The 280000-nt window shown below is 39.2% G+C and overlaps 8 protein-coding genes and 1 long non-coding RNA gene across 22 annotated transcripts in view; 4 read left to right on the top strand and 5 right to left on the bottom strand.

Annotated features, from left to right (window-relative positions):
- Window positions 1-9621, bottom strand: part of LOC111584712 (anoctamin-1-like) — an 83613-nt gene extending 73992 nt beyond the window's left edge. For both annotated transcript variants that reach the window (XM_055007462.1, XM_055007465.1), the window contains exon 1: window positions 9301-9621. In XM_055007462.1, coding sequence (XP_054863437.1) covers window positions 9301-9405 — 105 coding nt within the window. In that variant the 5' untranslated portion in view covers window positions 9406-9621. The remainder of the gene's footprint in view (window positions 1-9300) is intronic.
- A 5995-nt stretch (window positions 9622-15616) lies between these two features.
- Window positions 15617-53502, bottom strand: znf609a (zinc finger protein 609a). 7 transcript variants are annotated; one of them, XR_008601127.1, is made up of 10 exons: window positions 52946-53289; window positions 44540-45399; window positions 33248-33476; window positions 30147-30234; window positions 26668-28825; window positions 21422-21806; window positions 20196-20516; window positions 17776-17845; window positions 16284-16554; window positions 15617-16053 (listed from the first exon to the last, which is right to left on the bottom strand). XR_008601127.1 is itself a non-coding variant. In XM_055008981.1 (10 exons), the coding sequence occupies exons 3-10, from the start codon at window positions 45266-45268 to the stop codon at window positions 16545-16547; spliced, it is 3990 nt and encodes a 1329-aa protein (XP_054864956.1). In that variant the 5' UTR covers window positions 45269-45399; window positions 52946-53112; window positions 53435-53502; the 3' UTR covers window positions 15617-16544. The 7 variants fall into 7 exon arrangements, 5 of the variants coding, with proteins under 5 accessions (XP_054864956.1, XP_054864957.1, XP_054864955.1 ...); XM_055008981.1 differs by adding an exon at window positions 53435-53502 and having other exon boundaries at window positions 15617-16554; window positions 52946-53112; XM_055008982.1 differs by having other exon boundaries at window positions 15617-16554; window positions 17767-17845.
- A 32-nt stretch (window positions 53503-53534) lies between these two features.
- Window positions 53535-60256, top strand: si:ch211-284k5.2 (sperm axonemal maintenance protein CFAP97D1). Of its 2 annotated transcripts, none has more exons than XM_055008986.1 (5): window positions 53535-53743; window positions 56315-56395; window positions 56595-56713; window positions 58025-58208; window positions 58729-60256. In XM_055008986.1, exons 1-5 carry the CDS (start codon window positions 53732-53734, stop codon window positions 58825-58827), a joined length of 495 nt encoding a protein of 164 aa, XP_054864961.1. In that variant the 5' UTR covers window positions 53535-53731; the 3' UTR covers window positions 58828-60256. The 2 variants fall into 2 exon arrangements, with proteins under 2 accessions (XP_054864961.1, XP_054864960.1); XM_055008985.1 differs by lacking the exon at window positions 53535-53743 and adding an exon at window positions 54717-54875.
- A 5266-nt stretch (window positions 60257-65522) lies between these two features.
- On the top strand, window positions 65523-145566 carry itga11b (integrin, alpha 11b). 2 transcript variants are annotated; one of them, XM_035953135.2, is made up of 31 exons: window positions 65523-65664; window positions 79097-79208; window positions 93082-93191; window positions 93748-93839; window positions 94256-94370; window positions 94482-94609; window positions 98036-98184; window positions 104663-104807; window positions 105051-105216; window positions 107605-107675; window positions 113073-113217; window positions 113670-113818; window positions 114846-114989; window positions 115310-115513; window positions 118334-118464; window positions 119093-119253; window positions 123529-123668; window positions 123791-123901; window positions 127699-127784; window positions 127873-128077; window positions 128159-128257; window positions 128661-128737; window positions 134905-134988; window positions 135377-135476; window positions 139356-139469; window positions 140471-140551; window positions 140681-140791; window positions 140917-141012; window positions 142398-142511; window positions 142620-142729; window positions 144226-145566. In XM_035953135.2, the coding sequence occupies exons 1-30, from the start codon at window positions 65616-65618 to the stop codon at window positions 142710-142712; spliced, it is 3582 nt and encodes a 1193-aa protein (XP_035809028.2). In that variant the 5' UTR covers window positions 65523-65615; the 3' UTR covers window positions 142713-142729; window positions 144226-145566. The 2 variants fall into 2 exon arrangements, with proteins under 2 accessions (XP_035809028.2, XP_035809027.2); XM_035953134.2 differs by having other exon boundaries at window positions 140468-140551.
- LOC129348558 (uncharacterized) lies at window positions 129004-140015 on the bottom strand. Its single transcript, XR_008601149.1, has 2 exons — window positions 132178-140015; window positions 129004-130518 (listed from the first exon to the last, which is right to left on the bottom strand). It is a non-coding gene; the product is annotated as an uncharacterized LOC129348558 (long non-coding RNA).
- Window positions 145567-150643: 5077 nt separating the features above from the next.
- immp2l (inner mitochondrial membrane peptidase subunit 2) lies at window positions 150644-227741 on the bottom strand. Of its 2 annotated transcripts, XM_035953137.2 has the most exons (7): window positions 227607-227741; window positions 213930-214071; window positions 206894-206997; window positions 157090-157155; window positions 154109-154211; window positions 153149-153212; window positions 151986-152124 (listed from the first exon to the last, which is right to left on the bottom strand). In XM_035953137.2, the coding sequence occupies exons 2-6, from the start codon at window positions 214062-214064 to the stop codon at window positions 153180-153182; spliced, it is 441 nt and encodes a 146-aa protein (XP_035809030.2). In that variant the 5' UTR covers window positions 214065-214071; window positions 227607-227741; the 3' UTR covers window positions 151986-152124; window positions 153149-153179. The 2 variants fall into 2 exon arrangements, with proteins under 2 accessions (XP_023136682.2, XP_035809030.2); XM_023280914.3 differs by lacking the exon at window positions 153149-153212 and having other exon boundaries at window positions 150644-152124.
- On the top strand, window positions 158893-205838 carry lrrn3a (leucine rich repeat neuronal 3a). 3 transcript variants are annotated; one of them, XR_008601148.1, is made up of 4 exons: window positions 158893-160272; window positions 167657-167771; window positions 194309-194474; window positions 200889-205838. XR_008601148.1 is itself a non-coding variant. In XM_035953136.2 (3 exons), the coding sequence occupies exon 3, from the start codon at window positions 168001-168003 to the stop codon at window positions 170098-170100; it is 2100 nt and encodes a 699-aa protein (XP_035809029.2). In that variant the 5' UTR covers window positions 159573-160272; window positions 163664-163722; window positions 167657-168000; the 3' UTR covers window positions 170101-170595. The 3 variants fall into 3 exon arrangements, 2 of the variants coding, with proteins under 2 accessions (XP_035809029.2, XP_023136681.2); XM_035953136.2 differs by lacking the exons at window positions 194309-194474; window positions 200889-205838 and adding an exon at window positions 163664-163722 and having other exon boundaries at window positions 159573-160272; window positions 167657-170595; XM_023280913.3 differs by lacking the exons at window positions 194309-194474; window positions 200889-205838 and having other exon boundaries at window positions 159573-160272; window positions 167657-170595.
- Window positions 227742-234874: 7133 nt separating the features above from the next.
- On the top strand, window positions 234875-244594 carry znf277 (zinc finger protein 277). Its single transcript, XM_023280916.2, has 12 exons — window positions 234875-234952; window positions 235569-235782; window positions 236089-236177; window positions 236757-236839; window positions 237123-237214; window positions 238286-238396; window positions 239183-239315; window positions 239719-239786; window positions 240078-240174; window positions 241774-241816; window positions 242171-242345; window positions 244011-244594. Exons 1-12 carry the CDS (start codon window positions 234925-234927, stop codon window positions 244198-244200), a joined length of 1323 nt encoding a protein of 440 aa, XP_023136684.2. The 5' UTR covers window positions 234875-234924; the 3' UTR covers window positions 244201-244594.
- A 13-nt stretch (window positions 244595-244607) lies between these two features.
- Window positions 244608-269836, bottom strand: LOC111575652 (uncharacterized). Of its 2 annotated transcripts, none has more exons than XM_055009423.1 (14): window positions 269697-269836; window positions 265320-265439; window positions 263978-264097; window positions 262378-262440; window positions 262014-262127; window positions 260897-261010; window positions 259466-259632; window positions 256010-256667; window positions 252834-252976; window positions 251574-251634; window positions 250183-250391; window positions 249893-250079; window positions 247280-247375; window positions 244608-244757 (listed from the first exon to the last, which is right to left on the bottom strand). In XM_055009423.1, exons 2-14 carry the CDS (start codon window positions 265323-265325, stop codon window positions 244608-244610), a joined length of 2088 nt encoding a protein of 695 aa, XP_054865398.1. In that variant the 5' UTR covers window positions 265326-265439; window positions 269697-269836. The 2 variants fall into 2 exon arrangements, with proteins under 2 accessions (XP_054865398.1, XP_023136683.2); XM_023280915.3 differs by lacking the exon at window positions 269697-269836 and adding an exon at window positions 266190-266444.
- Between the last annotated feature and the right edge of the window lie 10164 nt (window positions 269837-280000).

Raw genomic sequence — 280000 nt, 5'->3', positions numbered from 1 at the left:
TGAAAACCTACTTGGCAATAAAACCATTCTATTTCTGATTCTTTGGAGATCTGTGATTCCAGTAGCTGCAGTTTAGAGACATGTAGCTCTAGATCCAGAGATATAGTACCTGCAGGGACAACAAAACACAAACTACGGGACATATAAAGTGTGAAGAAGTACCAGAAGAGTACAACATCGCAAGTCCAACAGAATTGGAGTAGACAACAACACAGTCAGGTCAGAAGAAGAGAGTTATACTATTAATGACATCTATGAGCGCAGAACAAGGAAACTAGCAGGGAAAATCACTGCAGACCAAACACATTTTTTACATACATTGCTCTAACATCTCTCATGATGAAAAGTTAAGTTAGTCACCTGTCACTATCAAATATATGTTCAGGCGGCAGTGCTTTGCACAATGGAGCATGTCTGCATAAAGTACACTATATTGCCAAAAGTATTCGCTCACCTGCCTTGACTCGCATATGAACGTAAGTGACATCCCATTCCTAATCCATAGGGTTCAATATGACGTCGGTCCACCCTTTGCAGCTAGAACAGCTTCAACTCTTCTGGGAAGGCTGTCCACAAGGTTTAGGAGTGTGTTTATGGGAATTTTTGACCATTCTTCCAGAAGCGCATTTGTGAGGTCACACTGATGTTGGACCAGAAGGTCTGGCTCTCAGTCTCTGCTCTAATTCATCCCAAAGGTGTTCTATCAGGTTGAGGTCAGGACTCTGTGCAGGCCAGTCAAGTTCATCCACACCAGACTCTGTCATCCATGTCTTTATGGACCTTGCTTTGTGCACTGGTGCACAGTCATGTTGGAAGAAGAAGGGGCCAGTTCCAAACTGTTCCTACAAAGTTGGGAGCATGGAATTGTCCAAAATGTCTTGGTATGCTGAAGCATTCAGAGTTCCTTTCACTGGAACTAAAGGGCCAAGCCCAGCTCCTGAAAAACAACCCCACACCATAATCCCCCCTCCACCAAACTTTACACTTGGCACAATGCAGTCCGACAAGTATCTCGTTCTCCTGGCAACCGCCAAACCCAGACTCGTCCATCAGATTGCCAGATGGAGAAGCGCGATTTGTCACTCCAGAGAACGCATCTCCACTGCTCTAGAGTCCAGTGGAGGCTGCTTTACACCACTGCATCTGACGCTTTGCATTGCACTTGATGTATGGCTTGGATGCAGCTGCTCGGCCATGGAAACCCATTCCATGAAGCTCTCTGCTGAAGCACTGTTCTTGAGCTAATCTGAAGGCTACATGAAGTTTGAAGGTCTGTAGTGATTGACTCTGCAGAAAGTTGGCCACCTCTTTGCACTATGCACCTCAGCATCCACTGACCCCACTCTGTCAGTTTACGTGGCCTACCACTTGGTGGCTGAGTTACTGTCGTTCCCACACACTTCCACTTTCTTATAATACAGCTGACAGTTGACTGTGGAGTATTTAGGAGTGAGGAAATGTCACGACTGGATTTGTTGCACAGGTGGCATCCTATCACAGTTCCATGCTGGAATTCACTGAGCTCCTGAGAGCAACCCATTCTTTCACAAATGTTTGTAAAAGCAGTCTGCATGCCTAAGTGCTTGATTTTATACACCTGTGGCCATGGAAGTGATTGGAACACCTGATTCTGATTATTTGGATGGGTGAGCGAATACTTTTGGCTATATAGTGTATATACACCACCATTAAAAAGTATTCACCTCCCTTGGATATTTCACGCTTTTGTTGCTTTTATACATGAAATTATGATCAATATAATTTGGCTTTTTTGACAAGAATCTGAAGGGGAAAAAAACTCATATCAAAATGAAAACAGATTTTGACAAAATCATACCAATTAATTAAAGATATATAAGATAAAGTAAATGATTACATAAATATTCACCACCACTCATTAAGTGACTGACCTAATTCAACAGAGGTCCAGCAAGTTGATGCAAACAGTGTCATAATTAATGAAATAGAAATCACCTGAGTGCAGTTGATGTATGTCAAGTGATTGAAGCTATATAAAAACACCTGTATCTGGAAGGTCCAGTCTCTGATTCATCAGTATTCCTGCCACAATTTCACTGGACATCCCACAGAATTTATTTTAATCATTAAGCAGTGGAAGGAGTGTGGCTGTCCTCACAAACTGAATGACTGGGAAGGAAGAAGACTGGTGAGGAAGGCCACCAAGACGCCTACGACCACTCTGAATGAGTTAAAAGCTTCAGTGCTTGCTGGAGGGAATGCATCTCTCATCTGGCATGGGAATGCTTTGGGATCCCCTGGGCAGAATTGAAAAGTGTTGCTGGGAAGAAGGATCTTTGGAATGAGCTGCTTAGCTTGCTGAAATTGAAATTTGGTTCCACACAAGTGGAAGAAAATGTATGGATCGAAACGTTTCCTTTCGGCCTACAGGAGCACTGGATTAGTCAATACACTAAATAAAAGGATGATTATTATGACTCTTTTCCTACCCTTCCTGCCCAATTTTCATACTACAGTGTACAAGTATTTGCCCCCTGACAGATATCTTCTATTTTTGAATATTTGTCACACCTAAATGTTTCAGATTATCAGACTAATTTTAATGTAAGACAAAGATAGCCTTCTCAGGCTGTGTCAAACACGTGTTTGACATTGCGCATAATCCCAAATGTTGTTGGCTCCAAAGAACACACCTTGATGAGAGAAAAATATGCTTAAAGGAGAATCCATCTGCTTTTAGCTACCAAACATACTGCTGAAGATTACAATGCAACTGTTAAATTGAAGCAGTGTGAAAATGACGTACTTTAGCTGTGCATCCTGGTAAACGTGTTGGTTGCTCAGAACAAGCAAAGAAGCTGACAAGCTCAGCTAGCAAGGAATGTACCCACAGTACTGACAAACATTACCTACAAGTTCTAATAATACATTAAAGGACGTGCACTCAGCTAATATTCAAAGAATGTTTTGATAATATTTATCATTTCAAATATTAAGACATAATGTATTTACTGAAACGCATGGATGATGTTATGATGGTGTGGGGGCCACAGATTATGTTACATAATAACAAAAGAAAAATATTCCCTAAAATGTCCTTACTAATGCAGGGGAAAAGATAAGTAACACACACATTAAGAAAGCACTGATAAACTGTGGCTATCTCAGCTGGGCCTTCATCAAGTCATGAAAAAGATCTGGGAAAGCACAGCATCACTGCAAATAGAAATGAAAAGAACGGGAGGAACAATGTTGTTATACCATATGTGGTGTGCCTGAACAACTCATGAGGATTTTCTCCAAACATCAAACACCAGTGCACTTCAGACCCAGTAACACTCTGAGGCAAAAACCCAAGGACAAAACACCAACACACAAACAAAGCAACATTGTATATGCAGTCAAATGCAGCAAAGAGTGCACAGACTTGTACATATGGGAGACTTAATAGCAGATCCACAAGCGCATGGCTCAACACAGGAGAGCAGCTCATCAGGACAAGACTCAGCTGTTCACCTGCATGTGAAGGATCAAGGACATTCCTTTGATGATAGTAATGTAGACATTCCGAACCGAAATGAAAGATCCTTTGCAAGAGGAGTGAATGCAAATCACTCCTGACATGGCAGACTCTCCATTCATGTTTCCATCATTGCTGTTGGGCCACCTAATTTCACAGCAATTCACACTTTGAGGCATGTGAGTTCTGAGTTGTTAACTGGCCATTAGCCATGTGAGCTGGAGAGTCTATCCCAGCTGACTTAGGGTGAAGGCAGGGGACACCGTGGACAGGTACCAGTCTATCATAGGGCTATATATACAGACAAACAATTACACTCGCATTCACACCTACGGACAATTTAGTATCACCAGTTAACCTCAGCGTGTCTTTGGACTTTGCGAGGAAGCCGGAGAACCTGGAGAACACCCATGTATGCACAGGGAGAACATGCAAACTCCATGCAGAAAGATCCAGGGAAGGTGGGAATGCAAACAGGGGATCTTGAAGCTACAATGCAAAAGTGCTAACCACCAAGCCACTGTGCAGCCCACAAACACAACTAACAGAAGGTTATCATCCATCCATCCATTATCTATACACCGCTTAATCCTCACTAGGGTCGCGGGGGTGCTGGAGCCTATCCCAGCTGACTCGGGCGAAGGCAGGGGACACCCTGGACAGGTCACCAGTCTGTCGCAGGGCTACATATATAGACAAACAAGCACTCTCACATTCACACCTACGGGCAATTTAGAGTAATCAATTAACCTCAGCATATTTTTGGACTGTGGGAGGAAGCCGGAGTACCCGGATAAAACCCACGCATGCACAGGGAGAACATGCAAACTCCATGCAGAAAGATCCCGGGAAAGCCGGGACGTGAACCAGGGATCTTCTCGCTGCAAGGCGAAAGTGCTAACCACTACACACTGTGCAGCCCCAGAAGGTTATCATGTCACAGTGAAATGATCTTTGACATTTTGGAAACAAAATGCTCTGAAATGATCATTTTATATTATTGTACTATGAGACACGTGAAAATTGTCAGAATTTGAATATTAATTCTTTATTTAGAGGAATCATAGACAGAGAAGTTGAGGCAACAGGCATTTCACAAAGTGAGACATCCTCACCTCTGAACTGTTGTTTTGAAGCTGTGTTAATTGAATGTGACGTGGCACAGCTGTGTCAGCTGTCCTTTGATGAATTAATTTATCATTGTGTTTTATAATCTCTGTCAGATGAGCAGAACAGTGTTCATGACAATTTACAGTGTATATTATCTTATAATTCAAGTTACAGCAGACCAGAATTGGACGAGCACGTAGATGCCATATATTTATAGTTTTATTTGGCCTGCACATGCGCTGTGGAGTTTAAAAATGTTCTGACACACAAATGAGTACTATAAAATTTAGAGTAAGACATATTTGGATTGATATACTGTATGATATATATCATATACACACATTTGTCAGTCCTGTTCCTAACATGGTTTACATATCCCAGCTGTGCCACACCTCTTTGATGTCAAGGCAGAAAAGACTTCAGTCAGGACACATTAAGACTACACCTGTGGCTCCTAGCTTCTCCAGCAGGCCTCCTCAGCCCTTTAGTCATTGTCCTCGAGATGGTTTGTACAAAGTAAGACTTTCTTTGTGATGATGAACCAAGATAGATTTTTAGGTCACAGACAGAAGGACGATGGACTGAGGAGTAGAGGCGGCTGAAATTAGTGAAATGAGATGAGTCTTCTGTCTATCCCTTCCTGTGTCTGTGTGTGAGTGATTGTCAGTGTGGTGGTCCAGCTGGATCTATTTCTGTAATTCAGACTCCTACAAAAACTCAGCTCTACCACATACACTTTGCCGCGTTGTAGTTGCTGTTTTTTCCTTCTGCTCTGCTCTGACCTCAGTCTCCAGCCCTTTGCCTTACTGTGGTTGTGTTTGATTTTAGCCATAGTCTGATTACCATGCCACTGCCAAACAAGAAGTTACAAATTAGAACTAGTTAGTCAAGTACAAGCAAATGTGTTTGTATGTAATTTTGCATTCTTAAAAAATACATACATATTCTAGGAGATTTTAAAAAAAAAACTCATGCTGAGAATGTTTTATTATTATTATTATTATTATTAATAATAATAATAATAATAATAATAATAATAATAATAATAATAATAATAATAATAATAATAATAATAATAATAATAATAATAATAATAATAATAATAATAATTTCTAACAATGTAATCACTAAACTTTTAAAGGGGTTATCAGCAAACATTTTTAGCATGTCTTTAGATAGCAATACCCTGCCTTTAAATAGAACATTTTGGAGGAAAAAAACTTCCCACTGAAAACACCAATAGAACTTCATTCTGTGAATATTTTCAGAAGCAAACCTTCAGGACAGATGGTGATGTTGCTTTAATAAAGGAAGCTCAAGCAAAACAAAATAAGTGGCCTTTGGGACCAGTAGTAAAGGCAATTCTCAGCTCTGACAGCGAGCTGCCTAGGGTCATGGTGGTGCATATGTAATTGCAGAACAGCATCATACTTTGGGAAGATAATGTAACTATTACTTTACTTCAACTGGCATTTCGGAGCTTGTATCAGTTTTAGGTGGGCACTACATTCTTAAAGCATTAAAGGAATATGACACCCAAGACTCAAAATTTTAAATAGTAACTGGATACTCAATGCATTTAGAAGTCCAGAGCCTATAAATACTGTGGCTAAACGACACTCAAACCTTCTGGCACTACATCAGATACAATGCCTAAACCACTACAACTTTGGACATACCCTCTTTAGCAGTGTTTCAAATCATATTTTGAGATTAAATTTTTTATATAATGCAGTGTAAATGATGAATGTACTTGCATTATTGAATTATTTAATGTTAATAACCATTCATTGTAGCATACAATAAATTCAATCCATCACTTTTTGACCAAGCAGAAACTTTCAGGGCTCATAAATGAAGCCCACATGAAGGTCCCAAAAACTGCAGCTCCTTGAGAAGTGGCCAGTTCCAAAATCATGTCAGTTTCCAAAGGATTTCTAATGACAACTATATGGGAGGTCATTCTTTATAGAACTCACTTGTTTAATTTCTGAGACAAAAAGTCATCTATCACTATAAGTAGTCATCCTCTTAATTATGCAGTATGAGTGGAATCACTGACAGTCTGTAGCCCAGGAATATTTGAATGGCTCGCTTGAGTTCTACTCCCACTTCATTTCTTTGCTCACTTTTGGATTGCCAGGAGTTAAATGGGATCAGATGCTGCCAAAATGACAGCAGCCTAAGTCACCACAGTGTACTTTAAAATCACCAGAAACCTATTGGTGCAGTCATAGAGGGTTTGTCAGTCTTAATATATACAGATCTGCTCTGACATGTATGCTGAGTTTCAGATTTAATCATGCAGCACACTGTCAGTTTTTGGCTGGCTCAGTAACTGTGCAATTCATGTTTGGAACAGTTGTACTTTTTAGGGTCTTAGTCATTGTGGGCAGCACTGTGCAGGTTTTTCACTTCACTGCAAATACAGTGCACTGCTACTTCATGGAGCAGAAGAGAACACACGGTATTATCCAACCACTACACAATATTCTCATGGACAACTGTCACAACAGCACAAACCTTTGCAGTACAGCACTTAAGAACAGCACTGTAGCTCAACTCAGTTGTACTGAACATTGAACAAAATACAAAAACCATTCAAAAGCACAATGACCACAGTATGAAACCACTCAAACAGCATGCAATATAGCATCATCATGACCTCAACAAAACCAGTTGCATGTGATGGTAGGGGTGGCAACTGCTATGTTCACTGCAGAGCTTCCAAGAAAATTCTATATGAGACATAAATAGTGTGTGAATTATGAGCTGTGTCAAGACCTGAGCCTTCCGGTCATGTTTCCCCTTATAAAGCCTACTTATAACATCAGGTGACAGATCTGAGGCAACATGTCTACACTACAGATCAACCTAGATTGAAGAGAAATCCACAAGTGGCAGAGATTTGAAAGAACTGCCAAAGTGTCCAGGATTCTCTCTGAAGATGATTTAAACAGAGAGGAGTAAGTAAATGTAAAATCTTTCAGTGTTATCACACTAGTTTAGTACATTTATTTGTACTCCCGTGTTGATTTAGGGATGGGGTTTTTAAAGACACTTTCTTTCCAAATTTGACAAAAATTAGGTCATTAATTAATTAGTAATTTGAGACACATTCATTGCACTCAGATGATCTCCATTTCACCAAATGAGTGACTTCTACCTCTGACTGCACTGTGTTGAATTAGATGTCACTTTAAACATGTTTTTTTCTTTAAACGTGTAGTCACTTATTTTACATTTATGATTTTTGTTTTGTCAACTCTTGACTAAAAAACCAAATTATATTGATCACGATTCAGTGAATCAACAATAAAACAATAAAAGGTGAAACATTCCAATGGCCATCAATACTTTATACAAGCACTGTATATGGGCAGACTTATTCATTATTATGCAGTAGCAGCCCATGTTAGCTAGGTTCATTGAGATAGTGAGCTTTTGTGGGATTGTACATGTTTCATTGCCACCTGGGATGGAGATCATGATCTGTTTTTGAAAACCTTTTGCTTTTTTGTTGTTTGCTGTACACCTACAGCAATTTATCAGTTCTATTTCTGTAAAGTTATTTTACTTCAAAATATATTTTTGTGACATTTTATCAGTTCTGCTTTTAGGAATTCTTTGTTTCTCGGACCACCTGAGAGGTCACACAATTAAACAGCTAAGTGTTTAATTCTAACAGTGTGTTCCTCTATTAATAAGTAGAATAAACTTTGTTTTGCTCTTCCTCATGGATGAGGTAGCAGTGATGGTGCAGAGGTCACAACACAGCCCAGGGAATCAGTAGTCAAATTACTTCAGGCTTATTCTTTGCATGTGAGCAAAACTGTGGTGGAATCCTCTCTGGACAAGAGACAAAAAGCATATTGCTATTTTTCATTTTCACAGTAATATGTAAAAGCTCTGTCATTTTTATTCGGAACAACTGCCTCGTTTATACTATAAAATTTTTAAAAAGTAGTTTCAATGGCTGCACAACTGCAACTGCAGTTAAATAGAGGGATCTATCTTATGCCTTATGAATCCTTTTTTCCCCAAAAATCAGCTTGACATATTTGTTATTGCTTAAATCTTTGGGATATCCACTATAATTCATAATGAGTTTAGTTTTTTGTGCCTTAACAATTTGTGACCAGACAACATCCAACATTTTTTGGGTGTATGAGGTTTAAGAGTTAAATCAAACTAATGGACCTGTAATGTGATGTTAAAAACAATGCAGATGGTCTGTTTTGGCTCTTAACTTACAATAAAATAAGTATGTTGGACAAATCAAAATATCATGTCATGTCTCACACCCAGCCAACAATATAATGTGAAGTGTACAATATACACCACCTACCTCATTCACTTTTTAACTGCTATTTATATTCAGTTATTTATATGTATATTTGTAAATAGACTGTTTTGCACTATTTTTTAAGATTTCTTGCACTGAAAAGCTTTTCAATTTCGTTATACACTGTATAATGACAATAAAGCATATTCTATTCTATTCTATTCTATTCTATTCTATTCTATATACTACTTGTAATAGTATCATCAGAAATATATTGTGTGTGGACAGTCCATACTTTTATATCTCTACATTAGAAAATCTAATTAAGTGGCTCTTCCCTTATCTTTCCTTGTACTCACTTGTTGTCAGTATCGTGTGTTCTTTTGTCTCTTGTAAAAACACTCACCTTGAACTTGCCGTGGAAGATGACATCTCGTAGAAACTGCGGAGCCTGTTGCTCAGATCCAGACTTTGGATACGGGTTGATTTCCACTTCTGCTTCCTCTGTCATTATCCAGTTTTAAAACAGAGATCACTGGTGTAGAGGAGAACTGTTTCCAGCAGGAATAGTCTTGTTCCTGCCCTGTGTCTCTTCTGTATCTCCTGTTTGAAATGTCTCCTTAGTGACAGTGTCTGGTGTTAACAGCCCCTCCTCTGTCTTAAATTTTCCTGTGACTTGTCACTTTTTCTGTGCCTGTCCCCCTTCAAAGTTCTGTGTGGAGCTCTCTTTCTGGATTGTGGTCTCTAAAGTGAGCCAGCGGTCTTGTTACTTGAGAAGGCATCTGTTAGCCAAGATCTAAACTTAGACAACTATAAAACTGATGAACACAAAGTTCCCTCCCTCTGTCTCTCAATGTTTGCTCAACTTTAATCACTAAAATATCAGCCACTTCAATATACAAGCCGTCAACCCACTCTTTCAAGGCCTACTACTTGCAAGGTCAAATTTGATGCATTACATGTAAAAGAAATGACAGCATGGCTCATGATCTGAAAACACTTCCAAATTATCCTAGTCAATAAAGGCTTGTGTGTATACGTGTGTGTTATATATTATCAGGCTCCAGGCTGAATTAGTGGCAGCTCAGTGATCCAGAGGCATCAGTGGCCATGCAAGAAAATAGGCGGATGATTGTAACCTTTGCTGTGGTGGACACTTGGATTGGGCACTGGATTCAAGTTGTTGCTGAGCTGCTTGATTAGCAGTTAAAATAGACAAACTGTCTTGTAACGAACACCCTAATTCATCAAATGCTGCCACAAAATGCTTTACAAAACTCTATCTTTACAGTTAAATAGCTGAAGTACACCCAAAAAAAAAAAAAACAGAAAGGAGACCACTGTCACCCAAACGGATTTTTGAAGTGATTAACAAGAACGGTGGAGCTACTCATTACTGAGTCCTACTGAGAAAATTTTTTTCAACTGGTCTTAAGATTTTGATCAGGTCTGTATATATATATATTGCACTGGGCTGTTGGGATGCTGCCAACATCACTTTGGTACCTCAGGCTTTCTGCCTCACACTCCACTCTATGTGCATTCACATAAAAGGGGGCATTGACTGAATATTCTCTGTAATAAATACCAGTAGAATAATCAGTTTTCCAATCTATGTTCTATTAGCAGCAGTACCAGTAGTGTACAGAGACCAAACATTAAAAATTATTTGTGCTATTTCTGCATCACCAACTGAATACGTCAGGTTCAGATGTTAACGCGATGCATACAGTGTGTGATGCATACAGTTACACGACTTTGTTTAGTGATGTTAGTAATGCACAGCTCATATTTGCACATACAACATTTTCCTTCAGTTGAGAATCTGTATTGCTCATAGAGGATCGTCAGGAAACGATTTGGCAAAAAGAAGACAGTTCTTCCAGTCGATTTCCAAAACTGTGACCATAACTTGCTCCGGACCAGGTTACCTCCACAGCATAAGTTACCATGGAGATCTAGCCAGGTTAAAAGAGCAACCTTTGTGACACCAAAAACTCTGACTTTAGGCTCAACATAACATGCCACTAATCTGGCTTTGTAGTACAGCCCTCAACAAAAAAACAGTAACTGTGTTACCCATTATCTTTATTCATAAGATGACATAGCAGGACATATAAATCATAATAACACTTGGTTTTTAAATCTGTAGTTGTATGGAGAACACGTAAAAAAGTTGACATTTTCCAAGATTCACAGGATTAAGAACCATTCTCGTTGACAGTAGGATTAATTATACTGCTGTGGTCTATAAAATATGGAATACAGACTAAATAATTAGAGGGTTTTTTTAGTGATAGCTGATATATTTTTCCAGAATTTTGTTAAAAAGTAACCAAAACACAAAACTTAAAGGCAATTCTGTGTAGATTTTTCTCTGTGAAGCTGTTCCAAGAAACTGTCCTTTCTTCCATAAGTGTTTACTTTTGTAAGAACTAAGATCCAGAAAGTTTCTGTACAACCTCACATTCCTGACACTTCAGTCATATTAGCTTATGTAACATAGTAGCAACATCCGCACTCAAGTGTATTTTTAGACTTTAAGAGTTAAAAAAATATACAGAAAATCAAGCAAAGGAAAGCAGAGACTTTGTAGAGCACAGGCTGTCAAGCTCCCAAGAGATACCACGTGTCTGACTATTAGGACATACATGGGAGCAAAATGTTGAAGTCGAAGGTCAGTTCTCACAGGAAACAGGAGGAAGTGGTGTTTATGTTCACATACTGTAACTAAGCTTTTCTAATGCAATGATCAAGACTTTGTGTGAACCAGTAAACTTATGGTGTGACAAATTAGGATTGTACAGGTGACATTCAACACTTGTTTAGCAGTTTTGTTTGACAAGAGAATTTGCTATCGGCAGGCTTTAAACAATAGAGAAGTGGATACAAGTAATTGTAAATACTGAGGGGTGGTGTAAGGGCTGATTATGTTCAGCTGTCTGATTATGTTCAACTGCCATGCGCTGCACTACACTGACACAAAATTTGCATGGGGGTAAGTATTTGTTGCTCCAGTACACAACATCTCCATAATAGAATTGGCATAATGAAATAACTAAATGCGCAGTATTTTAGACGTGATAATGGGCAGATGAAGTGTGGTTATGGACTAAAAATCACAGTAACAAGTCACACATCTTTGACACGTAGATAATGATGGCTATTAATGGTCATTGTCCTGTTGAAAAATAAATGATGGTCCAACTAAACGCAAACCGGACGGGATGGCATGATGCTGCAGGATGCTGTGGTCACCACATGCTGGTTCATTGTGCCTTCAATTTTGAATAAATCCCCAACAGTGTCACCAGCAAAGCAACCCCACAATATCACATCTCCTCCTCTATACTTCATGGTGGGAACCAAGCATGTAAAGACCATCCATTCACCTTTTCTGCATCACACAAAGACATGGCAGATGGAACCAAAGACCCAAATATGGACTCATCAGACCAAAGCACAAATTTCCACTGGTCCAATGACCATTCCTTGTGTTTCTTGGTCCAAAAAAAAACCTCTGTTGCTTCTTGCTTTCCCTTAGTAGTGGTTTCTTAGCAGCTATTTGACAATAAAGGCCTGATTGGCACAGTATCCTTTGAACAGCTGATGTAGAGATGCGTCTGCTACTAGATCACCTCAAATTAGAGCCCAGATTAATGCCACACATTAATCTGGGCTCTAATCTGAGGTGCTGTTTTCTTGCCATTTCTGAGGCTAGTGACTTGGATGAACTTATCCTCAGCAGCAGAGGTGATTCTTGGTCTTCCTTTCCTGGGGCGTAATCATGTGAACCAGTTTTGTTGAAGTCCTTGATCGTTTTTGCGACTGCACTTGGGGATATGTTCAAAGTTTTTGCAATTTTCCAGACTGATTTACATTCAGTTCTTAAAATAATGATGGACTGTTGTTTCTCTTCACTTAGCTGATTGGTTCTTGCTATAATATGAATTCTAACAGTTGTCAAATAGGGCTGTCAACTGTGTACCAACCTGACTTCTGCACAACACAGTTGATGGTCCCAACTGTATTAAGAAGGCAAGGAATTCCACAAACTAACCTTGACAAGGCACACCTGTGAAGTGAAAATCATCAGGTGACTACCTCATGAAGCTCATCGAGAGAAGGCCAAGAGTTTGCAACGCTGTCATCAATGCAAAGGGTGGCTATTTTGAGGCATCTAAAATATAAAACATATAATATTTAGAGTTATTTCACAATAAGCTTCATTTGCATACAAGTACCTGCATGCTTAGTGTACATGAATAGTCATATGATAAGTATTTACAGGTATGTATGCATGGAGATGATTTCTAAAATGGTACTAAATGGCATTTGGATGGAGATTATTTTAAAATTAAAACGTAAGCTTTTGGTTTAGACTTTGCTTAAGACTACACGAAAAAACCCTCATCGGTACTGAAGAATAGGCAATAAAATCATTCCCAGTAACTACTTCAACCATACAGCCATCTGCAAGTTGTTTGGATTTTACAATTCTTGCATTATGTGGTGGTAGCGTGTTTAGTAATGTTGCCTCACAGCTAGAAGGTCCTGTGTGGAGTTTTGTGTGTTCTCCCTATGTGGGTTTTCTCCTGGTACTCCAGCTTCCTCCCACAGTCTAAAAACATGCTGAGGTTAATTGGTGATTCCAAATTGTCCATAGATGTGAATGTGAGCGTGATTATTTGTCTCTGTGTAGCGCTGTGATAGACTGGTGACCTGTCCAGGGTGTCCCCTGCCTTCATCCTAAGTCAGCTGCGATAGAGTCCAGCCCCCCACAACGCTATTGTGGATTAAGAGGTGTATAGATAACGGAGTTAAGAAAACAATCATACACGTACTCTTCTGCTTTCACCTGCACTCAGGCACAATAACTGCATTCACCAACACTTGGATGACAGAGTTTCAGGGAATTAACTTGATCTATTAGATTTGGGGCAGTCACTGACGTTTCGGGGGTGGGAGTAGCTGTTTTCAGCAAGATCTTCAATATCTTCTCACACCTCACAGACACACAAAGTAGGCATACTTGTAACAAACTTGTAAATTGCTTCATCTGGAGCACAATAACAGGAACATATTAACAAACCTCACAAATAAACATGATCACCAGTTAATATGTAGTCTTAATGGGTTGCACATCAGTTTTCATATTTAATTGGAATAAATTTTAATGCTGAATTTGTGGCCCCGAGTTAGCCTATCAAATTTAAGTAATCTGAATATTCATGCACTGAATTTTGCAACAAAAACTTTTGAATCTGAAATTGTGAGCACTGGAAAATACATTTCGATCAGTTCAGTTGGTGGGACTGATTAGCTTCCACACAATAAACAGCATAGGAAAAGCATGTCTGAGACTCCCATTTATTTGGCTATACTGAAACTGGATTCATGATTGTAAATACAATAAGGTCAAACAATAGAAAAAAAGGCCCACGAGGAGGAATGAAAATGGCAACACAATTGAGCTCCATCTGAATGCAGCACCTGTGTCCTTTTGCAAAAGATTATACTGTGCATCTGTTGGTGTGCAGCGCATCCCGTTTTAAAAGTGCAAATGTTACGATGTGTATCACTTGCTCAAATAAAGATCCTGTCAACAAAAAATGCCAGTTTGAATGACAATTGAAACTTTTCGCTAAATTTACTAAAAAGACAAAAAAAAAAAAAAGGATACTGCCTCTGAACCGGACAAGACGCAACTGATAACCTTGTGCCTCACTCAGACTTACCGAGTTTCCACAAGACTTTCCAAGCAACTGCAACTGGCCGTCTATCACCATTTCATGGTCTGATCAAGAGGTGCAACCAAGCTTGTGATTTTAAAGCCACTTTACCAGGCGTCATATAGGCCCTGTCTTACCATGTATAACGTTATTTTTATTATAGTGCACAGTAGAGAGAGAGAGATAGGAAACATGGGGGAAAGACATGCAGCAAATGGCCATGAACACGACCACTGCATCGAGACTATAGCCCGTTTATGGGTCGCCTGCGCAACCTATTGAGCTACAGGGGTACCCCAGGTATACATTTTTAACACCCGTCAGAAATTATGGGAAATCAATCAGTTGTCCCCAGGCAACTGTGGTGAGTGCCTATAGTGAGTAAATACCACACTTACAAACAGTGCAAGGTTTAAAACAGTTTTAAAAATCTGCTTTACAAATGTTTTATGGCTTGTACAACACATGTAAGCATAACTGTGGCACAGTTATGTTTACTGTGTGCCACACTGTGTTTGAGAAACCTCTCAAGGCCCTACCAGCATGTGGTGTGGACAGTTAGAGCCGCACCAATTAGTAGATTATTTTTTAACCCTTTGATGCGTAGACCACATCAGGAGATACCCATTTTCCATTGGATTTGGGTCACTTTTGACCCAGGTTATGCATCAAAGGGTTAAATGTATATCATTTTTAATTGTATAGATAATGTAATTTCACAGAAAATAAGTACTAGCAGCTCAAGGTAGCTGCATCTATGTTTTTTTCATCTGACAGTTGATAAATAAGCGATCTACCAGTAAAAGTACCAATTCACTTACAGAGCAAACCAAACAGGATAACGGGGTGTCTTGGTTCGTGGTGGAAGAAGTACTCAGATCTTTAGCTTCAGTGAATGTAGAGTCATCAACATACTGCACTTGCTTCAATCTGTTGTTGCTGATTTTCTTCCATGATTGTGGTCGAATAAATGAAGAAACTGAGCTTGAACATTGTTCCACCAGCTACAGGTTTAATATCAGATCAGCAACAGTAGAAAAACAGAGGGGAAGGCTACCAGACAAAGAGTAGGAAATTCAACATCATCCAACAGGCTCTTTAAAATAATTCCTCTGTACAGTATTTACACACTCTCACTGTCTCTCTCTCTCACACACACACACACACACAGGGTACATAATAGCTACAAACTGAGGTGGAGAAGCCTGATGCCACCTGACTCCCTGTCTGTGAGTCAGTCAGGATGAGGATACAGTATCACTCCAAATGCTTCCTGTTGATTGGTCCGTCCTTCTCTGTGCACAGTATTCATTTTATTTTCCATAAAGCTGAGATACGTCCAGGTGAACGTGTGATGATGTCCAACCACTGGTTCTCAGAGAGGTCAGAGGCCACTGTAGATTAAGTCTCAGGGTCAGAAGCCGTTTCTGAAATATGAGAATGAAATAAAAAAAACTGAAAGACGACTGTGTGCCATAAAACGACACAGAATTGAAGGCTTGACTCCAAAAGACAGGAAGTGACCGTCTTTTCCTTACTACAAAAAGCCAGCGTGACTCTGAAAGCCCCTCCCGCCACAGCAGCTCAGAACTGTCAGACCCACCCTATGTCCCACCAGCACCAACAACCATCAGCATCTCCTTGTGTCTCCACCCACCAGGTCCACTTTGTCCTCAGTCTTTGAGCCAAAATCTCTGCTGCCCACACACTTGAGCACCAATAGTACCGCCTGGAACCAGCAGGACCAGCAGAATGAGGGCTTCAATCCTTTTGGTCCGGTCCAGTCCAGCAAAGGGCAACTGGACATCCAGGCAGAGATATCAAACATACACAAAACACCATTGAGCTGATGTTACAACAGAAATGCTTCCTCATGTGACCCATTCACATGACTTTGAGAGGGATGGAGGTCAGTCAGTCAGGTGTGCCTGTATAAGGTGAGAGGACAACATTGGTCAAAAGGGACGGTTGCACAGGAGTACCTCTTTATATAGACAAATATATTACATTCTGCTGCTGTTAGTGTAACTTCATTTCTATATATACATTTTATTTTAATCTCACAAATCTTTCAAATACTTTGTTCAGCTGTGCTTGGTAGTAGTACTTCTTGCAAATTAAAGGCAGATTTTAGAATATAACAGATACAGTATCAGTATATATGGTTATATACAGTATAACCATGCTTCCATTCACTTGTTTTTATGCATATTTTCAATTTTGCATAAAACTCCTCAGGTAAGAAGAGCATAACCTTCAAATGTCACATGATCCACATGGCTTTCATTTACTTGAGTTTGACTGAAGCTCTGCTACAGACGTCATTTCATTGTGTCTTCTTCTGCAATGGTTTAAAGGGACCAACTCAACAATTAAATCTACCAGCTGTAAATTACTACTTTTATGGGGTTGGCAGCTACATAAATGTTTATTTTTGAATTTACTGGATGGACACCACTACAATGTGCAACTTCCTAACAATAAAGAAAATAAAGAGTTCTTGTCTCCATGTTGAAATTACTTCCCACGCACTGAATCCATTTTGCCAAATTTACAAAAAATAAAGAAATAAATTCCTTCCCTATTCCTGTCATAGTAATTTTGACACATTCTTGAAGCCCATGCATGAGTGAGAATAGCCATTTTTTGAGGATAAAAGTTCCAGGAAGTTCCACTTGCAAGTACATGTAACCTTGCACTGCCGTCAAATAACAACTGGAATGTCCACCAAATGTTAAAAACAATATAAGAATAATTTCACTTAGGTTTTAGTTCTGCAGAAACCTTGGTTTAATTGGCCAGAGATGTGTTTAGCATTTAAGTTACTCAGTCCAGTCCTTAGGTGTTCTTGATGTACAGTACTTGTATGCAAGTACACACAAACAGGTTGTTTATATACGAAAACTATTTTTTCCAACAATTCCCAACAGCCAACAATATGACATACAGTCCATACTGCCACTCAGCTACACTGAGATACTGATTTCAAACCCCTAGATGGTGCTATAGTACTGTAACATCAGAATAAAGGCACTCAAGTCAACTAGACCGAAGTGATACATGTCTGCTTCAGCAAATTCTGAATCATACAGATGTGTTTAAGAGTATAACAATCTAATACGAAAGTGTGTTTATCTTACCATTCTCACCTTCGTGCAGGAGGGTACATAGATGGGGCAGATGCTTGCTGACTGGCAACAATGGCTGAGGAGGAGAGGCCTGAAAGTAGAGGGACAACTGTCAGAAAAATTCAACATGCTTCAACCTAACAGGCCTAACAAGAGTTTCCGACTGCAAATGCATACCCAGACTCAACCAGTAAAACTTCGACAGCTGTAAATGAACAGCAAGTCTCCTAGTCCCCACCACCAGGTCAGTTTTTATGTAAACCTATTAAAAATTTTAAGTAGTACAGCCAATAACATCCTTAAAACAATGAGTGAATAGACACTGATGCCACGGAGTCTGTTTTCATAAAATCAGAACTGCATAATCTTAAACCTAACAGTAATAAACCCATTTTAGTCATAGTAGGCAGCATCTCCATTATATCAATTTTAGAAGCATTACTAGCGCAGATAGTTTCTGCTGGGAATAGGAAGCTTTTGGGGAACTTTGTTCTCCTCGGTTCATTTTCACCATAAAAACTAGGGTGTAAATAAGGGTAGAGCGGGTCTGTTTTAACTCCTCTTTGAGGGAAATTAGGGTTAGTGGTGATTGTCATTGACTGATTGAGAACACTATAGTTTTCTGTAATGATGCTACATATTCAGCTTTCCTCAGCACCTGTAATTGCAAACACATTACATTTGGCAGACTATGCTAATCAGGATGGAGCAGCCAGCAGAACCAACCAATGGACTGATGACAAGGTCCAGGCGTTGTTGTCCATTTTTGCAGAGGACAGCATATTAAGTAAAGATTGCAATTTTGTGTGTTGTTTCATGATTCATACTAAGGACTAAAAGTTATAATATCGCAGTCTCCACTGCTGTATTTTTTTTTACTGTTCTTTCTTAAATTCATTTGACAAGTATGACAAATCTGTAAAAATACAATTCTATGGCTTGAAGAACAAACCTTCCAAAAACGAAATACTGTTTTCAGATTGAACAAAGCCAATGCTCAATCTTTTCCACCCTAGAGGTCCGTGAAACCACGGCCAGTTAAAAAAAATGCAATTTGACTTTCAGGTTGCAGAGTGTGGCACATAAACACATTTGTGCACACGCACAGTAAACACAGACAACTTCAAATATCATTTGTGAGAAGCAAATGCATATTGCAACTAGATGGTACAACACCAAAACATAAGAGAAATAAAATGAGGAAAACGGAAAATTTAAAGAAAAAGAATTCAAGGCTGTGTAATTTGGGCTCTTTCAAAATAAATTGCTACAAAAGTCATCCTGTGAAAAAAACTAAACCAGGCTCAACATCTTCTTGCAAAAACCTGCACTGGCAAATCACACATTTGCAAGTTGAAATTCCTGGCATATTATTTTGATACATAAACAGAGCGTGTATGCATCACATGTATCATAATTATTGTGATGAAAGAGAAAATAAGTGCTACACTGGGTAACTGAGTGGTTAAGGTGCATAACACATTGGCACAAATGCCTACAAGCAGTGATTCTCAGCCAGCCTGGACCTTTGTCACATGTCATTCCACTTCTTTATTTTGCTACATTTCCCATCTTTTTCTATTGTCACTATGAATTAGAGGTCAAATGTCAAAAAAAAATTAACATTGCTTCAGTGAAAAATTTGTAAGCCTTTAGTATAAATTGTTAAACTCTTGGACAGAGAGTGATAAAATGATAAACCATACCAATATTCTGGTGCCTCAGGCTGTTCCACCACCTTTACTGCTGTCTGCATGCACCTTACATTTAGACAGGGGTACATAGGATGAATCCTAAAAGGGTCTCTCCTACCCGACCTCTAAGTCATGGAAACCATTTACATTTGCCACTCAGTCACATCTGACAACCTTGTGCTCGCACTATAGTCCTCAATGCCTTTTAAACAGTTTGCTCCGTTGGTCTAGAAATACGTTGACCAATAATGTCTCTCCATTGCTTTACAGCATGCAAAAGTTCCCAGTAAACCTTGATTGAGAGAGTACATGATCATTGTCTCGTTTGAAAAATGAAGTGTGTCTAAAAGGAGCGCTCTGGACTGCTCTCTACAAAGGAAGCCACTTCTAAGCGCGAGTTTCATTCTGTATATGCCCTTATGGAGCACATTTACGCACAAGATATCAAATTTTTCTTAGAAAGACTAAAAATATGGGAGATTTATGGGAAAATACATAAAAGGGAGGACAACAGGAAAGAGGAGTATGAGAGAATCCTAAGGAAAACAAGAGGGCTGACAAATAAAATTTCAACACAAACACATACCTGTAAATCTGACTTAATTTCCTAAATTGTATTTCATGTCTCATCCATACCTTAAACAAACAACACAGCGTTGTAATGCAGGGCTGAATGCCCACATCAGAGGCTGTGTTTTTGTCGTCTTTTCACCCGTGTGTCCACCATATAAGGTGTGTAAGTCTAACCTGAGGTGTAGGACAGATCATACTGTCCTGACAGCAAAGGGTATCCCAAATGATGATGGGTAGGCAGGATACGCTGAGAGGGTGAGGATTGCGGCCGGTCGCCTTCTCTCTCCCTGTCTCGGTCATGTGGGGTCTTGTTGTCTTGGACGGATGGGGATTTGCTTTTGTACTGGCTGGCGTGCTGCTGTAGCAAGTCCAGAGCTTTGGCCTCACTGGCCGGCTTCATCGTTGGACTGGACCTAGAGGGTTTCTCCCCATCCTCACCCACTGACACCTTTCCTCCATATGAGGGAAAGGAGTAACCTGTAGGTAGGTATGAGCCTGAGGACAAAGTGTTTTAATTGTTCAAACATGTCTGGTCATCAGGAAGAAAAATTTGACATACCTACTGCTGCTCATCATACTAATCAACAGTCTGATTATGACTGTTGTTAGCTGCAGATTCAGCACGGGATGAAAACATCTGGAAAACGACTGGTACGCCGTTCCAAAAGTGCTAAACTCCTGAAATCAGATCCTCTTTAAAAAGGCAGATTTCCATTTAAAGTCAGCCACAGGACATGTCCCTACTCTTAGCACCTCTATCACACTTTATTACTGAACTGTTTCACTGTTTGGATCCTGTTCTAAAAGCATGCTCTGATGCATTTAGAACATATCTATGAACATGTCAAACTTTTTGACCCATCTTAAGGTCAAAAGATAGCAAGAAGACAAAATAGCAGAAACACTGATATTGCAACTTCAACTAAGAATTATTTTCTAAGGTTTTGGAAAAGAAGATTGTGTGATTATGTGTTAATAGGTGTACTGTATTTCTGAAGTGCCTGTTTTGCTGTTTCCAGTCTTTTAAAACTGATTTCAGGTGCTTTATGTTTGCTCACAATTAGTCAGTTAATGGACTTAATGTTTCAAGTATTAATCCTGTGTCCTGCATGCTTGCTTGTTTGAATAAAAAGTATTATTACCAAAAATACTCTTCTAGATTCTTATCCCAAGTTTCATTTATCACATAGTTTTTGTTCCAGTGTTTCTGTTGATGTTTACATGCCTTCACCATACACACTTTAACTCTGTGCATAGTAAAAGTGTCTCCACTTCTCTTCTGGTGTTTTCATTGCATTTACGCTTCATGTGTCTGTGTTTTTATCTTACCGTGCTGCAAAAACAATTCTCTTTCAAGAAAAAATAAGGCACCTAATTCCAATAATTATTTCTCTTATTACCTGGATAATTTTGCATCATAACCGAGGGCATGCCTCTGTACCCAGGGTGGCTGGGCTCGTAGCCCTGGCTGTAGGCATAAGGTCCATGCATGTACTGCATGTATCCCTGGTGCTGGGCCAAAGAAGATGGAAACTGTATGTGGGGGGGTCGTGGCTCCTTCCCTTCCCCTCGGTGCTCCTCCAGGGGCAGCTGTGTCCTGCCCTCTTGGACATCCTTCACCTCCTCTTTCTGGAGTCCCTCCTTTGGTCGTAGCCTCTCTTCTTTCCCTTTCCTGTCTCGTTCTCGCTCCCTCTCGTCCTTCCACCTTTCCTCTTCCTGTAGTTTTGGAGCTTCTGAGTATTTACTGGGGTAGACGTAGGGCCACAACCGTGAATCCGACTCGTGCTAAGAAGAAGAAATGTAGGTTAGGACCACTGACTGTGGTGATATTTGAAGAGTCGTACAGCACAAACCACTGGATTCAACTGTACGCCGGCTTTTGGAGACAATCTGCTGCTATTCTTGCCTTGTGGGAATGTCTATAGTCTGTTGATAGACAATCTCATTTCTTGCTCTTTCCTTTTTTCACAGACAATTTTGAACATTGCATTTCACTTGAAGTCAATGTAAAGTTACACAAAACAAATTAAGATTCCTACAATGCCCTAAAAACAAAACTGATTGATTGATGCGGTACATATATATTGAGAAAATTTTGTCAAACTAAAATTCAGTTCCAAACTCACTTAAAAAATTGGAATTCTTTCAAATCTCTAACATTTGTTTAAATTTCCAAAATACTAAATTAGACCCACAATGGAACCGGCTTTTAGATTACATCCCTGACTATATGCATGTGCTTACATTATCACACAGTAACCTGATTTTTAGATATGCTTTATCTGTGTACCTAAGTGTTTTGTCGATTTGTTGTATTGTCCTGGATTAAAGTTTTGATGTTGCCGGCATGACCAGAGGCCTGTACTGCAAAGCAAGGTTTAGAGTTAGAGAGGGGTCTAACTTTGGGTCTGACCCTTGTTTTCATATCCACAACAATGGCTCAGTTCTTACCTAGAAGTATCGTTATGGTAACTTAAGCTCCACACATACTCTGAAGCAGGTTATGGTAACAACAAAACAGCGCATATAAAACCAGTGCCTACTGATCAATCAGTTCTCTTCCTATGAATCCCTTGAAACTCGAGGCACAAATAGCAAGAGGGGTCTCTGAAGAAGGCAAAAACGTTGTCATTTAAGACCTTTTCTTTTTCTGATGAGCATAGAGGGACAGATATAGATTCTGGGTGGAGGGAACTCCAGTCTTCTTTGCTTTGTTTATCTGTTGACTACAAGCAATTTCAAAGCAACTGTATTTTTCTAAAGGGCTTTGTATAGAGTTATTCCATCTAAAAACACCACATTGTTTGAACAACTTCTGCTGACCAGTCTCTGAGTTGGCAAAAATTTTGTATCATAAAATACTGACATTTATACAGATATTTGGGAAATCGTAGCTCAATATAACAAACATTTTTGAGTTATTATTATTTTTTATTTTTTTAATTTCCCATTGACCCACCTTCCAATATAAATAATTAAAAACACATTTTTAAAATGGGCATAGGTTTCATTTTTGACACCACTTTGCAGGCATAAATGCTAGTTTGAAAGAGACGTGTCATAAAGTTCTGCAATTTCTTTGTTAATTGTCTGCATTGGGTCATTATAGCATCATAAAACCATGACTAACTACATAAATCTGGTGCTTTATGCTTTAACATACATTGTCATACATTGGTAATCTGATGTACCACTGTGAGCAAAACCATAGTGGTAAATTTTATCACATAATCATTGTGGACTCAACTGTTTCATAGGATCAAAACTGATTTTCTTGCGTTGTGCTTCATTGGGAATAAACTTTGCTTTCAAGAAGAATGTCTCAAGCTGAACAAAGCATGTGTACATGTATATATATATATATATATATATATATATATATATATATATATATATATATGTATATATATATATATATATATATATATGTGTGTGTATATATATATATGTGTGTATATATATATATATATATATATATATATATATATATATATATATATATATATATATATATATATATATATATATATATATATATATATACACACACAGTTACTGCTTAAGCATTTCCTCCCAAATATATCTTCTAAAACTTAGTATAACAATACATTGAACTGATGTGATGGCCAAAGTGACTGAAAATGATGTTATATACCTATATTAAAAAATATATATTTTCTAAGGTATATATAAACAAACATTTTGAAATTCTAAAACTCTGTTGTACTTGGATTAGATTATCTAGTTGTTGTTTTTTTGTAATACATTTTGTCATACCTGCTCAATCAGTTTCTAAATTCAATATAAATAATTTTTTAACTAAATATTTCATCTCAAGAAGTATTCTGTATTCTATTATTGTGACATGCAAGAACATATGGTTCAGAAAATATCACTAGCTGACATCTGCATTATCAATGTTTTTGACAATGTGTGGTTAAGATGGGACTTTACATGACTGCTTCAATTGTTTTTGATGTTTTATCTGACCCATAATCAGAGAATATCTGATCTATTTGTCCACTATTGCAGATTCTGGGTCAATGGCATGATAAGAAATAACAGCAATTTTTTGAAAGGTTTTTATCTTTAATAGTTCCTGAGATATTGTCCAAACATAACCTCAAATTTCAATTTCCAAAATAATATTCTGAAAGAGGACTGAGGGGAGTTTTTTGAAAAAAATTTACTCAGAAAAGTCCTTGATATATTGATCTAATATTTCTCATATACTTAAAAAAATAAACTACATAAAAATGTTTCAAGTCAGTTAGAGATGGGCAGGCAAAATGACCCTGATGGTTTGAGATTAAATAAATCTATAGTGATAGAATTTTGAAACAGACTGATCAAAGCACTAAAGCCTGTACTTGTTTACTTGTTATATGATTTGCAGTAAGCCTACTTACCGGTTTGAATGATGTTTTAATATTTGCTCTTTACTTGCTTCCAAGACCGTTTAACGCCGCCAGGGTTTCAGCTGAAAGAATAAGGCTAAATTGTCTTACATGTCATACGAACATCTAAGCAGCACATTTAATGGAATTCACATTAGTTACAGTCAGATTTACAGGTACAGCTCAAATAATTAGAATATTGTGAATAATTTTTTCCCCTAATGTAATTAAAAAGATAAACTTTCATATATTCAATATTCAGTACACGTAAAGAGAAGCATTTAGTCCATATTTTGTTTTAAGTTTGATGATAGTGGCTTATAGCTGATGAAAATCATTTATCTAGCATTTCAAAATATTACAATATTTGATTGAGTTTAAATAATTATTCAAGCATATATATATATATATATAGAGAGAGAGAGAGAGAGAGAGAGAGAGAGAGAGAGAGAGAGAGAGAGAGAGAGAGAGAGAGAGAGAGAGAGAGAGAGAGAGAGAGAGAGAGAGAGAGAGAGAGAGAGAGAGAGAGAGAGAGAGAGAGAGAGAGAGAGAGAGAGAGAGAGAGAGAGAGAGAGAGAGAGAGAGAGAGAGAGAGAGAGAGAGAGAGAGAGAGAGAGAGAGAGAGAGAGAGAGTATCTCGGTCTAATTTAGTAGACGTAATCATGTTGCTGAAACGGGTGGATGTTGGCAGAGTGCTGTATTGAAGCTTATTAACGGAGCTTCACAGTGGAAGAGTGGATTGAAGCTGGTGTCAGTGTGTCAAGAGCCACCAAGCACAGACGTCTTCAGGAAAAATATCCTAATATCAAGCCACTCCTGAACCAGTTAAAAGGTCTTACCTGGACTGAGGAGAAAAGAACTGGGCTGTTGCTCAGTGCTCCTCTTTTAAGATAAAAGGAAATTTCACATTTCATTTGGGAATCAAGACCCTAGAGTCTGGAGGAAGTAGAGTGGAGAGACACAGGATCCAAAGTGTTGGAAGTACAGTGTGAAGTTTCTCCAGTCTGTGTTGGTATGTGAAGTTCAAAATCAATGTAGCCACCTTCCAGGACATTTGAGAGCTTTATAGCTTTATAGAGATACATATTTTCTTTTGTAGCAGGACTTAATACCTGCTCATAGTCTCAAAACTGCTACCAAATTGCTTGCTGACCATGATATTACTGTGTTAGACTGGCCAGCCAAGTCATCTGACCTGAACTCCACAGAAACCCATATGGTGTATTTTCAAGGGACAGATGAGAAACAGTTGACCCAAAAATACAGATGAGCTGAACTCTGCTATCAAAGCAACCCAGGCTTCAATTTAACCTCGGCAATGCCACAGGCTGATTGCCCCCACAACATGCCACATCTATGCAGTATTTAGTGATAAAGGAGCCCAAACACTGTAATGTATGATGTATAAACACACATACTTTTAGGAGTTGGACATTTCTGTATTGTCTATGATTAAACTTAGGGAATATTCTATATCCTAGATTTCTGAATTTCAGGAACTACAAGCCATAATGATCAAATTTAAAACAAACAAAAAATAAGTCCTGGAATATTTTACTTTGTATAATGAATGTAGAATATATGAAAGTTTACCTTTTTGAATTAAATTACAAATATTGCGTTTTTTTGAGCTGCATCTGTACTTTTTTTTTCTGAATGATGAGGCAGTGATTATGTGAATGTGTAATTTACAAGGCTTATCACTGTCAGCAATTTTTTAACCAGCTTTCTTTCTTGCTTTGGCTGCAGCAGCAGTACTACTTTTAGCCTGTATTATATATTTTCAAATATTGTTTTAGGAGTGTAGTTTGTTCATTCTGTGAGAAATAAGTGGCTGTAGACCTGTCCATGTTTGCAATTGGTTGTCTGGTGTCAATCGCAAACATGGACCATTTATGTGAACGTTTTTTTTTGTTTGTCTTTTTTTTTGCTAGATTCAGAAACCCTGGGTTGACTTAACGAGTTGATAACCAGCTTCATATGACCGCTTAGCAAGACCATGGTAATTACGATTTGTGAAGCCACATAACGCAAACATAATCTGGTTATGTTGAACTTACTTTGTAGTACAGGCCCCAGGTCTCCCTAGGTTAAATAATTAAAATCAAAATTATATTATAAATGTAGCTGCTGAAGAACAGACAGTCCCCTTCTAAAACTGATCCAGTGGAAATTGAAACCATGATGGAGACTGAGTGTAGCTGAAAGACAATACAGCCGGATCCTGTGTAGACATAAAATGCAGTTACCTGTCTGTACCACAAGGTAGATTCTACACCAGTCGGTCTGCCTGATTCCATCCCTGATTTAGCCTCCTCCTTTCCATGATGCCCTGCTTCACTCAGCTTGATCTTCAGGCCCTCAGCTTGGGCAGTGAGGGATTTGGGGTCTTCTGCCTTTGCCATGATGACTGACTTGGCTTGTTCTGAAACAGCTGTGGGCTCCTTCAACTTGGCTGGGTTAAGTATTCCTTTAGAACCCAGGTCAGTGAGACTGGGAGGTCTGGACAGATTAGGGGTCACTGTGGCTTTCTGCTTCCACTCATCTCTCCCATAAGCCTCACGCTCTTTGCCCTCGGTCTTCTTTTCAGCTTGCCGCTGCCTCTCCTCATACTGCTGGCGGTAGGCAGGGTTAGAGGCCAAAAGGTGGGCATGGTAGGCCTGATCAGGGGAGTAGGAGTAAGCAGGAACATAGTATTGATTGTAGTACAAAGGCTGGGAGTACATGTTGGACCGCTGCTGAATGACTGATGGCTGCTGAGGCCCAGACTCCGCCTTCCTGTCCTCCTGAGGCTCCACTTTCAATTTGCCCTCCTCTCCCACCTCTAGCTCCTCCTCCTTCTTCACCTGCACTCCTTCCACATTAGGCAGGGCAGCAGGTGCTCCTGGGCTGGTGTTGGGATAGCTGGGGGAGTAGTAGGAGTCGTAGTTGGGGTAGTATGGCAATTCCTTACATGGAGTCTGAGGAGGAAACAGCGCCTTCTTTGCACCTTCACGAGGTCCTTGGTCAGGTTCTGACTTGACCTTCACACCCTCTGCCTTGCCCTCTCCGTCCTCCCCCACGTCAGAGATGTCAGAGTATGCCGGGCTGCTGGTCTTCACTGATGTGTTGTCAGCACCATTCTGGTTGAGGTGGAGGGCGGGTGCAAGACCAGCTTCCATCCTGCTAGCCACACCGATGGACGGGCTGGGAGCATTGTCCGAGAAGCTGTACACCTTGTCAGCCTCAGCTTTAATGCTCGCCAACCGGCTCTGATGAGCTTCTGTGGAGCCATTAAGAAAAGTGTCTGACGACTCAGAGTAGGGGCTCTTCCCCTCTTCGGACTTTCCTGCCTTACCCATTGCCTTTGTACTTTCCCCTTCCTTTCCTCCCTCCCTCTTCTTCTTGTCTTTTTTCTTCTTGTCTTTGGCAAGGGCAGGGCTGGAAGCGAGGTCAGTGAGTGGAGGGGGTTTAGGCTGGATGTTCTTCATCTGGGGGCTCTTGGGTACAGACTGTACCACTGAACCCAAAGCAGGTGAGGATGCCTGCAATGAATACGGTGACGGGACTCCAGGGGCACTGTGGGCCACAGGGCGAGCTAGCTTCAAGCTTTTCTGCATCAGCTTATCAGATTTACCTCCTGCCACAATTTTTTTTCCCTTTCTATCATCCAACCCATCGTTGCTGGCCTCATCGGTCAAACATGCCCCCTCCTCACCACCGTCTGTTACCTCAGGTTCAGTGTCCACTGTCTTCTTCCTTCCCTTTGTACATAGCTTGCCTGATGAGGGAGAAGGAGCATCAAAGCCCCGTATCTTAGGTGTAGTGGAGCGGGCGGGGGAGAAGGCGGTACCGTTGCAGGAAGATGGGTCAGGATGGACGGCAGCATCATCCCCATATTCACTGTCTCCTTCCTGGTCTAATCGGATGTCATGGTCATTATGGGCACGTGCCTGGTGGTACTTTAGTCCATTGATATGCTTGTACTTCTTGTTGCAATTGGGATGGGGACAGTCAATGAGTATAGGGGAGGGGCACGTCCGGTCCAATTGCGGAGGAGGCAGGGGGTCAGTTTTACCTCCTGCAAGAGGGGGCCCAGTGCCAGTTGAGTTGGTTCTCATGCGCTTTGAAGCTTTGGTATCTTCAGAGCTGGAGGTAGGCTCCATATCAGAGGAAGGTTTAGTCTTCCTCTTGGCAGAAGATGGGCTAGCCTTGGCATCTTCACCACACCCAGTTGTCTGGCTGCCCCGTCGTCCTTTGCTGTTTGTAGCAGAACCACGCGTCTTGCTGCAGCTGCTGCTGCTGTTGCCTTTGTTGTCTGAGGAGTTGCTGTTGTCGTTTAATGTTGTGTTGCTGCTAGGACGCATCCTCTTTCCCCGACCACGACCGCTTCGCATCTCCACGTCACTGGTCGGAGAATCACAGAACCTGAAAACATGCATTTAGTCAGCAATGAATAGAAGCAGAAAAGTTGAAGAGGGAACTTAGTTTAATGAACTCTGATGATAACCAACTTTCTTCATCTGTACAATGGCATCCAGGGTTTTCTCTGGTAGGAAAATATAAAGTTCAACTTGTTTTCATGAGTGCTCTGTCAAACTTAAGGAGTAAACGGTCAAGCTCAGGTTGTCTACTGAAATTACAAAAAGTTTCAGAATGTATACCAATTTGTGCTGTCAAACAATTAAAATTTTTAATCAGATTAATCAAACGTTGCTGTGGATTCGTTTCGATTAATCACAATTTAATATCATTAATTTTTAAATCTACATTAATCATTAATCACGTTTCATTTTGCATGAGCAAACAGACTCAAGATACAGGATAACAGACTCAAGATGTGTGTGTGTGTGTGTGTGTGTGTGTGTGTGTGTGTGTGTGTGTGTGTGTGTGTGTGTGCGTGTATATATACACACACACACACACACACACACACACACACAAACATATATACACACAGCATTCATATTTCACACCAAGACAGCCAATGTGCTGTTTAATGTCTTCCATTTCCAGTTGGGTGGTTCTGCCACTACCGGATCAACTGCCCATTTGTACATGTGTGGCGGCAGGCGCAACGGTAAGTCCACTTGGACAAACTGCCCAAAATGTGTTGTCAGAGATGTTTCAGGGATTTTGAGCCATTATGGGCTGCAGATGGGTTAAGCGTGTTAAAATTTTTAATCAGATTAATCATGATGATGGATTCATCTGCATTAACGCATTACTTTTGACAGTCCTAATACCCGTATCACTACAAAATTACAAACACAGTCATTAACTATTCAATTCATATTGCTTAGTCTCAAGAATCATGGCGGAAAAGTCCATAAAGTTTATAGGCATCTGTTAGACTTTAAAACTAATCTGGGGTAGACTTGAGCAGGACTCCAAGCATTTTTTCAATTAAAGTATAAATCAATCAATTATTTTAAGAACAGAACAAAAACATTTTGCTCTATTTTTTTTATTTTTACTTTTTTTAAACTTTCCCTTAGCTTAATGGAATGTCTTTGAATGTCTTATTTAATTAAGACTGTATTTCAAACCTCAAAAATTCTGGGCATAAATGTTAGCATTTTAATTACTGAAACAAATAACGGATAATAATAATCCATGACTAGTTTTCCGCCATTGTCAATGACAAATTAATTTTCTAGGCTCTAGAACCAATAACTATTCTAGCTTACGAGCCAACCCACTTGTCTTGTGGCTTAAGAAAAATAGTTTTGTGTATATGTTTCTATACCTTGGTGGGGCCCAGTCATGTCTTGTGCAATCCAGCAGTGTTCCCACATAGGTCTTGTTCCTCCAGGTGACATTGACAACAAGCATTCCTATAGAAATATACATAGAAATTTAAAATACATATAAACAGGGCTGCAAGAAACCTTTGGGGCTTCAATAAAAAGCAACTGGACTTCTCTTTTAGGTTCCTGAAGACATTTCACCTTCGATCCGGTAGGCTTCTACAGAACTAATTGACTGGTAGGGAGTCCCACACATATAATCACCTCCACCTCACACAGCTTATGGTCCATTAGCGATCCCAGTCAACCAAGGACTTTCCCAACAGCAACACTTAAGGAGAGCTAGGCCCTTAAACAATAGCTGTGAAGCTGTCAGATCAGGGATGCCTCAATGTGTTAACACTTTGTTATAGGTGCTTGTTAAGTGGTGTCAAATCCCCCCTCCTCTGTTTAGAGACAGTTCTTCCAGTTTCACTCCTCTCTCAAAACATCTATCTCCTCTGCCCAGAATGTGTACAATGCTATCCTCAAAAGAATGTTCCTTATTGATTAGACTTAGGTGGAGTTTGAGTCCTCTCCTGAAGAGCTAGCTCTCCTGTGACATTCCTCAAGGGTTTTGGTCTATAAATTATCGACATCAACAAGGCATTTTCCTCCCAGAGAACTGCTGTTCAAATGATAGTTTCTCATTTTTGGACCATCCTTTGTAAACCCTTGAGATGGTTGTGCTGTTCTTTTCTGCTCTGTTAGTTGTGCTCTTTTTCCAGATTTGGAAGTTATGTGAAGCCTGTAAGTGCTGAGTTATTTGGACTCATTAATATTCCATTAGCCCTAGGAGCTGGGAGTGACTATAGCAATCTTACAGTCCCCATCAGTTAGTGAGAAGAAGCCTCTTGGATGAGAGGTAAAACATCTTTTAAGAACCTAAAAGAGAAATCCAGTTGGCTTTCACTGAAGCTCCTAGGATTACCACAAGTCATCCTGAATGTGGTTATCCTACAGAACTCTCCATATAGGACTGACTGTCTGAAGTCTGTACACTACTGGTCAAAAGTTTTAGAACACTCCAATATTTCCTTTTTTTTTTTTTAATTGGACATTATGCATGTTAATGTCTCATTGTACTGTGAAATGAAAACATAGAACAAATAAACAGATGAAGTGAAAATAAATCAATTTAGAAACCAAAATGTATTCTAAACTTTTGATCAAAGTAGCCACTTTTGGCAGATAAAATAGCTGAACACACTCGTGGCATTCTTTCCACAATGGACATCAAATATTCTTCAGCAAGTTCTTCCCAAGTCTGTTGCAGAAGTTCCCATAAATGTGCGCCACTTGTAGGTTGCTTTGCCTTCACTCTTCTGTCCAGTTCATCCCAAACCATTTCCATGTGATGTACGTCTGGAGACTGTGCTGGCCACTCTATGTTTTCAAGCTTACCATCTTGTTCTTTTTTGCTAAGATAGTTCTGGCATAGCTTGGACTTATGTTTTGGGTCATTGTCTTGCTGTTGGATGAACCCTTGACCAACTAAGAACATACCAGAGGGTACTGTATGGCGCTGTAGAGTGCTGCGGCAGCCGTTTTTGTTCAGGGTAACTCTCACTGTACAAGTCACCGACCCCAGATCCAGAAAAATGGCCCCAGTCCATCATGCTTCCTCCTCCATGTTTGACAGTATAAGTCACCGACCCTAGATCCAGAAAAATGGTCCCAGTCCATCATGCTTCCTCCTCCATGTTTGACAGTTGATGTCACACGCTGGGGAACCATCCTTTCGCCTACTTGATGAAAAATCTGACCAAAGATTTAAAATTTTGATTCATCAGTCCATGATACCTTCTTCCAGTCTTCAGTAGTCCATTGGTAGTGTTTCATGGCCCAAGCAAGCCTCTTTTTCTTATTCTGACGTTTTAGCAATGGCTTTCTTGCTGCCACTCGACCTGTCAAACCTGAAACTACAAGTCTTGTCTTCACAGTTGAAACTGAGACTTCTTACTACGACCACTATTGAGCTGTGCTTGAAGCTATTGTCCTGTGAGCTGTCTGTCACACAAGCTGTTGACTCTCAGAAACTTGTCTTATGATTCTGTTGTGGATTGGGGTCTTCCAGACTTCTTCCTGTCAGAGTTTCCCCCAGTTTCTGAATGCCTTTTGATGGTGAAGAAAACTGTACTCACTCACACATTGGCTTTCGTTGCAATTTCTCTGTAAGAAAGACCTACATTTTTAAGTGTTATGGTCTGTGTCTCTTCTAATGTTAATTGTTTTTTCCTCGCCATTTTTATAGCAACACACTACTTTCTGCAGTGCAATAGTTCAAATAATGCTCTCAAGGGTATGGTGCCACAGTGTGCTCCAACACTATTTTCATGCAGACAGTAATCAAGAAAAGTTGGGACACCTATAGGATTTGGTAGCACCATCTTTCAACGCTTGATCAATGTCCACTGCTGCAGAACAGCTTTAAGTTGTTAACCCATTTCTTGTTCCCTTTTTGTAGAATTCTGAAATGTACATTATTTTTCAGTTTTGGTTAACCTTATCTTTTTTTAATCTCTGGCAGTTAACCACTTACCTTTCTACCATTTCAAGCTATTCACTGGACCTAAATGACTTCAATTTCAATAAAAACCTGGAAAAATTGGGGCGTTCTAAAACTTATGACCAGTAGTGTATGTATGTGCCAAAACACGATCACCCTTTCCTTTATATGCTGTTGGTTCTGTGTGGCACCAAAACAGCCCTAACTCGCCAAGGCATGGACGGAGCAAAAACTTTGAAAGTACCCCGTGGTGTCTGGGCAACAAATGTTCCCAGACATTAGTAAGAGACCATCTCTGTCTTTCATGTTTCTGGTTCACGTTTTGTCATTTCAGAGATGCTCTGACCCAGTTGTCTGGTTATAGTGATTTGGCCCTTGTCAATATTATTCAGGTCTTTGTACCCGTCCAACACCGGTTGGATGAATGCTCAAATAACTACAGACTGTAGGACAAACGAAGAAACAGATTACATATTTATGGATCTGGGATTTCAATTTTTTGCTTTTTACATTTGGTTAGGTGAATTCTAGGAAAGTGGTTGTTGGCCTCACCGTCCTCAGTCTCCTGCCACACGATGCCTTCCAGGTTGACACTGGTGCCTGGCTCACAGGGTCCTAGACACTCTGGCTCAGTTGCTAATGCAGCATCAGCTGTGTTAACCGCAACTGAGCGTGTGCGAACCATGATTTGCTCACAGGGAGAAGAGATGTTGCTGCTGCTGGAGATGGGGCCGAGGAGGTGGAGAGAAGGAGGAGCAGTGGCAGAGACTTGAGATTCTGCCTGGAGTAGGGAGGAGAAGAAGTGTGAGTCACATACTAACTGAATACTTAGAGGACTTTCAGAATTTCACAAACAGGAAAATACTTTTTCACAGAAATACACACATCAACATGTCTACCCACAGTAACAGACTTGAACAGAAAGCAGCTATAACACAACTGGTTTGCAGCAGAAATCAGATAACATGTTTGCATGTCTTGTGGCAACCTGGTTACTCAAGAGCCTGAGTATACATAAACATGTCGATCACCTAACAACTGACTCATCTTCACGCATTTATACTTCTGTCATAACTAAAAAGAGATCTTGCTAATCAGACCTGTAGTTTTTTCTCTTTGGCAATGATTTGCCTTCAAATAACATTAGCTGCGACAGTGATCAAGTAATTAATTATGGCAACTGACTATTTTGATAATCCTAATGCTCTTTCCTACAGTGACAACATCCACAGCCATATTATCAGGTTTCTTTGTTTACATGACAGACAGCTGACTGTAACCTGGTGACTAATGTAAACAGCCATGAACAAAATTTTCCATCCACTTGTAAAGATCATGTATATAACCGCAGTCATGAATTTCAAATCACTACATACTATAACTCTGAACTTTCTATGATAGAATCACTGAAACGCGTGTCTTTGTCACAAAAAACAATCATGTATTTTGATTCTTCCATGGATTTATTACAGGTCTTCAGACAAAATCTGCTGGGTCAAAAATATACTATAATTTATTTAATATAATAATATAGTTTTCACTGTTTAGAAAGCTAGGTTAATCGACTGTCCTGAGTGGCATGGGTTCTTAAATTTTGTTAAGTGATTGAGGTTGGCTTCTGCTGGAGACTCCTCTTAGCCAATTTAAATAGTTCACATCTGATACACTCATTAGACTCAGCCACAAACACTACAGTGGGAAAGTCTGAGAAGCTCAGTAAACATCTGAAAAAGCAAATCATTGACTATAGCAAGTGTAGCGGACTGAGTAGCAGAACATTCCAAAGCAACACACACAGAATCCAGAGACCTTTACTCAGAGCTGTAAATGTGGACATGGGGAGGGCTAATAGTCAGATCTCAGAATTAATATCCGGGGGGGGGGGGCTAATAGTTGGATCTCAAAATTAATATCCGGATACCACCGTCAAGACCGAATTTTCGGATATTCGGGTCCAGCGCTAGTGCAGAATGACCACTCACGGCCCTTTTGGAGACAACAAGATGTCTCCTACCTCCACCAGAACCTGATAAAGGCCATACAGTGTCAATTGTGAGGAAAACCACACTTCTGGAGATGAGGAGATTGCATTCTTGATGGTGACCTTCTGATCTTTCTCTCCTCCTAACACACAGAACTTTCTATACCACAATGACGTGAACAGTTTACATTTGAAATTTTGGAAATTAAGCATCACTGGAATGATGATCCCAAATTCTGGACTCAGTCTATGATACCAGGTTAGGATTAGGGTTAGTTACCGGTATCAAAGAACAGGAGGAATACAAGCAAGACATGTTGAGCCTAAGGTCAGAGTTTTCAGTATCATGAAGGTGGCTCTCTTTTTATCAGGTTAGATTTCCATGCTAACCTATGGTGCAGACCTGACCTGGTCAGGAGCAGGTTTTGTTAAGAGTTTCTGATTTAAATCGGCTGTAAGAAGTGTGAGCGATACAGATTCTCAACTGAGGGAAATGTTTTATCTGTAAATATGTTGAGCTGAATATTACTAAAACCACTGAATGAAGCAGCTCAGTATCACACACTATATGCATCGCATTGCTTACTGGTAAGCCAGTAATCCATTGGTTACTGGTAATCCAACGTGCATTCAGTTGGTGATGAAGAAAATGCATAAATATATTATGTTTGGTCCTGATTTTCAGTTAAGTCCTTTTAAACTTCTGGTACTGCAGCTGATAGAACATTGATTAGAACATTGATTATTCTACTGGTATTTATTTATTTACAGAGAATATTCAATCAATAACATTAATTTGGCCAAAAATTTAAGTGATATCCTGCATTATGGGGCCGTGTCAGACCTAAACGCAGTTCAAGACAATATCATGCTTGAATATATGAAGTTCAAAGTTTAACAGCTTTATTGTGCAACTTTTAGAAATCAGCGGCTGCACTGATGGGTAAAATAGATACACTACGCACATTTAACAGTTTTCTACCAGCATTCCTGTCTTGCATCATTTCCAGTCGCAGGGCTTTATACCATCATATATTTTTCTATTCCCTATTGTTCTCCATTAAAACAATCTGCTGACTGAAGTCGTTGCACACGATTTTATTTTGTGTGGAAAAAGAGTCACCTGACACGTTAAATGCCCACTTTTATGTAAACACACAGAGTCTAAAGCTGAAAGTCTGAGTTGAAAGAGAAAGTTGATGACCTCCTTTATGATACACTATATTGTCAAAAGTATTGGCTCACCCATCCAAATAATCAGAACCAGGTGTTCCAATCACTTCCATGGCCACAGGTGTATAAAATCAAGCACCTAGGCATGCAGACTGCTTTTACCAACATTTGTGAAAGAATGGGTCGCTCTCAGGAGCTCAGTGAATTCCAGCGTTGAACTGTGATAGGATGCCACCTGTGCAACAAATCCAGTCGTGACATTTCCTGGCTCCTAAATATTCCACAGTCAACTGTCAGCTGTATTATAAGAAAGTGGAAGTGTGTGGGAATGACAGCAACTCAGCCACCAAGTGGTAGGCCACGTAAACTGATGGAGTGGGGTCAGCGGATGCTGAGGTGCATAGTGCCAAGAGGTCGCCAACTTTCTGCAGAGTCAATCGCTACAGACCTTCAAAATTCATGTGGTCTTCAGATTAGCACAAGAACAGTGCTTCAGCAGAGCTTCATGGAATGGGTTTCCATGGCCGAGCAGCTGCATCCAAGCCATACATCACCAAGTGCAATGCAAAGTGTCAGATGCAGTGGTGTAAAGCATGCCGCCACTGGACTCTAGAGCAGTGGAGACACCTTCTCTGGAATGATGAATCGCGCTTCTCCATCTGGCAATCTGATAGACGAGTCTGGGTTTGGCGGTTGCCAGGAGAACCATACTTGTCGGACTGCATTGTGCCAAGTGTAAAGTTTGGTGGAGGGGGGATTATGGTGTGGGGTTGTTTTTCAGGAGCTGGGCTTGACTCCTTAGTTCCAGTGAAAGGAACTCTGAATGCTTCAGCATACCAAGACATTTTGGACAATTCCATGCTCCCAACTTTGTGGGAACAGTTTGGAGCTGGCCCCTTCCTCTTCCAACATGACTGTGCACCAGTGCACAAAGCAAGGTCCATAAAGACATGGATGACAGAGTCTGGTGTGGATGAACTTGACTGGCCTGCACAGAGTCCTGACCTCAACCCGATAGAACACCTTTGGGATGAATTAGAGTGGAGACTGAGAGCCAGGCCTTCTGGTCCAACATCAGTGTGTGACCTCACAAATGCGCTTCTGGAAGATTGGTCAAAAATTCCCATAAACACACTCCTAAACCTTGTGGACAGCCTTCCCAGAAGAGTTGAAGCTGTTATAGCTGCAAAGGGTGGACCGACGTCATATTGAACCCTATGGATTAGGAATGGGATGTCACTTACATTCATATGCGAGTCAAGGCAGGTGAGTGAATACTTTTGGCGATATAGTGTATCTGTTATCTCTGACTAAGGTTTTAGCTTTTGTTGAGCCGACTTACACAAAGAAAGCCTGGCTTAAAGGTTGTTTTGAACTGACAGACTGGGATTAGTTTTTTACTGACTCTGATTTTAACATGCTAACATCTTATATTTCATTCTGTGAGGACACTGTCACTCCCACCAAACAAATAACAATACATCCCAAACAATAGGAAATGGGTGACAAAGGACATGAAAATCTGCCTGGTCCAAAAGAAAAAGGCCTTCTTACAAGGAGACAAACTCACGGTGAGGGAGCTGGAGAAGGAGCTCAGAAAGATGGTGAAGCTGGCTAAAATCACCTACAAAAAGTGGAGCAAAAATTGACTTTCGGAAATGCAAGGGAGGTATGGCAGGGGTTAAACGTCATGATGGAAAGAGCCTGAAAACCTGCAGTGGTTTACTGCCCAGACCCCACCTCCTTTACAGAACAGCTCAACACCTTCTTCACCCGGTTTGACAGCAGCAGTACACCAGTCACCTGGACCTGTCCACTTTCCATCTCACCCCAGGAAGAAGCCCTCACCATCGCGAGCAGCTGGTGACCTCCATCCTGCACAGAGTCAACCCACACAAGGCCTCTGGCCCTAAGAGGCTCAAAGGCAAAGTGCTCAGAGACTGCTCCACTCAGCTAGGTGGAGTCCTCACCAGACTCTTATAGCTCCTTTTGGACTTGGGGTGTGTCCCTAATCTGTGGAAGAAATCCACCATCATCCCTATTCCCAAAAAAACTCATGCTAAAGAGCTGAAGGACTACACACTAGTGGCCCATGGAGTGAGTGGTAGGCGACTACCTGTCAGATATGCTGTCACACAAACTGGACCCCTTTCAGTTTTGCTATAAGGCGAAACGTGGAGTATAGGATGCATGGTTCACACTTTTAGACACTATCACCAAACAACTGGACTCTACACACCCCCACACCAGGATTTTATTCAAGGACTTCTCCTCTGCTTTTAAAACTGTACACACAGATACACTACAGCACCACCTCTCATACCTTCAGGTTCACTCCACACTGATTTTATGGATTCAGAATTTTTTACATGACAGGCTACAGCAGGTATTTTTAAATGGTTTTAAATAAAGCAAGTTGATTTTAAACACAGGCGTCCCTCAAGGTTGTGTTTTATTCTCTTCTCTGTGTACACCAACAACATCTCCTGTAACAGTGAAGAAATGACTCTTTTTCAATAAATGGCTCTGGTGGCTCACTTGCCAGACAGCACTGCAGTGACCTGTTAGCAGCAGACAGTCAAGAACTTTGCCTGAGTTTTTGATAAAAATTCTCGAGCTTAACATCTTAAAAACAAAGGAGTTGTGTTATGGGGGCAGAGGTAAATCTCTGACACCCCTTTTAACACCCCTCAGTATCTAGGGTCAGTTTAAATATCTTGGAACAGAGATGACCAGCCTGTCGTACACCGAATCGGGCTGACTTGGTGTACAAAAAAAAGCACAACAGCGCCTTCACCTGCTGAGGAAACTGAGGACTTTAACCCTGGTTTACACTTCACTCATTGAATCCAACCTCACATTCAACATTTCATCCTGGTACAGCTCCCTCTCCACTAAACACAATAACAAAACTCTCCGTATTGTTTATCAGGGCAGCAAAACCATTGGTTCACCACAAACTCATGTCTCTGAACTGTATAACTGCTCTGTGATCAGGAAAGCCACCCTGATCACAGAGAGCCCCTCTCACCCCCTCCATCACTCCTTCCAGTTACTTCTATTAGGCCGATGTTACAAAGTCCCACTGGCCCGCAAAAACATCTATAAAAAAATTCTTTATTCCCACTGCATTAACCGCCTTGAATAAAATGAAACAAGACACTGAACACTGCATACATTTTTTTATCGGCTGCTGTTTCTTTTTAACATTTCCTTTAGACGTCTGTACTTTGTGAGCTTGTGTCTTAAGTGTGTTTTGATATGTGTTGCATTTTATTGTTGGAGCCTTGTCAAAGGAGAATATCTGTCACTGTTTGGGGCAGACAAAGTTTATCTATTCTATTCTATTATATTCTATTCCTGTTGAACTGGCTTTGTAGTTCAGCTGTCAGGTCATCACCACCAGTACTGGAGAAGAGCACATCATATTTGAAGTATGTATGGAAGATGCACACATGGGACACAAACCCTCCCTTTTTCTCTCTGTCGCAGCCATAAAAGACACAGAGACATTTATCCTCAGCATATAGAATTTGTAGGTCTTAATTTTTGTTACCATTGAATGTGCATTCTTGTATTCTTAGTTATAAAATAAATTTACCTTCTTGTATTGTGAAATTCCAGATGTCCATGCATGTTTAAATCTTTTATTATGTCAGGAACATGAGGTAAACATGAGATAAACATGTTACATTTGATATCATTTTAGTCCCAAGTTTAGCGGGATTTTGGATCTTTATTGATCGTAGATATTTACTAATTAACTTGAATGAATGTAAGAATTTCATTCATATTAGTCTCTTAAGGTATTTGGCCTCAGACCTCTCCTGGACAGTGAAGCTCAACACCACTCCTTGGGAGGAACACATCCATGATTGGTTAGATGCTGTTTTGAATTTGGCTCCAAAACTTTCTATATAAAAAGAAAGTCACTGGAATGTAACTATGGTTTTTATACTTGATTTCTTTTACTCTGTTTTTTTTTTTAAAAACTCGGGCTTAAAAGCTATTGCTTCTTACTTTTTATTTTTATGTGTCTCCTGACTACTTATTTTGGGCTCTTTCTATTATGTATCTCTGGCTTCCTTTAAAGTGTTCTTTGTGCTTCCTAAGTTCTTGAGGAACTTCTACAATGCAACAGCGTGAACATTTTCTTTTAACTATGAGTTTTGACTCTTAGTGATTTTACTTTGGCACTTTTAAATGCAACTATGCAAAGGTGCCGTCCTGTCTTTGCATTCCTGAACCAACTCATCCAGCAGATCCTCACATGAACTCATCCAGCAGCAGTCTCCCTCTCCCTCCTACAAAGGCTACACAAGTATCATTTTCTTTCTGTTAAACAGGTGAATTTAGAAATTGCAACTGGATTCCCAATTCCAAAGTGATTCTAAATTGATCATTGCTCTACCAATCGCTTCCAGTGACGATCATAGTTAATTAGTTTGTTCATTCATTCATTAATTCATTCAGTGTTTCTTGTTTTGTCATTATCATCTTATTATTTGTAGCATTAGTTAATAAATGTTCCATGTACAATTTTCATAGGTTCCACTGTGTACTTCTTTGTTTGGGAACTTGAGGTCAATGAAATCAGAGTTCATGACTTTCGATTATAAGACTGATTAATACAAGTAAACGTAATTATTTATATTCAATCTAAAATACTACTGATGAAGGTCTCAAAGATGGTCAATGTTAAATAAATCTGAGTAGTGCTAATGATAATAGGGCTGGACCCGAATAACCGAATATCCGGTCCCGACGGTGGTATCCGGATATTAATTTTGATATACCGAATTTCTGAACCACATGTAGGTGCTTGTCACAATAAAACAAAACAAAATTCATAGAATATTTTGAAACATGGAACACGTGATCACAAAATATTTTTTTTTAAAAAAGGTTATTTTTGCTAAATTTTTATAACTGATTTAGCAGGTACAAGTTGTACCATACAAACAAAAACATCACCTTCACATGTTCCACCCACCTAAACACTGTCACAGACCAGGCACAGCTCTCCATGACAACAGCAGCCTCTCTCAGCATGATAATGCAACCTGTCACACCACTACAAAAACTGTCCAGGAACAACTCAAGGAACACGACAAACTCTCCAGATCACGATCTGATCGATCAACTGTGAGATGAGCCAGAACAAACTTGATACATGGAGATCCCATCCCACAAACCACAAGATCTACAGTCGACATCTCAGTATCAAACACCACAGGGCACTGCCAGATATCCAGTTTCCATGCCTTGATGGGTCTGAGCTGTTATGGCGGCAAAAGTCTGATCTACACATTATTAGGCAGGTGGTACCGAATATTCGGATATTCATCATTAATAGGGCCCGAATATCCGGAGCCCAGAAACTGCTATTCGGTAAATGCATGCAATTTTAATCATAAAGTGTAGTTTCTACAGCAAGTCAAGAAAATCATTTGTAACCATTTCAAAGCTGCTACAGACCCTAAAATCATCTGTGCAAACCACTGTAAGTATGAAGTGTACGGTCCAGTTGTGTCACTGCCAGAGTCAGGAAGAAAACACAAGCTATAACCTGCTGCTGAGAACTAATTTGTTAGGATAGTCAAGAGTCAACCAAGAATCACCAAAAAGCAGGTCTGCAATGAATTAGAAGCTGCTGTCTGTGATTAAATGAAACAAAAATTGAGCTATTTGGCCACAAAGACCAGAAATATGTTTGGAGGAGAGAAGGATAGGCCTTTAAACCCAAGAACACCAAACCTACCTTACAATTACGCTCTGGGGCTGTTTTGGCACCATGGGAACTGTTGTTTTACACAAAGTAAATGTAATAACAAAGGTGGGTTATTACTTCCACATTCTCCAGGAAAACCTAAAATCATCAGCCAGAACACTGAGTCTTGGATGCATTTGGTTGTTTCAACAAGACAATGACTCCAAACACAAATCAAAAATGTTAAAGAAATGGCTAACTTAGGCTAAAATTAAGAGTTTAAACTGGTCTCCCCAAAGTCCTGACTCAAACCCCAGAAAGAAACAAGTCTGTGTCTGAAAGCCAACAAATTTAGTTTAACTGTACCATTGCTGTCAAGAGGAGTGGTCAAATACACAACCTGTAGCATGCCAGCAGTTTATGGACAGCTACAAAAATGCCTAGATGAGGTGAAAAGGAAAGGTCATGTGACCAAAGATCAGCATTTCTGTATGTATATTTTTGAGCCAGCTGACTGTCATATTTCCAGAAGACCTTTAATAAATCTATAAAAGAACTAAGCTGCATGGTGGTTTATGTGACAAAGACGCATGGATTTCAATGTTTTCATTACTGAAAATCCTGAGTTGTGAGTGTCATTGCAAACTCAAGACTGTCATGATAAATATGGTCTATACAAGTGTATGGAAAGTTTTGTTAACGACTGTATATAAATGAGAGTGTGGGAATCAGACCTATTGCCCCAGTGGGCAACGGTAATACTGTGAATAGAAATTCCTTGATGACCAGAACACAATTACGCCCCATAGGTTACGATTATGAAAGCAAAACATATGCTATATAGTTAGATTTACATCCTGAAATGCAAAACTGATTACCGGTATACTGATTATCAGTGGCATATTAGTAATGGGCAGTATGCTGGCTCATTAACACTGACGATGTCATACTAAAATCATGTGACAGTAGAATTATTTTATCATAAATAGGAGGAAGGAGAGGGATAAAAGAGAGACATGAGGAAAAGTGGTCGGGGGGAAGAAATTACATAGCACTGAATGGGGAAAGCAAATGAGAAAAAGAGGACAAAGAAGGAATAAAGAATAGGAAGAAAAACTGAGGAGTAGTGAAGAACAACCCTAACCCTGGGGGCAGTGGGAAGGTGTTAGCTGTCACCACAGATATGTTCCCAACTGCCTGTACTGAGACACCGGATCCTTTAATAGTGGAGGTGACACGAGCTCCATTCACTAAAGGTTCAGGATCAATTCATCTGTCACTCAAGTTTGAGTGCTAAAAACATTTTGTATTGTTGGTAAGGCTTTTCATGAGCATACTGCAAGAGCTTATAATGATGTGCTACAGTTATGAAGGGCACAAGAAAGGGATCCTGAAAGGATGATTTTGAATGCAAGGGCTTTTTGCTCTAAAAACTAACCCTTTTAAATCATAGTTTAACGCTTACTAATGTTGCACCAAACTTTTAATTAGCTGAAAATTAAGAAAGATTAAATGTCAACCTCTCTTTAAACCTCAATTTAGTTTTTACCCTGAGCCTTTACTACATTTAATTATGTTGCACCAAATCATTAAACTCCAATTTAAAATATGATCCAATATTATTTTTAAAATTGAAGAGGGTACCCTTCAAAATTGCTCACTTTTTGAGATAGACTCAGCAAATAAATCTTTGAAAGTTAGCAAATGTAGCACAATATTTGATGTGATCACATCTCTCCCCACAAAGTCATTAACATCTCGTGGCACTCCTGACTGGGCAAATTCATAACCTTTGTTGTGTGAACTGAGAGCAACTTTGTTGGGAATTCAGCTGTTGGAGACAAGCAAGCAGATGTCAACATCAGCTCAGGTTTGTTTCGGTGAAGCACAAGTGACATGAAGACCAAGAAGGGTCAGTCCAGCTGAAATCATCAGGGGCCTTCTGCTTGACCACATCTGATTTACTTGAATTTGTTTAATCATGAACTACGGCTATTTAAAATGATATCTATGAAATTTTAGCATGACATATCAAATATTTTCAATATTTAAAAAAAAAAAAAAGTCCACAGCCACACTTTCAGCACATTTTTTTCCACTCACTGAAACTTGGGCCTGAAATTTTCACTGTTATTTGTCATCACACCATTAATTCAGAAACTGCAATACTGGACAAGCAGACCAAATTATTCTCTGATTATGGTTGGGCTGAAATATGAAAAAAGCAAAGCAGTCATGAAAAGTCCCATCTCTGACCACATATTAACAAAAAAATTTATAATGCAGACATAAACCAGTGATAATTTCTGAACCACATGTAAGTGCTTGTCACAATAAAACAAAACAAAATTCATAGAGTATTTTTAAATATTAAAAATTTGATCACAAAATATTTTTTAAAACAGGTTATTTTTGATGAATTTTTATAACTGATTTAGCAGGTACAAGTTGTATCATACAAACAAAAACATCACCTTCACATGTTCCACCCACCTAAACACTGTCTCAGACCAGGCACAGCTCTCCATGACAACAGCAGCCTCTCTCAGCATGATAATGCAAACTGTCACACCACTACAAAAACTGTCCAGGAACAACTCAAGGAACGCAACAAACTCTCCAGATCACGATCTGATCGATCAACTGTGAGATGAGCCAGAACAAACTTGATACAGGAGATCCCACCCAACAAACCACAAGATCTACAGTGGACATCTCAGTATCAAACACCACAGGGCACTGCCAGATATCCAGTTTCCATGCCTTGATGGGTCTGAGCTGTTATGGCGCCACAAGTCTGATCTACACATTATTAGGCAGGTGGTTTCATTAATGTGAAAGCTGTAAAACCCATGAATTTTATAGCAAGACTAGCATCAAAAATATGCTAAGTGCCCTTTAGCAAAGCACGTGGCACCAACCACAGCACGGAATATTTAAACATTTTAATTGTCAAAAAATAAACCCTACATTTTCTTACCTTCTCACCACTGACAACTTTCTTCAGATTTCGGCAGTCACTGTTCTCCACCTCCTCCTGCTCTGTTGTCATTGCAACAGTCTGGCCTATCCCTGCAATGTCTAGTGCCATATTCCCAAGCTGCTCGACTGAGGCTAACTCTGGTGTTTGTTGGCCATCAAATGGGCTGCTGCGAGGTGTCCTGGACAGGATAAGAACCCCAGCCTCTTTCTCAGTGTTGACCACTCCTGTGGGTGAAACTTCAATTTTCTCCTTCTTTGCTTTTCCAGACAATCCATCCTTGTCTTTTTTCACAGCAGGTGGGGTACGGGAGGGTTTACTAGACTTGTCAGTTCCCTTAGCTGGAGTAGAGTTTGGGTTCTGGGGTGGTAGTTCCACAGGGGCCCTTCCCTGAACCTCCTTCTTACCTCCATCTGAGACTGGGGCCTTAATGTTTTCCTTAGAGTTTTTACTACGCTTCGATTTGGATTTGCTCTCTTTGCCCTGCATAGCAGCTACAGGACTAACAAAGTTTATATTGTCAGGTAAAGTGGCAACAGCGCTAGGAGGAGCAGCCATCTCCCCTCCCTCCTTACTGCTTGACATCTCTAGTTTGTCTTTCTCTAAATCGGCATCCAGATCAATTATCAGATTGCCCACACCGATATCCCACTCATCACCACTGTCGTATGTGTCTACCGCGTTGGAGTCCACACCTTTCCCGCCTGCAGGGCTACTGCTGAGGGACATCTTAGTAAGAGTGCCCCTGAGTGCCACAGGAGGGCCACAGGAGGGCCACAGGAGGGCTGTGCTCCTCTCAGCCACAGGACACCTCCTCAGGGCTGGACCCCACGCCTCCGAGCTGTTCTCCACATCCTCTCCTGTTGTCAGAAAAATAAAAAACAGATTAGACAAAAGAAAACAGCAAAAAGAGCTTTACCCTGAAAACAAAAACAACAATTAACATGTAAGTTTGAAAACATTATTTTTAGCATTAATTTCAGCTGTAAAGTTTGACAGTTTAACATGGGGGTCTTTAGGAAGTGAATCGCTTATGGAGTCAGTCTTAAGTGGACACTGAAGGAACTTCATTTTTCAGCACTGGAGATTGCTTTAGGGGTTAATTCCTGCTGACAAAAGTATTGATGAGGAATCATAGCCGTTAACTGCAAGCCCTTTAAACATCAGTAGTTGGCAATAAGCAAAATGAGGGAGCACAAGCATCTCTCCTTCATGCAACTTATCACATGAAGCAGAAGAACCCTGATCCTGATCCTGTATTGCATTCACTCTGTTTCTCCCTGTGTCCTTTCTCCGAGTGTCCCTGGTCCCAGAGCTGGATGCTTCTGATCTGTGGTTGCTGTCCCACCAACTGGCTTAGTCTCCATCATGTCCACTGTGGGATGCTGCTGCTGACCTTCCTCCAGCCCACTGCTTCCAGCTGCCCATTTCCACCAATCTACTCTGCATCACCCTTAATATACTTACATGCTCATCTACAGACTGTTTGCATCTTACTACCAGCTATATATGATGTATGCCACTAGCTGAGAGGAGAGTTCAGCCTGCCTGAGCTTCCTCTGGAAGAAGAACCTTTGCTGATTATTAGAGACTTGCTCTGATAACCGTTACACAACTTTCCATGTTGCGTGACACAATCCTCAGTCGTATCTTGTCCATCTTGTTGACGTGTGATGTAGAGTTTGCCAGGAAGAGACTTGGAAGAGCTGGTCTCTGTGGGTTAGCATGTGGCTTAGCATACAGAGCCCTGTCTTGGCTCACTTTTGCCTACACTTCCTTCTCCACCACTGGAGCGGCATGATGATAACTCCACTGGTCCGCTGGATTTCTGGATAAATTCCAGCATTGCAGAAGTTGGCACGGTCTACCAATATCCAAAAGTTTGGCCCTTCCGAACACGATTACAGTCTCAAGTGTCTGAACTGACCGACAAAGCACACACAATAGGACAAAATGCAGACAGTACCAAGCTGCCGTGTCATCACACACCGCCATATTCGTCATCTTTACCGACGCTGCTCATCGGCACTTTTAACGGTCTTCTTATTGGTACTTTGATTGCTTTTGTTTGCTTGTTTTGTTTTTAAGCACAGAATTAAGATTGTTTTACTTTCTAAGATGTACTGTATAAGATTTAAAATTGCTATAAACACTAACATTGTGTTGATGGGAATCATCAGAGCACTGTGGAAGGTATCACAGGTTTTACTCACAAACTAAAATATGTGTTTCATTAAACTGTCCAGCAATAATTAAGAAGTACGAGGTCCACCTTGAACAGATATGAGGCAAATATCAGTACAATGTACAGATAAATCCTGTTTCACTCTTCACTTTTGAGTGTAAAATTAATGCAGGACTTTGACCATATTTTACTGATTTAACAGTCTTAGTGAAGAAAACAGTTGAAGTATTTTTTCTACCACTGACACCAACATTCAACCAGAGAAAGGATGAATATAAAGTAATCCAGGGTTTGTCTACAGCCTGCAAATCACCAAATCCCACTGCTCTGTGCTCTGAAAATGACACAGAAATTCAAATGATGCTCTGAATTTCAGACCAAATTTCTGAAAACAGTCACAGTAAAACAGCTGGCAAATACTTACTTTTAATCAGTAGCCCATGTTCATATAGTTTATTTAACTGCATGTGTGGCTGCTAGCAAACAATACAAACATAGTTAGCGAGGGATGAACTATGAGCTCAGCAATCACACTGAGCGTTTCTCCGACTGTATGGGATGAACTTTTGCTAAAAGTTTCAAGAGATTGACAATGTTCCTGCTCTGACATGCAAAAGATTTGTTACTTTTGTAGCAATGGACATTGACTGCATCAACTGCAGAGAATTAAATCATATTTTTTGACGTTCATCAATTCTGTGCTGCACAAAGCTGCAGGTGAGTGACAGAGCTGCTCTGCTCCTCACACACTCCGAAAGACAGAACACTGTTTTGGATTTGGAAAGCGAAAACGCATCATAGACAGATACACATCAAACACGTCTTACAGTGATGCAATGTACTGCACAATGTTCTTCTTACTTTCTAAAGTATCATCAACAGAACAGTTAACGTTGGAGTTTATCGATCCTTCAGTATTTAAAAATTTTGCCCCGGGGCATGTTTAATACCAGAGCTTGACATTCCTCCCTACCTGCAAGTAAATTATTGGGGTCTTTTTGAGTAACACTATGAATAATTGTGGAAGACTGCAGTGTCTGCTGCCTCACCTTTAAGCACGGCTCCTCTAATTCACTGGAGCTTCACTGCTCTACTAATGCGTTCAGGTGTGGTCTTTCTCTTGCTGTGTGTGATTGGCTGTTACTCATGACAAGTAACAGCCAATCAGACAGTGATGTGAGTGGGACAAGTGTTTGTTTACCTTGATGGACAGAAATGGGAAGTGGTGGAACAAGTACTTAGATACTTTACATAAATAAAAGCACTGATACTGCACAGTATTAAAGTATTTAATGCAGTAAAAATGTCTCCTGTGACTGTTATGCTATAATACAGTGTAATCTAATTATTATAATTCCTTCATTAATGCAAAAGCAGGACTTAACTGTTATAGTAACCACATGCCCCTTTGGATCAGAGTCATTAAGAAATGGAATTCATGAACTGAATTATAATCAGAATTGTTAAAATACAAACCATACTAAACCTTAATTACAACCCACTTTACTGTTTATTTTGAGAATAGATGCTAAATGGTTGGATTACACACATGTTGGTTAACACATTTAACTAACAGTACTTCTTTTCTACAGCCCTAGAATTTACTACTTTGTTCTGACAGTCACCCTAAAGATGACTGATTGAAAATACGTTAATAGACGGTGCAGGTCAAATCCATCCTCAGGATTGTCACTTATATTATATAAGTGACATGTTATATTTGTTAAATGTCCTAAAATTATACTTATAGTTCCATTTTCATGGAAAATAAACTGTCAAGTGTTCATCACCACAGTCCTCTTTAAAAACATCAGTGACAATGAATTACCACTAAGTCTTTCTGCAGCCATGATCACATACTGTACCAGCTCTCCGCCCACCACCCCATCCAGCTTTCTGTCTTCATCTACTTCTCCATCTCTATCTTACTCTGAAGCAAAGATAAATCCCTGGTCAGAAGAAGCAGCAACTAAACTCCAGTTACCAACCTGAGATGTGCACTGTCCTGGAATTTATGTCCCTTCATGTCTCATGTCACATCAGAGTAGATTATTAATTATCAAAGTGTCTGTACTTGACAGAATCAGACCATATTTCGTACAAGAGAAACAATACCAGCAATTTTTGTTTGTTCATCTTGTTTTACAGGTGGCCTCACCACCATATGACATCCATCCAGGGTCGTGGGGGGCTAAACAAGCTAAATTATCTTTTGTGAATGTTGTGTATGGAGCACTGCTACAACAGATACAGCTGGCACAGGACACAAAAGCTTGTTTCAGAAATGGGATATGGAACATTGCTAGCTTCATCAATCCATTAAGGTGAAGGCAATCTAGTTATTTAGACATAGGTCATTTTTCTGTTAACGTTCTTCATGGTCTCATGCAGAGATACCCACTAGAGCGCCAGAGACAACTACAGCAAGAATGTGATCTTTGTTATTCACAAAAGAACAGACAATACAACAACTAATGTGTACTACATAATAATGCATTAACAGACAAAACTAAGCTAACAGCAGCTGATCAAAGTGTCTGATAACTAACAACCCAGTTTATTTCAGATTTTTTAAACAGTGAAACTAAAAGCTCACGGCTCAACCTGAGGACAAAATATTTAACTGCAGGTGATAAAACCGTGACTGTGTGACAGTTCATCTGTCGGAGATGAACAAAAGCGGCATGGACTGCCGTTAGATCTTAATTGATACGGTCTCCATATGAGGGAATATATATAATTAAAACTAATTAATGAAGTTACTGCTGTTGCTTTGCGTTTAAATGCGTGCAGCTCTCTTTCTTTGAAGACATTCATGAATCCTGCCGCTGTCTGATACTGCAGGTATGTAATAAACTGCAAAGAAGTTTCCACCTTAAAAAAAATGGGCAGATGTCACTTTCAGATTCCAAAGATCATTTCATTCTTACAAAGTTTCAACAGATTCTGAGACGGTCAAGCAATCACCTTCACAGAGTTGACACAGAATGACCCAATAGCCAATATGAGCGTCTGTAAAGAGAAAGAGTTCCGCACATTTATACACAGAAGAGCAGCAGTAATTTCATTAATCACTTATAATTATCAAATTGCCTTTACATGGAGACGGGATGGATCCGAATCTAACTGAAAGCCACATTTTGTACTTTTCTTCATATCAGGCAGGTGAGTTGTCATACAGAGTCACAGTTTAAAAGTTGCAGTCAAATCACTAGTTACAGTGTGGCTGTCCTCAGGTTAAACACTGAGCTTTCAGTTTGACTGCTTAAGAAATCAGAAATAAACTATGCCATCAGTATTTTGGACAGTTTGATAAGCTGCTATTAGTTTACATTTAGTTTTTTGCTTGTTATTGCATTATACACTATTTGGTCATTTACAACTAAGATCCTTGCATTGTCTACTGTGTTGTGTTTTTTTATGAACATGTTGCTCCCAAATTAAATAAGTACCCTGTCAATGGAATTAAAACAATGCAGCACAAAAAGTAGATACATGTGAGCTCATTTACTCACACACCTTGGCAGAGCAATGGCAGGCATTTAAAAGATCATTGGTAAGTACTTTTCTTCCTAATAGACTAGCCTAGTAAGTAATGAATACAACAGAATGGAATAATACCTTATTAAGCCTTTGCAGGAAACTACTTGTAACAGCAGCATGTTAACACAAACAACGCACAAACTCGACAGAGACACCAACACTAACAGTCATCAGTATGACCATATGCATAGTATAAAAGTTAGAAAAATTATGAAACTTAAATATATTTGCACAGCATATAGCTCATAAGTTAAAATATTAATGTTAATTACTGTGAATTGAAAAGCCTGATTGCAGCTGGTAGGAAGGATTTCCTGCTGCGCTCAGACCTGCACTGAGAGGGGATAAATCTGTGGCTGAATCTGTCGAAACACCTCCAGATTGTGTAGTGGGTGAGAAGCATTGTTCATAATAGAGTTCAGTTGCCTGAGCATTCTCACCTCAGCCACCTGTTGGACTAATTCCAGCTCAACACTAGTTGTGGAGCTGGCCTTCTTAATCAGCTTATTCAGCTGGTTCTGTCCCTGGAGTGAGGACCCTCCTCCTAACACACAACCCCAAAGAATAAAGCACTGGACACCACAGTTTGGTAAACTGCACATAGAATAACATCTTTTAACTGATATTAAAAGGGAAGTAAAGTCTGCTTTGGCCCTTCTTGTACACTGTCTCCATGTGTCTGGACCAGTCCAGTTTGTCAGCCAGCTGCACTCCCAGGCCTATAGCTGGAGACAACCTCTACCTCCGTGCAAAGAGTGGTCACCGGTTCCATTGTGGACTTCTTCCTCCTGAAGTCAATCACCATTTCCTTGGTTTTAGAGGTGTTCAGTAGAAGGTGGTTGAGGTTGCATGAGTCAAAAAAAATCCCTGATCATGTCCCTGTATTCCTCCTCACGTCCTCCTCTGATACAGCCAATAACCACAGAGTCATCAGAATGTTTCTGAAGAAAGCATCTGTCTGAGTTATACCAGAAGTCAGATATATAATAATAATGTGAAGGGGAAAGAGGACAGGACAGTTCCTTGTGGGGCCCCTGTGCTGCTGAGGATTTTGTTGGACACACAGTTCTGCAGTCAAACATATTGTGGTCTGCAGGTCAGATACTCCATGACCTAGGAGAGTAGTGCTGACTCCACCTGCATCAACCTCATCTTCTCACCAAGCAGTGCCAGCCTGACAGTATTGAAGGCACTTGAAAAATCAAACATGATCCTCGCAGTCGCATCAGTTTACCTCCCAAACATACATTGTTTGGGAGTAAACTGCAATTTACTGTAATCGTTTACATTAATACACAGACAAACATACACTGTCATAGGCCTCCAATCCCTGCTAATGTTATGTAATCACAATTACGTGACATATGGTCACATTACAAGTGGCTAACCTTAACAACGACGACTACACGTTTTGTTTCAACTGTGCTGCACGTTTCATTTAAAGTAGCTCCTGGAAATCTACATATGCTATTTACATCATGGAGTTAGCCTGCAAACAGGCCAAATGTTACTAACGTAACTGACGTTAGTGAGCTTTGGACATTTGCCTGGTTAAGTCGTCTGGACACTAAACAAATGCAATACTTAAATTGCTGTGAATGTGTAGGGCTGGCGTTATTTACAGAAGTAAATACATTTAGTGCAAGCAAAAACAACCTCACGCTTCTTTCTAACTTAGCTACGGCTAGCTAAATTATTCGGGAAGCTAGTTAGCAGTGGCTGACGCGTCAACCCCGGATCTCACTGTCTGTTAGCGCACATCAATAACGTGTTACAGCCTCGTTAGCTGAGTAACACTAATATCAAATATGTACAACAGCATTAACGTACGAGTCCAACAACAAATCGCATGCAGGCATTAAATATTATTTCTGCAGCTGATCCGAGGCCCACCGTGGCCCGCTACATGTCTATTGAGATCCATTATCGGACGCAGGTTGATTTGCTCAGATGGCGAGTGTCCCTTAGTTTCTGTAAAACTTTGAAATAAATCACTAATTTTATTCGTCCTACTCTGCCATTCAAAGCTGATATTAAAGACATGAAACTAAAGCAAAGACCAACGTATAAAGTTGCACAGGTCGTGTTTATAATGGATGACCTACCGTCCCATTTGTCGTATGATGGACAATTGCCGATGCGGCGCTTTCAACCAAATCCATTATCCATTATCGGACGTGTGATTAAATTTCACCATACCATGCATGTTGCTCTAATATACGCCATTGACCTCCACAACTACAATCCTATTGGCTAATAAGACATTCAGAGAGACAACGAGAAACACACAAAGAAATAACTGATCATTGTTTTTATAATACTGCAATAGCTTGAAAATACGATACACAACAGGGAATGCGGATGGTAAAACAAATACCAAATCGCAACGTGAAGCAATTAAGTAGGGGTTACACAAACATCGTTACAGTAGTAGAACAGGAAAATACTAAATGTCGAGGTGGTGGTGGATGTTGCATCTAGGCTATACAGAGAAACCAGCGGGTCAGACGGGGACGTGTCCGACGATGGACGCCTGTCGATTAGCTGCCCGGTCTCCCCAGACAAAGACAACAGCTAGCCTGCTGAGCTAACCCCCGGGATAGCTAGCAGGCAATCCCGCGTTTTCAAAGGTGGCCCCAAATCCTACCAAGAGAGCCCACATTAACTTTTCCACTTACCCCGTTCGGAATCCCCGTCCGTTCAATATTCATGTACACTCCATAGGTTCGGATAATTCCACTGAAAACAGTCAAGACAAGCTCCCAAACTGGTGGATATAACAGGCGGACCAGTCAACGTGCTCCCAGTTCACTGGACCGCAGCCATCACAGTCATCTGGAGAGAACTGGAAAACAAAAATATCGATATTTTGGAGACAGTTCGAGGGGTTGGATGAAAATACAGCTAACTGTGGTCACTCCATATGATATTGCCAGAGTTTCGATATCAGCGGTATTCCTGTTAGCAGACACACAGATAGCAACAGACAGACAAACAGCATCTTAGGGACAATGTAACCAAACCCCGGAAAACTGGATCACGGGACTCACTGGACCTGGAGTGAATTTGCTGGCTTAAAGTGGACAGAACTCCCAACCTTAAAATCTGAGGACATAGTGTAAATAAAATGTATATATGTGGCCGACCCAATAGATCAGGACGCTTACCACGTGAGCGCCACTTCCCTGGACAGCATCCTGGCCGGTTCACAGCTTGTTACATGTCACCCCCCTGCTCTCTCTTCCCTTACTTCCTCTCCTTCCCCAACCGTCGCTATCAATAAAATGACACAGAATGCATCTATCATAAACATGTATATATGTACAGTTTATTCTATAGAAATGTAATATTTGGACACGTGTGGGTCTCCTCTGACCGTCACATAGAAAAACAGAAAAACGGGTCTTCGTTTTTTTTTCGTTCAGTCCAATTATAAAATGTAGCAGCGGTGGATAAGGGGCTTCATGTGGAATAAGGTAAGTTTCCACTAACATGCTAGCACTATATATCACACAAGTCAACTTTTTTATTCTTACGCAGTCTGTGGGAGCTGTGGGTAACGAAGATAGATAGATAGATAGATAGATAGATAGATAGATAGATAGATAGATAGATAGATAGATAGATAGATAGATAGATAGATAGATAGATAGATAGATAGATAGATAGATAGATAGATAGATAGATAGATAGAACCTCTATTGATCTTGTATTTGGGAAATTTGCAGTGCTACAGCAGCAAAGAGAAAAAAAACAGTAGGCTTCTAGTGTGTTGTGCCCAATGTGTAGCCAACAGAACATACTCAGTTTTGCTGAAACTGATTTGTTTTTGTTGAAACTTATTGATTGTGTATCTGCTGCATAATTTCCAAAATAATTCAGACTGATTATCTTTTTACAGTAAAAGCCTATAGTAATAAAACTGTACTGTGTACAATAGTATAGCTGACCTTGTGTCCACTGTGACTGGATAAAGACAACTTCTGTCATAAATTCACAAAGACACAAATACCAAGACATTTGTCCTGTCAGCACAACTGTAAAACCAGTAACAAGCAAATGTTCATGTTATTTAGGAGAAACGATCCAATTAGTGCTCGTAAATGGCAATGGACGTCAGCCAAGTGGAAGATAATCACAACAGTCAAAGTTACATCTACACAATGTAAAACAGCCTCATTTCCAGTGCAGACAGAAGGTAGGTTGGTAGGTGTGAATGTAGACAGGAGGAAGACAAAACTAAGATGTAGCTCTTCCTTGTTGCTGAAACACACAACTCAATAGCCATATGTAAATATGTTACATGAGAAGTGCGCATGCCTGCTCAGCATAGTTAGGAAGATAAGCTTAGTAATAATTAATAGGAAATATATCTGGCTGCAAGGAGACAAAGAGAGGTACATCTCCATAGCGACAACTAACAAGGAGTGCAAACACACAACAAGCACACTCCTCCTGGGTTAGATACTAGATGTGAATGAGTGATAGTGTCACAGCTATTATCAGAGGTGCAACATGCACAGGTCATACCAGCCATTTAAACCTGTTACCAACCGCTACTTGCAGAAACGATGGGACCAGAATAACTATGAAAATCACCGCAGCAAGGTAGGTAAATGAAAAGAGAATGGTAGAGGATTGTTGACTAAAGCAACATTAGTCCAGCACAGGCTTATATGTTGGTCTGTGAGATTTACTAAAGGACTGAGTTCCGTTTGAGTTGGAGTCTTGGTCAAGAATGGTTGGACTGCAACTGGCCTGGAGGGCTGATGAGAGAGCAGAAGTTTGAAGACTAAGAATTTGTGGGACTATAGCTGAAGGCAGTTTTGTATGAGTTAGAATTAAAGGAGCAGCACAGTGTAGGAGTATTGGGCTTGATATTAGTTGCGCGTGGATTAGTGGTGGGATAGTGTTGATTTGTGGATTTATTGTTTTAAATATGTACAATATGAGACCGATAGATTGGAGAGGGAGAGGTAGTGATGTGAATAGTTGCACCAATCCAACATACTAATCCTGAACAGTACATTAGCTGTCTAATCTTTAATATTAATATTGATTTGCCTTCCATGCCACCATTGTACACCTTACTAATGTTTAAATGCTCATAGTAATTACAGACATCCTTGTAAAAACAACTGAACATACATTTCAGCCTAATTGATTGAACTGGTAATATCTGAGCATTTCATGATTTCTGAGGGTTGCTTTGATTTTAAATTTACCCTCAAATATATATATATATTTTTTGTCACTGTTGCTCTCATTTTAAAACAAAAGGAGCTCAATTAACCACAAAAGCAGTAGCCAATTTGATTGTATACCACTGAGGCAGAAAACTAGGTGACAAATCTCATGTATGGAGAATCTGTCTTTTCCCACTGATTTCCCCAGACATAAGGTTTATCAGTTGCAGAATTCCATGGTCAAATTTGCACAAAAAACCAAAAACAAACAAAAAAAAACATCACTTCAATCTGAGCCTTTATGAGCTCTTGATCAAACTGTATACAAAATTGGTAACAATACAAAAAAAAAAAATCATTCAATATTTTTTTTTGAAACAGATGGTTTTTTGCTTGTTTGTTTTTTCTTTTACTGGTAAGGCAAATAATGGACTTAGCCAAAAATGCTTCCACTGTCCAAGTTTTTACTCACTGCTTACTACTCACTACTCATTCACCAATTTGTTATATTATCCTTTGTGTAAAGCTTTCATAATAAAAGTAACTTGTAACTACTAGAGTAGAAAGTGCAATATCTGAAATGTTGTGGAGCGGAAGTATAAAGTAGTATATAATAAAAATACTCAGTAAGCTGCAAGTACCTTAAGTGTTGTACTTAAGTCCAGCACTTAAGTGTCTTTAGTTACTTTTTACCACTTCATATGAACAACTAGGGAATTAGACACCTGTAGTTTAACACCCAGTGTCCACACATGAACAGAAGACACACTCTCAAACAAGTAAAGCCACACAGAACCCAGGAAAAATGATACACAGCTTCTGCTTAAAATCATCCATATTGCACTGATTTTATGTGTGTAGGTGAACTCTGCCCTGCCTGCAGTGGACACTACGGGCATCAGGACACCAGCTCACATCCAGCTAAAACTAAAAAAACTCCAGGTCAGTGGACACACACACACACACACACACACACACACACACACACACACACACACACACACACACACACACACACACACACACACACACACACACACACACACACACACACACTTCTTCTGTGACATTTCCCTGATATTGATTATATAAATAAAATGTCTCTAGTTTGTGTTTGTAAGTCTTGGTTTCTGTGGTTCAGCTGCAGGATGAACGTCTGTCAACCATTGACAGAGAAAATCACCTGCTGGCATCCAACCTGGCAGGCATTGTTTGCTCTAAAGGCCTAGTGGACCACAGGAACCAATACCACCTGTGGAGGTAAGCTGTCTCAGTTTAAATTTTAATATCTGAGATATCATGTCTCACAATAAGGGGGACACAGAAGCACAACTCAGAGATTCGGACATAAAATATAGCAATTCACCTTTACTTGAATATCAAAGTACAAACTATGTACAATAGCAAAGGAAATGATGGCAGTGAAATAATGAGAGACTGACTAATAAATGGGAAACAGGTGATCAGGTGGATGTGAGGCATCAGGTAATCAGGAATATCAATGACATCTAAGACTAGAGAGGCTGTCGTAGAAATGTATACATCAACAAAATGACTACGCTGTGCAAAGGAGGAGCAGGTTCCTGCATACACTATGATTGAAATTACGTCATTGCCTCCCACACTGGTAAAGCTAGCATGCATGACTGAATATCTTATGATGACTCTATACAGAAGCCTGAGATACTGATTTATTTGTTTTTTATTTGGCTATAAGAAGCATCACATGCTGCTATATGCACACATATACTTAGACATCTGAAATTAAAAAACTAAAATTAACCTAACACTGGTAACTACAAGGTATGTTGTTGTGACTGGATCATGCTATGTCTTTTTATGCGATGTCATGTGTTGTTTGGTTTTTACTACATCTCTTGATCTCTCTTTTTAAAACAGTTATTTATTGTTTCTCCAATGTCCATTTATGTCAAGTCATGCAAGATATTGTCTTCTCCTGTCATGTCTTCTGTTCATGTTTTCGTGTTACACTATTGCATGTCATCTCAAGCTATGTCCAGTCCTCCAATATTTAATCATGTTATATCAGATAATTTACTATTATGTCATATCAGTGTAATGATGATTGCTTACATGTGACCAGTAACACTGGAAGCCAGAGTATGCACAATAATGATACCTTATTACTTTTAAGGTTGCTTATAATTACCTGTTGCTTCAAAAATCTAAATTTTATCTACAACTGAAAGTATTCTTCCAACATGATTTGTATGCTGCAATAGCAACATTCATGGAGTTTTTCTTCACCCAATGTTGAAAACTTAACCTCCTCCCACTGAGATCTTTAGGAGTACTCCGATGACACCAATGCATCTTGCTGACACTTGAAATAACTGATGTGACCAGCCTGCTTTATTATGTGATAACATTTGTTGGATTATTCATCCTTCATTTAGAATAGATCATGGTATCATTTTTACCTTTATTTGGCAGTTAACAGTATAGAGAGGAAACAAGGGCAGAGGGAGAGAGGAGCATGATATGCAGCAAGGGTCCCCCATGTATTAGTCGTTCTCTTTCACTTCTCACCCAATTTATTGCCTTCTTCAGTCTGAATGCTAACAAAAGGAAGCAAGAACTTCTGTTGATCAGCCATCAGAATCAGGCCATCTACCAGCGAATAACATCTTGCCCATCGGAGTATCGTCGTCAACTGTGGTTGGATGATTGGGAGAGAACGCAACGCCGGCTAAATGACATTTCTCGATACCCAAAAGGGCTGGCAGACAAACAGGTGAGTTCACAGGGGAAATATGTAACAATGCTGTGATTTACAGACAATTCTGAACATAGAAAGTTTAGTAAAATGCACAAAAAGGCACCAAAATTATGCAAAAAATTGCCACTGGTTTTCTGCAATTTCTGTGTGTATGTTGTGTTGTGTGTGGCTTTTTTTTGTCAAAGAGATGTTTTAAAAAATCACTTCAATGTACACTGTCTTCTAAACAGCATCAAGATTTCCATTTAGAGAAACTGATTCTTGTCTTTGAATCTCTTTTACAATTAAAAGCACCACGTCAATAAACAGAAAGCGCCAGTCATGAAAGATGATATTTAACTGAGATAAGATGCTAAAATGTTTGCCAAAGACTGACAAAATCCTTTGAGTAATAAATGGAGTGAATTGATCTTAAACCACTCTGGTCCTTTTCCAACCTGATTTCTGTGTGAAGGTGATAATGCTCATATGGGTGGTTGCTGTCTCAGAATGAAGCACAAGATAAGCTATGAGTAATGTGTCATTGTGTCTACAGACATTGCACAGGAAGGTGAAGTTTGCAGCTGTGGAGAGTGGCAAACAGTCGAAGAGCTGCAGGAGGTCTAACATGGACAGGACCAACAGAGAAATCTGAAACACAAAGAAATAACCTGGAGAGACTAAAATTGTCTCCAGTTACATTTCCTCAGTTATCTATCATCAGCTTACTGCTTTATTGAAATGGAAAACGGACCAAAATTGTCATGTATGTCTCTACTGCTAATTCCATAGTTTATTTAGCTTTGGAGCATGGCAATGATAGTATGTCACCATTCAAATTGTTTGCATGTTAAATGTCAGCACGGTAAATCATTACATGCTAACGAACCATGGCCTACCCACCTTAAATATGCTGCACAAATGTACAAAAAGAAAGATTGCCCGTTGATATTTGCGACAAACCTAAACTCAAAACATGTCTGATGAAATACAACCACAGTGTAGAGCCTTATGGGAGGCTGAATTTATTCAAAGTCAGAGATCTCTGTGCACAGTTATTTTCAGAGAAATGAAAATAAGAAGTTTTGTTCTTGCTTATGTTTGACAAATATAACACATTAGAATGCACAGATGCAGTTATGATACAAGTGTGCTAGGCACTTGTATGTGCATGACACAGTCACTGTGTTGTGTAGACTCCTCTATTTGTTTTTGTATTTTACCCATATTGTGAGTGTCTTCGGGCAGTTAAATTGCTAACTCTCCTTTTAATTCTGACCACATAAATTTAGACCGAATTATTTCAACAAATATTGGATGGGTGGTGATGAAATCTGAGTGGAATATTCATGCTTTCTTCAGGATAAACTCTAATAACTTTAGTGACTTTTCAACTAGCACAATCATCAGTCCAGCATTTTAATTTATCCAATCGTCTACTTTAATTTATCACCAAATACCTCCAAAACTAATGATGTTCCCATTAGCCTCAGCTATACATTGTGTTTAGAGCTAACGAACAAATTATGAAACACTATACAAAATGTATGATTGTGGTAGATGGCATTCCTTCTACACTTCAGCATGTTTTTTTTTTCCAGGCATCTTAGTTTGTTGTTTCAAGAATTGAGCTCAAAGTATCACTTTGTCTAAGTTGCTTGCATGGCTGATGACTGTTAATCCCAATGATGTCGCTGCATTTGCCATTGGTATTAATGGAGTAATCTAGTATAAGTAAACTTTTCAATTTTTTCCCCTGCTTACTACAAAAGAATAAACATTAGGAATACAAAAGATATCACTCTGTTTTACTCTATACGACAATTGCAGAGGGTGTAGACTACAATGCCCCATGTCCTGCAGCCTTGCAGTCTTGAGTGCTAGTCGAGTTTTACAATTTTGTTGGTAATAAGGTGTTTAGTGTATTGTTCCATGTGGTTCATGCTTATTTAAATGAAACACATTTTTCACTCTTACTCTCCATCATGATTATGGCATTCTGATCTGGGAAAGTTAGCATTTAATGCTGTGTATGCACCACCTATCTTTGTCAGTGATTAATAAAGTACTTTTCTGGACTATGATTCCTTAATAATGTTGTCAAGTTCTTGTTTTGAGCATGTTGTACTTGTGAAATCAGTCATTATGGGTGCAGTGGGACCTCAGTCTATGTGAACTAAAAAGGATGACATGTTGCAAACCTGCTGAATACGTTTTTGGAATTATAAGTCAAGAGTACAACAGTACATACTGTAAATATCTCCCACCTGTCAGCTCCTCCACTACTCTATTGCTTTCTCCACTGGGTGGCAGCATTTATATACCTCCACTCAGCATATCTTCTGTTATACACGGTGTGCACAATAATTAGGCACGTTGTATTACTGAGAATTAATTTTATTTTTGAAATAATACAGTGCTCTCAGTCAGTCCAAAATGTTAACAAACCTCAAACTTTAGAATTTAACAAAGAAAAAAGTGAATTTTGGCTTTCTCATCAGAATATCTATGTGTGCACAATTAATATCCAACTGTTAGTGTGCAGAATTATTATGCAACTAAATGAAAAACAAAAAAATTCCCATCTCACTTTTTCATTTATTCTTTTCTCATATTCATTTTTGAGTAAGAAGGACAAATACACTAGAAATTTACAAATAAACACTTCTGACATTTCAACTGATATTCAGTGACCAGTGTAGCCATCTTTCTTTTCAATAACTGTCATGAGCCTTCCATCCACAGATTCTGTTAGTTTCTTGATCTGTTGATGATCAATTTTTCCTACAGCAGCAACCACAGCCTCCCAAATGCTGTTCAAAGAGGTGTATTGTCTTCCTTCACTGTAAATCTCATGTTTCAGAAGGGCCCAAAGTTCTCTGCAAGGTTTAAATCGATGAGGATGTCATTATTCTGTTATCTTTCAGGTCTTTGCTGGCTAGCCACATGGTGGAGCACTTGGATGCATGTGATGGAGCATTGTCCTGCATAAAAATCATAGCCTTCTTGAATGATGGAGACTTTTTCCTGTACCACAGCTTGAAGAAAGTATCTTCTAAAAGCTGGCAGTAGGTTTGGGAGTTGATTTTGAGTCCATCTTCAACCTAAAAAGATCCAACTATTGCGCATCCTTAATAATAACCATACCAGAACCTCACCTTCACCTGTGGAGCTCTGTGTCCATTAGTGATCCATTGATCCATCGGGTCGGTCAAGAGTCACTCTCATTTGATCTGTCCATAAAACCTTCAAAACATCTGTCTTCAGAAATCTCTTGGCCCAGTGTTGACATTTCAGCTTTACTTCTGGACACTCCAGGTAGGTTGCATTTCTGGAATATAGCAGCACTGAAGGTTAATGAGTTTCTGGGAGCTTCACATATAATTCTCCTCAAGCCTTTATCAGATATTTTGCATCTTTTTTGACTATTTGCAACAAAACGTTGGATTGTTCGGTGACCACGCCTCAATAGCTTAGCTATGTCAAGAGGGCTGCATCCTTCTGAAAGGCATTTTACAATCATTGACTTTTCAGAGTCTGTTAACTTCCTTTTTGGGCCCATTTTGTTTCAGGTAAAGAAGCTGCCTAATAATTATGCACACCTTAATATAGGGTATTGATTACTTCAGGCCACACCCTGAAGACGCTGGGTGAGACAAAGAAAGCGTAATCACTGCTCTCAGAGGAGCAGAAAATGATTGGAAATGTACTGTGCTTTTAAACGAGAAGAATTTTGTTAATTAATTTCTCTCACTTTTTGGTTTCTGTTATTCTAAATATGTAGTTAATAGCATTAAAGAATCTATATCAAAATTATGTAGTACCGTCTGAAATGTTGTATAATTAGAAATTAATTTGCTATTCTGATGTGTATGCTTCTAACAGTCAGCTGATCACTGAAGACTGATCACATGAAAATGAAATACATTCCATAGGCTTCTCTCAGAACCCAAAGTTGTACCATTTGTGATCAGTTAAGTGCTATCTCCAATTACAATGACATTCTGTCACTCATGCAATAACAAATACTACATATTGTGCAACTCAGGTCAGATGAAGAAATACTGGGCAAAGCAGATGCACTCAAAAGACCAATCACATCCAGGAGTCAAGGAGGAATTTCACCCATCCACTATCTATGTACTGCTTTCTCCTCTGCAGGGTTGCATGATGGCTGGAGCCTGTCTCAGCTGACTCACAATGCTGCTGCGTTGCCTCTTTGCTGTTTCTTAGCCTCACTGCGGCTTTGCCTCGCTGCTGTCTATGAAGTTAAAACAGAGAAAAAAGAATTTGTCATTGAAAATGAAATTACAATTTTCTGAGTTTTTCTTCATGTCTGTGCTTTCAGAGATAATTTATTTTTTTTTTGACACTCCGAGTTTTTTTTTGTTTGTTTTTTAACAATCCTTCAATGTTCTCTGTTTTCAGTTTCTAAAAGTAGAATGGGAGGCAGAGCCTTCAGTTTTCAGTTACCTCTCCTGTGGAACCAGCTACCAGTTTGGGTTCGGGAGGCGGACACCCTCTCTATTTTTAAGACCAGGCTTAAAACCTTCCTTTTTGACAAAGCTTAAAGTTAGGGCTGACTCAGATGACCCCGAGGGGGTCAGTTGGAGTTTGCATATACGGGGCACAACTGACTTCTTCTTCGACATCCCTGAGTTATGCCCCTAGTTACACTGTTATAGGCCTAGGATGCTGGGTGACCTCTCTTGATGCACTGAGCCCTTTTCTCATTACCTATATATTTAATATATATACCATTAACTCATTGCATTCACTCTGTTTCCTCCTGTGTCCTTTCTCCGAGTGTCCCTGGTCCCAGAGCTGGATGCTTCTGATCTATGGTTGCTGTCTCACCAACTGACTTAGTCTCCATCATGTCCACTGTGGGATGCTGCTGCTGACCTTCCTCCAGCCCACTGCTTCCAGCTGCCCATTTCCACCAATCTACTCTGCATCACCCTTACTATACTTGATATGCTCATCTACTTACTGTTTGCATCTTAATGCCAGAGCCTTACACCAAAACAGTAAATTTATAAATCGGTTTCAATGTTGGCTTGTACTTGTATGTATCATTTATGTTACTCTGATCATGCATGTATCCTGATGTGTGTTATATGTTTCCTTGAACAGGCAGGAGATACATCAGGGCCCGGCAGCAACTGGGCATGCTGCAGGCAAGACTCAGATGACATTAGGGGAGAGAGGGCAAGAAAAAAATGGGAGAGAACAGGAGAGAGAGGGAGAGGGGGATACGCAGGGCTGAGGCTGGATCCTGACAATAACTTGGCCTGAATTGAATGACTGTAGTTGCTACAACAGTCCAGCCTTGAATGGTGAACTGAGCCAATGTTTTATGAAAAAAGGAGGTGATTGTCAGGAGGTGACTTTTCAATTGAAGCAGCACACACACACACGCACACACACACACACACACACACACACACACACACATGGAGGGAAAAGAGGTAGGAGAGAGAAGGGAAGTTGCCACCTTAGGCACAAGCTGAGGTGGAAGGCCTTCCTTCTTCTACATAATATTGTCATATATTGAGTGATGCTGAAAAACCAGTCAATGCATATGTAACTTCTAGGCTGGACTATGGTAATTCCTTATTATCAGGATGTTCCAATCACTCTCTTAACAACCTCAAGCTCATACAAAATGTTGCAGCCAGAGTTCTGACAGGAACCAATAAGAAAGATTATTATTATTAGCTTCTCTTCATTGACGTCCTGTAAAATCCAGTATATTTAGAATCCTGCTTTCCATGCATAAAACTCTTAATCACCAAACTCCATCTTATCTTACAGACCTTAATGTACAATATCATCCTTCTTCGCTCTCATGCTGCAGGTTTACCTGTAGATCCCAGAGTTTCCAGACCTTTCTTGGGAAGCAGAGCCTTCAGTTATCAGCTCCTCTGTTATGGAATCAGCTCCCAGTTTGGGGTTAGGAGGCAGACACCCTCTCCACTTTTAAGATTAGGCTTAAAACTTTCTTATTTGATAAAGCTTACAGTGAGGGCTGCTGAGGATCACCTTCACCTGAGCCATCTTTGCTATAGGTTAGCAGAGGGACTTCCCATGAACTAAGCACCTCTCCCCCACTCTTTCCTCTTTCTCTTCTATAAAAATATATGCCACCATTACATGTCACTGTCTTTGTGTTCTGTGTTTGGTCTCTCTGCAAGTGTCTCTGGGTCTGGAGCTACAAGTGTCTGATCTGCAGTCGCTGGTCTCACTGACATCCAAAATTTTCATTGTTCTCTTATGTATTGTGTGTCTGTTCTCCATCTGCTACTCCTGCCGTCACCACCCCAACCCCTTGTGCTATCGCTCACGCCCCTCATCCCCACTCTCACTCCAACTGGTTGATGCAGATGGCCGCCTTCCCTCAGCATATTTCTGTTGGAGTTTTTCTCTCCCTTCCTGTTCAGGTGTTTTCTGTTGTTTCTTTTCCCCATTGTCACCGCCTGCTTGCTCATAGCAAAATTGAATGGAATTGAACTGAATTTATAAACTATAAATGACGCTTGCAATCCCACTTACTCTTAATAATACTTTCAGGTAATATGTTTATAGTTAAAACAAATAAATCAAGCAGTTTTTTGGTGCTTATAGTCCTACTTTGCAAGCAGTGAACAAACAACTTATGGAAAACATTTCTGAATCATTATCTAAAAGCTATAATTATGCATTTATCACTTCCTGGGCAGCCACTAAGTTACATTAACTGTGGTTATGCTCTATGTAATTTCTTCAAATGTGCTGTTTATTCGGATTGATTTAATCACATTCAACCAGTAATTACATACCTTTCACCTGTGTTCTTTTTCTCCATCTGCATTCGTGTAAAGATACTCGGTTAGTTAAGATTCAAAACTGAGATACGAGCACATGTAAATAAAAACCTGAAGTGGGAATCCAAACTGAATGAAAAGCCTTTCTGACCTTTCTCACTTTGAAACTTTTTATAAATACTTAAGAATATTTCAAAAATGTACCAATGGACACTAAGCACTTGAAATGTGTTTATAAATGTCTAACTACACAGTACTACGGTATGTTATTGTGCATCTATTAACTGTATACCTATTATCAGTACTTCTCATTAACCTCCACCTCAATAATATTGGTCTGTCCTTCACATTTGGTCTGAAGCACAGTGTTTTGAATCATGGACACAAACTGAGTCATTTCCTGTTTTTACAGTACCTGAGGATGGCGTTTGGAGAGGGAAGGTCAGATATCTGTGTGTAGAGAAGACACACAAGGAAGAGGGAGGTGCATAACTCCCTCCCCAAGCTGTCCGTCTCTCTCTCACTCTCTTTCCCTCTCTCTCTCCCTTCCCTTGCAAATCTGAGCACCAGAGCTTGGAGTAAACCTCCCAGTCACACACTCACACTCAAACTGTATATTTCACTACTTTCACTTCAAATGGATTATCAGCTCCTTCTACTGCTGTGGACCTGCAGCCTTCTGCCAGGTATGTGAGCGAGCAACACTTGACACAGCACAAATCAGAGACAGAAAGATAAAAAGATCATTCTGTTCAAATCAGACAGATGCTGTTGATGGACTGTTGGCTAAATATGGATTTCAAATATGGTCAGCACTATGGTCTCACAGCAAGAAATATCTGGGTTCAAGTGTACTGGCCAGTTGGGGCCTTCCTGTGTGGAGTTTGCATGTTCTCCCTGTGCCCATGACTGGGCGTTCAGCTTTCTCCCACCTTCCAAATATATACACAGCAGGTTGATTGGTGATTCTGAATTGGCTATAGGCCTGAGTGTAAGCATTTGTAGTTGTTTGTCTGTTTGTGGTAGCCCTTTAATGAACTAGTGACCTGTCCAGAATGTCACTTACCCTCTCCTCTAACCTTCTACAGAACAATACACTTTTCTCTCAATATGTTCTAGTTTATAAGTAATCTTCATATCCCTTTAATGTCCCCACCAAGAAAAAAGCAATGAGAAAAATATTTCTTTATATTTCTTACTTCCATGGGGCACTAATAACAACAATCAATGGTTTTTTTTTTTTTTTTTTATGAATAGACCCAGCGGTTTTTGAAATATTGACCTCTACAAAACGGTTGAGATGTCGTTTCATGGTAAAAGTGCGATTCAAGAATTTGCATACATTTTTATGCATCTAACTGAAACAAAAGGCATTTTTATGCATATATAACTCTTTCTACTTTCAAAATTGAAGAAATTATAATGGCCAATGTATCAAATAAATTTATAAATGCAAAAAAAAATGCCGAAAAACTCAAATAAACTGTAGATCATAGCAGAAATAAATTAAATTGATCATTTGTTTGGTGGTGAAGCTGGACAATTGTTTTTGGCCATTAGATTCACTTCATTTCTGGTGGTATGGTATGAAGCATTGCTGTTTTGCATTCAAGGGCAGGAAAACCATGCATTTCTGGCACTTCCATCTGGACACACCCTTTCCAGAGGTTGCACCGTCCCTGTTTGCCACAGTGAAGTTGTCACAGTCCTGATGAGAGGATGAGCAGCAGCTGCTGGATCTGCAGCAGCTGCTGCTCATCACTGATCCTCCTCCTATATAGGCCGGCACTGCACGCAGTTCAGCGCCACATCATTATATCTCTCCTCCTCCTCTCAGTGACACGGACTGAGATTTGCCGACAGAGCAGCCTGCGTTTCTCCGACCTGTCTGCCAGATAGTAGACACAGACCTCTGCCGTCCTCCAGATCTGAGGACGTAGACCTCCCCCCACCCCCGCCATAGTTGGTGTTTTTGTTGTATTTTTGTGAGGTTTTTGTGAATAAACCCCTGCTGCCTTCCAGTCTGCCTTGTGTCTGCTTTGTGTTGCTGTCACACTCGGGTTCGATTTCCTATAAAACCGTAACAGAAGTGGCAAATGCCCACAGATGTTGCACTGCACATCTGGCTGTGGTTGTGAGGGCCTTGGGGTATAGAGTTTCTTCTGAGATGGCTCATGTATTGGTTAGGATGTTGATGGTTGGCTAACTTTGGATTGTGGCTTGTTGACTTGCTCAAACTGTGCGTGACTAGTAGTCGAAACTACCTGGCATAATATCAGCTATCACATTGAAGCGTGACTCGTGGTGCCAGTAGTCCTCTATGGCTGGGAAGGTGAAAACACCCATTAAAAAGTAACACAGCAAGGAAATCCTCAATCTCTTCAGAGATAGTCTTGATTGGATCCCCCAATTCCTGGGCAGAGTACAGATTGGTATGGTGAGTGATACATTCAGTCATCATCATCTTGTCAGTGAAGAGTGTTTTGAAGTTCTGAAATGTTGCCTCTACAGCATCAGGAGCTCAAAGCATGGATCAGGAACCTGGAATGTGTCAATATCCTCATGCTTCCAGAGTCTTCTGCCTTTGTTTTGGCTTAGGGGTGAATTAGGGTCAGGGCTGGATTCTAGATCTGCCAAAGACATGGTTTGAGGACATTTTTCCCTCTTCTTTTCTCACGGGGTGTTGGTTTGGTAGATGTCCATGTTAAACCAACTTCTTCCTCATCCATAGAGTCAAACAAAGAGTCTCCAGTCTCTTAGGCTTGTCTTGGCTGATAATTAGGATCCTTTATACAGTTGGATTTTCTGGTATCAGGTCCAGAAAGGTGCATGGCCTAGCACCATAAAATGGTGAAATACCAAACTTATATAAATATTTATTGCTGAAATTGCATTAAATGAACAGTCATGGTGTTTTTATTTCACAAAAATTGTGTATGGGTTTTTATTGCAGAAAATTTAAATATAGTCTTAGCATCACCACTTTTACTACAAAAGAACAATTTAACCATTGGGTTAAGCATGTTTTTAAGTTATTTCATCATATATAATGATATTGTATCAAAAATTATCGTATGAACATCAATTAATGTTCAGAAGTGTTATAATTTTTTAGCAAATAGTCAATTTTAATTAGATTTGCTTAGCTTCACTACCTTTACCATGAAATGCCAAATGAACCATTTGGTAGAGCATGTTTTGCAAAAATTATTTGACCCTTTTAAATCTTTTTTTTTACATTTCAAATGACACAGTTATGTTCAACAACTCCTTAGGCACAATAATATGTCAAAAGTATTACTTTACCTTTGAAAATCTTTGAAAATGATTTGGCTCGTGCTAACTTCCTGTGAGCAGACTGACTTACTCTGCATGCTATTTCAAAACACAGTGACATCTACAACACTTTTTTAGTATAATGTACCTCAACTGAGTGGGAGAGATGGCTGAAACAGGTGGAATTAAGTAAAACATTTTTTTCAATAAGATATATATATATATATATATATATATATATATATATATATATATATATATATATATATATATATATGATAAGTGAGTCAAAATGTGCTCTACCAAATGGTTGAGCAGAACATTAAAGGGATATTGTAGTGAGCTTAAACAAGGCAGAGTAACTTGTCATACCACTATGTCTAAAGTAAATGTTGCTGTCTAGTTTCATTTTTTTAACCTAAGCTATTGCATCACCATTTGAAGTTAGTGTCAATACAATTGCCTGAAAGAAACCCAACCTGCAAAAGCTGATACAGCACTGATACTTTATACAGCCCACATCATAAATAAACATTGTTGATCAGATTATCCTAAATATATGGTTGTTTATAACAGTTACAGTCAAGAATTATTCAGACATTTTACAGGTGAAAAAAATTTTGTTGTACCCAATCTATAGAATGGTTTCACTGTTTGACAACAAATCTGAACATGATTTCTGAATATCAGTCTGTTGTCATTTATTAACCAACGCAAAAGTAAACCAGAAAAGTACACTTAGCTCAGCAGGTAACTATCGCATTATGGTTGTTTTTATTGTGTTTTCTTAAGATTATAATGTACAAGCAACACTTTGAGTCACATTGATATGTTCTATTTTCCATTATTGTATCTATTGTGGTTCTATATAGGTCATGCTAACTTCACACTCTCACAAAACAGCATGTCACAGGGCAAAAAACACAAAATTCAATGATTTTTACATCAATCATTTTAAATTTTAGTTTTTGAGAAATTTGATCGATATATTGAAAATTCAAGATGATTAGATCAGGTGGCAAGTTGTTTGGATAGAGATTCATAATGCAGTTACAAAAATTATTTTTCCAGACATCCTTTTCATTATTTACTTTCTAACTCAAACCCAAAGTTTAGATAACAATATTTCTTGAGTAAATATCTGCATTTTTGCTTGATAGTGGTGCTAGAGGAAGTTGAAGCATTACCAAATGCTGTGATTTGTGTCGTCCCTCCACATGTCAAAGTGTCCCTGGGCAAGACACTGAACCTGATGATGCTCCTGATCCTTCAATAAATATTGGTGTGTAAATGAGAAGGACATTGTAAAGCTTTGAATACCACTAAAGTAGAAAAGTGCTATATAATTAATTATTATATGTATTTACAAAAACTTTATGAGTTATCCTCTCAATACACTGCTCAAAAAAATTAAGAAAACATTTGCATCTTGCATTAGAGCTAGATTAACAAAAGATTAGAGCTGAAAATGTCTATTGATACACATTGTGTACTGCATTGATAACAAAATGACCTAAGAATGGTCAGTGGAAACCGAAATGATAAACTCACTGAGGGGTGGATTCAAAATCACACCAAAAATCAAAATGAAAAATTGAAATCACAGGGTGTTCCAACTTGAATTTCATCACAACAGCTCATAATGTGGTTCTGTAGTTTCTATGGCCTCCTTATGTCTGTATGCATCCTAACAATGGCTGGGAATACACCTGATGAGACAGTGGATGGGATCCTGGGACCTCTTCTCAGACTTGGATCAAGGCATCAGTGAGCTCTTGGACAGTCTGTGGCGCCACCCTTATGGAGTCTGTTTCTGTCAATTTCATCAGAAGCATACATTTAAGTAGCCCTCTGGAGGTCATTTCATGGGACTCTTCAGTGCTCCTCCCCTTCCTCCTCACACAAAAAACAGATATCTGTCCTGTTGCTGGGTTATTGCCCCTCTATGGCCCTGTCCAGCTCTCCTTGTGTAAAGGCCTATCTCCTGGTATCTTCTCCATGCTCTTAAGACCATGCTAAAAGACACAGCAAACCCTCATGCAACGGCATGTATGGATGGGCCATGCTGGAGGAGCTTGACTACCTGTGCAAGGTGAATTGACTGCTGGTACTGTGTCATGCTTCCACCAGTCTCTAGGAAAATGTGAAACCAGGCAAAAATCAGCCTGGAAGTATTAGGAGACAAAAATTATTTATGGCCTCCACTTGCAACACCATTCAGTTTTTGGGGGTCGCCTTGCTGTTGCCTCTCCTTCCCACCTGTTGTCACTTTCATTTTCACCAAAACAGATTAATCTGATCCACAATCAAATATGGTTCCTACCCTGACAGATCAATATCCTAGAAGTTTGGTTGAATTGGTGTTATACTGTGATGATAAAGTGGCCCCTCACTTGTTTTGTGCTGTGCATTTACATCGCATCCAATGGACTTCTGACCATATTTTGCTTATACAGAATTTAAAGGAAATTTCGTAGTTTCGTAGTTTGCAGAAGGTGAAATTTTATTTAACAGTTTGAAAATTCCCTCATGGTGGTAAGAGAAAAAGTGAAGGGGGATCATTGCAATCATTATGAATTACCCTCTCTTCACCACTAGTAACCATTATTAACTGTTATTATCCAAACCAACAATGCTAATATTTGTTGTGATATCTCTTGACAGAAGTGAAAGGAACAGCAGGACCAGCTCACATCCCATCATCATGTCCTGTTGCAAATTGGGCAAAATCATGTACATTTACAAATTTGACCACTTCAGTCAGTGGATAATTTCAGAGACCATTTTCCTGTATTCCTCTTATTAAACTATGTTTCCATGCATTGAAGCTGAAGTACCATGCAAACACTGCTCCCTCAATATAAATTGGGTAAGAGTTTGGTGGGAGGTTCGTGATGCTTCCTTTGCAGTTCATCCTGCAGGTCGGTGATCTCTCTTGCCGTGAGGTGAGAAAGAACTCAGAGAGAGACATCATGTTGTGGCTTTTAGGCTGATCATTCAACTCATGCAGCAACACATCAGTCGTGATATTGCTGATGCTTGTCATATTGAAGTTGATAACACCATACAGGAATGCATTAGCTACCACTTGCCTCACTCAGTCCCAAAGACACAAGTTTCTTTGAGGTCCAACACTTTTTTCTAGTGAAAATTTGCTGTTTTCATACCCGTTGCAAACATGCTAGGGTTAGGTTATAAGTATATCTGGAAACAGATGTGTCTTGGCAGATTGTACCCTCTTAATTTTTTTAAATGAAAGTGCAATGTGATTTGTTGAATCTTGTATGGATTTTTTTTAAACATTGTTACCATGTTCATATGATAGGTTTCAAATGATAGAAGGCACTTCATCATAGGTCGTTTATTCCAGCATCTGTTAGATTGTACAATGCCGCACTATAAACTCCACCGTTTAGTGCTGCACTTTTTTCTTCCCCATTTTAGACACGCATCCTCCTATTTATGTGCAATAACTGATACCTCATCAGTGCAATAACTGATACCTCATTCTCTTGTATATAATCTTCTACATGATATTTATTTTTTTTAAAAATTCATCTGTATATAATGTTTTTTCTGCAATTTTTGCACTGTGTTTCTTTTTCTTATCTATTCCTGCACTGCCTTTATACGTTTTCTTGGAGCTGCTGTAACGGTGAACTTTCCCCACTGTGGGATCAATAAAGTTTATCCTTATCCTTATCCTTATCTTCATCATCCAAAATAAGCAGTCAGAGCCATGGCTTCACCCCTTGACACTGCAGTGTACCAATGAAGCCAGTATTATACACGCAACAATCTTAAGGAACCGGTCCTGTCAAGTTGCTTTCTGTATCAGTATTCTTCGTAATCAGTTTGTGGTTCCAACATGTGTGGCTGATATACACCTACATTACAGCTACTTTACAGTGTAGTGTAGAGTTGCTTTACAGTGTTTGAGCAGAGTCATAGGAGAGCTGGTGTGCTCAAGCTGCAGGAAACTAGGGATGAATGTAGAGATTATGCAATGGGATTATGCAAATTTGCACATTCTAGAAGAGGAAAAGGTGTAGAGTTACATCTAACTTGGCTTGGTTGGGCACAGCCCGAAAAAGTAATATGGGGCCGCCGCCTGGTGAGCCCATGACTCACCGGGCTGGAAATTGGGGTCAGATGCTATGCCTACCAGGCAGTAGGCAGGAGTTTGCACTAGGTGCACCGCTCCCTGGTGGCGTAGACTGATTGTGAGGACATGAACTGTCACCTCACTGACAGGGAAGGAACCTGAATGCTGCGTGAGGTGGAGCATTACTAGCTAGATATATTTAAGTTCACCTCCAAGCACAGCAAGGGTTCTGGAACCAAATCCTGTAACCCAATCCAGACTGATAAATATCATTGACTTTCCTATGCATCTGTCCTTGAATCTCTACAGAATGTGGCATCATGTGCTGCTTTTTCAGACCCTTTAGCTACTTCACAATCCCAGACAGGTTCTATTTAGTGATGTTTAGATTCCACAAGCCTGACAGAGATCAGATGTGGATGTGGCTGGTGAAACTAAACCCAGTTGCTGAATGAATTTGGTCATTTGATAGATTGATAACAAAGGGGGCAATTACTTTTTCACATAGGGCAAGCTAGGCTGGACAGCAATTTTCCTTCAATAAATGAAACCATCATTTAGAAACTGCATTTTGTGTTTTCTTGGGTAACTGTACACAACATTGTATCTAAAAATAGTTTTGCCTCATAAAAAAGCATTTTTGAAAAATGTTCTCCCCACATGGTCTATTTAAAGGTGTTGAAGCTTGAATATCACATCATATCACAAATAAACACTGCACATGGCGAAAAAATGATATACAACTGGGAATAGCTAGAACCTACACTACCAGTCAAAAGTCTGGACACACCTTCTCATGCAATGATTTTTATTTAATTGTTTTGTACATTGTTGATTAATACTGAAGACATCAAAACTATAAAAGAATACTTATGGAATTATGCTGTAAACAAATAGTGCTGATCTGCTGTATTAATCTACAATGTAGAAAATAATACAAATGAATAAAAAGCACTGAATGAGAAGGTGTGTCCAACCTTTTGACTGGTATTGTAGGTAATAAAGAAGACAATTATGAATCACCAGTTTTTCTAAAGAAATTTGTCATGTCATGCAAAACTGAGAGGTGAGACAATATTACACAGTCTGTGAGGGTTGTGACTTGTGAGTTGTGCTGTTTGTCAGGAAGGTGAAGGATTACGTGGTAGTTGCCAGTATCAGACTGCAGTGATTCCAAGCCTTTTGGAGCCATCTGCCTGACAGATTAAGGAAGTGACACAAACTCCATTTGGCAACAAGCTGTGCGATGACCTCTCTTCCTTAAATCACTCTCATTCTTGACCTGATGAGACTGTTTCTGACTGCTACATCTCATCTGAACACTGTAGATTTTGCAAAAAATGCACAAAACTTTGTTTCGGCTCTGGCAAAAATATCCTCCCTGTTGTTGCAGCTGAGGGTTAATCTGTTTTCAATTTTGAGTGGAAATGAGATATATGCCACTCAAATTAACTCAGAAATGTGTTATCATTGCCAGTGAGGATCCAGATCAAGAAAATCATTCAGTAGCGACAAAAGCAGACTGTCAGGCCTGGGCCTGGATCTTATATCCCTGCTCTGGCAAGTATCTGACAGTTTATTGCCAGCATCTCTGATAAATTGAGCTGCTTGTTGGCTAAGCTTGGACAGAAGTCAATTACTCTTACTTGTAAGGAAGCAAACACATCTAAAGACAGACAATTCCTTTCTTTTTCCAGTGTCTTTTATTTTTGTCCTCAGCAGCCAAATTCCTCACTGCTGCCTTTGCTGGCACACAATCGCACACAGTCTGCTGGATTTTCCGAGCTCTCTGCCGCTTTACACATCTGGAAGGGACAAACTGGAACACTCAGAGGAAATACTTGAGCACAGGCAAAACTACAAGGTCAAAAGATCATGTTAAGGTCGAAGGGTAACAGGAGCTATCAAGACAGACATTTTATTTACAATTTAATCTCTATGGCTTTTGTGCTAAAGCCTAGTTCAATGTTATCACCCCTATATTAGATTGCATTAGATCAGAAAATTAATTGTAATTAATACTTCAATCTGAATTGACTCGAGGACACAGAAAACTTAAAAGACAAAATTAGATTACATGAGTTGAGACTGGTTTATGTCAAATGAGACAAGAGGAGTTATGTAGGATAATGACATTATCGGAAACTGACTCAAAATGTGCTAAAATTAGTTAAGCTAAAAAATAAAGAAAAAAATTGGACAACTGAAATTGGAAAAGATGCTCATTGGATCCAAGGACATATTCAGCATAGAAAGAAGACAGACTTGTACTTTCCTTGGTGATCACTAAGTCATAACTTCAAAACAAACAAAAACAAAAACAAAAAAAACAAAAACAGAGCTCACAGGTCTGCAAAAATGAAAAAGCCTTTCTCTACTCGTCTTGATTTCAGAATTTTTCTTTTGGATCCATCCCTTTGGAGATTTGCTAGTGCATTTAAGATAGTTATTATGGTAAAAGGTCTACTTCCGGTTCAACATTAAACATCATCAATCTTACCACCATGCTTCACAGATCTTATGAAGTTCTTTTGTCTGTGCTAAACATGTTTACTGTTACTGTGGCCAAACAACTACCTCAGATTCATCTGTCCAGAACACATTATAATTAAATGTCTGGTTTAAGAGAAATCTGTCTTGGAGACTTGATTTTCCATGAAGTTTTATGCTTTTGAGCTGAATTTTGGGGGACAGTCAATCCTGGAAAATACAATCACATTGGGAAACTATTCACGTCAGGTGTTGATGCACTTTACTGAAGCAACATTCCCATTCTGCACCAAAATTACACGCAATGATATCACCAAGTAACTGACAATTAAATTCTTTTCCAATTTGTTCATGGACTATAGTTGACTCACTGATAATTTGTTGCACCTCATGGAATGAAGGTTTGCTGTAGACAGTGAGGAGGCTCTGTCCTCTGTGAAGTTTTTAAAAAGTTTGTTTCCAGGACCTCCATGCTTCTCACAAGATAAGTTAGTTGGACCACTAGTGTCAGTGTATGTTTTAGTGGAAATACTATAGGTTTAAAGTATATCACACTCAGGACTCCAGGCTGAAGCTATTGAAGAATGCAATAAGTTGGAACCACAGCCAATGCTGAATGGGACAACTATTATACTCTAATTTCAGTATTTTCATTTTTCTTTTCATTGGGAAAGTGGAGGAGAAATGGAATCTGTGTTCCCTCTTGCTGGCCAGGAGGCCTTTTATTTCAGCATATCTCTCAGTGATAAAGTGCAATTTACATTTTGCAGAAGAGAACCCTCTCCATTTAGCAGTGGGCTCCATGTGTAGGTGGACAATCTAGAAATAGAGTGAGAATGGAATAACAATTTGCAAAGAAGTGACCTAATCTGTGTTGCTGCTGTATTTGATTTTTGGCATCTTTCCTGCTCATGTGGCTGGAGAAATTACTGACAACTCGTGTGGACTGGTAGTACTGGACAAGTCCTGTCTCCCCAAAAATTACTTTCCTATGACTCTGAACTCTATTCTCAGTTGCATTTTGAGGAAAATGCATTTTCTTTTGGACCATGACTGATTGTGACACATCTCAACTGTTGTTCTTTCATATGATCTCGTATGACATGTGGTAGAACTCGTCACTCTGAATGTGAATTATCCCAGAGAAGGAGGAGATGCAATAAACAAGATTACGGTTGGGTCACCTAACCATATTTTCCTATGACAGAACACTTCTGGTGTCTAAAATCTAACCAAATAGTAAGTGAAAACTAATAATCCTGTGGGATAGTTTCCTCGGTGAAAGTCCTGTCTGACTTCAAAAATGAGAGTCTCCCACTACTGTACATTATATATCCTGCAAGCCACAGATAACTCTAAGCAAATTAAACAGGAATGAGTCAGGAACTGTCACTGCAATGTTTCAAAAATCACTACTGACTATCAGAAAGCCATCATCAGAGATCCACTGTCCAGTGAACAATGAACTACTAACTACATATTAAAAACTACTACAAACGAGGTGCGATGAGCAACGTGGAGACAGCTGTGCTCAATTACCTGCTGTGAAAGAAAAACAAGTAGCACAAGATGGAAGCACAGAGGAAAGAGACAGCAACCATTACACACACACTAGCAAACGTATGAAACAGTTTCAAATGAAAGTGAACACAAAGATGCAGATGGTTTGTCTATCAACATAATGTGCATGAGAAAGAGACAGAAAGAAGTAGTGTCTGGTATGTACCTTTGACATCAGAGAGGTTTGAGTTGGACTGTGAAGTGGTGGGAAGACACGAGGCAGTGTGTTTATTTTGAAAAGCTAGCATATTTTAGAGTCCCTGGTAAGCCTTTTGTAACATTTCAGAACACCTATTTTGATAGTGCAAGCCAGTTTTGATAGCTAATCGCAAGGTTGTTGGTTTGATCCTCAGCCCTTTCACATGTCAGAGTCCTTGGATAAGACACTGAACCTGAAGTTGCTCCCTATGACGGGCAGGCACTTTGCATGGCAGCTCTGTCACCATTAATGTGTGAATGTGTGTGTGAATGTGAAACACATTGTCAAGCACTTTGGGTACCATTAAAGTGTAGGTGTAGACCATTTACTATTTACCCTTTTTCTTAGAGTTGCTGTTAGATATGTCCTGCTGACAGAGCGTGCTATAACATTATGCATTGCTAATTAAGTCATATTTGGGGCCCTTCTTTCTCAGTCCACTATCAATCAACCAATCACCACTGTCACTGTTTGCTATGGTGATTCCCACTCTTTCAGTGAAGGAGGAGGGAGGGGTGGGAAGTCAGAGTTTGGGTCTAGAGCTGCATGAGGAAAACACACAGCAGTAAACACAAGTACGGAACACACACTTAAAGACTCGAAAGTGAAACAACTGTACAAGCTATGGAAATGCGCTACACTTATCTGCCAGCCTGATTGAGGGAGAGCAGTAGAGGGAATGTGGGCAGAGGAGGTGTGTGGCAAGGCAGGAATAGTCATGTTGGCAAGAGTGGTGACAGGAGAGAATCCAAGAAAGGAGGTTGTGGTAGAACCAGGTTTCGGAGTGGTACGGCAGGAGTCTGGATTTGCCGTGTTGGCAGCATGCGGGGAGCACAGATATTGTGGTGAAAGGTGAAGCCAAGTTAAACACTAAGCAAAACATGATCAAAAGCAGAATTTTGGTCAAGTTGACTGACTGGAGTAGTTCAACAGTCCGGCACTAAGTGGTGGTCTGAGCCCATCTTTTATTGTCAAGAGGTGATGAGTTGCAAGTGAGCACTCCCAGTGGCAGGTGTCCCTGATCAGGTGATTGTCTAATGAGCAATATATCTACACATTCCACACACACACACACACACACACACACACACACACACACACACACACACACACCATTCACACCCACCTGTGGAAAAAGGGAAAGGAGGGAGAAGGAAAGGGAGAGAGAATTGGGAGAGAGAAGGCTGACCCTGAGCAGAGGTGATGAAGGGCATGACACACTGTGGCTGCAGCGGCATGCTGTAATCATTACTTCTTTAAACCCTAGACTTGCTCACCTCTCACAACACTGGTTATCCAAAATTTGATGTTCTCTATAGCAAAGGTTTGGCCAGAAAAAAAAGTTTCAGCTTCTCTCATCATTTAGCCAGAACACGTAGATTAATGACTACTCAATGGAAAGAATCTGGGTCAATTCAGGCATATTTATAATAATAATAATAATAATAATAATAATAATAATAATAATAATAATAATAATAATAATAATAATAATAATAATAAATTTTATTTATAAAGCGCTTTTCCAAAAACTCAAAGACGCTGTACATAAAATACAATAAGATAAAACAAAACTGTTAATTAAAATCAATAGATAGTAAAACAAGTTCAAGATAAAATACAGAATCACTTAAGGAAAGCAGATCTAAAAAGGTGAGTCTTTAAAAGGGATTTAAATGTGGTGAGGTTGGTGCAGTCACGGAGGGCATGGGGGAGTGAGTTCCAGAGTGTGGGGGCGGCAATGGCGAAGGCTCTGTCCCCCCAATGTCGCCGGCTGGTCCTGTGCGGGATGGAAAGGAGGTTTGTGTGGGAGGAGCGGATATTCCTGGGGGGGGTGTAGGGGAGGAGCAAATCGGTAAGGTAAGAGGGGGCAAGATTATGGATGGACTTGAAGGTGAGGAGAAGCAGTTTGTACTGGATGCGGTGTGAAATGGGGAGCCAATGGAGGTTCTGCAGGACGGGGGTGATATGGTCGTGAGAACAGGTTCGGGTGAGGAGTCGGGCAGCAGAGTTTTGAATGAGTTGAAGTTTATTGAGAACTTTGGAGGTGGAGCCGAAGAGAATGCTATTGCAGTAGTCAAGGCGGGAAGTGACGAAGGCATGAATGAGGGTTTCAGCGGCTGAGAAGGAGAGGAAGGGGCGGAGACGGGCGATGTTGCGGAGATGGAAATAGGCAGTTTTGGTGATCTGATTAATGTGGGGTTCAAAAGTGAGGTTGCTGTCAAATATCACACCGAGGTTGCGGATGTGAGCAGAAGGAGATAGGGTGGTGTTATCAATGGTAATGGGGGAGTGGGGAAATGGTGTGAGTGATTTAGGTCCAATAAAGATGAGATCAGTCTTGTCGCAGTGACAGCGCATATTTGACTAATCAAATGGCAGCTCTGTACGAACACAATTTTTGGGAGACAGGTTTAACTGTGCACTGGAATGTTGTCAACCTTACCTTTGAAGTAAAGTGAATAACAAGAAATCTTTTGTGTTTCAGATCTTCAGCTCTGTTTCAACTTTGACATGAAGAACTTCAAAGTCTTCTCTGGTTCTAAGGAAGCACAGTTTGGATACACAGTTCAGCAGCACGAGGCAGGAGGACGCCAGTGGTAACAATCCCAGTTAAATAACCTTGCACCAGGTCCACAGACCAGTCTGTACCATTTTGTTTACATTATAGAGGCCACCAACAATATTTGAAACAACCAAAAAATAAGCCACTTAAAGTTGTCTCATGTTCAAGTTGTATTTGTATTTAATGATAAAATGGAAAAAGGAAAAAACAAAAAGCTGAAAAAAGCTGTTCAAATTGAAGTGAAGTTTGCTTAATCAAGTTGAATAAAGTTAGTTTAAAGCAACTGGGTGGCCAACTGGGGTAAAGAATATGCCAACTTGTAATCAGTTTTTTTTTTATTGGCATTTTAGTGGAAATCCAGAGCTATTTAAAAATACTTTGCATGTGGAGATTCCATTTGACCACTGTGTGAGATAATTGCATACTGTGTTTGTATAAGGTAAATTTAAATAAGACAATAGTTTTCATGCTTAATGACCAAATTAAATTAAATTAACATGAAGGATTTAATAGAAATTCAAATTGAAGTTTTGCACAGCATTTAGCAGCTCCAGTTAACCATATTTCCAAGAACATTCAGGTGAAGATAGTCTGGCTCTCTGTATGTCTGATTAAAGATTATAATTGTTGAAGGATTTATTGGACACTGTAGCCTATCAAAGGTCACAAGTTTGTATGTTCTGAACAAGTGAGTTGAAAAAGCTTTAACTTAGAAGAGCCCAAATTCCAAGAAACGTGGTTGAACAACTTGCCATGCATCCATTTATGCCTCCATGGATGAATGGCCAGTATGGCAACCATGGAATCATCATGGAACTTGGACTTCTTATCTCCATGTGAAGATATCAAATCATAGTAAGATGACACATTTTTGTACAATATGTCTGATAACATTTGTATGGAGCAACTGAGCAATATTTATAGTTCCTCCTGTTATGTATGGGGATTTGGTGATGTAGCTGTGATCCTATAGTATTTTAGACCATTACTCTATTTTTTCCATGTAAACACTCATTGGTACTTCATCATTCTGCACTGAATGTTTGTAAGGTCTCTCATCCTTCATCTTTATGTTTTCAACAAACTGCTGAACTCTCAATGAGACATGTTGAGATGTGACAAGATACAATGAAGTAGGGAAATTTAAGATCAATTACATAAAATTATATATAGATAAGAATTTAGAAATGATTTAACTTAAGAAAAAGGATCAAAATGGAATGTTGAGCGAGAGATACAGTTGTAAACAAAACTTTACTTACATTTATAAAGACCATGTATATCATGGCAGTCTTGAGTTTCCAATGAGTCCTAGAACTCTGAGGGTTTTTTTTAATGATAGATTCATTGAAATCCATGTGTCTTTATCACAAAAACAATCATGCATTTGATTCTTTCATAGATTTGCCCTCATATGTATCTGGGCCTGCCTGACCCCCTCCCAGGCAATCCTCCACAGCTGCCTGTTCACCTTGGTTATCTGCTTGGTTTTTTCTCCATAGTTTATATTTGTTTTAGTTTTTCAGACTAGATTTGTTTTAATGGGTCACTAGTCACTTTCCCTTGTTTCCTTGCCAGCCTGTGATGTACCTTTTTGAGTAAGGATTCGACCCAGTCTCAAGTAGCAATTTGAGGAAATGCAGTTTTGGCACATCTGGGTGCAGTCTCAAATGTTGCCACTAATGACATAATTTTCCGTTCAGAAAAACTCATCTCCACACAGCTGACAAAATCTTAGCACACTGTTTTCATGATTTGTGACAAACTAGAGTTGGTAAATTATTTTTGGATTAATTTGTAGACACATAAAACTGCCTGAATGACAGAAAATCACTTCATGTCCTGTTCATACAGGTTGAATCTCCGTTTTGCCTCCCTAATATCACCTGACAACTTTATTTAGCTACACAACTGTCATCACTCACAATGAAAATGCATTTTCATGTGTAAACTTATTATTGTGGATGTTGATAGCCTGTAATGCCTCCCAATGGTTCAGTGTAACACATATCTAATGCTGTAAACAGCTGGATTGCTGCTCAGATATAACAATCAAACCTATTTCCATGATCTTCAGTGCCATGCCATGGCTCCCTACAGTCCGTGGTGATAGTGTGTGTGCATGTGTGTGTGCGTACGTGTGTGTGTGTGTGTGTGTGTGTGTGTGTGTGTGTGTGTGTGTGTGTGTGTGTGTGTGTGTGTGTGTGTGTGTGTGTGTGTGTGTGTGTATGCGTGTGTATATGCAGTTGCATGTTTATACACTATATTGCCAAAAGTATTCGCTCACCTGCCTTGACTCGCATATGAATGTAAGTGACATCCCATTCCTAATCCATAGGGTTCAATATGACGTCGGTCCACCCTTTGCAGCTAGAACAGCTTCAACTCTTCTGGGAAGGCTGTCTACAAGGTTTAGGAGTGTGTTTATGGGAATTTTTGACCAATCTTCCAGAAGTGCATTTGTGAGGTCACACACTGATGTTGGACGAGAAGGCCTGGCTCTCAGTCTCTGCTCTAATTCATCCCAAAGGTGTTCTATGGGGTTGAGGTCAGGACTCTGTGCAGGCCAGTCAAGTTCATCCACACCAGACTCTGTCATCCATGTCTTTAAGGACCTTGCTTTGTGCACTGGTGCACAGTCATGTTGGAAGAGGAAGGGGCAGCTCCAAACTGTTCCCACAAAGTTGGGAGCATTGAATTGTCCAAAATGTCTTGGTATGCTGAAGCATTCAGAGTTCCTTTCACTGGAACTAAGGAGTCAAGCCCAGCTCCTGAAAAACAACCCCACACCATAATCCCCCCTCCACCAAACTTTACACTTGGCACAATGCAGTCCGACAAGTATCGTTCTCCTGGCAACCGCCAAACCCAGACTCATCCATCAGATTGCCAGATGGAGAAGCGCGATTTGTCACTCCAGAGAAGGCATCTCCACTGCTCTAGAGTCCAGTGGCAGCATGCTTTACACCACTGCATCTGATGCTTTGCATTGCACTTGGTGATGTATGGCTTGGATGCAGCTGCTCAGCCATGGAAACACATTCCATGAAGCTCTCTGCTGAAGCACTGTTCTGGAGCTAATCTGAAGGCCACATGAAGTTTGAAGGTCTGTAGCGATTGACTCTGCAGAAAGTTGGCGACCTCTTGGCACTATGCACCTCAGCATCCACTGACCCCACTCTGTCAGTTTATGTGGCCTACCACTTCCTGGCTGAGTTGCTGTCGTTCCCACACACTTCCACTTTCTTATAATACAACTGACAGTTGACTGTGGAATATTTAGGAGCCAGGAAATGTCAGGACTGGATTTGTTGCACAGGTGGCATCCTATCACAGTTCCATGCTGGAATTCACTGAGCTCCTGAGAGCGACCCATTCTTTCACAAATGTTTGTAAAAGCAGTCTGCATGCCTAGGTGCTTGATTTTATACACCTGTGGCCATGGAAGTGATTGGAACACCTGATTCTGATTATCTGGATGGGTGAGCGAATACTTTTGGCAATATAGCGTATGTACATACCAAGGGTGGGAGGGACGAGTTTTCTTGTTTTTAATGTAATGGGTTTTTTTTGGTTGCTTTTTGTTTGTTTGTTTTTTTTGCAGGGAAAATTCCATTTACATTGTATATACATGTACATTAAAAAAATCTCTACAAGTCATGTAACATCTTATCTACAATATGAGGATCCAAGTATATACAATTTCTTACTGCAACAAATTGTACTTCCCTTGAAGGTTTTAATTTTTTTTTGCAACAACAACTTAAGAACAGAAAAGTAAACAATTATATAGAACTTGATAGGAACAATAAGAAATAGAGGAGAAAGCAGAAGAAGAAAAGAGGTAGGCAGAAGAAAAGTGAAGAAAGAAAGCAAAGAGTGGGTGAAGGGGGGGCCTTATTCGGTTAAGAGGGGTTTAAAGAATTAAAGTAGGCTAGAAAAGAGTCCCATTTCTTTTGGAAAGTATTCATATTACCTTTGACAGAATATCAGATTTTTTTCAATTTAAAAAAAAAAAGACATTACCTCTCTAAGTCACTGAACACTGGAGGGACATGTAGTGAACTTCCATTGCAAAAGAAGATGGAGTCTTGCTGTTAAGAAAGTAAAAGCTAAGACCTCTAATTGTCTGCGACTGAATCGAGCGTAGTCTTCCGGAACACCAAAGATAGCAGCGTCAGGGGAAATATTTACAGAGATTGAAAGTATTTTTGACATTGAATCAAAGTTAATTTTTCCAGAAATTGAACAAAGAAGGGCAAGAAAAAAACGTGGGTTAAATTACAGGGTGAATAGTGACACGTATCACAGCTATCTGTAACGTCAGGACATATTTGTGACAGTCTGGCTTTAGAATAGTGAATTGTAAATAGTACTTTGAGTTGTATGAGTGTCAGACGTGCACATGTTGAGCTTGTGCGAAGAGTATCGATGGCAGCGTCCCACCAACTATCTTCAAATACTAGGCCGAGCTCGTCCTCCCAAGCCCTCCTCACCCTAATGGTGTGGGTATCATCAGAAAATATTAGATGTCTATAAATCCTAGAAATTTGTGATTTTCGAAAAGGATCAAATTGCAAGACCTCTTCCCACATTTGAGTAGTAGGTATTTGTGGAAACACTGGAAATAATGATTTAATACAGTTCCTAATTTGAAAATACTGGAAAAGGTGGGAGGATGGGAGATGAAACTTAGCCGACAACTCAGTAAAATTACAGAAAACATTATCTTGATATAAATTCTTAAAGAATTTCAGACCTTTGTCATGCCAAATAAAAAAGGTTGTATCCCAGAGTGAAGGTTTAAATAAATGGTTCCTCAGTACAGAAGTTAGAATAAATGGAGAGGTAAATTTAAAATAATTTCTGAACTGATACCGAATTCTCAAACCCACTGGGTTCTGTGTAAATTGGGAGGGGTTGATAGGAATGGGGGAGGTAATCAGAGCTTGCAGGGAAGATGTAGTACATGACTGTGATTCTAACTTGCACCAAAGCGGATCCACTGATGTGTACCAATAAGAGACCTTGTGAATATGTGCAGCCCAATAATACAATTGAAAGTTAGGTAGAGATAATCCGCCATTGAATTTACATCTTTGAAGTGTACTGTTTACTAATTCTGGCTATTTTGCCAGTTTAATAGCTGTTGGATAGCTGTTGGGTCTGTGTGTAGTACTCCTGCTGCATCTTGGATTTGGGGGATGATATGTGAAGCTGCTTGGCGACGTAGTTGATGAGCCAAGAGTCGACCAACTTTGTCGCCATGTTCATAATGCGTGGCACGGGAATGTAAAAGGAGACGCTCTGCATCCATGGTTGTAATAAGATCAAATTAGTCTGCAAGGAAACCCGTCTGTTCAGTAGAGAGGAAGAAGCAGCGATTTGTTGATCTACATCTTTCATACTATTAGAGAGGTCCTGTATTTTAGATTGACGAGATTTTTTTTAAGTTAGCAGAGAATTAAATAATTTGGCCGCGTAAATAGGCTTTCATGGATTCCCACAAAAGGGAGCAAGAGATGGGCTCAGATTCCCTTTGATTGGTTGCGATAAAATCGTCTATTGCAGCCGAGATGAATTTAATAAAATTATCATCAGATAAAAGTAAACTGTTAAGCCTCCACAAAGATGAGTAACGGGGTTTTGGGTAAATCTGCATGTCCAATGTGAGAGGAGCGTGGTCAGAAATAACGATGGGACGATATTCAATAGATGTTACTTTGGGTATTAATCTAGAATCAATTAAAAAAATAATCCTACTGAATGAATTGTGTACGTGTGAATAGAAGGAATATTCTTTAACCTGGGGATTGAAAAACCTCCAGGAATCTGCACAACCATTTTTTGACATAAAATCAGAGAAAGCTTTAGACATGTAATCGGATTACCAGGGTCAGAGCGATCTAAGTAGGGAGAAACAGCTAAATTTGCATCTCCTCCAAATATAAGAAAGGTATCATTCAATAAGGGAAGCTGTTCAAACAATTTATTCATAAACTGAGGACTGTCGAAATTAGGGGCATATATATTTACCAGCAAAACTAGAACTTGATGCAGAGAACCGAAAACTATTAAATATCTGCTCTACTTATCAGCTATTACTTTGGAAGATGAGAATTGAACTGACTTACAGACCAATATGGCGACCCCTCTGGATTTAGAATTAAAATTGGAATGGAACACTTCAGCGACCCAGGGAATTTTCAGTCTGGCTTGATCCTTGTTACGCATGTGCGTCTCTTGTAAAAACACCAGGTCAGCTTTGAGACGTTTCAGATGAGTAAACAACCTTGTTCTCTTGACAGGGCTTCCCAGTCCTTTGATGTTCCAGCTGACAAACCTCACAGCAGAACTGGTGCCTAGGTTGAGAGAATCCACAACCATCAGTGGGTAGACTGATAGAAATTGAGATGCCCCCCCCACATGGAGGAAAGAAAGAGAGAGAGAGAAGGGAAAGGAGAGAGAGTGCAAAAAACTAGTAAACACAGGAGTGAAAGACAAAAATGTATAGGAACAAAATGAACAACGTAGGTCCAAAGTGAACCCGCCCCAGACTTACCCCCCCACCCCCCGGTGCACTTACCAAGACTCTGTGGTGAAGCCACAGAGTACCCAGTGCAGAATCCACAAGGAGTCAGAACCCTTGTCTTGCTTTCAGCGTACAAAGCAACAGCTACTGTCTAGGCTCCCGCAAATCACCGCCATGAATAACAAGACTAACCTATTAAGGCACACAAAAGATTTGAGCACTACTTCAACAGCTTACAACGTGGTGTATAAAAAAAAGGGAACACACACATATGTACATATATATATATGTACATATATACATACATAAACATAATACCTGTAAGAATAACAATACTCTTAAGGGAGGATTATAACCTCAAGTATTAACATGTTAACGCCCTGTTTTAACATCATTTATCATTTTCAATTATCAGTTCCCTAAATTAAAAAAATGAACATAATGATTATAGATTACAGAGTACAGATGTGGGAAACATAATGAACAATAATCAAAAAAATGGATGTCCCAATCCGAACTATTATAGATTGCAACAGTTAATGGACATGACAGAATTATAAACGAAGTGATATAGAAAGCATCCATTAGCCAACATCCATGTTGAAATAAAGACATAATGACAGTAAAACCCTTTAAATCAGTTGTCCTACTTGCCCAGTGTTTTAATAAAGGCTTCCGTGTCTGCTGGCATCTTGAACTCCTTCTGGACATCATTGAAGGACACCTTAAGACAAGCGGGATACACAAGACCAAAACGCAGTCCTGGCCTGTTCATCTCACGTAGCTGACGTCTGACATCTTGGAAGGCTGCTCTGGCGCATGCTGTCTTTACAGTGAAGTCAGGAAAGATAGAGATAGAGATGGTCATGTCTTGAATCTTGATTCGTTGCTGCATCCTGGCTCAGTTCAGAATGTCTACACAGTCCTTGTGGTTGTGCAAGCGGGCCACTATAGGACGGGGGGGTTCGTTTTGCTTCAGCTTTGGTCTCAATGTGCAGTGCCAGCGGTCAAGAAGAGGTTCTTTTTCAAGCTTGAAAGCTTCTTTAAGCAACAAAGCAACAGCCTCAGTAGTAGAGGCAGCTGCCGTGTCCTCCGGCACACCGACAATTCGTATGTTATTGTGCCTGGACCGGGCCTCGAGATCATCACATCTGTTCTCTATTTTTATCAGATCAGCGGATAGTTGTTCTACCTTAGCCTGGAGAGTTGTAACATCATCAAGAATCAAGAATCAAGAAGACTCAAGAATCTTTATTGTCATTGTGTTTCCACACAGCAAAATTACGATTGGTGACTCCCAGCTATATATAAAAAATAGAAAAAGGCACACTGTACAAATAAAAAAAAATACTTAAACGATATAAATATGTAAACAGTCTTAGTGCACATGAGCAGTAGGGTGAGTGTAAAGTGCAGTCCAGTGCAAGACTCAGTTCTTTATTGCACATAGTGCAAGTAGTCAGCGCGGTTTCCATCTCGTCCACAGTGTGCTTCAGAGCGTTCATATCAGACTGGGCGCTAGTAATGCTACTAGTTAGCTCCGTTTTCGGTGTGTGAAGTTCCGACTTCATAAAAGTTAAATTCTCACCCAAGGCAGCCTGTCGTTCTATTTTGAAGATGGCTGACATTTCTTGACGTAGCGATGATATTAATTCAGCCTTGAATTCATCGCGGGTTGTCATGTCTGTTAGCATACCTGCGTTTTAATGTTGTAAAGCACTTTATGTTGCATTTTCATTGTATGAAAAGTGCTATATAAATAAAGTTTGATTGATTGATATTATTGAAATTAATGAGCTAGTACTAACCACGTTACAACACACTGTAGACAACAGGTAGCTGGACTAGAAGTGTAACATTCAGTAGTTGCTTGGATCTAGATTTACACAAACTGATAACATTCAGCATATTACCAGAGCAGCTCATACGGAGCACAGCAGTCAGACTGTTTCATTTAAAACTATTTAGCTTCTTTATGCAACTGTGAGCCTGTCACGTTTTCTTCTTCTTCTACTGAAAGATGCCCTAATGAGATGACTGACAGATTGTATTTGCATTTCCACTGTGACACAAAAATAGCATAGTGATATCTAAATGTAAATGCAAAAGACTAAGGATGAAGTTTCAGTTACTGCATCTGCAACAAAAGTCACCAAGGAAGATGATGGAGGCTGAGGGTTGGCTGGTTTAGAGATGAATTGCTTGAAAATGGCGTAGAGTGACCAAGGGAGAGTGTAAGGCTGAGCACATGGAATACTGGAGTACAGAGCTTGATAAGAGATACTGCAAAGGACGTCAATTAAGTTGGAATCACATAAGTACTTGAAGCAGAATTTATATACCTGAATCTCTGGAGAAGATGCTATAGCAATTGTAGCACTATCGAGGGAGCAGAATAGCCTGGTACAGGTTTTATGGAGGGGTTGGTTGATGAGCTGAATGAATTGCAGGTGTGCCTTATCTACTGCCACTGGGAGCCAAGCCATGTCTTTGCCCACTGCACACTGCACAGAAAAAAGGGAGAACAGAAAAAGGAGAAAGGAGAGAGGAGCAAGAGGAAAACAAAACAAACACGACCCAATCTAACCAAAAACGCAGAACATACCATTTTCATTTTAACATTGACTCAGTTAATGCATGCACACCTCTTCTGTGTGGCTGTAAGACCTAGACTTTATACAGAAGACATATCAAACAGCTTGAGCACTTTTACTTGAGGTCTCTGCACTGACTTATGTACATCAAGTGACAGGCTGTCCAACCAGGAGGTTCTGGACAGGGCAGACCTACTTAGTATCGAGGCCATGATGCTTAAGGCCCAGTTATGAAGGACAGGACTACATCAAAGACAGCCTTAAGCACTGGGGTTTTCCTGCAAGACGGCCCAGGACAAATTGCAATGGCATGCCTTAACACAAATGATCAGTCTAGAATATAGTAGGTGGAATTTTATTATCACAACTAGACAACAAAAAACTACAAAGCTTCCTTCCAGTGTCCCTATACTGCCCCCGAGTGTGTGCTTCTAGGACTGGGCTGGTGAACTATACTCAAGCCAGCCAACACAGACTCCAAAATCACTGACTTCATTGGACTGAAAATTATTTATTTAATCACATATAATATAGAAATATGATTCTAGATTTTCATGTTCAAGTTTGAGTGATTATTTCATTGATGTCTGCTAAAAGCTTTCATACCAGTGTAACAACCGTAAACCAATGTCCTGTTATGAAATATGAATGTGGTAAGAGATGGAGAGCAGAGACACAATACAAACAGAACAATGCCTTCTTATATAAAATATTTTTCCAAGGAGCAGTCCTCTTAGTGGCTTCACTATCACTATGCACAACAGTGGTGCCCCTTGCCAGTACTTTGTTGCCACACTGCTATGAGCCACATGCCCCCCTTGAAAGTTTCCTCTGATGCCAACATTGACTTCCATTGATAGAAAAATCAAAAAAATACAAGACCTGTAAAAGCAAATCACAAAACTAAACTAAACAGACTGGTCAGGAGGGCTGGTTCTGTCCTGGACTGTTCCCTGGACTCCATAGAGGAGGTGGGTGAGAGGAGGATGTTGTCAAAGCTCACATCCATCATGGACAATCCCTCTCACCCACTGCATGACACTGTGGGGTCTTTAAGCAGCTCCTTCAGCAGCAGACTGAGACATCCACCCTGCAAGAAAGAGCGCTATCACAGGTCCTTCATCCCATCTGCTATAAGACTTTACAACATCAGCATCACTGGCTGATGTTAACATAAACTGGACTATATCATTACCACCCCAAACCATAAAATTTGCACAGACATTCTTGCACTGCACATCTTTGCACTTTTAAACTTTATTTTTATTTTTATTTTTTCTGTTAAAAATTTTGCCACCCTTGTATATATTGTAAATAAAACTGCTGTAACAATGTAAATTTCCCCTGGAGTGGGGAGAAATAAAGAACTTTATCTTATCTTATCTTATCTTAAAGGCAGCAAACATTACTGAACAGACACAATGTGCTGCACTAAAATCAGTTAATCACAAAGAGTCCAAAGTTTAAATCGTTGCATTTCGTCAGAACAATATAGAATTATCCTGATGTGTCAAAAGGGGTTTAATTGGGTTTGTTAATTGACCAGTGGGTAGAAGCACAGGGAAATATTTTGGCAGTGCACACTAAAGACACATATCTTAGTAACAAATTCATAACTTAGTTATGCTGTTGGTTTCATTCTTATGTCAGTTTGTGATTGCAGGTGGTTGCAGGTAACACTGTGCAACATTCCCAGTTCTCTGTGTTGTTTTGGGTTTTTTTTTTCCCCTTTTGTTTTTAAATCTGGAAACCTTTAAGCTATCATGAATACCCTGCAATCCTCCAGGATTACAAAATCTCTCTCTTCCTTTGAAGTCTCACGTAAATAAGTGGAAAGTATTTGCATCTGTCTTACAACCAGCTTCTCCTGTCTCTCGAGGCATAGTGACTTGGAAACTATGTGTTGCGGTTTCTAAATTCCCAGCCTCTATCTGGAAAGTCCATTACTCTGCTCTCTCTCTCTCTCTCTCTCACTCTCGCTCTCTCTCTGTGTGTGTGTGTGTGTGTGTGTGTGTGTGTGTGTGTGTGTGTGTGTGTGTGTGTGTGTGTGTGTGTGTGTGTGTGTGTGTGTGTGTGTGTGTATGAAAGTCTTTCAAATTCTACTCTGATAGTGTTCAGGTGTTTCTGTTAGTTTGTACTGTTAGCCTGTTCCCATCATCAGATTGTGAACAACGGTGATGTGTAATCTTGTTAGCCAGCACTTTCTATGGGTACAAAAAAAAATGGTTGTGTAGGAATTATGCTTTTTATTCATTGAGCAAATAGAATCTAAAATTTTTGCAAAACATTTTGCAAGTGTTTAAATGGTACTATCAGGTGGACCAAAAGTGATCACACTATCACAAAACTATACTCACTATACCAAGACAGAGCAGCAGTTTTATCACAAATACAGAATGGCTAAATAAAGAAAACTAAAGAAAAGGCTTCAGTCAGATGAAGTCCAATCAACAGAAGGCTGTGTAGCGCTGGTCTCAGAGGACAAGTCATATCTTTGAACCACTTCTCTGATGTGGGAACATCTGAGGAGCACTGGGTGGGTTAAGATACACCAGCATTTCACTGTGGATGACTAGAAAGCAGTGTTATTTAGTGCTGAACACACACACACTCACGCACACATGCAGGCACGCACATACACGCACGCACATGCACGCACACACACACACTCACACAGTTGTTTGATGTAGACAGGAGACACGTTAGCAGACTGCAGGTAAGCACTCTATAGCATTTCTTCTGGTATGTGAGTCAGACCATTTCCCAGAACCAAAATCTAGGCCACATGTGGTGGTGTTTACTCTGGTTAATAACACCCTGCTTGCTGTGTGACACTGCGACAGCAGAATCTGCATTTAATGTGACCACTACTGTTTCTGCTGTTAGACAATAGAACGAGTATAAAATAGTGACTGAAACATGGCCAATAAGAAAACAGAATGTTGTAGTAGTTGTAAAATGACCAGTGAATGCAAGAACTCTGTTTTTCTCATTTGTCTGCATGACTGGTGTAGCTCCACTTGTAATTCTTTTATATGTAGAGCTATAACAGTCATATTAATAATGAGATTTCAAACTTCATGAAGATGAAGAGGATACAACTGAAAATCATTCAAAACAGTTGCAACAGTAATTATAAGTGACTGAATGAGTCATAGTACTACTAATATTAGCTACAGTGACTATCCTCCTAAACTGATGCTATGGACAATGTACTACTTGTACAGTCTCCAAGAGAACACATTTAGGGCATGTTAAAGAGAAAAGGCGAGCAACACAACCCCTTCAACAAAAACAGAATTATGAAAAACAAAATTCTGAAGAAAAGCAGAACATGTCTCCAGAATTTTGGTGTACTCTGCGCCATGGAGTATTGAGTCTGTCAATCAAAATAAAGGTGGACATATGAAGCATTGAAAACAGTTAATTTTCCACTGTGGGGACTGTATTTTTTTTCTATTATAAATCTAAAGTGTTAGATTTTAGCATCCACAAAATTAGGAGCATAGACATATACACCAATAAGCCACAACATTATGACCACTGACAGGTGAAGTGAATCACATTGATCATCTTGTTATAATGCAATGTTCTGCTGGGAAACTTTGAATCCTACATTTTAACATGTACCATCCATCTAAACAGGACCCATAGCATTCACTGCCACCATCCCAGTGCTACAGGACATCCCCAGAGGTCCTGTGTCCATGCCCCACTGGGTCTAAAGAGTTTTAGCAGCACAAAGCGGACCAACACAATATTAGGCAGGTGGTCATAGTGTATACCCACAAGTGGCATTGGCTACTTGTTATGATCCCTGCTCTAGTTCCTGTTCCTCTCTTTCCTTCTCCCTCCTTGTCCCTCCTCCTTCCTGTTTCTGTCATCTGTCTCTCCCTGTTCACTCGCCCTCTTGCTCTCCCTGCTTCACCTGCCTGCACTCTGCTACCTACTACAATGAGTGTCAGCTGCAGTAATCAGCTCACTCAGGACACCTACCCACTACCTCACCTCCAGCTATTGAAACTCAGTTCATTCAGTCATTCTTCGCCGGACCATAGACTCTGATCCCCTCCTGGATTCTATTTTCCCACTGAGCCCTGCTTACCTCCCGACTACTTCAGCTCCCCATGGAATTCAGCCCATAAGTTTACTGTACTCCAACAGCCTCCACAGTCACCAGATTTCAATTCAATGTGGTGGAATGGGAGGTTGGCATCATGGATGTGCAGCTGACAAATCTGCAGCAACTGCATGATGCTATCATGTTAATATGGACCAATATCTCCGAGGAATGTTTCAAACACTTTGTTGAAAGTATGCCATGAAGAACTAAAGCAGTTCTGAAAGCAAAAGTTGGTCCAACCTTTTGCTAGCAAGTCGTGCCGAATAAAGTGGCCAGTGAGTGTATATACCCTATATATACTTTTAACTATATTTGTATATAATTTTAATGAGTGCTATTTAAACGTCAATAGAATATCACTCACACCCCTGCTGAAATGATTTAGGTATGTGTTGCACATATAGTTAACATATTTATCAACTGTATTATTTCAAATGTTTTTTACTCTGTGCATTTTCAATTTTCAGTAAACCATATCACACACATTTACCTTTATTTTGTCATTCAGCTTAGATCTAAATCAAGGACTGATAGTACCAACACCAGACAGACATTTAAACCAATTTTTCTCTTAAATCATCATCGGGTGTCTCACTTGAAGCCCAGCAGGTCTTAGTGTGGGTGAAGGGCAAATCTATTACTATGTGTATGATTCCAGGTTGCTGGTTGGAGCTCCCTTTGAATCCACAGGAAAGCAGCAGACCGGTGATGTGTACAGATGTCCGCTGGATACCAGAAACTCTGCAAATTGCAGTCGACTCAACTTGGGTGAGCAACAATGCAGATATATTACACATTTATCAAAGTCATGAGAGGTGTTTTTTGTGTGAGGCTGAAGAAGGGATGTAAACTGTCACAGAAATCAAAGTGAACAAGATATATTACATCTGCAGACAAAAGAAGACGCGTTGCAGATCTTGTCATGAAAACATACATTTTTAGAATTTTTGCAGTAATATTTCAGTTTTTGTGTTAGAATGGTTTCCTTGTGGTTAAATGTTACATTTTCTTGGAAAATGTGGCAATATATTGTGCAGAAATTTACTCTTTAAAAGAAGACTTTTCCTTAAAACTGATATTTCATTATAGTTCACTAGACTTTGTCAAAGAACTACTTCTGCTATTAAATGGAATATGAGAATATGACGTACCTACATTTTTTAGAGGTATAGAAAACATGGGATGAGACTTGTAAGAACCATGAAAAGGGTTGAAGAAACAGAATGAAAAATTATGTTGAAAGAAAAAAGATAAAGACAGAAACAAACAAACATTTGTTTAATTAATGATGACCGCAGAAAGTTCCTGTTTTGATTGTATTCAGGGATACTTTCTCTGGACAATATATCTGAGAGGAAAGACAAGATGAGGCTGGGAATGACACTGACATCCAACCCTAAAGACAACAGCTTTGTGGTGAGTGATGAAACCTACAGATGTTACAGCCACATAAGATTATCTTAAAGCCATTTAATCATAAATGATTAAATGGCTGGAATGACAACAATTTGAGCTTTAATTCATTTAATAACTGTTGTTTGTCATACTTGAAGAGATGCACGATTGTTTCATAGAAATAATTACAGAAAGAATTATTGGCTTCAGATTGGATTATATTTAGATAGAATTCTAGTGAACATGGTTAGAGATTGTCAACTAATCACAAAGATGAGATGATGAGAATATGTTTTCCATATTTGGAATGTATCTTGTTTTGCATAATATTCACAGGCATTTGTATATGAAGCCAAATTATTCCACCTGTTTTATTTTTCTGTGCTGCTGTATTTTTTTTCACTTTGTGTCTCTCCTCTGTGTAAATATGTCCTCAGACCTGTGGTCCACTCTGGTCTCATGAATGTGGAAGCTCCCTGTACAGCACAGGAATCTGCTCCAGAGTCAACCGAAATTTCAGACTCTCGCACACTATTGCACCTGCCCTACAGAGTAATCAGCACATAGTTTTCCATCCATCCATCCATCCATCCATCCATCCATCCATCCATTTGTGCTGTATCTAACTTATTTTTTATTTTTTTTTATTTCTTTATCTTGTAGGGTGTGAGACGTTAATGGACATTGTGATTGTTCTGGATGGTTCTAATTCCATTTATCCTTGGTATGAGGTTCAGGACTTCATCATAAACATCTTGCATAAGTTCTACATTGGTCCAGGTCAAACGCAGGTTCGTTTATTGCTCAACTATCACCAGATCAAGTAATGGGGGATTCTCTTAACAACCTTTGCAGTTCAGTTATTTTACAGGTAATTGTTGTTTTAAATTCTGAAGGAACTGTACTTTCAGTGGAGTTTTACAGGGAGCCCCATGGGGATATTAATTACCATGCAATACTATTGCTTTCCTTTACAATATGCGTTACATTCCTCCTGGTCAATGTGAACAGTTGATGGTCCAGTCTAGACAATATGCACTACCTGTTTACTGAAACTCTCTGCCGATACTATAGGAAGAAAAGATGATGTGACACTGGATGCATGCATTGCTCCAAATTCATTTTAAAAGGCTGATTTCCAACAATATTCAGAGCATGGTTGGAGCTGGTCTGACTGCTGTGTCGATCAGACTGTGGTTGGATATATGGTTATTGCTTCAATTTTGTTTGCTGCTGTGGTTCGGTCCGTGGCGCTATGGATTTGTCCAACTGCTATTTGAACTTGTGATGATTCTCTGGCAGATGTGTTTATTTCTTTATTTAGAAGTTCAGAAATACAATAACTTCAGTGCAACACTCAGGAAGAAAAACTATCACTGCAGCCTCTGTTTCTGCAGTGAGAAAACTGCTGGACCAGATCTTCTTGTTTTCCTTCATAATGCAATGGTGTACCTGACTTGTATCTGCGCAGCCACAGCTGACAATGGATTAATTCTCTGTTTTCTGTGTCAAAACCAGCTGCACATAATTTGTGTGTTGTCTATTAAATTTCTAATTTAATGTGAAACTGACAAAATAAACATCAATCTAAAATCCAATAATTCAATTCAACAAAGTGAAAATATATTTTGGGATTTTTTTTTCCACTTTTCAAAAATGTAAAACTGAAATCTCTAATTTAAAAAGTATTCACACCATTTGCTGTGGCACTGCACATTGTGGTCAGATGCATATTGTTTACTTTAAACATTATTGAGTTGTGTGTAGTAATTTCTAACCATTTCTAAAGCTCTGACTGTTCTCAGGAGCACAGGTTGTAGGAAGTTCGTAACCACCAGCGCCCTTACTAGAGTTGGCTGTTTTGCCACAATGATCTACTCCAGAAATGAGTATAATTGCCAGACAAACAGCCATCTCAACAGCACTTCTTTAGGCCTTTCAATTCAATTCAATTCAATTCAATTCAATTCAATTCAATTCAATTCAATTTATATAGCGTGAATCCACAACATATGTCACCTCACAGTGCTTAACATAGTAAGGTACTGACCTTACGAATTTTAAGCAGAGAACAGAGAAACTGACAATCCAAGGTTGCCTTTAGATTCCCTATGAGCAAGCAGTCCGCGACCAATGGAAGGAACCAAAAAACCTTGCACCTTGGACCACCATATGAAGGGAAGAACAACAGAGTTTAGTAATTTGAAAAAGGTGAATGGTATGAATATGGGTAGGTTTTGAAAGAGATACAGAAGCCTTGGGAATGCCACCATTTTGACTGCATTGACATGACCTATCGTAGATATTGATGACAGTCTCCACGCCTCAATATTCGACTTGAGTTTTTCTATCATATTCAGAAAATTTATTTTATGGATCTGTTTTGGATCTCTAGGGAGAACAACTCCCAAGTATTTAATTTTATCTGTAGTGATGTGGAAAGGCAAGGTTTTAAAAAGCTTGGGCTCAAGTCTCCTTTAATAGACATTAACTCGCTTTTGCCAAAATTTACAGTGTAGTCAAAGAGTTCACCAAAAATTCTGATGAGTTCTAGCAGAGAGGGCAGGGATTCATCAGGGTTGGAAAGAAACAGAACTACATTGTCTATGTAAAGGGAGATATAATGATCAATGTTACCCAGTGTTAGCAGAGCAATGGAGCAATGATTTCTTATACTAATAGCAAGAGGGTTCCATGGTGATTGCAAAAATAAGGGGGCTCAAGGGGCATCCCTGGTGACAGGAGCATTGTAATAGGAAGGTAGGCGATTTATTATGATTAGTGATGACTGAAGCAGTGGGAAAGGCATATAGCATTTCAATCCAATTAGCAAAGTGATCCCCCAGACCAAACTCCTTTATCACTGTTAAAATGTACTTCCATTCGATCTGGTCAAAGGCTTTCACGTCATACAGCTTCGTCATACTAACATAATCAGTGAAAGTCAAGGGAGACTGCAAGCAGGCGAGCCTGAGGATTTTCTCCTTCTCAGGGAAGTGGGTTAATGAATTTTGGCAATCATGATACGGGGGCAAGTAGATGAGGACTGGGGCCCATGCAGTGTGCATGCTCCATTTGAAATCCATTGGGGATATTAGTCTTCTGGAGGAGTTGCGGTAAAAACTCTGCCATGAACTTCTCTTCTCTGATACGCCCGTGATTTTGATGTTTCAGTGTCTGGATTGGCTTTCCAGTTCAGTTCATTGTTGCTCTATGCTTTGGTTCATCTCAGTTCTTTGCATCGCTTCTCCAGAACCGTGAGGCAGGTGTCATGCTCAGTCATGCAGCCCTGCAGGTCAGAGAAGCGGGCAGCATGGTCGGTCAGAGAGGTTTGAACTTGGTGTAGATTGGAGTCCAGTGTGTTAAACCTGGTAGTCTTGTTGTCCTCCAATTTTCTGATGGCCTCCAGGATATTAGCCAGAGTTGGTTGCAGACATGGAGAGTTGCTGGCATTGGTTGTGAGGTTGCTAGCCAGTTCGAGTCCCCCATTAGTAAATTCTTTCTGAAATAACTGTACAAGAGGCATGTTTGAATTAATACCAAAAGGACCATTATTTGGGTTTTTTTTCTTTTTTTTTATATTGACCAACAAAACACAAAAATGGTACACTTCTCTACAGGTAGGCATAAAAGTATTAACTTCTACTGTTAAAAATTTGGTAAATGTTTGCAAAAATTTGCAAACACCAAGAATGGCGACTGTTCTTCTATATCCTATCGATCATGAGGTTTGGGAATTTTTTCAGATTTTTATGTCAGAATGCAATGAAATATTTCCATGACCCATTTTCCATGCTCATTTGACTGAACTTGAAATTTGCAGTGAGCTCACAAGGTGGTATAGGTAGGATTTTCAAATTAGGTTGAATCCCAGCATGTAAATAAGAACTGGGAAACCTGCAAAAATATGCAAAGCAGTGGGTGAAGCTATTGTCATAGGGTTTAAACATCTTGGAAAGAAGAGTGAATAAAAAAATGTTCTCCAACCTTCAAAGAAATTGCCTCTGTCATGCCTATTAGCAAAGAACCAAAAACCATTAGTTGACAAAGAAGACAGGTCACCTTTAACAGATTTGTTTCACTGGAGGGTGAATTAAAGTCAGGAAGAAAGGATGATTCTTGATGAGGTATTGGCTTCATTAGATGTTACAGCAATGATGTGTTGATGCAGTCAGTTGCAGGTTTTATATTTGAACTGAGCTGTGTTTCTGCTGTAGGTTGGTGTTGTTCAGTATGCCTCCACAGTGGTCCATGAGTTCAGCTTGGATGAATACCAGACAGTGGTGGATGTGGTGGAAGCTGCCAGGAACATCAATCAGCGTGGCGGAGAGGAGACAAGGACAGCACTGGGCATCAATGTGGCACGGTACAATGCTTAATTATGATAAACCTTAACTGGTAACTAACTGTGGTCACACATATACTAACTTGTAAATGACCTGGTTACTGTTCTGGCACTATTACACCTCGTTTCCTCATAGCTTTGCTTCATGTCTGTGATATACAGACCATGTCCCCTTGTGTTCAGTGCAAAAAAATGCATTTCACTACATATGAATGGGATTCTAAATTGTCCGTTGGTGTGAATGTGAGTGTGCTTGGTTGTCTGTTTCTCTGTGAGATTGTCATGCTCTCCGTCTCCGCTGTTTTGTGGTAGCCTTTCTCTCCCGTCTTTCCCTCCTTTCCTTTTTCCTCAGGTGGGTGTGAGTGAGGTTCGTGATGGAATGTTGACAATCAGTGCTCATTGGATTATTACCTGGTCACAAATATCTGCGGTGGGGAGTTGCTCACCTGCAACTGATCATCCTCCTGATAATAAAAGATGAGCTCAAACAGGTCATTAGCCGCCAATCATTAGAAAACATTCTCCTTCCGTCTCATTATCAACTTGAACTCTGCACTGGTTCTCGGATATCGCTGGCTTTAAAAGCACAACTCCCATATTGAATGGTCCCTTAACCCTTTAATGCACAGTGTGGCTCAGGAGATACTCATTTTCCATTGCATTTGGGCCACTTTTGACCCATGTTGTGCATCAAAGGGTTAAGAAGATTCCTTCATGGAGTTCTGATCACCATGTGAATTGCCTCTGCTCAGCCCTGACCCTTGCAGTCGCATTAGTGTCGTCCCTGCCTGAACACATCAGCCTGTCCCAAGTGCCCCAGGAATACCATGATCTGGCCCAAGTATACAGCAAGGACAGCGCCCTCACACTGCCTCCTCACTGACCCTACGATTGTGTCGTGACCTCCTGCCAGGAGCATTCTTGCCCAGCAGTCGGCTCTACAATATATCCAAACCCGAACAAGCTGCCATGGAGACCTACATTGGAGATTCGCTGGCTGCTGAGAGCATCCGATCCTCCTCATCTCTCATCAAGGCAGGGTTTTTCTTTGTGGACAAGAAGGATGGATCCTTGCGTCCCTGCATTGATTTCCAGGGTCTCAACAACATCACCATCAAAAACAAGTATCCTCTACCTCTGATCAGCTCTGTTTTCACCCTTCTACATGGTACCACCATTTGCACAAAACTGGACCTCACAAATGCTTACCACATGATCTGAATCCATGAAGGCGAGTAATGGAAGACCACCTTCAACACACCACTGGGACACTTTGAGTAGCTGGTCATGCATTTCAGACTTAACAAAGCCCCTGCTGTGTTCCAGAATCTCATCAATGACATACTATGTGATATGATGAACAGGTTTGTGTTTATATACCTTGATGTTTTTGTGATCTACTCCAGTGACCCCAATGAACACACCCGGCATGTACGCCAAGTCCTGGAATGGTTCCTGAAAAACTGCCTGTTTGCGAAAGCAAAGAAGTGTGAGTTCCATGCCTCCACAGTTTTATTCCTGGGATACATTGTTTCTATGGGGGAGTTACAAATGGATCCTGCCAAAGTGTCTGCAGTTCAGGTGTGGCCTCAGCCGGAAAACTAGAAACAGCTTCAGAGAACAGCTCCTTGGATATGCTAACTTCTACAGGAGGTTGATTCGTGATTACAGCAAGATTGCTGCTCTGCTGACTGCCCTGACCTCCCCCTCCTGGACCTTTTGCTGGACACTTGAAGCCACTGCAGCCTTCCTGGACCTGAAATGACCTTTGTTTCCGACCTGGACTGGGATGGATATGGACCAGAGGAACGCAGTTGGCCGGCATCCAGGCTGGCTCAGTCGTGTGCCAAGAGGTTCCTATAGAGGGGGGGTACTTGGCTTCCATAGCTATTTCCTGTTCACGTATTCCAGAGATTTGTAGCGTATCTTGTACTCCATTGTAGACTCGTACTTACCCCGACTGACATCAGCAGCTTGTTCCTTCCTATATTATTCCATTTCTTGTAAGAAATCATTTTTATTTTACCCATTCATCTGTTGTGTCTTGCTGTCTGCACTTGAGTCTCTGACCCGCTCCTTGACAGAGGCCCTGCGACAGACTGCCATTCTGTCCAGGGTGTCCTATGCCTTCCCTCTGAGTCAGCTGGGATAGGCTTCAGCACCCCCCGGACCCTATGAGGTGGTATATAGAAAATGGAACGCAAGATGTTTGTGATGAAGTCCTGAACCTCATACAAGGATAAATGGACTTAGCACCATCCAGAACAATTACAATGTCAATTAACATCCCATACTCTACAAGATAAAAAAATATATATATATATGGATGGATGGATGGAAACTGTTCCACAGGTATTAGAGAGACACTAATATTAGCATTTTTGTTTTGTGGAATATGCACATGGAGCAATATTGTGATAAAAACAAAATCAACAATGCATGGTGAGAAGTAAGTGATGAGGTTTAAGTTGGGAACCAATTTTGTAAATTTTGATAAAAGATATAGGAACCGCTATATACACTATACACTGTAAATTACAGATGGGCTAACATTGTAGCAAGTACCCATATCAGCTAAATATGCCTTTGAACTTTCCACATTAAAAAAAACAAAAAAACATCATGAGGTAGCAATCATTGATGGAACAAATGTTCGGATCCTTTACTTGCATAAAAGGACTATAACGTTGTAAAACCATTTCATTTCAAGTTAAGGTTCTGCATGTAAAGTCCTTGGTGTAGCTACATAAGTATTAGCAGAAAAATATTCTGATAGAAAAGTTCTGACCCACAAATTTGTTTTTAGTTGTTCTCTAACATTTGATTTTTGCTGAGATATTGGATCATTGGAAAATTTACTGAAATGAAATTAGCTGTTTAGAGGGGAAAAAAATCACTATTTGGTGGAGCTATTAACAATACATAGCAGACGTCTGATACATGACTCTTACTACACATTGTTTTCTTACTGACAGACCTGTCCCTGGTTGTTTTAAGATTTTGCTATTTTCCTTTTTCAGAGCAAAACTTGTGTGATGGTTGGCATGTTCACTTCTTTTGTTTAGTAGCATGTTTTTCATAATGAGTTCACAAGTTGTTGTTAAGCGGTCATTATGTAAAGCTTACATTACTTGATTATTTAAGTTACAATTAATACTTTGAGGGTTTTTTTTCTATTATTGACAAGAAACATAAATAGATATGACCATCACTCATCGAGCAATTGATGTAATAGGATACGTACAAACAAATAATAACAAATGTAATCTGCCATATAAATTTTATATACAACTTATTTTGGGTTCTGAGTGATAGATTATTGATTAGTATGTTATTTAGTGAGTTCATTTTAAGGAATGTGATCACACCATTAAATACTGCTGTGGCACTTCAGTTTCACAGATGAAATATGTGGTGAAGAGCTCTCTCTGCTGCATTACTACTCTGGTTATTTGGGGGGTCCCAGACACCTGGGGCCTGTACTAAGAAACAAGTTAAACATACCAGGAGTATTTTTTCGTAATCTGGCTTCATGTAACCCAACAATCACAGCATTGTTACAAAACTGGATTAGCGTTGTTACAAAACTGGTTATCAAGTCAGTAAGTCAACCAAGAGTTTCTGATCTATAAGCGCATTCATATGAAAGAGGCAGCGTTAGTAACAGATGACCAATCACAAACACGGATGCATTTTGCATATGCATATTTTATACATTAAGGGCAAACTATAATAGTCGAGACACAGGAAGATTTTAAACACATAATACAGACTAAAAGAAACACAGTTTCAGCAGTATTAAAGGCCTAAAATTAAACCTGAAGTTACCTCGATTAAAAACAGCTTCTTCAAAGTACAGGCCTCTTGTCCTTTCAAAGGATCTCAGCAGGTTGTGGAGGATGCTTGTTGTTTTGGCACACACTTCCACATTGTTTAGTTGTTGCCCCACCTGGTGGCACATGCAGAACCTGGATTAAAGGATGCCAACGGTGCACTCTATTACCAGCAGAGCCTGAAACAGACAATAGTTGAAAAACTGCTGCTTTCTGAGTTGGAAGAGATGGAATTTATACTTCTTTCAAAAAATTATTTAAATCCAGTTTGCACTGGAGCTGCTCATTGAGCTCTGTTACTGGGTATGGATGGTTTGTCCATGAGTACAAGTGTGTTAGAAAAAGATTGAAAGAACTACTATTTGGTGAGCTTTTTTGAACATCAGAGAGATTTTGTTTTGATAGTGTAGCATAGGGGGAAGCCATGAGACGGAGACTTTATTCTGAAAAGCCAGCATATTTCACAATCCCTTTGTAGCACGTCACAATTTTTACTTTGATAGCGTAACGTAACTCAATGCGTCCTGTTAACTAAACATTGTAAAATTCTCTTAACATTGTTGGGGACCTTCCACACAGGATGGATTCAATTAAATTTTAGCTATATAACACCGATTCATAACATATGTCATCTCATAGCACTCCACATAATGAGGGAATTAGGAATTTTCAACAAGGAACAGAGAACTCAACAATCCAATGTTGCCTTTGAATCCCTATGGAAAGGAACAACAACAAAAAAAACTTAAACAGGGAGGGGAAAAAAACTCTAAAAGTACCAAGCTCAGGGAAGGTAGCCATCTGCTGGTTGGAGTGAGAGTAAGGATGAGGGGGGTGGGGGATAGCAGGAGGGGTTGGGCTGGGGTTAGAAGGATAGCAGATAGAGAACAGATAAACACTACAAAGACAACAATAAACATTTTGAAGATCGGTGAGGCCAGCGGCTGCAGATCAGAGATGTGTAGCTCCAGATTCAAGGACACCTGCAGAGAACAAACACAGAACCTCGGGGGAAACACAGAGTTAGTGACATGTAATGATGATATATAACTGTATAGAAGAAAGAGAGAGAAGAGTAGAGAAGGGGAGCCGAGTGCATCATGGGAATCCCCCGACAGTCTAAACCTATAGCAGCATAACTAAAGGACAGTGCATGTGATCCTGAGTAGTAGACTGTAGTGATGGGAAGTTTGGCTCTTTTCAGAGATCCGGTTCTTTTGGCACAGCTCCCAAAGAAGAGTCGGCTCTTTCAGCTCCCAGGCAACTCCTAATTTATTATTATTTGTAGACTTATATTTTATCCTAACCTGGCAAATATGAATGATTTGTATATTGATAAAAATTTTTGCATTCAGTGTTTTTATGAGAAGCCTCATAATTGCCTCATTTTGTGCATTTGTTCTGTTACAAAAGCAGGCATTCTTACATTTGTTTAATATTTTAATCAAACTTTTTTGCACAAAAAACAAATGAACAAAACACTGCACACAAACCCACAGAATAGAAACAGAACCAAATTCCATTTTCAAACAGTATAAATGTCTTCAGTGCACCTGCACTTCATAAAAAATCAGATGCCTGAGCTTGGATCGGCAGATACGATTTCTTCTTTCGGTGAGGATCTGCCCTGTTTTTGAGAAGAGTCTCTCAGATGGAACAGAAGTTGCCACAATACACAGTCTCCCCTCCATCACTTTCAGCAGGTGGGGGAAGACTGAGGCCTTGGTCTGCCACCAGCTCAGTAGGTCATCTGCTGGTTGGATGAGGAGCTCCTCAAGACATGATCTCTCCTCCATTACATCAGCTGTAGGATTTCTCCTTGCAGCCTCTCCTGTAGCTCTTCCATCAAAGAGCTGTCACATAATGGTATGATCCTATATCTACACATGTGACTGGCTGCATTGTTGCCATGCTGTCAATCAAAAGAAAGTTCTGACATGAGCAGAGTTGAGTAACAAAAGGAAAAAAGTTGGGAGTCGGGTCTCACTTGTTGGGAGTCGGCTCTTCTGATTCACTGCCAAGCATTGGCTCTTAGAGTCGCATCTTTTGCGCATGACACATCACTAGTAGACTGTGTGTCTGCCTCCCAAACTCGGAGCTGATTCCACAACAAAGAAGCCTAACTGCCCGACATTAGTAGAAAGAGCACTTCAAGGAACTCCTTAATCCGGTTAACACATCCTCTGCTGAGGAGGCCAAGCCTAAAGACTCAGGACAATCTTCACCTATATCAGGGTAGTTTAGCAACTCCTCAGTATGAAAGCGCCAGGTGTGGATTAGAGTCGCCCTTTGGAGTGGCAGATTGGGATGGTGGTTCCCATTTTTAAAAAGGGGTGTCGGAAGGTCTGCTCCAGTTATCGGGGTGGTACATGTTAAACATATACATGGATGTCAGGACTCAAGGTTTCACAGCAGAACATTGCATTGTAGCAAGATGATCAACATTATTCACGTCACCCGTCAGTGGTCATAATGTTGTGGCTGATGGATGTATATAACGCTTTTTCCTATACATTATATAGATTAAACCATTACAAAATACTTTTTCTTTTGAAATTCTGAAACCAAAGAAAATAAATGTGAAATACCAGGGAGTTGAATGCTTTATTGAAAAAAGAATGAATTACATCTACATCTCCTGAACATCATCTTGTCTTGTCAAACAGGTCAGAGGCATTCAAGCGTGGAGGTCGACCAGGAGCTCATAAGGTGATGATTGTGATTACTGATGGTGAATCTCATGACAGTCCAGAGCTGGTGCAGGCTGTCACTGACAGCAAGAGAGCCAACATCACCATGTATGCCATTGCTGTGAGTCTGTCTCCCTTTACCCTCAACCCCAAATACCTTTCAGACCCAGCCTGATTTGCTGTCTGATCCTGATTCACCCTTCTGCTCTTGAGATTGTTTTTTTTTTTCTTTTTCTTACCTTTAACCTAAACCTGATATCTTACTCTATGTTTTGTCAAATCAGCAAAGCCCTATTACAGTTATTTGTCTCTGGACATCACAAAACCCGTGACTGTCATTCTGTTTTCTTTGCATCCTATCCAGGTTTTGGGTTATTATAATCGCCGGGGAATAAACCCTGAAGCCTTTCTGAAGGAAATCAAGTTCATTGCCAGTGACCCTGATGAGAAGCATTTCTTTAAAGTGACAGATGAGTCAGCACTGAAGGACATTGTGGATGCTCTAGGAGAAAGGATTTTTTCTCTGGAAGGTCAGTTAACATTTAGCATGTCAAAGTAGAAACAACTATGTTTTCATATTTTCTTTAAAAAAACATGCTAATATTAAATTAGAATGGCTAGCTGTACTTCCATATCTGAAATGTTACTAATTGGTCAGCTGTTACGTAAACATTAAATGACCTGTTTTTATGGCAATGCAATAGTCAGCGGCACTCTGCCTATTTTCCTGACTTTGAAATTGTTTTTACCTGACTGTTAGATACACAGAACGGGTTCAATTCATCCATCCACTTAATCCTCATTAGGGCTGCAGGGGGCTGGAGTCTTTCCCAGCTGACTTAGGCTGAAGGCAGGGTACACCTTGGACAGGTCACCAGTCTATCACAGGACTACACATAGAGAGAGAACCAACCACACTCGCATTCACACCTATGGACAATTTAGTATTCCCAATTAACCTCAGCATGTTTTTGGACTGGGGGAGGAAGCCAGAGAACCCAGAGTAAGGGTCAGGTGGTCGATATACAACAACTAACAGAACAGCTGTTTCTGTTTTCCAGTTCAAGTGTGTGAGACTAAGACTAAGGCTTTCAAACAAATTATAGCTAAGTTTTGGTCTCTGGTTGAATAATAAGTTTGAGTGGAAGATTGCTGCCACTCCTCCTTTGCCTGTACTTCTGAGTTTATAAAAATTAAAATAACTGGGGGGAGATGATTCATGTAGACTGACATGTTCTTTATGCTGCACATTTCAGTCAGACACATTAAGTCAATATGATGATCTGTTATCAGATCATTATCTAAAAGAGATTTAGATGACAGGGATCTAATATTAAATAATCTGCATTTAATTGTCCTGTTTTTTTGGTTCTGATGAAGTCGTATTAATTTGAATAAGGTTGTTATGAACAGCCCTTCTATTGTTAATTTTAGACTTATATAATCTGGGTGGTCGGAGGGCAGACGCAGTCTCTATGGGATAATGAGATGGTGGCAGTCATAAGGAAGCAGCAGAGTAGCATGTAAGACTGCAGTGCTGCTTCCTGGTCTTACCTCTGGATTATCAGAAGTTTGATTTTCTAATAAATTTGTCCAGATAAGAAAGCTGCACTGTCTAAAGTAGGATGTGTGCCATCTCTCCTAATGAGACCAGGTTTTCCCCAGAAATTTTTCCAATTATCTATTAAACCCACATAATTTTCTGAACACCACCTCAACAGTCAGTAGGTGAATGATGACATGTGGCTGTACATGTCATCACTGATCAGATTGAATAGGGGTACAGAAAAAACTATGGAGTGCGAACTACATTGTTTTAGCAAATTTACACACCGATTCCACATTAATTTTAGTGGTCTCCAGTTACCTGAACCGGATGTCATTACTGCCAAGGTGAATTACAGTCTTATCATATTTATGTTTAGCGTTAGCCAGCAGTTATAAATAGGGTTCAATGTCACGCGCTCTGGCCCTAGGAATGCATTTAACTGTGGTCATTGGTGTCCCTGATGTCATGTTTCTGCCTATGGAGCTGCCAATTACCAGAATGTGATTCTCAGCAGGTGTGTTGCTGAGTGGGGGAAAAATTATTAGAAACATCAACAGGGTTGGTGGTGAATCACAGGTTTCTGCTTGGGACTACATGCTTCCTACTGACAGTCACCCAGCCCGACGGGCTTCCTAGCAGCTCAGGAACTGCCAGGGGTCAGCTAACAGGAGCTATGCTAGGTCACTCTGTACCAGCTCAGGGGGCTGGCTAGTTGCTACAGCTACTGGGTTGTTTAACACGGTATAGAGCAGTGCCTAATTCGACTCACGTCCAGAGCTGCAACAAACTACATTTATTATATATACCATTATCGTTAAAAGAGACAGGTGAGAAGCTAAACATATGACACACTGACCAGGAGAGAGAGAAAGAGAGAGAGATGGAGAAGCAGAGGGAGAAATAGAAGCCATGTCTAGCTTGTTAGCTGCTAGTCTAGTGGATCCGAAACACCAAGGTATATTAAGACATGAAGCAATTTTGCATACAAGCACTTTAGGAGCAGCTTGTGTATTAATTAAATTTATCGTACAGGCAGTGTTTAGTGCTTGTAGGCAGAATTTAATATTAACTGAGAAAGAGACATGAACAGCTGCAACACTAGCACACAGTCAGCTACAGACAGGAAAACAGGAAGTGGTACGTCATCTTGCCACGCAGAACAGAAGGCTCAGAGGATGATGGCTGATGGTTCAGGTGAGAGAGGGATGGGTCTCTGACCATGCTTAAGAAGTGTGTCAGAACCATGACTGTTTATAATGCATCAGTTTGCTGCCTTGTTTTGATGTCTATCAATAAGAGCTAACAATAGTGCTGAGAATGTACACTAACAGTTTTATTCATTTAACTCAGTTGTTTGACTGTTTTGCAGGAACCAGTAATCAGGGTCGAGGTTACAGTCTGCAGATGGCTCAGGCTGGTTTCTCTTCACATTTAGTCAAAGTGAGTCAAAGTAAGAAGTACTTTTGTTGTCTGTTATTACGCTTTACACTCCTGAAGACTACATTTTACATCACACAGATATATGTTGGTGTCAGTAGTCAGTGATCTCTCTTTATGACTGAGAACATTCAGTGCTTTTGTTCCTCACTGTCAGTTAACTGTTTGTGCACTACACAAAAAATTCCAGTGTGTGTACACAAACATGGCTCTATAAATGAGAGATATAAAGTGGCTTGGACTGATCCACACAACACTGGTCCAGTGCACATGTGCACATTTGAGCTTGTGTAATCTGACGCATGCTGTCTAAATATGCTGGTAGCTAAATATCAGCAATCTTTTGTTAGATTAATCATTTCAAGGAGAATTCTTACCAGTGATCATAGTGACACTAGAATTTAAAGTAATGGGAAAATAAATTCTATTGAAGGGGCTTTTGTGCCATGTTCCATGCAGGGATAAACTTTCAAAGATCTGTCTGGGTAACATAAAATAAATTGTAACTTAAAACTATATGGATCCACGTCCTTTTGTAAATAAACATAAGGGGCTTTGCAGGTATAAATCAAAGTAGCAGAGTAACAATTCTTGAAAATTTCTCAAGTTTTTCCTCTAATGTAAAGCACAAATACCTAAAATCCTAAGAAGACCAGAGGAGAGTGGTGGTTTTTTTTTTGTTGTTTTTTTTTTTAATAAATTCTGAAACCGATAACAGCATAGAAACGTATATACTGGTATTGGTATCAATCAAACAAACATCCAATATGTGTCTGCTTTTGTACTGACAACTGTCTGAAGCTACAGAACAAAAAGCTTGTCCAGCTATTTCTGTTGTTTCTCATCCAGGGAAAATAACATTCGACTTGATTCAAGCAGTGGGGACTCAAAATCAGGTGGTGGAAACTGTCTGTGTAATACAAAGCAGATGGTTTTCATGCACATAAAGCTGCCGACAAAACATTCATACATAGAGGAACTCAGTGGAAACCAGATTTACATGCATACACACAACCACAAACATGTGCATTCATGAACAACTACAGATATATATAACATATTTCAGGATTAAAAGGTAAAAATGTGAACTCAGGCCACGGGGCAGACTAATGCGGAAACCAGACGACACAGTATCATTTCTGACCAAGTCATCATGCAGAAAAACAGTCCTCCTCTCTCCCGTACATGTTTACAGATATGAAATTTTGACAATTGATTGTTAATTTGATGATCCAGAGTCAACCCTGAAACTCTTATGGCAAGGCACTTCTTGATGATGCTGTTGCCAAGGATTTGATCATTTACTATAGTCATCAATACACTGGCCTGTAGAAACAATGACTCAACAACTTAATAGTTTTCATATCTTGACTTTATGACTGCTGGAGCTCATCTGAGTGTGTAATTGACTGCTTACGATTTACGAGACAGATTACCTAAAATTAAAGATGAGCCAAAAGCTATTTCTGTTCCAAAATTACTGACAGGTTTTATTTACCGGGAAGTCTACAAGTTTGCAGCTTAAAACTTTCACTTAACTCAATCAAAAGGCTTTGTCCTTGAAATCCAACCAAACTGAGTCAAAGTAGTACTGAGAAATGATCTTGACCAGATATTACATTTTAGTCATTCTTTCCTTAAAGAGAATGAGTCAGCACTGATGACTGAAGATTGAATGAAATAAAAAGAAATGAAAAATTACTTGGTCAGAACTGATGAGCTTTAAGACCTTTGTAAGCCCAAAGTGGACCAAATTGAGGATGATTTCACATCTAACCTGTTCCGTTTACTCAACTACAGCCTTTGTGTAAAGTGTAGCTTGAATTCTGATGAAGATTAAACACCAGGAAGGATCGCCGTAAAAGATTAGAGATCAAGAAAGTGCTGCACCATCTGTTGTCAGACAACATAATTACATTCATCTAATCCAAAGGCACTTTAATTACCATCTAATTATTTTGCCAGAAATGGGCCATTTCATTTCAATATTGTCTTATATTTACTAAATCAATACATGTTTACACAAAGATGGTTTGCAATGATAAATAAATGTTAATTTTGCTCAATAAGTGAGGTGGTAATTAGGTGCATAAAGTGCATAACCACTGTATGGAGTGTGCTTTTTTTTTTTAATTACTGAGCTTGCAAGAGTATGTTTCAAGCACTGACAAAGATTGTTCTCACAAAAATTAATTTTGTAGAAAACTCAGTCAGCAAGGTAGTGATTGATGCAGTCAGCTGAGCAGAGCATAATTGAATATGTTCTTTTGCTGTTGGCAATTACCTATTTGTGTGGAAAGAAAAAGCATTCAGAGGCCATGTGTATTCTGAATGTATATGACTTTTATGGGGTTTGACACCGACTCAAACTTATTTAAGTCTAAATTTTAGTCTTACTTTGTATAACTTAGTCAAACTGATGCATAAAATAAACTGTGCCTGAACCCTCAGATTATGATCAAACTGCTACTGGCTTCATACACTTGGAGCCACGATGGTAGTTCCATCTGCTATCCAATTTTCTTTTGCTGATCCAGAGTGAAGTCATGGTGGCAGCAGGCTGAGCAGGTTATTCCAGACATCGTCTCTCCTCAGCAAAAGTCTTCAGTCATCCTGGGTAATCATGTAGCATTGTCAGGGAGGTGAAATTTGTCGTCCCTCCCGGAAGTTTTTGGTCTACCACAAGGTTTCCTCCCAGATCATATGTCAAAAGCAGTAAGTCTCCATTATAAGCAGAATGTAAGTCCTGTATGAGTTTGTTCCCAGAGATTGGTAGCTGTAGGTCACCCATTTTGGTGATGATGAATCTGGCATCTGTGAGAAAGATGCTTGGTAGCAGTGGTTAGTATGGTTGATTCCTCAACCATGTAAGTAGACGGGATTGGCATGTGCTTGCTGTGTCTCCCCATTTCTGTGCTGGTGCTGGTCACCTGGTCACCTGGTCATGTGCAGAATTTCACTCATAATGGCCTGGTTACACTGTAGACCTATAATCAAAATATCTTGTTGGCTGTACGTGTAATACGCACAACTAAAATTAAAATTTATCCCAAAAAAGGAGAGTGTTGAGCTGCTGTGTCTGTGAGTACCACCTTCTTGTTGAATTTGTTGTGTTGGTTGTAGAATCTTTACAAACAGACCCAGGACTGTTCCCTGTAGTGCCTCTGAGCTGCAGACAACCAAGTCAGATTCACAGCCCCGTGACTTCACATACTGTGGTCGGTTTGTGACATAGTGTATGATCCAAGCTGTGAGGTAGTGGTCCACCAGTCATTGAGGTGTGGGGTCTTTTGCACTGGTACCAAGCATGATGTTTTCTACAGCTGTGGTACTCTCAGCATGCTCAACTATACTGCAAAATTGACTGGCACAGGACTTCAGAAGCCTCAAGCTGATGTCACCAAGATCTGCACTCTTTCTGAAATTTCTGTTTAAGAGTTGGTTCCTCTCATTGTCTGTTGAGATGGACTAGTTGGGGCAGAAGGCCTGAATATCAGCAGAACAGGGTGATAGTAAGGAGGAAGGGCATGAGTCTGAAAGTCCAAAAAGAGTCCAGTCTGCAGAAAATCGAATTTGAAGAAGAGGAGGAGTGTTAGACAAATGATAGCATCTATTGAAGAAAACATTCAAGTCATTTCCCTACCTTCTTCTCTCCTAAACCGGAGGTGGGGTTCTTTGTTAGTCTTTGTGCCTTACCAAATCCCAGTGACTCTGTTCTACTGCACCTGCTTCTCCATCTTCATCCTATAACTGTTTCTCCTCTGTTGTCCTCCATCTCAGTTCTCTCTGCACAGACTTCAGCTACTCTTTGTTTCCTGTCTTGAAGGCCCTCCTCTTCTCCTCAAGAAGGGCCTTTATGTCCGGGGTAATCCAGGGTTTACTGTTGGAGAAACATTGTTCTGTCCTTGTGGGCATGGCATTATCCACACATAATGCATAATAAGTTGATGTAGTCTGTAGCACAGTGAGTGAGAATACCAGCGTTTTCCCAATGAGCATCACAAAGCACTTCCATCATTAAACTATCTCCTCACCGTGCTGGTCAGAGCCGGCTGCCACTGTACAAGAGGTTAGTATGACAGGCTGAAGTGCAGCAGGTTGTGGCAGTCTGCTCCTGGGATCACCCCTGGATTGTTAAGGTTTTAGGTTGCTAATAAACTCTGCTTTATTCATAGAGATTTATTCATAGCACTGTCAGAGCAGGTTTTCTTCAGAAAGCTTTTCAATTGTCTATGTAGCCACATTGTTTGCTGGACACCATCTTGTCATCTGGCAGTTGAATGATGACATGCAGCTGTATGTCATAACTCATCAGATCTGGCAGGTGTCCAGAGAAAACTATAGAGTCATATCTAGTTTTTGCAAAGTTACACATCAACTCAACATTAATTTGAATGATCTCTAATTTCCTTATTCAGGTGTCATTATCAGGTGTCATTATCACCAACATGATTAACAATCTTACTATATCTTCGCCTATTCTTATACAGCATACTTGGCAAAATTGAGGGTGAGGCCAAGTATATGACTGACTTGAGTCCAATAGAATGCATTTGCGGTATTAAAAAGAAATGGGTAGAGCCTGCTTCGATAAAACCTCGGGTTTTATATTGTTTTTATTTTAACTATATGGACATCCTTAATTAGATCTTTTGCAGTTACCAAATGCACTGGATGAAGCAACAGATGGCATGGTCAGGTTCATGATGTGCATGACTGAAAACATCTGAAAACATATATTTTGGGTAAATTCTTAGGTCATGTACTAAATACTTAAGCCACTGGGACCAAGAACAAGCTTTTCGCTGAATAACTCATCTAATGTCCTTTTTAAACTCAGGTGCCTCCCATTTATCTCAGGCAACTTTTTCCACTCAACCCTTTTGGTGCTTTCCATCAGTGCTTTCTCTTCATCATCTTATCACAACGCAATTACATTAAAGAATAATTAACCTTGTAGTTAAACATTTTTTATATAATTATTTGTATCATCATTTATGTCCTTATCCATATTTTTATGTTGTTTAGTTATTGTAAAATCTGCAAAACAACCTCAGCAACCAATTAATTTCATCATATTACTCTGTGGTTAATCATACATAGTCATGGTTACACTTGTGTGTAAAGAAAGTGCATCACTCCTGAAAATTGTAATTGTTTGCAGTGTGCAATAGATAAGATTGACATGATGATGTAATATTGCATCAACTATTAATTACTATTACTATTAAAACTATTAATTTTCAGCTTTAGACCACACCCAACCAGACAAATTAGTGATGCTTAGTGTGGTCAAAGGTATAAATTGAAGTTGATACTATCAACCAGCAAATATTTTTCCTCATATAATATGTTTACAGCAAACAGTGTCCTCCATCTAAATTGTTGTTTTCCATTTAGGATGGGGTTCTTCTTGGAGCAGTAGGTGCATATGACTGGAATGGTGCAGTGCTAAAAGAAACTAAACATGGGAAGGTTGTTCCACCAAAATCCTCCTACCAGGACGAATTTCCAGATGTGCTGAAGAACCACGCAGCATATCTGGGTAATGACAGTGTGAAATGTAATATTGTGGAGCCTGTCTTTTTTCTCTTCATCTTTGTGTCTGTCTTTGCATCTTGTGTCTTTTCTTTTGGGTTTAATGCTTAATGTACCTAATAGTTACATAATTTGAAATACTGTCTAGTAGTAGTTGTTGGTGTACTTTTATTCATCCAGTAGTTTTGAACAGAACAAACACTGAGGTTTTAGTCTAGATGGCACCACTAAAATGCAGTCATTAAATTCAAAAAGGGAGCATGACCATAATTGCAAATTCAACAGCAATGGATGCATAAGATCTCAAGCCTAATGCTTTAGTTGATAATTAGTAGTCAGGGACACACAGACTGCCCAACTGAGCTGTGTTAAATGGACAAACTAAGAGGAACAAAAATCTAACAAAACAGACCAGCTGTGTGACTCCTATCAATTCATATCTGTTTTCACTTGTTTCAGGTTACTCAGTGGGTTCACTAATTTCAGCCCGTGGCTCTCAGCTATATGTGGCTGGAGCTCCAAGGTTCAACCACACTGGCAAGGTGATTGTCTTCACCCTGAAGAACACTGGCAACTTGACCATCCTGCAAGCACTGCTGGGAGAGCAGGTATCTCTCTGTCGCTCTCTCTCTATCTCACCTTGGGGGGGATCCATTGCTGATAGTCTGGCAATCAGATACAAATACATGGTTTTGTAGCTTAACGTGCAAATAGAAAGTCAGTGATCCATCTGGAGGAAAGTGTAGCTGCGAAAGCTTGACCTAGACTGGAGCTGGTGGCTGGTATCACGGGGGACGAGTTCAGAGATGTAACGACCAGGCACAGGCCATTAATTGCTTTTGGTTTATAATTAGTGATATGTCTGAGCCCTTTCCAGACAGAGGTGTTTAACCTCACTTTTCACTTTGGTAAACCTGCACTTTAGTTAGATAAACATGCCTCTGTCTCGACTTCAAAATGCCTTTTGCTTCTCCAACCTTAACCATCTGGGTTTCACTGTAAACTAGGGTTTGTCATTGTTTGAACACTCCTGCTTGTGATGGTACATAGCAGTCCTTACAGAAGCTGATGTATGATGTTACAGCCTTTATGTGGGAATTAGATGGACCATGACATGGTCATAGTGACCTAGTGCAGGGCAGGTGACTGGAAGGTAGGCATTGTTCACTGTAATAGCGATCCAAAATGTTCTCCTCTCTGTTGGGGTGTTCTCTATATGGACCAGTGTGATGTGTGTGACATACTGTGTTGCATATTTGTTAACTGTAATTGATGTGGAACTGAAGCAAGTTTGTATTGAAAATTGTAAATACCTATGCTTTTATCAAAATCTGTTGCTGATGTAGAAATGATACCCAAGATAACCTTTATGGTTGGTGTGGTTGATTTACAGCAGTATGTTGTGTGGTATGTGCTCCTATCATGATCAAACTTTTATTAGCACTTTAGCAACAAACACTTTGGCAAACAACTCTCAAAGAGCACGAACTGTTGCTCAGACTCTCAACAAATAAATTCTGTCACAAAGCCATTACTAAATTCATCTCTTCTTTGTAATAGTCTAATATACAGTTTTAATTCGAATATCGTCACTGTCCTTTCTGTCATTTCTTGCTTTGTTCTGTATTTTTCCAGATTGGGTCATATTTTGGCAGTGAGCTGCTATCCATGGATGTAGACAGTGATGGACATACTGACTGCCTCCTAGTGGCAGCACCCATGTACTACAGCCACGGCTGGGAGAGAGGGAAAGTTTATATCTACTCTGTTACACCACAGGTATGTACACATCTTTTGTTACAAGGTTGATCCTCACAGCTTGAGTCGCTGCTCAGAGACTTCATAATCTAAATAGCTTCAGTCTATCTGGAAATGTAAATCACAATTTATTTGTGAAAGATACAAATGCATCAGTTTTCTACGAAACAGACTACTTACAACATAGCCAAAGAAGCATCCAGTATTTCTGTGACTATTATTACAACAGTCCAGGCAAATACAACATAGTTACTACACAATATTGCTACATGTTTAGTATCACTAAATGATGAATCTAAGTTAAAGTAAAATAAACCAACTAAACTATTTTTTCTCTTCAGACATCATTTGTTCTGCAAGGGGTGCTGGAGTTGTCTGACTGCTGTCAAAACTCTCGTCTGGGTTCGGCACTGGCCCAGATTCCTGACATGAATGGAGATGGCTTCCGGGAGCTTGCGGTGGGAGCCCCACTGGAGGATGATCACCAGGGAGCAGTCTACATCTTTTATGGCCAGGACAAAACTACCCAACCACAGTACAGACAGGTAACCAGTTTAGCAACAGATAGTAACTGAGTTATAACTAAAATAATCGCTTTAAATAGATGCCAAGTGCTAATTAGCATGCTTAACACTAGCACAGAAACAAGGTGATAACAACAATCACCTTCAAGTTAATCATTTTTGCCTTGTTTGTATTTTTTTATTGATTGCTTCTGTGGCAGATATTCAGTTTCATATTAATATTGTGTATGATTTCAAATGTAATTCTCTGATGTTCCAGATTTGATGACAACAGTGAAGAGAAACATGATGAATATCATGATTAATAATGTGTTGATCGGTACTGTGAGCATCATCAAATAGTGTTGTGTCCTGTTTGAATGATGAATTCTAATATTCAGCGACAGAAATAACATTGACAGCCTTAATTAAAACAGTCAAGTGACATGCCATTCAGCGTAGGCGATCATTTCTCTCCACCTAATCCAATCTTTTGCTTTCTGAATTGTGACTGTTGCCCATTCCATGTGTAGCCATGATGTCAGTCCGTCTATCACTTTCATTCTCTGTTAGCCTCTGCCTCTCTTTCCATTAATTTTTCCAGTTGTGACAATATGTTCCAGGGTCTCCTTCCTTATGATGTGTTCAAAAAATGTTGCTTCCGTTTCCTAATTTTGTCCAATGGCGTTTAATTTGTGTTTAGTAATTTTAAAACATCGTCATTGCTTACTCTGTCGGTATAAGATATAAGTTGATTGTGTCTGTAAAACCACATCACTGCTGCAGTAATTTGTTTGAAATTTTATTATTTATGTTCCAGATTCACATCTTTACATCAGAAGTGGTAGAATATAACAGCTAAGAGTCCTCATACGGATGCTAATTGCTATGCTCTTATTTGCCACTATATTTTTCATTTTCATAAATGCTGTTCTTGCAATTGCTACTCTACATCTGACATATGTTTCACACCTCCCATCTGATGTTATCCATGAACCAAGATATTTGAAATGATGAATCTACTTCAGTATTTCATGGTCTACTTCTATGTTACAGGTTGGAATGATATTTTTCTTTGAAATTACCATTACTTCTGTTTTCTTTTTGTTTAAAGGCAGACAAAGTTTTTGACTCTGTATTTATTATGGATACTATGGTTTGCCAGTTTTCTTCACTGTTCGCTATCAGCACTGTGTCATCTGCATAACGTACGTTAGTTATGTTATAACCTCCGATGGATAATCCCGGTAAGCCTTGTACATTCCTTATGATGTTTTCACCGTACAAGTAGAACAGGTCAGGTGACAGCACACATCCCTGTCTGAGTCCTCGTTTTGTTGGTTGTTCTTTACCAGTTTCATTATTTAATCTCACTACTACACTTTGCTGACAATAGAGATTTTTTATCATTTGTAAATCCTTTCCATCTACACTACCAGTAAAAAGTTTGGACACACCTTCTCATTCAATGGTTTTTATTTAATTATTTTGTACATTGTAGATTAATACTGAAGACATCAAAACTATAAAAGAATACTAATGGAATTATATTGTAAACAAAAAAGTGTTCATATTCAATATTAATCTGCAATGTAGAAAATAATACAAATAAATAAAAAGCACTGAATGAGACGGTGTGTCCAAACTTTTGACTGGTAGTATATGTTTATGTCCTTCAGCATCTGGAGTATTGCTTGATGTTTTACTGTGTTGAAAGCTTTGGTGTAATCGAAACACATGGATAAGTCTTGTTGTACTTCTATTGACCTTTCCATAATAGTTCTTAAAATTTATATTACGTTTGATGTACCTTTGCCCTCTAGAAATCCGTATTGCTCTTCACTGATCTCTGGTTTAATTTTGGTTCTTATTCTGAGCTTTATGATTCTGAATAATAATTTTGTGGTGGCTCATGAGGCTGATTGTTCTGAACTGCCCACATTCTGTTGTTCCTAGTTTCCTTGGGAGTGGAATGAACACAGACTTCACAAGGTCTTTTGGAAGATTACTGCTGTTGTACATCATATTTAGAAGAGTTGTTAATTTCTCTGTTCCAAAATCCTTAAGTGCCTCATACATGTCCACTGGAATCTTATCTGGTCCAGTTGTTTTTCCCTTCTGCATGTTATTCATAGCATGTTCCACTTGTGCTTTTAGTATCGGTCCATCGTTACTGTTGTTTTCATGGAAAGCGTTGTCCAATTCTCTGTCTTCATATAGTTCTCTTATGTATTCTGACTCTTCTGACATCTTCTCATTATCAGGTTTGCATCTATGATTATAGCACAATCCTCTCCTGTTATGCAGCCTGTTGCTGTCTTGCTTTTTTTCTGTTAGTTACCTCTTTTTTACCTTCTTTTCATCATGAATGCATTTGGTGTTGTTTTTTCTCTGCAATTCTTTGGTAAATTAGCATTTTCTGTAAACCGCCTTTCTTTAGCTTATTTGCATTTTGTTGTAATCTGAGCATAAAGTAGTTCATTAGGCTTCTTTATCATTTTTTGTTTCTGTTCTTTGTTCTTTTTACCTTATTCTTTCTTGTATGGGGATGACCTTTTACGCAGCTTTTGTTATGCTAGCCTTCAGGTTTTCCCATTGTTGTTCCATATTGCTGATGTTTTGCAGTAGTCTGTATCATTTTTTTACCTCAACTTGGAAGTTACTTTTGATGTCACTGTTCATTCTTAGAAGTCCCAGATTTAATTTTAATTCTGTTTTGGATTTTTTGAGCTTTTTAAGTTTTAAGTGAACTACACGTATTATTGGCACATGGTCAATGTATGTATCTGCACCAGGATAAGTTTTGCACTCTCTCTTAATTAAAACTGAGAGTGTTAATTGTCTTTTGCTTCTCTTCTCTAGCGGCTGTCTGCAGCCAGTTTTTCTGCAGGTCTGCAATATTTTGGTCAAAGTCTCCATGGTGTTCTGGATGTCAATGCAGATGGGCTTGTTGACCTCGCAGTGGGAGCATTGGGAGCTGCTGTTATCATCTGGTTAGGCTGTTTCTCACACACACACAAGCAAACTTGTTTTGTAGTTATGTTCTAAATAAAACATTGATCCACCGCTTTGGTCCAGACTGAAACTTTGGAACAACTACTGGATTGATGGAAAAATAGCACAGACATTCATTATCCTCAAATTAATCATGGTAGCCTCACTTTGTCCCTACTGCTACCACAACATATGCATTGGTCTGTAGTACAAGTAAACAAAAGGAAGTATATTATATGTACTAATTGTTAATACGGGTGTATAGTCATGTTGATGCTAGCACCGCTTTGCTGATGAATACCCTCACAGACAGCCAAGCATGACACTAGACATTTGTGATCACTGCGAGGACTTAGCATTGACTTATTTACTTGAAGACTTATCTTTCAACTTAACCACCACCACTATATATCCGATTACATTTTTCAAGTATTACATCCTACCTGAATTCAACAAAAATTGCTATTCATTAAATGCAATGCATTACTTTTAGGGGTCAATTTTTGTCCACAAATTGTTACTGATACCCCACACTTGCAGTACTACAAGTGAACACGCACGCACGCACGCACGCACGCACGCACACACACAGATGCACTGCCCTGATAACATGTCCTGTCCCACCAGGTCACGTAGCGTGGTACAGATTCAGGCCAAACTGACCTTTGAACCTCAGAAGGTCAACATCTTCAACAAGGACTGTCAGCAAGGAGGAAAGGAGGTCACATGCATGTCTCTTACCGTCTGTCTGAGTCTGGACTCCAAGACAAAGATCAGGACAGATATTGGTAGGTGGAACAAACACACAAACATATCTGTTTCTCTATTGCTTTGAGATTTTATTATCTCATTACCTGCAGATTCAAAATATACAAGCAGTGATATGGTCAGTGTAGCTGCTATAGGGAAAATATATGCCCTGGCTTGTTTTATTTCTCTAAACCCATCACAGTTGTCTTGGGTCCAGCTAAATAAAAGGATGCGGCTTTGATGTTGACTCAAAATAGCGACGAGTGAAGTGTTGTGGTATTTGAGAAAGACCCAAAGATAATGTTGCAATAGGTCTGGGCATGTTAACTCGTTAATAATGCGTTATAAACATGCTAACACATAAATGAATTAACGCTGACAATTATTTTAGCATGTTAACGCAGTTTTTATTATTATTATTATTGCTATGAAAGTACGTTGCTCACTGGCTCTGAATACATAAACAGACAAACCATGGGTCACAGTACGTGGGATAGGCATCATCACGTCTCACTCAAACTAACAGCAGAGGGAGGTTTCAGCAGACTGGTTGGATGCAGCATGTGGGAGAAATAGAAATAAACTAAAACAAGACAAGCTAACAAATGCCACAGCAAAGTAGTTAGCTATAGACTGCAGGTCGCTTAGTATTGTGGAACATGTCCATCGAGGAACGTTCTTTGGATTGCAACAAATGACAGCACATATGAGCCTCAACCTGCATCACTAGCAGGCGATCCATACACAGGAGCTATAGTCCCCAAAGCATAGACTGTTGATGCTACTCTCTGATAAAAGAAAAATGTTTCTGCTGGTACCTGTTCAGAAAAAAATAAGAATACAGATTTACAAATGTTAACTTGCTGTTGCTGGGAAGGTTCCTCTAACAATGTTATGAAGGGTAACTTGTTTTTCTTTCACAACCCAGATTAAACCTTAATGTCATGGAATGGAGCAAAGACTGTATCTGGCAGCGCTCCTGTTGTGCAGAGAACCATGTCAGATTGACAGTTCTGTAACCTCAAATACTGTAGACGGTTGGTAAGGTAGTCTATAATCCAGGCTGTGAGGTGGTGGTACACCTTCGGGTGCTCCAGCTTTTCCTCTCAGAAACGCTGGCTGTACTGTACTAAAAGTGCTTGAGAAATTAACAAACAATATTCTCACAGCGCGTCCAGCTTTTTCAAGGTGATAGAAGAATCTGTTAAGGAGGTAGATGACAGTGTCATTCACCCCAGTGACAGGTTGATGGTGAACTGTAGCAGGGGCATTGATGGGTTAACCAGGGGACAGAGATGGACAAGGACCAGCTTCTCAAGGGTCTTTATCAATTGTGACATCCTTTGAAGTCCATAGAATGAGGGGTCTTCAGCACTGGTACCACGCTTGAGGTTTTCCACAGCTTTGGTACTCTCCCCAGTCTATGGTTCATATTGAACATGTGCTCAACTATCCTGCACAGTCGGTCTAGATAGAACTAATGAAGCCCTAAACTAATGCCATCAAGATCTGCAGGATCTGCACCAGAGTTGACCCGTCATTTCTGACCTTCCCTGAAAATTTCATCCAAATCCATTAGTCTGTTTTAGAGTAATGTTGCAGACAGACAGACAGATTCACAGACAAACGTACGCCGATCGTCACATAACTCTGTCGCGTTCCTTGGTGGAGTAATAAACAAATCGACACCGAGAGGAAAATCAACTTGCACATGTTGACTATGTTTGGCTCAACATACAGCTGTAAGCCAGCTTGTCAACTATGAATGTAATCCAAAATAAATCTGGTTCCAGACTCACCAATGAGCTCCAAACGTGTTTGAGAATGACCCTGACACCGTTCAGACCAGGATTCATAATACTGGAAGTTCAGTTCTCCCATTAAGCAGCAGGGTATAAGGGGAGTGATATAAGAGAAAAAAAATGTAAAAGTGTTCAACTGTTTAAATTTTTTGAGATTTAGGTATTGTTAAAGATGTATATAAGTTGATTCAGGTTGTTCAGTCATTATTTTTTTATTTTATTTTCAGATGTACAGTTATATCAAAGGTTACTTATTAATGAATGTTGTCAAAATGGTTTTGAACCATACTGAATTTGTTTGATTTGACGGTCAGTTAGTGAAAACATGCAGACACTAATAAAACTACCAGGTTACATCAACATATTTCAAACTAATTCAAGTTAGACATTAAGATTTTCTGGACCTTTGCTTTAATACATTTTCTCTGACAGGACCTCTTTGAATTTTAGTTGAATACCCTTGTGCTAAACAGCACATTTGCCCTCTTTTTGAATACAAAAACACCCCCAAAGACGGAACAGCACCAACTTACCTAACATCTGACATGGGGACACATCGGGCAAACTGACGAGACGAATACCATTCGCGCGACATCGTCCGACCGGGGAGGGAGGGTCCGAATATTCGGATCTCAAAATAAATATCCGGATACCACCGTCACGACCGAATATTCAGATATTTGGGTCCAGCCCTAATATATATATATATATATATATATATATATATATATATATATATATATATATAAATAAAAATGCTCAGTGGTAAGCAAGGGCTGCTAAAAAAAACAGCCATCTGCTCCTCCCACCATATCCTCATACCTCACACTGTCCTCTCTTGTTTCTCTCCATCAGTCCATGATCATCTGGACTGGATTAGGAACACACATCACACGCACACACATGCACACACACACACACAACTGCACACACACCCGCAAACACGCACACACATGCACACACATGCACACACAGACAGCAATGTGCTACAAACATAATTCAATAGAGGATTGGAGCCAGGGTTGACATAAGAATTTAAGATTGTACCATGAGTTCATTTCTGAAAGTGTAGACGTGGCGTCTCTAACATGAACTATGCTGGACTAAAGCAGCCTACCTCAGCTCTCTGTGCACTTATAAATCAAAACCCAACTTCAACTGTTAAACAGATAACAATGAGCTCTGCAATTGAACTGTATGCAATAGTATGCCAGAGGAAGGAAGCATGAACTAAGTCACTTCATTGATGAGTGGAATAGAGGAAGGAGTCATTGTTACCCATTGAAAGAGTAATTAGGAACACAACAGTGAAGACAACTTTTGCAATATTCAAAAAATTATGTATTAGCATTTTGGCATAGGAAGGCAGTATGCATAATATACAGTTCTGCTTCTACAGGTACATGAATTCCATCAGAGCTCCACAAATATAGTTTTACAATATTTCCTGTCACATTTTGTTGATATACATTTCCCTGACTTCACTAAAGATGGATAATTGTAACAACACACCAAATACATACCGAAAACTATATAACTCCTACTGGCTCTGCACCAGATTCAATAATCCCAAGAGGCACTACCATCAGGTCATGTCTAAGTGCATTTTTTAAGACAGTTGTGCAGCAAAAAAATTCATAAACACATCAAAATTATTATTCAATGTTAAACAATATGATACAATTCAAAATACATTTTTAACAATTATCTAGCTATATTGTTTCATAATACCTGAAAAACTATTTATTTCCCCAAGTAAATTAGTAGTTTAAGTTAGTGAACTGTAATTTATATGGACAGTGAGTAAAAACATACCATGAGTTTCTGCAGCAAGGTCATCTTCAATCCAGTTTTTAATTGTCTCTTCAAATCAATTCAGTTAAATTCAATTAAAAAAACTGTATTTCTCCCGAGGGCAGTTTAAAGCACATAGAGCAGTTGGATCAACTTAATCACTGTCATGCCCTTCATCTCTGCCTCTGCTTAGTTGGCAGCTCTCTCTCTTCCACCGTTCCCCTTTCCTTCATGTGGATGTGTGTTTTAGAAAAGCACCAGCAGCAGTCTGAATCAGTTCACTGCAACAGTTCCCCAAAACTCAAGGCTTAAAAAATATGGAGTACTTCAAATTATCACAAATCAAAAAAATGGTCTGTTCACTCAAATCAAGTCCACATCATCTTTAAATGGGTACTATCCTTTTCAAACTAAAGGACAGCTTTGCTTCATATGTCATGCCCTTCACTTCTCTCTCTACAAGTGATTATACACTAATGAAAATATAATTATGACCACCCTTATAAATATTAATACATATGTTTACGTCCTTCACACAGGTCCACTGAATGTTGTGTAACATTTGGAAACAAAAGTAATGCAGTTTGTTATAATCTCTGTTTCTTTCACAACCATTGAAAGCCTTTTAAATCTGTTTTCTTGGTATTTACAGTGGACATGACTGGACAGTTTTGAATCTTTTAAGCCCCATTCTCCTCTCCCTTCTCTTCTGTTCAGCTGTTTGGTACAGTCTGGTGTTAGATGAGAGGCGTTTTCCTCCCCGGGCAGTCCTAGATGAATTAGACCGTCAGCAGCCCAGAATTCTTTTTCTGCAGACTGGAGGTCAAAAATGCGAACACCTTGGCTTCTCAGTGCAGGTCAGAACCCTTCCAAGATAACAACACACACATAAACACAAATCGTTCTTGACCAACAATCACAAAGTTAAATGAAGTTCTGTGTGAATTTCTAAATACAACAACTTTACTCACATAAACAGGAGACAAAAGATTATGGGCGTCCCATTGTGGTTGTCCTGGAAACAGGGTTGCAGAGCCCAGACGAGGGTCCAGTACTGGACCCAGACTTTCCAACTACGCTGAGGGCCGAGGTGAGAGTTCATAAGAGTATTTACATCCAAGCAGTACCACTTGGGTAAGTCTATCCCTAAGATTATTTCTTTCTTGAAATTTAAATGTACATATTTTGACTGGGAAGGCCTGATTTTGCAAATATTTTAACACCAGTTAGCTTACCAACATACTCAACAAGATGATCAAAAGAGCCTGCCAGCAATGTATCTTAATTGATGATTCTATGGAGGTGTTTCTTGTTTTTGGTAGGAACAGGAGCTTCTGAAACACTAAAAACATGTGAAGTTAGGTATAAAAAATTTCTTTTTTTTAGCCATCCTTGTAACACGAATAAAGGGATGGTGGGTCTACCACTTGAATAACACTATAATGTCTAAGGGATGAATTGTCTTGAAATTTTGCACAGAACCCCGTATGAATATTTGGCGATTGCCTGTCTATTCTCCAAAACCATGATGAAGTTCACAAATGTAATTTTGGGTGACATGTCTCAACAACCACTAGATTAACTGTGATGAAATTAGAAAAAAGGCATTTATGCTTCCCTCAGGATGAATGCTAATAACTTTTGTGATCCTCTTTGCTCTCAGGCCATCATCAGGTCAGCATTTTATATGGGGGTTTTATTTTAACAAAACTACTGGTAAATGTGTATGGAGAGTTGTGTGTCTGTATCTCACAACTCTGTCTGTCATCCACTCATGGCAGAAGTGTGGCAAAAGTCACGTGTAAAAAGACATCCAATTGTGAGGCCCGCTTGACTTGTAACATGTGATTTGTCTGTATTTCCAGCACTTGTAGCCAAATACTTAGACTTTTCATCTAATATCTTTGTATATATTTACAGATTTTTGTATGCATTGACAAATCTTATTTTAATACAGATTTGCTGAATTTTTTAATACATTTGAAAACCTAATTGCAGACACAAATTTTTAAAAGACATTTGCAGATTCTGGTTTGCATTGACAAATTTCAGTATGCATTTACAAATTCTTTTACACGTTTACAAACCTCACTGCGAACACACAGATTGAGATACAGACACACAACTCTCCATACACATTTACAAATAGTTTTGCTGCAATAATAGCCCCATAGTTTTACTTTGTCCAACATCTTGACGAGTTCCATCAGCCCTGGCTGCACTTTCTGCTTTGTACTAATTATCAGTCATTAAAAATTATAATTTTAATAGCTGAATCTGAATCACAAGTTTTAACTAAATATAGGTAGTGATCGCAAAATCAAGACTTCCCAGTCAAGGTATGTACATTCAAAGCTCAACAAATAAACAAGCTTGGGGACAGACTCAACCAAATCTGAGACTGCTTGTAGTTCTTTGGTCCTTGCTTTTTCTCATTTGTATATAATTAATTTGGTTCTATGCGTATTTTTCTGTTATTACAGTTAAGGTCTAAGTAGTTTTGTCATCTTCATTAACACTTTGTGCTGTAGCTGAGACCAGAAACCTGTTACTCTGTTCTCTGTTTCCCTCATAGTTAGTTCAGTAGTTAGTTGATTTTGAGGTAAAATTTGTGTCTTGTATATGCTGCATCCTCCATTGTTCTGTGTACAAGAAAATTGTCAAAAAAAAGAAAAAGTGCAGTGATTTCACTGACAAAATGAGATTTGACCAGAGGGCTTCTTGACCACTGAGTCCATGTCTTTTAGGAAACAGGAGATGTTACTATGCTAAAAAAGATGGTAATGCTGAACTAAGATGGTAAACATGGTAAACATTATGCCACCTTAACATCAGCATGACTACATGGTCATGGCGAGTAAGAATTCTGATATTCTAATTTAGCTCACAGCATGGTTTTTCCTAAGTGCAACTTCATAGAGCATCGATCTGTGAGTTTGGACAATAGGCTGTATAAGAGAAATGGATGTACCTACAGTGAAGTCACCCATTGGTTTCTGGACTGAGAAAGGGAAGCTCGGAGTTTGCTCGCTCTGATTTTTTTTGAGCCAGAAGAGACTGATTGTAGGATAGAGGGTGGAAAGAAGCAAGAGGCGAGACTGACTTAGAACCAAGGACACTCTGCCCACCCACCTTTACCTACTGCTGTTTCTAACAGTGGCAAAGAACGTTAGTCTCCATAAATCAAGTTAAATTTTACAGGTAAATCTTAAAGTAATTTTAGGTAACTTGTTGTTTCTTGTCCATATATGGTTCTTTTGACATGTAAAAAGGAGTAACCTGTTATTGTAGCTGAAGCTACTGTGCTGTAGCTGAAGCTACATTAGACTGTGTGTGACCACATGTTTGAACACGTTTTCAATTTATTCTGTAAATCTCAGGTTACCTTTCCTGACTTGTGTGTTAGGTGTGTGTCAATTCTGATGTGAAATTGGGTTTGTCAGGGTCCTAAATTAGTGAACTGTTAGTTGCAACTAGGTTTCCTGGAGGTCACTGTTGATCAATCATAGGGGATCAGTAACATTATTAATCTTTCAACTGTTGCTGTCCCAACATCCCGTTTGTTCAAGAGCAGCAGATAGAAAGTAGCTCAACTATTAGCGTATTCTCCACCAGAGCACCCAGACAGTCCCTCACCTATGCTTCTGACCACGCTTGTGTAGCTTATCTTTTGAGTTTGCCTAAGGGGGTGGCTCACGATTAGGAATCGCTGGGAGGCACAGTTCGACCTCTGCAGCTCATAGGAGGACTTCACCCAAGAGATGAGGAAGGTGTTTGATCACCTTGTCGGAGGGAAGGTCACTGAGAGGCCTCAATGAGCCTGTAAGGATGACCTGGTCTCCAGGGATGAGGCCGCCACCCTGGACCAACTGATTGCTCTCTCTGTCCAGTTGGTTGGACAACAGGCTCCAGGAATGCCACCGGGACAGAGGGGCCAGGCACTCACCTTCATGCTCTACTAGTGGTCGCCCTACTCGCAGCACACCTCGCCAGTTGGGTTCGCCACTAAATATATATACTGTATATATACATATATGCACGCATTGTATATAAGAACAGACATCTAACTTTTTGTCATATGACCATTTTGTGAATAAACAGCAGCTGAAAACAGAAATTCTAATGTATATGACTCGTCTTGAAGCAGTCCTCTGCACTACTAGAAGGTCCTTACAGTGGCACAACAGTATCAGCAGAATACACAGGTTTGTTTTAAAGTACCACTGGAAAAAAAATGTATTTATAAAGGATGCAAAATGAGTGTGTGTATATATATATATATATATATATATATATATATATATATATATATATATATATATATATATATATATAATATATATATATATATATATATATATATATATACACACACATTTTGCATCCTTTATAATAACACACCCATCACAAGGGAAAGAGGATCAGACCTGAGTTCATGAGTGCCATGGCTGCCTTGTCTAAATGATCTGTCAATCATTCCAGGCCAAATTATCAAACAGCCATGACCTCAAACAATATTTGGGTGCCTTATATTTAATTATTTATGTAATTATTTTCAGATAGACCATCACATTTCTAATATTCTCCAGGACAATTAACAAAAAAAATCCTAATAACTTAATAATAATGTTTCTACTTGACCTCTCACAATGGTAATTTGAATTGGTGGGTTCTTGAGCCAGGGCTTTTTGGAGCCAGCCCCAGGCAGCACTTGTGGGATTACAGATCTTGACACTTTCAGGTTGGCTTCATTTTTTTGCTACATCCATCTTTCTAATACAGTCTGTAGCTTGTAATTGGGAGTATACTGTTAGCCATGTGTTTCTTTGAAACTGTTTAGCTGTTTGAACAAAGAGAAAGGTAAGAATCCTGGTTTCTTGCCCGTAGCTTAACTTCTGGAATGGATGCGAGCAGGAAGATACCTGTGTTCCTGACCTCATCCTCCACAGTCACACTGACCTTATGAATGTTCAGTGAGTAATTTGGCCATCTTCAACACATATATTTATCATTCTGAAGTATTGAGAACCTCAGACCATAATTTTTTTGTTTTCTCTCAAGGCAGTTCTGCAGCATGAGGGAACGGGCTACATGCTCACTCTGCATTCATGAGAAGTCACTTGACAGCCCAGTGTTTATAGTGGAGTCTGGACGAAGAAGGATGGTGGTGTTTGCTCAGCTGGAGAACCAGGGAGAGAATGCATACAGAGCTGCCATCCACATCTCCTTTTCCCCCAACCTGCTCTTTTCCAGCCTATTAATCAAGGTACCTAAACTTGCTATTGCTGTCAGTTACCAAGTCAAAGTCTATGTTGGCTTTATGTCTTGGCCTCCTTTCCCCACCCAGAACCAATCAGATATCCAGATTGAGTGCTACGCCGAGGAGAGACTGGCCAGTCAGAGGAACTGTAACATTACCGCTCCGTTCATGAAGTCATTGGCAAAGGTAGGTGTCATATTAATGGAGCATTTTCTGATTTGGAATATGTCATTGGGTTTTATCATCATAAGTTTTAATCAATTTTCAGATTGACAAAAATATCACAGAATTAAATAAATACAAATAAATAAAATTGGTTGCAGGACCATTAATGAAAACAAAGAGTAACAACTGTTGTGTAGATGTTTCTAAAACAAGGCTGTTTTATCACTGTTATGGTTATACCTATAAACATGATTAAGGTCACCGCTCGTCACTCTAAGGCCCCCAAGAGCCTGTTTGCTCTTTGCAAACATACAGGTAGGGCAGTACATGAAGCACACCTTCAGTCAGCTCACAGAGACTGTAGACAAAAGAAAAGGTACATTTTTTTCAGTTCTTTGAAACCATCTACTATCCTCCTGTCCAGGTAACTTTCTGTTTGGAATTTGAGTTCAGCCATTCCGTGTTTCTGGATCATGTACAAGTTGCCATGGTGACTACCAGGTGAGATGACTGGTTATTTATTATACGATGTTATGCATGTTCCATTGTTACAGGATGTTGAGGCAGGACTTTATCTGTGTGAATGTTGATAGATGTGATATTTTGCACAGAGGTAGGGAAATGACATTTAGAAGATCTGAAAGCAACTGAAAAAAATATATACTATTTGTTTTGGAAATAATTGCTGAAAGCCAATATATTAACATGGAAATTATCACGATGAATCTGAGAAATCAGATGCAGACACGGAGTGGACACAGACAGGATCCAGTAAAAAGAATTTATTAGAGACAATTTGAAGAATAAATAATACACACAGAGGTGGAAATCTAAAGGGAACTAAATCACAAACAAATAGATAAAGGTATGAACTTAGACTACTTCAAATAACCAAAGCTAGCTGCAAAGCTAGACAACAGGATCAGGTCAGCAGATATAACAGGCAGTAATGACTATACACAGGTTGATAAGAGGCTCAGATAAACAGCGTAACAAGCAGGGTACTGAGCAGGCTCCAGACTGCGACTGAAAGGGTCGCATATGCAACCTTTATTTGAACATGTGCCCACTGAAATTTCACATGGTAGCATTGAGCGAGTGAATGATGATCATCAGGCTGATCTGGTGGCCCTTCCTTCGGCAGGTAGCTACTGTGTAAGTCATTGTGGTTGGAAATAGCTTTATCATTTCCAGATTATCTTAGTCTCTCCATGCCTGACGTGCAAAACGCTCAGTTTCATTGTTAACATGTTTCAGTGATGAAAGGATCAGCAGATGACTATGTTGAAAACACAGTGAGGAAACATTAAGAGACTGGAGCAGAGGGAGAGGTCTGATACACCTGCTGATGAAAGTGTTGTGGTGCAGGCAGAGAGATCTCCACTGAGCCAGCTAAGAAGAAAACGTAGCCCCACATTCAGTCTTGATGGCTCAAATTTTAACAGCGATCACAGTTTTGGCTATAGAAACATGACTGACTCTGGTATTGACACTTCAAATGCAAATCATTCGTAGAAAAGTCCGCTCATAGAAAACTTTGCTTATAGAAAACAGCACATATTGCTAAAAATCACTCACTAAATCTGTGTAGAATGCTCTTTTCACTGTTTTCCAACAAATGCTTGGCCATACACTTGTCAGAACTGCTACACTGCAGCCGCCTGGCAGTGTCTACTGTAGCCAGCATGTGAGGCGTTTAGGGAACATCGGTAAAATGTGCTGTTCACCAATAAGCAGATGTTCAGCAAATGTTTAGCCTGTGCCAAGTTTATGACTGATATCGGAAGAGGACTGGTGACAAGATGAATATATTTTAAGATTAAAACCTTTTACAAAATCAACTCTTGCATCATTGAAAGTCAATGCACCATAACTAGGTTATACAAAAACAGCATTTAATTAGCATGCATGGTGGATTAATAGCTGTGGCAATGTTGAACCAAAATAAGGGGGTGGGAGTGGGGTGGGTTGACCAAATCATTTACTGGTGGACACAACTAAGAAATTTGGTAGAACCAGTGCTACCAGTGTAAATGTTAGTCTGGAGCCCTGCTAATGCAGCGGAATGATTACCCTGAGGCAACAGACTTGAAATACGCAGGATACCTGGAGCAGTGGAATGGCTACATTACTTAGCTGGCTACGGGGAATCAGAATCTGGTGAGGTGTGCAGAATCTGCAGTGGCTATATCAGTCCTGGAGCAGGGCCAGAGGTGAACACTAGCAGGCTAATAAGCAACCCAGGTTGGTGTGTGTCTAGCGTAGGAGTGCAGAGCGGTCAGCTGGAGAGCAGCACAGAGGACAGGGAGAAAAAAGGGCAGGAGATCAGTCTAGAGCAGTGGTTCTCAAATTTTTTCTGTTGGGCCCCCCTTCGGAGGACAAAAAACTTTCGTGCCCCCCCAATAACTTCGTGCATATATATATATATATATATATATATATATATATATATATATATATATATATATATATATATATATATATATATATATATATATATATATATATATACGTATACGTATACGTATACGTATACGTATATATGTATATGTATATATATATATATATATATATATATATATATATATATATATATATATATATACATATATATATATATATATATATATACATATATATATATATATATATATATATATATATATATATATATATATATATATATAAAGATCAGGGGTGTCAAACTCATTTTAGTCCAGGGGCCACATAAATCCAATCTCCAGTGGGCCCCACCAGTAAAATCACAGCATAATAACCTATAATTAGCCACAACTCCAACTTTCCCCTTTGTTTCAGTTCAAAAAAAGTACATTCTGAAAATGTTCACATTTAATGAACTATCTTTTTACAAAATATTATGAACCTGAAATTTCTTAAGGAAAACAAGTTCAGTTTCAACAGTAGCCTATTATGCCTCAGTTCACCATTTACACATACATTGTAACTGCCAGATAACAGTTTATCTACAAAAACACAAAACATTCAGTCACAGGTATCTGGAACTGAACAATCTAGTATTTTACTTCATGATCAGAACAACTTGTCAAGTTCTAGAAATTATTTTAAATTTACAGTTTTACAAATTTACAATTTACAGTTAATGTTGTTGTAATTTTTATCATTTGTAAAGTCGTCCCGCGGGCCAAAATGGACCATCTGGTGGGCCGGTTTTGGCCCGCAGGCCGTATGTTTGACATTGCTGGTAAAAACAATCGGAGGAGATGAGCCGAGTATGTGACGTGATCGAGTACGCTGGTGTTCCGACTGCACATTAACGATGCGTTCTCCCATTCTCAGGAGTCTGTACTTCGGAGTCTGAACGGCCAGTGCATATACCATAGATATATACAGAAGATCATTATTATTAATATTTTTTTATATGTATGGCATATACAGTCTATGGGGCCAGCACAATTTCAGTATTGTTGTACGCCGCGAAAAACAGGCCGACGTTAAAACAATAGTTCAGCTAATTAGTTCCGCGTTGAAGGACCTTTTCCTTCCAGTCGCCCGCGCCCCCCTTGACATGCCTCTGTGCCCCCCCAGGGGGGCGCGCCCCACTATTTGAGAAACACTGGTCTAGAGTAACTGGAGGCAGAGTATACAGGACACAGGAGTTATCTCAGGATTTAGGACATATTTTGTAATTGGGGACATTTAGTTAGGCTCTCCTTTCTTCAAAGAGCTTTCAGAGACTTCAATATCCATACTTACCTATCTCAACACTCTGCTGATTGGAGATAAAATCTTTAGCTGAAATTCAGAAGCAGGGCCACACCTCAATCACTTCCCTTCCCTGTTGTACGTCTATACATATCACTCTGCCCTTCCCACTTGTTTGTTCTTGCATCTCGTGCATAGAGCTACATACACCATCGTTTAGCCATGCTGCCTGAAAGTTTTAGAAAGCGTTTATTTACCATGAACCTCTTTTCCATCAGCCCTTGAGGGATTTCAAAGAAATCGGTGTCGCTCCAGAAATTACATCAACTGCATCTGTCCGTCCCAAAGACACAACTCCAATCAGACTTCATCTCTCTGTTCTCCAAATCCTTCAGTCACTCCATATTTGATTGCTTGTCCGCACCGAGCAGCTACAACTAAGGAGGCTTGAGTGTATCAGCTTCTCATCTGCTCTAACCCTGAAAGAAGATTAGATTTAAAGAAGATTGGAAAGGCAGCAGCATTCCACAAATTCAGATAAATTTCACTTATCTTGGAAGTACAGTTTATTTGCATAAAAAATTCTCTGTAGAACAAGCACTGCTTATTATTCATTGCTCAGAGAGAAAAACAAGAACCATCCCAGGCTTCTTTCAGCACTGTAGCCAGGTTGACAAGGAGTCACAGCTCTGTGGAGCCTTTTGGTCCTTTAGAACTCAGTAGTGAGGACTTCATGACCTTTGCAACAAAATTTTGACTGTTGGAAAAAAAATCACAGCTATGTTGTTAGGTACAGCGTCCCTGGAGGTGTCTGTGGGATTAGGGTTATATTTGGACTACTTACCTGCTATATATCTCTCTGAGTTAACATCAGTAGTTGCTTCATCTAAACCAGCAACATGCCGGTTGAGGAATCAGCTCCCAATTTAGGTTTGGGAGACAGACCCCTTCTCCAACTTTAAGATTAGGCCGGTAGTATGGCAGGAGACTCTTAGTCCTGTTGGGATAAGGTTAGCACCAGGTTGAGGTTTAGAGCTAAGTGTTAGGTGTAAGTTGGCAGATGAAATTGTGAAAGGAGGCTCATGAATTTGTCACAGCAGTTACGGTGTGTCCACAAAATGTAATGGTGCTAAACCCTAAAATGGAATGAGTCACTCAAAACTCATTACATTTTAGTGTTCCTGGCATTTCAATTCAATTCGATTTTATTTATAGAGCGCCAATTACAGTCAAATTGTCTCAAGACGCTTTACAGAACGCATATGCCTGACCCCCAGAGCAAGCCAAAAGGCGACAGTGGCAAGGAAAACACCCTTTTAACAGGGAAAAAAACCTCGAGCAGAACCCGGCTCTTTATGTGAGGGGACCCATCTGCCTGCTGGCCGGGTGGGTTGAGAGGGACAGAAGAGGTAGAGAGGTAGAGGTAGAGGTAGAGGTATAGAGGTAAAGGGGGGGACAAGGAACATAAAACACAATTTGATACATGCATGATAAGACTGATGATACATGCAAAGTACAACTAACATGGAAACTGATTATAGTTTACTGCTATGGTGTACAGCTCTGACATTAACTATACTACATATATAGCATGTGGTAAATGTATGTAGATGAGCAAATCAAGCATAGTAAGGGCAATGCAGAGTAGATTGGTGAAAGTGGGCAGCTGGAAGCAGTGGGCTGGAGGAAGTTCAGCAGCAGCATCCCACAGATGGAGATTAGGCCAGTTGGTGGGAGAACAACCACAGATCTGAAGCATCCAGCTCTGGGACCAGGGACACTCGGAGAAAGGACACAGGGAGAAACAGAGTGAGTGTAATGCAATAATGGTATATATAGTAAATACATAGGTAGTTAGAGAAGGGCTCAGTGCATCAAGAGAGATTCCCCAGCAGCCTAGGCCTATAGCAGCATAACTAGGGGCAAAATAAAGGGACGTCAAGAGGGGAAGTCAGTTGTGCAAATGAAAACACCAGCTCACCCCGTCAGGGTCCCCCAGTCAGCCCTAACTATAAGCTTTGTCGAAAAGGAAGGTTTTAAGCCTGGTCTTAAAAATAGAGAGGGTGTCCGCCTCCTGAACCCAAACTGGGAGCTGGTTCCACAGGAGAGGCGCCTGATAACTGAAGGCTCTGCCTCCCATTCTACTTTTAGAGATTCTAGGAACAAGTAAGCCTGCAGTCTGAGAGCGAAGAGTTCTGCTAGGATAATATGGTACTATCAGGTCTTTAAGATATGATGGAGATTGGTTGTTAAGAGCTTTATATGTCAGAAGAAGGATTTTGAATTCTATTCTAGATTTAACAGGAAGCCAATGAAGAGAAACCAGTATAGGAGAAATATGATCTCTCTTGCTAACTCCCGTCAGTACTCTGGCTGCAGCATTTTGGATCAGCTGTAGATATTTCAGAGAGCTATTGGGACAACCTGATAATAAGGAATTACAGTAGTCAAGCCTAGAAGTAACAAATGCATGGACTAGTTTTTCTGCATCACTCTGAGACAGGATGTTCCTGATTTTCACAATATTTCTCAGGTGGAAAAAGGAAGTCCTACAGATTTGTTTTATGTGTGAGTTAAAGGACATGTCCTGGTCAAAGATAACGCCGAGGTTCCTCACAGTAGTACTGGAGGCCAATGTAATGCCATCCAGAGTAACTATATGCTTTGAAAGCAATTCTCTAAGATGTTTGGGGCCAAATACAATGACTTCAGTCTTGTCTGAATTTAGTAGTAAGAAATTATAGGTCATCCAGGTCTTTATGTCCTTAAGACAATCTTGCATTCTAGCTAGCTGATTAGTTTCATTTGGCTTCATAGATAAATACAATTGAGTGTCGTCAGTGTAACAATGGAAATTAATACAGTGCTTCCTAATAATATTGTCTAAGGGAAGCATGTATAATGTGAATAGTTTGGCTCAAAATAATTTAAAAAAATGTATAATACATTGTAATTTTTTGTGTGCACATTTGTGTGTTAATTAGTGAGGGAGAAGAGGGATACCCAGATGATAACATCAATGATATCTTCCACCCCCTGAAATATCAAACTGACCTCCTCTTTACCAGGTGGGTAACACAGAATGTTACTGAACACTATGTAAATTAACAGGCGCTTATATGCATGCTTTAGATAGCAGAGGAGCACATGTGAAGATTATTACTTGGTCACAGCTAAGGTTTATTATATTTTAAGATTTTCAATTATAAATTTAAAAAACCACATTTCCTAAACCAATCAAAGTTTTAAAATACCATGTTTTGTTTTGTTTTTATTTAAAAAGTCAATTGCTGATTTAGTAGATAGTGTTTCTTTTTAATAAATGAGTTGCTGATCAGTTTGGGAGCAATGAAAGGTTTCTACTTTTCTGAAGTTCAGTGATGAACACCCTAATAGTATAGAAAGTATGGAAGTATGTTTCATTGCAGATGTAAATTCTTCTTGTTCTCCTGACAGAGACCCTAGCCTTCATCACTTTGAAATCAAAGGAGACTCACTGTCGTCATCCTGGGACCAACCACACAGCAGCTCTCCCACCTTCAACCTGACTTATTATGCAAGTTAAAGAAACAAATTAAATTTTCCACAAAATCCAGCAAATTTACGGAAAATGCGGTATGGTTGATAAATAAGTCATACACATAGTACGACTTATTGTCATACTATGTCTATGACTTATGCACATACTGCAGCGCAGTTATCAGCACGGCAAACTTCAACATACAGAAAGCAGTCTGAATATATCAGTGTAGAAGCAGTACTTGTAATTTTTGGAAAAACTAAAAAAAAATCAAAACAAACATAATTTGTTGAAGTGCTGTCATAATAGCTGTATTAGCGGGTTTGGTGTATCAATGCAGGAGCAAAGGGTGATGTCTGTTGAATATAGTGCCTGTAAAAGGTATTCAACCCCCTATGAAGTTTTTCTGTTTTAATTGCTTTTCCACAGTGAATAAAGGTCAATATAATTTGGCTTTTTTGTCAAGAATCTGTCAAAAGACTATCACGTCAAACAAATTTCTACAAAGAAGAGGCAGTTAATCCATTCACCCATCCATGAGTTTTCTTTCACTTACCCAGGATCGGGTGGTGGAGGGAGCAAAAGAAGCAGGTAATCCCAAACATCCCTCCCCCTAACAATGCTTTCCAGCTCTTCCTGGGGGATCCTGAACCATTCCCTGGCCAGAAAAGATATATAATCCCTCCAGCAGGTTCTGGGTCTACCCCATTCTACTCCCAGATGGACGTTCTTGGAAAACCTCCAAAGGAAGTCTACTCAGAGTCATCCGAATCAGATGTCCAAACCATCTCAATTGGCTCCTTTCGATGCAAAGGAGCAGGGACTCTACTCCAAGCTCCCTCCAGATGTCCGATCTTCTCATCCTTTCTCTGAGGCTGAGCCCAGCCACTCCACAGAGCAAGCTCATTTTGACCACTTGTACCCACGATCTCTTTCTTTCTGCCACTACCCCGAGCTCATGACCATAGATAAGGGTAGGAATCTAGATTGACTTGTAAATCAAGAGCTTCGCATTCCGGCTCAGCTCCTCCCCTCGTCACCACGGGTTAGCGTCATAACCACAAACAAGATTGGAGACAAGAGGCAGTCCTGACAAAGTCCAACACCCACCAGAAATGTGTTTGCCAAGAATGCAAACACAGCTCTCATTTTAGTTGTATAGCGACGGACTGGCTTGTATCAGTAAACCCAATACTCCCCACAGAGTCCCTTGGGGGACACCGTTGTAGACCTTTTCAAAATCCACATAACACATGTGGACTGGCTGGTCGAACTGCTATGACAATCGGCAGTATCGTGCACAGACATTTTGGAGGGCAGGGGCTCAGTGGAAAAAAAAGGGCACCTTGTGTAGAACCACTTGCTGCCTTAATATAACAGTGTGACTCAAACTGTTATATTAAGGCAGCCAATGTTATATGGATTATATTAAAAGAGATATTAATTAAATAACATTATTAATATTGTTATATTTAAAAGCGATTGACAATATCAAGACTGATTCCTGACATGAGGCTACAAGGCAGAAAGTTACTTTTTCTTTTTGTCATTTAGCAAATGTCACAGCAAGTGTTGCATCTACCTAATGTAGGCTAATAATAAACCTACACAAACTTAATATTCAGTTATAGTATACTGATCCTATGCTGTACCAGTTCACCAAATAACATTGGTTGTGTGGTCATTGTCGTCACATTGTGTCGATTAATTGATTATTATTATGGGTAGCATCAAGCTTGTTAAGCAGGCGGGCAGTTGGCTAATTTGGACACGGTTGTTTAGCACTGCATAAGACAGGCTACTTCACAGCAGAGACAAATAAATGCACCGTGTTGCAACTGAGGCCTATGAACAATACGCTCGATTCATTTACGTGTTACCTGGTTGGTGGCTACAGTCTATATGGGCTGTGCAGCTGCTGCCACGCATGTGTCCGCTCCTCGTATTCATGTTGCGAGACGGGGCGTGTGTGTTTAATGTTTAAATTTAAAAAAAAAAAAAAAAAACTTGACACACGGAGAGCACCTGCTTGATACTGAGAGCAAGTGGCAGGTGCTCTAGCACCACCTGGTGTCTATCTGTGCACGCCACTGACAATCGGTTCGATAATCAATCATAACCGCCCTTCCAGCACCCTAGAGTAAACTCTCCAAGGGAGGCTGAGAAGTGTGATACCGATAACTCTCCTGCCCCCCCTTTTTAAAAATGGGAGCCATCACCCCAGTCCACCACTCCACAGGCACCATACCGGATGCCCATGCGACACTGAAGAGGTGTGTCAGCCAAGACAGTTCAACAATGTCCAGAGCCTTTAGCATCTCAAGGCGGATCTCATCCACACCTGGCACTGGGAGCTTCTACCTCTGCAACCTCGACTACAGATATGGGCGAAGATTCCCATGAGTCTTGAGCCTCTGCCTCCTCAGCAAAGGATGTACTAGCTGGGTTAAAGAATTCCTCGAAGTGTTCTTTCCACTGCCTGACAACGTCCCCAGTCCGTGAGGGCCACCTCAGAAAAGGAGAGTCCAACCCCTCTCCAGGAGTTTTGTTCCAGAACCTTTGCTGTCCGTGTATGTGAGCCCAGCTATATTTAGTTGGTACTACTCTACCTCCCCCACCAGGTCAAGTTCCTTCCCCACTAGTGAGGTGACATTCCACATCCCCACAACCAGTCTACGCCACCAGGTGGTGGTCCGCCAAGATGCCAGCTTGCCTACTGCCCAGTGTACATAGGATCTGACTCCAATTTTTGGCCCTGCGGGTGGTGGGCCCACTGGGCGAAAAAGGCAATTAAATAAATATAGAAATGTAAAAGAAAGGAGATTAAAATAAGCATTTGTCCCCCTGAGATCAGTATTTAGTCGATTCATTGAGCCTGTGTGGATGGGTTTCAATCAGTCTGGCACATTTGGACACAGCAATTTTACCTTTCTTCTGGGCTTTGACTTGGCCCCTTAGTGTCTTAAATAATTTCTGTATATGTTAAGCTGTATGCTTTGAGTCATTTTCTTGCAGGAAAAAAAATCTCCCAAACTGTAGTTCTCTTGCAGACTTTTAGCTTGTCCTATAGCATTTCCCAACACCTTGCTACATTCATTTTACCCGCTGCATTTACAAGCCTTCCATGACTTGCTGCCAGGTAGTTTCCACATGTCATGATGCTGCCACCACCATGCTTAACGTTAAGAAAGATGTGTACAGATAGATGTTGAAGATGGACTGTTATTGGCAGATTTATGCATGTGCCATACTCCTTCCATTTCTTAATTACAGATTTTGCTGCACTCCGATGGATATTAGGTGGCTTGGAAATTTAATTACATAAGCTTCTAAACAACCTTTTCACTGAGTTGCTTTAAGTGTTCTTTTGTCTTCATGGTGTACTTATAATGAGGAATACTGATTCACTAGGGATTGCACCTTCCAGATACAGGTGTCTTTATATTGCAAAATTAGGGACACAATCCTGCTCTCATAATCTCAATTTCACTAATTGTGTGACTTCTAACACTGTTTGCCTGCACCTGTGTTATATTAGGTGAGTCACTTTATAGGGGGTGAATACTTGTGTAATAATTTGCACTACTTTGAAAAAATCTGTTTTGACTTTGATATGATGATGATGATAAAATGGTCTTTTATTTGTAAATTTTTGTCAAAAAAGCCAAAATATACTGACCACAATTCAATGTTGAAAAGGAATAAAAGGGAGAAGTGTCCAAGAGGGGTGAATGCTATTTACAGGCATTGTATATTATTCTGTTGAGGGTTACCTCAAAACCCACTGACCAGAATTATGGGGAATGTTAGAAACAATAATTATTTGAATTATAACAATATGACTGCACAGATGTGTTAGATAGCACTGGGTTGACTAATAATTAGTTATCAGCTTACTTTTTACTTCTTGTGCAGATTCAGAACCTGGGCATCTTCTCAGTTCAGGATGTTCTGTTCAAGGCGGATATCTGGGCTGTGACTAGAAATGGAAACCAGCTGGTGAACATTGAAGACTATAGCATCGAGCAGGTAACAGAGGAAACCTTCAAATTATAATAAACATAATTTAAAAAGTAGTAAATATGTCCTCATCCATGTTCGGGCACAAAAAAAAAAAAATAAATAAATACATTTTAAAAAAGCAATGCTAGATGTTTCAAGTGATTTGTTAAAAAAAAAAAAGATTAAAAGCCCTTAATGAATATGTGTAAATACAAAGGGCCTATTAGACTATTGTGGGTAAAATATAAAGTGCATACTTATAAGGAACAAAATACTGACTATAGAACATGGAGTTATTACTCATAATGTGCCTCCACATGAAAACAGTCAAAAATGTAGAAAGGTACTACCAGAGTTTGTTTTTTTCATTTAAAATATGTTACATTATGTAAGGAGCAACTCACAATACATCCCATGCCATATAAAGACAATTATTAGGCTACAACTTCATCTGTCTGTATTTTTGTACTGGTTTCACTTTAACACAGGGGTTTGGAATTATTGCTTATTCTTTCATATTTATTATATGTCAAGTCACTCTGAGGAAGCAAAGTGTGCATTTTCTGTATTTCATGTATTAGCCCTTATTCATCAGAGGTTTATTTATTCTTAACCACCCACTTCAGTACCTGGAATTTAAGTTTTTGTGCCATATCCTAAGGATTAATGAGAACATATTCCAAGAGTAGCAGCGGTTACAGAATTTCACATTTCTGTGATAACAATAGTTATTACTCCTTTCCAAAACTGGAAATTGGAAGAAAAATATAAATTAAAAAAAATAATAATAATGCCAAGAGTCTCCTCATAAACAAAAGAGAACTAATCCTATGGATTTCTAGTTTTATGCCTGTTGATAGTTTTAGCAATTAAGAAGTGCAAGGATGATGATGCAAGAGAGACTGGATAATTAGTTTAAGTATCAATTATTTAAATGCACAGAAATTCCGGTATTAGATATTACACACAACCTTGATACAGAAACAATATACTACAGCTAAACATTACTGTCCTCTTCTTCTCAGCAGGTACCTGGGTCCCATTGCATACTGCCTCATACCACAACCAATCTTGTTACATCTGAGGACCTGTCTCACCTGTCACAGCTGGTAAGACTGATGGAGTTTTTCTGAGGAAACCACAGGAATAAGCCTTTGTTAAAGAAAAGTGTTCTTTTGTCTTGCTCTCTTTTTTATCTTTGTGTGTGTGTGTGTGTGTGTGTGTATGTGTGTGTATAGAACCGCAGTAATAGTGTCAGCATGACAATCCAGTGCAGACTAAGCCTGTTGACCAACAGAGAAGTAAAGGTGACACTCAAAGGAAGACTTCAGCTTCCTGCTCTGCTTGCTGTGAGCCACTCCAATATGTGTTTTTATAATTATGTTTTTAAATGATCAAAAATTAAGGAAAATGTCAGAGAAATAAGACAGCGTGTCTTGGAAATTAACTAACTGATAACCACATGACTTTTCAGGTAAACTTTAGGTCTCTGGAGTTGCTGACTGCTGCCTCTATCTATCTGGAAGTGTCCAGTCCCATATTTCTCAAAGAAGAAAGACCTGTGAGACAGGTAAAGCTCAGTTTTCAACTATAACTAACTAACTGACCAGTAAATTAATAGATTACTGACTGAGCTAAGTGAATGCATTGCTGTGTATCTCATTGCTGTATAATATCTGTCAATACAGACACAAATGAACAACACCACGAACTGCAGCTTCCAAAAAAATGATACAGCTGAATCAACATTTCTTGCAAACAGTTTCCCTATCTCTTTACAAGTTTCTTTTTTCTCTTTGTGACAAGACTGCATTAAACTGAATTAGTTTTAGCCAATAGGTTGGTCAGGGTTGCCCCATAACTACAGCACAAGACCTAAATACAAACCTGCTGTAAACAAACAACTGATAACAACTAGACGTCTATTGAGAAATGTGAGTCATCTGTTAACTGACTAGATAAGTTAATACCTCAAATTTACAGTCAGTGCTAACATTGATTCACCAAAAACAATCTAACCATCCAAATTATTTAAATTGTATTTGACTAAATTACTTGGATATTAACAGTTTCTTTCTTCATCACTTATTTATAAACTTACTTTGTCATTTATCATGTATGTACTACCTATCCTCCCAACAGACACAGGAGAGTCGTGTACATAAACTGTACTTGATATAGAACTGTCCTGCCATCTGCTGTCAGAACCTATAATTACACTTAGTTGTGCTTCAAAATTGGATGGTCAGGATGGTCAAGAGTCAAAAATCAGGTCTGCAATGAATTAGAAGATGCTGTAACACAGGTATCAGTGTCCACAGTCAAGTGTTTGTTATTGCTGAGAGGCTGTCCTGCAAGAAGCAACCTATAAAGCTGCAATTTGCTGCTGATCACATGGACAAAGAAAAGGCCTTGTGGAACAACGTTCTGTGGTCAGATAAAGCAAAAATTTAGTGATTTGACCACAGTGATCAGAAATATGTTTGGAGGAGAGAAGGAGGCCTTTAACCCCAAGAACACCAAACCTTACAGTCAAGCATGGTGGTGGTAGTATTATGCTCTGACATTGTTATGGTGCCAGTTGTGCAAAATGTAATGGAATAATGAGGAATATGGATTACCTACACTTTCTTCAGAAATACCTAAAGCATCAGTTGGAAGATTAGATCTTGAATGCAATTGTGTGTTCCAGCAAGACCGTGACCCCAAACACACATAAAAAGGCATAAAGAAATAAATAAATCAGGCTACAATTTGGGCTTATACTGGCATAATGTGCATGGTCTTTACAAGTGTATGTAAACTTTCGTTCAGAACTGTATGAAATTACTTTTTTCCTCCTCCCGTAATAATTTATTCCTGCACATTGAAAATTTAGTGTTGTCAAAATATCAGAGTAGAATAAATAGTTTTTAGTCCATAGATGATGTGATGTTTATTGCGCTGTATCTGCAGATAATCCTGGATCTGAGGAAGGAAGAGAATCAGTCCATCCCCATCTGGATTATACTGGGAAGCTCACTGGGAGGCCTGCTGCTACTAGCCTTATTGGTCCTGGCTCTTTGGAAGGTATAAATACAACCTGTCCAGTCAGAAGATAGATTTTTCTGCCATCCCTACTGTTTCCAAATCAACATTTTTTTTTCACCCTCAAATTTGTGCCTGCTTTTTTGTCAGGTTGGCTTCTTCAACAGACGAAAACAACAGGAAGAAGAGGAGCAGTCTGTAGCCACAAAGGAGGGCAGTGCAAAAGCTATAGTGTGTGGATGATCCCAATGTTATATTTGGTAGGTCCTCATCAGTAATTGGAACCTCATTGGAAAGTAATAAAATTTTAAAAAGTCATCATTAATTAACCAGCCAGCTATGTTTCATAGGTTGAACTTAATTCTATCTGCAGCTTTAGGTTACATTTATTTTGAATTTAGTGCTCAGAATAAATGTTTTTGTTTGTCTATTCACATTTATTTTTACATGTGGCCAATATCAGATTCTAGTGTGAAGTGGTTAGTCCTCAACTGACATGCATGCGCATTAGAATAACAACATCATGTAACATGCATCATACACATATACAAGTAAACATGAAGGTTTAAGAAGTCAGCATTTACAGTTTTGTTTAGAAAGTAGTCTGCAGTGAAAGCTTGCAAATTTGTGAGCAGAAAGTAAGAACAAGGAAGAGGACAAAGAGACACAAATTATTGATTATGGCTTGTTGAGCCAGGAGTACAACGATCATGATGGAATTGCTTCACTGTAACAGATTTCATCCAAAAATTCAGTACTTTGAAGGCTGCTTTTAACAACATCTGTCAGTGCCTCTCCGCAAAACTCTTGCAGCAAGATACTCAGTTCAGCTCATGAATTCAGCTTATAACTGTTTAGACTGTGTTGGCATTGCAGAATCTCTGACCTGAAACTGGATTAGTACCACATATGGAAGGAACCCAAACCAGAACTGAAATGATTGGATTCCTTGTGATTTATGATGTTCATACTGGGCAGCAATAGTTAAGATAGCAGTCTGGGTTGTTCACTAATTGTAAGGCTGGGAGTTCAGTCTCCTCCATGTGAACCCCAAGTAGTTCCAACTGGTAGGTGAACACCTTGCCCATAGTTACTGTAAAATCTTTGTTATATACAAGGAAATCAGTTAGCTTGATTCAGCTCCAGTCACTGCTTCAGAAGATTAATTACATGTTCATCATAACGAGCAACAAACCCCAGAGTAATTTAATTTGTCAAAAAAGTCAAGTTTAAGCAAGTCAGTTTTAATCAAATAATGGCCTGTGGCCCAAATCCAATGTAAGAAGAAATTTTCCATTTTATTATTTGCACCACAACTTTGTGTAGGGAACACTCTAATAGACATGGCATGCCGATTAAAAATCCCTTACTTGGTTAATCAGATAATTGTTTCTGTCATTTTTAAGAGATGAAATGATCATTAATAATTTAATTGAGAAAATAATCTGCAGATTATTTTAAGTAATCATTAGTAGTTCAAAAATAATAATAATAGCAAGCTGCTGTGACTTTGTTAACGCTCTATAGCTAATAGGAAAAATAGCAGCTGCCCTCAGATACAAACATATAAGACTATGTCTCCACCTCACATGTCAAAGTAATACAAGCCCAACAGTGTTAGCCAATAGCAACTTAACTAATAGATGGTTCAGGATGACTGGAGTCTAGCATAACCAAATAGAAAATGTTCTGATTCTCATTCACTTTTTAAGTGAAATAATATCCTAACATTCTGCCTCATTTACCTATTTTTCAGAAAATGCCTCGGAATTTCTTCAAATTTGGCACAAATGTTCACTGGGACTCAAGGAGGAACTGAATAGACAGTGGTCAAAGTCACAGTGACCTCATGTTCAGCCCATTGTTGTAAATGCAATATCTCAAACACCTGGTGGAAATTTCATTTATCCTGGCATAGGCATCCACCTCAACTCATGGACTATAGTTTGGTAATTGAAAGTCAAAGGTCAAGGTCACTGTGACCTTACAAAACACATTTTTGGCCATAACTGAAAAATGTATAGGCTAGTTATTACAAAATTTAACACAAATGTCTAATAGGATTACTGACAGAGTGATGATATTATGTATCCATGGTCAACTTCACTGTGACATCATAATTTTCTGCGAAAACACTTTTCTGGCCATTATTTGTTACTCAGGAATAGAAATGGAGATTGTGACTATATTTTCATTAGGTCAGATTTTGAATTGATGACATGAATCTTAGGTACCCACCTCTAAATTGTGTTGACTGCTGGGTTGAAGTTGTGTGTGATCATCCATGTTTTAAAATTTGTAGCTTCTTTTCAGTAACATCCATATTTTTCATTGCCCCAACATTGTGGTATACCAGAATCAGCTTTATTGACCATGCATGTGAACTCAAACAAAAAACTTGACTGTGCTTTTTCACCGAACCTAAATACTTACCTGCATACCTACAGTTGTCACTATATACTGTACACTGTATTATATGAGTCTGATTCGACAAGGCTGTAAAGTTCAACCTGAGTGGTTTGCGGAGGGATACACTTGCAAGGCAGTAATTGTAGTTTGCATATTAATGTCACCAACTCCAAAGACTAGGTCTGACCTTGTCAGTTTCTGTTGAGTTTTACGTTTAGATAGCGAGAGATGGTGACTGCATAAAAATGAGGAAAATCTCATCACAATTCTTTATTTATCTAGGTTAATCAGTGTGATTAGCAAATTAAATTTCAAACTGTCTGTGGAAATCATTCCATGTACAAAGTTGGCATTGTGTCCAGATGGTTGTGCTACAGTAAAGCTTTTGGAGTGTCCAAAATGAAAAGTGCCATCTACTTGCAAAGCATGAGTGAATTAAATCTGACCACAGTCAGTCCAGTATTATTTACTGTATGGAAGCGGAACTAGTGGAAATCTAACACAAAGTGAATTACACAACTAATCAGCAAGACTACCAGCAAACATCATCAATTATCAAACACAGACAGGAGGCACAGTACTCAATTTAAATTACACCCATCATGAATAAAAACAATGCCACGGTTTAATAGGGTGACATTAGCAGGAAGCACAATAAACATGAATAGCCATGTGGCAGTAAAATGCACACTGTGTCAGTATGTATGGAAGTATGCTGGACAACGTACTTGTCAGCCATTCAATTCAAACCATCCATCCATCCATTATCTATACACCGCTTAATCCTCACTAGGGTCGCGGGGGGGGGGGGGCTGGAGCCTATCCCAGCTGACTCAGGTGAAGGCAGGGGACACCCTAGACAGGTCGCCAGTCTGTCGCAGGGCTACATACAAAGACAAACAATCACTCTCACATTCACACCTATGGGCAATTTAGAATAATCAATCAACCTCAGCATATTTTTGGACTGTGGGAGGAAGCCGGAGTACCCGGAGAAAACCCACGCATGCACAGGGAGAACATGCAAACTCCATGCAGAAAGATCCTGGGAAAGCCGGGACGCGAACCAGGGACCTTCTTGCTGCAAGGCGAAAGTGCTAACCACTACACCACTGTGCAGCCCCAATTCAATTCAGTTCAATTCAAATCATTTGAGTTTATCCATCCATAATCTATACACATACATCCATACCTCTACAAAGTACCTCTGTAGGGTCGTAGGAGGGCTGGAATCTAACCCAGCGAAAAACTCTAAAAGCTTCCTCCCAGTAGAGCTAGAAACCAAGGCACTGCCATCTAGATAACTATCAGTGTGTTTCTGAGGTGCTTTGGGCCAAATACAATAACTTCAGTTTTGTCTATATTTAAATGACAAAAATTACAAATCATCCAGGCCTTTATGATCTTAAGAACTGTTGTTCCGAATTTCAGGTTCACTTTAGAGCAGCAGGATTTAGTGATTTGTAGGCTGCAGACAAACTATGTCTTACTTTATTTTTGTTGTTTCTCTGACTGAATGTTGGTGTCAGTGGTAGAACAAATACTTTAACCGTTTTCTTAACTGTCTTCACTATTAAAAATCTGATGGTAAAAATACTATCAAAGTCTTAAATTAATTTTATGATCAAAAGTAAAGAGTCAAACAGGTTTTATCAGTACAATGTAGTGACATTTACTTAAAATCTGTTCGAGTTGGAGATTTAAATTCTTATGCAGGGTGTCCCTAAAGTCTGAACACGTAGGAAATTTCATTAAATATACATTTTTTTGCCTCCACAGATTAAAAATGGCTTTGTGGAAAAATTGAATTCATCTGCTATCTTTCGATATTTCCATTCTTTACAACTACTGAGAAGTACCAGTTCAACTCTTTCTTCTTTCAACAAGCCATATTAAATCTGTGGAGGCAAAAAAATTACAGTTAATGAGATTTCCTATGTGTCCAGACTTCAGAGACACACTGCATAATGCTGGATAGTTTAGTAAAACACACTACACAATGTTTTATTTTGTGGGAAAACTTGTGACACTATCCATAGTATTCTGATGACTCCCATCAACACAACATCAGTGTCTATATGAATTTTATTTTAAATACAGTACATATGAGAAAATGAAACAATCTTTATTCTGGTCTTAATTTGTTTAGTTTTTCTCAAACAAAAAAAATCAAAAAGTACTGATAAGAATACTGTGAAAGTACCAGCAGTATCAGTCAAAAAAAACTGAAAAACTGTTAAAAATGTACAAATTAGCAGTTCGCAATGCTGTTATTGTCAATTGCCCTTACTGGCCCAGTACTCACTGCAAGGAAAAATGTCTGTACTGTGTCAGGTTCACAGCAAATTTGCTTGGTTGTATTTCTTTACTGTACCCTATCTATTGATCTTATTTGACTAAATAATGTGATACCAATATTACCAGACTTCTTATATTCTTTAGCAAAGTTTCATCTTGCAGTTGACATAATTAGGCCAACTGGAAATCACATTTTTTGCTCCTTTTAGGTCTGTATTTGTCACATAGTCTTTCCAAAGTATTTATTTCAAATTGTTTATAAGAGGTGTACAGGACATAACTGACTGGAGCAGACTTTCACTCCACTTATGTAGTTTTGCAATTAAAGACAATCCTCAGCCTGGGGATGGGGTCCACTGTGATCAAAGGAGGAAAGACACAAATTAACACTGCACCAGATGAAACTTTCCAATCTGTTAGGATGGGTGTAAAGTTTGTGTTCTCTGGAGACCGTGAGAAGATGGACCTCCAGAGAATTCCCCAACATTTTTCAGATGAGAACACAAAAATCTGCATTGAGTCACACTTTGACCAAATAACTGGCTCACACCACCAGTCACCATCAGGAAAATCAAGGATCAAATGGTCACCAGTACCACCGTGACCAGCTTTTGAACCTGAAGCAAGTGGGGGTCGAAATCTTGATCAGCCTAATTAAAGGAACTCACTCTTGGCAACTGATCCTTTATCTTTAAGCACACCACACATCATTCGACAACTTAAAGACAATCATATTTTCCTGAACTCAGCTTTTCTTTACATTAACTCAGAAATAACCACTAAGCATTTATGTCAATAACCTTTCTGTGGTCCTTTGTGCAGTATTCTTCTCTCAAATCTATTAGTTCATGTGCATATGTGTGTGTCAAAATAGAAATTTTATCATGGTTATTGTTCATATACTGTGTTTAGTCTAGCTGTACACTATCTGCATCTGATGAGTTGTCAGTTCTCAGTTACAGCATAAGAGAGGACAGATTTGGGTTCCCTGTTTTTCAGAGGTCTAATTTTTTATCCAGGTTTGATTGTTACTATGAGTCTCTAATCCCAGTCACCTGTGCTTTATACTCCTTGCAGCTAGTAGATAGTCTTCCTACTTCACAGTTAGTCCTCGTGAACCCACACACAGACAACAATGATGATGAGGATACCAGAGAATTAAAAAACTGAGTTTTATTTGCAAAAACTAAAGCAAGGAGAATGCATGAGGGGTAAGGGGCGGAAAACAAAATTAAAAGTGAAAGCAAGGGACTGGGAAGGATAACTGAGGAAAGTGTAAAGAGAAACTAAGTTGATGATAAAGTTATTCAAAAGATTTACCTATTATCTATTGTGAACTCTGGGGAAAACTGGAGAAACACAAAAACACAAAACCAAGGCAAGATTGAGTAATTTAGAAATGATAGAGTTACAAGAACAACAGGAGATCAGACTATGATCTCCTTTTGTTCCCGATCTATGATCTAATATGAACTGAATTCCAGAATTATAGCTACAGGAAACTGGTCAACAAACAATACATGCTTAATGCAAGGAACATAAATTGGGAGGGGTTATTGTCCGGAACCAAGTACCACAAGGTGAGCAACAGTACAGGAAAACTACAGACAAATCAACTATGGACTGGGAACTAAATTTGCAGCAGAGCACAATTCATAAACTTACCCAAAAACAAAGTAACACAAAGTAGAACCACACTACCGTGACTAAATCAGATCAACAGATTGCACGAGTACAGGGATAACTAGTGCTACCCTTAGGGGGAGCACAAGGCAAGTGAATAAGCTACTCTACTTAGCTGGCAGCCAGAAGTGAGGGAAAGCAGTCAGGGTGTCTGTGGACAGAGGATGAATATGGCAGCATGGCTCACGGAGAGCTTTTTTTTTTTTTTACAGAGAATATTAAATCCATCCAATATCTACGCTGCTTAATCGTCATTAGGGTCGCAGGGGGCTGCAGCCTATCCCAGTTGACTTATGGTGAAGGCAGGAGACACCCTGGACAGGTCACCAGTCTGTCACAGGGCTACATATAGACACAAACAATTACACTCACATTCACACCTACAGACAATTGAGAATCACCAATTAACCTCTGCATGTTTTTGTTTTCTGGAGAACCCGGAGTAAACCCATGCATGCACAGGGTGAACATGCAAACTCCATACAGAAAGATCCAGGCCCAGGCCAGGCCACGAACCAGAGATCTTCTAGCTGCAAGCCAACAGTGCTAACCACCAAGCCACTGTGCACCCCTTAATATTAAATCAATAACATTAATTTCAGTTTGATTTGGCCAAAAATTTAAGTGATATTTTGCATTATGGGACAGTGTCACACCAAAATGCACTTCAGTACAATATCATGTTTAAATATAGATGAAGTTCAAAGTTAACAGCTCTAATGTGCAACCTTCCATTGCATTAATTGGTAAAGTACATAATGCAACAGTATTTGCAGAAATCTTCTATTTTTGCATTTTTCTCGCACTTAAATGTTCCAGATGATCAAACTAATGATTATATTTATTGATTATACAGAGATAACCCACAAAACACAAAATTATGTTTTTAAATTATGGTTTATTGAAGAGTTATTGAAAACCTATAACACCTATGTAAAAAAAAGTAATTGCCCCCTAAACCTAATAACTGGTTGGTCTCTTGGCTGCAACAACTGCAGTTAAACATTTGTTACAGCTTGTGATCAGTCTTTTACATCGCCATGGAGGAATTTTGAGCCATTCTTCTCTGCAGGAAAGTTTTAATTTGGCCACATTAGATGGTTTTCGATCATGAACACTCTTTTTAATGTCTTGCCACAGCATCTCAATTAGATTCAAATCTGGATGTTGACTGGGCAACTCCAAAACCTTCATTTTGTTCTTTTTGCTTGTGTTCTTTGGGTCATTGTCTTGTTGCAACCCATTAGCGTTGACCTTTAGGTCATGAACTGATGGTGGATATTCTCCAGGAGGATTTTCTGATAGAGAGCAGAGTTCATGGCTCCATCAGTGACCAATGATAAACATGTAACTTCTGTTAGCAGCTGTGTAACTATGTTAGAAGTTACTTGTGCATCATGTTTTCATTGATATGTGTTCTGAGGCACTTGTTTAGGTTTTCATTTGCACTAATTTGTTTAGTACTTTTGTTAGTCATGGGTGTTGCTATTGTGACTTTAAATCTGGCTAACAAGTTTAGTTGTTTACGTCATGTTTTACCTAGTCTGTCACTCTGTTAGGCTTCATTTGGTTTTAATTGGTTCTTTGATTTAGCAACATCCACCAACAGTGTTTTCCCTGTTGAATTATCACCTTTTCTTTTGTTAATTACGTGAGTAAACTATAAATTGCTTTACCTAACCAAGAACACCTGTTTTTATTAACTTCCTCTCAGCTCACCCTAGGCAGATGGGTTGTACCAGTGAACAAAATCCAGGAGCAACAATAAAATTTTTCCCCAAAAATACATTAAGCAAAACATTTTAATAATATGATAAAACACCATATTTTTTGGTAAGCTAGACATGGATGGCAAATTTAAATACAGTATTTTAAAAAACAATGTAAAACTGCCACTGTGTTTAGAGACCTTTAACACCATTTTCCACAAGCTCAATACCTTTGCAGGTTACTGATAAGGCCAAGTTTAGTTAAATAGTAAATTACAGGAAGGAACAACATAGGTTACAGATTAAAAGCCAAAGAATGACATCGGAAAAGAGCCAGGTGGTTAATAGATATACTGTAAGGAATGCACTACACAAAATGATTCACAGCAACGGAAAAAACTCGAAATATGTGTTTTGTAATGATTACTAACTTGAATGGTAAAATTACTACAAACTTCTGAAGTCCTAATATAAAGTTCTTCATTTACTTTAGAGTGTAAAAAGCCCAAGACCACTAGTTAAATAAATCCTCACTGAGAGAGTCAGTAGTCACAGGCCAGGATATTGTTGTAACTAACAATGATTTAAATTATTGCTTAATCTGCCAATGATTTGCTCTATGAAGTAAATTCTGGGTTAATGAAAAGCGAGGAAATGGTAACAATGGCTTTCACAAGTTTCCAAAATAATTCCCAACCAACATGTAACATGTTTTCAGCTATTTTCGCTATTTTAATTGTAATACTTGTTTTAAACTCACCGGTTTAAATGTTAACTCTTAGGAGCCCCTTATCGTAGCCAAATTTAATGAATTATTTTGAATATTCATTATTGAATGGCCATTTATGAGTTACTGTTTGTTATTCACTGTTGGCTGTCTTATATTCTTATATGTTTAAAGAAATATTCAATATATGGTACCTGCAAACACAAAATCAGCTTCCTGTCTACTCTCTCCTTGAGCCGAATTTAGCCTTCTGATTACTAGCCTAACGAACCTAACTACTTCTGGTGTTAGTAAACCAGTTCTTTACTACTTACCTACTACACAGGTGTTACAAACACATAGTCCAAAATATATTCAGCTTAAGTTTAGAAAACTGAGCATATTTAGTACTTCTGCTTGTAAACTGAAATAAGTCTTTATATTAGTTCTAGTTCAAGACTGAAGATCTCAATATAAATGCAAACATCACAGCTTGTAGTCTGGACAGACTTTGAGAGACAATTCTTCAAGTCACTGGTAACTTGATTGCAACAACATAAAGTATGTGTACAGTCAGTGCAGTCCATGTGAAAGCCATTTAATACCCTGACTCACATAATCACAGAAAGTCTATTTTTTCCTGAATTTGACATTTAAGAAAGTGACATAATGTGTGGTTACAAATGTGTTCACACATAAACTGTATTTGTGTGTGTGTTTGTCTTCATCCTTCTTCTTCCTTGGTGTCCAGTGGTCCTCGGTTTGGGGGTAGGGATGGTTTGATTTGTTGCCAGCGACTTGGTGGCCAGATGATATGGGAGGCCCGACCATGAAGCAGCCCTACAGACACCTTGAAAAAACAACAAAACAAGCCTCAGAATTAAGTGTTCTGAAAGAGATTATCTCATAATGTGTGCTGATTAGAAGGTCATCCTATAATGGAAATCTGTAAGAGGATCACCACAAGGGTTGTTCAGTTATGTTTGTGTCATCTTAGGAAACAATAGAGATCCTAACATTTAAAGAAACAGAAACCATTTTACATACTTTTGTCTGGAATAGTGCTCCATCCTTATCTGCCTGAATATAATTGATCTGTTGATTGATCAATTCTACCAGAACCAGGAGTTGTGATCACAGCAGTTCTGTTTTAGCCTTTTTATACTTTCGCTCCTATGTTTTAGGATAATGCTTAATAGTTTATGTATTACCTTTAAGATCCTTCATGGCTAGTCTCTCCACCTTATTTCTGACCTCTTAGTACTATATGCACCAACATGTACTTTGAGATCCTTGGCCAGAGGTCTTGTCTGTTCCAGAGTTCTGGCTAACTAAAGGGGACAGCATGTTTGCAATCAGAGCCAAAAAGGCTTTAGAACAATCTGAAAAGAAAATCAGCCTGTCTCATTCGGTGAAAAAAAAAACTTTTATCAGAGAGCCTTTCTTGACTTTATTTGTTAATTTCCTCCAAATTAAAAAAAAAAAAATGAAACCTTTCAACATTTTCCAACATTGTATTTGTTGTCTTAAACCAAACTGTGATTGATCTGCCTTCTTTCAAAACTTGATGACTTTCATATTTTATTTTGCCATCTTTATGAGGAATTTTGTGTGTTGGTCTTTGGAAAATTGCGTCCCTTGAGTATCCCCATTTTGTTACTTTAGCTTAGGTAATTCATCTTAAGTTTGTTTAGATTCCCTCTCAGTTGTTAGTTCAGAGTTTTTTTTCTAGGTTTTTCTAGTTTCGCCTCTTTTTTGAACCAGGTTTGATTTACTCCTGTTTTGTTCTAGCCTCAGCTTAGTTTCCCCATTCTGAATTGTTTTGTGTTTACTTGTTAAATAAACCTTTGTTTGAGTGACCTGTTTGTTTTCACCTGCTCTTGTGTCCAGACCTGGGTTCAAACATCACCTGTGACAGGAGCTGCTGGTCCATGTGGCCTGACAGACAATGCACACACAAAATGCATAATTCGTCATTGTCCCTTCCCTTAACTCCAATTCTTGACTCCAGAAAGAAAGCAGGGATATGTTTTTTACAAATTAAGCCGAAATTTCCGATTTCAGGAGCTGAAAATGTGTAAAAGCACGAGCAGGTTTTACCCAGGAACCTTACAGCATTACATTTTGAGTTGTCACCTGGTGCCTTTACATAAATGAAGGGTTTTTGCTGTGCGCTTTGTATGTTTTCATACTTTTTTGTCCTTAAGTCAGATTTCTAAAAAAAAGACTTTGTAAACATGGCTCAACATCAGATTGATCTGTGATATGCAGCACACACACACACACACACACACACACACACACACAGTCTAGATTTATTTATCTTTTTTATTGTTCTTTTTCTGCCCTTTTCGACCATGCAAACACTGTTTCCCCCAAGACACATTGTGCCTCTCGGTTTAATTCCTTGCTCATTGGCACTTTGGTCATAGTCATTTTCCTCAAAGTGCCTTCATTATTCCCTCAGTTAAAGCAATACATTCTATACCTTTGAAAGCTTAGATTTCTCAAGACAAAATTACACATAATCCTTACCATCTGGCATTTATATAAAGATGTATTTTTGAGACCACAAATTTTCATTGGGTTAGTTGCTAAGGGAACACTGTTGGACACAAAGATGTGCCTGTCTTGTGCTTTAAAAAAAAAAAAATTCATAGTTTAGCTCAGATGTCTGGCTCTGATTATTTTATATTTGTTTAATGCTATAACTATCCAGGGTTTGTGTGGCTGCTATGTAGCCTATTGGACTTATGTTTTGTGAGCACTTTAGAGATGTACAGTGTGGAAACAGTGATTGGTTTTGACTGACATTGTGTCACTGAAGTTCATACCGGTCCAAAGCTGTTGCTGTCCAGACTGTGTCCATGATGATCCCCTTCAATCCAGAAGTGACCATCAGGAACTCGAACATACTGGTTCTTGTAGCCCAGAGTCCTGAAGAGATGAACAGAAGAAAGGGAAAAAAAAGGCAAAACTGAAATTTTTTTTTGAATATCTTTGGAACTATAAGTAACACCCAATAAAACACAAATCAACTGTTTGAGACAACATATAATTTTTGAATTCTATTCTCTCTGTTTTTTAACGTGTTTCTATCGCTCTGCTGAACCTGACAGAGAAGCAGTATCAGTGTAAAGCAATGTACAGTCTTGAGCAAACGTTTATATACACTTTTAAAGACCATGTAGATCATTGCAGTCTTGATTCTAAAGTGATGCCTACAACTTTTAATTTACTATGGAGGAATCATTGAAACACCTTCTTCTTGGTCACAAAAACCCCCCTTTGTTTTCTGCTTTTTTCATGAATTTTTATATGTCTTTTTGGAAAAAGGACAAAATTTGCAGTGTCAAAAAATTACATACAGCAACTTAAATTATCAGATTTGATGGTGTAGAAAGCTGTGTTCATCACATTTTCTTAGTGGCATTGGCTCCAAACTTTTTTTTGTGAGTGATCACGATTTACTACAGCTTCTGACTTCTCTGAGCCAATTTAAACAGGGCTCACTGGATACACTCATCAAGTCACAAACACTACACTGGGAAAGTGTGTGGAATTTGGCAGATATGTGAAGTAATTATTGACTTGAACAAGTCAGAAAAGTCACTTGAAGCCATTTTAAAGCAGTTATAGATCCCAAAATCTGTGCAAAAAATCCTAAGTATAAAACGCATGGTACAGTTGTCATTGCCGTGATCAGAAACCAATTACCTGCTGCTGAGAGACAATTGGTCAGAAAGGTCAAGAATCAACCAAGAATCACCAAAAAGCAGCTCTGCAATAAGAACCTGCTGGAACATAGTGTCTACTGTCAAGCACGTTCTACATCTCAATGAGTTGAGGGTCTGCCTTGAGAAAAGGACGCCCTTTCTCCAGAAGTAGCACCTCAAGGCTTGACTGAAGTTTGCTGCTGATCAAATTGACAAAAAAATGGCTTCTGGAGGAAAGATCTGTGGCCACATAAAACAAAAACTGAGTTATTTGGCCATAATAAACAGAAAAATATGTTTGAAGGAAAGAAGGTGAGATCTTTAGTCCTAAGAACACCACACCTACCATCAAGCATGGTCTTGCTAATATTCAACTCTGGGGCTGTTTTGGCGCCAATGGAACTGGTGCTTTACAGAAAAGTAAATAGAATAATGAAGAAGGATGTTTACCTCCACATTCTTCAGGAAAACCTTTAATCATTATCTAGAAGTTTGGGTGTTGGATGCAATTGAGATGTTCCAACAAGACAATGACCCCAAACGGGTATTAAAAGTGGTGATGAAATAGCTAAATCAGGCTAGAATTAAGGGTGTAGACTGGCCTCCCCAAGGTCCTGACGTTAAACTCAATCAAGAAGCTGCGGACTATAATAAAGAAGCAAGTCTTTGTCAGAAAACCAACAAATTTAGTTTAACCATACCATTTCTGTCTAAAGGAGTGGTCAAAGATACAACCATAAGCTTGTGGAAAGCTACCAAAAGAGCTGAAAAGGTGAAAACATCCAAAGAAAGCTTAACCCAATATTAGTATTGCTATATGTATATTTATGACCCAGCACATTTAGTCATTTTTCAGAAGACCTATAATATATTTACAAAAAATGAAAATACAATTTTGTTTGTTTTGTTTTGTGACCCATGGGTTAAAATGATCCTTTCATAAAAAATTCAGGGGTAAAAGAGTCATTGGAAATTCAAGACTGCCATGATACACACGATCTTTACAAGGACTTTGGCCTCGAAGAACTTGTGGCAAACCATCCAACGTATCTGGAAGGGGAGGCAGGGCTTGGACCAGGCTGTGGACAGTTGGAGGGAGAACTGCTGACCTGGACTGGGGACATTGTCAGACAATGCAAAGAGCACTTCGAGGAACTGCTTAACCCAGTTAACACACCCTCTGCTGAGAAGGCAGAGCCTGAAGACTTGGAGGAATCTTTGAACATATCCGGGGTGGAGGCTGCTGAGGTCTTTACTCCTTGGTGGCAAAACGGCAGGAGGGGATGAGATCTGTCCTGAGATGCTGTAGGCTCTGGACATTATTGGACTATATTGGCTGACACATCTCTTCAGTGTTGTGTGGGTATCGGGTACAGTGCCTATGGAGTGGCATTCCAGAATGGGGGTTCCCACTTTTAAAAAAGGGGGACCAGAGGGTATACTCCAATAATCAGGGTATCACACTTCCCAGCATGCCCTGGGAAAGTTTATTCTATGATGCTGGAAGGAAGGCGCCGACTGATTGTCGAACTCAGGAGGAGCGGTGTGGATTCCGTCCTCGTCGTGGCACAGTGGACCAGCTCTTTACCCATGCAGAGCTGCTGAGAAGGTCATATGAGTTCGACCAACTGGCCCACATGTGCTTTGTGAATTTGGAAAAGGCTTACCACCATGTCCCTTGAGGGGTCCTGTGGGGGGTGCTGCAGGAGTACAGGGTACTAGGCTCAGTGTTACAAGCCATTTGGAACCTATACAGCCAAAGTGAGAGCTGTGTTTGCATTCTCGGCACAAACTCAAACAGATTTCCTGTGGGTGTTGGACTCCGCTTGGGCTGCTCCTTGTCTCCAATCCTGTTTCTGGTGTTTATGGACAGGATCTCAAGGCACAGCCAGGGTGAGGAAGGTGTCTGGTTTGAGGATCTCAAGATCGCATCTCTGCCTTTTGCAAATGAAGTAGTGGCTTCATCAGACTATGACCTTTAGTGCACATTAGAGCAGTTTGCAGCTGAGTGTGTGAAGCATCAGTCATACATAGTTATGATAACTCAGATAGAATTTAAATGATTTATCACTGCAAAAAGACAAAAGGCTGCTTCCTACCTGATAAAGTCTCCCTCTAGACCAATGACCCGCTTGATAATCTTCTGCTGGGGATTTTTGGGTGACCTGAGAGAACAATACATATCAATATATAAAAGGCAATAAAAGGCAATACCTACAAAACCCAAGCAGGAAAACACCAAAATTTAAATCTTAAAAGTGTGATGTAGTACATTCTGAAAACAGTTCTGTTAAGAGAGCTTGTATTTAGATAAATTTTAAGGCTGAGGCTGCTCATCATTCATCTCCTCTCTTCCTTTATGTCTCTGTTATCTGATATCATATTTGATATTTCAACATGTGCTTAAAAGAAACACATCATAAGATTTGAGAAGTCTAACACCACTCTGAAAGTCTGTCCTACTTTTATGAAACCTTGGAAATAACCAGAGTTTAATGGCTTAAAACAAAAAGCAGTTCTGGCATGAAGAAGAAATATTTCATAACCTTCATTATTTACAAATCAGCAATTTAACTGAAGCAAGTTTGTGACAGTTGCTTTATTTACTCATTTGCAGAAGAGGTCATATTTCTTAAAGATGCATCCTTTCATTGAAGCAGTGTTCAGATGACATGGACTGAATCAATTATTACAAATTTCTCCAATGAAATCAACCTACAGCCACTGTTCACCTGTTAGCACTGTGATAGTGGGAATCATGGTACCAGGGCTGAGTGAAAATATCAGAAGTCAAAGTTATTTTGTGTAAAGAAGAAGCTTTTCACAGTGTTAAATCATGGTGTTACGGCTGTGGCCGTATTGTTTAGTGTGATATTACGGTTTGGAGTTTGGAGTTGTTTTATTGTCTGGGAGTGGGTGTTCTGTGCTCGTGTGGATCTTTGTCTCGTCCTTGTTTTCTGTGTGAGTCGTCTGTTCGTCCTGTTAGTTTGTAGTGTGTGGTCTGTCTGTGTGGAGATCTTTGTTCTGTCCAGGAGGTGTAACTGGCGACAAGGCGGACCCAGTGCTGGTTGGCTGTTCACCTTTTTAATTCTCAGCGGCCTGCAGTGGATGGGGAGCCACTCTGACAGCAGCAGCTTTTCGCTTGTTTCCCCAGACTCCAAACTTCTGACTGATACCTGTGTTCTTTGATAGATTAGGCTAGCATTACTTTTGTTTGTTAGACTTACGGTAGTTAGGTTTCTATTTCTAGTCGTTGTGTTTTTTGGATAGGTTTTTCGTTTGAGTGCTAAAATGCCTCTTTAGTTTGAATCCAGTTTTTTTGTCGTTGTTTGAATGTACAGCCCATGGAGTGACCTGTTTTATTTTAAAATATTGTAAATAAACTTTTTTGTAATTTTCTTAGATCCTGTTGGTTATTTTGGGGACTGGGAAAATATTCTTCTTTTTTTTTTTTTGACAAAATATTATGCTACGCACCTTCCCCCTAGACAGGTGTGTAACACATGGCTGGACATAAGGCTTCTGATTGCAAACAATCACACCGTGAATAATTCAAATTTGGTAGCGCTACAGTTGAACATTTTTGGAACTTAAACATCAGTGTTTATTGACTTATTAAGGTTGTTATTTACTCTCCAGTTTACAGTTTCGACAAGGCAAAAGTAAAATGTTAATTTTTCCAGGAGACTGTAGGAAAGAACTGTACAAAATATTGTAGCAGAGATACTGTATCTTATCCATAGAGCCTATGGCTGTTCATTCTGGCTTGGAGCAGTTACTGATTGATTTTTGTGGGAGTAAATAATCTACAATGTTAGGAGTTAAGAGTTGTTCTTTATGTAAGATAACAACAACCTGTACATTGACCTCATCTACACTTATCTACACAAACAAAAAGGCAACACTAGTTGCCGTTTGTTTGGTATTCCTTGTTTCTCTCTTTGGCTTAGTTGGTTTTCCCAACCGGCAGACATGGTCACTCCAGATCTGGAAACCCAGGAGCAGAAAAATCGAACAGACGGAAACTAGATACAAGCCAATAAAGATTTATTTACAGAGAAAGTCAAGGCAAGTAATCAGGAAGGACAACTAAGTGGAAGTGGGAATCAAACTGGGGCTAACCAAACCTAATTCAAAAAATGGGTAAATGTATGAAAATCGCGTAATGCCGCTTAGTCTGTCGGGACAGAGTGGAGCCGGAGATGTACAGCAGCGACTTGAGGAAGGCAGGCAGGAGACAGGTCGGGGACTGGCAGGGAAAACATATTATGAGTGTCTATGGACTGGCTAAAAGTGAAGTCGGGCTTTTATGGAATGAGGTGATTGTGAACAGGTAAGCTGATCCCTGCATTAGTCACTCACTACCAGAGTGATGGGGAGAGGGTGAGCAAAGCAGACCAAGAGGGAAAGAGAAAGGAAGGAGAGAGGGAGAGGGAGAAGGAGAGGGAAAGGGAGAGAGGGGACCAGGCAGGGGCTGGGGTTCCTGACAGACACATGTCAATAAACATGACACTAGACCTCTTTGAGTCACTGGAAAAACAGTCCAATACCTCCAGTGACAAAACACAGGTGGTATCATCCTCTCTTCTCTCACCCTCTTGTTTATTCTCTTCTCTGACCATTGTCTCGCTTTCTCTTATATTCATTCATCCTTCTTCTCAGTTTTCATCTCCCAATTCTCCTTCTTCTGCCACTCTTCACAGGCACCTCTACCTTCTCTCCGTTGCCGTGGGGATAGAGAGGATCATGGCTGACTGACAGCATCTTAAGCCAATTGGATTCACCCACAGTCACAGAGCTGAACACTTATTGGCCAGTCCCAGGGGAGCTGGAATGTATTGATGTGTGTATTAGCGTGTATGTGTGTATTCATATGTGTGTGTGTGTGTGTGTGTGTGTGTGTGTGTGTGTGTGTGTGTTTAATAGCGTGATGGATGATCTCTTCTCTAACAGCCGGGGAGAGGAAAGAAAGGATCATTTACTTTCAGCCTCTCTCTCTCCTCTCTTTTTTAATTCTGGATCTTTTCCTCATCTGCCAGTATCTCTCGCTTCCCCCTCTCTCTCTGCAACACCCTTTCACTGTGGAGAGCAGAAGAAGAAAGATGTTTGTTCTTGGAGATACTTGAGGAAAACAAGAAAATAGCTGCTGCTGGATGTTAACATGCAGCGCTGCATGCCTTAAATAACACACACGCTACATGGTAGTGCAGCGATGCCAGGAATACCTACTGTCTATCTGCTGGTGCATAGTGCACGGGACATGATGGATACTGCTTTGACTGGTGAGTGTTTTTGCCTGCTACATGACTTGTGTATGTGTGTGTGTGTGTGTGTGTGTGTGTGTGTGTGTGTGTGTGTGTGTGTGTGTGTGAGTATGTGTTTTGAGAGGACTGCAGTAGTCCTTGAGCACTGTGGCGACTCAGCCTGCAGTTCTGACAGCTGTAAGGAATAAGAAAGCATTGCTGGGAATTTTTGTTGCAGGTTTTGAATAAGTGTGAAGTCAAACAGTCTTCATGTTGTTGTATAGCTCAAGTTTTTCATCTTTTGTCACTTTGGTTGTTCATTTATTGCTGCAGAGAGAAAGGAAACTGTGTTGAAGCCAGCAGAGTAGATTGCTGTCAGTGCCACTCCACAGGTTCATCCACTGAAGTCTGAGAAAGGTGGTGTGGCCAACAAGACCTGATAAAGCAGGGGTATTTTTCGGGGGCATTTCTGCCTTTATGAAGCAGATTGAAGTAACTGAAAGCAGGGAAGATCTCGGAATGACATGCGACAAAGACTGTGAGCCAGGATTAAAGAGCGCATTAACAGCTACATGCCCCTCGGGAAACTAAACCACAAGGATTCTTCTGAAGCTTTAACAAGGTGAAATTGTCCAAGCTTAGAGGCAGTGCAGACAGACACCGTGTGCTGCTGTGTGATATGGCAGCATGAATCAGGAGAGAGCACAGTGCCGCTTATATTCTGATGGTGCTAGCAGAGATTAGATGTGCAGGTCACAGGACTGGACTGCAGGGTGATCTGCTCTAACAGGAAGATAGACGTTCACACCACTGCTTGCCTAATTTACCAGAACCTCAGTCTCTCTCTGTCTCTTCCCTCCATCCTCACTCCTGCAAGCCTAGCGCATAATTACCAGCAGTGTACTAAAGTGTCTTTAAGTGCGCATACTGAAATTAAGCACATTTCCATCCTGGCTAAATGGGGATCAAGTAAAAGAGGTGGAAGCTTTTTGACACCAAAGAAACATTCAGTTTTCCTCACGTCAACATGCAGCAGCATCAGAAAGTATGAGCATTGGCTGTGGAGACATTAAAGACACAGCCGTCTCCAGAGCTCCACAAATAATACGTCAGCCTTCACCCTACATTTTTATCACATGATTTCTCAGTGGGCTTGCAACACATCTGCTCTGATTAGATTTCATGAGCAAAACAGCCTATTATTATTACAATACCAGGAAGATTACCCCCAACAAGACTAATTAAATCAAGGCCATATGCTGTATTCTCTTGATAGTCACTCCCTGAGGGTGACATGTTGATGTGGTGGTTAGCAATTAGAAGGTCCTGGGTTCATTTCCCGGCCTAGGGTGTCTGTGTGGAGTTTGCATGCTCTCCCTATGCCTGTATGGATGTGTGGGTCTGGCTTCCAGGCTTCCTCCCACAGCCCAAAGACATGCTGAGGTCAATTGTTCTTTTCTGTCTTAGGTGTGAATGAGTGTGCTTGTTTGTCTCTCTGTAGCCCTGTGATAGACTGTGATAGACTGCTGACCTGTCCAGGATTCACCCTAAGTCAGCTGGGATAGACTCCCAGAGAGAGAACGATTCTGCATTTTAAGTATCAACATCTAATTAGATCAGATATTTATCACAGTACCACTGAGAGTCAGAAGCAGTGCTGTACCCACAATTGCAGACACACCGAACTCCAGCAAGTAGTGGCAGTAGTGGCAACGAAGTACATTTGCTCAAGCACTGCACTTGATTGCAATTTTGTGCACTTAGTAGTATGAAATGAAAGTACTTGGTACTTCACATAGGTCACACCTTAAATATGAATCTGTTAAAATTCCTACAACATTATAGTTATCATTCAGGTGTTAATGCCTCAAAATCAATATCCAATAAAATGTCTGGAAACACTCTGTATAATGAGTAAGTTTGATAATACAATCAGGATAATACATCTTCCTGAAAATCTTTTGATAACTGATCTGAACTCCGGTTTTCCTTTTACCTGAACTCCCTCAACAATTGTCCCCAGACACTCCACCCTCACAAATCAAGACATGTACAATTATGTCAGTTTTTTTTTTTTAAAGTTTATTCTATCCCATGCTACATTCATTCAGTTGTCCCTTTACATTCATATAGGTGTGTGGTTTCATATTTAATTGTATATTTTGTAATATCTTTACATAATTATATAAAGGCGTTTTCTATTAGTTTTGTCTTCTTTGTCAGATTTAAATTCAGGTGGAAAAATGAGTTTATTTTCATGAATATATCTCTTTACTTTGTCTGGGCCTTCAAACGTCAAATTTCAGAACAACGTGTTGGCATCTTTCTCAGAATCAGTATAAAAAGCAATATATGCTGGAGGTCAAAATGTAAGGCAAAGTGGACAGAAACAGTGACACTGTGATGCTGACAGGACTTAGAAGTTGAGGACTGACTATGCTGGTTTGGTTGGATGCTGAAAGGGAGAGAGAACAAAGATTAAAGAGGTTTCCCTGTTCAAACACAAGTCAACAAATTCCTCGAAAGGAGAAATACCAATATTTGTTACTCCTCTGTGCCACAGAGCTCCATTTAGTTCAAAAACACACCCGTAAGCCATACAGCAGTTTATATGGGCTCAATCCTTACTGCTCCAGATATTTGCTATAGCACCAAATGTGAGTTCATCTGCTGCTGCAGCACACATTCAAGGAATTCTGCTTATATCTGTTGATCTTTAACCTCAGTAGCTCAGTGCCACTGCAAGAAGCAGTGTGTCCTTTAAATTCTTCCAGTGTAGGAAGTGAGGGTGTGGAGGTGGATGGGCATGCAGCTAAACATCATGCAGGATTCTGAGCTTTGTGTTCCTTCAAAGACCTGCATCAATGTGTTTTTTATGAACAGTTAGCAAGTTTTTTTTTTCACCTTAACAACTGTATTGAAACTGTCAACATTAGTCACCATAGTGCTCAAAGATGTCATATTTTTATGTTCAAGTGACAAATAGCTCTAGCAGATGTAGCTTGACAATTCTAATGCTGGTGATGTTAACAAGAAGCGGAGGGAAGGGGACAACTGTGTGGACAGGTCTCACAAGGGACGGGCCTAATGGTAAATCAATGGCAGATGGAGGGAGGGGAGAAGGCAGCAGGGAAGGAGGAATTTCATCTTGGAATTCTGATACTGTCTTTATGTTTTTGGTGATATCCCAATAGCATTGAGAAAAATCATTAAAGCAAAAGAGTGGGGAAGGAACCAGGAACCTGAGATGTGTGGTGGGTGCACACTGGGCTGCTCATGCTTTGCCTATATACTGCACACTTGACCTGTTAATAATTAGTAATTGGTGCAATGGTTTTACATGGTGAAAATGTAGGTAACTCTTTTGTAAAATCTAATCCATATTTTTAAATTAGACCATGACTTGCTTTTCATTTCCTTTCATTTACAGATACTTGGCAAAGTCACTACATGTTTCAATTGGGCATGCCATAGCTTTCTATTTTCACAGTAAGTAAAACCATCAATATTCAAGAAGCAGACCTTGAACGTGATGAAAAAAATTTGAAGAACTGAAAAAAAAAATTAAACCACAATTAAATGCAATCTTAGTTTTGGTGGAACAAACTAATTTGTATGGTGATAAGGATTAAACCAGTCCCTAAAGTTACATGTACAGATTTTTTCTAAAAGGCAACTGAAACTTGTACATGAATAGGTAGTTTGACCCACTGCATGTGGACATTTAGTTTAAGCCTGGTGTACATTTCACATAGCTTTCTCCACTCCTTCCATTATGTGCACCTTACCATTTACAAAATCCCCTTCATGACAGAAAACAACAACAACCTAACACTAATCACGCACTGAAAATGGCAAATTTTGTTGAGGATTTTATGCTCGCAGGCAGACTTCTTATTGATTTTTTTGCTTTTTTGGTGGGTTAGTCATATTAATGCCTGTGCTCACCTCTTTGCATTCAAGTATTCTCCAAAAACAGTTGCTACATTGCTAGTTTGCATCAGCACTGTTGCTACATCCTGGGTTTAGTAAAGCCCAATGCAATCATGACTGCTAACATAACATTGAACACTGAAGATAATACTGGTTTGGTCTCACCATCATAGATGACAATGGTGATGGTCTTCCTAATCTAAACAGTGTGACGCAATGATGTTTGTTATGTAGTATTTTAAAAAGCCCATCTGTATTCCATATTAGTATATACTGATCAGACATTAATCAAAGATAACCCTTATAGATTTGACTGAAGCCAGGATGATTTGCAAAAGTGCTGTGATAAGTATTAGCCCCACTACAGATATCTTTTATTTTTGCATATTTGTCACACTTAAATGTTTCTGTTCATCAAACTAATTTCACTATAAGACAAACATAACTCAGGAAAACACAAAATACTGTTTTGAAATCAGTATAATATAATATAATATATAAAATATAGTTTTCCCTGTCTGTAAATCTGTTCACTGTCCTCCCTGCAGTCGATGCTGTTATCCCACTTCTGCCATTTCCTGTTTATAACCTTTGAGTAGTATTTAAATAAACTCTTAAACTTTTATTCTGTGTGTCGTGTCCTCTCTGTCTATGCCTGGGTGTTGGTATTTTCCATGACATATTCACTGTTGTTCACTGTATAAAAAATACACCCTTGCTCCTATTGAATCAACTGAATCAATTTTATGGGTGCTAATATTTGTATTCTATCCAGATATGGTTGAAAACACAAATTCCTGATATCCTTGACTTTGATTTATATCTTGACTATTCATATTTTGTTAGAGTAATCAACAATAAGTAAAAGTTGTCAAAGCATGCATAGGGTGCCACTTCACACACTTGGAAAACAATAGAAATTTCATTTTCCATGTGAGGACAGTCTCATTTCCCACCGTTGCTGATACCAACAGCAGAAACTAATTTGGACAAACTCAGAATCCAGAGTCTCAGATGGTACAGACACCTTTCATAGTATTTCGGGCAGATAAAACATGATTTTTAAAAAAAATCTTGTCTGAAGCTGCTTTGATAGCACTCCAGAATTAAACTTAAAAAGTTGAGGTCTGCTGCATGAAGTGGCCTTGAAAGGTAAAGGCACATTAGCTCATTTTATAGTCTTTTCTTAGACGGCTGATGTGCAAAAGAGAAATCTAGCTTTCGCTCACCACAGGGAGGTCAGAGCTAAGCAAACATAGAATTGGTGGTGCTCAGTCTGTTGCTCCAAGGCACTTTTTCTAGTTGGTAAAGGGGTTGAAGAACAGTACCCTGTTGTGCGGAGTCAAACTTTCAGCTGAGTCTAATAGAAAAAAAAAAACGCAGCAGGTAAACATTGGAGAATATCTGCTGGTCATACTATCAGTCTGCAGGCAGGAGAGTTATTAACAAGGACTCTCTACAAAAGGAAAGGTCAGCAATATTAGAGCTGCGAACATGAGTGCTAACTACAGACAAACTGAAAAGCATGTAGCACAGATGGTCCTGAGCTTAGTCTGAAGCACCTTCTGTCTGAAAACACACAGTCATTTATCTGATTTTCATGCTAATATTTTGGTTGCTTTCTCATCAATTTTATTCAATAAATGTGTCAGCTCTTGGTTATTCATTCCCTTTATCCTCAGTAATGAGTACGTTAGTAGAAAAGAGTTGACACATGATGAATGTATAGAAGTGGGTCTCTAAAACAGCAAAAAAAAAATAATCTTAGCTTCACTGCAAAAACAAACATTTACACTACATTTGCAACATTGAAAAATGGCATTCTAAAATTTCAACAACTCATTTTCATAGAATCACTTTCTTTGTTTCTGTGAGTAATCCACAGACCTCACAGCAAACAGCTTTTACAGCAGCTAATTTATGTTTGAAAAGAGTAACAAGGATAATGCCTTAAAGCAATGTAAGTGCACTGAACATGTTCTTGGAAAGAGATGCTGCGGTTAATTTTTATTTTTTTAATGCCATGTTTCAGTGCAATAAATGCCCTAAAAATATCCAATTTACTGCTATTTTATTTGGGCAGTGACAGAAATCTAAGAGACAGATCCCAAACTTTCATGCATTGTGACATAATTCAAAAGGCAATTTCTATCTTTATTTGTAATTTGTTGGAAAATGAAATGTAAACCTGGCATTCCAGATAGAACAGATTATTGTACTTTTCATAAATTGTGTCTTCGGTTTATAATAAGTGTTTTGTTTTTTTTTTTTGGCAGAAACCATACAGCTCATACAGTACAATAGTACATTATTTTGTCAGCTAGCATTAAATCAGGAACAACAGCTTGCTTTTATCTTGTGAAGTCCAGCACAGTGATGCACTTAAATACTGTGAAACTTAATTTAGCCTTAAAGGAACATCCATCAATAATCTATACACCACTTTATCCTCACAGTCTATCACAGGGCTATGCAGAGAGACAATAGACCCGATGGAAACTCGTGCTGCACAAGGAGAACATGCAAACTCCACACAGTGCTGGATTCAGGGTCGGTGACTTGTAAAGAGTGAGAGGTACCCTGAACCAAAACGGTTACCACAGCATTCTGCAGTGCCATGTAGAACCCTCTGGTATGTTTCTAGTTGGTCAGGGGTTCATCCTACAGCAAGATAATGACCCAAAATATAAGTCCAAGCTCTGCCAGAACTACCTCAGGAAAAAAGAACAAGATGGTAAGCTTGAAAACATGGAGTGACCAGCACAGTCTCCAGACTTATTCATTTATTTATCTGATCAGTGACCATGCAATTAACATAGAAAACATCTGTTGTATGCATATAGAGTGTATAGCATTATGCAAATTTTCAACTCCCATCCCTGGTTGGGCTTTTCAGTAAAAGTGGACAGAGGACCAACAACACCAGTAAAAACAGCACAGACAACATTATAAACTTAGAACAGTTTTGGTGGATCTACAACACCTTAAGGTTGTGTATAGTAGTTGTGGCAAACTGCATGTTGTTTTATGTGGATTAGTGTGTACAGGTGCATTGTTCACAACAGAAAAGAGGTTCAGTAAACAGTGAAGATGTCGAAATTACAACACAGAGGAAAATATGGACTTTTTGTACCTTTTTATTTAACAAAGTTGTGATCATCATCTCAGCGCTCCATCTTGTCAAGGGCACTTTTAATTTAATGCTTTGACTGAAAATGCAATGAAAAACACCAGCTCATCTGCCAGAGTCATTTTGCCCTATGACCATATAAAGATGTTCAAAAGTACCAGTTTTGGATTCAAACCTATCACATAAAACATATTACTTCAGGTTAATCATAACTTGCAGCTCAGATAGTATGAGGAAAGCAACAGAATCATTTGAGGCTCAAAAGGCTGAATATGTTTCAATATTCCAAAATGTCAATATGCTTTCATATTTCATCAACACTGTGTTATATTGGCCATTTCTTCTCTCTTGTCTCCCTAGATGGAAACTGACACCAGTGACAGTGAAGGAGAATAATAATGATGGAAGACAGAATGATTTGTTCCCAGCCAGAGCCACAACTGCCATCCTGCTTTGCAGCATTACTCGCTAAAGGGTACATCGACCTTGACATATCACAGTGTGCATGACAACCAAGCACACACTGAACTGAAAGGTTGCCTTTCTTTGCCAAGGGCTGGAAGACAACAGGGTCAAAACTTCAGGGACCAGGCATCAGCAGAAATCCACTCTCTTCCTGCAGTAACAAATGAGCTTATATTTGTGAAGCCAACACTCTGACTCCATAAGGGCCAATTACTGGCAGAAAGGTATACAGGGACAAGATGAAGGAGAGAGTTGTGGCTTATTTGTTGGCTGAGCTGTCATTGGCTGCTTTTGTTCTGGCCTCTGAGGGGACTGGTCATTGTCCTGCATTGTGTCTATGCGAGATACGACCCTGGTTCTCTCCCAGTTCTATTTACACTGAGGCTACTACTGTGGACTGTAATGACTTGGGCCTCTCAGTACTACCAGAGAGTCTGCCCTCAGAAACACAGGTACTGCTGCTACAGTCAAACAACATTGTTAATGTGGATAAAACTTTGAATTACTTAGTTAACATCATGGAAATTGACTTGTCTCAGAACAACATTTCCTCAGTGAACGATGTTTGCCTGGGGTCTCTCCCCCAGCTACTGTCACTCCACCTGGAGGAGAACTGGGTTCAGGAGCTTCCTGACAGCTGCCTCATTTCCCTGCCCAACCTCCAAGAGTTTTATATCAACCACAATTTGATTTTTTCCATTAGCTCCCAAGCCTTTCAAGGCTTGAGCAGACTGCTCAGGCTTCATCTCAATTCCAATCGACTGACAAGCATCAACAGTAAGTGGTTTGAGTCTCTCCCCAACTTGGAGATATTGATGTTGGGAGAAAACCCCATCTTTCACTTGTCAGACATGAACTTTAAACCCCTAGCTAACCTCCGAAGCCTTGTACTTGCCAGGATGAATTTGACTGAAGTTCCTGACAATACTTTTGTCGGTCTTGAGAACCTGGAGAGCATTTCTTTTTTTGACAACCTGCTTAATCGAGTACCCCGATTAGCACTGACGAAAGTTCATAACCTTAAGTTCCTGGATTTGAACAAGAATCCCATTGAGAGAATCCAGAGAGGTGACTTCATGGACATGGTGCATCTCAAGGAGCTTGGCATCAACAGCATGCCTGAGCTTGTATCTATTGATAGTTTTGCCTTCAACAACCTGCCAGAGATGACTAAAATCGAGGCCACTAATAATCCCAGGCTGTCTTATATCCACCCTAAGGCCTTCCACAAGCTCCTCAAGCTGGAGACCCTGATGCTCAATAGCAATGCTCTGACTGCGCTTCACCATAGTACAGTGGAGTCCCTGCCCAATCTGCGAGAGGTGAGCTTGCACAGCAACCCGATTCACTGCAACTGTGTCATCCGCTGGGTCACCATGAACAGGACCACCATTCGCTTCATGGAGCCCGACTCCCTGTTCTGTGTGGAACCCCCAGAGTACCAAGGACAGCATGTCAGACAGGTACATTTCAGGGAGATGACAGAGATCTGCCTTCCACTGATCTCATCTGGGAGCCTCACAGATCAGGTTGAGGTCAGTAAAAAGAGCTCAGTGTCACTGCATTGTCGGGCATTTGGAGAACCAGAGCCTGAGATCTACTGGGTGACACCATTAGGTGACAGGGTTCTGCCTGGCAGGATGTCTGATAAGTACTACATGCACCCTGAGGGAACTTTCGAAATCTATGATGCCACAGAGCAGGAAGCTGGCCCATACACCTGTGTTGCCCACAATGTTGTTGGTGCAGACCTAAAATCTGTGCTTGTTTTGGTGGACGGATACACTGCCCTACCTTCAAAACAACTTTTACATGTATATATTACATCTGTCCAGTCTCATTCTGTTCTGGTTTCTTGGAAAAGCACAGGTGCTTTGCAATCACACGTTAACTGGTCTATTTTAACAGAAGGCCAACACATTTTGATGCCATTTAAAGCTAGGCTTCCTGCTGATGTCAAAAAGTATCACATCAAACAACTAAAGCCATCCACTCAGTACCTGGTTTGTGTTGAGGTAATTGCAACACAGCCTGGATACAGCAGGGACTGTGTCAGTGTGACCACAAAGGGGACAGTGGTCCTGAGGAAGACAACTCAGAACTGGGACAGTCTGGTGATGGCTACTTGTGCTTTATCTTTTATCGTGGTTGCTGTGGCTTGCTCTGTAATCTATACTTCACTGTACATCCAAGTGGTTTACAGGAAAATGACAGCCAGCCCAGCTAAAATATTGCTGATTCCTAACACTCATTCCTTCTCATCATCTTACCTTGAATTTGGTATGTCTGGCATCAAGGTTAGGGCGACTGTAATAGACTTAATGGATGACTCTATGTAAGAAATGTCTTGTATGTAAAAGTGTCCTGGGATTAAGTGAAGGTACAGACTAAGGGCCACTGGACAGTTTACGGTGCTCTCTTTCAACAACTATTAGTTTGTCATTTTGCACTGGATTTTAGCAGGGTGGCATCAGGGGAAAAAAATATATATACTTACATAACCAGCTAAAAGCAGAGACTATTTTGTATTTCAAATTGTGTCAATATAGCTTCGTCAAGCAGATATTTAGACTATAAATTACATGACAACTGGTAGTTCACGCAGTGCAACCAGAGCAAAGGACAGCACAGAGACTATTCAGTCTTAAAAACCTTGTTGAAGCAGCTTTGATGTCTGCAAAAAACATTTTCTTTGCCACGTTACATTTAGTAGTGCCAAGCGAAGATAGTTTGGAACAGCAGAAAATAAAAAACTTTTTGTTAGCCAGAGTGTACAATAAAACTGACTACAATGTAAAACTTTTCAAGAACAAATACATTTTTCTTTAAACCTGTGTTGTGTCTTATAACTGAAAGTTTTTCTGTCTAAAGTAGACATTTTCTAAAACAAACATGTATTTTATATATATTTATTGGCACAAAAAAAAACTGTTGTCCATAAAATGCTGAATATTCGTTTGTATGGATTTGGCTCATTTATCTTGTTGTCGCCCTGTCCAGACCATATGGCAGCAGAAGTGGGAGATCTGCTGAAGCAAACACAGAGGTTGCCCTTCAGGCAGACACTCCAGCACTGTTAAGGAAACGCAATGCAATCTCAGACAGTATGATGAGTGTGAGATAGTTTGTTTTTGTGTGGTTGTAGCCATGTGTGTATATACCTTAATGGGTGTGTACATGTGTTTACAATCTGAGGACATTGGCAAATGCATTGAATTTGAATTACATAATATTCTCCTTCATTAAAAATCCAATATGGATACCCAACACAAACCTCAGCGCAGTGATAAATTGGCATCATGCGCAAACTGATGGGAGGCATTTATCAGCTGGACTCAGTCATAGATCAACTGAGTTTCAGTGCCTTGGACAGAGCTTTTAGAGAGTGGCTATTTGTCACAGCCACAAGAGCCAAAATATGACCCATTAGAGGCAGGTAGTGAATAGGTCAGCAAGGATGTGGTGCCCAAGCATTCCCCTTCCCTGTGTGACACTGGAGAGATATCGCCGCCATCGCAGGACCAGCTCAGCAACTATTGGGCTCATTTGTTGAGCCTTACATTGAGTACGGGGTAGTGGTAGGACCACAAGACCAGGATAAAGTAGTTTCAATGCTTAACAGAACATAGGATGCCACTGCCTGATATTTCACAGTGCTGAGCTCTGGTTGTACAAGATAGCCAGGCTGAGCCTATTAGACAGTCTACTGCTTAAATACTATATAGTAAAGAGTGTTTTGGGTATTTTGATGAGCAGTAGCAAAAAAAAAGGATTTTATAAAGGAGATGATAGGTCATTTACAAGCTTTTCATTGTGATTTGCTTCCTCACTTGTGCTGGGAGTTCAACTTGTTCATCCCCACTGAGAGAAGTGAATGATATGTTCATGTGTAATCCTCACAACAAATCAAAAACAGATCCATCTCACTCTTTTAAAGCTCAAACTTGTCAAAACATAAAAAGTAAAAAAGTAATACTTATACACAATCAAAAGGATAAAAAAAACTCTTTAAAGTGAGTAACTGTGCACTACCAAGGGCACACACAATATGGTGAGGCAGATCAAAGGGTAATGTTATGGAATGGGAATTGTTTTATACATACAATCCACACCAGCTGGCAGGCTAAATAAAATCGGCAGTACCTGGCGAAACTGAATCCATGACTCAAATCTGCATTGACACAATCCAACAAAGCAGTACAAAATGTCGCATGCACACGCTCATGATTGGAAAACTCACTAATCCCCACAGTGCTACAGCGTTGTATAGAAAATTCAGCTTATGTAACAACAATTCTACTCCTAAACCCTTCTCAGCAATAACACTTAACATGATACTGTAATTATGTCCTGAGTGTAGTTAGGTGGCAGAGAAAATGTCACAGGGATATTAAAATCTAAATGGTTAATCAAGAGGAGTATGAGAGGGTTCTGTAAATTTCAATGCCATTTAACCATTACAGTTTCTTAAAGTCTCTTGTGCTGATACATTGGGCTGGGAAAATCCATCCATTATCTATACACCATTTATTCTTCTGCAGGGTTGCAAGAAGGCTAGAGTCTATCCCTATCCTATGCTGATTTAGGGTGAAGGCAGGGGACACTCTGAACAGGCCACCAGTCTATCACAGGGCTACACAGAGAGACAACCAAGCACACTCACATTCACACCTATGGACAATTTAGATTCACCAATTACCCTCAGCATGTTTTTGGACTGTGGGAGGATGCCGGAGAACTCAGTGAGAACCCACACAGGGAGAACATGCAAACTACTGACAGAACGATCCTGGGAAAGCAGGGACGCAAACCAGAGATTTTGCAGCTGTGAGGCAACGGTGCTAGCAATCGAGCTGGGCTGGGGAAATAAATGTGATAATTAATGCTAAAATGTTCAAGAAATACATTTTTAAAATCTTAAATGGTGGCCTGAGTGTGGTCCTTACCTAAAGTTTCAAGCTGTATTCAACGTTGATAGCTTCATCCTCTGGGAAGACTGAATGTGCTCAGGAAATTTGAATAGATTTATTTGTCTTGAAAAACTGATATTTTGTCATGGTGGTAGCACTGCAGTAAAGGTCAGATAAACTTTAAGAATATTCAACTGGTGATCATGAATAGCCTCAGTCAGTTGTAGTCAGGTCAATTAAAACATCCACAGTCATACCACTGGTTCTGTGGAGATGCAGTGTTTATTATAAAGTAAACTTGTAAGTCGGACCAAATTTAGTACGGTAACATACTCATTATGTCAGTGCTCATATGCAAATGTTGAGCAAGTGCAATGGTTACCCTGGTAACCATCCTAGATTAGCAATTCAGTCTAGATGGAAATGGTGGACCAACCTACCAACATCCTCACAGCCACTCCACTGTGGTGTATTAATAATCTCCACACCTGTGCAAGCATTAAACCAGCTTTGCAAAGCAGCATTTCTGCATTTCCATGTGCACAAACGTTAACAGTCATAAATTCCTGGCTTCATATGTCACTGATTCCAGTTCTCTCAATCACTTGAAGATGTGACCAATAAAATAATCGTCCAAATTGGGAAGCCAGTAATATCCCCAACACACACCTCTTTTCATTAGGAAGTGACATGCAATAAATGAGATGCTGCTTAGCAGAGGTGGGCAATGCTATGTAGCAGATATGATTAACTCACTGACGATTTTCCTCACAGCAACAGGCCTGCTCATAATTGTGAGCGTTACAAGCAAACATGTATCACTGACACAGCACAGTGTGTCAAAATATTGAGGCTGTGATAGTTCTTTTGTGATGGTCTGCATTCCGTCTCTACATTTCAGAAGAAAACATTGTTCTTGTCCTCTGAAGTTGTAAAATACATTTATTTTATGATTTCACTCAGTGGTTACTGTAGGTGCACTTTCAGCCACTGAGGTAAGATCTTCTGTATTGCTTCTGGGAATGTGGGGCTCTTAGTATTGGGGCTGTTGGTATTTTAGTGTGTTTAGTGGAATTTTCACTCAAGAACTCAGTATTTCTAACAGCCTGTCCTCTTTTGTAATGCAGTTTCCTTTTCCTTTGCTATCATTTCCCTTTGTAGCCCCTTTTTTAGCCTATAAGTAGAAAGGCAATGGATGGGTGCATCATTCACCTGGGCCAATGTCCTATTGTACAATTTTAAGAAAGTGATGTGAATCGGCACCAAAATTGAATGGGTAGATTTTGCTACCACCTTGGCAGAAGAGAAAAATATTTTTACATTGTGTTTTTTGTCATAGATTTGAGCTGCTCTTTAATTAGTGTGATTTACAGTCAGGTTCATAAATATTTGGATTTTGACACAATTTTAAGCATTTCAGCTCTGTACACAACCACAACGGATTGAAATGAAACAATCAAGATGTACTCTAAGTGCAGACTTTCAGCTTTAATTAGAGGGTATTTACATCCAAATCAGATGAATGGTGTAGGAATTACAACACATTTTATATGTGCTCTCCACCTTTTCAAGGGACAAAAGTTAATTGGACAATTGGCTGCTCAGCGGTTCCATGGCCAGCTGTGTGTTATTCATTCATTATTTCATAGGTTCTGAAGTTCTGGATGAGTTTTACTCCTCTAAAAGCAGTGTATCAGGACACTTTGCTGCTCAATAACAAAAATTCTGATGCATTTGGCTGACTGATGTTTGTTCCTCTCAGAGATTCGCAGAATGTTGGAGGAATAAAATGAAATTAGCGTTGGGGAGGCAGTAATAGACAGCTTGAGGATTTAAGTCAATGTTGTAAGAGAGGAACATCAAATACCGAAACACCGAAAAACAAAAAATTGTACAGCAATAACTGCTGCTGAACTTAATGAACTCTGACTACATATTTAGCCCCAACAGAATCATATCTTGAGCCATCATATATAATTACATTACCAGTGTTTACTCACTACTCTTTCCTCATTTCATTTTCAGCTAATAATCCATGAAAAAAGCCTAACGATCTGTGCTGAAATAAACTAATACCTCTCATTACAACACTTCCGCTTTTAAAATCATCCATTTCTCCACCATGTCTTAGTAGAGAAAATGAATTTGGCAAGCAAGCAAAGCTATTTTTCTCATGAATTATTACCCACTACAAGCGTTTGGTTTTAAGGTGAGGCCTGCAGCTTTTTGCTTAGGGTGAGTAAATAAAACTTACATTTATGTAGTTTTGCTCATGCAGAACCTCCTGGGTTTTAAGTAATTACTCTCCCACTAACTGGACCATTAGGCTAAAACAACATCGCTGACTTTGGGTAATCCTGGAGCACAGACCTTTCTGAGCTTTTATTATGGTTTCATGATTGACTGTTGCAGGTGGTTAGCATGCACTTAACCTTGTCTTGAAAGTGAATGCTGTCTGCTTTATTTTATCAGCAATGATTATTTCCAGTAGAGAAGCAGGAATCATTCAGGTTGGTTAATGACTACCTCTAACTTATTTTTATGTTATCCTTGCCTGTTACATTCTAGAAATCTTTTCCAGTATACACTGACTCAGGATGATGTGTTTTCCAATACATATAGTCACAGAGGAAGCTGCCAGATACAGCTGGTCCTCCAACAGTGACCACCAAATGTGTTAAGAGAGTTCAGAGAGGATCTAGTTTCTTTTCCTGACCATGGCTTTGTCAGATAATTAACCTAGAAGATTTTGAAATCGGGTTGTATTGCACATATTAGGAGAAACTTCAAATGTACTACACAAGGTATGCATTACTTTAAAGTTTCTTATACAATCAGGGAGGTGTCCGAGTTCTGAGTGGTCCAAAGCCCAAAAATACAGTCACAAAGACAGAGTCACAAAGAATTGCCTTTATCCAACAGAAAACTTGGAGCACTCATCAGGGGGCCAGTCTGGGATCAGATTAAGAGACAAAAGATTCCGAGACAGCCTGAATCCAGAAAAAAACTGAAGCAAGTTGTCCTAGATGCTCGGGACAACCTCACAAGTACCTCAAAAAACTGCTGGTATATGTATTAAGGAGAATTTGTGCTGTTTAAAAGGCTAATGGAAGTTACTGATCTTCTTGTAAAAGCACTTTGTATGAAGTTACTTTAGAAATAAATATTTAAACTTTAAATGCCTAAACTTTTGCATAGTATTAGATTTCCCACATGCATAGAATAATCCTCATCCTGTTTTATAAAAGACCTGTCTCTCTCGGTCTGTCTCTCTCTCTCTCTGTCTGTCTCTCTCTCTGTGTGTGTGTGTTGCTTCACAAATTTATTAAACTACCAGTCATGAAAACGATAAAACAAAAATATTTTACAAATCTGTCAAGAACTTGTTTCAACCTAAAAAAAAAATCCATTGTTATTTATTAGGCAAGTAAAAGTAACAATCTGGAACAATTAAATAGTCCTTTTTCATATATATTAACCAAAAATCTTGATATTTTATATATATATATATATATATATATATATATATATATATATATATATATATATATATTGCTTAACAAATTTATTAGACCACCGCCCAGAGTAAAGTGTCAGCCACCGTGGCCCTAAATTAACAGTATTGCTTAGTGCACTTTAATCAAAATGATACCTTTAATGCTAAAATATAATTATTGTTGTTATCCATCAATTTTCAAATTCAATGTTTTACAAAAAAAAAAAAGAAATTGTAAAGTACATTATTATTTTTTGATTTAGGTACCAAATTGCAGTCATCTGCTTGCATTCCTGAATTCCAGTGTGCTGACTCAAATTTGGGTATAAAAACATGAATTTGGTTTGAAATTCCTCACTCCTGTTCAAAATAGTGAAGCATAGAGAACTCACTGAGATAGACAGAGTCCGAAATAAAACACTTCATGATGCTGGATGGTCTTTGAAACAAAGAGTGGAGTCAAAGTGTTCTCACAGTGTGGTCAAGTATGCCTTGGACTTAATTGCAGAGACTGGTACTTAGAAAACACGCCAAGGAAGAGGCCAAAAACAAAAGCTAACTGAAGCAGATGGCAGGCACCACAAGATTTGAAATACTAGAGACAGAAGGAAGACCACTGTTGATCTGTTGAGAAGAAGTGGCAAGAACCATTCAACTTAGCAAAGAGAAACGACAGTCCATCATTAGTTTAAGACATGAAGATCAGTTCATGTGGAAAAAATTCAAGAACTATGGATGTATCCTCAAGTGCAGTCGCAAAAACCATCAAACGCTATGATGAAACAGGCTCACATGAGGACTGCCCCAAGAAAGGAAGACCAAGAGTCACCTCTGCTGCTGAGGATAAGTTCATCTGAGTCACCAGCCTCAGAAACCACAAGTTAACAGCACCTCAGATTAGAGCCCAGATAAATGCCACACAGAGTTCTAGTAGCGGACACATCTCTACATCAACTGTTCAGAGTAGTGTCAATCAGGCCTTCAAGATGGAACTGCTGCAAAGAAGCCACTACTGAAAGGAATAGCAGCAAGAAGAGAATTGTTTGAGCCAAGAAACACAAGGAATGGACATTAGACCAGTAAAATAAATAAATATATATAAATAAATAAGGGCTACACAGTGGCGTAGTGGTTAGCACTTTCGCCTTGCAGCAAGAAGGTCCCTGGTTCGCGTCCCGGCTTTCCCGGGATCTTACTGCATGGAGTTTGCATGTTCTCCCTGTGCATGCGTGGGTTTTCTCCGGGTACTCCGGCTTCCTCCCACAGTCCAAAAATATGCTGAGGTTAATTGAATATTCTAAATTGCCCGTAGGTGTGAATGTGAGAGTGCTTGTTTGTCTATATGTGTAGCCCTGCGACAGACTGGTGACCTGTCTAGGGTGTCCCCTGCCTTCGCCCAAGTCAGCTGGGATAGACTCCAGCCCCCCCCGCGACCCTAGTGAGGATTAAGCGGTGTATAGATAATGGATGGATGGATGGATATAAATAAATAAATAAATAAATAAATAAATAAATAAATAAATAAATAAATAAATAAATAAATAAATAAATAAATAAGAAGCAGCCAACAAGTGCTCAGCATCTCTGGGAACTCCAAGACTGTTGGAAAACCAGTTCAAGTGACTACGTCATGAAGATGATTGAGAGAATGCCAAGAGTGTGCAAAGCTGTAGTCAAAGCAAAAGGGGGCTACTTTAAAGAATCTAAAATATAAAACATAGTGATTTGTTTCGCACTTTTTTGTTTGCTGCATAATTCCATGTGTTCATTCATAGTTTTGGTGTCTTCTGTATTACTCTACAATTTAGAAAATAATTAAAATGAATAAAAATCATTGTAGAAGAAGGTGTGTCCAAATTTCTGACTAGTAGTGTACTTGTGGAAGTAGTTGTGGACATTTCCGTCATGCCAGACTGTGTAAACAGAAATCATGAAAGCTGTTAAAAGCACCAGTCTGACTCAGGCAAGTTTTTGGATTCTGACTGGTCACATTTTTCTTTGCTCTGTGTTCACTACAGCCACCACACTAATGTCATTCAATATCAAGACATTCAAGCAGGGATAAGAGTGGCTCACCCAAATCATTCCTCTGTGGTGTTGCATAATTAAAGATTCATACTGGAAAAGTCCAGCTGGCCAACAAAAGAAGACTGTGGCTATCAATGTGAACAGGTGGAAATGATTGTAGCTGGTTAAGTATGAAGCAGGGCAAGGAAATCTAATATGATCCATGAGGTCCATTGTTGGTAAAATTCCTATGAGTTCAAAGGCTTCTGCCATATCACTGATCAGTTTATAATACTGCTAATTATTGCACAACAGAGTCACTGGAGTCAATCATTTTTATCTTTAGTCTCAACAATGTTTACATGGAAATATGTAACCATGGGGTTATTTTTGACTTTTAACTCCCACATAAGGCAAGTCTCCAGGACAGCCTTCTTTCACCTGTGCAATACTGTCAAAATTAGGAAGATAATACCTCAAATGGACACGGCAAAACTAGTCCATGCATTTGTTACTTCTGGGCCAGACAGACTACTGAAATTCCTTATTATCAGGGTGTTCCAATAACTAATTCATAGTTTCAGTCTAATTGATTATAAAGGCTCTAGTCAGAGAACTGATGTAAAGTAAAAAAAAGAGATAATTTTTCTCCCATATCAGCCTTTCTACATTGGCTATCTGTGATTTGCCCAACTTTATGTACTCCAAGCTGTACTTTTGGAGGAAGCAGAGTCTTTTCCTTTCCTCCTATTGAGTGGTGTGTACTGTTACAGGAGACAGCCCTACTCTTTCCAGATAGGTGATGCAAAAAGAAAATAGACCCATCAGTGTCCACTTAATGTTGAAAACCTGGTGAGATAACATTTGACAAGCATCAAGCTGAAATGTAAAAGCTGCCCTCCTGGGGTGAAAATGACCTGAATTCATTATTGCAGATACCTACTCACAGAAAAATCTTGCAGCACTCGAAATCGGGTTGCACTGCTATTGTCAATAAATGCTGTATGGTTTTAGAAAAAGTTAATTCAAATCTATACAACGTCTAGCAGAGGGTGATTTATCTCAGCACTGATGGTGGAGCATTCAGAAAAGGGAACAACACCCACAGAGTACATGAAATTATAAAGAGATAAAAGATACATTTTATAGAGGGCTGCACAGTGGCTCAGTGGTTAGCACTTTCGCCTTACAGCGGTTCATGTCGCTGCCTTCCAGGGCTCTTTCTGCATGAAGTTTGCATGTTCTCCCTGTGCATGTGTGGGTTTTCTTTGGTACAGTTGTCCCTCGCCATATCACGGTTCACTTTTTGTGGTCTCACTGTATCGCGGATTTTTAAATTGCATTTGGTATTGCTGATTTTTTTGCTATACCACGGGATTTTGCCGTATATAAGTATTTTTATATATTATTTTAACTATTTTTGTGGTAAAATAAGCATGTTCTAGCCTAAAAAAAATTGAAAACAATATTAAAAAATATATCAAAAATAAAAATTAAAACATATTAAAAGAATGTTAAATCAAAATAAAATGCATAGTGTACAGTGCTGGATGCTGATTGGCTCAGTGACTGTAGCATCAGCCTCCTCCATCTTCTGTGTATAACATGCGTTCAGCGTCATCTCATCGTCATCAGTACTGCACAGCTAATTCATCATCATCTTCATCATTTAAGTTATAGTATATTCACTGGTGAGTACCCATATAAGATTTTAAATATTGTTAAAATTACATAGGTTTAAGAATGTAGAAAGTGTTAAAGAGCATAGGAAGTGTTTATAAGCATGTGGGGAGGGTTTATAAAGCCTTAAAATATATATGAATAACAAAATAAATGTGGTCGCTACTTTGTGGATTTTCACCTATTGCACGGGGGTCTGGAACGTAACCCCCGTGATAGATGAGGGACCACTGTACCCCGGCTTCTTCCTACAGTCCAAAAACATGCTGAGGTTAATTGGTGATTCTATCCATAGACATGAATGTGAGAGTGATTGTTTGTCTCTATGTGTAGCCCTGTGATAGACTGGTGACCTGTCCAGGGTGAACCCGGCCTTCACTCTCAGTCAGCTGGGATAGACTCTAGCTCTCCTGTGACACTAATGAGGATTAAGCGGTGTATAGATAATGGATGGATGGATGGATGGATGGATGGATGGATGGATGGATGGATGGATGGATGGATGGATGGATTTTATAACTGACTCTGCAGCTTCTCTCTCTGAGAGCTGTTTAATTAATTTCTAATGGCTGGAAACTCACTGGCTGTTTATTGTTGGTTTTCTTTTGTATAAAACTTTAAACAGTGAGTGTTTCTTGCTCGATTTTAGGATCGTAGCAGCTACCACAGAGAACTGATTACATGCTCAGGAGTCCAATAATCTTCTGCCCAGACTTACAGACCCAGAGATAGCCAGAAAACATTTTCATTCTGCTGAAATCAGAAAATGCGATACACACAAGAGAGGAACATAATGTCCTTAAAAAGGTCTACTTGTAGAAACCTTCCCCTTCAAATCATCTGTCTTTGTAAGATGTCTGCCTCCAACAATTGCTCTGATAGTTCCATCAAACAGGGTTGACTCGTTTCCGCTGATCCCTTCCCCAGCCCTGATTTGTTGCAGTCTCTGCTCCTCGTCTCCCTCTGTCATACTGAGCTGTAAGTGCACACACCAGTGCAGAGGCTGCCTGACCTGCCACCAATCCACTCTCCTCTCAATAGAACTCTGCCTCAGACTTCATTCTCTGCCAGATCGTCAACTTTGTCACATGCTCATAGCGGTTCTCTGTGTCCTTCTCTACCCTGGATCATTTTCAGCCGGTTCCTGCCATCATTACCACCAGACTCTGCACTTGGCTTGGTTTTCCTGCCTGTCTGTTCCAGCTCCTAATCTACCAGCTAAGTTGCTGTATAATTTGTCTGTTATGTTTCTTTATCCCGTCAGTTCTGGTAATCCCCCTTTAGTCAATCCTAGTAGCTCTATTGTGAATTTTGTGTTCTTGATTTTCTGTGTTCATTCTGCTAATTAATTCCTGACTTAGTTTTCAGTTTCATTTGCTTGTTTTCTCAGCCTCTTTAGCTCACTCTTTTGGGTTGCCTTGTTATGTGTTTGGAATTGTATTTTCAGTATTTCACTTAGGTTTGTCACAAATTGTAAATAAACATTTTTGCACCAAGGTTGTGATCCTGCACCTGGGTTCTCCCTCATCAAACCGTGACACAAACAGAAGTTCATACGACATCAGTTGGATTTTGAGTGGAATTGTTGGCGCCAACAACTAATGTTAATAATCAATCTGGCTAAATTTAGATGTTTGCTGCATGTTTGTTTATCCCATGGATTACTGTTGATACAGATAGTATTAGTCATCTGAAACTTTAACAATAAATACCAGCTTCCCAAACAGATCCTCAGAATCAAAGAGAAAAGAATGTCTAAAGAATGTCTAAAGTCATATATATATATATATATATATATATATATATATAGATAGATAGATAGATAGATAGATAGATAGATAGATAGATAGATAGATAGATAGATAGATAGATAGATAGATAGATAGATAGATAGATAGATAGATAGATAGATAGATAGATAGATAGATAGAGATATAGATATGTATATGTATACGTATATGCAGTGCTTCACAAATTTACTTGACTACCAGTCATGAAAACGATAAAACACAAATATTTTACAAATCTGTCAAGAACTGGTTTCAAACTAAAAAATCTATTGTTATTTATTAGGGAAATAACGATCTGGAAAAACTAAATAGTCCTTATTCATATATATTAACCAAAAATCTTAATATTTTCTATTTCCTTCTTTGGCCCTGATAACAGTTGCCATTGTTTTTACGTACTTTTCAGCAGGCCTCTTTTGTTACTGAGTTCCAAAGAGTTTCTAGCTGTTCCCTCAGACTTGCTTTGGTGAAATTTTTGTGCAATCTATTTTTGAATTTAATGAATCCCCTGTTCAATAGGATTCAAGTCTGGACTTTGACTTGGCCAATCCATCAGTTCCAGTACTCCAGATTCCTTTTTCATGGTCAAGTAGTCTCATCACAGCTTGAAGTCTGCTTGGGGTCGTTGTCTTCTTGGTTTATGAACCCAGGACCAATCAGGTTCAATTCAGAAGGGATCCCATGATGCACCAAGATGTTGTGGTAGACCTTCTTGTTCATGATACCATAGATTTTAACTAATTTGCCCATGTCATTTCCACAAATAGAACCCCATACCATAATGTAGTCTCCACTGTGTTTCTCTGTGGGTGCAATGCATCTAGCATTAAAATATTCTCCACATTTTCTGTGGACTAGGGTTGGTCTCAATAGCAATTTCTGGGCTCTGGATATTCGGGCCCAATTAATGACGAATAAAATATTTTGGTAATCAGTAATACTATTAATTTAGAGCAGCGGTGGCAAATACCTTACACTGTGCGTGTGTGTGTGTATATATACATGTGGGTGTGTGTGTGTGTGTGTAATTCTTTGAAACATAAAGCACAAAAATACAGCTTTCATATTATTATAGAGGGCAACAAAACTCATTTACATTGTTTTACATCGTTTACAGTTTTGAGCTTAAAGTTTGTCATTTATTCATTTGGTAATCATCTACTCATAATTATTACTTCCACGAAGAAGACTATGTTGTCCCCGCAGTTTGTTAGTTTGTTTGTTTGGCTGTGAGCAGAATTATGCAAAAACTACTGGCAAGAATTTAATTGAACCTGGATGAAAAGTGGGGAATGTGCAAAGGATGAACTCATAAAATTGTGACTAGATCTGGTTTGGGTTGTGAAATCACATATTAAAGATGAGTGGACTATGGGCCTTGGCAGAGCTCTCAGACTGTTTTTTCAGGTGCTCATATGTTCACTCTTCTTCAGAATCAAGATGGTCACGAATTTACATTTAAACCTTAAACACTGTTTCCACTAGGTTAACTGACATCACGTGCGTGCGTGCTTGTTTTTTCTTTAATTAGCTGAAAGATTCTTAATTGTCTTTATATTGTATGCTATACAGGGCATACCTTATTATTGGCCTGCAAGTTTCTTGTGTCTGTCAAAGAGTTCTAGAAATCTTGGTGGAACTCTTTTCTTAAAAGTTGTATCAGGCAGTCTTCAGTAGGAATCCTTCAGCAGAGAACTGATGGTGTTTGATGTCTGGATCAAAGAGTTTGAGCGGAATCTGTCCTCATGAGGGATGAAAGCATGTCAGGATTTGTCACTGCAGTGCCCACGCTTCTATTTAAACATTACATGTTAATCTCCTCTAGAGGCTCTGGACTCTGATGAACACCCAGAGAACTTGTTTGCCATTTAAATGAAATCATGCAGGATTTTAAAATTCAGTTTTTTACATTTGCATCTTCATTCTAACCCTAACCCTCACCCACAGGTTGTGACACTTTTGTGCAAAATCTGGCATCTGGGTTGATTAGAATATGAGAGATTAAAAATGTGGAAAAAATATATTCAACACTAACAACTGCAATGGTTAAGAAAATCCAGTCCAGGTGTTAAATCGCAACCAACAAACCAGGAAAATGTGTCAGGCTTCATGGTGAAGCCAAATCTAAAGTAAAAGTCATTCTCAGGCCATGTCATCTGACATTTGACTACTACTGACATTCAGCACAGAAGTCACATGACCAGCAGGAGTATAAATCATTATCTGTCAAAGATCACAGACTGCTCATTCATCTGCAGATGAGCTGGCTAAGGCAGAAAAGGGAATATTTCAGCATGATAACAATCCAAAGAATGCTGAAAAATGACTTCATCCACTTTATTATTTATTACAATTTATTATTTAATATACAAATATGCCAAAAATTTAAGTGCACCACTTTCATAGGAATTCACAAGAAGTGTTTTCTTCAAGTGATGTCCTATTTTTTGTTGATACTTAGTAACAAAATATTCTATTACTTAATTTTATTCTTAATATTACCAAAGACATATTTAGAGCACCCCAAATGGGCAGAAATTCAGACAGTCATATCCAAGTACAGAACAGAAGCCTTTGAGGACTCCCAGCTCACTTCAATGGCAACAGAAATTTGTTTTTCATTTTGCAAGAAAATCTAGGATCATCTCGTTAGGATTAATTCTCTTCCGTTAAGACACCTCTCACTACACTGGATTTAATATGGCCTGCAACAAGCTGAGTCAGTAAAAACACAAAGTGTGGGAAGGCAGGGCAACTAAAATAACAGGCTGCACTTGGGAAAATGTTGTACATGTTGATTCCAAATGTTTTCAATTTTAGAAAAATAATCAAAAACAGTGAACTTTTGTATTTTCTTTATTTATGATTTCTGGCGTTATAATTTTGTTATACTGCACAGAAGCAATATCTGACTTCTGCCTACCTGTAGCCATGGTTGTGTGTTTTTTCAGCAGACATGCAGAACTTTAAAAGAGCCCACGCTGAGGAAGAAAGTAACAGGAGAAAAAAGTGCAGAGGGAACTCCTGGGGTTTAGCGAGGCAAAGGAAGGAGGATTGGGAGTGGGTCTACTGGGGTGTAACATGGTTAATGGTATTACATGTTTCATTTGTCACAGTGGAAGGCCTCTCTACAGACTATTACTTAAATGTTGGAGGTCAAAGCCCAACTCTGATTTTCTTTCTCAGAGATTTTTTTTTATATTAAAATCCTATGTTATTAACATTTACATTTACTAGCTGTAGCTTGTTCCTTTCTGCCATTGTTAAAGCATTACAACTGCCTACAAGTGACATAGTGTTAAATCTACACCATAGTGTACACAATGGGGGAAAAGCATACACAGGCTGTCTTCAAGAAATGCAATCTAGAGGGATGCAGAAATGCTGCCCCAATCCACAAAAAATACAATTTTTATACATTTGAAATATTTGTAAAGACTGGTCACCAAATGTTTCAAAGAGCTCAAAGACAGCAGTGTTCACCCAGAGCAGCAAACACAACAGCTGTCCACTGCAGAACTTTGTTGTTCTGCATTGACTGTGCCATGCACAACTGAATGCTCACATCTGTAAGACACCGGTAAAACACAGTGTGTAAAACACATAATCACTGAAGTTAAATAATCAACGATGTGTCACACCACATGTATAATGTGATGATGTACAAACCTTCATGGAGCCCAAAACACATGGATGAAAATATGGAAATCACAGAGGGGTCTAACAGCTGGGTAACTATCATGGTCCTTGTTGGAACTGAAGGACAAAGAACTAATAATGCAATCTAATTTCAGCGTCTGCCCACACAGGTAGCAACAGTGAAAACCACTGAGTGTTAGAAGTGCTGTCACTCTATGAAAAACTAAACACAAAAGAAAATTCACAGTTCACAATAGTTCCCTTTGTTGGTTACAAAAAACTAAGGAGAGTATTTTTTTTAGATAAAAAGTACAACACTCAGCACAAACAAAAATTACATATAATTATTTTATGATGCAGTAAGTTTTAGTACATGATTCTTCCAGTTTGTACTATTTATTGAATGTTAACCTTGAATCTCTAAATTATGAAAATTAATTGTAATTCAAATTATTTCAGTTCCAAAGAATTAAACATTGTAGAATTGTTAGGTCCTCATCTGCCGATTATAATTCAAGTCTGATACACAAAATACTCATATGTATATTATATACTAATAGATTTGTAATAATACAGAAAATAATTGTTTTCTTTCATGCAATACACAGAATAATGACTGAAAAAATTGTCTATGATGAGTACTTTAACATGGATGGGGAAACACACAGAGCATAGAGATATAGGCAGCATAAAAGAAGCAGCCTCGGACATGGCGGTTGCCAAGGCAACTGCTTGCAACTACTGAATTCACACACCAAAACGCATAAAGACCCTCACCTGCATAAACACTGACACACCCACTGACACCCACACAGGCAGTTAAAGATCATGTACTTAACTGATAGTCACACTACCACAGTGCCTTACTGGAAGGCAGTCATAGATGCCGCCGATCAATAAAAATGAACCACTTCATCATTTCCCACACACTCCTACATAAATGCAGACGTGACTGCTGTGCTTGACAGTGAAATTATAGGGAAAATGACTTTGGACACAGGGTCTCTAACTGACTGTTAAACTGCTGAATGACTGTCTGAAGATCTTTGTCCTGAACAGATGAGATTTGCTTCAGTTTTGTCACATTGTTTTTCGAGCTACTTCATTCAGCTTGTTCCACAAATTGAATTCTTGGATCACACACATTAAACATTTAGCAAATGCAGTTATACCTTAGCTCAGCGCATAAAGCTCAGTGTTTTATCAGAGCCATGACAACATGCTGATGACCAGGTAGAATACTAACATGTGCTGTTCATGTCTGCATATCTCCCAAAGTCTCAAAGCACTGTCATCTCGTTCCTCTTGCACTGTTCTTCCTTAATTTCAGATCATCATCCAGAGATTAAGACAAAGTGCTACACTAAATGCTTTTTGTGGCTATGCAGATAAAGTACATAACAGAAGTGAATACATCCCTGTGCATTAACATTTAAGATTCCAAACTGTATCACTCCTCAATAATCATATTTTTTCCAAGGAAATCAGTGGAGTATTTCCTCTTATGAACAATCAAATCAATCAAATTCCGAAGAAGGACTATATTGAAAAAAGGCCCCAAAGCAGAAATGCCACGTAACAAAAATTATTAGTTGGAAAACCTATGGTCACTGAAACAAAACTGAGTACGTCCGTGATTGTGAGGGGCTTTGTGTAACATCAGCCTCTATTGATGGCATCCAAGAGAAACATCTCTTGCTTTGTCTTCAGCTCAAACTGCTAGATAAAACTTAACTAAAAATCTGAAAAAGATGGAGGCAAATTTATTTGTTTCAAATAAAATCCAGCAAGTTTCACATCAGTCCAAAAATATCCTGAGGTTAATTGATTATTCTAAATTTACCTGGAGGTGTGAGTGCGAGTGTGATGTGTTGTGTCCTGTTTTAAGTTACTGTATTGTTTTTAAGTTATTTTCTTGTTGTTTACTGTGAAGCACTTTGGTCACCCTTTGGGCTGTTGTAAAGGCTATGCAAATAAATTCTGATTGATTGATTGATCATCCTCATCATTACTACCACAGTGAATGCATATGTCTTACAGTTAAGCACACAGATGAGAGCATGATAGTGCAGAGTTTTGTGTGCAAAAAATGTCGGAAAGCTGATATTCACAAATGACATGATTAAAGTCTGTAGATATCCTAAAATACCAGCTGACAAGATGACTCCTAGTCTGCAGGAGCTTGGCAGAAGAGGAAAATTTCAGCATGACAACAATCCAAGGCACTCTGCCAAAATCACACAAGACTTTCTGACATGACCAAATATGTTGGCTGACTTCAGTCCAACAGATCACATTTTTCAGTATTTTAAAAAGCAATGTAGAGCAAAACAACTCATTCAGCAAGAGCAGCTGAAAAAATCGTATCTGAAGAATAGCAGAACATCTCTCCAAATATTTGCACAACACTGATATCCTCCATGCTGAGGAAGATTGATTCTTTCATCCGAAATGAAGGTGAACATGAAGTGTTGTTGTTTGTCCTTCGCAGGTGAAGATGACCTTGACTTCTTCATGAAACATGAGGGGCAGCATGTGTGCAGAGATGGCTGATTAGGCCAATCCTTGCATGGAAAAGTCTATTGCAGTAGGGGCAAGGAATAAGTGGGGCTGAACTATGCTGAGAGGTCAAACTGTGTTTTCTATGTTGCTGTCTCTGCTCTATGCTACTGATGCATCTCTGCTCAGTGTCGGACACACCAGTATTTACAGCGGATCACCAGACAGAGCGGTCCTCAGCTTTCTCCTCCCAGGTAGCATGGGGAATGTTGCATTTCTTGAGGGATGCCTTCAGTGTGTGCATGAAGCGCAGTTTTGGTCGGCCGAGTGAGCGCTTGCCCGTTGACAACTCGCCATAGAGGAGTTTCTTGGGGAGGCGACTGACATCCATGCGGTGCACGAGACCAGCCCAGCAGAGCTGGGAGCGCATCAAGGTGAAGGGGATGCTCTCCGTCCTGGCTCGCTGGAGAACCATGGTGTCTGGAATTTTGTCCTGCCATTTGACACGGAGCAGGGCCCTGAGACATCTCATGTGGAAGCCATTGAATTGTTTGGCATTGACGACTGTACACCGTCCATGTCTCACAGGCGTACAGCAGGGATGGTAGAACCACTGCTCTGTACACCTTGAGTTTGGTGACAAGACTCAATCCTCTGCGGTTCCAGACCTTGTCCTTCAGTCTGCAGAAGGCTGCGCTGGCTCTAGTGATTCTGTATGCAACTTCCTCGTCAATGGTACTGCCAAGGTAGACAAACTTGTCTGCAACTGCTAGCCTCTGACCATTGACACTGATGTGGAGCTCTACGTAGGGAGCTTCTGGGGCTGGCTGGTGCAGGATTTCATCCAAAATTAAGGTGAACACGAAGTATTGACAAAACAAAACACTTAATTCTCAGTAATGAAAGTTTTACTGAAATTTGTTGCATTGAGATTCTATTGCAGGACCTGTATTTTTAATATGATAAAACTAAACTGTCAGCTTGTAATTTAACATGACAGCAAATACCCTACTGTTCCACTTACCAATAATGCACGTATTAGGAGGTGACACATTTTTGAATCATTTCACATTTAAGCGGTATTGCACAGGACTGCAATCACCTCTGTTGTATACTGTATACAGTTCATTCCATTTCTTATGAAGTTGTAAATTTCACAGCCTCTATATTCTACTTCCATTACTGTTAATGTGCATTTCTTGTAAAATTATTTACTTTATGCAAATCTCCATCTACTGTTAAACTACTGTTAATGTACCACTGACCCACATTGCACCTTCCATCCAGTTTACCTTTGAGCATGATGGTTTACTGTAAAATAATAGTTAATCTAGTTGCACTTTCAATTTTGAAACTTTGTCCATGATAATCTTTCCTTTTGAATATTTACACTTGTAAGCTTTCTGTTCACTGAAACAGTTAATATTATTATTTTTGTTATTATTATTATTTCTCTATGGTGATCAATACATTTTCTGAAACTGGCCCTTCATCGCTGGACTTGTTTTTTGATATATTCACATATATTACACAATATCACACTATTGTTATACACAGAGGAATTCCTAGTGGCAGAAGAAGAATTTAGAGCCTTTAATTAACTAAAAGTAGCAACACAAAGTAATTTAATGTCTGCTATGAATGTACATCCTCTTCAGTTATGTCAGATGAAGTGAGTTCCGGTGTCTCTGTGCTGCAGTACTGGATGACAACTGTCTGGTTTAGAGCTGCCTGAATAGGCATGGTATACTCCTGCTTTCAAATGAGTCACAGATTAATATAGAGGGATTTTTACCTCAAGCAGACGGAAAATAAGTTGTTGCCATGACAACAGAGACAAATTATGTGAAATATTAATACACTATAAAGCCTAAAACCAAAGAATCCCATATGAAGAATCAAGGACAAGCACACTGAACCGCCGCCCACCTCCCAACTTCACCAACACTCAGTTGGAGCAGATGGAGTCACACAGGTTCTATTCAGAAAAGGCTAATATGGGTTGTTGGAAAGGCAATACAAGCCCTGCTAAAAGACAGTTCAAAGATCTTGAAAAGGCAAAGTGAAATAAGAAAATTCATTACAAAGCCTTGCCCTACTGAACAATTGGATAACACTGCTACTAAAAAAAATAAAGTTTTCTGATATGAAAGCACAGTTTAATGCAGGTTCGTTTTAGACACTAAAAATCTTGGTCAGTAGGAAAACATGTTTTTGGACTAAAATTACTTTGTCATCATGCTCATATTAATATCAATTTTTGTATAAGGATGCTTTAGTTTTTTTTTTAACCCTTTCAGGACTGATTCTCTCATTTTGTTCAGGTGGCAAAAAATGTTAGTTTAGGTGGGAGAGTTTGTTGAAATTTTCCCTGGGAATACTCGAAAGAATTCTTTGATTTCTCATGTAGTTAGCCCAAAATTGTCTGGACTTTTTATGTTTAAGGCACCACCAAACACCAGTTTTTGTAAAGGTAAAGATCCACCAAATGTCAATATGATATAAATTAACTATTTGGCTCTGTGATATGGAAAACCTTTCAAGCTGAAGAGCAGAAGCAACTCTTCTAAATGCTCTTCATTACTGTAGTGTTGATTATCTTCATTTAATAAGCAGAGGACATAATGAGTCCCTGTTGAAGTTTGTAGCCACTGTGAAGTCAAACTCTCATTATAACTCTCTTATTTTGCATGTGCTTTACTCTCACTTCTGTAATGCTTAAGAACTAGAGTAAAAATATTTTATATTTATATTATTTTCAATGAATTGCTTGGGGGGTTGAGACAGCCATACGGAATGCATCCCACTAACAGGTTTGTTTGCAAAAGATTGTCTTGATCACAAACATTAGTTTATTTGGACTACTAAAATGTGGATTGATCTAGTGTGGAATAGAGTCAACCAAATTATAATTAAAAAAAATAAAATATATAAAAAAAGCATGAGTTGAACATTTATAGCATTGTCAAAGTTTATCTTTCTTTTCTGCAACTATTGGTTTTTGCTGCATTTGGAAGTTTTTGCTTTCCATGTTGTACAAACATATGACAGAAATATTGGTAAATTTTTTACGTGTATAGTGCAAAGAGCATTCTTTGTGTGAATGCTTTTTAATCTTTTGTGTGTCCATGAAATACGATAGAAGAATCAAATGAAAGAGGTTTTCATCCTCAGTAGAGGCTGATGGTCCTGGGGCTAGGAGCTGGACAGCCAGAGGTTTCAGAGTAAGGAATTTGTTGAGAATAAGAAAAACAGAACAAAGAGTCTTGTGTAAATACCACTGGTCCAGTTAGCAGCAGCACAAGGGATAAGGACTGATTCTTGCTCTACTAAACCCTGCCATGCCCTATATCCACACCAAAGCACCACCTCCTCCCTGCTGGTTATTATCAGAAACCTATAAACAATCTTTCTCCTTGATTGCTGTCTGCTCCCTTCTCCTGGTCTTTGTCTTGTTTATTTAAAACGGTGACAGGACACAGTGATAAAAAAGTGGAGGTGCAATTTATAACAGTGACATATCTTCCTGAATGAGCCCTTGTTTTTTTTTTAGCAGACTGAGCATTCAACATAATCAAAACTCTCTATGGTAGGGTAGCAGCAGTCTCAAAGATGGATGAGCCTGTGTGACTGCAGACTTCAGCCAGCTTGACTTCTTCTCCCTCTTTCCTCTGAAAAAATGGGCAGCATACAGGTGAGTTTACTTGATGGGGACTTATATTTCATTCACTCACTCATTTCTGTAGATTAATGTTCGATACCTCAGCTGACAACATCAGACTAGGCAGCTCTCTGGGCATGTTTCATACAAGTATGAGTTAAACATCAGTGACACTCAGTATGACAAGCCACGTGAAATGTCAGGGGTAACAGGGACAAGATTAGAAGAAGAGAAGTTATTGATCAAATCCCCTTCTCCCTGGTCTTGCATAGCCAGACCTATCTCCACAGACACTGCTGGAGAAAGGTATGCCTGCACCTCATTACTATTCTGCTGTGGTGGAAAAGTAATGCTCTAGCTTGTTTGTATTTCTCTTAACCAATCACAAATGTATTGGGTGGTGCTAAGCCCAGAAAGCAGATGCCACTGGTGGAATGTTTGCATGCAGAGAGGCGAGCACTGTTTTAAAAATGACTGATTGCCCACAAATGTGTGTAGGTTGCCTGTTTACTGTAACAAATGGGCTTTTGAAACCAGTAACATGCAGACAGTTGAGGGAGAGGTAAAAGTCACGTGAAATGTGCATCAGAAATGGCAGGCATACATCCAGACTCTACTCGCAGCCATGGGCAAATTAAATGACCAAACTGATAACATGTTCATGCATCTTTGTGCCATCCTCTTCCTTAATTTGCTAATGAATAAGGACTAGTAATATGTAGTTACTTACTAGTTCCACCAAAACAATTCCCCCGTTACTATTTTGCAGGGGCATTGTTGTTACGGGGTGGCACAGTTGCTCAGTGGTTAGCACTTTCGATTCACAGCTAGAAGATCTCTGGGTCCTGGCTTTGGCTTGTGATCTTTTTGTGTGGAGTTTGCAAGCTCTCCCTGTGGTTCCTGTGGTGAACCAGCTTCCTCTCACAGTCCAAAAATATGCTGAGGTTAATTGGTGACTCTAAATTGACTGTAGGTGTGAATGTGAGTGAGCTTGATTGTCTATCTCTACGTCTGTCTGTCTCTCTACTCGTGACCTATCCCAGGGTGTTCCTTGCTTTCACCCTAAGTCAGCTGGGATAGACTCCAACCCCCACAACCCTATAGGAGTTTAAGCAGTGTGTAGATAATGGATGGACTGTTGTTACATCCTGGTCTTAGCACTGTACAGGGAACTGGAATTGGTTTAGAGAAACATAAACACACCAGTGTTGTTCCCCTCTATATTAGAATTGATGCTGATTTGAAGGCAAAGGGTAGTAACACCAAAAAATTATTTGATTTAGATTTTTTGTTTGTTGCTCACCTTGCATTTTGTAAATTGAAAAAAATAAACAATTATTATTTATATTTTGGAAAGCATCCTTAGTTTAGACCATTTTTCCACACCAGCCTAAAATTTTTGCACAGTACTGTATATTTTTCACTTTGAGCAATGTCTGGTGAAAAATACTGGCCTTTTCCCACCATATTCTAATTGAGAATATGAGATGCAGTTGTAATAGAGAAGTGTATCAAATGCACAGTGAAACATAGCGTTGGGAATATTCAAGTCTGGGGGGTTTTACTACTCTGGAGTTGGCAAATACAATTGATGATTTAATATAGGAGAAACTGAATTCCCTCCCTGAGGCTGAGAGATCATACACTTCTTTTGTGTCTATAAGCAACAATGCTGGGAAGGAGCACTTACCGAAGACACACTACGTGCAACACTTACTATGAATAGTTCACCGATGAGAAAAACAAGAGAAGGAACTCTCATAGCAACTACTTCAAATGTAACAAAGCAGCACACCAAGCAACAATCAACTTTTGATAAGCTTGAAGATGACTGCATTAACAAGACTCTTGCTGAATTGTCATGTATGTCAATACTTCTGCAGTAGTCAAGACTGCTGAGGGCAACACAGATCTCTAGAGGAGACCCTCTAGCACCTTTCCTCTTCATCATCTGCTTAGACTATGCACTGAGGAATGCAATCTTGCCCTCCAATGGTCCGACCCAACGTAAACTAGCCCTGGCTGGACATATGGTGAGACACAACAAAGCATCTGGTCGAGTACTGTTATGGCAACCTGGTACCACTAGAAGGGCTGGTAGGCTGAGCACATTAAGGAAGGTGCTAGAAGACGACATTGGTCTGGAAGGCAAAGAACTTTTGACTGCAATGCTGGACAGACAGAGCTGTATGAAGAACTTTATTCATGTCACCAATTCCGTCAAGTGCAATTGACTGACTGGAGTTGGACACCTGCAGTGAATCAACTCCACTCTGACTGAGAAGCAGCACTTCATTCTTCGGAGATATCCTCTGTCCTTGGGACAGCATCTTTGTGTAGACAGTTTCATACTACAACAGGAAAATGAGCCAAACACACCTCTTTGACTTGAAGATCAAACAAGGCCAAGGAGTGCTGAATGTCATGGACTTTCCTCCACAGTCACCTGACCTTGACTCTACTGAACATTTATGGGGCTTTTGAAAATTGAGAAAGCCAAAAATGACAACATGGAGTTTTTGATAGTGTCACGGCCCCCTCCCTGGTTCCCGCATCTGCCCCCCACCTGACCTCCCCTTCCTCTCTCCCTCCTTTTTGCTCTCCCTCTTTATTTCTGCCCTTCCCTGTTCTTCCCTCTCTCTCCACTCTGCTTTCCCGTCCTGCCTCTCTTTCTCCACTGTGCCACTCTCTGCAGCGGCTGCAACAAATCAGCCTCATCAGACTCATCAGTAGAAATCCGGGGGCTTCAACACTCCACACCCTGCCAGATTGTAGCTTCAGCTTCATGCTGCCAGTTCTCAGCCATTGCACATGTTTTGCTCCTTTGTATCCTGTTCATCACTAACTTGTGTTCTGTTCTTGCAGTTCCGCTGGCCGCGCTGCCCGGTTCTGCCCGACCGCTTGCCGGACCCTCTGGCCCTCCAGCCTGCTTGGTTCTGCCCAGCCACTTCCCGGTCCCTTGGACCCACCGGTCTGCCTGGTTCTGCCCAGCCTCTCACGGGACCCTTAGACCCCCATCCCTTCCCTGCCAGTGAGTTTAGTTTACTTCCCTTCTTGTTTTTTTTCCCTTTAGTCCATGTTTATTGTTTATTTAATAGTTTGTAGTTGGTACTCCTTCCTCTCATCTTAGTTCGGTCTTGTTTCGTTATGTATTTGTGAAATAAATCCCTTTGAATCCTGACTGGTCTGTCTAGTCTGTGCACTTTCTCCTTTGGGTTCTCACCTGCGCCCTGACAGTGCTTGTAGTGAATAATTTTCTAAAAGTTCCGATGAGAACTACTATTATATCAATCCACAATGCCCTCCTCAGCATCTCACTGAAGCAGTAGCAGAAGGAAAGGATTTACTGGCTGCATTATGCTTGTTGTGATTGACAGCTGACGCATGACAGAAATGTCTCCAAGATATTTGTGGTACAATTATGCTGACAATCGGTGGCTTTCATATGGAGAATTTCACAGCAGGTTTGAGGTGGCATGAAAGTTACAGGCCACGTAACCAGTTTTTATTAGGTGTAGGATTCCAACAACTTCAGCTGTGACGTTTAACTACCAGTACCTAGTTGGAAATTGCAAATTCAGTGATTCTTACTGTTATCAGTTTATGATGAATGCTTAAACTTTGAGGCATCTTAAAAATTAGCATGGCATTCAAACTCACCAACAGCCATTGGGGTATAGAATCTTAGATTGCTTATACATAGCACTTACAGCTAAATCACATAATTGCTAGCTCATTGCACTGCCACTAAAAATAGGGCTATATTTTTTTGGAAAATCTTAAGCTTCTGAAATAAAATTTCCTTCTTCATTTAAACAAAGACATAATTAAAAACAACCGAATGAATCCCACCAGCACATGTGCTTTTGTTCTGGGATAAAAAAAAAAAACTGAAGATTTCCAAATATCCCAGCAGCAGGGATGAAGAGACATGTTGTGGGGAAACAAAATCCATCCTGATGTGAAACCAAAACAAAAGCAGAGAATAAACAAAGCTTCCTGCTCAGTTTTTAACTGTTACACTGAAGCTTACCTTTCGTTGCACTTCTTTCAATGACAATAAAGTGAATCTGAAGCTGTGTGGGAACTGATTGGTTGCCTAGACCTTGTCCAAAACTGAAAAAAGAGAGAATAAAAAGGGAACACAAAGTACCAAATCAAAAGGCTGTTCACAAAAAGAATTGTGTTGTTCAGTCAGTGTGGGAGTAGGGGGCTGGCAGCGAAATTATAGAGTAGAATTTATCAAAAGAGGCCAAAAAATAAAGTCAGGCAGACATTCAGTTTCCTGCAGAGAAGCCTCGATTCCATTATCAAGACTCAGAGACACCCTGCTGTCCAGCTCAGATGAGCTCCCAATCTGAGAAGAAATAGGAACAGCATAAATCTGTCGCCTTGGAGCTCCAATATGCTTAAACATGAGCTCTGACTGAACATAAAGCTCTGGAGGAGCAGCAGTCAGCCGCTCAGCGGCAGCTTTGTGAATACTCATCAAAGGACCATCTATCATAGAATGTAAAAGACAGTGAGTGAATCCAGACATGGTACATCTTTTAATGGCCTTCTGTCTCTATTTGGTCACTAATGGTTTCTAATCATGAGGGGGATGAGGTGATTCCTAATGAGTTAGACTGATCCGTGTGAGTTTTAGTGAGGGCAGAATGCACAAAGTTCATTCTCAGACCACCTCCACACACCCAGACAGTTGTGACACTGAAATAAAATCCTGGTCTGCCCACCAAGGAAGTGTTCACCATCCTATATTTTAGGCAATATGTAAATGATGGTAGTTGATGGGTGGATAACTATGAGGACTTCATATTCATTTTTACTAAGGTTATAATAATGCATGTATTTATTCCAGACTTCTTGATACAACAAATGTAGCTTTGATATGAGCTTTCTGTTCTGTACAGCCTGTAATCAAAAGAATCACCACACAATTTACCTTTAAGATTTTGGCAGTGCACCAGTTTCGATATATAGCTGTAACATACTAATAGAGTTAGTTTTGTCAATGAGGAGACACTATGCAGTTTGCACTACAATTTAATGAGAATGCAGCACTCACTGACTTTGTCCACTGACAATTCCAATAAAGTTTATTAAAGCAAGAGGATGAATCCTCAATATTGGCAAAAACAGAAAGGCAGCATTATTTTTGCGCAATTCTGCTGGACACAGCAGGTGAGTCTAGTGACAGAAAGACCATATAAAATGTGATTATGAACTTTATTGGATCGTTTCTGTAGGTTGTAAATTGAGTGCATGTCCCTGTAGCCACATACTAACATGTGTACATCCTAACAGCTTTGACAGAGATTTTTTAAACTGCTTGACTGTACGGCCTTTTGAACAATTAATTATAGCCGATTTGGCCAGAAAAATCATACAAAGATCTAGTATCACAAAATCAGAGATTATTTTTAAATGGTTTCAGTTTGGTTGTTGGGTCTGCACCATGGTTAGATTCTCAGCCTTTTGGTCAGCCAAAATGAACTGTACAGACTGTGCAAACAGATGAGATTTCTTTTTAACTAAACCAAACAGATTAGGTGTAAAACACTAAAATGCTCCTAAGATAGCGAGTCACAAACCCGCTGAGAGAAACATTCATTAAAAACTAAGAACTATCATGGTAAGTAATGAGATTGAGAGCTGGCTGGATAGCTTGACAGATAAGCCAATATAAATAACTAATTATAAGTGTGGGACAAAGTAACAATTGAAAAACATTTTTGGTTTGATAAATAATTCTGCCAAACAACTGAGATATACCAAGTCCAGCTGCAAATTGTTCTTTTCTAATATTGATATGGCAGCCTCTATGTTCTCTAGAGTTTTTGGACTGTTTTCACAGCAGTGAGCCAGCGAAATCCCCATGAATTCCTGCCATCAAAATAAACTTTTAAATATTCATTATCAGTCTGTTTTTCTAAAAGACACTCTCAGAATTAGGAGGTAATTTTAGCAAAAGATGGCATTGTGGATTACAGCTTGTCAGTTAAACACAATCTTTGGTCATTTTAGGCCATACGTAATGATGTGTGTTGTAGAGGCCTAAACTGAGTGACTAAGATTTTCAGTTCTTCCAGTGCAATAATAATTTGACAAGACCGTCACCAAGGAGTCAGATTTGAAGAAATAATTGCTGAGCCAAAAGCTGTCTCAAGTGAAAGCTCTGAGAACAGACAACCTACTAGGTGACACATTAAATGGATGAACATTAAACAAAAAGATGCTGACAATTTTCAAGCTCCTAACACAGCTTTTCACCTCCTTGACTACAAACGTATATCCACTCCAACAGGTGAGTGGGAGAAACTGACTTGCCAGTCATTTCCCTGATGAGAAATCACAGCAACAGCCATTTGGAGAATTAATTCAGTGACCTATGGTAATTTTAAGATCCATTTACTCTGTATTGGCTGCGCTTGAACAAGGAATGGGAGCTGCTCTCTTGTCCCTTCACTCATGTAAAATTCATTTCTCCAATAATTATCTCCAACCAGCCCATCTCTCCCCCAAAAAAGACAAAAAAGGAACATCTAATGACCAAATCTTTCCATTTGGAGGGTGATAATTAAGATCAAACATTTGATGAGGGGCCAAATTCAGTTTCTTCCTGGAGAAGTTTTGTAATCTAGCTACTCTATCTATAGCTAACCTTTGTTCAAGGTCAACACTGCACTGGACTGGACTCTCACAAAGTAAACATGTCAGCTGAAAGAAGCATTTTCCCTTTGTATTCTTTTTGCTAACGGTGACATGTGGGATGTCAGGGCCTGAGGGAGGTCAAAGACAGTAGGGATCAGCTTGTGTCCATCCATCTGTCCATGTAATGTTATTTTAGACATGTCCACATATTCTTCTTAAAATGACACCAACTGATCCAGTGGGGGCGCTACACTTACACTCAAAGGTCAGCACTGAAAGGCCATAAGGGCAAATCAGTGCATCAACAAATCCTTCCCATATGGTGCCTTTGGGGCATCTTCATTTAAGTGATTACACTGCAAGTCCTCTCGCTGATGGTGAGATGATGAGCTTTAATGAAAGATGACATATTTTAATGATTGTCAACAAATGACACAAAAACCAAAACTTAAAAAAAGTTTCAACAGATTTCATGAAAGGGTCTGTTACAACGTGCATTAGAGTTTAGTTCTCACTAATGGTCACATTTTACAGTCACAATTCAAATGTGAAACATCTATAATGAAATATTTGGCCTGTAATAATCTTTTAAAATTTAAAATTGCTTTATAAGTTCAATAGGTCTCACTAACTAAGGTCTTCAAAATAGCTTCCTGTCCTGTTTAGGTTGGTACATCTTCCAATGCACTCTCAATATTGTGGAGAGAGAGAAATGACACAGGAACTGATTTTACTGTGTCTAAGGTCTCTGACTGCATAATTTTATCAGCAGAGAACAGATTGCAGGAACATCTGCTTAACATCACGTCTGAGACAATAAAAACTATGATTCTGATTAGCAAAACTTGCTATAAGTTTTCTCTACTTGTTGCTGCAACTTACCCTATATTGCTATGTGAGGAGACAGGCTGGTTGAATTAAAAGTAGGTGAGAATTATGGTGGCAGCTTTCAAAACAAAACAAAAAAAACATACTGCACCTCAATCTTTTCTTCACGATAGACATTTTAGAGAAGGAGCAATATTGATACATGAAACAAGCTACTGAAGCTTTAGTGTCTTGACTATAAGACTACATATTTTGCATTCATTAGAGTGGATAAAGTCTTCTTGCACAAGCAAGCATCAGCTACAACCAGAAGCTTGACAGAAGCTTGTGGATGGCTATCAGAAGTGCCTAGATAAGGTGACAATTTACATGGTCTTTACAAGCGCATGGAAACTTTTGTTCACAACTGTATCTCAGAAGTGAAGGTCACGATTTATTCTGGTAACCTGATTTAAATGGCACAATACAGTCCAACTATTATTCTACTATTTGAGAGTTGCACAAACCATACAAAGGAGATTAAAGAATGAAGGTTTGATTGATAATCTTTGCTTCCATATTTAACTTTACTACCTTGTTTATCTTCCTTGTCACTGAAAAGTTGTGTTACTATATTTGTAAAGATCTTTTATATATTGAAATATTTAGCTTATATTTAATCTCAAAATGCCATACAGTGGATATTCATCTATCTGTATTTGTCTTGAACTCATAATGATCAGAAATCCTCCCGAAGCCCAGATGTTGTTTCTGCAGACACACTGTCAGTAAAGATAAATGTTTCTGAGAACTCACAGCCTGTGCCAGTGGTGTGATAAATCCACCCTCCCCGCCTCGCTGCTGGGCTTTGCTGGCTGGGATATGGTCCTCACTGAGGTTCCTTAGAGAACTCGCTCATCTGATGAACAGGCCTCAAAGCTGCCAGCATGCAGCCTCCCAGAGCTATCTCATATCTAAGCTGGGCAGTGGGAAGTTGAATGATGAAATATGACCCACAGCCTGAGACTCCCCCAACGACAATGTCCTCAACTCCCTCGACAGTCATGCTTTAAACATGACAAATGACAAAGGCACATCAAGGGCAGCTCTGTGGAAACATGAGGGCCCCTAGCACTAGCTGATTAATTATCCCTCTGAATCAATCTCGAATGAAAGCTTCAAGCAGGCCTCAGCTGGCCAAACATTTAAATTCCACCTACTCAGTGAACCTTTATCTGACTAGGATAGCCTGCAGTTTGAAAATTCCTAGCATCACATGTTCTCCTCATTCTGCATCCATAGAAGACATGTAAACAGCAATAATCCACATGAAGGAAATCAGGGCTTGTCATGTTAAATCTCACAGCTGTCATCTGGAAGCTTTTTTCTTCTTACTCAGTTCTCAGCACCAGCTGCCACTTCCCCCTCTCTCTCTCTGGATTCTGTACCAGTTCTGTCATTCTTGTCATTCTGGCTGCAGCCAGACCACCTGGCTTCCTGTCACCCTCTTCCTCCTTCACCCTGTCTGTAGTTTCACTAAGTTGCTGAGACAACAGGCGGATGCTGCACTATCAGTCATCTGCCTCTTTTTTGTGCTGATGGATTTCAGCCTTTTCCTGCAGCTGAAGCAGAGGCAAGACAGTCCACACTGCATACAACTTGTAATTTAGACTATTCAAAAGCTGGCATTTCAATAGCAGATGAATGAGATGGGAAAGCTCTTTCGCTTTAAATGGGAAAAATACATTGTTTAACACCATAGAGGACCACTGTCACAATGACATTCTGTGAGCGTCATCCTGTGGGGATGTTGAGGCTTTTAACTGTCCCAGCAGGATTACAATAGGACATTCATTCACTTCTAAGCTAATGCTATCCATCAACTCATCCTATAATCTATAATTCTCAGGTCATTAACTGTGTTGTTTTAAACAGACAATCTGTGATCATTCGTCCATCTATCCATTTTCTTCTGCTTATCAAGGGTCAGGTCGTGAAGGTAACAGACGAAGCAGGCCGTTCCAGACATACCTCCACCCTGGCAACGCTTTCCAGCTCTTCCTGAGGGATCCCGAGGCGATCCCAGTCCACCTGTCCATCTCGCGCTCCACTTTCTGCAATCATTTTCTGTGATCAAACTGGTGTGGTGGTGGTGGTGATGGATTTCGCACAGCTACTACAGCACTGCTGGGCCTCGTTTCCCATCTATCACCCTCCTGAAGGTGCAACTGACATCAACACCTTCTCTTATTTGGAGGCCAATGATTCAGCGTCTTTGAGCTTTTGGAAAAGCGCTTTATAAATAAAATTTATTATTATTATTATTATTATTTCCTGTTCCTGACACATAGGTTTTCATTTGCATTGTTGATGGATTTGCATCTGCTCACTGTGTGCTGAGAAACAACAAAGTTTAACACTGTATTTACTTTACAGATTTCTCAGATGTGCGACTATTATTCCTTTTCCCTCAGTAGGGTTCTATGTGATACTGATACTACAAAAGCATTGCCATATTCTGCCACAAAAAGACAATACTATTCCCCATCTTAAAAGCACCAATCAAGAGAGACAGTGTGTCTCCTGTGAATTATGTTGAAGTGCCACAGGTGTTGGTGTCTGTGTGCAGCACTTGTCTTTCACTCCCAGCAGGTAAAGTGGACGTTTCAACCACTTTTTTCTCCTCTAATATGCACACAGCATCTTTCATGGTGACTAGGAATGAGTACCAAGCCCCAGAGCCACAGTTCTGCTAACAGTACTGACAGAACAGCAAACAAAATACAGACAAAAACACAGTTTGAGAAGACAGCTTACCCAAAACTTCCATCCAAAATGGAACATGTGCATATCAATGTTTACTAAGGAATGATCACTTATAGTCCTGTTGGAGAGAACAGCATGTCTCCTACCTTCCAAAAGAGTAAATAACAGTCACAGATTGTCAATTGTGAGGATAACCACACCTCTGGACAAGAGAAGGTTGCATTCTTCATGGTGACCTCCTGACCTTCTTCTCATCCTAACACCCAGAACTTTCTACAGAAGAATGAACTAATTAGTTCCAAAACATGAAATTAAGGAACTCTGGAGAGATTTTTTCTTTTTTATTTTCTTTTTTGCAAATGGTGATTGGCTGCAATGTCTGCATGTCATCTTACCTGTCTGAGGCAAATATTACATTAAAAAATATATAAAAAATAAAAATAAAAAAACTGAGTAATTACAGAACAATCAGCAGTATTTGACTAAAGTTGTGATCTTATGAAAATAACTGGATAATTAATAATATAGTCATGACGCACAGACAGAGTCCAGCAAAGAAAGCTGCAAATCCAACACGTGACACACATTACAAGGATATGTTTTATTTAAGTCTTACTTACAATAGTGAGTTATCTTATTCAAAGCGGATATTCCAAACAACAGGTCTTATAAGCTGGTGGCCGAAAGTAATCACAGGCTTCGAGCGAATAGAAACTTTCACAAGTATGAATATAAAAAATATAAGCTGACATGCAAAGATTAACTTAGTTTATTCAAGGTTTATGTCATCTTAATTTGTCATCATTACCTTGAAAATGAACTGCTGAGAGCTGTAATTTAATGGATTATTGTATTGCAGTAACTTGTGTTCCTCTGAAAAACTATGTATTGACTTAGCAGTAACACTACACTCAAAAGCCAGTTCTTGGTTATATAATTCATAGATATAATCAGAAATTTCTCAGCTAATTCTTCATGATGTGTCACCACTGGTCAGACAAAATAACAGAAAAAAAATTAATCTGAAAGAAACCCTGAATTATTAATCAAATGAAAGTTTAAGAGAAGGCGTTCTTGTCAAGTATTCAGTCTGTCTGCACTTTCTGTTTAATTCCCAGCTCTGGTTTTAATTTTGCAACACTACAGGACCAGTTAACATAACCATGTTAAAACACTAGTGACAACGCCTGCTGGGAGCTTGGGACCGGAGGAAAGTCTCCTAGCAGCAGCAGAATTAATATGAATGAAAGCTCAAGAATGTGGAGCAGTTGTGACTTTCAGCACATCTCCCCAACGTGTACTTAAACCCGTTTACACATTCAGATTCATTGATTTCTCTGAATTCAATGTCTTCTCTTCACACAGACATTGTGAAGAGAGGTCTTTGTTATACAGATACTATATATCCATTCAGCTCTTTGGATATATAATATTCACATCAGTGAGTGCGCAAGGATCTGCCTGACATAAATTTCCTCATCTTCTCAAGTCCTCAGTCTTTGAATAGAAGCTGCATTAGAAAAGATAAGATATTGGTTATGGTATTGAAAAAAACAGCACTGACTGCTGTTAGACATGGGATGTGAACACTGCTTTCCAATATGTAGTCCACAAAAGCCTATGCCAAGCCACTTTCGCAGTGCTATGTTAATGTTACACTACTTCCCACAGTCATACCTAAGACCACAAGACATCTTTGTCTGAAAATGGTCAATGCTATTTTTCTGATGAAGACAATCTCACAACACATAATTAAAGAGCCCCATATTCAAGGGGATTATGATTTTGCATCGGGGGCTGGTTCCGGGGTTCAGATTCCAAAGGAATCATTAGGAATTTCAATTTTAAATCTAAATCTAATTTTAACTGTACACTGTTTGAGAATTAGCTACAGAGAACACCTTAATCCTTAATCCAATGGAACAGTAGTATCGAATGCTCAACAAACTGATGATGAAGAGAAAACAATGATTTTTTTACACAGTAGCAACAAAAGCAGAATACTAAAAACTCAAATAACTGCATTGTGCCCACTACCTTTGTGCAGCTGTTGTACTATGTTGAATTCCACATGAATAAAATTAAAAAGCAAAAACACCCACGTTAAACCAAAAAAACTTTTTAGAATATTATGAACATTTAAATGTGTATTTACGTCATTAGTATACGATTTAATCCTGAGGAAGTATTTCTTTTTACTTTTTTGCCTCCATCTGCTTCCTTAAGTTAAGCCATCACTGACCTAGGTCTTTTTAAATCACAGCTCAAAACCTTCCTGTTTAAAATGGCTTTTCATACCTAGCGGCATGGGGACATTTTACTACTTTTATTTCTTTTGGATGTATATTTTAGTGCTGTTTTATTGCTGTGTATTTTATTGTTTTTTTGTATATTTTATGGGCTGCACAGTGGCGTGGTAGTTAGCACTTTCACCTTGCAGCTAGAAGATCCCTGGTCCACATCCCAGCCTTCCAGGGATCTTTCTGCATGGAGTTTGCATGTTCTTCCTGTGCATGTGTGGGTTTTCTCTGGGTACTCTGGTTTCCTCCCACAGTCCAAAAATGTGCTGAGGTTAACTGATTATTCTAAATTTGCTCGTAGGTATGAGTGCTATTGCCATTGCTTGTCCTGTTTTAAGTTACTGTATTGTTTTAAGTTATTATCTTGTTTTTCACTGTGAAGCACTTTGGTCACCCTTTGGGCTGTTGTAAAGTGCTATAGAAATAAACTTTGCTTAAGTGTATCGTTTCCTCTGGGGTTAACATACAGTCTTTATCGTGCCTTCAATATGTTAAATGACTAATGGGATGAGGGATGTGCTACCTCTAAATGGGCAGACAAGGAAATATTACATGTGAAGGTAATTTCCAGCTTGCTCAGGAAAGAGAACAGTGTGAGCAGCAGACAGTCAGCTCCAATGTTTGTACGAGGAAGAGGAAAGAGATGAATCCTCAAAAGAGGCCCTCCACTTTGGTTGGACAGTGCCAACATGTTCCATTTCCCAGCATGCATCACAGAAGAGAGGAGGGAAGCAGAGCGTTATTATTATCAATAAATTCATCTAATTATTTTTATTATTATAAGTGAGTAATGCTGCTCAGTTCTGTGAATGTAGTGAAACAGTACACTGCATGCACAGCATTGATAGTATTTACTATTAAACTGTACGTCATATTTTGCAGCTTTGTGAATCACTGTCATCAGTTACTGTTTTTGCTGAAAGAGAAGGTAAATGAATAAGAGAATAATGTAAGATGAAGAGACTAACCCTCGGTACCCTAGAAAATGCTGGTGGCCAAGTCTTCTTTGAAAACAAAACAAAAAAAAACCACAAAAACCACACGTCATCTATCATAGACAAAATCTGTGAAAACAGAAACAATCCTCAGATTTTCCAACCATCTTTGAACTAATCATGTGTGATGTACACTTCTGTCTGGGATATTAATCAAATCTAAGCTTATAATTGTGATATTTTACTTCTCGTTCAAAAATTTGACACCAAATACTGAAAAAAAAAACAAAATTGCGTGCTCCTCAGCACAACTGAGAAGCCATGATTGACTCAGCTGTGACCAACAGACAAGACAACAAGAGATACTGTGAGGAAAACAAAAAATATAAATAAATACAATAAACGCAGCATGGCTGAAATGTGGTATATAGTGAAGCAAGTTGTTGGTAGGTACATATAGCATGGTGAGATCTTTTTGGAGTTGAAAAACACAGTCTGTTATACGTAGCTAAATATGTACAGCATGTTTTTTCAGTACTGGTAACACCTGTAGGCATTTGGAAAAATGTTCATGTTGATTGCAGGTTTGTTCTATTTTCGTAACATAAATTAAATTCCGAGATGGGGTACCAGGGACCAACAACCACAAACCCATATAATCTCAACACCAGGGCAGCTCACCTGAGACCAAAGAGCATAACTAAGCTAAATACTTGTAACTATCATTTGCCAAGACTAACTGAAAAGTACCTACTGAAACTCTTCCAGAAGATGTGTTTGCAGCTCGACTAAATATTCCCACTGTGACCATCACTGAGACAATAGGCTGATATATGCAACAGTAACAAGGCCAAAAGATGAATAGAATAGAATAGAATAGAATAGAATAGAATAGAATAGAATAGAATAGAATAGAATAGAATAGAATAGAATAGAATATCCTTTATTAGTCCCACAAGGGGAAATTTGCAATGAAGACCCTAAACCACAAGAAGCAGTATCCCCATGGAGAAGGAGGCTGGAGGCCAACATCAAGGCAACAAGGAGGAAATTAGGACTTAGTGTGGAAAACAACACTAGAGGCCAACTCAAAGCCAACTGCCCAGAGTAGTGCAGAATATACCAAGAAGACACTGATATTCTGCATAGGATTGAACCCCCTCAGCCAGACCATAAACACAGACTGGCTTCAGATATCAATTCTGAAGTGAAACGACCACCAGCCACCACCTCTACATGGATGACATCAAGCTGAATGCCAGAAATGAGCAAGACATTGATTCACTGATCCATATAAGATCTACACCAATAACATTAGAATGTCATTTGGACTGGACGAGTTTGGTCAGATGATATCCAAGAGGGAGAGATGACCACCATACAAAAGCAGCTGCCATTTAAAAAGATGAAAAATTATGTAAATGTCTAACACATAACACAGCAGTACTCATGAACTTTTAAAATACTGCTGTTAATGACACTGCTTTAAGTCGTCAGTGTTGTTTGCTGTTCCTTTTATTTCTTCAACTGACAGTATGTTTTCATTTGTCACAGATATTTCTGACAGCTGTTTACCAGTTGGTTGCTTTTCTTGCAGGGCATTTTGTTCACCTATTTGTGTGTATATGATAGGATGGAACTTACATATTAAGAATACATTCTGCAATATAATAAGTTTAAAGTGCTCTGTATGAGCCTAAGTGCAATTGCTTTTGTTGTGGAATTGTGAAGGTTTTTGTGATGCTTCAGAGAAGTGAAATATTCTCTGCTTTAAGTTTCAAGAGCTGAGAGAAACTACTAATTCACTGCCCAGGTGGTTTAAATTTCCACCCACAGGAAAAAAAAAAACATTACTAAAAGATATAGCTGAGGTTATTTGGGTGAATTATTCATTTACATTTAAAAAAAATACATTATTGAATTAAATAACTTCTCTACAGTTACAATTTTATGTGTTGTGCTGTGTGTTGTTTGTAGACTTTACTCACACAATAGAGACAATGTCACCTCGTTGGACTTGGTAGTTCCTCACACTCCATCTGTTCAGCAGGACGATGTCACTCTTCGACCCCCCTTCTGGGTTAAAGAATGGCTGTGCATAAGCAAACCCACAAGAACAGAAACACAATTTATATAAAGTGAGGAGGCAAAAATAATGCTACAAAGACATTTTATTTATCAGTTAACTGAAATCTCTAAACTAAGCAGTTTCTAGGCATTTTTTGCTTTGTTTAAGCCATTTTAATTGACTCTGGGCATTTTTTTCGCTGCAATATAAAGTCCTGCAAGTCCTACAAGTGTGATGTAGTTGAAATACTTTAAATGATGATAAAAGTGTATTTGATTTTGAAGAAAGAAAACAAAGCTGGAATCAACATGTACAACATTGTGCCCAGCGCTGACTCACTAATGGCTTCCCACTTGCGCTGAGGAGCACATAATTATTTGATATATATAGGCTGATGCCAATGGTTTATTTTTGTCAAATTTGATGGAATACCCCAATTGTAAGCTTGGATTTAATTTTCCCGACAGACCTACACGTCACACAACATTAGTTTAACGATTGTTTGAAAGCAGATTGTTTGTTTGTTGTTTTTACAGTTACTGACTTTGATTAATGCTGTAATTTTGTAAATTTTTGAAAAGAAAACATGCCTTTTAAATATACAAGTGTTATATTTGGCGCGAACATCCTTTGCCCATAAAACCGTGCTAAACCTCAGTATGTTCATTTTTCAAGGTACTTGGTACAGAGCATATTAGCAAACTTGCCACAGTTCTTTGGATTAGTCTGTCTTAGTGTCTCCTGTCTCTTCATGTGATACGGACTAGTTTTGCCAGCTCATTCTGTAGAACACATTGCAATGGCTGCACTATCATGCTGCCTTCAGGGAATAAAATGCTCTGCCTTGTTTCTATTTCTGTAAATCAATCATAGTGTCATGGGGATGACTACAAGAAGGATGCAGCTTAGGTGTTCCCTCAAAATAGTGACTGGAATTGTTGTGATGGAACATTTGCACAATGTGAATGAACACTGTAATTACAATGGATAATTCACTGAAAAAAATATACCAGGGCTTTCTTAGAAAGCCCAAATACTCTGTAAAATAGTGTGGTAGGTTGCTAACCCAGACGTTGTTTGTTGCTATTGCGAAGAAAATGGTAACATGCAGACAGCACAGGGAAAGACCAAAGCTGTTGAAATGAGCAGCCAGTGGCTGGTTCATACCCACATCCTGCATCAGGTGAGGAAGAATGTCTTTTTTGTCATTGTATGAGAACAACAAAATTGAAAGTGCACTCCTTAAAGTGTGTAAATAAATAAAAATTAAAAATAAATAAAAAGACATGACATGTAAGACCATCTATATAAAAACATTTATTAAAAACATTCATAAAACCATCCAATGAAAACCCATGAAACACTAGAATCATTTAATGTGTCCTGAGTTTAGTGCATAAATGGAATTTGAATAAAAACTGTTTTCAGAGCAGAACAGGTGATGTCCGGGGTTGGAGGGGTCTCTGATTATAGTTCATCAAGGGAAGGTAAAGGACAACTGATGATTTTCTGGGCTGCACTGATGACCCTCTGGAGAGTCTTCCTGTCTGTTATTGTGCAGAAGTGAGTCAGACAAGACCTACACCAGCACTATGATGTCAGCTCCTTGTTCTTCTTGGGTGAAGATACTTCTTTATCACTCTGGCTGAATGCACATAGGTGGGGTGAGGTAGTGAAGAATTATTGCACAGAAAACATTGACATTTTTTCTTTGCCATCAGTGTCACTGTGGCAGGGAAAAAACTGTTATGGAAACGTGTTTCCAAAAATTGACTCGGATTACAGGGGGTTGCCTGGTTTATCCATAGATCAAACAGACAATATCCTAGTGGATCACGGCTTCTTGTTAGCATTTTATCTATATTAAAGGCCTAAGCACAACAAGTGTTGTGCTACTAAGAAAGGGCAGTGTAAACCTGTTATGTAGTTCCCTAGTTTCCTAATTTTTTTTACACTATCACTGTTTAGTGCCATTGATAACCACTCCACGGTGGTGCAGTGGTTAGTACTGTCTCCTCACAACTCAAAATATCTGGGTTTGAATCTCGACCCGGGGTCTTTCTATATGGAGTTTGCATGTTCTCATTGTGCATGCGTGGGTTTTCTCCGGGTTGTCTGGCTTCCTCCCACAGTCTAAAAACGTGTTAATTGGTAATTCTGAATTGTCTGTAGGTGTGAATGTGAGTGTGCTTTGTTGTCTGTCTCTCTGTAGCCCTGTGATAGACTGGTGACCTGTCCAGATGAACCCTGTATTCACCCAAAGTCTGCTGGGATGTACTTCAGCTCCCTTGCCACCCTAAAGAGGATTAAGTAGTTTATAGATAAAGATAAAGATAAAGATAAAGTTCTTTATTTCTCCCCACTCCAGGGGAAATTTACATTGTTACAGCAGTTTTATTTACAATATATACAAGGGTGGCAAAATTTTTAACAGAAAAAATAAAAAATAAAAATAAAGTTTAAAAGTGCAAAGATGTGCAGTGCAAGAATGTCTGTGCAAATTTTATGGTTTGGGGTGGTAATGATGTAGTCCAGTTTATGTTAACATCAGCCAGTGATGCTGATGTTGTAAAGTCTTATAGCAGATGGAATGAAGGACCTGTGATAGCGCTCTTTCTTGCAGGGTGGATGTCTCAGTCTGCTGCTGAAGGAGCTGCTTAAAGACCCCACAGTGTCATGCAGTGGGTGAGAGGGATTGTCCATGATGGATGTGAGCTTTGACAACATCCTCCTCTCACCCACCTCCTCTATGGAGTCCAGGGAACAGTCCAGGACAGAACCAGCCCTCCTGACCAGTCTGTTTAGTCTCTTTCTGTCCCTTTCAGTGCTCCCTGCTCCCCAGCAGACCACTGCATAGAAAATAGCAGATGCTACCACAGAGTCATAAAATGTCCTGAGCAGAGTCCTGCACACTCCAAAGGACCTCAGTCTCCTCAGCAGGTGGAGACGACTTTGGCCCTTCTTGTACAGGACCTCTGTATTGTGTGTCCAGTCCAGTTTGTTGTTGAGGTGAACACCCAGGTATTTGTATGTGTCCACCATGTCAATGTCCAAACCCTGGATGTTCACCGGTGCAGTCCGGGGTGTCCTCCTCCTGCGGAAGTCCACGATCATCTCCTTCGTCTTACTGGCGTTGAGCTGCAGATGGTTTCGCTCACACCAGTCCACAAAGTCAGAGATGACCATCCTGTACTCCCGCTCGTCCCCTTCAGATACGCACCCAACAATGGCTGTATCATCGGAGAACTTCTGGAGGTGACAGCTCCCAGAGTTGTAGTGGAAGTCCGATGTGTACAGGGTGAAGAGAAAGGAGGACAGACTGTCCCCTGTGGGGCCCCCATGCTGCTGACTACCACATCAGACACACAGTCCTGAAGCCTCACGTACTGTGGTCTGTTGGTGAGGTAGTCGATGGTCCAAGCAGCCAGGTGACAGTCTACTCCCGCTCCTTCAAGCTTCACCCTAAGCAGAGAAGGCTGGATGGTGTTGAAAGCACTGGAGAAGTCAAAGAACATGACCCTCACAGTGCTGCTGGGTTTCTCCAGGTGAGTCAGTGATCTGTGCAGCAGGTAGACCACTGCATCATCCACTCCAATGTTCGGTTGGTAGGCGAACTGCAGTGGATCCAGATACTGGCTCACCTGGGGACGGAGGTTCTTGAGGACGATCCTCTCCATGGTCTTCATCAGGTGAGAAGTGAGGGCCACAGGTCTGAAGTGGTTAGGCTCCCTGGGGTTCCTGGTCTTAGAGACAGGAACCAGGCAGGAAGTCTTCCATAACAGAGGAACCCTCTCCAGACTCAGGCTCAGGTTAAAGATGTGCAGCAGCACCTGACAGAGCTGGTCTGCACAGTCTCTAAGGAGTCTGGAGCTGATTCCATCAGGACCTGCAGCTTTCCTGGTCTTGATCTTTTTAAGTTCACTTCTCACCTGATCAGCTGTTATGGAGAGGCAGGGGGAGGGTGGCAGGAGGAGGGGTGATGGTGGTGGTGGGGGGTGAGACGAGGAGGGGTGATGGGGCTGTATGCGGAGTCCGGAGGTGGTAGAAGACGGGGATGGGAGGAGGGGTGCTGTTGGTGGTGTTGGTGGTAGAGAGCTGAGGTGTGAAGAAGGAGCTGGCTGGTCGGTGCTTTGATGAGAGGGGGGAGGAGTGGGAGCAGAGTCGAATCTGTTAAAGAACAGATTCAGCTCATTGGCCCACTCCTGGCCTCCTGCTGCAGCTCCCCTCTCATGGCCTCTGCTGTAACCAGAGATGGATCTCAGGTCTCTCCAGACCTCCCTTGTGTTATTGTCCTGCAGGTGAGATTCCATCTTGGTCCTGTAGCTGGCCTTGTCCGCCTTGATCTTCTTCTTTATCTCCTTCTGCACCCTCCTCAGCTCCTCTTTGTCCCCAGATCCAAAGACCCTCCTCTTCTTCTTCAGCAGGGCCTTCAGTTCCAGGGACACCCAGGGTTTGCTGTTAGAGAAACACCGTACTTTCCTGGTCGGTACGATGTTCTCTGCACAGAAGTTGATATAGTCCGTAACAGTGTCTGTCAGTGCATCAATGTCCTCCCCGTGTGGACCACACAGCACATCCCAGTCTGTGGTCTCAAAGATAATGAATACATCATTGATTTTATAGGATTTGATCGATCTCAGACTCTTCTGACGGTCTCACACTGATGATGCAACATTCACAACTACATGAAGAGCAACATGTAGTTTAAAAATGCATGCATTAAAAATAGAGAGCAGATTGATTAATGTATAATGCAACACATTCATTGATAATGAGCTGCATGAAAAAAGCACAAAACTCAGTCAATATCTAACAGGCCCTTGTTTTTTTTTCTGCTTCTCAAATTAGAAAAGAGCAGCATTGTATGGATAAGCATGGGTGAGTCCATGCATGCTGATGTTTGTGGAGCTGACCTCGCTCCAACATGGCCGCCTGCACTGGATGCTGCATTTGAAAGAAAAGGCCGATTTCTGTGTGAGGTAGTACATTTTTTATTCGGCATAACTATTTTTCTTAACTGATCCATGCAAAAATAAATAAATTTAAAAATCCACCATTGTGCCTCAGATGTAGCTGTCTTTCTCTGACACTCTGTGATCCCAAGCAATATCCTCCCCACAGCACTATCTGATTGATTACAGTCAAATAGCAGACTGGCTAGGCGTTACAAGGAACAGACTATCAACACTGGAGGAAAATGCTGAAATGAACTTCTGATTTAAAATGTTGGAAACATAAGTACGCAGAGGCATTTCACCAAACTTTGGTGTTAGAGTTTGTGCCATTCAAAAGTTTGACTGCAAGATTTGAATTTACAGCAAATGTAAATCTGCTCCAATTATCAGCTATTGGTCTCCTTGATTACTAATAATCACTATTGGCATATCACACACTCTAAAAACATTTTTGTGACCAGATTTATTCAGTTTTTCCATGTTTGATACAGGACTCAAAATGAACTGAATACTCTCATACAATGAACATGCATGTCCACGCAGACAATCATGAGTAAACAGCTTTGGTAAATTTTTTTGTTAGTTTTAGTCAACATCAAGCATTTTGCAACTGCCATCATCTTTCTGTATGGTAACTATGGTGACAAGTGTGTCTATCATGGGGTTAGAATACAATAGAAAAGTCAGGCGCGCGCACACATGCACACACGCGCACACACACACACAACACACACACACACACACACGCACGCACGCACGCACACACACACACGCACGCACACACACACGCACACACACACACACACACGACAGAGCAACAAACTGGATGAGCTTCCGCTACAGGTGCAGAAAAACAGACAAATGAAGTGATACTGGACTTGCCACTACAGATGGCAGGTTCAGCTCCGGAAAGCAGATTGTCATGCAGAACTTTAAGGCAAGATGAAAGGTGGAGAAATTATTACAGAAAACTAAACTAACAGGTATGCTCATTGAGACACGAAGTTGACTTGCTCTGATGCCGTGCGGTGAGTTGATTGCATGTCTAATAAGGGCTTCTGTACCTCTTTATCACCTGACATCCTAAAGCCTTTTCCCCAGAGAGACTTCTGGCACAAAGTCTTCCTGATAAACTGCACTCACTACCACACATACATACGTATCAGGCAAAATCTATGTCCATGTATTCTGTCAAGTTGCCAAGCAGAGGCCGCAGAAGTGCTGTACCTTTTTGGCAGGGAGGAGCTGCAGTGAAATGTGCCTACGAGATTCCTGGCACTGCAACAAAAACAACCTGGTGAAGGTGATAGAAACAAGCCACTTCGATAACTTTTCAGTTAAGACACCAGGTAGCTGTGCTAAGGCTGATTCTAATGCTGAATTAACAAAATGGAAATCAGCAGATCACTTCCATTCCAACAGTCAAAGTTTGGAAATAGTAACATGAACAGCATTTTAGAAGGAGTGTCTGTTATGTTGTTGCAGAGCAGAGATATAGACAGTCAGCCTTTTCTATTCCTCCCACGATAGATGAGACCAACACCCGAAACCATATGCAAAGATGGCAACAGCTGTAGCTTCAAACTGCTCAGAAGATATAAAAATAAATAACGCAAAAAGTCAACTAAAATATCTTCAGGTTTGTTAAGTGAAACCAACAAAAATTTTAAAATGAAACTACACAAGTTTTGTCAGAAATCTGAATCGGCTTCATTGTGAATTAATTAGTGCGAAACAGCAGAGCAGTACACACAGAGAAGTACGTGGCTTCCCACAGTAATAATGAAGAAAAAATGACAATGTCTGAAAGCTTCAGTTACAAAATTCGCTTTTCAGACTCCTCTCTCCCAGATCTCAGCACACTATCTGCTGTACGTGTAGTCAGTAAAGTTAGACATCCAGGAATTGAAGCTTTCCCTCCCGCTGACCTTAGAGGTGTCTCTGAATGCAGACACTGTAACAGTTTTCTCTCTGATTGGTGGATGTGGTCTAACGTCTCACCTGCATTGACGCTCCCTCCACTCGTGCCACATAAGCAAATCGATCGAGGACTGTGACGGTGACAGGAACTGCAACGAAGAATCCGCTAACAAATGCTCGCAAGTAACGCCGTCCCGCCGTCGTCTGTTGAGCCATCAGAAAACTGGACAGGGGAGAGTACAGAGTGGCAATTAACATAATCAGAACCATTAGAACATACAGGAAGCTAAACGGAACCCAAATTAGACTGTCTTAGATTAAACCTGAACTGAAGTCTTTGCAGAGAGCACATCAATTCAGCACTAGTAGAGTACCAGAAAACCAAAATGAAACACATCAGAGCAAAATGAGAGAGAGAGAAAATGTGCAGAGCAGAATTGCATGTATGACAAGAGTTAAATACACATGTAATAAAGCAGGTTCAGGAAGATGGAATGTAGATGAGGGCAGAGACAAAAAGCTGCTGTCAAGACAGACAGTGTCCAACAGCTTTCGTGGTCAATATGAAGTCAACACTCACATCCTGTTAGAGCCAAGCCCAAGTTCATAAAATATCATCAAGTTCTCCCCTATGACTCTATAGGCTATCTGTGATCCTCCACATTACCCAATTATTTCACATGAAAATTTAGATGTGCTAAATGAAGGCAAGTATGAAACTACTTTAGGCCTTATTCTGTTTGTATAATAAGAATTCTGAATGCAGATTCTTACAAATAAAATCTATTCTCCAATAAAACAAAAAAATTAAACATTTCAATAAAATATCATCTAGATGTTCAGACATTTAAACCTGGTGGCTATTCATTCCAAGGAGAGTCAGGTGTTGTCTATAAAGCAATTGTGGCACTTGGCTCTAAAAGCTGTGGCCGCAATGATCTGGTGAGGTATCACTGACGTCAGAGTAAGTTAGAATCATGTCAGACCTAACCCTAACCCTTCAGTCAGCTGCACTGTGCCTGGCTCTCTCCAATGAGCCAAATCATGATGGCAAAGGTCGAATCAGAGGTCTAAATCATGTAAATAAATGAAAGTAAGTAGAGCTTTATTAATCCTCTGAACACCAAAATCTGATAGCAGGTTTGAAAGGGTATCAATAAAAAATGGCCAACGTTCTACCAGTTACCAGACAAAAGCTGTGAAAACAGAGCTAATCATCAGATATTCAATATTCTGACAGTAACTAAACTATTTAATTGTGATGTTTTTGGACAGAAAACTTAACCAAAGTCTTAATCTAAAATTGCTTTATTGTCTTGCTTAAATTGGCCAAAACATGTAGGTTCCAGGATTTATCAATCTTTCTAAAATGAATGAGACATTTCTGAGTTTTCTCTACTTATAGCCGTGGCTGCAAGACTCTGTATTGCAGTGAAAATGAGCCCACAGTGAGTACAAATGTGGCAGTGGCAAAGAACACACCAAGACTTCTTGGAGTTGAGAGGGTTAAAAATCTGAATTTAAGTGATTGTATCTATAATGACTGAAACAAATTATTGTCTCAGTATTCCAACAGAGACCTTGATGCTTAAATGGGAGTCATCTGAAGACAGTGACTTTTTGAAAGCAGCATCTAGTTGCCGTCGACAGCACTACACCAAAGCGCTGCCTTTTGCCTTCAGTTGTAGTAGTTGCTGTTTGTATTGTATTCAACAACATAAAGACCTTCAGTATGTAACAAATCCCATCATCATTTAAACTTCAAACAATTTTCTAAGTAAGTTAATTGATCTCTTTTAAAAAAATGCCTGGAAATCTATAAAAGACCGAGATGATGTGTTCAAATTGCTTGTTATATTTTATCAACAATCCAAATCCCAGGAGTCTATTTTATGGCCAGATATGACAGACATTGGAATTTTTGCTTGAAAAATCTGTGAAACAATTAATCAGTCTTGGGCTATCATGATTCATCAATGACATGGACACTGAAAATGTATCGACATCAATATTCCAAACGGACACTTTTTTCATTGTAACAAATGTTTTTCTTCACTACATAACTGCTGTGTCATCATTCATTTTTAGCTTCAGTCACTGGTCAAATGCACTCAGTACGACAGTTTTAGAAAAGTAACAGTTGACTGCAACAGTTTCCAAAAACCCAAGGCTTAAAAAGTATGCAGTAGCTCAAATTATCACAAAACAAAAAGGTGGTCTGTTCACTGCTCAAAGCATAAAACCAAGTCCACATCATTTTTAAATGGGTATCCTTTTCAAACAAAAGGACAGCTTTGCTTCATGTACCATGCCCTCCACTTCTCCATTATTTCCTCTTCCCCTTATGTGAGTGAAGGGTGTGTGTGTGTGTGTGTGTGTGTGTGTGTGTGTGTGTGTGTGTGTGTGTGTGTGTGTGCGCGCGTGCGCGCTCCAATTGGAGCACCTGCCACTAGACACCACTGCCTGCCGTAAAACGCTAGCTATGCTCACCATTTGACACCAGACTGTTGAACAGACAAGTCAGTCAGCTCAAGCCAAGTAATTCTGCTCCATTGCTTTGGCTCTTGGGATTCTTAGGATTAAGCCTGAATTGTATTTTCAATTTGCAGCAAGCCTGTATGGTTTGATCTCTGTTTGTTCCCATAGCATTAGTATTTCTGGATCGTCCCTCTCCTTACTATTGGGTTGTTCCCTTTGTTCTTCCCAGAGGTGGCTAGAGTACATTGAATAGTCTTTGTTTTCATTGTGTCTTGTAGTTCTTAGTCTCAGTTGGTTTGCCCATTTAACTCCCTCACTAGTCATTAGCCCTTATCCACTCATTGTGCTCCCACTCCATATTCCCTGCACATTTGCTTTGTGGTCTGCTGTATTTTCTGTCTGTGCCTAGGTCTCTGACTCCCGTGACATCATGTACCAGTTGAACTTATGTAACATTGAACCTTAATCACTACATGGGTCTGATTGACAAGAACACGCAGGACCTCTGGCTTCACAAAAAGAAGTTCTCCTGTCAATTTTCACAGCTGGTTTGGTGATTGAACACCAAAAACACATCACACTGAGCCTGTTCTTCTCAGACAGAGTTTTTCAACCACTTTGCTTTTCATGGTTCACTCCAGGGAGGCCAGACAGGCGTGAAATGACCAACCAGTCAGCAGCAACAGCAACCATGCACTGCTGCTTTCAACTAACAGCTCAAAGCCTCATCCACATCCGCTGTCGTCACTCTGAAGATCGACTACAGCTATTACTTTCACATCATAAGGTTTCAGATGAAACAAACATGGTGTACAGGATCAACACCCCTGTAGTCAGAAAATGGCCAGCACTGCTGCGTAATCTGTTTTGGGGATTAAAAAAATAGAATCTAACCTGTATTTTCCTGTCTTATGTCTCCAATCACCAGGACTGGTGATCATTTAACAGATGTAATCGTTGACTAAAACATAGTGCAACATAACGGATATTTAAATTTGAAATCCTGAAGAACCTGCTAAATGTTGGAAACAAAGCCATCAAATGTCATTAGTATTTATCTAAAACTATCATGCCCCTTACTTCAGCCTAGTTTGCAGTTTCTCCCTGTCTATGTCTCGTCCATGAATAGTTAATTTTTTTATTGCAGGAGTTGACAGCTGCACAGGTCAACTGATCATTCTTTGCCATAAAAGCCCGGCTCAGTTCTGCATTCATTGATAGAACAGACTCTGCTGGTCAGTCTTGTTTTAGCTGTCAGCACATTCTGTAGTCTGCTTTGGTTTCTGTTTGCTCTGCCTGTGCCTTACCAGCCTCCTGCCTCCGTTTTCTTCCTATCGCTCTGGTAACTTTCTCTGAACTCACTCCCTACCAGGCCTCACCTCTGCAGAAGCCCTTAAGCTCTGCTCCTCCTGCCGGCTCCAGCCTCAGCCCGCTCAACTCTGCTTCATATTACAAACATGTTGCCATTACACTTCAATATAGCCTGCTGCATAATTTGCCTCAAAGAGAACAAGTGAATGATCGGAGGAAAACTGATGCGAAGTTTCAAGGTTACCACTCAGTTATACAGTCAAGTTGTTCCTGCACAGCACTCATATTAAAATGACCTTGTTTCCTGTAATTTCCTGTGAATACATTGAAATAATGGGGCTGACACAGCAGGTCCCACATCAAAGTCACAGAAACATGAAAAATAAGTTTCTCACCTTGCTGGCTAAATGTCCAGATCATAATATGCAGTTATTGACAGGAAACCACCCCCAAACCACATTTTCTTTCCTGGGATTGAAATTTTAAAAACCAATATTATCAATAATTCAGTCAGGTGAAAATTTGTATCTACACAACACATTTTAAAAAATCACAGTGAGACAGCTTACAGTTGTCACAGTGGCCACCACAAAATTTTACTAAATTGTTTAGCTGTTCTCAGGAGAATCCACACTTTGAGAGGGCATAGTCATCTTTGGTGTTCACAGTTAACATCACTGATGATTTTAAGACTTTGCTGCATTGCTACAGCCGTACTTTAGTCACTGCTAGGACTGCAGTTTAATGTTTGCTTTTTATATGTTCACGTGTATTCAAACAACCTCACACTAGATATCCCAGCATACAGCTGCCAACTATGAACAGAACTGGATGTTCTGTTGTCAAGATATGCAAAGAACATGCACACTCACACACTCGCATAGTCCTTTATATATTAGTTAAAACATATTTTAGTTTTTTAAAACGTTTTTCTTGCGACATAATTCTATATGTTTTTTTTCATAGTTTTGATGTTTTCAGCTTTGTTGTACACTACAAATAATAGTAAATGTAAAGAAAAACAAACGAGTAGCTACAGTTGACTGCTATTGTATTAGGGCTGGGTGACAGAATTGAAAATTTGTCAAGATAAAATGTTTCATTTCAGCTGATGTTGACAATTAGTTATCATTTTTAACAACTTATTTTTAATAAAGACAGGGAGAGAAACCATTTTAACCTGTTTGTCAAGGTACAGAAGTAATAATTTTCTTGTTTACACAATGAAAAAAAATCAATAAATACATCAATACACATAACTTAAAAAAATAATCTAAAAAGCAATCTCACCATAATAAAAATTAAAGGAATAAAGCAAGTGAAACCTGGATGCCTATGGAGGGTGACTGCAGCAAAGTCGCCACACCACACTACTGTTAAGGTTCCTAAAGGCAGACCATGCACTACGATGTCAACTCAGCCAGCCCTCAGAGCAAGATGTCAGGAATATTTTAGTTGCTTTGGGAGTCTTGAAAAGCTAACGCTGTTCCTTGTCAGCTACAGCCTCCCCCAGGAAATATGGGAGAGGGCTCAGATGGGATGAGGAATTATCACCAGATCTAACACAGAAATGGCAACAACGGTGTTCAGAACTTCCACAACTACATCAGATGTCTGTACTGCAGGGGTACAGAACAGATGTGACACCACAGAACAGCCACACTCTAAAACTTCATGTGCTTTGTGATGCAAGTGATAGGGCTGACAGTGCAGTTGCTTATCTGCAGGGAAAAATGAAGGATGGAGAATTAACCACAATCCTGGTTGTAAATAAATCCGGAGTGGCACCAATCAAGAAGATCACATTGCCGCACATTAGATGAAATATAGTTCATCGGAGGGGCGGATGTTATGACTCGATTTGATAAAGTTATGTTTATTAACTGAGGTGATAATTCATATAACACAGTTAATGTGAGAAATCATTAAGTTAAATAAAAATGCACATTTCATGGAAATAATGAGTCAGTTGAACTTTGGGACTCCGTTTACCCATGGGTTCAAGCAAGTGAATTTTGAGAAGTCAACAGCGCGTACAGGTGCGGAAAAATGTTTAGTTTATGCTAGTTGTACTATACTGTGCCATGAGCTGAAGCAGCAGTTCCCTTTGTGTTCACTAAAGCAGTTTATGTAACAGAAATCCAGACGCTTGTCTTTTTTTTGAAAGTCACTTTGGAAGCCACTACAGACAGAGTTTCACATTTCTGGGGGCAGATTTGTAGACTTATAAACTGTAGCTGGATTAGATTTGCTTTATGCAAGTAGATATGCTATGATGATTTAGCTGATATGCCAGCATTGGTCATTAAAGTTATTTAAGAGAATAAAGATACACACATACAAAACATACAGACTATGCTCCATTTTAATCAGGGTTCATACAGCTTTTATAAGAATAAAATTAGAGCATTTGGCAGGGACTTTCAACATACCTAAACCAAAAATTCCACAATCCAGAGTTCGAAGCATGTTATAACTCCCTGTGTATAACTAGTCCTTCAACCAGAGGTAGAAGGGTTAGTTACAGAGTATATGTAACTCTCTGGTGGTGTGTTCAACTCTCATCAGGAAATACTAAATTTGTCTAAACACAAATGTCCCCACTGCACACAGAAAGTAATTGGTGTTTTGAGGATTAACATGAGCTGCTCAAACTTGACTTAAATTATGAATTAAATGAATCCACTGCTGACAGTTCACTCAACACATTAAGTTTTTAAAGAAACCCCCATCAAAACACAGAAGATTTTCTAGCATGCACTGTTTCAGAACAAAAGCTCTAAAGACCTGTCTGTACTATATTTGCATTTCAAGATAAATCATAAATGTTTCTTTTCATAATAATAAAAACAATATCATTAAAATGAATAATGAATTTGGCCCCTGCCACTGTACAACTGCAATTCAACAAACTGCCTTACACATTGTCTTTGTACTGGTCTCTTCAAACAGAGTAAATAAATTTAGACCCCATTACTTATGTTGAAATGTTTGATTTCAAAGAATTGCCAATTGAGTTAAATAAAATAACACATTTAAATCAACTTAACAAGACAAAGCTTTACACAACAGGCTACACTATAATAAGCTAAACTGATTTTACTAATTCAAACAACCACCCCAACAAATTACCAACCAAAGTTTCTCTAATACCAAGATTCTGTGCTTTGGCCAAAGTGTTAGACATACTGACCAACTGATTTAGGCAGCTTTATGTCCCACCTTTAATGGTGTAACTGAAAGTCCCCCAAATGAGTGTGGCATTTCGTCTGACTTTGTATGAGGTACTTATATGGAATAAGTCATTTCCTGGAAAATCTCTTAAACCTTATCATCAAATATCTATTCATCTCCAGTTCGCCGAGCCTCACCATGCTCACTCAGCCAAAACTAAGGTAATTACTGTCAGTGTTGACTGTAAGCTGGAAGGATCTAGGCCCACTGCCCAAGGACACAATGGGATTTGTCTCTCATGCAGAACAGTAAACATGGCTTTTTAAGCAACTGCAGCAAGGAAAACATTACAAAAATCCTGGTTTCTGCTCACCTTGGAGGCCAAATGGATAGTTTGGGCTGCCTGTGATGCCGTCATTAGCTCAAGCAGTCACTCTGGGACCCATATACAGGCTGTATGCCACTTGACAACACAGACTTCAAACAAAAATAATCAGACTGAGCCACTAATGCACTTGATGTAAAATGTTTACATTAATGATACGAGGGTGCAACAAATTAGATTTTACTCTGAGTTTGCTATGTCTTTAAATCTTAACCACAAGAGGTTAACATTAAAAGTTTTTTGTCCAGTGCACCACAGCCTCCTCCCTGCTGAGGTTATTTAGCAGCCAAGGGAGGGCTAGACTGCAACGAGAAGGAGGGCCGCCGCGGTGAGCACGGAAGTCTAGGGCTTCTCCTTTCAGAATTGTTTCAGAATTGGTGTGTGGTAGAGTATGTCTCTTAACTAGGCCACGGGGGTCACTATTGTTGCTTATCAAGTTCACAGTGGGCTGGGGAACACACAGCCCTTAGCATTTAGTAATTAAAATATGAAGTACAGGCAATTTAGGCTCTCAAATCTATATGATTTAGAGATTTGGGGAAATATTGAGGTGCACTCATAGAAGAACAAAATCCATGTACTATCAGAACTCCAAATAAAAAAAGATTTGGCCTGATGGTGGTGCTAGACGAAAGTTTTTCATTAACATTAATCCTCAATAGACCATTATAACCTACAAGGATTTTCATGGTGTTACTAACTGACCATGGCACAAGTTACCTCAGTGAGTGTGACATTTGACTTTGCATGACGTACCTACTGTGTCTGTGTAACTGAAAATGTATTGGCTGATGAACCTTACAGCGTAATATCGGCCATAAACCAACCTCACTGGTGCCCGTTATTCACTATATGTGTAGTTCAGGTTTCTCAGAATCAATAAGGGCTGGGCAACAGCAAACATTTCACAAACACTGACACTGCTTCCAACCTCTTTTATCAGAAACCTTTTTGATTGTACTTTTCTAACGTGTGAAGCAAATTGTCGTCTTTCAGTTTTGAAAAAGATTCTTCATATAAATAGGATTTTTTTTCTTCTTTTCATTTTGTCTGATACTGTGTACCTTTGTTTTCCATGCTTGTATAATAAAAAGTAATGAAAACATCGTTCAGCTGTCTGAGTCCACAGCAACATATCAATGTGATGTTTGTGAGCGAGGACGACAGCAGCTCTGCTGATTGGATATGTAATATCTGACAGTTAACCAAGCCTGTTGCTCAAACTGCCTTTTAGCAGCATGATAACATAACATTACCTACAATGGTGGGAATTTTATTGCAGCTCTATGTATTCTGTGAAAACAAATCTAGAATTACAAATTCAAATTCTTATGATTCCTAACAAAAAGGCCATTCCACTAACAAATACAGAATTACAAGTTGTAATTACTACAAAGCTACAAAAAAGTTAAAAATAAATCACAAATGCAAAATAAAAGAAGACATCGTTATATGCTTTACTTGCTTTCAAGCTGTTATGGATACATTTTCAGTATCAGCTAGTTCATCATTTGGTGGGAGGAGTACCTCAGTTGCCTGTTTCCATATAAGAACCAATGGCATTATATTTTTTCCCAAAATCGTGCAATTGAAAAGCTTTTTAAACACTTAGATGTAAATATTTCAGTACAAGCAGTAAACATACAAATGAAAATGATTCCTGTGACTGAATCTGGTTTAGTCTCACACTACTAGGATGATGGATGCAGATTCATCACTGTAGCAGCATTTTACTGCTGTTGAAGGTGAAGCTAGTTTGAACTCCGTTCTAGATAATTTTTAGTTTAGTCCTGTGCTCCTAAGAATCAGCTGCTAAATCTGTGCTGTGTTGATTAAATGCGAGAGGAAAGGAGTGAGAAAAAAGCTCTGGCCCTGTACAATGAAGCAAGTTTAACATACCCAGGATATGTTTTTTTCTACCTGGCTTTATTAAGCTTAACATTGCAGTCACCCTAAGCTGAAGGCTGACTATCAACTCATTAATTCAAACCTGGATGTCGAAAATCATGCATGTTCACATTAAAATGGTGGCGTTCACAACAGATGCACAGATCAAGAACTGCATATCTCTCACAAGAACAAACTAAAGTCTTAAACAAGTATGAAGCATATAAACATATAACACAGGATAACTCGTTGCACCCACTGCAGAAGGGAAGCTTGATAAACTATCTGCTGTGTTATTGAGTGACTTATCATTATCACTGCCCCATCATTAGGGCAAGAGTAGACCCAGCTATAATTACAATCATATACTCCATTAAATATGCAACATGTAGCCTCTTCTTACTGCATGGAAGACAGGTTAAGCCTTTGTACTTTAGCTGCTGTCCTGGTGGTGGTAAATGGACTTGGGAGCAAGTAAAGAATAAATCTGTAGTATTGTGATGCAAATCTTATGAGGGCAGCAAGTAAAAGACTTTATGGAGCCAGTCAGATGTTAGAGGGTCAATTAGAGGTAAACAACCATCATAGTCCTGAGAACCCAGAATTAACACTGACGTTACTTCGCTAACCCCCAATGCTGCTTCGTAGTAGCGTTCACTGCATGAATCCATTCTCTTTCTTTTTTTTTTCATTTTTGGTGAAATGTGTAATTTTATCTGTTTGGGCTCTCGACCAGTTATTTACATTAACCTATTTTAAGTTCAGAGGACAAAACTACTTAGCTATCTGTAACATGGCTAAGGGCATCATGTAGATGTTAGGGTTCAATGGAAAAAGAGAGAAAGAGAGAGAGAGAGAGAGAGAAAAGTTTTCTGATTTGGTACAGTTTTCAGCAAAATGATTCAGTATGGATTCTAAAAACCTTGGAATGGATCTTCAAATCTGAGCTACTTGCCAATGTTTACACTTAACATCTGGCAGATTTTACTCATTTGACTTGCAGCAAGTGGCTGAACTACTTTGGAAAGTGGTAACAAATGTATATGTATACAAAAACGGTTGCTATTAACTACGGGTTTAGAAAACAACTGACAAAGACAAACTGTTGAATGCACACTGTGCAGCACTAAAGTGAAATTCTGTTGCAACACCACCAATTTGATTGGCAAGGCATCAGCCTGAGGGTACAATTAAAAAAAACATAGATTTAAAGCAAAAAATACATCTGATTCTTAGACAAGGCACTTTACCTCATGCCAACAAAACTAACACAAACAACAACAATAATAATAATGACAATAATAACAAGAGTAATAACAGTAAGAAGCAGAAGAAGAAGATGAAGAAGAAGAAGAAGAAGAACAGGTGGTTGGCGCTGCCGCCTCACAGCTCGAGGCTCCTGGGGTCTTTTTGTGTGGAGTCTGCATGTTCTTCGGTGATGCTGAGGTTAACTGGTGATTCTAAATTGTCTATAGGTGTGAATGTGAGTGTGATTGTTCGTCTCTATATGTAGCCCTGTGATAGACTGGTGGCCTGTTCAGGGTGTCCCCTGTCTTCACCCTAAATCAGCTGGGTATTACTAATCCCACTGAATGAAGCCGTATAGGTACAGTATGGTAACACTGTGTTTATTGCATTGCCATGGGAACTCGACATGTATTCAGCTGGTAATGCAGGAATCACACAAATATGGTTTTATTTTTTATCCTGATTTGCTGCTCAGTCCATTTACACTGCTGGTACTTCAGCTGATAGAACAGAAGCTTAGAAAATTGATTATTGGTATTTATTACAGAGAATATTCAATGAGTAACATTAATTGCACTTTGATTTGGCCAAAAAATAAAGCAATACCCTTCATTATGGGACAGTGTCAGACCTAAACACACTTCAGTACAATATCATGTTTGAATATATGAAGTTTAAAGCTTAACAACTATAATGTGCAGCTGTCAGTAGAAATAAGCAACTGCACTGATTGTTTACCAGTTTTCTACCAGCATTCCAGTATTGCATCATTTGTAGTAGCAGCGTATGTTACACTCAATTTTTTTTATAGCCTTCGTAGCTCTCCACTATAACAACCTTCTGACAGAAGTAGGTGGGAAACAATCATTTCATTTTGTGTGGAAGAAGAATCAAACGATGTGCCAAACATCTCTGTTTACAAGTGCATCTCACATAATTAAAATATGATGGAAAAGGTTAAATATTTTTCATCAAACATTGCTCAAAGTGAAATATATATATATATATATATTCTAGTCTCAGTACACAAACTAAAACATTTCAAGCCTTTGTTTGCTGTAACTTTGATGATAACAGCGTACAGCTCATAACCATTCTCCTCCTGACAATATGCCACAGATTTTTTATAGGGTTCAGATATGGTGTGTAGGCTAGCCAATCTTGCACTGTAATACCATGGTCCGTGAAGCCTTTCTCAGTGGTTTTGGCAGTGTGGGGAGATGCCAGGTCCTGCTGGAAGACAAAATCTCCATTTCAGCTGACAAAAGGATGCAGTGCTCCAAAATCTGCTTGTAGATGACTATGTTGATTTTAGGCTTGATTATAACAGCAACAGCAGCAGATGAAATGGCACCCAGATCATCACTGATTGTGGAAATTTCACACTGGACTTCAATCAACTTTGATCCTGTGACTTTGGAACCTTGATTTCCAAAAGACATGCAAAATTTACTTTAATTTGAAATTAGTTTTTTGGACCACTTATCAACGATGCAGTTCTTTCTCTGCTTAGCCTAGGTAAGACACTCCTGATGTTTTTTGGGTATTCAGGAGTGATTTGACAGTAAGAATTCAGCACTTATAGCCCATTTCCCAGACATGTCTGTCTGTGGTGGTTCTGGTTCAAGCCTCAGTCCACTGCTTGTGAATCTCCCCCACATTCTTGAATCTGCTTTTTCTTTCATCTTCTCGAGTCTGCTGTCATTCCTTTTGCGTATGCACCTTTTCCAACCACACTTCTTCCTTCCAGTTAACTTTCTATTAATATGCTTTGATACAGCACTCAGAGAACAGCAGCCATTTCAGCAACATTGCCTGGTACTCTCCTTGTGGGGGGTGTCAGTGATTGTCTTCTGGACAGCTTTCAAGTCAGCAGTCTTCTCCATAATTGCGGTTGTGTGTACCGAACCAGACTGAGAACTTAAATGCTCTTTGCAGGCATCTAAGTAGGTGATTGGAGCTCCTCTCAGGACTGTGTGGGAGCGTCTAGGGGTTCTTGCTTGATTGGCATCTCTGTGGCCCTCTGTGTAATATTTTCATATTTTGGGGGGATTCATGAACAGTACGCTGCTATAATCAAAGCTTAAACAAATAAAGGCTTGAAATATTTCCATTTATGTGTACTGAGTCTAGAATATATGTATTTTCACTTTGAACAATGTCTGATAATATATCATTATATTCTAATTACGTTGCACTTTTATGTGAACCCGCACAGAATTTGAAGCAGAAATCCCAAGTTAACAAAGAAAGTTGATAACCACCTTTGTGATACCAGTTACCTCTGACTGGGGCTTTAGTTTTTGTCGAGCAGATTTATACAATGGAAGCCCTCAGGTCACGTACACAGGCAATGACTATCATCAAAAACCAAAACATGTTCAGTTTAGTATCATCTAAGCCAAAGAAAAGCAACTAATTTGCACATATTCCAAATGCCATGTAAAGTAACACAAAAATAGAGACACCCAAGTACAACAACTTCAGAATTATACTCAAGTGATGGACTGGGACTTATGGTTACTTTCCACCGAGTGTCAGTCTCTGGATAACAGCAGTAGAGCTGCAATGGATAGCTGATTAACCTATTATCAGATCAAGTGAAATTTTATCAACATCTTGATGATATTTTGATGATAAAATAATCATTTTAGTAATTTTTCATGTAGAAAACTTTTCCTGATTTTGGTTCCTTAACTGTCAGGATTTAATGCCTCCTCATTTTTTTCACTAATGAACTAAATATCATTCTGTGTGGTGCTGTTAGCCAAATACATCAAGACATATGCAGACATCGCCATGGACAGTGGGTAATTTTAGCACGCATTTTTCTTTATTTTCTGATGATTAATCGAGACAATCAGGAGAATGATGTGGATAAGTATTACTTGCAGCCCTAAACACCGGCAATGACAAACTTTCTCCACAAAACCAAGAGAGGCTCCCTTCTTAATGTAGCCAGTGACAGAAACAGCAGCATCCCTTCATTTCACCTTAACAACATTTGCCCTCAAACAACCTCCGTTTTCCACCTTTAGGCTTCTCCGACCATGCTGCCGCTGCTGTCACTTCACAGCTGACCTGGTGCTAACAGCTAAATGCTGCTGCTAACCGGCGAACTAACTTTTCAAACATTGTCGTGATCGCAGAGAGATTTCGGTGAGTGCGGGTCAGTGAAACACGCTGGAAAGAAGTTATAAATCCTGTACAAACGTTTAAATGGATAACTTCAGCTGTGAAACTGATGCTAAAGCTGGAGCAGCTAGCACACTTACCAGCGACTGGAGTTTAGGTCTTTTTCTTGTCGGACTACACGTTTCGCCCCCACCCGGGTCCTAAAGCCGGTCGTTTCCGATTTCAGGAGATGAGTATTAACAGGGATTCATGTGTAGGGCTCATTTGACTAGCACTGTAATAGAAAAATAAAATTAGTCAGAATTAATTAATATTAAGTCAATGCAAAAAAAAAATAATGATTTTCACATTTCATCCTAAATTTGCTCCCTGCACATTATCATTAAAATATCAGGATTGAAAACTGTCACCTCTCAATAATTGCATTATTTTTAAATTGAACAGTAAAGTGTTTCCTCTGTCAGAGGAATGGCAGAAGAACTTTGCAATAATTGCAAAAATAAGTGTATGCGTATGCTTGTTTTCTGCACTATAGAGGAGTCTGACAGAAACAGCAGAAGTACAGGAGCCCTTGTGACTGTTGGTTGACATTGATTTATGTGGGCGGCTCTGTGCATGATGACATCTTTTACGTGTCTAAACGGAAGGAACACTGTAGATGCTGAGCATTTAATTGCTATGCAACAGTTAATTGCTGGAAACATCCAGGTTTGATTATTTGAAAGCCTAATGGAGGGAATCGGGCCACTGGAGGTACAAAGTGAGGCATGGTACAGATATATCAAAGAAGAACAGGATGTAAATACAGTCAAAAATCTGGTTATATAAACAAAACAAATTGATGCTCAATTACAGTGTGTGACTAAACAGGCCGATGTGAGACATCAGCCTGTACTACTATAGTAGTGTCAGAACCAGCAGCAGGAGGGCAGGTCTTTTTTATGTAAAGGCAATGTCAGATAATATCAAACTAAACAAGTTAACACAACACTGATTAAGTCCATCAGCAGCAGGTCAGGACCCATGATTCCACCTCTGCTGAACTAGCAGCTTTCCCCTCCTCCTTTCCCCAGGCGTTTGTGTGTGTGTGTGTGTGTGTGTGTGTGTGTGTGTGTGTGTGTGTGTGTGTGTGTGTGTGTGTGTGTACGTGTACGTGCATGCATGTGTGGGCGCACATGTGTGCATGCATGTGTGGCGTGTGTGCGTGTGTGCGTGCGTGCGTGTGTGTTCTCAGTTTGAACACCAGCTCACCTGCCTTAATCATCTACTCTGCTTCATAAAGTGTGGCTCAAACCAACACTTGGTACCAGATTGCAATCTCATCAGCTAGTTCTTCTATGGAAGTTCTTTTGCTTCCTTGTTTATCATTCGTCAGTAGTAGCTTCTCTTTGTTCTGCCATAGTTCCTTGATCCCCACATCCCCAGCGTTGTCCTCCACTAATTCCCAGTGAATCAGATCTGTTTTCTGTCACGATATTCCCACTCTGGTACATTGGTAGTGACACATTTAGTGTGAACCAGCAATGATTGGTTTGCCAGAGCTGAAGAGGGCAATGGAAGAGGCTACAGCAATAAGGAAGAGAGCGAGAAGACCCCAACTTAGTGACATTTAATGAGAGATGATCAGTGCATCATGGGAAACCCCACAGCAGTCTAAACCTACAGCAGCATAACTAAGGGACAGCTCAGGTGATCCTGACTAGCGCTAACTTCAAGCTTTGTCGAAGCATGAGCTTTTAAGCCTAACCTTGAAAGTAGAGAGGTTGTCTGCCTTCCAAACCCAAACAGGGAGCTGATTTTACAACAGAAGAGCTGATAACTGAAGGACAACAAGCAAACCAGCAACCTGAGAGTGAAGAACTCTGTTAGCATGATATGGTACAATAAGGTCTTTAAAATAAGATGGAACTTGGTCATTAAGAGTTTTATATGAGAGAAGGACTTTTTATTTTGGATTTTACAGGAAGCTAATGAAGTGTCATGGAAAATCAGAGATGAGGAAGCAGAGATGAGGAACACACCAAGGAAAACCTTTGTTGTCATTCTGTGTTACTTAATGTTTGTTTTGAGTCTGTGCTAATTTTGATTCTGTTTTTAGTCAAATTGGGCATATCTGTGGTCATTTAATCTTTTGGAGATGTTTTGACCTCTGTGTGGTCATTTCACATGTCAATGTAGTAAGTCTGAGTTATTTAGCAGCTTTTGTGTCTCTTTATGATAATTTTTACCTCAGTGATTGGTTTGAATCTATTTGTCTATTTCTTTAACAGTTTTTGTGTCTCTTTGTGGCTGTTTTAAGTCTCTTGGTGGTTGTTTGTGAACTCTATGTGATTATTTTGTTACTCTACTGTGACAAGTTCAAATGTCTGCAACATTACTAACATCATTCAAAGTGTAAAACAATGAGTATTAAACATTCACATTGAAGGTTATTGCTGCTTCATGTAGCTGACAGACAGTGATCATTTCAACATGCTTCTGATGAAATATTAATTAATGTGCTGGCTGCAGTTAATTATCATCATCTTGGAGTTAAGCTGGAAAACATTGCACTGTGACTCAATGAAACAGATCAGCAAACAAGCTAAGTTGCTTTTACAGCAGCTTTCATGAGATGAAACGAAACAGTTTGCAGGTTTAATGAGTTCAAACATAGTTTGTTTCTCAGTGTAGCAGGTTAACAGATTTGCGTCACAAATGAAGACATCAGAAATGTTTATAACGTTAAACAATTAAACAATTCACAAGCAATACTCACCTTGTGGCTGTCATCCATCATGGAGAGAAATATTGCTACTTCCTTTGGCATCCAACTCAGCAGATGAACAAACACCAGGGTCCTAGAGTCCTGAGAGCGCAGCCTCCAGGTCAGCATACCCTACTCACCCCAAGTGAAAGAGATGAAGTTTATCGGAAATTGTTCACAAGAAAAAAATAGAAGCCTGAGATGCGCAGACTGACACAGTGTCCGCAGTAATATTGTTCCTGACTGTCATGATGAAAGAACTGAGCTGTCAATTTGTGTTCCAACACTCAGCTATGGTCAAGCTCTGGGTAGTGAAAGAATGAGATCATAGATACAAGTGGCCAAAAAGAGTTTCCTTGATAGAGTTCCTGGGCTCAGCCTTAGCGATAGGGTGGATACTCTGAAGTAGGTTCAAGTGGAGTTGCTGTTCCTTTGCATCAGAAGCAGCCAGCTGAGGTGGTTCAAGCATCTGATTAGGATCCCTCCTGGGTGCCTTCCTTTGAAGACCCCAGGGTAGACCCAGAACTTGCGGGGCTTGAATCCATATCTTATCTGGCCAGGGAACACCACTGGATCCCCCAGAAGGAACTAGAAAATGTTGCTGGAGAGAGGGATACCGTGCTTAGCCTGCTGCCACTGCCACCAGAACCCGGATAAGAACAGAGAAGGCTGGTTGGATGTAAATAATTTCTTTTGGTTTGCTTGTGTGTGGGACAATCTAGATAACCACTGAAGGCAGATGTATAGTCAGATTCAAGTATTTTAACAGCCCAAGCTTCAATATGAACATCACAACTCAAGCCAGATTCACAAACATGCTCTTATTTCATTTGAAAAGGATATATTAACAGTTCTGTATCAGAGCTACAATGTGCAGTTTTGAAAAAAGAATAAAGAAAAAGCAGTCTGCAGCTGAAAATAGATGTGGCTTATGCACTGCAAAGACTCAAAATCTTACCATCTTGTCTCATTTTTAGTCAAACTGTCTCATCCCACTTGATTTAAGATAAATTCACTTAACAAGAGACATTTCAGCAACAAAGAGGGACTTGTTTTAAGACAATGCATCTTAAATATCTTGTTAAGTCAAATAATCTTGAAATGATCTTGTTTTGAGTTGTAATTTACAAGAAACAAGGTTCATTTTACTTTTCATACATTTTTCAAGCTGACATGTTATTTGTAGAAGCTACACAATCTTGATTTAAGAAATAAACTTCACTTGATTCAAGTAAATGCGTTTTATTGGAAAATCACCTATTAGTTCATATTTTCAAGTTTACTAATGCATTGCGTGTAAATTCTAAAATAAATAGTTGATTTCAATCCTAAACTTGTTGACATGGTGTAGAGTTGTTTATAAATGAGGGAGTAAGAACCATGGTCATATTTGTAACAAATGTATTTTCAACCAACTATGCGGACGGATGTCTTAAAATGCTTAAATCACACTTTTTAATCTTGTTTCAAGGGCAAGGTGGTCTTAAATCCAGAGTCATGTCACTGTTATACAACCTATAATAAGTCAAATACATCTTAAATTTTGTACTCAACATGAATGTTTAAAAAGCAAATGTCTACTTTTAAGTTAAAAACACCTGCTTTTGGGCATAGCTGGCTTACCCTAAAACACAACAATTGCTGTTAAAACATGACTAAATATTAGGATTTCTAGCTAACTATGAGAAGACATATCTCAGAATGCTTAAATTAATCTTTGTAATCTTATTTCAAGTACAAGATGGTCTTAAATCTAGAGAAGTGCCGCTATAATACAACTCAAAATAAGTTTAATACATCTCAACTTAGGAGGTTACATGAAAGCAAAAATCTATTTTAGAGTGAAAAACTACTATTTTTTACCATGTCTGGCTTCTTTTAAGACACCTAAGCTTGACAATCCTGGTAAAATAGGGCTTAAAATAAGTTTTCCCGGCTAATTTTAAGATCTCAATATTCTAAATATCGTATCTTATTTCAAGAAATCTTGAAGCCATTTTCACTTGTTCTATTGGCAGATTTTTTTTTTCACTTATTTCAAGGTGTAAAAGTTCCTTGAAATAAGTTTTTTTTTCTTGTTTTGAGAGGGGCATTTTTTTTCCAGTGTCTGAGTGTTGTGGTCTAAATCAGGAATCCAAATCATATCCTGGCCATGTCTGTCTGTGGCTACCTTCCCCTATCTCTCTCCGGGGTTTAATTAGAGACACTGAGCTCAGTGTGAATAATGCAGCACCTGAACAACAACAACAGAGGAATCACAGGGAGACAAAGAGAGGACCGCCTCTATAGGGAGTGAGATTGACAGGGTACCACCCCTGTCAATCTCAGTCAGAACAGGTCTGACATCCAGATTAATGGATTGAAGGCTTCCATGTCACTTTAACCATTCCCTAATTGAAACAACCATGATACAGACTGAATAAAAATCTAAAACTGTATCATTTACCAGAAATGTCCACTTCTATCTCCTTTGCTCATCACTGTTTTATTGTGTATAAATATTGTATTTTTGGCTACTTAGCAGTATTAACAATATTAGTACTATTGTAAACAGTAAAGGTTGTGCTGAACTGTTTTGGTTTCCATGTCTCTCATTTTCTAAGTTTCTAGTTTACAGTGTTTGTGTAGATTGTTCCATTTTGTTTTTGCACACCCATGTTTTTGTACAGTGATAGAGGTAGATGCTTTTTAAAATTTCTTATTGTACCTACAGTGTACAACAAAAACGAGTGTGCAATATCACTTAAATGATTTAACTCCGAATCACCTTACAGTATTTAGATTGCCTCTTATTTGAACATTACAGTATTTGTTCTGATGTAAACTAACAGTTTAAATTTAACACTACATGAAAAATATTGGCCCCAAAATAGAAACTCAAAAGTCAGTACACCTTTCATTACTGAGATTGCATTTATGCTGAAATATTCCTCTTCTGTCAAACTTCTGCAGACTGGGAGTCATGTTGTCAGCAAGTATTTTTATATATGCACAGGCTTTCATGGTGCCATCTATAATTGTCTTCTCCCCAACATCTTTTGCACTCCATGCATCCTCCATAAACAATGACATAATGCAACGTCCTTTGCAACTGCCACAGAAACTCTGATTTCCATTGATAACCCCTGTGCCAAGTCTTGAACACTTACTTTCTGTTTTTTAGAGCAAGAGTGTACAAGTAATATGTTCTCTGTGGTATAATTTAAGAAGGACTGTCATTGCAACTTTGATTAGTAGTACTATGGCACATTCTATATCTCCTGATTACTACTACAACTATGTCTCCACTGAATTTAAGTTGGTTTCTGATCGTCTGGTACCACTTTCCATCTTTTTAGTGTCTCACAAATAGACTTTCCTATTCCTCTGAACTTTTGGACCATATCTTCAGATGAGAGGTGAAATGTCTCAAAGAAAAATAAATTTACAGTTGTACTGAATTTTGTTTCAACAAGTTTTTGGTGATGGTGGTTTTGTATGATGATGAAAATGATGGTTTTCTATTTATACTGTCAGTGATCACAAGTATAATTACTTTTGTTGCATTGGATTTCTATTTTGGATTCTGTCTTTTCAATGTAGTCTTTCTAGTTTCTAAAGTTAAAAGTAATATTTGACTTTTAAATGAAATTGCTCAGGGGTATTATCACTTTTGTTGAATACTCAAAGAGTGAGAGACAAAAAGAGCAACAAGTGCAGAAAAGAACTTACAGTCAGTCTGCCTGCAAAAGAATAAAGACTAGGCTGTTTGTGCCACCCAGTGGTCTTTTTCCACAACACCTAGACAATGCATCCAGACACAGATCCATTTAGTCCCTTAATGAGGACTGGATTACCGATGGTGCAGTGTAGACTAATACTCCTGGGCCCCAGACCACCATAAAAACTCACACTGACTGTTTTAAAATATGCTGTATATGTACCTATAATTTTGTCGAAGAATTAGCATCATTTGTGGCCCTGCATTTGACCACTCAGGCCCTACAGAGGTCCAAAGTCAGCTTCAAATTTTTAGACTTTGTTTTAGTTCATATTGTGCAGATGGTTGATGTTACTAAATAATGTGTTCCTCAAATTTCTCAAAGGCAAGTTAATTATTTTATTCAGCTATGACTGTGATACATTTTCTTTTAGCATTATTACCATCTTTATCTTTTTAAACTACTGGTAAAGGAGGAAAAAGAAAAGCAAAGAATATAGTATAATAAAATGGTAATGAATGGAGATCTGAAGAGATCTAAACTAAATGCTCATGTTCAGATAGCTCACCTGAGTCTAGAGGAGATTTATTTTTCTTACTTGTTACATGTAAAGAAAACAAAGTCCTAAAGCTTTTCTATATCTCATCTTCCCATCTTCTATTAATTTATTATTTTTGTGGTTGGTATTGATTTGAGGAGTGGCCATAAATAAAAAAATCTAAATTTCAAACAGTATACTGCATATCTTGTAAGAGTAATGAGCTCCAATATTAGTTTGAAGGCCATATTCCGTATATATAATTCTGCTTTCATTCTTTTTAATACAACCTAATGCACCGAATCGCATTTTTTAGGCATCTGCCTTCAGATGTCAGTCAGTTTTGATAATTGTTTCAAAAACAATTAAACGCACTATATCATGTGTTTACCAGAAATCCTTGAATGCAGCCTGCCAGCATTTTACAGCATTTGATTGGTTGTCACCGATGTTTTTATCACGTGACACCAAACATGGCCGCTTGCGATCGAAGTAACGATGGTATGTCGGCGTTTTGAACGTTTACTCGCTTTAATTAAGTCGTTCTGCGTTCAGGACGGACGCGTTTTCGTGTTGCTGACACGCAGAGTCAGTGGGACCGAAAACGCAGAAAAAGGGCTCAGTTCTTTGCTAACTCGTAAATCTCATACCCGGTTATGCTATCAGGCTAGCATTTACTACCTGTCTGTCTTGTACCAACTAAGTAACTTCTTCCTTTACACCCACCAGCTACTTTCAAGTCGTAACACTCACTTTGTTCTATTCCACTACATTTTAGGGGGAACTACTGTGCATATTGCTGGAATACATTCATGTGCAATGTTATTCTGTGCCACTGGGTGCCACACGGCTAAAAGGCATTTCACAAAAGTATTTTCAGCCTCAGCTTCACAGTTGAAAGAAGGCTTACTGGCTTAGAGCAGCGTCCAGATTTTTGTACGTGTTGCAATTTACTGTTGTTTGTATTAATCACTCAATACCAAACTTTTGCAACAGCATGTTGTTTTTATGTACATTTCCTGGTATATGCAACATTTCCCCTGTTTATTTATGACTTTTATTTCCCAAGTGCTCACTGGTTTGGAGTAATGTGTGTGTGTGGTGCCTTCTCTCTCAGGTCAGGACAGCATACTGGAGCCACTGAGTTTTCCAGAGCAGACAGTTGACAGCTCCAACACCTTCATTCTGCAGTGTCCTCGTAATGAGCTGCTGGTGTGTCTTTTCTGTTCTGAATCCGCCCCTTTGCTGCAGAAAGATGTCCTTCTCAAACACCTGCTGCTGGAGCACAAGCTGGTCATTGCTGATGTCAAACTGATTGCAGATCTCCCAAAGTATGAACCCTGCACTATGCCTACAACTCCAACTCACTCACTTGTTTCAGCAGTATTCTCTGCTTTGCATGCTGACACTCAGATTAACACAAATCAGGGTTGGTATTAAAATGATACAAGTGTATCAGCTGCCTTTTCATTCTTGGGCTCTGACCAAGAATTAAAAATGTAGTTGGATGCATATTTTTGCAAGTAAGTCAAGTGAATCCATTATTTAGAATTTAAATAATATGTTATTTAGAATTAAAAGTTTGGTTTGTTGAGCAGTTGTGGCACTTTTCTTACAAGTTTCTTGTCCTTCCTTAGGTACATGTTGTACTGGAAGGGCAGATTCCTGGAGCAACCGGTCAAAGATTTCTGCAGCGTGATCAAAACCAACTCCACTGGTCCAGTTGGTGAGTTACGTTATAGGTCAATTAGCTGGGACAAGGATGACACCATAAAGGTAACCTGACATTTCAGACCAATTACAATAAGAGCACAGTCATTTACAGTGAGTCTAGATGAGTCACTATACTGGGACAGCACTAGAACTAGAATTTGATTAACAGTTCTATTTATCCAACAAAATTAGTAAGGGTGATTGTTTTACTTTACTGACATGTTTCGACTACTTCTGCAGTCTTCCTCAGAGTGTCATCCGATGTGTGATGAAGTGTCCTTTTTTTCAGGTGACCGGTCTGACAGATTCTGACAGATCTGTCAGATCTGCCACTGGTGGAAACATGTCAGCAAGGTCAAACAGTCACCCTTAATAACTTTGTAGGATAAAAATAATTGCTAATCAAATATAAGAAAATGACAAAATGAGCATAATCAATCTATTAGAACTAAGACATGTGGCATAAACTATATATAAATTACATTCTGACTTCCTCCCTGTTAGAAAGGCTCTCAACAGTGTTTATATTGTTGTGCCATAGGCATGACTCATATAAAGCTCATGTACCTATAACAAGCTGTTGACCTTACAGAGAAACAGGAGGACTACTTTCTGCTGTGTGATGTCCTTCCAGAGGATCGAATCCTCAGAGAGAAGCTCCAGCAGAAACGGCTGGTGAGGGACTAAACACCAAATTCAACATCACCAAACTCATCTTTGGACCAACTGATATGGTTTCTAATTCTCTGTCATGGGTCAAAACTCAAACACAGTTTCTGTGCTTATTGGCAGATATCTCCATACTTCTGAGTTTGTCATTGATATTATTTTTGATTGAATTCAACACCTGTTAAGCTAAGCATATGGACACATATATGTTATACATACTACCCCATCCACAATATCATAGGGGTACTACTATATGTGATGTTTTTCTGACAGTTTTGGTCTTCTACAGGAAGAAGTGCTGGAGCAGCAACAGAAAGAGAGAGATGACAGCAACTTCCATCGTCTCTGCATGTTCTGCAGTGAAGAGTTCACTGGGAACAGGTAGTGCACATACAGGGTTCCAACGCATTCTGGAAACCAGATTACCATTGAACAAAGATTACTTTTTAATCAGTACAGATTTGACATTTTTAAATTTGAAGGTTTTTCAGGGCTGTTTGCAGTTGAAGTCACAATGGTTCAAAAGAGGAAGAGATTTCTTTAGCCCTCTTTTTGGACAGTTCTTGTCATGTTTTTTCAAGTACTTGGTTGGTAGGTTCTTTTTGGATAAATGTATACATTTGGTCTCTGGGTTCTCCTTCTCTTCATGTATTCCAGACTGCCCCCTGGTTAAGATCAGAGCTCTGTGGGGCCACTCGTCTGTTGCAAGACAGTTTGTTGTTTTTGTAGCTTATGAGAGTTCTTTGTCTCTTTGGCAATGTGTTTTGGCTTGCTGTCGAGTAAATCAATTTGAGACCAATCAGATGCCTCCATAATAGCATGTTGAATCAAAATTAAATAGTTTTAAGTGTCTAAAAGTTTTGCACAGTACTGCTAAATGTGACTAACAGATAGAGGAGCTTCTCAGTCTAGGACTGGGAATCCTGGCTCCTGGATGTGAATTTGATGCATTTCCGTCAATTGGCTTGACTTGAATAAATGAAACTATTGTGTGTACTCCAGCAAGAAAAATACAAACTGTCAGAACTGAACCGTAATGGTAGGGTGGTTATCTGGTTTCAGTTAAATGTGTTGGCCGTATTTTTAGCTTTTATCTCAAAATATGAAATGTTATAGCAGCTGATTGTCCAAACCTGACAAACTTGCTTACAAGTAAATAGCTCAAAGGGCATCTCTTCTTGCTATTGCTGAGGCCATAACGATGACAGAAAAATATCACTAGATTGTTCTTTATTTGAAAAGTGCCCAGTGTATAACTTCTTTTTGCCATAAGAGCATAAAGCTGGTGTGTTTTTATATTCTAGTGTTTTTTTAGTTATTAACTAATTCCACAAAATGAATAAACCCAACAATGTCTGTGGCCTTCTGTCCTAAGCCAATGAGTTCCTACTGAAGATCTATATAGTTTTTTTTTGTTTGTTTTTTTTAAATGGTTCCACATGATGTTTTCAGGTCATTTCTACTGAACCACATGGCCAGAGAACATTCCTTCAGCATTGGACTGCCAGACAATATTGTCTACTGCAACGAGTTCCTGGACACACTGCAGAGCAAACTGGACAAGTAAGAACTGGCACAGTGACATTGTCTGTTTAATACTACTTAAACTCAACTACACTTTCAATTTTAGATTTCACATTTCAATTTTCACTTTCCTCAAAGATTGTTGAAAACTTTGTATGTATTGTGGACTGAATTATCCACAAACAGAGCTTCACATCATTATTATACAAATAATTTTTATTCTGTACTACAGAGTACATAAATGATCAAATACAAGTGAAACTATTCAACACACTAAAAATAGGTCACTATAAATACAGTGTATGGATACAATACCCAAATTAATGAAGTAGAAAAGAGCAAGATAACTGGAAGCCAAAGAACAACAAACAATGACATCAGTGACAGCATTAATCTGATGATTACTTTTCCATTATCCAGTTTGTCTGGTAAAAGTCAGAAAACTATTTATAGCATTTTAAAGTCAGTTATGTTTTCCCACAGTTTAAGCTGATTTCTTCAGATGTCTTGATTTACCCGACCAAGACACCAAAACTCCACAATATACAGTTTACTGTCATCTATTACAAAGAAGGGTATGAAATCCTAACAATAGGAAATATTTGATTATCCGACTAGATTCATTTTCTGTAAATCAACTAATTGATTAGTCAACAAATTGTTACAACTCAGTTTTCAAATCCATCGGCACATGTATATTAATAGTCCCCGATACTGCAAATGCTCAATGAAGTTAGCTGAATTTTGTTACGGATTTATTTAAATCACTGCTTACGGTTTTAATTTGCTTTATGTGTTAATAGTTTTTGTCTTTTCTTCCATCAGTCTGCAGTGTTTATACTGTGAGAAAATATTTCGAGACAAAACCACGCTAAAGGACCACATGAGAAAAAAAGCTCACCGCCGCATCAATGCTAACAACCGTGAATATGACCGCTTCTATGTCATCAACTATCTGGTAAAAAAAAATAACTCTGCTTCCCTTTTTTCTGAGTTGATTGCAAGTCAGGTTGCATTTTATTCTTTTGAGCATAAAGAAATCTTCCTCTTTGAAAACTTTGAAAAGTTTGTATTGTAAGTTTAAGAAGAAGAAGAAGAAGCATATTGATACAGAATGTTGCACCCTGCAACCTGAAAGGATTAATTCCTTGGGTTTATTATGAAAGTTTAGGATAGCGGTTACAGTTTTGTTTCCACCGTTCAAGTGCAAAAAAATTAATTTTCTTGTAACAAATGACAATTATAAAGAACATAGTCAGTTAAATAGATTATTTTCAGCATTTTTCTTATTGTGTAAAATATTAGAGGAGGCTTTTCTTTTCACTGTGTGTGAACTTAAAATGTCTACTTTCTCCTGTTAGGAATTGGGAAAAACCTGGGAGGAGGTACAGAGTGAAGATGACCGTGAGCTGGTAGATGATGAGAATGAGTAAGTATCCTCAGCAGGAACCATAAGGGTGAGATCACCTCAGTCTGAAGCCAAAGCATTCATGTTTTATTGACTTCCTATATACACTTGACTGCATTAGCTTCATTTATCTGTCTGAGGAAGATAAGTGTTGAGTTTAAAATGACCAAACTTCTTGTTCTGGAAACATCCATGGTACTTTTAATACTAATACAGAGGCCTTACTTTTGCCATATGTGATGTGTGAAATGCTTAAATCTGCCTAGTTCCCTTACACCTCCCAGTTGCCTGACATTTTAGTGTTGTCTGCAGTGACTGGTCCGACTGGCAGTCTCATCCAGTCTCTGCTGTGTGTCTGTTCTGTGATCACCAATCAGAGACAATGGACCATATCTACACTCACATGAAGGTAAAGCTGACACTTGTTACAGAGGAATCTGAGTGCACTTTTCATGCTTGAAATTATTCCTTATATGACTTAGTACTGCTGAGTAGGATTTGGAGTCATATGGGGAAATTAGAGAATACTCAAAACTAGCACACCCAACTACAACACACTGTTCTGCTTTGCACCGATGTTCTTTTCTAAGCTTTCCTTTAGAAATATCAAAGTATGACACCTGCTAGATACACAAAGAACATACCGCACAATGTTCACCTCTCCTCTGTCCTCCATCCTCCTGCCTGTGAACCAGTAATCCATTTTAACTGGCACCTTGAAGGATGTTTCAGTTTCTAAAAAGCATCTGGAGGTGAGAGGAGAGGATGAGGCACAGGTGTAATCTTGATGTATCTTCTGCTGAAGTCTTTTCCACAGCTGTGACATAAAACACTTGTGACACTCAGCTGAAATACATAAATATGAAAAATCTGAGTATAATAAATATATCACTCAATTATTATGTCACTCTTTGTATAGTGCTCCTTTCTGTGCCACGCCTCTTTTCTACTTCAAAGTGTGTATGAGTGTTGAATTACATTTTTCTCACATTCTGCCACGTTGTGAATTATATATAAAAATATACTATGAGTTAGCTTAAACACTGTTCTGCTCATCTAAAAGAGGTCATAAAGTACAGCAGCAGACTGTGACAAAATGATGACGCTTTGCCAAACACCATATTCATCACAGCAGCTCCGAAGCAAAGATGTCTCGTGTTAATTCCTGTTGCGCTCCTTTCTCATGTCTCCTCATCACCTCTTCTGCTCACATATCTGGTGGGACGGATTAAGAAATGAGGAAAGGAGTTGAATAAAAGAATCCAAGATGTACAAACTGAAAAATGAGAATGGGTACTGTTTTTCACAGGGAGACTCAAGTCACAAATCGACAATCAATACATAGAAGACGACTGGAGACGTACTCAGATTAAACAGCACTCAGGAAAATGCTGCATCATAACATCACAAACAGAATGACATCAACATAATGTTTTACCCACATAGAGGTATAACATTAATGTGTCAAAAAATGGCCAAAATACAAATTTAAAAAAAAAATGCAATCACATGAACCAAAGGAAAATTACATAAAAATGTCATGCTAGATAAGCAGAGATTTTCAAAGGAAAAGAGATGGCATGATATCATAATGAAATAGTTATCAAGGTCTGCAGGCCACACGTTGATGTTTGCATGACAACATGCCTTTTGATATTGTTAATGTCAAAGTATTGTTAGCAGGAATTCAGTCCTTACCTTTGGAAGTAAATGAGAATGTTGCATCAGTCTGTGTTATAAACTGCTGGTATGATGAAAATTGATTTTGTTTTTCATGTATTTCTGTTTTGTTGCTTGTTTGATCATTTTTTTGGTCTAGAAAGTTGAATTAAAATATGTCCTAAAGTAGTCACGTACAGAAGGTAGAAGCTTTTGATTCTGGAGCCACCCTTAGGTGCCACCTTTAGGACAAGCTTTATTTTTTCCCTACTAGTGGTAATAATGTAAGTATAGCATTAGTGTAATGGAACCCCATTCATAGTTCTGTTATTTTGGAAATATTTTGTAGGAAACCCATGGCTTTGATCTCCACAACCTGAAGACAGAACTCAGTAAGTAATACCTAATAGGAAACCATCCCAGTTCTGAGCGGTTTGATTTTTTAAATGATCACCTTCACCAAGCAGCATTTTACTGAACTGACATGAAAGATAAATAAAAATGAAATGCGTTACAGCATACAAGTTAAACCTTTAGTCTAAGAACAAAAAAAAAACAAACTGAAAACATTGGCAATAATTCTCCTTTTACTTATATCCAAAGGTTTACCTACTGTTACATATTGAACATTACTGCCTTTCCAAGGCCAATACATTTAACTGGTGAACAAACTGATAGTGCAGTGTTTCTCATATCTTGTGTGAATGTGAGTCCATGCTCATGTCAACATTCTACTCCTCCCTTAGACCTCAAGTTCTACCAGCAGGTCAAACTGGTGAACTTCATCCGGCGGCATATCCACCAAAACCGCTGCTACGGCTGCCAGGAGAACTTTGATTCCAGAGCTGACGTCCTTCATCACATCATGGCTAAAGGTCATGTGATGAAACTGCCAGAGATGTCCATTTGGGACCAGCCTCAGTAAGTCCAACAGACAACTTATTCTCTAATTTCAGTTTTTATGTATCCTCTTGGATCTTTTCAGTTACCACAAGTCTCTGTACTCAGTGGTGGGTAGAAACTGAGAGAGCATGCCCTGCTTTCTGTCAGTGGCTCACTTGTATGCTGTTGTTGGAAATAGTTGAAAAAAACAATGTGGCTTTGCGTTTGTTTTTCTCAGAATTTTGAAACTGCCATAAACCTTTCCTTAGCAATGTGGCAGAGAGTGTTAATATACTCAGAGTGGCCACTACTGTCAAGGAGTATGTGGTCTATCAAAGTCAGTATTAAGGTTTCCAGCAGTTTCTAGTACAGTGGCCCTTTCACTCCCCTATTTGCATCAGTGACCCTTGTGCACCTCTGACTCTGTTAGTGGTATATCAGTTATCTTGTCCTTGGACCACTTTTAGTAGCTGTTAACCACAATGTTACTAAAAAAAAAAAAAAAACCAAAAAACACAAGACCTGCCATTTTGGAGAGGTTCAGACTCAGTTGTCTACCAACATAGTTTGATTCTTGTCAAAGTCACTTGGATCCTTGATGCTGCCCATTTTTCCTGCTTTCACCATATCAACTTCAAAAACTGAATGTTCACTTGCTGCTTAATAGTCCATATCCAACCCGCTGACAGGTGACATTGTAGGAAGATAATCAATGCTATTCATTTAAACTGTCAGTGGTATTAATGTTTTAGGTGATCAGCGTATGTCTGAAATTACACTCATTTTTAAAATCATAACTCCGTCATAACTAAATACATAGACATGATGCACATACATTCGCAATGTGACCTGCACTACTGGAGATATATCTCCATCATGGATAAATGTCCATACATCTGCTTAGAAAATAACATTCTTCTTACAACTTTATATTTTATGGACCTATATTCATAACACTTGAACTTTTGCTCCGTATCACAGCACCTGTCTGTTCCATGGCATCTGAACAAACAGTTCTATCAGCAGTTGCTTCTTTTAGTCATTCAGATTTTTGGAGGTGTTGAGGACGATTTGTGTACATAATGTAGTTATTTTTGCATGTGAAGTACTAAATGGTCAGTTTATCGCAAAGTAAAAGAATGCACTTTTTGATAACTACAGTATCATCGTGGCTTTTTCAGCAAAATAGTTAGAAATGTTTGTACAAGATCTCAAAGAAACACTTTGAATCTAAGGAATTCATCAATGTAAAGGTGTGAAAAGTACAATGAATAATTTTCAATCAGTGAGACAAAATTGCTTTTTATTTTCTCTCAATGTACAACAAAATACCAAACCAACAGATGCTGAAAAACAGCATTGCAGCCCACAGTTAAGTTACCAACTTAATGGCAACATTCTGCTTCCTCATTGCATCCCCCAAAAGCATTCTGGTAATTGTGGTTCCATAGCTTTAGATATTATTGCCCATTAAGTAGTAGAACATAAGTAAAAAAAAAAACTGTGACACTACCTTTTTTAGATGCAGATTTTAATTTAGATTGTATTCTCACATGCACCTGACAATACGTCTGGGTTGCCAAACTTGTTCTGAAAATAACAGCCAGGTAAACTTGGCTAAGAGCTGCACAGTGACTATTACAACTGTAAAGAAATGGAATAAAATTCAAGCCTAATTATTCCTCTGATCTTATCTCTCCACAGGTACTTTTTCCCCACATATGAAAACGATGCTCTCCTGTGCACACTATCTGACAGCGATGAAGATGAACGTGACGAGACAAATCGCAGTGAGGATATCCCGGTCATCGCAGAGGACATCTCCAACCTCAAAATACTAAAACAGACCAGCGTGCTCAACCAGCTGCTGAAGCACAGAGGATCCTCCTGCTGACCATGGACAAATAGATTTCAGTCTCTTTCTTTCATCACACTCAGTGTTCACCTCGACTCATGGATTAAAAAAAATATAAAATTGAAGACAACACTTGACAGTACTGTGTGGAAAAGAAAAACTTCATGCAGCCGTAGCACACATTTTCTTAGTCCTACAGCTTTGTATAACTTTTAAGCTACTTACTTCCATTCAAGCACATAAGAGTAGCTTAAACATCTGTTTTTCTTGAATACTGACTTTATTATTTAAAACAAAAATCATTTTCCTTTGTAAATTGTATAACCAGTGGTAAGTGAAAGAGTTGACACTTCACACCAAAGAGACAGATAATTAAAAACAGAAAGCATCCTCTAATTGTTAACGTCAAATAAATGTTGTGGGTGAACCCTGATTGAGCTTCAGTTCTACTTGACAGTCTTATTGGTTTTAGCAGGTACAATGTTTTGTGTCGTTTTGCCAAGCGAAACCTGCCGAATGGTGGTACCAAACTGTAGCGTGCTTAGAGTTTCCACCACATCCTTGACGTCAGGACTCACGTTCACAAACACACAGCACTGCAAAGAAACAGGAAGACACAATGCAGTTCTGAACAAAACATACGTGATTACTTTTGCTGCATGTTTTTTATCAAACACTGTACACATGATTTTGCATGTGATGAGTATAAATGAAAAATGATAAGGTATAGATTTAGCGACCTGAAGGTAATAAATTCATTCATACAGATGTGCATTCATATCTTCAAACAAAACATTACAGAACTTTTAAGCATCAAAAGCGGTATTTCAAATGTGTCTGTCATGGACAATAACTTTATAAACAACTGTACCACCATATGTACAGGATATAAAACAGCATAAATGCAAAGATCTCACAGGAGAGAAGGAGTATAGAAGTGTGAAACTAGATGTAAAGTTGATAAAAATAATGTAACACTATTACAGTAAGCTCTATAGTGTACACCTGTTAAATATTCCACCTTTTATCACCTCTCAGTAATTGCATTACTTCTAATTTGAATGATAGGGTGCTTGTATTTTTAATATAGTAAATCTAAACTGCTGGTTTCTACTCTACACAAAAGCAGTCAATCCTCCTTGTCAATGAGGTTAACACATTTCTGCAGAGATGTTCTGCCTTTATTTGCAGATTTTTTTTTTCAGCTGCTCATTGTGAAGGGGATTGTCTTGCTCTACCTTTCTCTTTAAAATACACCAAAGGTATTCTTTTGGATTCAAGTGAAGTGACACACTTCATTAGGTCATAGCTTTTTCTTTTTTCTTCCTAAGAAACTTGTGTGATTGTGGCAGTGTGCTTTGGATTGTCATCATGCTGGAATAATCCTGGTCTGCCAAGCCTCTGCAGACTGGGAGTCATCTTGTCCATCAATGTTTTGGTATATTTACAGGCATTTATGATGCTATATGTACATACTATCTCTGCAACCCTATCTTATCAGACTCTCACCCTTATGCATCACAGATGAGACTGAATTTGTTGTGGTAGTCCTGGCAAGGTTCATGACAAACATGCTGAACCCCATCTGAGCAGAACAAAGAATGTGCTCCCAGTATTCATTAGGCTTCTTTTCGTCCTTCATCCTTTGGCAAAGTTTAATCTTGCAATTTTGTATGAAAAGCAGGCAAAAGTTTTCTTCTTGGAAAACCGTCCATAGAGGTTGTCATGCAATGTCCTTTACAATCTGAACTGTCAAGTCTGAAGCACTTCTCTGTTTGTTTTTCAGGGCTGGATTGATAGTCTGGTATCAATCCGATAGATCTGTCTGTGGCGTCCTTTTAGGAGGACAATCGCTGCAGCTCTGATTATTGGAACTGTGGCTCATTCTATACCTCATTACTACTGCAACTGTTTTGAGTTTTAGTTGGTCACGGATCTTCCTGCATACTTTTTCATCATTTGTTAGTTCCACTTGGAATTCTTTTCCATGTGGAGCCATGATGCCTAGATGTACATAGTACTTAATTAGTCCAAAGTTGAGAAAGGTCTGGTGGACAGCACATTTTATAAGCATGTCCATGTGGTCAGGCTAATTGGATATTGCAGATGTTCTCAACTGGGTTTCAGTGATCACAGGTGTATTTGCTTTTGTTGTACAGTTTCTTCTTCAGGGTCTGTATTTTCAACCTAGTCCTTCAAAAATATTTGGTTTTTATTTTTTTTTTTAAATAAGAGAACATATCCTACTGTTCAACTTACAAATAATGTAATTAGTAAGTTAATTCAGTAAAATTTGATTATTACAGGTTGTCACAATGGAATGGAATCCTAAAACCTGCAGATGGGTTTAAAAGTCATTTTATGTTTTAAAAACCTTCAAAATGATACTATATCAGCCAGAAAATATAAAAAGAATCATTGAATTTTCAACTGTCTTATGGTCTTGTATGTGTGATTTATGGCCCTGTTGGAAAATGTATTCAATTGTAGGCTTAAAACTGAGATATTTAAACAAAACCACTTTATTCTACATCTTTTTAAAAAATTGCCAAAATAAATTATGGTACCTTTCAAAACTGCTTGGGGGTTAAGCATTCAATCAGTGCAACATGAATGGAGCATGTCTCCACTACTCACCTTTGCGCATATATGCTAAATGTGCCAAACTGTCAAATAGTGCACCACCACCCATTAATCCTTCTTAATCTAATCCCTTTACACATTTCCTTTAGATGAAAGCTGGTTTGACAATATAGGACTTACATACTGGAAGACACACCTCAAATCTGAAATAGTTAACACCAACACAGGAAAACAGTAACTCAGTATGACGACTGCTATGTTGTATTCTGACAAGTCACACATTTTTTTTTTTTTAACAGTAACTGACTTAGAAATGTCAGCCAACACTGGTTGTTCATATAGAACAGGTAGGGTTGCAGCTACCAAACCCTTGAGTGTAGTGAATTGAAGCAAGGTGCATTTTATTGCTAATGAACTGAAGTTTTACATTTTCCACAAGAAGGAAAATGTTGTTTCTTCTTTCAAGCAGCACAGTCCCGCTTAGGAAAGTTCCTCTGTGGCAAAAGAAACCCAACTGAGCACTGTGTCAGTTTACCTTGGCGTCTCCGCTGAGGCAGGGCTGCAGGAGGTGGGTGAGTTTAGAGTTCCTGAATGGGATGTGGAGAGCATTACATTTCAGAGCTCCAAACACCTGTTGGAGAAACAACAGTAGTCTTTGACATCATAGAACACCTATTCACTATAACTGAAAATCTCAACAGATCATTGCGTAAAACTGACGTGATTCCCTTGTAGAATTTTTGATTTACATCCTGTGTTGAAATAAGAAAAAATTACATGCAAAGTCACTTTATTGTATTGTCTAAAAATAATGTCAGAAAACTGCAGATAAAAACAACAAAAAGTGGATTTTGGTCTGTCTGAAGAACAGTACAAGCTCAATTATATAAATTCCTAATGATGCTAAAAAGAGAGAATCATAAGTATCATAAGTTTGGTCAGTCTGGATAACAAGTTTTTTCTAAGAAAGTAAAAAAAAAAAAAAATAACCACAGAGAGTTAAGCTATTCTTGAAAATAAAGTCATTGTAAGAAAATAAAAACAGGACAGAGAAGCTTCATTAGTAACGTAATACCTGTAGACCTTATTGAGTACAGCAACTAATTTATTGGTTTTTTTTCTTTCAAAACACTGCATATCAGCTTTTTATTTCCAAAGCCATAGACAGCAGATCCACACTAGTATGGGGCTAAAACAGAGACAGTATAGGTTGTCATTGGAAAAAAGAATTTGTCATTGAAAATCACAAAAAAAACATATTCTAAATTATTTCTTTCCGTTTTGATGGAGTTTTTTGTATTTTAATGTGATTTTCATTTACAATTGTGTGAAATATGTCTGTGCTTTTAAACTCAAGGCCAAAAAAAAGAAGTACATGGACTTCACAGACAAAAGTCTTCTGCACAGTAAGTCCCAGCTGCGTACTTTTTTTGTGCTCACCCACTTCACCTCACTCTAACAGGGACAGCTGCTACTGAACATAGTGTCTGCTGCTCCCTGAGAAAAGAAAAATGTTTCTGCTTGTTCCTGTTCAGAGAAAAATAAGAATACAGATTTATAAATGTTAACTTGCTGTTGCTGGGAAGGTTCCTCTTATAATGTTACGGTTGTGGCTCTGGACTCTGAGAGTAACTTGTTTTTCTATAACAAACCAGATAAAACGTTAATGCCCTTGCCATGCCAAATATTTTTGATTTGATTTGATTTGATTTGATTACATTAATGTTTAGGCCGAGACTTACAAGAAATGTTTTAACTGCTACTGCTGTTAAAAAAGCACTTGATTTGTTTGAAGTGTTTGCAAACCAAATGTGACTGCATGTTTTTTCATATAGAAAAAGTGCAGAGTACACTACTTTTAAATTCATTATTTCATTTTCCGCATAACAATGCAATTAATCACAGAGAAGCATGTGATTAATTACAATTAAAAATTTTAGTCGTTACCCAGAACTAATTTTTATGTATTAATTGTTCCTGTAGACTACAAATTGTGAGAAGAAAACAAAGTTAACTGCACTTAAAAACTAAGAAAAATCTGGTCAAAATTTAACTGAATGACAAATTGGAATTTTCCAAAAATGCATAAAACTTAAACTGCAACTACTTAAAAACTGTGAAAGATAGCAAAGCATAGATTTAGACAGATAACATCCAAGCCTTGTGACCTGTTTACACTTTCAATGGCGTTTCTACTCCAAAATATGCCAGTGTTCCAAAAATAAAATAGATGGGTTTCTGCAGTTGTCCAGCTGACTTTCCATTAATTTCAATGGAGATTTTGGGAGAATTTTGTGAAAACCTTACGACAAATTGCTACCAAAAGTCATAGCACACCATTTTTAATTGACTGGCACATTTTGATGTATATTTATAGAGGTTTTCTCAAAGCTGTGAAATGAGTTATGGTGGCAAAAATCACATCTGAAGAATCTATACTAGGAATGAGTCAGAGGAACAATGATGAAAGTTCTTGAAATGTCTAATAATATTCTATTTCGTGCCTCTGCACACTCCTGCAAGCAGCATATACTTTCTGAGCATGCATACACAGAAAGAAAAATAAGAAAGGAAAAGTCAGTTAGTTCAGGAAAAGTTGTTTATAAGATTACCTATTTGAAGAAATTAAGATAGAATACATGTGTAATGCCTACACAAAGCAAAGTCCTAATGCATTTTTTGTTTTTCCAGATTGCATTAAAATAACTGAATGGATGATACACAGACTTCAAGAGCAACAAATCCTGTGAATCTGAAAAGCTGGAAATAGTGAATTTTTGCCATTTTGCATGATACTGGAGACTATGCAACAAATAGACAAACATTTTGAGCACTTTTCTAGCTTTGTCCATGTGAAGAAATGATGCAGCTTAGTTATTTAAGTCGAACTGACAGGAAACCCACCACGTGAAACCAGACATTTACACACTTTATGTAGATTGACTGAAATGGGGACAAAATCTAAAACTTTGTAATTGCTCCACCAGCAGGCCTAGTGTTCTAAAGCTTGACTTGAGGGCTGCCTGTATTACATGTGTAGAAAATGCTCAAAAACACAAATGTTTAGTCTTAAAATGGATCAGGGTGGGAAACCACAACCACCAGAGCAAGTGAGTCCCTGTGGATGAGTGTCACTGTGTCCTTGTACCTGTCCCAGTGCTGTCAAGGATTTATTTATGGCAGCCGCCTCCACCAGCCTCTGACCTTCAGCTTCTGTCTTGGAGATCCGTTCAGATCCAGCGAGGTCACATAATGTCAATGTACCTCGAGACGTCAGTCCAGACACCTCATCTGAGCCCTCTACCTCCAGTGCCACCATCAGGTGAGAGCGAGAGCTGGGAAAGACAGTAAGTAGAGTAACAACAAATGATCAACAAGAAAACATTCATTTTGGATTAATTATTCAAAACATGTTAATTAGAAACAGATCTGCAAAACCTCTGTATATTCATTTTGGTGGAGGCAATCTTTCTGTTCTTTTCTCCCATCTCCATGACACTGAGAATGTCAGTCTCAGTCTGGACTTGGACTTGAGTCAGTCCTGGGACAGACACTGCTTTCCCCTGGACTCTGATATCCAGCGAAGCACTGGGACTTTTGGTCAACAGGTCATTCAAAGTGTCGTTATAAATCTCTAGCATGGAAATCTGAAAAACAGTGCATTTAAGTAAATTTTTGGGTTGTGGTTATATTCAGTCCATAGAAATGAATCATATTTTTCTACTTTAAGTTGCAAAGTAAGACATGTAAAAGTTGCACAAAGTAAAAACTGTAGCCGTTAAACTGCCAGATAACATATTGGTTAAGCAGTTATATACACTACCGATCAAAAGGTTGGGGCCACGCAGACAATTTCACGTTTTACATGAAAACACACTTTTTTTCATGTGCTAACATAATTGCACAAGGGTTTTCCAATTATCAGTTACCCTTTCAACACGATTAGCTAACACAATGTAGCATTAGAACACAGGAGTGATGGTTGCTGGAAATGTTCCTCTGTACCCCTATGGAGATATTCCATTAAAAATCAGCTGTTTCCAGCTAGAATAGTCATTTACCACATTAACAATGTCTAGACTGTATTTCTGATTCATTTAATGTTATCTTCATTGAAGAAAATACTTTTCTTTCAAAAATGAGGGTACGCACACACACACACAGACACACACACACACACAGTGGTGGAAATTCAAATATTTTATTTTTTCACAACTTTATATGTCTACCTTTATTTTTGAGTCACAGACTTTTCAATCTCTGTTTGCAGCCCTATATTATATGAACACACTCTCACCTTTGTGCTGCACTGTAAGGACCAGTCCTGGCCAGGTTCATACCAAACATGCTGGACCTCATCTAAGCCAAACAATTTATAGTGGTCTCATCAGACCAAAGAATGTACTGCAAATATTCTTCAGGAATCATTTTATGTTCTCTAGAGAGGTATAGTTTTGCCGTTTAGCATGTTAGGGGCAGTTCTTTGCATTCCATCAATAGAGAGTTAGGGTTATGGTGCATTGTAGGTGAGTCATGTGTCTTTTGTATGTAAAAACTATCACAGTTTTGGCAAATTTAAACTAGTAGTAACTAGTATTTTTCATTGGAGCGCCAAAAGCAAACAAAAAAAAGAAACAACAACAAACTGCTTGCTGGGGCTTGGTTTATCATTATCGTTAATTTGACTGGCCTGAGAGAAAAGTTCAGATTTGGGTGAGCTATGAGTTTTCTGCCAAAGTTGGTCAAATTTCACCACAGATGATTTGGATCTCATGGTTTTTACAGTCAGCTGTCATAAAACTTATTTATGACTAAGTCAACAGTCATACCTTCAGAGTGTAGGACACCTTCTCTTTTCCTGCACAAATGTGTAGCAGCTCTCGTATCGACCTGATAAAAACAAACACATTACTGCCAGCCTGTAGTATCTCTCACTGTTAGCAGACTGGGGGTAACAGGAGACTGTGTTGAGCCAAGTTTTCTTTTACTGTTGTTAATCTCCTCGTTGACAGGAAATTTGACCTACCTGTAAACTGATCCTCTATTGTCACTGCTGAACTGTTGCTTCTCCTAATCATGTATTGATGAACAGTTGTCAGGTGACATGTTACATAATGAGACATACTGCGTCCCATTTTGCCCATGACAGCAATTCATGTCCCAGGCAGGTAGATAAGCAACTGCAGAGGGGTGTTAGTCAAGAGAAGCTTTAGGCTTTCTGGATTGACTGGATTGTAGAATATTTAAATACTACTGTAATGATACTAAATCTGCACTGAGTTTGAAGCTTGAAAAGTTATTAGCATATACACTCCCCTCCAAAAGTATTTTGCACAAATAATTTGATAACTGGCCATTTTCCCATTCATCAACACTAAATAAACCACAACAACAAAGCAAAGGCAGTGACTTCTAAAGTTCTGTCAGAACAACCGTTGGGTTCTTTGTCACTTTCCTGACCTCAATTTGGTTGGATGGACAACTGTATGAAGTATGAAGTATGCATGTATCCTGGTGGGTGGCAGGGTGATATGGTGGTTGGCTCAGTCGCCTCACAGCTACAAGATCCTGGATTTGCTTGTTTCCCGGCTTGGGATCTTTCTGTGTGGAGTTTGCATGTTCTCTCTGTGACTGTGTTAGTTCTCATCCTCTCACAGTCCAAAAACATACTGAGGTTAATGATTGGTAACTCTAAATTGTCCATAGGTGTGAATGTGAGTATGATTATTTGTCTCTATGTAGCCCTGTGATAGACTGATGACCTGTTCAGGGTGAACCTTGCCTTCACCCTAAGTCAGTCCCCATTCTCATGGCTTGGTTTTTGTCCTGGACATCTGCTCAGCCACAAGAACTCCTTGGTCTTTCTGTGATCATGTAATTTTTTTATTTTTAGAATAAACCCTTAACTCTTGATTTTGGCAAACTGATATATGTATTTTTTTGCTTTTCATTAGTCTCATTATTATCTATTTTACTTGCAAGGTCATCCATTTACTCCTAATATTGACAGATAACTCCACCTCAGTATAAATGGCCACTCTCAGATATCAGTTCTGAGCCATGAACATTTTTAAAAATATAAAACTGACCTGATGTTGACTCCAGGGTTTTCCTTGCTGCCCATCATGGTGTATGTCTTGCCTGAGCCAGTTTGTCCATAGGCCAGTATACAGACATTATAGCCATCCACACAGGACGTTATAACTGGTAGAGTTCCAGTAAACACATCCTCCTGCAGATAGGGAGAAGAAAAAGGGAAATAATCAAAAGGATTTTCAAAAATCTAACACACAATGAGAAGAAGAACACTGATATACACTACCAGTCAAAAGTTTGCACACACTTTCTCATTCAAATGAATGACAAGTGTGTTGTCATTCAAATGAATGAGAAAATATGTGCAAATTTTTGACCGGTAGTGTAGAGACAGGTGACAAAATAAAGGAAAAATCTGAATAAATGAGTGGAGAAATAACAAAAGCATATGCTTCCATGCAGATGCACTGCGTGGTATGATAAAGCTAATAACATCCAATCATGCTCTGAGGCATGTAAAAAAAAAAATGCTGAGTAGGCACAGTTGATTATGACTTTTGTATTAAGATGGGAAGAGGAACAGATCTAAGTAGCTTTGAAAGATAATTCATTAGTTGGGAATTAATGAGAGAAGCTCCAGTCACAAAGTTTACAAGTTAAAGTTGAGTAGTGCACAAACCAAGGACTGTGAATTACAGAGTTGTGGAGTGCAGATCTGGACTTTTGACCTCTATAGTTAGTGGAGTCCTGTCTGTCTCTTATGTTGTTATTTGCTAACATGGTTTGTATCCTTTTGTTTCATTTGAAGGAAGGATCACTGCAAATCAATACAAAGTTGTGCTGAGTGATCACCTTTAGCCATTGATGAAACTTTTCTATCCTGATGGGAGTGCTCTGTTCCAGGATGACAATACACCCATCCATAAGTTGTGTTTTATGAGTATGAAAATTATATAAATCATATACTATGGCCCTCACATTCTCCAGACCTCAAACCAGTTGGACACCTATGAGAGATTATGGATATACTTGTCAGACAGCGCTCTCCACCACTATCATGAAAAACCAAATGAGGGAATATTATTTGGAAGAATGGTTGTCCCTTATTCTAGTAGAACTCAAAAAACTTATCAATGCCAAGGTGTAGTAAAGCTGTTCTGGTAGCATGCGGTGGTCCAACGTCTCACTAGACTCTTTATTATGTTTCTCTCAATTTGTCAGCAATCTGTACTGCTAGATGTGATGTTCAAACATGTCTTCAACCATTTAAAATGATCAAGGGTTGATGTTGAGAAAGAGACATCATGTCACTTTATGTGGCAGTATACAAATGAATTAAATACCATTCAGCTTTAATGTATGGAAGGTTAAAGCTTGTTAAGACTCAGATCTAGACACAGCCCAGACGCCTGTAAGGCACACAGCTTGTTAAGACTCAAAGCTCATTAACATCAATAGCTGGCCTTTCATAAAAGCAAATTAACACAATGGTGGTATTTACCATTATACAGAATTACATTTAACTGTAAGCTTTCTGGCAATTAGCTTAGACACATTAATACAAGCAAACAAAGTAGAATACCCCTGTTTCCAGTGTTGGTGCAAATCTAAATAACCTCTCTAAACAATCTCTCAAATGCAGAAGTGCCCAAAATCCATAGCAGTCATTGCATAGCAGTGAAGACAAAGTGCCTTTTGTTAAGTTCTGTGGCGTGTTTGTGAGTAGGTAAGTTAGGTTGTGGGGTTTTTTTTTTCTCTTTTTCCCTGTTTGCAGGTTACGCCCGGCGGGAGTTTCCAGGTGCACCTGTGGCTCCTTACAATCAGCAGTGATAGTTAAAAACTGAGCCAGCCTGATCATTGTTGACAGTGTGCAGTGTTGGTGTCTCATGTTCTACTAAAAGCCAAGAGTGTGGTACTTTGACTCTGGATCGGCTTTGCTTTTAAGAAGCTCATTTTGAGTTGAATTTTGGTTTTGTTATGTATTATAAATAATTTGTTGCTACATGATCAGTTTTCCTTCCTCTTTACCATTTTTTTTATTATTATTATACAGTCATGGAAAACATTATTAGACCACCCTTGTTTTCTTCAATTTGTTGTTCATTTTAATGCCTGTTACAACTAAAGGCATATTTGTTTGGACAAATATAATGACAACAACAAAAACAGCTCATAAGAGTTTGATTTAAGAGCTGATATCTCACCACTTTCCGTGGTTTTCTTGGTAATAACCAAAATCACTTAAGTTCTTACATCAATAGCTACAGCATTGTACTGCCAAAAACAATGCTTTTAGGCATTCAGTGTTTTCTTTTCTGTCTGTTTTAGTCACATGATACACACAGGAGTTGGCACTTGATTGCATAACCCTTGTTTTTGAGGACTGCAGCCATGCATCTTTACATGCTCTCCACCAGCTTCTGACATTGTTCGGCTGTCACAACTGCTCACTCCCGTTGCACAAATGTGTATTTGTTACTCCCTTCACCCCCTAGCTCTCGGGGACGTAGCACTTTTGTTGGTATAAAAGAAATAAAACTAGTTTCAAATAAAAACAGAAACATACATTAATGCTAGCGTTTTGTAATGTTTTTCAGTTTTAATGATGATCTCAGTTTAGTTTGTCTGCTAATTAACACAAAAAACAGTGTGATGGTGCTACATAAAAAGGCAGAGGATTGGCAATGTTATTTCATTTCATCCTGAGGAAAAGTAAAATGCCAAAATGTAAAAGAAATAAATTAAATTGTTGTTGAGATGTGAGGTTGATATTGATACTTTAACGACCGATATCAACCTCACATCAAAGAAAAGCTCCTCCATGAGGCATCGACAAAAGCAGAAGGATTCAACATGAGGAGACTGAGACACTAAAGCCGAAATTTTGAGACAAGGTTCTCATATCTAATAAAACACTTCTTATTTTTCCATGTCATACAGTTTTGTTTGTTTTTTGATTGTGTGTTTTTGAATATTTTAATGAACTATTGGGAAGTCGGGTAAGACTCCTCATTTTCACATGGCATTTACTTAAAAACTGAAATATTTGAAATATATATATATATATATATATATATATATATATATATATATATATATATATATATATATATATATATATATATATATATATATATAAAAATAAAAACAGAGGTGTTTAAAAATGGTTTTCTGCACAACATGAGTTTGTGTGTTTAGAAGAGCTGAAGTAGTCCAAGTAAACCATTACCTGTGTACTGCTGGGAGAGTACACTTTGTCAAACTGGAACTTCTTTCTGTTTCCTTTCTGGATGACTACCACTTCCTGGTCATCAGTTTTCTCCAGACAGCTGGAGGCCAAGCTCTTCCTGCAGCGGCAGAACACCCGAATGTTTCCCTGCAGCTCCAATAGCTTGTTGTATAGGCTCTTCCTCTCCACCACCTCCTTCCTGTAAAGGCATCGCAGTTCCTCCGTCTCCTTTGTTGCCTCCTGTTCTACTTGGGCCAGCTTCCCAACTGTGTCATAAAACTGCCCCAGTTGATTCTTAATGTCAGCCAGAGCTTGGTGAGCAGTTGATCGAAGCTGCTTGTTTGAGATGTTGAGTTCTCGAGTCAGCCGGCTCACCTTGCAGAGTTGGCTGGGGTCCACAGCAGGCTTAGGGATGGTTTTGTCTGGTGGGACAGCCGGAGTTCGGCGATTCAGGAGGGTTCGGATTTTCTCTCGTGCCTCTTGCTGATCAGCCTCCAGCTCAGCCAGCTTCTGGTTCAAGTGCTGGACAACGTCAGTCAGGTAACGGACCTCCCCTGTCAGGTAACTGTTCCTCTGGAAGAGATTTTCCACCTCCTTCTCTTTAGTCTGGAGCTTGTGCCTCATATCTTCGATGACACGGTCCCTATCCAGAAGGGCTCTGTTGGGTAAATGTAAGGCATACGGTGATTAATTCAATGGAGTCACTCTTGCTTGAAGATCATGTTGCTTTCACATATGCAGCTCATGACGGGTGACAAGCGTTGCAATGCACCATAAAAGAATAAGTATACGATGAACAATACCAAACACCTAACTAAGTTACACGCAAATTGCTCATTCCTCTAAATCATTGCCCTATTGACTTTTTTCACTGATACAATGTTGATGTGACTGTTTCCACGACTAGAAAAGCATTGGAGCCAGTAAGAACTTTGGAAGTGAGACATAACTTAGAAAACTTGGTAAAGAATTTTCTTTCTTTACAAAGAAAGAAAATTGGCCTCAAAATTAGCACCAGTAGTGGATGAAAATGATTCATCTGAACAAGTTATAGGAAGTCAACTCATAGAAATAACAACTAATAAATGTACATTTACATATCTGACTCTAGCATATACTACCATGGCTTCAGTGTGGACTGAAAATTACATAGACTGGATGGATATATCAATCATAATTAACCAGTTAAGATGAAATGAACAGTACACTAAGTCAGCCCCGAATACCAGTTTTCCCAGATTGTGTTAGCAGGTTTGGCTCTTATAGAGGCAAATGGTTTGACACATATGACAGAGCCAGAAAAATGTGTGTGTATAAGGTCAAACTTTAGCTTGATTCTGTCAAGATAAAGTTGGCAGCATGAGAAATGAAACAGTGCCAGCAGTAGCCAACAACTCCAAATATTCTACACATATTACCCATACCATCCAGCACAATAATATATGCTAACATACAGATGGAAACTTTGAGATCAAAGCACAGCTGCAAATTGAATATGGTGTAAAAATTAAAAGCTAAAGTTAATCCATTGGCACTCACAAAACACTCATTTTCTGTCCTCTAGTGGTAAAGATCTATACTCTGCAACAAAAGTGAGTAAGCCCGTGAGTAATATATTTTTTTAAATGATTCAACCTCTCCAAAATTGCATTATTAATTCAGTGGAACAATAGAGTATTTCATCTTATGAAGAATTAAAAACAAAAACCTTACAAGACCATATTGAATCAAGAAAAGCACTCAGAGAGAGCAGTACTTCGCCAAGGCTGCTCAGTTGTATCATTTCCGATGGATAAGTCCCGATAAGTCCGCAGTGTTCAATTTTGTAGTAAGATCGCGATCATGTGATCATCAGCAGGAAGCTAACATAGTGTTCACTTGTAGTCATAGTTACAATGACGCAGTGCTGCTATCTCGCAATGATACAGAAATATTTAACAAATCTGTGGATCCAGACTATAAGCCTCATCACTGTCAAAATTTAATCACTTGGTCCTTGTGTCATTTCTGACCTTCCCTGAAAATTTTAACCAAATCCGTTAGTCCATGTTTGAGTAATGTTGCAAATAGTCAGACAGACAAACAGACAGACAGACAAACGTACGTCAATCATCATATAAATATAAGCCTCAGAGTAGAAACTCAGTGCAAAAGAAAATACACTTGTGATCTCTGACACACAAGTTAGAAAACTACAATCTCTGAAGCAAAATTGAACATATCTCTGATTTCCAATTAGCCTGATTGCATTTGCATGGTTATAAACCGACATGTGAACACCAGAACTTTCTCAGTTTTGAACTTATCGGCTGCTTCTCTCTCTATGTCTGCATTTTGGGTCTACATGGAAAAAACTTGCCAGAAGATTTTTTTTAAAAAATGAAAGTGACAATTAACAAAGATGGATAACACAGGAAGATTGGTGTGACCAACTAAAAATCTTTCAAAATGCAGTTAAAGCAGTAATTAGGAGGTATAGAACGAGCCATAATCACAGTGCTCTACTTTCCTAATCTAGCTTTAAAAACAGGCTGCAGTTATTTCAGATTCAGTATTGAGTTCATCAGTGGACATCTGAATTTCTGTGAAAGCTCAGACAGTTTGAAGGATCGTGCAAAACACTGACCTCTATGGACAGCATCCAAGAAAAAAGAACATTGCTTGCTCATTGCTACAAAACAGCAAGATTAAATTATTTCTCAAAGTTCTAAAGCTGTTGAGGAGCTGGCATTAGGAAATGGCCCCAACATGTTTGGCACGAATCTGGTCAGTGAATGCCTAGTTCTGACAGTGAACCACAGAGGTAAAAGTGTGATGATGTGCGGTTGCATGAGTCCAAAAATTGTTCAGTAGATAACATTTATTGATGACACCATGACTGCTTGTGGATACGTCAAAATACTGTCTGACAAGATGACTCCCAGTATGCAGAAGTTTGACAAACCAGGAATATTCCAGCATGATAACAACCCAAGGCACACTGCCAAAATCACACAAGAGTTTCTATGGAGGAAAAAAGTGAAGATTATGACCTTACAAGGTATGTGTACTGACCTGAATCTAATTTAACGCCTTGATGGTATTTTAAACAGAAAGGTACAGCAACACAACTTCAGCAAAGAGTAGCTTAAAAATTGTCTATATTAATAAAGATGAACCTGTGAACTAGTTAAAAAATAAAAGACTTGAATCTCAATAATGAAACGTGTACTGACTTTATCTGCATTAAGTACCTACTGTGGGCCCCATGAGTTTTTCATTTTACATGGGAAATAATACCCTACTGGTAAATTTAGAAGTTACGCAATTAGTGTAAGATACCATTTTGAATCAGCTGACACTTAGTTTATATTGCACAGGGGTGCATTGATTTCTGTTGTAAGCTGTAAGAACAATAAAGTTGGTTTTCATGTGTCGTTTATTGTCATGTATTTAGTTCTGATAATATTTGCTGACCTGAAGGAGTTGAGGTCAGTGTAGCTTTGATCTCCACTTGGAGAGGCTTGCAGGAGGATTTCTCCAAACATGGTGAGGTACACAGAGATGACTTCTTCAGGGTCGTAGTTGCACTGTCTGAGAGCTGCTGTGATCTCCTTCTGGTCCACCAGGCCTGGCAGGGCGAACTGCAACACAAAAAATCTGAATGCTCTCTAGTTTTCTCAAGAAAACTTACTACACTTGCAGTGTGTTTCTTCCCCGCTGGTTTACATTCACACAATTCATCAAATACATTTCTTATAAATCAGTAAATGAAGCAGTTCTCGGATTATTTAACAGTTTCTGAAATTGCGCACAGGGCTGCACAGTGGCTTGGTAGATAGCACTTTTGCCTTGCAGCGAGAAGATCCCCAGTTCACATCCTGTGTTTCCCGGGATCTTTCTGCATGGAGTTTGCATGTTCTCCCTGTGCATGCATGGGTTTTTTCTGGGTACTACAGCTTCCTCCAACAGTCCAAAAATATACTGAGGTTGACTGGTGATTCTAAATTGCCCAGAGGTGGGACTGTGAGTGTGACTGTTTGTATATGTAGCCTGGCGGCCTGTCCAGGGTGTCCCCTGCCTTCGACCCAAGCCAGCTGGGATAGACTCCAGCTCCCCCGCGACCCTAATGAGGATAAAGTGGTGTATAGATAATGAATGGATGGATGGATGGATGAAAGTGTGCACAATTATCCCAGTGTTTTGTCACTGTTTCATGCAAGTGCTCTGAGCAGCTGTTGCTGTGTGACTGTGCATGATGGACTGTTTCAGAAATTAGGCAAAGTGGAATGGCATTTTTTGAAATTATCTTACTCAATTGGAAGTAATTTTGATTTGATATTGTTTGAAAAGAATGAGAAGAACTCTTGCACACTATTCTGGTTACTGCTAACTGTAACTGTAACTTTTGCCAGCCAGCAGGCAGATGGGTCCCTCCACCTAAAGAGCCGGGTTCTGCTCGAGTTTTCTTCCCTGTTAAAAGGGTGTTTTTCTTGCCACTGTCGCCTTAGGGCTTGCTCTGGGGGTTCAGGCATATGGGTTCTGTAAAGCGTCTTGAGACAATTTGACCTGTAATTGGCACTATATAAATTAAACTCAATTGAATTAAAATTGAATTGCATTGCTAAAACATACTGCACATTGGACTACAATGTTTATCTGACCTTCATCTTCGAATGAAGGTGTGCAGGAGTTCTTGACATTGTTTTCTATTTGCAACTGTCACTTATTTAGGTGTGAAGACATTGTTTTTCAGAATTAAATGATGCTTTAATCAGTGACTGCAGTCTGTTTTTAAGATACTGACATATACAACCAATTTGATTTTATTTATAAAGGAAAGTGTTGCTACCTTTCACAATTTCAATAAAGTGTTATCAAAAAGAGCTGTGTCATAGTCTTCCTCACCATGACTCGCTGAACTCGAACTTTGACAAACTCGACATCCATCTCCCACTGCAGTGGCAGTAGCAGCCAGACGCCTGACTGAGGGTCCCAGAACCTGCAGGTATTCACCCTTTCCTGGAAAACATCATAATGTAGTGGAGGAGCAGAGCAGAGGAAGAACTTAAATCTTTCAAATAAAGCAAACTGAACTAAAAACAAATGTAGCGCGATGGAAACCACTGAAGACAAACCATAGAATTAAAACAGTTTAGCCTCTTTTGCTACATGACTGGGCTGCACAGTGGCTCAGTGGCTAGTACCGTCATCTGGCAGCTAGAAGATCCCCAGTTTGTGTCCCCGCCTTCCTGGGATCTTTCTGCATGGAGTTTGCATGCTCTCCCTGTGCATGTGTGGGTTTTCTCCAGGTTCTCCGGCTTCCTCCCACACTCCAAAGACAGAGGTTAATTGATAACTCTAAATTGTCCGTAGGTGTGAGTGTGAGTGAGTGTGATTTGAGTGTTTGTCGCTATATGTAGCCCTGTGACAGACTGGTGACCTGTGCAGGTGTCCTCTGTCTTCACCCTATGTCAGCTGAGATAGATTCCAGCCCCCCATGAACCTAGTGAGGATTAAATGGTGTATAGATAATGGATGGATGGTACATGGCTACTGAGGTGCCAGAATTTGCAGTCATATAATTCTACACATGGTAGCTCAAGCTGTAACTTTGGCATAACCTTTTGTTAACCCTGCTAGCAAGACTCTACAGAGCCATGTCTATGTCTGAGGGTCAGTACACCATTTTAATCCAGACAAAAATACGTGTATTGCATGGATTGCAGTAATATTCCTGACATGGTATGGTCTTCATAAAATGAACTGTACAGACTTTGGGGATGCCTTGGTTTTCTTACAGCAACAGCAATGGGTCAGTTTTCACTTATCTCTGCATCTACAAGATGAAATGGCTGAAAGTTTGTAGAGACGCACCAGCAGGCAGACATTTGTGGTTCAAAGTAAAATGTCTCAAAACTGCTGTGTGGACAGCCATTTAATTTGGTACAATTTAGAGCTGCAACCGCTACTGCATCACAATTTCAGTTTGTCTTTGTTTTGTCTGTCCTTACTCTTATCTTACCTCAAACATGTAGGTCATGACTGTTCCTTTGCCTTGGATGTAGATGCTGCCAGTTCGGTCATCCTCCCTGACTGCTGACTGGCTGATGGCCAAAGTTTGAAGCTGACTAGAGCCCTAAATAAGAAAAAAGATTTATTTTTTTCAAAAGCTATTAAATTTTTTACCCAGCAGTGTGCTCTGCCCAACACTGCTGACAAATCTCCCTCTTCTTAAACAAGATTTCCTGATAAATTATTATCAAACAAATTTTTAACATCTTGATATGATTTATGAGAAAAAAAAGAGGGCAAGTGAGGGGTCCTGGATTTTGTGGTTCTTCAAAGTTTTTTTTTAAATTTCTGAAACTAATTACCAACACACATACCTCATTGTTGGTGGTGATGAAGCGTCCCTGATTGTACCACTCTTTTGGAAAAAGTTGTAGGTTCTGGAAGACAGAGCAAGAACAAGATGTCACATGTGTGAAATAAACCAGATTATACGCATAAAATGTCGAGACAAAGATAGAGGTGAGCTTTGACCATCAGCTACCTCAACCAGTCAACAAGCTATAAATGACGCAAATTACATTTCCTAATTTTCTCTTTCCTTTTGGTTCCTAAAGTTGCTTCATGTTGTGATCTAAATTTTGTACAGAATATGAATTTGGAGACTTTTATTTAGAGCATTTATGACGCAAAAATGATAGATTTTTCTGTTTGTGAATCATTAATACTTTAGATTACAGCCTACAAAATGAAGTGCAATTACACCATTACAGTGTAATCTTTGGTGTACCAGTACAGGCTGTATCAGTACATATATGCTGGTACTGAAGAAGATCTGAAAATATGAAATAAGGGGATAACAATTTTGGTAAGTATTTTGTACAGATTGTATTGTTTTATTACAGGGTATGTATGTTTTTAATTGCCCCCTGGGGACAAATAAAGTTTTCTGAATCTGAATCTACTGTTGTATGTTTTACTGTAGGGGCAAGACAGTCTGGTTTGTAGGCTTCTGCACACTTCCTCCAAACCAGTAAGTTGGCTGGACTGGGCATCAAATGAAAATTGGATTCATCACTGAAGAGAACCATAACCCAATCATCAACAGTTCAATCCTTGTGATCCCAGCAAAGAGTAACCAGCCTTTCCTCTGCCTTTCGTTGATGAAGGGCTTCTTCTGCGCCCTGTGTGACTTCAGGCCAGCTTCAAGACGCTGGTTTTAAACTGTCCTCATCGAACAAGTCACGTTTCTCGACATTGGCCACTCATTTTTAAGGTCCCTGGAAGTCTGACGACAATTCCTGACACAGGAACAGACGAGTGCACAGTCATCTCATGAGGTAGAAAGATGTTTCCTGCTGTGACCAGCTAGCAATTTGGTAGTACCATGTTTGGCTTGTTTTTTCTTGGTGTAATGAACGGCTGTCTTGGAGATCTTCAGGTTTTTCGCTACCTGTCACTCACTTATGCCAATTTCCAGCAGGGCCAAGATGGCTGCCTTTGTGGCTTCACATAATTCTTTTGTTTTAGGCATCATATGAGAGCTGACACCTTCTGAGTTGTGCTACAGCTTGAATGTAAGCAGAAAACCACTCCAGGCCTTTGCATGTGCAGTGCTGCTTATGACATGAAATGGCCTCTTATATACCCTGGGAACACAATTAAGCGTAAGCATCTCAAATATGACATAAAGTATTATGTAATCAGCTGCATTTTTTTTTGTCGTGTTCATTGTATTCTTCGTGTAATATACCTTTATTAGTAGCAGGCATTAAAATGAACAAGAAATTGAAGAAAACAAGGGTGATCTAATCATTTTTTCCATGACATTTTTCAGACATTTTTGATAATACTATGGGGAATGTAAAAATAAATGGTTAAACAGAACCGAGGTGGCTTTGCACTTAATGCTTTAAATTCAGCAATCTGTAATGCATTGTTATTTGTAATACTTGTGTTTAGGTCAGTGTTTCCTACCTGGGACTCATCAACATAAACTCTGTTCCCATGGTGGCTGAAGCAGCTGTAGAGTGTCCCGTTGTTGTGGAGGAAACTCTCAAAATCCAGAGACACTTCCTCACCCTCTGACACAGTTTCCTGCCAACATCATTTGCAGCATAATCAGGTTAGAGAAAATGTACAACTAATGTCTGACATTTTTACCACTGTAACCAACCACTGTTCACAATCTCCACTGTACGTATAACTATCCCAGAGTAAGGGAAAAGTTATATACAAAGCTTTTGTCATGGACCTAAAATGCAATGATAACTGAGCAATATCCCAGTTTCTGGAGGATGAGAAGTACAAAATAATAAACAAAGCTTTTATACTTCAGCCATTATGGGGTTATAAACTGATATATTAGCGCGTTATTTAGATGGATCACCTACAAAATAGAGATAGGCCTTAAATGCTATTTACTGCACTGTTCATATCTTTTGTGCCTCATTTCAATCTGCAATCCTTAATTGAAAATTGACTTTGTTTATCAAAATATAGGTAACACACATGTTGAGTCGGTGCCACAGAACAAATGAAGAATAAATCTCAAATTAACTTTTAGTTATTCAGAAATGTACCGATCTTTGTTTAAGAGTGTTGTTTTATACATTATTAATATACAGTATTGTGCCAAAATTCAGCTAGTTCCAGCGTCCAACCAGAATAATAAAGAACTGTGTTGAGCCACAAGAAGAACAAAGAGTCCTGCAACAGATGCACAGTAGTTACCAACAGAGCCCTGGTCTCTACATCATTGAGTCTGTCTCAGATTACATGAAGAGACAGAGAACAGTGAGACAGACTAAATCCAGAGAAGAATTTAGTCACATTCTCCAAGATGCTGAACAACTTTCTTGCAAAGCAGCCTGACTGTGTGCAAGTTTATCCAGGAGGCTCTGAGTCTCTTTCAAAGGTAGAGGGTAATCACTCTATATATTGATTCAATTTAGTTTTTTTCCTCTTAAATGCACTTGGCATGAAGTTAAATAAAACCATTGCCTATTTATGTCATTCTTTTGAAAACATACTCAACTTGGAGTGACTTAACCTTTTGTACAGTGATATATTTCATCGTATGTTTCAGTAAGAGTGGACAGCAAATACAAAAATCTGTTTAAAATATCATTTAAATACACATTTCAAACAGAATTTAAAATTTCTGTCAACAGACATTGTAGTCTTCTATTAACACAACACCGATATAACGAGTTGGATGAATCAGGTTACCTAACTGAAAGTTGTAGATGGTGATATAACCAGTCATGTAATGGATACCAGGACAGGTAGGTTACTGATATGAAAAAAAGCTGCTCACATTCATGGCTGGAATCAGGTTTAGTTGCAGAGTTTGTTGTTGATTTACGTTGCTCTCCTCACTCTTCACAGACAGAATGTCCACAGTGTGATTGTCAGGTTTGGTTGTCTTCACATCTGCCTGGAACATACAGAAACTATGTTTGAAGTTCCCAGCTAAGCAGGGAATGTTCCCACATCATCATTAACATTACCTACAAGTTTTAATAATGTTTTAAACTTTTAATCTTATGTTCAAAGAATGTTTTAAGGATATTTATCATTTGCAATGATCCATTTCAGTGTTGTGCATCTTCAAGGCAGGCTGAAGTTCTCTAAAGACATTCTTAAAAAGTTCCTCTTCAAGCATTTTCCTAATGCTGCATTGAAAAAGTTCATCCTTAGCTATTATGTAGCATTCTGGGCATGCTTAATGGAAGAATGTTCTATAATGTGTTACCTTAGCAACTCGCAAAACATCGTCAGAGTAGCCTACTGCAAGTAAAATGTTCTCCTGTGAACGTTACACCAATGTTTCATAAAAACATTCTGTCATCTGAGGCATCAATCTTGAAAACATTTTTTGAATGCTTGTTTAGGAATGTTCTTGTTTGCTTGCAGGTTGTGTTCTTATAATGTTAGAAGTTACCTAAGACTAAACTAGAATAGTCTTATCTTCATAAAGGTAGAATAACTCTGAGAAGGATACAACTACCCTATTTTTAACACCTTGGCAACTAACTCTACTTCCTGCTGAAAACATGACTAGAACTTTAGTAGAACGTTTCTAGAACAAAAAAAAAATAGTCTTGGTCTGTCCTTCAGTCTAGACATTGTATCCCATCATAGAATTCAACTAAATGATGTTTCCTGAGCTGAACAGTTGTTCCACCTGCAGGGCGTCCTGGCTCCATTCCGCAGGTGTGGAGGCTCGGCTGGCTCCAGGTTGAGCGTCCTCGACCTCCAGCCTCTCCGGCCGCAGTTCTTCGCTGACGGATGCTCCGCTGCCCATTCCGACACCCACAGATAGACTCACTGAACACTCGGAGAGAGAGATGGCAGGACATCGGCAGGGCAGGTGAGAATAGGTCATCTGACACCTGGTTGCTTAAGTTTCCTGTTATTGTTTTCCACCACACCCAGCGGCTGTGATGTGTCATCACTGATGAGAGGGAGGCGTCCAGAGAAAAATATGGAGTCCAGCATCGTTTTTCATCAATTAGCCTATACACTGAATCAGCATTGATTTAAGTGACGTCCGATTGCCTTCACCGAGAGCCATTACTGCCAACATGAATCATAAATCGGAGGTCCATCTGTAGATCATGTGAATGAATGATGGAGCCTGCGGACACAGAGGCCGCACTCTCAGAACTCCAGGACCCTATGGTTTGTTCGTCTGCTGAGTTGGATGCCAAAGGAAGTAGCAGTATTTCTCTCCATGATGGACGACAGTCACAAAATGAGTACTGATTGTGAATCCTTCAATTGTTTAACATTATAAACATTTCTGATGTCTTCATTCAGGGCTGCCAACTGGTGACCAGACCTTAGAGTGAGATTTGGTTTGTGCTGGATGCTGACGGGGGGTCTAGGGGCCCTCTCCCAGAAAATTTTGAAAATTATTGATCCCATTTCCTGCATTCTGGTGTATTTTAAGAGCGTTTTGCCTGTTAAAATCTTATTGAAGCATGGCTGTACTAAAGACCACAAACCACTCACACATGTCAGAGCTCCCCCCTCTGGCTCAGCACCTGTCCCCCCCTGATCCTCCTTTCCTTTCTCCCTCTCCTTCTGTTCCCCTCCTACCCTCTCTCTCCTCCCCACTCACTCTTCCTCTGGCACCACTCCTCCGCGGCTGCATCTCATTTACTAAGTGCAAGACTGTAGCCAGGCTGACAAAGAGTCAGAGCTCTGTTGAAACTTGTATTCCTTTAGCTTTGAGCAGTAACAACTTCATGAGCTTCTTAACAAATAAAATTATTACGATTAGAGAAAAAATTAATCTGGCCCTTCCTGCAAATGTCACAGATGTATCATCGATTACAGATACTTTAGAATTGGCTGTAAGACCAGATGGATATTTAGAATTTTTCACCCCCATACATCTCTCTGAACTCATTTCAATAGTTTCTACATCCAAACCATCAACATGTCTTTTAGATCCTATCCCAACTAGACTGTTCAAGGAGGCTTTACCTTTAATTAATTCCTCAATGTTAGATCTGATTAATCTCTCTCTAGTAACAGGTTATGTACCACAGGCTTTTAAGGTTGCTGTAATCAAACCTTTACTTAAAAAGCCCACTCTAGATCCAGATGTTTTAGCCAACTATAGACCAATTTCCAACCTCCCATTTCTCTCTAAAATTCTGGAAAGAACAGTTGCAAATCAATTATATGAACATTTACAAAGGAATAGCCTGTTTGAAGAGTTTCAGTCAGGCTTCAGAGTGCATCATAGCACAGAAACAGCTCTGGTGAAAGTTACTAATGACCTTCTCATAGCGTCAGATAATGGACTGGTCTCTATACTTATTCTGTTGGACCTTAGTGCAGCATTCGATACAATCGACCACAAACTTTTATTACAGCGACTAGAACATTCTATTGGCATTAAAGGGACAGCACTGGACTGGTTTAAATCCTACTTATCAGACAGGTTCCAGTTTGTGCATGTCAACAATGACTCTTCTGAGCATACTAGGGTTAATCATGGAGTTCCTCAGGGTTCTGTCTTAGGACCAATACTGTTCACATTATACATGCTTCCCTTAGGCAACATTATTAGGAAGCACTGTATTAATTTCCATTGTTATGCTGACGACACTCAATTGTATTTATCTATGAAGCCAAATGAAACTAATCAGCTAGCTAGACTGCAAGATTGTCTTAAGGACATAAAGACCTGGATGACCTATAATTTCTTACTACTAAATTCAGACAAGACTGAAGTCATTGTATTTGGCCCCAAACATCTTAGAGAATTGCTTTCAAAGCATATAGTTACTCTGGATGGCATTACATTGGCCTCCAGTACTACTGTGAGGAACCTCGGTGTTATCTTTGACCAGGACATGTCCTTTAACTCGCACATAAAAGAAATCTGTAGGACTTCCTTTTTCCACCTGAGAAATATTGTGAAAATCAGGAACATCCTGTCTCAGAGTGATGCAGAAAAACTAGTCCATGCATTTGTTACTTCTAGGCTTGACTACTGTAATTCCTTATTATCAGGTTGTCCCAATAGCTCTCTGAAACATCTACAGCTGATCCAAAACGCTGCAGCCAGAGTACTGACGGGAGTTAGCAAGAGAGATCATATTTCTCCTATACTGGTTTCTCTTCATTGGCTCCCTGTTAAATCTAGAATAGAATTCAAAATCCTTCTTCTGACATATAAAGCTCTTAATAACAAATGTCCATCATATCTTAAAGACCTGATAGTACCATATTACCCTAGCAGAACTCTTCGCTCTCAGACTGCAGGCTTACTTGTTGTTCCTAGAATCTCTAAAAGTAGAATGGGAGGCAGAGCCTTCAGTTATCAGGCACCTCTCCTGTGGAACCAGCTCCCAGTTTGGGTTCGGGAGGCGGACACCCTCTCTATTTTTAAGACCAGGCTTAAAACCTTCCTTTTCGACAAAGCTTATAGTTAGGGCTGACTGGGTGACCCTGACGGGGTGAGCTGGTGTTTTCATTTGCACAACTGACTTCCCCTCTTGACGTCCCTTTAGTTTGCCCCTAGTTATGCTGCTATAGGCCTAGGCTGCTGGGGAACCTCTCTGGATGCACTGAGCCCTTCTCTAACTACCTATGTATTTACTATATATACCATTATTGCATTACATTCACTCTGTTTCTTTCTGTGTCCTTTCTCCGAGTGTCCCTGGTCCCAGAGCTGGATGCTGGATGCTTCAGATGTGTGGCTGTGTTTTATGGTCCTTGTGTCCCACCCCCCCACCTCTCTATCTCTACCCCTCTATCTGTATCCCTCTATCTCTACCTCTCTACCTCTTCTGTCCCTCTCAACCCACCCGGCCAGCAGGCAGATGGGTCCCCCCACATTAGAGCCGGGTTCTGCTCGAGGTTTTTTTCCCTGTTAAAAGGGTGTTTTCCTTGCCACTGTCGCCTTTTGGCTTGCTCTGGGGGTCAGGCATATGGGTTCTGTAAAGCGTCTCGAGACAATTTGACTGTAATTGGCGCTATATAAATAAAATTGAATTGAACTGAATTGAATTTGCAGGATCCGAGACAGCTGCGGGTCAGACACCTGCCTCATCAGCCTCTCCATAAAAGACTGGTTTCTCCTCCCACTCCCTGGCAGATCGTAAACGCAGCTCACGCAGTTAGTACTTCTAGGCTCTGTATATTTCGTATCTCTTTGATTCAGGCTCACCTAATATCTCTGTCTGCTCCGCTTGCAGTTCCGCTGACCGCTCTGTCAGGATCCTGCTACAGCTCTGATTGGACCAGCCGCCTGCTGGTCAATCCGCCTGCTACCTGCCCGGTTCTGTTGGGCCAAACGCCGACCCGCCTCCCGAGAAGACTGGCACCCCGGACCGCTGGAGCAACCCCTCGCCTCCCGAAGAGGACTGGCTACCCCCTCTGCCTCTGGCTCTTCCCCCTGATCGCCGCCGCTCTCCGCTGCCTGCCAGCCGCGGCAGATGCGCGCTCTCTGGATCGCCGGACCCCCGGAGCCTGCCTTCCCCCCTCCCTCCCCGTATTGTGAAATAAATTGATATTAATTCGACCTGACTCGGCCTGCTCTGTGCGCCCTCCTTCTGGTCCGCCACCGGCCCGTGACAACACAGGCACCTAGTTTTTGCTCATAGTTTCCCATCCAAGCGCTAACCAGCCACAACCTGCTGAGCTTCTAATATTTGATGGGATCAGCTCTCAAGGTGGTGTAGCCATCAATTATGCTACATTTGACACTTTAACTTGCATGTAAACTTATTATTAAATTTTAAATACAGTACATTACAGTTTTAGAATAGAAAGCACTTTTTTGTTTGAGTTGATACTTATCTAAAACGTTTATCTCATCTGTCTTCATATATTTCGTATATTCATATTTGTTTTTTTTTTTTAAACAAACGATGTAGCTGAAAATTAAACAATCAGATCACAATATCCAGCAGAATTGGAAACACAATTTAATGCATGGAATGAAAGGGACATAGCCTGAAAAATGTTGACAATCCCTGCTGTAATGTAACAGGAAAATATTGTGCTGTAATTAGGTGCAGCTAAGGTCCTTGTACAAGAGTTAATATGCAGATTATATTTAATTGGAAACATTTTCAGCTCTATAATAGAGTTGGATTTCTCTGAAAATAGTAATTCTGCTTTGTGGAATGAATATTTAAACTTTTTTTTAAAAAATGCAAATAGATTTGTTTGAGGAAAACTTAAGTGACAGACTTATTTTGTACCGTTTCCAGATACATTTTAATATTTAGTTACATTAACGCAGGCTGGTGAGGTCATCACAACTGCAATATTTCAATTTCATTGTAAATTTGAGGGTAATATTTCCAATCATTTACTTTTTGAAAGCAGGACTTTAAAATAGTAATTTAGAATTTACAATTAGAACAGTATGTCAATAGGAACAATTTAAAACCAGTTTTCTCACAATTCTACTCACGCTAGAGGTTAGTGAACAAAGAAAATCCTCTACAATAACAAATTATATTTTGATTATGGTTAAACTGACCATTCACTTTAAAGAAATTCGCATTTTCCATGTAGTTTGTACCAAATTACACGGTTCTTTGCAGTGAAGTCTACATTTTACACAAATTGTATACAATAGGTGAAATTACAGTTAAATTGCAGATACTTCTTTCATCTTCCAGGCTGCTTTCTTGTTGTTTGTTGCTCTGGATTCTTTCATCCAGAGCAACAAATAAGAATGAAAGCTGTATCAGCAATAAACAAAATGACTTAATATTTATTATATCATAAAATCTAAAGTATAATAAATTAAATATATCAGCAACCCTGACTAACACTAAAGACATCAGTAATATTAATAAAACTATTTTGCTATCCAGTTACTTCAATAACAGCCAGGGAAACCACAATAATCTTAAAATTCTTTATTCATAAACTTGATGCAAGTTTACAAATTACTGTACATGGTCAACATTTTTTTCAAATGGAAAATGAAAAATAAAACCATCGTGAGCCAACAGAGCCAGACTATCATCAGCTTGTTGGTGCCAGAAAATGACTTGACTATTGAGATAAATGAATCTTTTCAACACACTTTCTAATTTTGACCATGGTAGTTTTTGGTTTTTGTTGAATAATTTAGTTTTTTGAGAAAAGTAAAACAATGCAAGCATCTAAAATACAACTAGGGTGTTTGGAAAAGCTGTGTTAAAAATTCCTTGATCTGTTTCACAGCACTTGGGAATTTTTGGGGAAAAAATCTAAAATTTCATAGGGGAGCTAATAATTTTGTCTTCAACTGTATTATACTTGTCTTCAGCTGTATTATACTTTTAAAAAATAATTTGAGTTGTCACTAAACATCTTTAAGGATGAAGAAAAAAAATACTACAGGTCAAATACTTACTTGGAAAATTATTGAAATTGTTCCAGAAGAGAGAGCTTGGGGGTCAATGGAAGACATGTTGTTTACAGTATTAATATTTTCCTGCCAAAAATATTTACTTGTTTTGCAGTTCAGAGTGTGGGGGGCTGGGAAATGTAGTGTTTGTCTACATTCAGTCAGAAATAGGTACAGCTAGACGGCCTTAAAAAAATGTTGCAATTTTACAACTGTGGACCTCAGAGAGTTAAATGGATTGCAATACAGTGGTTATGGTGAATGTGACAGTTTCATAAATAAGTGATAAAGCTGCCAGTGTGGAAAGGCTCTCACATCCTAATGTACTTATATTAACCCAATGTACATTTTAGTACCACTTAGGTTTGGTCACCTGAGGTGGTACCAATATCTGGTCTGGCCCATGGACTAACTAGTTAAGGTTCCCTGATAGAAAGATTTGAAGAAGCTTCTTGCTAAATCAAAGGATTTACATTTCCTCAAGGGGGATAGTCTTTACTGAGCCTTCTTGAAAATAACCTCATTGTTCTTGTATCAGTTGAATTGGCTGATAGAAAACAAGATATTTAAGATATTTTAACATTGAACTATCTCTATCTGTTTAATTTTACATTTTCTGTGGGAAGACCTCCTATTCTGTCCTTCTTAAATCCGTAATTGAGTCTTGGGTTTTCCTAACATTCGTTAAAAAGATTAAGTTCTCTTTAGTAAAATAGATTATTGCCTTGTAGACCCACTAGGGAATTACTGTCTAAAAACATTTCAGTTTGACAAGACACCTGATTGTGCCTATAGTCAGCAACCGCATTTCACCTACAGCTAGGAAATTCGGTTCACATCTGTAAAAATAAGTATTTGCTGGATTTAGCTGATGGTTTTCTTACATCAGAAATGTCAACACCATACAAAAGGATACATTTTCAGTATCCTAAAACTTTAATGATTACAATGGCATAGTAACAAAAATAAGAACTTGAGTTATTGAGTTTTATGCGGCTCCAGAGAAAATCAAAAGAAGGCAGCATATTCATTGGTTTTCATGTTTCTGGTGCTCAGGCGCTACGCTGGTGGCATCAAAGGCCACAGGTGACCCCAAGGCCCAGTGGGGGTCCATGCCAAGGGTGGTGCTGGTGCTGAAGTGGGTGTGGAATTTCGCTGGATTTTGGTTGATTTTTATGTTAATGTTCTTAAGAGAATATTAGAAATTTTACATTTTAGATATTTTTTGGAAGATTTTTACTCATTTTTCTGAAAATATATACAAGAAGTTTCTTGCCAAATTTGTTTTTTTTTTTTTTTTAAATGAAACTTTTAAGGGAAACTTTTAAGGAATTATTGAAATTTTCTTCGTGGAGGTTTTGCAAATTTTCTGAAATTTGGGAAGAATTTTTGGGGAATTTTTTTTGCTGAATTTTTGGATCTTTTTCAGACAAGGAAACAATATTTTTTGGTGCCCGTAAATGAAGACAACAGGAGGGTTATGTGCTTCAGTCCTGGAGATTGTTTCAGAATAAAATCTGCAGATTTGAAATCCTCAGGGTGTGTGTGGTTAGTCATCAGAGATGCTCACACCGAGCTCTGCAACATCACAAACCTACTATTATGTATGTTGCCTGTTTTGTTTCTCCCTGACACTGTTTGCTACAATTCCACAGTTTCATTTAACAGACGCTTTTATCCAGAGTGATCTGAAGTAGGTGCAACATACAGTTGATGTCCCTGAACACATCATCAGTGATGCTTCCTGGACTTTCAGCATCAGTCATCCAGGACACCCAGGCACAGCGCCCCCTACAGGTACCTAGTACAGAACATACTGATTTAATGTCTGTCAAAGTACAAATAATAATAATAATAATAATAATAATAATAATAATAATAATAATAATAATAATAATAATAATAATAATAATAATAATGAGACTCAAATCTGACACGTGTTAGATTCACGTGTGAAACAATAATGCTCAGTTTCGCTGAATGTAATTCTGGGATTTAGCAGAAAAATGTTTACTCCTCCTTCAGTCCTGTTTTCTGCCCACAGCTGCTGGTTGTCAGATTATTTCCTCTGGCTTTAACCCTCCTGTTGTCTTCATTTATGAGCACCAAAAATATGGTCTCCTTGTCTGAAAAAAAAAATTGTGTGTATATGTATGTATGTAATCCCCCAAATTTGGCAAGAAAATTCGTGTAAATATTTTCAAAAAATTCGTAAAGATCTTCCAACAAGAATCCTAAAAATTTCTAAAGTGATTACATAGAAATCAGTAAAATTTCAAATAATTTCTTTAAGAACATTCACAAAAAAATCAACCAAAATCCAGCGAATTTCGCTGGATTTTGGTTGATTTTTTGTGAATGCTCTAAAGAAACTTTTTTCCCCCACCAAAACATTTTCAAAAATTTCCCTAAAATGTTGACATCTGAAGTTTCATACTTTTTAAATCACATTTTCAAACTGTAAAACGTGTCAATTTGACCCGCAGGACAACACGAGGGTTAATAAACACCTGCAGCATCAGTGCTTCATATGCGCGTTTCCGCACGAGGTGTCACAGCAGCGGTGCGTTCATTAAGATGTGAAGATCAATAATATCCAGACTCTGTTCCACACAGATTCTATGTTTATAGGGTTTTATTATTTGTATTAAATCTTCTGTGGGTGAATCCTGAGTTCCATCAGAGCTGCCAGGAGACTTTTATTAAGGTAAGCGGCCATAACGCACAAAATTACACAGCACTGCTTGAACTGCGTTACTAGAAGGACTGTAAGATGATTTTAGTCCAATCATTTGCTTTTCAGCATCTTTGTTCCCACTGAGATGCTTTAATCAGAGGCGGATCTTGTCAGAAAAGGTTCAGATAGCTTTGAGGCTCCGCACATTTCTGACAGGTGATGGAAACTCGTCCACATATGTGGAAAAACGAAACAGAAATGGATTATAGATTTAGCTCCAGATCAGAACTGGTCAAGCACAGGCGTGTGCGTGCATCATTTGTCATGGCAACAGAAGGTGACGCGCACCTATAAAAGGCCTGCTGACCTTCAGACGTTCCCATTTTGCATTCGGACGTTTACTTGGCCCCTTGCAAAACTACAAGCCAGCTGCAAAGCTAGCAATTTTGGAGAGTCGGAAAACTTGGAAATGTTTGGATACTTCGGACCTCAGCGGATTCACGTCGGATAAGCCACAACACCCGAAGAAACACCTGAAGTCGGCCAGCTCGACCGTCATCATGAAGGTAAGAAGATTCACTTCATGCTTTTCTCTTCTCTGAGTACTGCGTTTCACTGTCTAAATGTACAGGCAAATGTGTTGATGAAACTGTTGTTTTGTTTGAGATCATGAATTTTAGTCTAATTTAACATGGAAAGTTTGGTGGAAAATGGCTGCTGGTCCATTTTTTATGAAGTGCTCCAAAAACAATCAGTTGTGTGTGAAGCATTGAAGGTCCTCAGAGCCTTTTAAAAAAAAGTTTCTGATTAAAATTTCAGTTTATTATGATGTGGATATTGATTTAAATGTGCCGAGACCAGTAAAGTTAATGATTTGTGTGTTAACTGTGAAAAACCTGAAGGATCTGGATTTTTTTAAGGACTAAAAATGGGTAAAGAATTTCTGAATAACTTGGTGTCAAAAAGTTTAAGAAACAAGACGGTAACTGGGCCTCGTTTCGTAAAATGCTCCAAATATAATCCCATATATGTGAATCACTGAAGGTCCTCAGAGCCTCTTTTTAAACTTTCTGAAGCAAAATTCTGTTTATTTTATTGTGGAGATTCATTTAAATGTGCTGAGAGCATTAAAATTAATGATTTGTGTGTTAGCTAACTGAAAAAACGTCAAAGATCTGTATTTTATAAATGGTTATTTGTTCTTTTACAATGTTTGACCGTAAAAGTAGACTTTTTCTCGTTTCATTTTTGTATTGTATATGTAGTGAGAAATTGTAAATAATTTCTGTATAATTTGGCATCAAAATCTAAGAAACAAAATGGCGACTGGGCCATTTTTCATAAAATGCTCCAAATGTGTATCTTTGGTAACCATGGAGACGATGGAAGTATTAGCAGAAGCGTCGGGGGGAAACGTCACGATGTCAGAACGTGCAGGTGTAAAGGAAGCAGCTTGTCTTAAAAAAAAAAAAAAAAAAAAAAAAAACTGTAAATGATGTCAACATCAAAAATATGTATTTTTACAAACAGTAATTATTATTATTATTATTTTTCAACAGCTAGCACTAAATGTATGCTATTTTCACTGTATTTAAATCAGCAAAATATAGTTAATTTACAAATATTTGCTGTTATCTACAAGAGAAAGATATATGCATTTCAGATTGAAATCAAATGGTAAATAATTTCAAAATGGCTATTTTACAGATTTCTCCTGTTTTCTTCAGTTACAGAAAGCATTTAGTAAAATAATATTCATGTACATATTGACTGTAAAAGAAAAGAAAAATAATAACGAATGTTTAAATCAATAGACTGTATTTTTCTTGTTATTTCAGTGTTTTACTGTTGTGTTATTGTTTAAAAATAGTGAACTACTGCATTGTTCAAGTGAAAATAACAGCAAATATATGTTTTTCTATTTTTTAAAATTAATTAGAAATACAATAATAATAATAATAATAATAATAATAATAATAATAATAATAATAATAATAATAATAATAATAATAATTGTTATTTGTTATCTAGTAGTAGTAGTAGTATTCCAGAAAACATCATCATACAAGCATCATACAATAATAATTATTATGGCTATATTTTAAAATTATTTTTATTGAAATACTTCACAGATATTTCCTGTTATTTCCACTATTTTTAACCTATATTCACAATGGTTTACTGTGTTATTATTCTTGCTCAAAATAGTGGAATACTGTATTGTCCAACTGAAAAAGAACAGCAAATATCTGTATTTATATTATTTAAAATAATGAGAAATATAATGACAATAATAATAATAATAATAATAATAATAATAATAATAATAATAATAATAATAATAATAGTTATTTATTATCTAGTAGTAGTAGTAGTGGTAGTTTTACAGAAAATATATTATATTGTATAATAATTATTATTATGGTTATAATTTTATATTAATTTTATTTAAATACTTCCCGTTATTTCCATTATTTATGATCTATATTCACAATGGTTTACTGTATTATTATTACTGTTAAAAATAGTGGAATAATATATTGTCCAAGTGAAAATCACAGCAAATATCTGTATTTAAATTTTAAAAATGTATTCAAAATGTAATAATAATAATAATAATAAGAAGAAGGATGATAAGAATAATAGTAATAATAATAATTATTATTATTTGTTATCTAATAGTAGTAGTAGTAATAGTAGTAATATTGCAGAAAATATAAAACATAGTACAATATTTGTTATTATTGTTTTTTTTAATATTATTTTTATTTAAATACTTCACAGGTATTTCCGTTTGTTTCCATTATTTTTAACCTATGTTCACAGTGGTTAACGGTATTCTTATTATTGTTAAAAAATAGTGGAATACTGTATTGTCCAACTGAAAAAGAACAGTAAATATCTGTATTTATATTTTTAAAAATAAAGAGAAATATAATAATAATAATAATAATAATAATAATAATAATTGTCATTTGTTATCTAGTAGTAGTAGTAGTATTACAGAAAATAGAAAACATGATGCAATACTTATTATTAGGGTTATAGTTTTTCTTTATACTATTCAAAGATAGTTCCTGTTATTTCCACTATTTTCAACCTATATTCACAGTGGTTTACTGTATTATTATTATTATTATTATTATTATTATTATTATTATTATTATTATTATTATTATTATTATTATTAATAAAATAGTGGAATACTGTATTGTCCAAGTGAAAAAAAACTCAGGATTTTGGAGGACAAGAACAAGCTCTTTACGCTCTCTACGGGCGATCCTCAAGGAGCGGCAGAGGCAACGCGGCTGCCCACAAGGTAAGAGGTCTGCTGGACCTGCTACCGGGTGGTGGTGGTGGCAGTAGCCAGCAATTTTATTTGAATTAACTGTCTTAGATTGGGTTGAGTGTGATTCTGTGAGCTCGGTTCTTTTCGGTGGTTCTCTGGTCAGGGGGCTTGAACAAAGTGTGAGTGTATCTGGGTGGGATCGTTTGAAACATCCAGCAGTCCCCCCCTTACAGTGAAGCTCCATTCAAAAGGTGATCAGGATGCAGACATCATGTGATGGAGGAGGAACATGTGTCTGTATCCCAGCCTGGACCAGCAGCGGAGTCCATACGTATGGCAGTGTTGGCGGTGGCGTGGTGGCGGTGGTGGCGGTGGTGGTGGCGGCGGTGGTGGTGGCGGTGGTGATGGTGGCGGTGGTTGCGGTAGCCACCAATTTTATTTGAATTAACTGTCTTAGATTGGGTTGAGTGTGATTCTGTGATCTCGGTTCTTGTCAGTGGTTCTCTGGTCAGGGTGCCTTGTACAAAGTGTGAGTGGATCTTGGTGTGATCGTTTGAAACATCCAGCGGTCGCCCCCTTACAGTGAAGCTCCACTCAAAAGGTGAAAAAGAATGCAGACATCATGTGATGGAGGAGGAACATGTGTCTGTATCCCACCCTGGACCAACAGTGGAGTCCACACACATGGCAGTGTTGGCGGTGGCGGTGTTAGTGGTGGTGACGGTGGTGGTGGTGGTGGAGGCGGTGGTGGCGTGGTGGTGATGGCGGTGGTGGCGGTGGTGGTGGCGGTGATGGTGGCGGTAGCTACCAATTTTTTTTTAATTAATTGTCTTAGATTGGGTTGAGTGTGATTCTTTGAGCTCGGTTCTTGTCGGTGGTAATCTGGTCAGGGGGCTTGTACGAAGTGTGAGTGGATCTTTGGGGGGGATACATTGAAACATCCAGCGGTCGCCCCTTTACAGTGAAGGTCCACTCAAAAGGTGAAAAGGATGCAGACATCATGTGATGGAGGAGGAACATGTGTCTGTATCCCACCCTGGACCCAGAGTGAAGTCCCCACACGTGGCAGTGTTGGTGGTGGCGGTCGTGGTGGTGGTGACCGTGGTGGTGGTGGCGGCGGTGGTGGCGGGGGTGGCGGCGGTGGCGGCGGTGGCGGTAGCCACCAATTTTAATTGAATTAAATGTCTTAGATTGGGTTGAGTGTGATTCTTTGAGCTCGGTTCTTGTCGGTGGTAATCTGGTCGGGGGGCTTGTACAAAGTGTGAGTGAGCATGGGGGGGATTGTTTGAAACATCCAGCGGTCTCCCCCTTACAGTGAAGCTCCACTCAAAAGGTGATCAGGATGCAGACATCATGTGATGGAGGAGGAACATGTGTCTGTATCCCAGCCTGGACCAACAGTGGAGTCCACACACATGGCAGTGTTGGCGGTGGCGGTGTTAGCGGTGGTGATGGTGGTGGTGGTGGTGGTGGCGGTGGCGGTGGTGGCGTGGTAGTGATGGCGGTGGTGGCGGCGGTGGTGGCGGTGGTTGCGGTGGTTGCGGCGGTGGCTGTAGCCAACAACTTTATTTGAATTAATTGTCTTAGATTGGGTTTAGTGTGATTCTTTGAGTTCGGTTCTCATCGGTGGTAATCTGGTCAGGGGGCTTGTACAAAGTGTGGACCAACAGTGGAGTCCACACACATGGCAGTGTTGGCGATGGGGGTGTTAGTGGTGGTGACAGTGGTGGGGGTGGCGGTGGTTGCGGCGGTGGCGGTAGCCACCAACTTTATTTGAATTAATTGTCTTAGATTGGGTTTAGTGTGATTCCACTCAAAAGGTGAAAAGGATGCAGACATCATGTGATGGAGGAGGAACATGTGTCTGTATCCCAGCCTGGACCAACAGTGGAGTCCACACACATGGCAGTGTTGGCGGTGGCGGTGTTAGCGGTGGTGATGGTGGTGGTGGTGGTGGTGGCGGTGGCGGTGGTGGCGTGGTAGTGATGGCGGTGGTGGCGGCGGTGGTGGCGGTGGTTGCGGTGGTTGCGGCGGTGGCTGTAGCCAACAACTTTATTTGAATTAATTGTCTTAGATTGGGTTTAGTGTGATTCTTTGAGTTCGGTTCTCATCGGTGGTAATCTGGTCAGGGGGCTTGTACAAAGTGTGGACCAA

This window comes from Amphiprion ocellaris, chromosome 3 (genome assembly GCF_022539595.1).
Source record: "Amphiprion ocellaris isolate individual 3 ecotype Okinawa chromosome 3, ASM2253959v1, whole genome shotgun sequence".
In the NCBI taxonomy this organism is placed as follows: domain Eukaryota; kingdom Metazoa; phylum Chordata; class Actinopteri; family Pomacentridae; genus Amphiprion; species Amphiprion ocellaris.
This window is presented reverse-complemented; position numbering and strand designations above follow the sequence as displayed.

Coding starts and splice junctions, on each gene's coding strand:
- LOC111575652 (XM_023280915.3), bottom strand. CDS start 266,390: ATGACCTATTCTCACCTGCCCTGCCGATGTCCTGCCATCTCTCTCTCC. Junction 264,098..265,319: donor ACCTGATTCCAGCCATGAAT/GTGAGCAGCTTT, acceptor TGATGTTGGCAG/GAAACTGTGTCAGAGGGTGA. Junction 256,668..259,465: donor ACTGACCTCAACTCCTTCAG/GTCAGCAAATAT, acceptor TTTACCCAACAG/AGCCCTTCTGGATAGGGACC.
- si:ch211-284k5.2 (XM_055008985.1), top strand. CDS start 54,783: ATGCACAGGTCATACCAGCCATTTAAACCTGTTACCAACCGCTACTTG. Junction 54,876..56,314: donor ATGAAAATCACCGCAGCAAG/GTAGGTAAATGA, acceptor TTATGTGTGTAG/GTGAACTCTGCCCTGCCTGC. Junction 58,209..58,728: donor AAGGGCTGGCAGACAAACAG/GTGAGTTCACAG, acceptor TTGTGTCTACAG/ACATTGCACAGGAAGGTGAA.
- znf609a (XM_055008981.1), bottom strand. CDS start 45,268: ATGTCCCTCAGCAGTAGCCCTGCAGGCGGGAAAGGTGTGGACTCCAAC. Junction 28,826..30,146: donor CATGACTGGGCCCCACCAAG/GTATAGAAACAT, acceptor GCATGTTTTCAG/GTTCTGTGATTCTCCGACCA. Junction 21,807..26,667: donor CTACCTTGTGGTACAGACAG/GTAACTGCATTT, acceptor TCTTCTTCTTAG/CACGAGTCGGATTCACGGTT.
- znf277 (XM_023280916.2), top strand. CDS start 234,925: ATGGCCGCTTGCGATCGAAGTAACGATG. Junction 236,840..237,122: donor AGCTCCAGCAGAAACGGCTG/GTGAGGGACTAA, acceptor GGTCTTCTACAG/GAAGAAGTGCTGGAGCAGCA. Junction 238,397..239,182: donor CTGCAGAGCAAACTGGACAA/GTAAGAACTGGC, acceptor TTCTTCCATCAG/TCTGCAGTGTTTATACTGTG.
- itga11b (XM_035953134.2), top strand. CDS start 65,616: ATGGATTATCAGCTCCTTCTACTGCTGTGGACCTGCAGCCTTCTGCCA. Junction 93,840..94,255: donor CTAAAGACAACAGCTTTGTG/GTGAGTGATGAA, acceptor ATATGTCCTCAG/ACCTGTGGTCCACTCTGGTC. Junction 123,902..127,698: donor CAACTACGCTGAGGGCCGAG/GTGAGAGTTCAT, acceptor TCTTGCCCGTAG/CTTAACTTCTGGAATGGATG.
- immp2l (XM_023280914.3), bottom strand. CDS start 214,064: ATGGCTCAACAGACGACGGCGGGACGGCGTTACTTGCGAGCATTTGTT. Junction 206,998..213,929: donor TGGAGGGAGCGTCAATGCAG/GTGAGACGTTAG, acceptor GCTTATGCACAG/CCATTCTTTAACCCAGAAGG. Junction 154,212..157,089: donor CTAGAGGGAGACTTTATCAG/GTAGGAAGCAGC, acceptor TCATCTCTTCAG/GACTCTGGGCTACAAGAACC.
- lrrn3a (XM_023280913.3), top strand. CDS start 168,001: ATGAAGGAGAGAGTTGTGGCTTATTTGTTGGCTGAGCTGTCATTGGCT.